We start from the raw sequence: 282,231 nt of genomic DNA on the forward strand, positions 1-282,231 counted from the left end.
CAACTGGACCTAACGGTCAGGGGTACCTTTATCTTTACGTCCATCAATGGCCATCTAGCATATATTCAACACAAAAGACAGCAACAATTTGTTGTTGACAAAGGACAGCTGGACATAGAAAGGGCCCCGTTACCTTCAGGAGCTGAGAGCCTCATCAAACTTAAATCTGGCCATGGGTGTTCTTAAAAGGCAACGGTAGAAACAGAGAGAAAAGGGGGGCGCTTTTGACTCCAAAAATCCACCCCCCCAGAAGGATTTGTATCCCTCGACAGAAAAAGAGGCCGCTCGCTGCTGCCTCAGGCGAAATTTGCTGCCAACTTGATAGACAGAGGTGGCTTTTGACAAACTAATGCCAACATGAAGTTCAGGCTGTGTATTAAAAAAAACACACAAGGTGTCCGGCGCAGACAATGCTACAATGCCATCTGAGGTTCCGTTGGCGTGCCTTGCTCTCGACGCTGAGCCCCACGGCTATTTTTAACCGCACATGGGGATTTGGGCTCTTAGCAGCTGGCCCAGCTCAAGCTGATTTGATCCCTAAGCTTAGTGGAATGGGAGAGGAAGCGTCCCGCAGCCCTTTCGCCCCCTGCCAACCTGGGATGGCATTGGCCGTGCCCAAGGTCAGCTGGCAAGGGAGTGGCTATGCCGTCTGTCCTAGACGGAGCTTACATTCTGCAAAGGGAGGATATTGGCCTTTCGTTGGTCCTTTGGGAGCTAAGGAAAGGTGTGTTTAAAAAAATTATATTTCTATTTTTTTAAAAAAACAACACCAGAAACAAATGAATACAAAATTTCCCAATTAGCAGTCAATTGACATTGGACTGACACGGGTGGCACTGTGGGTTAAACCGCAGAGCCTAGGACTTGCCGATCAGAAGGTCGGCGGTTCGAATCCCCGCAATGACGGGGTGAGCTCCCGTTGCTCGGTCCCTGCTCCTGCCAACCTAGCAGTTCGAAAGCACGTCAAACTGCAAGTAGATAAATAGGTACCGCTCCAGTAGGTAGATAAACGGCGTTTCCGTGCGCTGCTCTGGTTCGCCAGAAGCGGCTTAGTCCTGCTGGCCACATGACCCAGAAACTGTACGCCGGCTCCCTCGGCCACTAAAGCGAGATGAGCGCCGCAACCCCAGAGTCGGCCACGATTGAACCTAATGGTCAGGGGTCCCTTTACCCTTTACCTTTAACATCGGACTCCCACTTCGCCTCTCCATGGTTTCTCCAAATTTTCAAACTTTGCTGCTGATTTTAGTTATTCCGCACTACTTTATCTCCACCACAGTTTTCTCGGATTCAATTTCACAGGTTTTTGAACGTTTTGGAAGCCGGACGCTGAAAACCCGGAAGTGAATGCTCTGCTCTACACAAAAACACACACAAATTCCCGATGGGCAACTCTTGATAATAAAAAACAACAGCTGAATGACTAGCTCAGCCCGGGACCTTTAGCAAAATATTCTCAAGACTTTCTAGATAGGAAGCGTCCATACTTTCTGCCTATATGCATCTAAACGTAAGGTTGTCGTCACGCTCCAGTTTGCTTGGGTCGAGACTAAGGGGAAGGAGGCGGCTGAAAGGCAGTGACACGCCCTGGACTTTTTGTAAGGCAGGAGGTGGGCAGGTGGGGGCTGGCTGGGGGCAGGCAGTGCCTCATTCATCCTGTTACGGAAATTACAGGGGGTGGGGACATCTTTAAAGTTAAATATTACAAATATTATGCCTGAATGTATCCTTTCAACTTGACAGCTCAGGGAGATATAAAATCATCTCCTTTCCCAGTTCCCTCCATCCCAAAGCTATTTTCCCCTTGAAAAAGGACCCCAGGAAGTTCCCAGAGGTGACAATTGCTGGGCTCATTGTTAGCCAAAGGAAGCCAAATCTCATCACCTGACTCGCCTCAGGCTCCAGTCACGCAAAGGAACTTCTATTGTACTTTTGAGTGGTGGGTACTTAGGACATATTTGTCTATGCTAATCTTATACCTGAGTCTTGCCCCGCCATGTCTGCTTATGCTAATCTTGTACCAAGGACTTGTCTGGGCATGTTTGCCAAGGTTAACCCCTCCCCTTTTGTGACATGTAGCAATGATGCTGTACGAACTGTATTCTGGGATATGGTGGGAAAGTTTTAAAAGTCTTTGTCACCCCATCCTCGGGGTTCAAATTTGCTCTTTGAACCTACTGCGCAATAAACTTTGGTCTACAGCTATTTGCTCCGGTTGGCTGGACTCCTTTATTCCGCAAGGACCCGTGGGCTCTGAGTCCGACGAGCTGGGGGACTGAGCACCCTCACACCTTAATTTTTCCATAACAATCCCAATGGACCAAACCCTCCAGCGTCGTGAAGCTCAGGCAAAGAGCAGCTTCTGCATGAAGCTGTCTGGAGGGCTTGGGGAGAATTGTGCCCAACTGTGGACATCTTCCCCGTTTGAAGAACATAGCAATGAGATACATCTTCGGGTGAAACATAAATGCACACAAACTAAAAGGAAGTCGTTCTTACCAGCCCAGGCCTGGTTCCAATGAAGATTTCCCAGAGGCATTTTTGCTGACTCAGCAGAGCTCCCGGTGAGTCATCGGTCCACACCCCACCCCACCCTGAAGCACGGAAGGTCTATTTAACTATTTGCATCATTTTAGGAAGCAAAATGTCATGGTTTGGTTGGATGGAGAAGAATGAACCAACTGGGGAAGAAGACTCAGAGCTTGTTGTGTGAGGCAGTTGGAGGATGGATGGCGGCTAACAGATTGAGGTCGAATTCTGACCAGACAGAAGGACTGTTTTTGGGGGACAGGGGGCAGGTGGGTGTGGAGGACTCCCTGGTCCTGAATGGGGTGACTGTGCCCCTGAAGGACCAGGTGCGCAGCCTGGGGGTCATTTTGGACTCACAGCTGTCCATGGAGGTGCAGGTCAATTCTGTGTCCAGGGCAGCTCCATCTGGTACGCAGGATGAGACCCTCCCTGCCCGCGGACTGTCTCACCAGAGTGGTGCATGCTCTGGTTATCTCCCGCTTGGACTACTGCCATGCGCTCTACATGGGGCTGCCTTTGAAGGTGACCTGGGAGCTACAACTAATCCAGAATGCGGCAGCCAGACTGGGGACTGCGAGTGGCTGCTGAGACCATATAACACCGGTCCTAAAAGACCTACATTGGCTCCCAGGTTGTTTCCAAGCACAATTCAAAGTGTTGGTGCTGACCTTGAAAGCCCTAAATGGCCCAGTTTACCTGAAGGAGCTTCTCCACCCCCATCATCCAGCCTGGAAACGGAGGTCCAGCTCCGAGAGCCTTCTGGAAGTTCCCTCCCTGCGAGAAGCCAAGTTACAGGGAACCAAGCAGAGGGCCTTCTCGGTGGTGGTGCCCACCCTGTGGAACGCCCTCCCATCAGATGTCAAGGAAATAAACAACTATATGACTTTTAGAAGATTCATTTTATGTTCCCCGTTTCGTGTGCCCCCTCCAGCTGGTTTGGCGCCATCGTTCCTTACCATCGCCAGCAGCTGGAAATAGCTCCCCATCCCTATTCTCTCTCCCCCTCCATGACCTTAAATCATCGTGATCTCCGACTGCTCTCAAATAACCAGCCATTCACTCATTTGTGTCTGTGTATAATCTCGTTGGGTAACGAGATTAAGGAGATAATCTGGGGGGCATTTGCAGTGCCCGCAGACTGTTTCCTAGGAATCCAGCCGTACAGCCCCTGGTTTTTTTAATTTTCAGGTTGGAATCGTAGAATTGGAGAACGGGAAGAGATTCTGAGGATCAGCTGCAAGAATGTGAAGCTGGGGATTCGAACCCGCAACCTCGGTGTTGACACCACGCTCCAACCACCTGAGCTATACAGGCTTGCAGGATCACTCTGCTTTTGCGTGTGTTTGTGTGCCTTCCGACAGGGAACTGTGTAATATTCTTGTAGTCCCAACCACATGCCCTTAAAGTAATTGGCACGCTTATTCCATTTTCATCTTGGGAAAATTTATGGTGGGGATTTCCAAATTTACAGCGTGCTGTGCATTGAAGGACAACTATATGAAAATAATAATAATAATAATAATAATAATAATAATAATAATTTATTACTTATACCTCACCCATCTGGCTAGGTTTCCCCAGGCACTCTGGGCGGCTTCCAACAAAGATTAAAAACACAATAGAAACATCAGTCATTAAAAAGCTTCCCTAAACAGGGCTGCCTTCAGATGTTGTCTAAATGTCCGATAGTTGTTTATTTCTTTGACATCTGATGGGAGGGCGTTCCACAGGGCGGGCGCCACCGCCGAGAAGGCCCTCTGCCTGGTTCCCTGTAACCTCACATCTCGCAATGAGGGAACCGCCAGAAGGCCCTCGGAGCTGGACCTCAGTTTCTGGGCTGGACGATGGGGGTGGAGACGCTCCTTCAGGTATACAGTGGTACCTCGGGTTAAGAACTTAATTTGTGCCGGAGGTCCATTCTTAACCTGAAACTGTTCTTAACCTGAGGCACCACTGTAGCTATTGGGGCCTCCTGCAGCCGCCGCACAATTTCTGTTCTCATCCTGAAGCAAAGTTCTTAACCCGAGGTACTATTTCTGGGTTAGCGGAGTCTGTAACCTGAAGCGTATGTAACCTGAAGCGTACGTAACCCGAGGTACCATTGTACTGGGCTGAGGCTGTTTAAGGCTTTAAAGGTCAATACCATGGGCAATGATGAATGTCTTGGCAGTGACATCGGAACCCAACTACAGTGGTACCTCAGGTTACATACGCTTCAGGTTACATACACTTCAGGTTACAGACTACACTAACCCAGAAATAGTGCTTCAGGTTAAGAACTTTGCTTCAGGATGAGAACAGAAATCATGCAGCGGCGGCGAGGCGGCAGCAGGTAGCCCCATTAGCTAAAGTGGTGCTTCAGGTTAAGAACAGTTTCAGGTTAAGTACGGACCTCCGGAACGAATTAAGTACTTAACCCGAGGTACCACCGTAGATGTCTCTTGATTTCTCCCCCACCTTCCCAGACACCCGGCAAAGGAGGTGCAGAATTTGGCTCAGGAGACGACAGACTGAATAAAGGTTTCCCATTGGATCGGATATGTGCCTGTGAAAATGGGTGCATTTCTTTGAGACACCCTGGTCTGATTTAGCAACACATGCCAATGCCAAGCGAACTATAAATCACCATTCAGACTTCCTGGGAATCCGATCAAGACATGACAAGTGCCAACCAGCAAGTTTCAACAGCGGTGGACTTTCAACTTCCTGCTCCAATTTCTTGCTTTCTCATCTTGGTCGGTGGAAAGATTGGACTGTCGGCTGCCCCGGATATAGAGTCCCATCGATGATTAGCCATCGATTCAGTTTGCATTTAATGGCAAGCTTATCTCGCTAAACCACAGAGCCTAGGACTTGCTGATCAGAAGGTTGGCGGTTCGAATCCCTGCAATGACGGGGTGAGCTCCCGTTGCTCGGTCCCTGCTCCTGCCAACCTAGCAGTTCGAAAGCACATCAAAGTGCAATTAGATAAATAGGTACCACTCCGGCGGGAAGGTAAACGGCGTTTCCGTGCGCTGCTCTGGTTCACCAGAAGCGGCTTAGTCCTGCTGGCCACATGACCCGGAAGCTGTACACCGGCTCCCTCAGCCAGTAAAGCGAGATGAGCGCTGCAACCCCAGAGTCGGTCACGACTGGACCTAATGGTCAGGGGTCCCTTTACCTTTTAATTGATGGACCTAATAGGTATCTCAAGCCATTTGCACGATACGATACGATAATCTTTATTGTCATGATCCCATACAGAACAACAAAATTGAAAAAAAATCTACATCAGATGTTCAAAAACCCACAAACCTGCTATCCCAACCTGGTTAGCCCCCTAAAAACTCTGATAGCCCATAATTGAATACAATATACTCACGTAAGGACTACCTTACACTGTGTTTAAAACCAAAATCGCATTTGGATAGAAACTGTTTCCCAGGTGGCTAGTCCTAGTCTTTATAACCTTGTAGCTTCTTCCAGAAGGCAGAAGCTGAAAGAGATCATTTCCGGGGTGCGCACTATCCTGCGCTATCTCTGCAGCTTTCTCATAGCACCTGACAGCATAGATTTGATCCAAGGTGGGAAGAGTGCACCCAATTATTCTCTCCGCAGTCTTTACAACCCTGGACAGCATTTTTTCCCCCCTGACTGTGCAGCTCCCAAACCACACACAGAAACCATAAGTTAATACGCTCTCCACAGTACAATGGTGAAATGCCATCAACAGGTCCTTTGAGAGATCGTTTTTCCGGAGGATTCTCAGAAAATATAACAAATAGGAGCCTACACAACACATAACACTGTTGCTGTATGCAGTTTTTATTTTATTTGTTTTTTATCTTATATTTTGGAAATGCGCATCCAGTTTTTTCCCTTTAATTTTTTTTTGGGGGGGGGGCAAGAGATTGTGGCCCTAAGCTAGAGATTGTTGGAGGAGACTCTTGAGAGTCCCATGGACTGCAAGAAGATCAAACCTCTCCATTCGGAAGGAAATCAGCCCTGAGTGCTCACTGGAAGGACAGATCCTGACGCTGAGGCTCCAAGACTTTGGCCACTTCATGAGAAGAGAAGACTCCCTGGAAAAGACCCTGATGTTGGGAAAGATGGAGGGTGCAAGGAGAAGGGGACGACGGAGGACGAGATGGTGGGACAGTGTTCTCGAAGAGACCAGCATGAGTTTGACCAAACTGCGGGAGGCAGTGGAAGACAGGAGGGCCTGGCGTGCTCTGGTCCAGGGGGTCACCAAGAGCCGGACATGACTAAACGACTAAACAAAAATAGGTATCTAAATCCATTTGCACATAACAAATAGGAGCCTACACAACACAAAACACTGTTGTACGTAGTTTTTAATCTTATATTTTGGAAACGTGCATCCAGTTTTTCCCCCTTTAATTTTTTTGGGGGGGGCCCGAGGGGCCCTAAGCGAGAGCTTGTTTAGCTTATAGGGAAACCGGGCACTGCCATCCCAGGCTGCCCTGTCAGGCAGCGGAGCAGAGGCTGGCGAGGGAAGTTGGCAGGCTTTGGGCCTTTGGGGAATTGGACGCAGCTTGGGATCTGACGTCAGGTCTGCCCTCGGCTTGGGACGATGCCCTGGAGAGGACCTGAAATGGCTTGCGCCGTGTGTGTGTGTGTGTGTGTGTGTGTGTGTGTGTGTGTTAGCATCTGGACGTGTCCCCAGCAGGAAATGTTGCAATCTGGGGGAAGAAGCAAGCGGCAAACCCCCCCTTTGTCTGGGGCGGGCCGGTTTTTCCACCGAAGCGCCAAGGTTTTCCGCAGAAAAAGCCTTTGGTGCGTAGCGCTTGGAGGTCAGCAGCCAACTAGCGGAGGAGGAGAGAGAGAAAAAAAGAGGAGGCCGAGGGGAAAAGGGGGTGGTCAGCTGCCACTCCCCCCCCCCAACCGCCTGATCCGGCCCCTTTCAGACCCACTCCCCCCATCGCCATTGGCCGTGCGCTTGCAAAAAAAAAAAAAAACCCAGCCAAAAACACGCGCGCGCGCACACACACAAACCGAATTAAACAAACACGGCAGAGGCGGTTTATATAATCGCAGGGACAGCTTGTTCCCAAACTCTGCACGGATTAAAGGTTTGCAACAGCTGTTGGTCATTAAGGAGGCGGACTTGCCTGCTCTCTCTCTCTCTCTCCCCTTTGCAACTCCGCCTCGGCCGTCCCACACCCCACACCCCCCCAGTTCTCCCAATTGGTGCTGTCCCTTTTCCAAAGCCCTCTTTTCACTTGTGGGAGGGCGAGAAGTGCGTGGCGTGGGGGGTGGAGAGAGAGAGAGAAAAATGCAAAGGGGCCGCCAATCAATTTTGGACAACTAATCTCCCTGGGTCCTTTGAAACAAGGATGTGGAATGGGGGTGGGCGATAGGCATGCTTTCTTTCTTTCTTTCTTTCTTTATCCTCTCTCTCTCTTCTTTCTCTCTCTCTCTCTCTCTCTCTCTCTCTCTCTCTCTCTCTCTCTCCTCTCTCTTTTCTTTCTTTCTTCCTTCCTTCCCTTCCTTCCTTTCCTCTCTCCCTCTCTCTTCTTTCTTTCTTTCTTTCTCTCTCTCTTTCTCTCCCCCCTCTCTCCTTCCTTCCTTCCTTCCTTCCTTCCTTCCTTCCTTCCTTCCAAGCCACCTTCAAAGGCACATGGCAGTAGTCCAAGCAGGACATAACCAGAGCATGCCACGGTTGCAGGTTCGATCCCCATATGGGACAACTGGATAATCCAGCATTGCATGGGGTTGGTCTAGATGACCCCCCTGGGTCCCTTTCCAACTCTATGATTCGAAGTCCAGCAGTATTTGGTGGGCCACCAATGTCCCCACCTCTGTGCTAAGATACCTCCCTTGCCTTCCTTCGGCGCCTCTGCCCCCTTTGCAAAAGGGGCAGGCGAGTTCCCTTGATCATAGCTTGCGGCCTGTGCCAACTATTTAAAAGCAAGATCAAAACTTGATGTTTTTTTGATTCCTCCAAGACCCAGCCAACGCCTTTTGGTCTGTGTCTCGACTCCTTCCCTGGCTGCCCTCTGCTGGCTGCTATTCCTTCCTTCCCTTTCGGTTCCACACCCAAAGCTGTTGGGCTCACAGCTAACGTGCTCCACCAGGCAGGGGCATAGCAGGAAATATTGCTGAGCGCAGACCAAATCACCCGGGAGGTAAAAAGGTAAAGGTACCCCTGCCCGTATGGACCAGTCTTGCCAGACTCTAGGGTTGTGCGCCCATCTCACTCAAAGAGGCCGGGGGCCAGCGCTGTCCAGAGACACTTCCGGGTCACGTGGCCAGCGTGACAAGCTGCATCTGGCGAGCCAGCGCAGCACACGGAAACGCCGTTTACCTTCCCGCTAGTAAGCGGTCCCTGTTTATCTACTTGCACCCGAGAGTGCTTTCGAACTGCTAGGTTGGCAGGCGCTGGGACCAAGCAACGGGAGCGCACCCCGCCACGGGGATTCGAACCGCCGACCTTTCGATCGGCAAGCCCTAGGCACTGAGGCTTTAACCCACAGCGCCACCCGGGAACATGCTGGCAAATGCCCCTCATTCATTCCTCCTCCTCTGTGGTTGGAGAAGGTGTCTCTCAGGGCCAGGATGAGATCATATCCCATGTGGCCATCACTGGGAGCAAAAAGAAAGAACAAAACTCCCAACTTTTGTCTGATGCAAATATGGAAGTCCTGTTGTTCTTATTCTTGTTCTTGTTGTTATACCCAGGGACGGATTTAGGTTTGATGAGGCCCTAAGCTACTGAAGGTGTTGTTGTTTAGTTGTGTCCACCTCTTCGTGACCCCCTGGACCAGAGCACGCCAGCCACTCCTGTCTTCCACTGCCTCCTGCAGTTTGGTCAAACTCATGCTTCGAGAACACTGTCCCACCATCTCGTCCTCCGTCGTCCCCTTCTCCTTGCGCCCTCCATCTTTCCCAACATCAGGGTCTTTTCCAGGGAGTCTTCTCTTCTCATGAGGTGGCCAAAGTATTGGAGCCTCAGCTTCAGGGTCTGTCCTTCCAGTGAGCACTCAGGGCTGATTTCCTTCCGAATGGAGAGGTTGGATCTTCTTGCAGTCCATGGGACTCTCAAGAGTCTCCTCCAGCACCAGAATTCAGAAGCATCCATTCTTCGGCGATCAGCCTTCTTTTTGGTCCAGCTCTCACTTCCATACATCACTACTGGGAAAACCAGAGCTTGAACTATACGGACCTTTGTTGGTAATGGGGCCCTTTATATGTCCCAAGGGGAAAGCGGAACATCCCAGGGGGCAAATCAGAAACTGGAACGGCTTTTGCCAATTCAGGACATTCCCTGGAAAAAACAGGGGTGCTTGGAAGGCCTGTTCAGGTGGCATTATAGGAGAACAAGAGAGGTGTTCATGGTGAGTTCCGGCACATCTCTTATTTCCAGAAAAATAGCACTGATTGGGTCTATGAAACGACGAACCAAGCCCCTTTGATTGCTCAAATGAATGGAGTGGCTAAAATAAACCTGAACATATATATATCTATGTGTCCTTAAAGGTAAAGGTAAAGAGACCCCTGACCACTAGGTCCAGTCGGGGCCGACTCTGGGGTTGCAGCGCTCATCTCGCTTTACTGGCCGAAGGAGCCAGCGTACAGCTTCTGGGTCATGTGGCCAGCAGGACTAAGCCGCTTCTGGCGAACCAGAGCAGCGCACGGAAACGCCGTTTACCTTCCCGCTGGAGTGGTACCTATTTATCTACTTGCACTTTTTGTGCTTTCGAACTGCTAGGTTGGCAGGAGCAGGGACCGAGCAACGGGAGCTCACCCCGTCATTGCGGGGATTCGAACCGCCGACCTCCCGATCGGCAAGTCCTAGGCTCTGTGCTTCAGCCCACAGCGCCACCTGAGTCCCTCTGTGGGTCCTTGCACACCCCTAATTTGCAACGCTGCCTAATAGAGGGACAGGGAGTTCTGGACTACAATTCCCATCATCCCTTGCTGACTGCTAGGGATGCTGGGAGTTGGAGTTCCAACGAACACAGGAGAAACATCTCCTTTTCCAAGCTCAGACTTACATGCTGCTGTACCGCCACCTAGTGGCTAAAGTGATCCACTGCTCTCCCCTCCCCAATATCAAACTTTCAGGGAAAGAGCCCCCCCCCATTTTATAATTATTAGTAGTTTGCATCATATATTTACACCTATTATTTCATGTTATAGCAAGAGACTAGATGATGAGTCTTTGTAAATTGTGTTTCTAAAGGGACTTTTGTCATTGCCAAATCCCAATGAGTTTGCATTATTAAGTTTCTAATGAATTAAAAAAAACCATTTTAAGCTAGAGCTTGATAAGCATTTCACTATTAATGTTGTTGTTTAGTTGTTTAGTCGTGTCCGACTCTTTGTGACCCCCTGGACCAGAGCACGCCAGGCACTCCTGTCTTCCACTGCCTCCCGCAGTTTGGTCAAACTCATATTTGTAGCTTCGAGAACTCTGTCCCACCATCTCGTCCTCCGCCGTCCCCTTCTCCTTGCGCCCTCCATCTTCCCCAGCATCAGGGTCTTTTCCAGGGAGTCTTCTCTTCTCCTGAGGTGGCCAAAGTCTTGGAGCCTCAGCTTCAGGATCTGTCCTTCCAGGGAGCACTCAGGGCTGATTTCCTTAAGAATGGAGAGGTTTGATCTTCTTGCAGTCCATGGGACTCTCAAGAGCTTGGGGGATTAGTAGCTAATAAAAGTTGGGGTCTTCTTTTGTTCGGGGCTTCCATCTTGTTCCACCTGGTGGCAGGTGGGAGTCCTGTTGCGACCGTCTTCAGTAAAGACCAAGCCGTCTGGCTGCTGTTTTGCTCTGGCATTCCTGGCTGGTATCCTTGTTTTTTGTCCAAGGGAGCCCTCAGATTTCTCCGTTAACACAGCTAGCAGGTGACAGCTGCTTCAACAGCTGGGAAGACAGATGTTGTCAATTCGGGGAACCCCCCCCCCCCAAAGAAAGCAAAGACTCTATATGGGCTCTTGAATACCCCATAAGGGAAAAGGGCATTTTTTTGTTTACAACACAGGCAAGCCGTCCCGTTTAAAACAACCCCAGAAGCCCCTTTTCCACTTCCGCACCGAGATGGAGTCCTCGGAAAATTAAATGAGTGACTTGCTGACCTCAATTGCTCTGCTGGCCCCGGGGGCAAACCTGAATTGCTAACAGCTGGATTCTGCAAAAGGGAAGGGAGGTTTGAATGCAAACTGTGGGGTGAAAGAGCTCCTAGGAAGCAGATCGGAGGAGGCAGCCGTAAGGGGCTCAGAACAACGACCCACCAGTTCCAATAAATTATTATTATTATTTATACCCCGCCCATCTGGCTGAGTTTCCCCAGTCACTCTGGGCGGCTCCCAATCGAGTGTTAAAAACAATACAGTGGTACCTCGGGTTAAGTACTTAATTCACTCCAGAGGTCCGTTCTTAACCTGAAACTGTTCTTAACCTGAAGCACCACTTTAGCTAATGGGGCCTCCCATTGCCGCCGGAGCACGATTTCTGTTCTCATCCTGAAGCAAAGTTCTTAACCCGAGGTACTATTTCTGGGTTAGCGGAGTCTGTAACCTGAAGCGTATGTAACCCGAGGTACCACTGTACAGCATTAAATGCAGGCAATCAGTACTGCCTGGATGAGTGGGTGGGTGGAGGGCAGTAAATAATAATATAATGATAATTTACCGTATTTTTGGCTCTATAAGACTGACCTTTTCCCTCCTAAAAAGTAAGGGGAAATGTGTGTGCGTCTTATGGAGCGAATGCAGGCTGCGCAGCTATCCCAGAAGCCAGAACAGCAAGAGGGATTGCTGCTTTCACTGCGCAGCGATCCCTCTTGCTGTTCTGGCTTCTGAGATTCAGAATATATTTTTTCTTGTTTTGCTCCTCCAAAAACTAGGTGCGTCTTATGGTCTGGTGCGTCTTATGGAGCGAAAAATACGGTATTATTTATACCCCGCCCATCTGGCTGGGATTCCCCATTCCTGACCAAAGACAATTTCCTTGGTCACTTATTCTGCTAGTTAGGCCTGCTAACTCTGCATATTCTATCTGTTTAAGTTGCCAATTCCGCTCCTTAGGGACCTCTCCCACCTGCCATTTTTGGGCTATAACAAAAATCCTAACCGCTGTACTTGCTATCGATGGGTCTATTCTGAGTACCGTGAAGCAATCGGTTGTCTCTGAAATGCCAGCTTCTAGGAGCATGGTGAGAACAGCTTCTGGGATGTAATCCACTGAGAGCAGTCAAATACAACATTCCTTGTTTTCCTAGAGTGGACATGCAAGGGGAGGTTTGGTCCAGCCAGTCGAAACTTCCTGTTTCCTCCTGGCTGGAGCATCCTTCCTTTGCATGTGACTAGAGGTGGCCATGGCCTTACCTGTCCAGGTAACAAAAGGACAAGTCATGCAGCACACCTCCCTCTTTTTGACTTCCTTCTTCGTTTGACCAGCTTTTAGCTAGGACCGCTCTGCTAGCTCTCAGCTAGCAGAAGCACTGGGTTCAAATCTCCCATATGGGGCAGATCCACATGTACATATTTGTAACTAAATCTGCCTTCAGGAATCCAACTGTGAACTGATGTAAGTAAAGTTCTTTTAATAAATAATAATAATTTATTATTTATACCCCGCCCATCTGGCTGGGCTTCCCCAGCCACTCTGGGAGGCTTCCAAAAAAACATTAAAATACTGTATTGACTTTGAAGAAGATTGTGGCGTCTTTATTCTTTTAAGAGGGATCAAGGGAATTTACCAGAAAAGTACAATTCAATCTGAGACAGACTGAATTGTACAATAGTGAGAGGCTCACACGAGCCTGCGACCAGCCATCTGCCGTGCATGTAAAAGGGGAATGTATTCCCCCATATGGGGTAGATCCACATGTACATACAGTGGTACCCCGCAAGACGAATGCCTCGGTAGACGAAAAATTCGCTAGACGAAAGGGTTTTTCGTTTTCTGAGGTGCTTCGCAAGACGGATTTTCCTAAGGGCTTGCTTCGCTAGACGAAACGGCCCTGCCTCTCGTGTCATGGCGACGGTCACTGCACGCACGCACGCTCGCTTCCCCGCTCCTCCGGCTCCCTCCCACCTTCCGGCTGACGGCTCCTCCGGCTCCCTCCCACCTCCCGGCTGACGGTTAGTGCCTCACGCCGCTGCACGCTCCCCTCAGAGAGCCGTTGCCGCCAGCGCCTCTCTCTCCCTGGAGTCGCGCTCCTGAGCCCCGCCGCCCTCCAGCAGCCGCGTCGCACGGTGGCCACAACGCACGGGTGAGTCTGAGGTACCAGCTGCGGCAGCTGTCCTGCTTCTCCCCGCCCCTCCCCACCGTTGTTAGTGTTTAAATGCAGTGGTGTTTCGCAAGACGAAGAAACTTGCGGAACGAATTAATTTCGTCTTGCGAGGCACCACTGTATTTGTAACTAAGTCTGGCTTCAGGGATCCATCTGTGAACTGAATGTGTGAGTAAACTTCTTTTATATACTTTACACAAGATTGTGTCGTGTCTATTCTTTTTAAGGGGGAGATAAGGAGACTTACCAGGAATCCAATATTAAGCGGCTTAAGTGAGCCTGCATCAAGCTATCTGCTGTGCATATCAAAGCAAGTAAATATCTGCTAAGTAAAGGAACTTGCTAGCCCAAGTTAGGAAGGATATTAATAAACAATATATCCTCTCCTGCCTCCCTGAACATTCCCACACAGCTCAGAGCCCGGGAGTTTCCCAGAAGTCTTTAGCTGTTCACTCCCAGAGGCAGGCTGATAGACCTTTGGTCTCGCCATTGCGCTGTTTTATTTATCAAGAGTCTGAGTGGTGTTCTTTCGTTTCGGTCGGATCCATTTATCCTTTTCCGGAACTCAAATTCCCCAGCCTCCGGACTTCCCTCTTCAATCCTCTGCAGAGAAGGCCCATTTCAATGCTCTTAAAAAGTGGAGACATCAGCCTGCCAACAAAGATCCGTATAGTTCAAGCTATGGTTTTCCCAGTACTGATGTATGGAAGTGAGAGCTGGACCATAAAGAAGGCTGATTGCCGAAGAATGGATGCTTTTGGATTATGGTGCTGGAGGAGACTCTTGAGAGTCCCATGGACTGCAAGAAGATCCAATCTCCCCATTCTGAAGGAAATCAGCCCTGAATGCTTACTGGAAGGACAGATCGTGAAGCTGAGGCTCCAATACTTTGGCCACCTCATGAGAAGAGGACTCCCTGGAAAAGACCCTGATGTTGGGAAAGATGGAGGGCACAAGGAGAAGGGGATGACAGAGGACGAGATGGTGGGACAGTGTTCTCGAAGCTACTAGCATGAATTTGACCAAACTGTGGGAGGCAGTGGAAGACAGGAGTGCCTGGCGTGCTCTGGTCCAGGGGGTCACCAAGAGGCCGACACGACTAAACGATTAAACAACAATAAACAACAGAGATGCTTAGTGCCATTTGGCTGGGCCGTCTGAGGTCACCAAATCAAATGCTCTGGAGATCATAGAATGCTCATAGAGATCATAGAATCAGAAAGGACCCTGAGATTCATCTAGGAATACTCAGCTGTCCCATACGGGGATCAAACCTGCAACCTTGGCGTTCTCAGCACCATGCTCTAACCAACCAACCTCTCTAGGCTGACATGTTCAACTCAGAGACGCGGGTAGCGCTGTGGTCTAAACCACTGAGCCTCTTGGGCTTGCCGATCGGAAGGTCAGCAGTTCGAATCCCCGCAATGACGGGGTGAGCTCCCGTTGCTCTGTCCCAGCTCCTGCCAACCTAGCAGTTTGAAAGCACGCCGGTGCAAGTAGATAAATAGGTACCCCTGTGGCGGGAAGGTATACGGTGTTTCGGTGCACTGCTCTGGTTCGCCAGAAGCGGCTTCGTCATGCTGGCCGCATGACTCAGAAAGCTGTCTGCAGACAATGAGCGCCGCAACCCCAGAGTCGCTTTTGACTGGACTTAACCATCCAGATGGGGGGCTTTTATCCATTTCCGCAGTCACCGCAATCAATCAATCAATCAGTCGCTGAACTGGGTTCCACACTGTCACAGAAACAAATGAACCGAAAAAGCCTAAAAAACAACAACACGCGAAATAAATAGCAAAAACAAAAGCGCCAAACTTAATCCGTTCCGGAAGTCCATTTGACTTCCGAAACGTTTGGAAACCTAAGGCGCGGTTTCTGATTGGTGCAGGCGCCCTGGAAATAGTAGCCGACAGCCGTGTCGGATGTTCGGCTTCCAGAAAAGCGTTCAAAAACCAGAACACTCACTTCCAGGTTTTCTGCGTTTGAGTACTAAGGCGTTTGAGAAATAAGGTATGTGATCAACCCAGCTGGGGTAGCTCAGTTGTTAGAGCAACAGACTTGTTAATCTCAGGGTTGCGGGTTCAGATTCTTGCATTGCAGGAAGTTGGACTACAGATGAACCTTGTTCTCCTCCCGATTCTATGAATCGGTCCTTTTATCCCATGCAGCGCTTTGTTTTCGCCGCGGCCTCGGCCATGCCAGGCAGCCAAAGTGAACAGGGCCACCCATGGAGACTTCTCCTGCGTATCCGTGATCTAAACTGGCAATTAGAACGCACCAACCTCCCCGCTCCTAGCAAATTGTTTGCTTTTGTGGCAGAAGGAGGTTGCCTTTGTTTCTATCACCCCCCCCCCAACCCGAAGGAGCCCAAGGAAGATTCGCAGCAGTTAACTTGCTTCACCAACCGAGCCCAGCCTTCCCTCTTGAAAGTGGCAATGTCTAGCCTCCATCTCCGATCAAGTCTACCTCGTGCGGTTTCGGCTCTCGGGTCAGAAAACAGTGAGGTGGTTACTTCGCCTTTTGCGAGCGGGCAGGTTGCATTTGGTGCTTATATACAGTTCTCGGCTCGGGCAAAACAGGTTCGGTAAGTTTTCGTGGCCTTCCCCAAAACCAACTGAACCTGTTGAACCAGAGGTGTTGTTGTTGTTTAGTCGTTTAGTCGTGTCCGCCTCTTCGTGACCCCCTGGACCAGAGCACGTCAGGCACTCCTGTCTTCCACTGCCTCCCACAGTTTGGTCAAACTCATGCTGGTAGCTTCGAGAACACTGTCCCACCATCTCGTCCTCTGTCATCCCCTTCTCCTTGTGCCCTCCATCTTTCCCAACATCAGGGTCTTTTCCAGGGAGTCTTCTCTTCTCCTGAGGTGGCCAAAGTCTTGGAGCCTCAGCTTCAGGATCTGTCCTTCCAGTGAGCACTCAGGGCTGGTTTCCTTCAGAATGGAGAGGTTGGATCTTCTTGCAGTCCATGGGACTCTCAAGAGTCTCCTCCAGCACCAGAATTCAAAAGCATCAATTCTTTGGCAATCAGCCTTCTTTATGGTCCAGCTTTCACTTCCATACATCACTACTGGGAAAACCAGAGCTTTTACTATATGGACCTTTGTTGGCAAAGTAACCAGTGGTGTAAGCATTGTCAAATGAGAGAGGTGGAAAAAGCTGTAAAAATACCATCTACAACCACTTTCGACTCTCTAAAACAATTGCATCTCTCCATCCTCTGTTTATACCCCTGTCTGTTTAAACCTGAGTATTACAACAGATCCACTCCAGATTACAACCATCACACCACCCATTTATTTTATTTTTCCAAATAACAAAAATAAACACACCTCTTCTCCATCTTTCCAACGAAACCTGCATTATAAATTGTTTTTGCGTTTGTTCTTAAAGTTGCAAATCGGATTCAAACTTGGGGGTTGGGGAGAGGAATTCTCAATCTAAACGTGCTATGGGGGGCGCAAATCTGAAAACAGGTTTTCTTATCAAAACACACACACAAACATTGTATACAAAAGTCCCCTTCAAACGAACGGAATGCGATTTCCTTGCCCTGGTGTTGCCATGCGATTGAACTCATTTCGGATCAGGGCCAAAGGATCAGAGTAGAGCCACTGTGGGGGTGTCGTTGAACTAATTTGGGTCCATTTATTTCAGTGGGTTTACTCTGAGTGGGAATTACCTGGAAATTCAGGAAAGCTAACAGCTAAAATAAGAGAATCTGATGATGATGATTTTTTTCTTTCCTTTTGGAATAATGAAAGCCATTTTTGGATTATCTGAAGGAATACTACAGCATGAAAAATACGCGAGCGGGTTTCGAACTACAGAAATAATTAAAAGATTGTTGTGTTGCGACTATGTTAAAAGAAAGAAATATAGTTGGGGTGCAGAAAGGGGGGATATTAGGAAAAACATTATGGAAAATGGGAGGGGAAGTCGACAATATAAGATGTATTGGCTATTTTGGAAATTTAATTTACATTTTTTTAAAAAAAGGAAATTCGCTGGAGACAATCTGTTGAATGTTGCGAGCTAATTCACTGTGTTACGGCTTTCAAAACTTAGGACCTGTCGTAAGAATTAACATCCCCCTATTAATTGCCCCTCCATCTTCAAATCTTCCAAGACAGAACGTGGAAATATAGATATTGTTAATTGTAGGTTGGCTTGGAAAGAAATCCCGAAACTCCAACAAGTTTGGAGCCTGCCCAGGAATATTTCAGACCAAGGTAGAAACCAGATTCTTTTAAGCCTTGCAGGTAATTTGACCGCACCACGCTGCCTTTACTTACCATCCACCAGGTCTTAGCTGCCATGTCGTAACACAACTGCCATTTCACAGCGCTCTCCCCGCTCTGCCCGGCCGCCCCAGCAGATCTTGGGAACTCCATGCCACTGGACAGAACCACAGCAAAATCCCCGTCCTGGGCGACCTTATCCCGACCAGAAGCGCCAGGATCTTGCAGTCAGCCTCAATCGCCGGTCAGCTCGCATTGGCATCCTTGGAAAATCAACTCCCAGACAACCCTGCTGATGGCAGCTTCGGTTTCGTTGAACCCCGAGAAAAGCAGAGCTGGAAAGAAAAAAACACAAAACCTTGCAGGAACAGAACCTGGTGCAATTTTCTCGAAAGCGGCACCGATTTGACGATTCTAGCTAATTTGTGTCTTTCGTAGGACGACTTTCTTTCCTTCCTTTTTTTAAAAAAGGAGAAGCAGGGCAGATTATATATATATTGGAAAAATCAAAGCGAAAAGCACATAGCATTGCAATGGACCTAGACCAAACTTGTAGCCGTGCCTTGGCATGTGGGTGGCCAAAAGTCTTCAAGCAAGAGGTTGCATCTCTGCGGGGGTGTAATAGTGTACTGTAAATGGTCGGTTCCTGGGAGCCTTTTCCTTCGCTCCCCCCACCCTCTCCCTCCCTCCCTCCCTGTTTATATTTGAATGAATAAGAGGGTAAGGAGATCGTGTCTGGTTGTAGAGGGGGAAGGTAGGTGTGTTCTGGAAAAAGGGCTGCAGCGGGCAGACAGAAGGATCTGCAAGCTTTCGGTTGGCCTTTGCTGGCAGAGGGGTGGGGATCTAGATCTGTTAAAGTAGTGGTTTTCAACCGGTGTCTTGTGGCACCCTGGGGTGCGTTGAATGATGGTCAGGGGTCCCGCAGGCAGCCCTGGCCTCCACCCCTCTTTCCTTCCTGGTGGGACAGTGTTCTCGAAGCTACCAGTCTCATGGACTGCAAGAAGATCAAACCTCTCCATTCTGAAGGAAAGCAGCCCTGAGTGCTCACTGGAAGGACAGATCGTGAAGCTGAGGCTCCAAGACTTTGGCCACCTCATGAGAAGAGAAGACTCCCTGGAAAAGACCCTGATGTTGGGAAAGATGGAGGGCACAAGGAGAAGGGGACGACAGAGGACGAGATGGTTGGACAGTGTTCTTGAAGCAACCAGCATGAGTTTGACCAAACTGCGGGAGGCAGTGGAAGACAGGAGGGCCTGCTGTGCTCTGGTCCAGGGGGTCACGAAAAGGTAGACACCACTAAACGACTAAACAACAAATCCCATGGAAGATAGAGCAAGCTTGTTTTCTCCTGGAGGGTAGGACTCGAACCCATGAGAGGAGATTGTTGAACTTTTTGGAGTGGGGATTCTGTCCCCAAAAGGCAGAGAGGGATACTCAAAGCTATAGCTTGTTTAGCTTAGACATGAATCTGACACTGGCCGCGGCAGAGCTCTTTGGGTACCCTCTGGTTCCTGTGCCCTTTACACGAGGTGGGAGGCAGTGACTCCCCCCCCCCCTTCTCCCAGCCACACTGTGTTATTTTCCTGCCCGTTGTAATTGCAGATAACCACACGGACCCTTCAATCTTCAGCCAACCTGGCAACAATTGTCCCGGGTCTTCAGAGACGCCTTGGGAAATCTGGAATAGAATAAGCTCATCGGCACCTCTTTCAAGATGGGGGGTGGGTGGGAGAACATCATCTTCTTCCTCCTCTTCTTCTTCTTCCCCCTCCTCCTCTTCTTCCTCTTCTTCTTCCTCTTCTTCTTTGGCATTCCTTCGTAGCCAAGTAAGATTGTCTTCCATAAACACGGTTTTAACAATCAGTCCGTAAGTGGCTGTGGAGGCCAATTCTGGATCCACACGTCCTTCCACAGTGGGGACATAGGTTTCCGGGCAGGAGTTGATCATGTTGAGAGTTTGCCAAGCGTGCCTTCCTCTTAGCACGTTTCTCCCTCTTGTCCCGAGTTTGAGTGTCTTCAAAGCCCAGGACACCTTTGGTAAAGGCTGTTCTCCAACTGGAGCACTCGCAGGCCAGTGTTTCCCAGTTGTCGGTGTTTATACTACATTTTTTAAAGATTTGCCTTGAGAGAGTCTTCAAACCTCTTTTGTTGACTACCAGCATTACGCTTTCCATTTTTGAGTTCGGAACAGAGGAGTTGCTTTGGAAGACGATCATCAGGCATCCTTAGGTGGAAGACCATTGTAATTTAGAGGACTTAGATCAGGGTCAGCAAACCTTTTCAGCAGGGGGCCAGTCCACTGTCCCTCAGACCTTGTGGGGACCAGACTATATTTTGGGGGGGGGGGGGATGAATGAAGAGACTGTATAAATTGAACTTAAGTTTAGTTTGTGTAAACTCACAGATTATTTGCATACGGTTGTTTAATTTTTGTTGATTCAAGAGTGTGTATATTATTTATGCCAGGGGTCAGCAAACTTTTTCAGCAGGGGGCCGGTCCCCTGTCCCTCAGACCTTGTGGGAGGCCGGACTATATTTTGGAAATAATAAAAAAATGAACGAATTCCTATGCCCTACAAATAACCCAGAGATGCATTTTAAATAAAAGCACACATTCTACTCACATAAAAACACGCTGATTCCCGAACCGTCCGTGGGCCGGATTGAGAAGGCAATTGGGCCGTATCCAGCCCCCAGGCCTTTGTTTCCCTACCTATGACATATCTCTTTCCCTTTACATCCCTGGTTTAAAGTTTGCCAATTGATGCTGGTATAACTTTTTCCCACACACCTGTGTCAGGAGTTTCCTGTGCTCTAGCTGCTGATTGTCTACTGGGGAGGGTAGCCAGGTGCCATGAATTGGGTTGGAGACTCTCAGCTGCTCTGCATTCCTGTTGAGTCACACCCGGTGTCCTGGGCTGATGATGAGTGACGCCTGCTAATCAGGTGCAGTCACTCAAGTCAATCAAAGTTGGCTATAAAAGCTGTAGGTTGAAGAAGTTCAGAGAACCTCTCCCATAGCTGTCAAGCGTCCCTTATTTGGCGGGACAGTCCCTTATCCCAGTGCCGGGGTCCTTTGCTGTCCCTTATTGATGATGTCCCTTAAATTTCCTGGGTTTCAAAGGAAGCAGCTCCTCTCCCTCCCTCCCTGCCGGACAGGGAGGAGGGAGGCTCCAACTGTGTTGCTTGGCTGCGTTGCTCACCCAATAAGGAGTCTAAGAATGACTGGGGGGTGGAGCTTGCATGCCTTGTGCCGATCTAATCGGCCGCGTTGCCTGGGGACTTGCCTTTGCTCAGCGCTTCCCAGCGGAGAGGTGATGGTGGTTTTCCTTGCTGCATCCCCTTTGCCGGGTTGCTGCGCTGTGGGAACCACCGCTTGAGGCTTCATTTGGCTGCTGGCTGGGCTTTCTACCTGTGCCCAGGAAATCCCTTATTTTGGCTGCTGGTCCCTTATTTTCTCCACAGGTTAAGGTACCAGTTGCTGTGAGACTGTCGGCTGAGGTCTCTCGCTGCTCTACCTAGAGCTCCAAGCAGCTGAAGGGGAGATTGTGTGTGACTTCTGTCCGGTATGCTATAATTTCCATTTTGTATGCCTGCTGCTATCTGTTAACCTTACGCGAGAAGCCAAGTTACAGGGAAGCAGGTAGAGGGCCTTCTCGGTGGTGGCACCCACCCTGTGGAACACCCTCCCACCAGATGTCAAAGAGAACAACAACTACCAGACTTTTAGAAGACATCTGAAGGCAGCCCTGTTTAGAGAAGCTTTTAATGTTTGATGCTTTACTGTATTTCAATATTTTGTTGGAGTGGCTGGGGAAGCCCAGCCAGATGGGTGGTGTATAAATAATAAATTATTATTATTATTTGTCCACTAGTGTGCATATTGTCTCCAGATCTGGAAAGAACTCTGCCCTTGGCAGAACAATTCCAAGGGCAGCCCCACGTAGAGCGAGTTACAGTAATCAAGCCTGGAGGTGACTGCCGCATGGACCACAGTGGCGAGATCAGGACGAGAGAGGTAAGGGACCAACTGCTTAGCATAGCGGAGAAAGTCAGGTAATTTATTTCCTTGACATCTGGTGGAAGGGCGTTCCACAGGGCGGGCGCCACCACCGAGAAGGCCCTCTGCCTGCTTCCCTGTAACCTCACTTCTCGCAGGGAGGGAACCGCCAGAAGGCCCTTGGCACTGGACTTCGGTGTCCGGGCTGGATGATGGGGGTGGAGATGCTCCTTCAGGTATACTGGGCCATTTAGGGCTTTAAAGGTCAGCACCAACACTTTGAATTGTGCTTGGAAATTGTGTATGCCTTTACTGCCCTGCCATAGGTCGAAGAGAGTTTTTGATACCCAGCCTGCTGAGATGGTTGGATTCTGGGCAGGGGAGGGAGGTGGGTCACTTGAGGGCATGTGAGCTGATGCAAGTTCCCCAAATTAGGGTCACAGGGTGGTAAACAGGTAAAAGGTAAACAGGTAGAATCATAGAATCATAGAGTTGGAAGAGACCACAAGGGCCATCGAGTCCAACCCCCTGCCAAGCAGGAAACATCATCAGAGCACTCCTGACATATGGTTGCCAAGCCTCTGCTTAAAGACCTCCAAAGAAGGAGACTCCACCACACTCCTTGGCAGCAAATTCCACTGTCGAACAGCTCTTACTGTCAGGAAGTTCTTCCTCATGTTTAGGTGGAATCTTCTTTCTTGTAGTTTGGATCCATTGCTCCGTGTCCGCTTCTCTGGAGCAGCAGAAAACAACCTTTCTCCCTCCTCTAGGTGACATCCTTTTATATATTTGAACATGGCTATCATATCACCCCTTAACCTCCTCTTCTCCAGGCTAAACATGCCCAGCTCCCTTAGCCGTTCCTCATAAGGCATCGTTTCCAGGCCTTTGACCATTTTGGTTGCCCTCCTCTGGACACATTCCAGTTTGTCAGTGTCCTTCTTGAACTGTGGTGCCCAGGTAAAAGGACCCCTGGACTGTTAAGTCCAGCCAAAGGCGACTATGGGGTTGTGGCTCTCATTTCGCTTTCAGGCCGAGGGAGCCGGCGTTTGTCCACAGACAGCTTCCCGGGTCATGTGGCCAGCAGGACTGAACCGCTTCTGGCGCACGATGGAAACCAGTGCATGGAAACACCATTTCCTGCTGCAGTGGTACCTATTTATCTACTTGCGCTGGCGTGCTTTCAAACTGCTAGGTTCGAAGCCACCAGGCTTCCCCATATCTGTTGTCCGGGATAAGAGGGTGTTAGAGCTCATCTGATTAGAGTGCGGTGCCGATAACGCCAAGGTTGCAGGTCCCAGCATTGCAAAAAGTTGGACCACATGAACCTCACATGAACCTTCACACTCTGATTCTATGGCCAGATGGGTCTCCTGAAAGCCCTTTGTCCAGGACAGTGGCATAGCGTGGGGGGTGCAGGGAGGGCCGGCCGCACCGGGCGCAACATCTGGGGGGGGGGCGCTCGCACTCGCAGCTCTCTGCCCCCTGCTAAAATCCACGGGTTAGGGGGCACAAATTACTTGCCTTGCCCCGGGTGCTGACAACCCACGCTACGCCACTGGTCCAGTATCATGAATCAGAAACTGTTTCACTCATCTTACCATTGGGACACGTGCTTGACCGTTGTAGGGGGCAAAAGTGGGTCTCTTTCAGCCTCGCCCAAATGAAGGGCTTCCTCCTTACGTAACTCTGAGTGGCAAAATTTCGGAAGCGTGTGGAGATCTGCCTGGTTAACGTAGAGGCGTTTCGGCAGCGTAACTGCGGCCTCTTATAACGGGTGCCTTTAAGATGTGAAATCTCAGCTCGGATCAGGTGGTCCATTATAAATCCGCCTCCTTTTTTTTTTTTTTGGTCTTCCTCTCCCCCCCCCCTCCTCTTTCTCTCTTTCATCACCCTGACGTCAGGAGCTGTCCAAAGGCCTTGGTGCTGAAATAAAATGGCTGGCTGCTAGAGAAACCCAAGCAAGGTGGAACAATTCCAGAAGTATGCAATTTCCCAGAAGGCGACGACAACGCGCAGCCTCTCCCAACCCAGGTCCGAGCTGAGAGCCAAATCTGAAAAGCCAGCCTCGCCGAAGGGAAGGGATAAAAAAAAATTTCGAGAGAGGGAGAAATTAAGAAAGGACCATGTCTTTGCTTTGTGTTGGAGGTAAGGTGTCTTTTTTAAAAAAACCCAAATCAGAGTCTATTCCCATTTCATCTCTCCAAATAATTATTTCATATATGGGTTTCAATGTCGGTGTGATCCGGATTAGAAATTAGATTCTCGTGCCTCTGCGAAAACGAAGGCGGGGGGTGCGATTTGACAGCAAAAAGATGGGGCGGTTGGTGGGGGGTTTTTTTTGGGGGGGGGGAGATGTATTTTTCTGGTGTGGTGCGGTGCGTATTCTGCTGTCGTATCCAGGGATATTTGTCTCTTGTGTGGAGGGATATATAGCGATGCGTTTTGCGGTTACGGACGCTCCTCGGTGTGTCGGTGGAAGAGGGAAACCTCGTCTCTTGGGCATATTTAAAAGGCAGGCATTTTTCATGAATGGGAGGTGTGTGTGGCGGAGCCGAGGGTGTGGTACATCTCTGTGTGTGTGTGGCTGAGAGATGCGCTCCTCCGACTCGGACAATCTCCTCGCTTCGGTTTTACGAGGAAAGCTTAGCTGAAAAAGGATCAAGGCTAATTCTCTCATTTTCCTTCCATTTCATCCCTCCAGATCCCCCCCTCTGATAATTGAGGCGCCGAATTAATCCTCCCCCTACTGGCGTGGGGGAAGGTGTGAATTTCGCACCTATCCCACACGTTCCCGTTATTGCCATTTAAATGGAAATATCGGAGATCCGGGGTCGGTCGCTTGCACCCCCCCCCCCCCGCTAATTTTCAACGTTTTCCCTTTTCTCCCTTGCGCGCGTAAAAGGCAGTGCGGTTAAAAAGGATTTTAAAAAGCTCCCGTATTTCTGTGCATGCCTACACCTGGGAAGGTTTTTAAAAAATATTTATGTACGGCCAAAGGGGCTGCGTCCGATCCTGGCTGTTGTGGATCAGAGCCATTGGAGAGCTGCTAACTAGGTTGTGTTCAGAGTAGGCCCGCTGAAATGGATACGACTAAGGAAGATCCATGCCCATGGATGGGTCTACTCTGAAACTGGCTGGCGTTGGCGGGTCTTCGCTGAGTCGCATTTAGCTGGATCTCTACCCATCCGGAGCAAGGCTGTGGATCTGGGGCTAGGCAGTGCTAGTCAGCTGCTGGGAGTCAGTGTTGGAAATACGGAGCTAGATGGACTCAGCGTAAGGGAAGCGTCCCGCGATCCTGTATCTATATTGAGAAGTTCTTGTTCTTAATCTGGTTTTTTGGGTTTGTTTTTTTAAAGTTCTGTGAAACACGGATGGGGAACATCTGCCACCCCCACCCCGCCGTGGTTGTTAAACTATATCTCCCAGCAACCAGCATGGTCAACGGAGCAGCTCTGTTGGTTAGAGCGTGGTGCTGATAAAAGCCAAAGTTGCAGGTTCGATTCCTTGAATGAGACAGCTGCATTGCAGAGAATTGGAATAGATGACCCTTAGGGGTGTGTGTGGAGGTCTCCCCCGACCCCTTTCCATTCTCCCATTGGTTCCCACATAAATAATAATAATAATAATAATAATAATAATAATAATAATAATAATAATATAATAATAATAATAATAATAATATATATTATTTATACCGCCCCCGCCTTTCTGGCTGGGTTTCCCCAGCCACTCTGGGCGGCTCCCAACAGAATATTAAAAGCACAATAAAACACCAAACATTAAAAACTTCCCTTAATAGTAATAATAATTTATTATTTATACCCCACCCATCTGGCTGAGTTTCCCCAGCCACTCTGGGCGGCTTCCAATCAAGTGTTAAAAACAATAAATATTAAAAACTTCCCTAAACAGGGCTGCCTTCAGATGTTTTCTAAAAGTCAGGTAGATGTTTATTTCCTTGACATCTGATGGAGGGCGTTGCACAGGGCGGGCGCCACCACCGAGAAGGCCCTCTGCCTGGTTCCCTGTAACCTCGCTTCTCACATTATTATTCTATTCCACAATAATTTTACTGTTTACACCCCCAATTAATCTGCCTGGGTCGTCCCAGCCACTCCAATAGATTCGTATATGTAATAACAAAACATTAGAAGACATCTGAAGGCAGTCCTGTTTAGGGAAGCTTTTAATGTTTGATGCATTACTGTATTTTAATTCGTTGAAAGCCGCCCAGAGTGGCTGGGGAAGCCCAGACAGATGGGCGGGGTATAAAAAAATTACTATTATTAATATTAAACATTTTAAAAGTTGCCTATACAGGGCTGTCTTCGGAGGGCTCTGGGGGGTGGGGTTGGATAACTCCATACCCTCCAACATTTCCCTAATGAAAATAGGGACGTCCTTAAGGAAAAGCTGGTTCAAATCAGGAACCGGAACGGTTTCTGTAAATCCTGGGAAACGGGGGCACTTAAAGGGCCTGCAAAGCTGTGTATCTCCCATTCGGCTGAAAGCTTTGTAGCTCTATAGGAAATACTATCACAGGATGTGGTGTGTGAGTGTATTTTAAGTTGCAGCTCATTTAGAATCATAGAATCATAGAATCCTAGAGTTGGAAGAGACCACAAGGGCCATCGAGTCCAACCCCCTGCCAAGCAGGAAACACCATCAGAGCACTCCTGACATATGGTTGTCAAGCCTCTGCTTAAAGACCTCCAAAGAAGGAGACTCCACCACACTCCTGGGCAGCAAATTCCACTGTCAAACAGCTCTTACTGTCAGGAAGTTCTTCCTAGTGTTTAGGTGGAATCTTCTTTCTTGTAGTTTGGATCCATTGCTCCGTGTCCGCTTTTCTGGAGCAGCAGAAAACAACCTTTCTCCCTCCTCTAGGTGACATCCTTTTATATATTTGAACATGGCTATCATCTCACCCCTTAACCTCCTCTTCTCCAGGCTAAACATGCCCAGCTCCCTTAGCCGTTCCTCATAAGGCATCGTTTCCAGGCCTTTGACCATTTTGGTTGCCCTCCTCTGGACACGTTCCAGTTTGTCAGCGTCCTTCTTGAACTGTGGTGCCCAGAACTGGACACAGTGCTCCAGGTGAGGTCTGACCAGAGCAGAATACAGTGGCACTATAACTTCCCTTGATTTAAAAGAAGGAAGAATTCTGGAAGAGTAATGAAATTCCCTCTATACAGGATTGGATTCAAAAGCTGACGGAAAATGCAGAATTAGATGGTTTATCAGAAAAAAATAAAGGGGGGGGAATCAAAACAGCGATTTGTTTCAAAATCAGACGTTTTCAAAGAATATTTAGAATATAAATATAGTAGTTTAAACTCAGTTGCCGCATTCGAGGAACTTCAGTAATAGTTGCAAGGCAGATATAAGAAGATATATTAAGAAAAAGTTTAATTATGATAAAAGTGTGTTATATGAAATCGAAAAATGGAATAGACAGGAAGTTGGGTCTTGAGTGTTAAGACCAATTTATGTCTTATTAAGAAAATTCTGTGTCTATTATTGTTCCTGTGTGTAATTTGGTATTTGTGTTTTTTTGTTTTTTTCTTGTATTGCTGTATCAATTAAAAAAAAAAGAATTCGCCGCTCCTCTGTTGATTTGCTTAGATCACCCTTGCCCTGCCCAAACGGCTTCATTCACAAAAAAAGCAACGGGCCTTTCTTTGGGGTTTGGCTGCCGAAACTGCGAGCACAGCTACTAGTGCCAGTCTGCTTGGGGAAACTGGCAAGGAGAGGAACCAGAAGGAGGCAGAGACGTCTGATTGGGTTGCAGGCTGCAAACTGGGGCGTAGGAAGGAAGGAGGGGGGGTGCGGTCCTAAGGGACAGGAGTCCTAAGGGACGTTCTCCCAGAAATCTCATCGCTTGAGGGTTTGTAGAAGCTGGTGAGGACCGAGTCTGCAAAAAAAGAAAGGGGGAAAAAAGGTTAATGGTAGTCATCGGCACAAATCTATAAATCAGAGGTGTCCGATGGGGCCAGGCTTGTCAGCCATTCTGGAGACATGTGCTTTCTGGGAACCGTTTATGAATGAATGTCCTTACGGAAGGCTCCTTCTAGAGATTTGGCAGCGGTGGTGATGTAGTCAGTTGCGGCTGTTTCAACGGCCCTCAATTGGTGGAGCCAAGGGTTCGCAGCAGAAAACAAGCTTGCCCCGTCTTCCATGAGACAGCCGTTCAGAAGTTGGAGAATGACCATCGCGTCTCCGCTTTTGCAGGCTAAGCATACCCAGTTCCCTCAAAATGTCAGAGTTGTTTCCAATAGAACCAGGAACTGTGTGTTAGAGTATCCCTCTTTGCCTTTTTGGGACAGAATCCCCCCTCCAATCTCCTCTCATGGGTTCGAGTCCTACCCTCCAGGAGAAAATAAGCTTGCTCCATCTTCCATAGGATTCGTTGTTTAGTTGTGTCCAACTCTTCGTGACCCCCTGGACCAGAGCACGCCAGGCACTCCTGTCTTCCACTGCCTCCCGCAATTTGGTCAAACTCATGTTAGTAGCTTTGAGAACACTGTCCCACCATCTCATCCTCCGTCGTCCCCTTCTCCTTGTGCCCTCCATCTTTCCCAGCATCAGGGTCTTTTCCAGGGAGTCTTCTCTTCTCATGAGGTGGCCAAAGTCTTGGAGCCTCAGCTTCAGGATCTGTCCTTCCAGTGAGCACTCGGGGCTGATCTCCTTCCGAATGGAGAGGTTTGATCTTCTTGCAGTCCATGGGACTCTCCAGAGTCTCCTCCAGCACCAGAATTCAAAAGCATCAGTTCTTCGGCGATCAGCCTTCTTGATGGTCCAGCTCTCACTTCCGTACATCACTACTGGGAAAACCAGAGCTTTAACTATACGGACCTTTGTTGGCAAGGTGACGTCTCTGCTTTTTACTTCCATGGGATGGCCCTTGAGATACTGGAAGATGGCTCTCCTATCTCCTCTCAGTCGCTTTTCCAGCCTGAACATACCCAGCTCCTTCAACCATTCCTCATCAGGCTTGGCTGCCAGGCCCTTGATCATCGCCTAATATGAATTTGACCAAACTGCAGGAGGCAGTGGAAGACAGGAGTGCCTGGCATGCTCTGGTCCAGGGGGTCACGAAGAGTCAGATACGACTAAATGACTAAACATTCTGCATGGACTGGTTGCATGGCCACATGTGCAGATGGCTTGAGATACCTATGAGGTCCATCAATTACCATATAGCATATATTCAACACACACACAAAAACAGCGACAATTGTTGACAAAGGACAGCTTGACATAGAAAGGCCCCATTACCTTCAGTAGCTTAGGACCTCATCAAACCTAAATCCAGCCCTGTCCACGTGTGTTTGAACCTTGTTGCAACAACAAAGGTCTACTGACCGCTGATTTGCTTCTTTACTTGGCTGGAGATTCCTAATTTTGCTGGCAAGGAGAGTGGCAAACCCGACAAGCTGGACAGTGGAGTAAACCCGTGCCCAGGATTTTCCCGTAACATCTGGATTATCAGTGCCCCTACTCTGGGTGTTCGTCTCCTAAGAGGAGGGTGTTGGATTGGGGTCTATGCTCTCTTCCTTCCACTGCCTCCGAAACGAATCTGCTATTTCTGGCACCGAGCCTAACACTTGACACCGCATGGAAATCAGAGCTGTTAATTGTAAGGCCCGGCTGACGGTACACAAGCTTGCAAGGATTTGTGATGCGTGGTGAAAGTGGGGGGAAATAAATAGAACTCTCCTTTGCAGCTGCCTCCTGCATTTTTTAAAATTAGGGCATCGCCCCCACGCCTCAAGATGCAGAGGCACACAGCTGAAATCTCAGCATTGTCTCCCGCCTCGAACGACACACATGGAAAAGGTGTGGTTGGGTTTTTTTGGGGAAGGGAAGGTCTGAAGGAGGAGCGGATGTGGCTCCAGCCTCTAGAATTGGCAGGGGAAGAAGTCGTAGATTCATTGAACCCCCAAAGGGACCCATGAGGGTCATCTAGTCCAACCCCCCCCCTTTGCAATGTAGGAATCGCAGCTGGAGAATTTTTGGCAGATGGCCAGCAAATCTCCACTTCAAAACCGCCAAGGACGGAAAGCCAGCCGTCTCCCAAACAAGTCTGTTTTACTGTTCATAGAATCCTAGAGTTGGAAGAGACCACAAGGGCCATCGAGTCCAACCCCCTGCCAAGCAGGAAACACCATCAGAGCACTCCTGACATATGGTAGTTGAACGTTGACAAGCTGGAAGGTTGGTTCAGAAGGGTGACCAAGATGGTCGAGGGCAGGGTCAGCAAACTTTTTCAGCAGGGGGCCGGTCCACTGTCCCTCAGATCCAGTGGGGGGGCCGGACTATATTTTGAAAATAAATGAACTAATTCCAATGACCCACAAATAACCCAGAGATGCATTTTAAATAAAAGGACACATTCTAATCATGTAAAAACATGCTGGTTCCCGGACCGTTCGTGGGCCAGATTGAGAAGGCGATTGGGCTGGATCTGGCCCCCGGGCCTCAGTTTGCCGGATGGATCAATCCGTTTTGCATTCCATTCTATGGGAAAGCGCACCTTGGTTTTGGAACGCTTTGGTTTTGGAGAACCATGTCACCGCTGTAAATTCGTCCGGCATGACTTATTTTTGAGGAACACATGCTGGGGCTTAGCAAAGTCCTTTTCTAAGTGCTCACATTTTGTTGTTGTTTAGTTGTTTAGTCGTGTCCGATTCTTCGTGACGCCCTGGACCAGAGCACGCCAGGCCCTCCTGTCTTCCAGTGCCTCCCGCAGTTTGGTCAAACTCATGCTGGTAGCTTCAAGAACACTGTCCCACCATCTCGTCCTCCGTCGTCCCCTTCTCCTTGTGCCCTCCATCTTTCCCAACATCAGGGTCTTTTCCAGGGAGTCTTCTCTTCTCATGAGGTGGCCAAAGTCTTGGAGCCTCAACTTCAGGATCTGTCCGGGCCTTAGGTTGCTGACTCATGGTCAAGGGTCTGGAAACCAAGCCTGATGAGGAACGGTTGAAGGAGCTGTGTATGTTTAGCCCGGAAAAGAGGAGACTGAGAGGAGATAGGAGAGGCATTTTCAAGTGTATAAAGGTTAAAAATACATTAAAACACCAGTCATTAAAAACTTCCCTAAACAGGGCTGCCTTCAGATGTCTTCTAAATGTCAGATAGTTGTTTATTTCCTTGACATCTGATGGGAGGGCACCACCACCAAGAAGGCCCTCTGCCTGGTTACCTGTAACCTCACTTCTCCCAGGGAGGGAACTGCCAGAAAGCCCTCAGAGCTGGACCTTAATGTCTGGGTTGAACGATACTATGATCAATTCACACTTCTGGTCCATTTTTCAAAGCATTTCCTAGCCTTATCCGGGGGTGCCGATACTCGAACCCAGGGCGTTCTGCGTGCAAAGGTGGACACTCCAACACAGCCTTTTGCTGGATTAAATGTACCCCTGACGTGCAATTTTAGAAATCTGCCAAATGAAACGACGGAGACTTATTCCCCATGCGTCGTTCCCTCTGGCAGCGAGCAAGAGTTCAGAATTAGGGGGGAGAAACTGGGGTGCCCCATTGATCCCTGAAGGCACCGCTCCCTGTCAGATATATTGGTGCCGCAACCATTAAGCTTAGATCAGAAACCCCAAGCCGCCCTGTTCCTTCTGTTTCACATGACAATTTGTTCTGAGCTTAAAATGGATCTAACATTTCCCTGCCAGGCGATTTTGGCTTTGAAATCTACCCAGCTATTGTTAAGCAGAGTGGGCGAGTTGCTGAAAATAATAGCTGGCCCGGCATGAAAAGACCAGGAAAGGTTTCAGGGGGTTAAACACATACAGCCTGTTCAAGCTTTATATTATTTTCTATTTGATTGGGAACCGCCAGAAGGCCCTCGGTGCTGGACCTCAGTGTCCGGGCTGAACGATGGGGGTGGAGATGCTCCTTCAGATCTACTGGGCCGTCTAGGGCTTTCAAGGTCAGCACCAACACTTTGAATTGTGCCCAGAAACGTACTGGGAGCCAATGCAGGTCTTTCAGAACCGGTGTTATGTGGTCTCGGCGGCCCCTCCCAGTCCCCAGTCTGGCTGCCGCATTCTGGATTAGTTGTAGTTTCCGGGTCACCTTCACAGGTAGCCCCATGGAGAGTGCATTGCAGTAGTCCAAGCGGGAGATAATCAGAGCATGCACCACTTTGGCCAGACAGTCTGCGGGCAGGGAGGGTCTTATCCTGCGTACCAGATGGAGCTGCCCTGGACACAGAATTGACCTGCACCTCCATGGACAGCTGTGAGTCCAAAATGACCCCCAGACTGTGCGACCTCTGCCTGGCTCCCTGCACAACCTCTCATCTCGCAGGGAGTGGACCGTCAGAAGGCCCTTGGAGCTGGACCTCAGTGTCCGGGCTGAACAATGGGATTGGAGAGGCTCCTTTACGTATACTGGGCTGAGGCCGTTTAGGGCTTTCAAGGTCAGCACCAACACTTTGACTTGTGCTTGGAAACGTCCTGGGAGCCAGTGTAGGTCTTTCAGGACCGGTGTTATGTGGTCTTGGCGTCCGCTCCCAGTCCCCAGTCTGGCTGCCACATTCTGGATTAGTTGCAGTTTCCGGGTCACCTTCAAAGGGAGCCCCACGGAGAGTGCATTGCAGTAGTCCAAGCGGGAGATAACCAGAGCATGCACCACTCTGGCCAGACAGTCCGCTTAGCATCATAGAGTTGGAAAGGACCGCAAGAGTCATCTAGTCCAACCCTCTACAACGCAAGAATTTGCAGTCATCCCATACAGGGAACCGAACCTGCAACCTTGGCGTAATCAGCACCATGCTCTAACCAACTGAGCTATCCAGATTTGCCAACTCAGGTTGGTGGAACGGTCCTTAAACTGGCCTGAACGGACCAGCCTCTGTTGACGGCTGGGCTTCTCCAGTCGACTGTTTTTGGGAAACAGAAGGATCCTGAGACCCAGGCATGGCAGATTTTTTGCAATCTGAGCTTCCAGAGAGATAGATCCCTACCACATTTTTGTGGGGCTTCATGAAATGGCCTTGTGTCCTCTCGCTTCTAAGTACAGAGAGAGAGAGAGAGAGAGAGAGAGAGAGAGAGAGAGAGAGAGAGAGTGTCGGCATGTCGGCAGCCACATGCCATCTGCAAGTGAAAAGCGAGGAGATTAAAAATAGTTCTGTTAAATGTGAAGGCTTTAAGAGGCAGAATCTAGCAGAGAAGGGAATAAAGGAGCTTTCACAGTAGCAGCAAGAGAGGGAGGTAGAGGAATAAGAACATTTTGGTGTGTGTTTTTTATTATAAAACATTTCCATCCCACTGTTCTGCCAAGCAATGGTGCAGTGAGCAGACCTCTTCGAAATGGAATTAAACCCATTTTCTGTGGCGTCCTGGGGTGCCTTGAAGGATTGTCAGTTGAAAAGTGTTCCTGGATTCATTGGGAAAAAAATCTGGTAACCTCACACCAAATTCCATCTCTTCCTGTAGATCCTGCTAGATTTCTGGAACGGCCTCTTGCGTTGTATGAAAGGCAGAGAAAATCGGGGAAACGGAATAAACTGTTGTGTAGATGCAGCCCTGATCTAACCTAATTTGCACCTATCTCAACCAATCCCTGCTCCTGCCAACCTAGCAGTTCAAAAGCACATCAAAGCGCAAGTAGATAAATAGGTACCGCTCTGGCGGGAAGGTAAACGGCGTTTTCGTGCGCTGCTCTGGTTCGCCAGAAGCAGCTTGGTCATGCTGGCCACATGACCCGGAAGCTGTACGCTGGCTCCCTCGGCCAATAAAGCGAGATGAGCACCTCAACCCCAGAGTCGGCCACGACTGGACCTAATGGTCAAGGGTCCCTTTACCCTTTACCTTATAGCATATCTCTCTGCACCTGTTTTTGTTTTTGGTTTTTTTTGCAAATCCCTCTCCCTCTCCTGTCTCCAAAAAAAACACACACACCTATATCACACCCACTCTCTTCCCGCAATTGTTTGACTCTCCCCTTCACACAACCCACATTACACGACCTGTAGGAATGACCAGTTCCGCCCGTTCCATCTCTTTACCATTCCAGAGTTGGACTGTATGTCAGTTTCTGTCTCTCCCAAATTCTGGTGAACTCAGAATTCCCAAAGCAATTCTCTCCCCCCCCCCAACTGGCCCTGAATAAACCCATTTGAATTATTTAATTTAATATATATCATTATCTAAATGTAATATATATCATTATCATCCCAGTAGTGATGTATGGAAGTGAGAGCTGGACCATCAAGAAGGCTGATCGCCAAAGAATGGATGCTTTTGAATTCTGGTGCTGGAGGAGACTCTTGAGAGTCCCATGGACTGCAAGAAGATCAAACCTCTCCATTCGGAAGGAAATCAGCCCTGAGTGCTCACTGGAAGGACAGATCCTGAAGCTGAGGCTCCAAGACTTTGGCCACCTCAGGAGAAGAGAAGACTCCCTGGAAAAGACCCTGATGTTGGGAAAGATGGAGGGCGCAAGGAGAAGGGGACGACAGAGGACGAGATGGTGGGACAGCGTTCTCAAAGCTACCAGCATGAGTTTGACCAAACTGCAGGAGGCAGTGGAAGACAGGAGTGCCTGGCGTGCTGTGGTCCAGGGGGTCACAAAGAGGCGGACACGACTAAACGACAACATCTAAAAGGGAGTGTGCGTGCTGTAAAACCATTAAGTTCAGACATGGAGAAGGACCTCACGGCACCCCTATGGGGCAAACATTGGCACCTCCCTTAAATCACGGTGGTTGGGAGCTGTGCCCGAAGTTGGTGATATTTCTTGATGCGGGCAGAATATCTCGTCGAGTCAACAGAGACGGCGGCAGAGACAGGACACCTGTTCCGTGGGTGGCTCCATATTTCGCTCAGCGCCCGGTGTTTTTTTGTTTTTTTGCTCCAGCCTCCTTCCTCTTCTCTGGAAGGAGACGAGCCTGGAAAAGCAACAACAATGTTTTCTGGCCTTCTGGAATCGAAACCATTCTGTACGTACCAGCGTCCTAGTCCAATCTGGAGCCTCGTGGAGGAAGGCAGGTTGAGGCGAATCAGCACCACGGAGAGCTCCAGCTGAGCCACTTGCACAAAGGCACCAAGGCAAGGGCCATTTTAGTGGTCCCTGCTATCAAACTGGGTGCATCGTGGCAGTGGTGTAACACACCCAAGACCTCTTGGGGGCCTCCTATTTCACAAATACAAGATGGGTGACACCTGGCTTGAGAGCAGTACATGTGAAAAGGATCTAGGAGTCTTGGTTGACCACAAACTTGACATGAGCCAACAGTGTGACGCGGCAGCTAAAAAAGCCAATGCAATTCTGGGCTGCATCAATAGGAGTATAGCATCTAGATCAAGGGAAGTAATAGTGCCACTGTATTCTGCTCCGGTCAGACCTCACCTGGAATACTGTGTCCAGTTCTGGGCACCACAGTTCAAGAAGGACACTGACAAACTGGAACGTGTCCAGAGGAGGGCAACCAAAATGGTCAAAGGCCTGGAAACGATGCCTTATGAGGAACGGCTAAGGGAGCTGGGCATGTTTAGCCTGGAGAAGAGGAGGTTAAGGGGGGATATGATAGCCATGTTCATATATATAAAAGGATGTCACCTAGAGGAGGGAGAAAGGTTGTTTTCTGCTGCTCCAGAGAAGCGGACACGGAGCAATGGATCCAAACTCCAAGAAAGAAGATTCCACCTAAACATTAGGAAGAACTTCCTGACAGTAAGAGCTGTTCAACAGTGGAATTTGCTGCCAAGGAGTGTGGTGGAGTCTCCTTCTTTGGAGGTCCTTAAGCAGAGGCTTGACAACCATATGTCAGGAGTGCTCTGGTGGTGTTTCCTGCTTGGCAGGGGGTTGGACTTGATGGCCCTTGTGGTCTCTTCCAACTCTATGATTCTATGAAACGCAATCGTTGACAAGTCCTACACCTGTCCATCATCACAGTCGTGTCAGCTCAAGGCCGATGGAGTCTTAAGGTTGGGGGTGGGAAGCTTTGCAAGCTAGTCTGTTCGGGTGGCTAAGGAGCTGCCCCACTAAGCTCAGTCTGCCTACAGCCAGCCCCCCACCTGTTGTAGTCTCATTGCTAAGCCACAAGTGCAGAGCTCTGGGACAGGAGTCCCTGTGCTGGTCCCGTGGGATAACTGTGAGGCGAGGTCCGAGTCCAGTCCGAGGTTGAGGGTGCGGTATGGAGGCAGTCTGTCAAAGCTTGAAGGTGGGTCCAAGGCAGGGAGTTGGGCGAGGTCAGGAGATCCAGCAGGACAGGGTGCAGGCAGGAACTGGCTGCCAACAACGTTGCTCCCGCAACTTGGGACTGGGGCTGGCTGGCTTTTATCTGCCCCAAGGCATAGGGCGGCCCCGGTCCACAGGTGACTCGCCTCTCCTGGCCTGGAGGCGAGCCCTCCTCCCACGAGAACCTAGTTCCCTCCGCCTCTCTGCCCTGAGCCTCTGCAGCCCAGGAGAGGCTGGAGGGTTACCGGACCCAGAGGCAACCTCCGCTTCCCCTGACGGGGCTGAGAGTGGAGCACCTGCAGGCAATGGGTCCTCCATCACCTCAGGAGCCAGAGCAGACTTAGTTGGTGCCTGCACCTGAGGATCTAGCACAGGTGAGGACCCTTCAGGCTCAGGCCCCAGCCCCGGCTCAGCTGGTTCTGGAGGCGGGGACTCCTGTGCAGGCTGGGATTCCTCGTTCAGCCTCCGAGTCCGAATCCCAGGCCATCACAGTCCCTCTTGCAGGGAGGGAACCGCCAGAAGGCCCTTGGAGCTGGACCTCAGGCTGAACGATGGGGGTGGAGATGCTCCTTCAGGGATACCGGGCCGAGGCTGTTTAGAGCTTTAAATGTCAGCACCAACCCTTTGAATTGTGCTTGGAAACGTCCTGGGAGCCCATGTAGGTCTTTCAGGACCAGTGTTATATGGTCTTTGTGGCCACTCCCAGTCACCAGTCTAGCTTCCACATTCTGGATAAATTGCGAAGGCACCTATGAGGCTGCTGGCTGTGGTTCCATGGGCCTTGGTTTTGTGGACTCTAGTTTGTTCATTCATTCATGATTCCAATATCTCACCCTTCCTCCCATCCGGAGCTCAGGGTGGCTAATGGCTGACAGGTTGAACAATCATACGCAGCAGCACATTGTTGAAACCACAAGCTCCTAACAGCAACAATTCGGCAGCGAATAATGTCAGGAAAACCACAGCTAAAAATAGTTCTCTCCTCCCCCCCTTTATACAAATGCCTGACTAGTAAAAAAATAATAAATTAAAATCTCTGGCTTCCGAGTGAGACACTTAGTCTAAGGTAGTACAATGGACAGCATTTCAGCACTATGGAGAGCTCTGAGTGAGACACTTATCTCTCAAAAAAACCACCACCACCCAGCTGGAATTTGAACACTGGTCTTCCACGCTACAACTGCCTCATTTACCTTAGCTGGGTTGCAAAAAAATAATAATTCTTACTTCAGTGTAAAGATCACCACCAGCTACTTCTTTTTTTAAAAAAGGGAGTCTTTTTATATATGTGTCAAAAAAAAAAATCAACTAGTTGCATTATATTGTGCGTTTTATTTCGTCGGTCCGAGACTGTAGTGCTTAATTCATTCAAAAGCGAAGCGGAGTTGACAGCGTTCCAGAAGATGCGAGAGGAGAGAAAAGCTGGTTCAAACCAGTTCTGAGCCATTCAGGAGCGGAGGAGTTCAAGTGCGAGAGAGAATCCATCTTCCCACATGTTCCCCTCATTGCCCAGAGGCTGCGCGGCAATGCAAAATGCAATGTCACTCTGACGGCTCAGAAGTAGGTCACCAGATTTCTGGGAGCGAGGGAAATGGATTTAACCCAGTCCCTTAGCCAGCCGAGAATTAGGGCAAATAAACAGAGGAAGGAAGATCTGCCGGGTTCCTTTAAGACAGCGATGGGAAGAGTGCTGGGCCAATCAGTTGTTTCCCTTTTTTCTTCTTCTTTTAATCTTCAATGAATGGGAGAAGGCGTCGCCTTCAAAACACATCAGAGAAAATGTTGGTGAAATTCTCAGGGCTTCAGGTTGTGCTGGGTGCTGCGAGTGCCCTTGCTTATACAGTCGTACTTCAGAAGTCGAACGGAATCCATTCCAGAAGTCCGTTTGACTTCCAAAACGTTCGGAAACCAAAGCACTTGGTCTAAGGTAGCACAATGGACAGCTCCCAAGTCAGCAAGGCAGGGGGAGCGTTTCAGCACCATGGAGAGCTCTGAGTGAGACACCTCTTTCTATAAAAAAAAAAGAAGATTCTACTTTAGAATGTGCTACCTTAAACCAAAGCTCCTTCAGCCAATCAGAAGAGCCCGACGTTCTGCTTCCAAAAATCATTTGAAAACCAGAACACTCACTTCCGGGTTTTCGGCATTTGGGAACCAAGGCATTTGAGAACCAAGGCACCACTGTAATAATTAATAATATTAATAATAATAATAACAAAATTTTATTTATATCCCGCCTTCCCCAGCTGAAGCCGGGCTCAGAGCGGCTAACAACAGTAAAATGATAAAACATTCTAAAATCATTTCATTATAAAATTAATTCAAAACAGATTAATGGCAACCGTTGGGCTAGAGTTCTGTGAGGATTGCCAAAGGAGGGGGTCAGACTGTGCCTTGGCCAAAGGCCTGGCGGAACAGCTCCATCTTGCAGGCCCTGCGGAAAGATGTCAAGTCCCGCAGGGCTCTAGTCTCTTGTGACAGAGCGTTCCACCAGATCGGGGCCACAGCCAAAAAAGCCCTGGCTCTAGTTGAGGCCAGCCTAACCTCTCTGTGGCCCAGGACCTCCAAGATGTTTTTGTTTGAAGACCGTAAGTTCCTTTGTGGGACATACCAGGAGAGGTGGTCCCATAGGTATACGGAATATGCTTTGTGTATGGTTCTGTTTACACAGTCATGCGCTAGTTTGTACATATATTTATGATAAATCAATTTTAAAATCAAGTGAAAGAAAAAGAGAGCACATATTGAATGGTGCAACTAACCCTTCTGCTTTCTCCTTTTCCCTTCCAGTCAAGAAAGCCAAATTTGACGGCCCCCAAGGTGAGTCCTTCCTCTTCTCCTTGTTGTACCTGGACTGTTGAGAATGACTAGCCATTGCCCCCAGGGACGCGGGTGGCACTGTGGTCTAAACCTCTGAGCCTAGGACTTGCCGATCAGAAGGTTGGCGGTTCGATTCCAGCGACGGGGTGAGCTCCCGTTGCTCCTGCCCACCTAGCAGTTCGAAAGCACCTCAAAGTGCAAGTAGATCAATAGGTACCACTCTGGTGGGAAGGTAAACGGTGTTTCCGTGCGCTGCTCTGGTTCACCAGAAGCGGCTTAGTCCTGCTGGCCACACGACCCGGAACCTGTACGCCAGCTCCCTCGGCCAGTAAAGCGAGATGAGCGCCGCAACCCCATAGTCGGCCACGACTGGACCTAATGGTTAGGGGTCTCTTTACCTTGAACCATTGCCCCCACTTTGAGAGCCTTGTTGCTGCGGCTTAGCAGCAACCAACCGTTGGCTCGTCCAAGCCAGGACGCAATATCAGATGGGATTTCTGTCTTCCCATGTGCTTTCTTTGAGCAATAAGCTCTACCTTGTCAGAACAACCTACCCAGTTCAGGGCCATCTTAAGCATATCCGGCACTGTGGTGCAAAGATCCCTCAGACCCCTCCCCACATTCCCACTGTTGGGGCTGTTTATCATTCAGACAAAGGGCTTTTCTCTGACGGACACCGGTTCTCTTCTCTCTATCCACCTATCCTATTCTGTGTCCCTTCCCTCCCTCTCCTCCCTGTACAGAAAAATTCAACACGTACGTCACCCTCAAAGTCCAGAATGTGAAGAGCACGACGATAGCGGTGCGAGGAAACCTTCCATGCTGGGAGCAAGACTTCATGTTGTAAGTGGAGCTGCTCTCTAGCGCTCATTCGGAACAAACAGCAATCTGGGTTTCTGGCTGTTTCTTGCTGTTGGTTCTGGTTTGAAGCTCAATAGTGGGTCTCCTTGAGAAAGGAGAGAGGAAAGTGTGGATAGGGAGCCCTCAGTCTGCCTGTTGATTTTGCTTGGATAAATGCAATATTTGGAATGAGGTTATACAAAACGCCGTAGGCTATTCATATTTACATATGTATTAAGATAGCAATATCAATGTATGGGTTAAGGTATTTTGTGTGTGTGTTTTCTTTCTTTCTCTACACATTTTGGTGCCTTTTTATTTTTATTTATATCACTTTATTTCTTTATAATTTAAAACTTTCCCATAAAATATGACTTTTAGAAGACATCTGAAGGCAGTCTGTTTAGGGAAGTTTGATGTTATATTCTGTTGTGAGCCCTTTAGAGATTTTTCAACAAATTTGGTGAACTTTGCTAAAACCGAACCAGTTCATTTCAAGCGCTCAGAGAACAGAAGTGACAGATTTACGTATAAGCTAAACAAGCTATAGCTTAGGGCCCCACTCTCTTGGGGCCCCCCAAAAAATTTAAAGGGGAAAAAACCCTGGATGTACATTTCCAAAATATAAGATAAAAAACAAATGAAATAAAACCTACATGCAGCAATGGTGTTTTGTGTTGTGTAGGCTCCTAGTAAGTCATGGGCCCCGCCTGCTTGCCTGCTCCCTAAAATATCACTGCTTTGCTCCTTTCTATATATAGGGTGCCTACATTCTGCATGGACTGGTTACAGGGCAACATGGACAAATGGCTTGAGATACCTATTAGGTCCATAAATTGCCATATGGCATATATTCAACACCAAAAACAGTGGCCATTTGTTGTTGACAAAGGACAGCTGGACATATAAAGGGCCCCATGACCTTCAGGAGCTGAGGGCCTCATCAAACCTAAATCTGGCCCTGGAGAGGAGGGCGGGAAACCAGGGGCTTGTCCATATATTATTAAGGGATTGGCCGTTCCTGAGAACGGGCGCCGTGCAAATAAAACTACATTTCTCTTGCAGTGAAATCAACCGCCTGGACCTCGGGCTGACAGTGGAAGTGTGGAACAAGGGTCTAATTTGGGACACGATGGTGGGGACTGTGTGGATTCCGCTAAGCACGATCCGGCAATCCAACGAGGTGCGTGGAAACTCTGGGAATGTCCAGAGAGTCAGGAGAGGATATATTGTTTATTAATATCCATCCTAACTTGCACTAGCAAGTTCCTTTAATTAGCAGAGTTTTACATTCCCCTTTTAAATGCGGAGCGGATAACTGGTTGCAGGCTCGTGTGAGCCTCTCGCTATTAGGTTCCTGGTAAGTTCCCTTATGGGACGTGGGTGGCGCTGTGGGTTAAACCACAGAGCCTAGGACTTGCCGATCAGAAGGTCGGCGGTTCGAATCCCCACAATGACGGGGTGAGCTCCCGTGGCTCGGTCCCTGCTCCTGCCCACCTAGCAGTTCAAAAGCACGTCAAAGTGCAAGTAGATCAATAGGTACCGCTCTGGTGGGAAGGTAAACGGCGTTTCCGTGTACTGCTCTGGTTCACCGGAAGCGGCTTAGTCATGCTGGCCACATGACCCGGAAGCTGTACGCCGGCTCCCTCTGCCAGTAAAGCGAGATGAGCGCCGCAACCCCAGAATCGGCCATGACTAGACCTAATGGTCAGGGGTCCCTTTACCCTTTACCTTTAAGAAGAAGAGTAGAAGAAGAAGAGTTTGGATTTGATATCCCGCTTTATCACTACCCGAAGGAGTCTCAAAGCGGCTAACATTCTCCTTTCCCTTCCTCCCCCACAACAAACACTCTTTGAGGTGAGTGGGGCTGAGAGACTTCAAAGAAGTGTGACTGGCCCAAGGTCACTCAGCAGCTGCAGGTGGAGGAGCGGAGACTCTAACCCAATTCCCCAGATTACCAGACTACCGCTCTTAACCACTACACCACACTGGCTCTCCCTTATATCCCTCTTAAAAGAATAAACACGCCACAATCTTGTGTAAAGTATATAAAAGAGGTTTTACTCACATCATCAGTTCACAGTTGGATCCCTGAAGGCAGACTTGGTTACAAAGTATAAACATGTGGATCTATCCAGTGTCCTCTGTTAGCTAAAAGCCCAAAGCAGAACAATTCTAGCTAAAAAGCTGCTCCAACGACAGAGGAAGTCAAAGAGAGAGAGATGGCTGCGTGACTCATCCTTTTGTTACCTGGACAGGTAAGGCCACGCCCACCTCTAGTCACATGCAAAGGAAGGATGTCCCAGCCAGGAGGAATCGGGAAGTTTTCGACTGGCTGGACCAAACATTCCCCAGCATGGCCACTCTAGGAAAACAAGGAATGTTGTACTTGACTGCTACTTATAGATCACGTCCCACATTTTGCAATGGCTGGGCCAAACCTCTTTCTTCCATCCCAAACCTCTTTCTTCCATCCCAAACCTCTTTCTTCCATCTTCCATTCCAAAAAATGGCCAAACCTCTTTCTTCCATCCCAGGAGGGTCCGGGGGAATGGCTGACTCTCGACTCCCATGTCATCATGACGGACAATGAGATCTCTGGGACCAAGGACCCAACTTTCCACCGCATCCTTTTGGACACTCGCTTTGAACTCCCGCTTGGTAGGGAAGAAGGGATGGATTGGGTTGTAAAGTGGTGTGTGTGTGTGTGTGTGTGTGTGTGTGTGTGTGTACATGTACCCCAATTACAGTGGTACCTTGGTTCTCAAACTTGGTCCGTTCCAAAACCAAAGCGTTCCAAAACTGAGGCGCGCTTTTCCATAGAAAGCAATGCAAAACGGATTAATCCGTTCCAGACTTTTAAAAACAAACCTTAAAACAGCAATTTAACATGGATTTTACTATCTAGCGAGACCATTGATCCATAAAGCGAAAGTAATAAACCGTGTACAGTGGTACCTCGGGTTACGTACGCTTCAGGCTACAGACTCCGCTAACCCAGAAATAGTACCTCGGATTAAGAACTTTGCTTCAGGATGAGAACAGAAATCGTGCACCGGCAGCACAGCGGGAGGCCCCATTAGCTAAAGTGGTGTTTCAGGTTAAGAACAGTTTCAGGTTAAGAATGGACCTCCGGAACGAATTAAGTACTAAACCCAAGGTACCACTGTACTGCAGTCACACAATCAATCAACCAGTAGCTGAACTGGGTTCCACACAGTCACAAAAACAAAACAGAAAGAGCCACAAAAATGCAGAATAAATAGCAAAAGCAGACAGACCTCAGCCTAACACTCAAAACGGAAGTATAACACTCAAAACGGAGCATGTTCAGCTTCCGAAAAAGGTTTGCAAACTGGAACACTTACTTCCGGGTTTCCAGTGTTTGGGTTCCAAGTTGTTTGATTACCAAGGCGTTTCAGAACCAAGGGGCCGCTGTATTAGGGGTTTGCACGGCCTAGAGGTCGTGCAAAGTTTGGGTTGGCCACTGTGGGATAGCTCAGTCGGTTGAGCATGAGGCTCTAAACCTCCGGGCCGCGAGTTCAAGTCCCACCTCGGGCAAAAGTTTCCTGCAATAGCAGTGGGTTGGGCTGGATGAACCTAACGGTCCCATTCAACCAGTGGCGTAGCGTGGGGGGTGCAGGGGGGGCCAGCCGCACCGGGCGCAACATCTGGGGGTGGCGCGCGCTCGCACTCGCAGCTCTCTGCCCCTACCTGGCTCACTCACTCTCTCTCACTGCAGTGCTGGCTGTGCGAATCCGATCCGAGCCGCCGGGTCGCCGCCCACTGTGGAGGGGAGGGTGCCAGGCGTGCGGTGCGGTGCGGAGAGAGAGCGAGGGACTATCTGGGGGAGGGACAGTGCAGCGCAGGGGGGGGGCGCAAATTACTTGCCTTGCCCCGGGTTAGGGGGCGCAAATTACTTGCCTTGCCCCGGGTGCTGACAACCCACGCTACGCCACTGCTTTAAAATGTGGATCTACCACGTCTGCCCTTTCGGAAACTTCCGAAACAACAGGAGATGGTTGCGAGCGAAGGACGCCTGCCCTCACACAAGGAATAAACACGTCACTGCATTCAACTCTGATTCTAAGAGGTTACTGGGATCGATGGGGCTGTTTGGCTGATCCAGCAGCCCTCTTCTTAAGTTCTATATACGGTCCAGTCCAGGAAAGGCTTCTACCAATTGCATTTTTTCTTTTTTAATTCCGTCAACTGATTCTTCCCCTCTTTCCTGTGCAGATATACCTGAGGAGGAAGCACGCTATTGGGTCAAAGAACTTGAGAGGCTCAATGCGATGCGAGATCAGGATGATGTAAGTTTCTAAGTGTGTGTGTGTGTGTGTGTGTGTGTGTGTGTGTGTGTGTGTAACCTTGCGGCTGACCTTTAAAGCCCTAAACGGCCTCGGTCCAGTATACCTGAAGGAGCGTCTTCACCCCCATCGTTCTGCCCGGACACTGAGATCCAGCACCGAGGGCCTTCTGGCAGTTCCCTCCCTGCGAGAAGCCAAGTTACAGGGAACCGGGCAGAGGGCCTTCTCGGTGGTGGCGCCCGCCCTGTGGAACGCCCTCCCACCAGATGTCAGAGAGAACAACAACTACCAGACTTTTAGAAGACACCTGAAGGCAGCCCTGTTTAGGGAAGCTTTTAATGTTTGATCTATAACAGTACTTTAATATATTTTTTGGAAGCTGCCCAGAGTGGTTGGGGAAGCCCAGCGAGATGGGCGGGGTATAAATAAATTATTATTATTATTATTATTATTATTATTATTATTATTATTAGCCTTATCTGAAGCATGGATGCTTCTAGGCGGAGACCTGCTCATCCAGATTCCTTACTGGCTTTTAGCATTCATGGTCTTCTTACCAGCATGGTTGTGTTTCTGTGTGTGTTTTTTCCCTACTCAGACTAGACCTACTGAAATTAAGAGATCTAAGTTAGCCATATGGGACGCGGGTGGCGCTGTGGGTTAAACCACAGAGCCTAGGACTTGCTGATCAGAAGGTCGGCAGTTCGAATCCCCGCAATGACGGGGTGAGCTCCCATTGCTCGGTCCCTGCTCCTGCCCACCTAGCAGTTCGGAAGCACGTCAAAGTGCAAGCAGATAAATAGGTCCCGCTCCGGCGGGAAGGTAAATGGCATTTCCGTGCGCTGCTCTGGTTCGCCAGAAGCGGCTTAGTCCTGCTGGCCACATGACTGGAAGCTGTACGCCGGCTCCCTCGGCCAGTAAAGCAGCCAGGGGTCCCTTTACCTTTAAGATAGCCATGCCCATTGATTTCAATGGGCATGCCTTGTTTGTCTGAATAGGAGTAATGTTGGAGCCAAGCAATAGATTCAGAGGGTTAGTCTCCAACTATTTCCTGCTCAGACTAGACCCAGGCTAGGTCTAGTAAAGTTAAAGGGACCCCTGACCATTAGGTCCAGTTGTGGACGACTCTGGGGTTGCGGCGCTCATCTCGCTTTATTGGCCGAGGGAGCCGGCGTACAGCTTCCGGGTCGTGTGGCCAGCAGGACTAAGCCGCTTCTGGCACATGACGGAAACCAGAGTGCACGGAAACACTGTTTACCTTCCCGCCGGAGCGGTACCTATTTATCTACTTGCACTTTGAGGTGCTTTCGAACTGCTAGGTTGGCAGGAGCAGGGACCGAGCAACAGGAGCTCACCCCATCATTGCGGGGATTCAAACCGCCGACCTTCTGATCGGCAAGTCCTAGGTTCTGTGCTTTAACCCACAGCGCCACCCACGTCCCTAATGTAGTTGAGTCCCCAGTTAAAATTAAGAGACACAAAAACCTGGACGATTCCTAATGCAGGCCAATCGGAATTCTAAATATGAGCAATTGCATGAACTTTTGTTACATTTTAATGACATGTTATTTTTATGAGATGTTTTGTGATTGTGTTTTCTTTAATACAGTGGTACCTTGGTTCTCAAATTTAATCCGTTCTGGAAGTCTGTTCCAAAACCAAGGTGCACTTTCCCATAGAAAGGAATGCAAAAGGGATTAATCCGTTCCAGACTTTTAAAAACAACCCCTAAATCAGCAATTTTACATGAATTTTACTATCTAACGAGACCGTTGATCCATAAAGCGAAAGCAATAGACAATGTACTGCCGTCACGCAATCGAACCACCAGTGGCTGGACTGCGTTCCACACCGTCACAAAAGCAAAAGCCAAAAAGCCACAAAAACGAAAATGAAAAATAAATAGCAAAAACAGACAGACCTCAGCGTAACGCTCAAAATGGAAGTGTGGCGCTCAGAACGGAAGCATAACGCTCAAAACAGAGCATGTTTGGCTTCCGAAAAAAGTTCGCAAACCGGAACAGTTCCTTCCGGGTTTGCACCGTTTGGGTTCCATGTTGTTTGAGGACCAAGGCGGTTGAGAACCAAGGGACTGCTGTAACTGTAAAGTATTTTTTAAAAGGTATTTTAAGTTGTTCTCAGATAGACACTGACTCTTCCCCTTCCCTCTTCTCTCCGCCTGCTCCCTCCTCTCTAAATTTTGGGGTTCCCATTCTCGTTCTTGGGGGACACAGGAGAAGCCGCTCCCCGTACCCGGATCTCAGTGCTGTAAGTGTTTGCCCCGCTTGTGACTTTTAGGGAATTCGATCTCGCTTCCTCCATGCCCTAACCAGCTCCTGTCCCTCTGTGACCTGCTGGACTTCAGCTCACAGCATCCTCTCTGGTGGCTGCAATGGTTTCTGGGAGTTGGAGTCCAACAAGACACGTTCTGTACCCCCCCGACTCAGGGAATATCTGTGAAGGTCTTTCCATGACCCTCCATCTTTGGTTTGGAAGGTACCTCGCTTGGAGGGCTTGGCCACCAAAAAGGGGGTCACCTGGTTGGCAGAAGTCCCCCCTCCTTGATTCTCGACCCTCCCCTCTGTGTCTCCCTTATCCCCATTTGTCCCCCCTTCCTGCTTTGTCTCTTTCCCACCCCGCCCCGCTTTTAAGTCTCAGGAAAGTCTCGAGTTTGGGAGCAAAGTACCGTATTTTTCGCTCTATAGGATGCACTTTTTCCCCTCCAAAAATGAAGGGGAAATGTGTGCGCGTCCTATGAATGCAGGCTCCTTGGCTTCAGCAATAGCAATGCGAAGCCTCCGAAGCGCAGAGGGAGCGCTCCCCCTGCACTCCGGAGGCTTCGCGTTGCTTTCGCTGAAGCCGCCTGAAGCCCCCGGAGCGCAGGGAACTGCCGCTGCACTCTGGGGGCTTCAGGCGGCTATCCGCAAGCCTTCAGAGTGCAGCAAGAGTTCCCGCTGCACTCCGAAGGCTTGTGGATAGCTGCCTGAAGCCTGGAGAGCGAGAGGGGTCGGTGCACACCAATCCCTCTTGCTCTCCAGGCTTCACTTCGCTGGAGAGGCGCTGCACCGTTTTCCCTCTCTGCACAACGCCCCTTCAGCGAAGCGGGAGGAGAAATGGAAGGGGGTCATCTTTCACTCAGTAGATGTTGCTTGGAAGAAGATGAAGAGGAGGAAGAGAGAGATGGCTGCCCTGCCCTGTGCTTTTATCATTACCTGCACAGGTGAGGCCACACCCACCTCTGGTCACATGTAGAGGAAGTCTGTCCCAGCCTAAAAGGAAACAGGAAGTTTACCTGCTGGCTGGACAAACATCCCTCCCCATGTCAAAACATGTTCACTCTAGGAATGTTGTACTTGACCGCTCTTGTGTTTCACAACCCACACCACCCACCACATGGAAGAAGCAGGAAGAAGCCCAGAACAAAAGATGGCTCCCAATTTTTATCAGTTTTTCAGAGATACCTGTGACAAGAATTTTAAGGTACTTAGATATATAATAAATGTTCCTAAATGTACCGACCAAGTACGTACATAGATCGACACAGGAAGACTGACCTGAAACCGTTTTGACTCCCAAACTGACCAAATGTATTCTCTGCGAGGAGGGAGGGAAGTGTGGGAACCGTCCCATTGTCTCAGGAATTGGGAAATCACCATCTCAAAGGAATGGGCAGACTACCAGGAAAGGCAATCAGATAACCTGCCAGACAGGAGATAAAGAACGCGCTCAGATTTCTGTTGTAGACCACCTTTCTGTTTCCTAGATATGTGGCTTGTATAATGCCCTCAAGGAAGGATTTAAATTATTCAGGAATGGTCTAGTTACCTCTTCCCTTGAGGGCTAAAAAATTACTGGCTTTATTTAGACTTGGCCTGTCTCTTAAAGGGACACGTCTTCTTGGTCTTCTTTTTTTTTTTTTCATAGGCAACTGGAATTATTTTGGCTGGGGAGATCAACAAAGTAAGTATATGACCTGCCCCCCACCTCTAGACCTCCGTACCCCCAATTTCTACCCATTTTGCTATGCAGGCCTCTTCAAACACAGCCACTCTGGGCGGCCCCCTAACAGAATATTCAAAACATCGAACATTAAAAACTTCCCTAATCAGGGCTGCCTTCAGACGTCTTCTAAAAGTCAGGTGCTTGTTTATTTCCTTCATTGACTCCCAGGACGTTTCTGAGCACAATTCAAAGTGTTGGTGCTGACCTTGAGAGCCCTAAACGGCTCGGTAGACCTGAAGGAGTGTCTCCACCCCGGACACCTGGGTCCATCTCCAGAGGGCCTTCTGGGGGTTCCCTCCCTGTGAGAAGTGAGGCTACAGGGAACCAGGCAGAGGGCCTTCTTGGTGGTGGCGCCCTCCCATCAGATGTCAAGGAAACAAACAACTATCTGACTTTTAGAAGACGTCAGAAGGCAGCCCTGTTTAGGGAAGTTTTTAATGTTTGATGTTTTTAATATTCTGTTGGGAGCCACACAGAGCGGCTGGGGAAACCCGGCCAGATGGGCAGGGTATAAATATTATTATATTATTAAGCAGATTGCAGATCGAGTTTTACCTACGCAGAGCAGTGTGGGTTTGCCTTCCCCCATAATCAGGAAACTCCAGTTCCTTCTCATGTCTTATCTCCCTGTCACCCATCTTCCTCTCACTTCTCCATCCTCCTGGTAGCTAAAACGCAGGGCGCTCGTCCCCTGCCATGGGTGGCGCAAACAAATTTGTGGACCAGCATTGCAGTTGGGCTGGACTAGATGCCCTTCGGGTCCCTTCCGACTTTTGCTTTCGGGAGAAAAGGCCTCCAATTCTCTGGGTTTCCCCATCGCTCCGTCCACCTCTCTCAGTGTCCTCCCTCGTTCTCTTCTGCCATCGACCAGTACCGTTGTTCTCCCCGAATCCCATCCCGCCCCCCAGTCAAGACGTTTCCCCCCTTCCTGAATCATGACCTCCCCGCTCTAATGTCCCCGGGAAAACAAACAAACAAGGAAACACAAATATGCAAAGGTGTGCGTTTGCACGCACCTTAGATGTCCAGGCCTGAACATAAAGATGGCCACCCCTTGTTAAGAGAACGGGCCTTTACCTAACTTGCGAAATTGTGTGGTCCTCTTCTTCTCCAGAGGGACGCGGGGGGTGCTGTGGGTTAAACCACAGAGCCTAGAACTTGCCAATCAGAAGGTCGGCGGTTCAAATCCCCGCAATGACGGGGTGAGCTCCCGTTGCTCGGTCTCTGCTCCTACCAACCTAGCAGTTCGAAAGCACATCGAAGTGCAAGTAGATAAATAGGTACCACTCCGGCGGGAAGGCAAACGGCGTTTCCGTGCGCTGCTCTGGTTCGCCAGAAGCGGCTTAGTCCTGCTGGCCACATGACCCGGAAGCTGTACGCCGGCTCCCTCGGCCAATAAAGCAAGATGAGCGCTGCAACCCCAGAGTCAGCCACGACTGGACCTAATGGTCAGGGGTCCCTTTACCTTTACCTTCTTCTCCAGATGATGACCCGGACAGCACCATGGATGACCGCGACAGCGACTACCGCAGCGAGACCAGCAACAGCATCCCGCCTCCTTTTTACACCACCTCCCAGCCCAACGCTTCGGTCCACCAATACCCCATGAGGCACCAGCAGAGAACGGCCCGGGACTCTTACGGTGATTCCATGCAGAGCTATGACATGGACTACTCTGACCATCGGCCCATGAGGTAGACCGGACGGAAGCCGGGGACCTTCCTGGGGAAAGGCATGAGAAGCCTCCATGGGGCAGTGGTGGGGTGGGCCTGATCCCAGCTGGGGAGCTTTGGCCAGAAGCGGGCACCAGGTTGTTGGAAGGGAAAGGTTGAACTAGATTGGACCAAAGGTTGGTCAAGCCCAGGGCTCTGTTTTAGGATGCAGGCAGATGGGCCCCGCCACCGGAACAGAACCAAGCCTACGAAGAATGCTGCTATTTCTTCTTCTGCTATGGCGATCCTTCTTCCTCTTCCTCTTCCTCTTCCTCTTCCTCTTCTTCTTCCTGTTCTTCCTCCTCCTCCTCTTCTTCTTCTTTGGCTATCCCTCGTAGCCGAGTAAGATTGTCTTCCATAAACACGGTTTTCACAGTGAGTCTGTAAGGGACTGTGGAGGCCAATTCTGGATCCCCACGTCCTTCCACAGTGGGGACACAGGTTTCCGGACGGGAGTTGATCCTGGTGAGGGTTTGCCAAGCGTGCCTTCCTCTTAGCACGTTTCTCCCTTGCATCCTGAGTTTGAGTGTCTTCAAAGCCTACTAGAAGGAATTCTTTTAAATTTTGTTTTGACTATTGCAGACCAACACAGCTACCTACTTGTAACTTCAAAGCCCATGACACCTTAAAAAGGTAAAGGGACCCCTGACCATTAGGTCCAGTCGTGGCCGACTCTGGGGTTGCGGCGCTCATCTCGCTTTACTGGCCGAGGGAGCCAATGTACAGCTTCCGGGTCATGTGGCCAGCAGGACTAAGCCGCTTCTGGCGAACCAGAGCAGCACATGGAAACGCCGTTTACCTTCGCGCCGGAGCGGTACCTATTTATCTACTTGCACTTTGACGTGCTTTTGAACTGCTAGGTTGGCAGGAGCAGGGACCGAGCAACGGGAGCTCACCCCGTCATTTTAGGGATTTGAACCGCCGACCTTCTGATCGGCAAGTCCTAGGCTCTGTGGTTTAACCCACAGCGCCACCCGCGTCCCTCCCATGACACCTTAACCCCGTAATAAAAATGTAAAGGTACCCCAGACCGTTAGGAGAGATTCAGGAGGCACAAAAGGAAATCCTTATCTACCTAGAATTTGGATTTGATATCCCGCTTTATCACTACCCGAAGGAGTCTCAAAGCGGCTAACATTCTCCTTTCCCTTCCTCCCCCACAACAAACACTCTTTGAGGTGAGTGGGGCTGAGAGACTTCAGAGAAGTGTGACTGGCCCAAGGTCACCCAGCAGCTGCATGTGGAGGAGCGGAGACGCGAACGCGGTTCCCCAGATTGCAAGACTACCGCTCTTAACCACTACGCCACACTGGCCCTCGTGGAACAGAGTTCACCTACGGAACTCGCTGCCACGGGAATAGGCTATCGTTGGCTTTTTGCCACGGTGCTGAGCCCCCGCTATTGGAAGGGAGTAAATGCCCCCCCCCCGCCGAATATCAGCTGCTGGGAATTGCAACTGGGGATTGTGGGCTGTCGCTCTCAGCTCCTGCTTGCGGGCACCCGGTTGGCCATCGCGAGACTAGATGGGCCTTTGCAGGTTCTTTTCTGAGGTTCTTATAAGGCGGCCCATGGCTACGAGTTCTGATGGCTGCACAGGGTTCCCAGTAGTCGACCCACGGATATGGGTTTCTGGGAACCACAAGTGGAAAAGTTTGGATCAGATTGTAGAGGTTCAAAATCCCAGTGGCCACCAGAACCCTGGGCTGGATAAATCTTTGGTCCAATTGCAGCGGGGTCTCTTCCAACAGCCTTATGTCCAGGCAGATTTTGTCATGATTGTAGGGGGGGGGTTAATCTGAAGATCCTATGGGTCGCTTCAGACAATGCTAAGACTATTGGGGGTGTGTGGGATTTTTTTTTGGGGGGGAGACTGTGGTTCAGGTGTAAGCTCAGCGCCCTTCATCCCTCAAAACGTCACCGAACCGACCTCACAAGCTCGCTACTGCCAGCTCTACCATTCTGCGATTCTATTGGCCGCCTGAGATGCCTGCCGTGTGGCGGGTTGGACTAGATGACCCCAGGGTCCCTCTCCAAGTCTATGAATGTGTCCAGAGGAGGGCAACCAAAATGGTCAAAGGCCTGGAAACGATGCCTTAGGAGGAAGGGCTAAGGGAGCTGGGCATGTTTAGCCTGGAGAAGAGGAGGTTAAGGGGTGATATGATAGCCGTGTTCAAATATATAAAAGGATGTCACCTAGAGGAGGGAGAAAGGTTGTTTTCTGCTGCTCCAGAGAAGCGGACATGGAGCAATGGATCCAAACTACAAGAAAGAAGATTCCACCTAAACATGAGGAAGAACTTCCTGACAGTAAGAGCTGTTCGACAGTGGAATTTGCTGCCAAGGAGTGTAGTGGAGTCTCCTTCTTTGGAGGTCTTTAAGCAGAGGCTTGACAACCATATGTCAGGAGTGCTCTGATGGTGTTTCCTGCTTGGCAGGGGGTTGGACTCGATGGCCCTTGTGGTCTCTTCCAACTCTATGATTCTAATGTGTGTGCCTTTCCCTATGCCTCTTCCCTCTCCCCCCACCCCCTGGAAGCAGAAATGGTCTTTGAACGTGACAGGGGAAGCTGGTCTTGTCTCTCTCTGACTTGTCAAAATTCTGACCCTCTTCCTCTTCCCCCTTCCCCGATCCTCCGGCAGACGCTACGGTAGCGTAGACTCTGCCGCAAACGGACACAGCGACGCTGAGTCTGCTTCCGGCTCAAGCAGACACACGAGTCGCCAGCCCTCCCTCGAGAGCAGGCGCACCTTAGACCTATCTGATAGGTGGGTCTCTCTCTGTCTCTCTATCTCTGTGTCTCTCGAAGTGTGCCTTTCTTATTATTTTCGCAGAGTAATATGTGGTTCTTTGGCGTTCTGCACCCTGGGTTAGGCTGGTAGCATCCTTCCAGCTGTGGCCGACTCGACCCACCTCTGGGGAAGGGAGTTGTGAGTTGGGTGGTTGGGTGGAGATGGTCAAAAGCGCCTGATGAGGAACAGTTGAAGGAGCTGGGGATGTTCAGCTTGGGAAAGAGGAGATAGGACAGAGCCATCTTCAAAATTCTCTGCCCCATGAAAGACGGAGCAAGCTGGTTTCCTCCTGCTCCGGGACGGTAGGACTCGAACCCGTGGCTTCGAGCGACGAGGACGGAGATCCAGATGAGAACATCAGGAGGAACTTTGCAACAGCAAGAGACACATACAGCAGTGAGATGGAAGGGGAATCTCCTTCCTTGGAGTTTTTTTAAACAGAGGGTGGATGGTCAGGGATGCTTTAGCTGAAATCCCTGCATTTTGAGGGGGTTGTAGGAGTTTTTCCTGTGCTACGAAGCCTAGGGACTTGCTTCCGCTTTGGAAACAGAACACAGCTGTCAACTTTTCCCTTTTTAAAAGGGAAATTGCCTTATTCCAAATAGGATTCCTCGCAAGACGTAGTTGACAGCTATGGCTGTCCGGAACTCCAAAACCCCGGGGAGAAATTGGGCGGAGAGAATTTCAACATCTTCCCCAACTTTTTCTCTCTGCCTCGCAGTCCTCAAGGGAGCTTGTCTGTTTCCCAAAACCCCAAAGTCCCTGGAGGTATCTGTGGGGTGGGCGCCCTAAGCCCCCACTTATGCCAGAGCTGGAGGCGTGGTTTCGGTCTAATCCAGGAGTGTCCCCCACCGTATCCTGTCTGCATGTGCTTTCCCGTAGAACTCTGCGCTTGCTCAGAGATGTTCTGGTGGTGACTGGTAGCTGTCGTGGGGGTTGCCGTAGGACTTTCGTCTTCCACCCACCGTGAATCGTTGTGGCCCCCTCTTCCCTCCGCCTTCTGTGTGCTTCCCAGCCCTGGTCTCTATGTTTCTTCCGCAATAAGATGTGTCCGGAAGTGATTTCAAAGCGGTTTCGAAAAGGGTATCAGAAATGAAATACCATATTTTTCGCTCTATAAGACGCACCAGACCACAAGACTCACCTAGTTTTTGAAGGAGGAAAACAAGAAAAAATATATTCTGAATCCCAGAAGCCAGAACAGCAAGTGGGATCGCTGCGCAGCGAAAGCAGTGATCCCTCTTGCTGTTCTGGCTTCTGGGATAGCTGCGCAGCCTGCATTCGCTCCATAAGATGCACACACATTTCCCCTTACTTTTTAGGAGGGGAAAAGTGAGTCTTATAGAGCAAAAAATACCGTAGTTCGGCTCAGTCCCTCCCGCTTTGTCCTGAGGCAGTTGTTTGGATTACGCCGCTTCAGAATAGACATAGGAGCCAACTCCTAAGGCCTGAGGGGTCTCCCCCCCCCCCAAATTAAATATTTGAGGGGGCTGGCCCCTCTTAAAGTTGATGGGCATTGCCGTTCGAATGGTGTCGTGTGATCGATTGCAGAGCAAGACTTACTTGCCCCCCCAATATTTTTATTCAAGTTGGCCCCCCTGAGAACGAGGGTGCATGTTAAAAATGGAGCGAGCCCCTTTTTTCCTTGACACGCTAGCTTTCCATCTGCAGGGAGTTGTCATATGATTGTAGCTGTCAACGTTTTCCTTTTTTTAAGGGAAATTCCCTTATTCCGAATAGGATTCCTCGCAAGAAAAGGGGAAAGTTGACAGCTGTGATATAATAATAATAATAATAATAATAATAATAATAATAATAATAGGACAGGGCGGTGTTTGTGGTCCTGTGGCTCTGTGTTCCCTGGCTGCAGTCTCTTAGTGTGTGTGTGTTTGTGTGATTCATTGCTGCTATTGGCTTGGGGGGGGGGGAGAAATCTGTGGGGCCAGCAGGGTTTGGAGGAGGTGGGTACAGAGAATGGGGTTTGGGGGGCAATGGGGAGAGGCAGGAAGCAGGTCTGGCCATTCGAGACATCCAAGCAGCAAAACAGCCCAGGGAGGGCATTCCACAGGGCGGGAGCCACCACCGAGAAGGCCCTCTGCCCGGTTCCCTGTAACCTCACTTCTTGCAGGGAGGGAACCGCCAGAAGGCCCTCGGAGCTGGACCTCTGTTGATGAGAATCTGGCAGCTTCGTCCCCACATCCCGACCTTAAGATGGGATGCTCTCCTCTTAAAACAGCAGACCAATTCCTCACCAGTTCCATTTCCTAAGCGTGTTAACTTGGCCTCTGGAATCTGCACAGACACCCAGATTTGTTCTGGGAGCATGTGTTGGTTTTTGTAACCCCGGTCGTTTGAGGTGCCTGGTTGCCTGGGGTAACCTTGTTTAGACTAGCTGAGGCAATTTTAATATTAGTATTTTAACTTCCGTGTGTTTTAAAGTACAGTGGTGCTTTGGTTCTCAAACGCCTTTGGTACTCAAACAACTTGGAACCCAAACAGTGAAAACACGGAAGTTAAGTATTCCAGTTTGCGAACTCTTTTCGGAAGCCGAACGTGCTCCGTTTTGAGTGTTACGCTTCCGATTTGAGTGTTACGCTGAGGCCCGTCTGTTTTTGCTTTCTATTTTGCGTTTTTGTGGCTTTTTTTTGTTTTTGTGACTGTGTGGAACCCAGTTCAGCTACCGACGGATTGATTGTGTGACTGCGGTACATTGTTTATTGCTTTCGTTTCATGGATCGATGGCTAAAATGACTGGAAAAGTCAGAAATCAGGAAGACCAAAATTTTAACAAGGAATGGGGGGAAATTATAACTTAAAGACCTATGTAAACGGTTAAAATTGTTAGTAGGATTGGAATACCACTTGTAGTTTAAGGCTAATTCTGGACATAATGGAAGAAGTAATAGGTTTATTATCAAACGATTATTAAATGATAAGATTATTAAACGATTATTATTAAACGATAAGACTATTGTAAAAGATGCGGGAGGAAAAGATTAATAATAGGACCCACATAGTGGAGGACACAAGTCTAGGAGATTCCTTCGAATCTTGTTTTTACCATTTATGTCCGATATACAGCCGTACCTTCGATCCAAAACGCCTTGCAAGTCGAACGTTTTGGCTCCTGAACGCCGCAAACCCGGAAGCCATTGTTCTGGTTTGTGAATGTTCTTTGGAACCTGAATGTCCTCTGTGGCTTCCGATTGGCTGCGGGAGCTTCCTGCAGCCAATCAGGAGCCGCCCCGTGGTTTCCGAACATTTTGTAAGCCGGGCGGACTTCCGGAACAGTTCCCGTTTGACTTCCGAGGTTCCCGCTGTATCTCTGTCAAATTTAAGTTGAACAATCAAATACCGTATTTTTAGTTCTATAAGACGCACCTAGTTTTTGGAGGAGGAAAACAAGAAAAAAAATATTCTGAATCTCAGAAGCCAGAACAGCAAGACGGATCGCTGCGCAGCGAAAGCAGCAATCCCTCTTGCTGTTCTGGCTTCTGGGATAGCTGCGCAGCCTGCATTCGCTCCGTAAGACGCACACACATTTCCCCTTACTTTTTAGGAGGGAAAAAATGAGTCTTATAGAGCAAAAAATACGGTAAATTTGTAAATAAAAGAATAACCCTAATGTCCATATGCCCCTCCGGAACATAGGAAGGTGCCCTAGAGCAAATCAGACAACTGGGTCCATCTAGCTAATGCTGCCTGCACTGGCTGGAAGCAGCTCTCGCTCTCTCCCAATGCTATCCGGGGAGGGAAGGGGTTAGAATGTGGGGTTTTCTGCTTGCGAGGCCCTTCCCTTGCTAAGCCTCTCTGTCTGTCTCTCCCCGCTTGGTTTCTCTAACCCCGCCGCACCATTGCAGCCCCACGGGGAGCAGCCGCTACGCCTCGTCGGCGGAGCTGAGCCAGGGCAGCTCTCAGCTGAGCGACGACTTCGACCCCGACGACATCAGCCTGGACGAGCGGGACGGGGACTCGTACCACTCCTGCCACAGCTCGGTCAGCTACCACAAGGACTCGCCGCGCTGGGACGAGGACGAAGACGACCTCTATCTGGACGAGGACGAGTTCAACGAAGAGTACAGCGACAACGAGGAGTACTACCCTGAGGACAAGGTGGGGGGACTCGAACCCGATACCTACCCGGAGGACGCCTACCCGCAGCAAGAGCAGCAGCAGCAGAAGGGTCAGCCGCCGCTGCAGCAGCCGCCGCAAGGCGCGCCATCCCAGCAGAAGCCACTACAGGCACAACAGCAGCAGCAACAGCCACTACAAGCACAGCAGCAGCAGCAACAGCAGCAGAAGCCACTACAGGCGCAGCAGCAGCAACAACAGAAGCCACTACAGGCGCAGCAGCAGCAACAGCAGAAGCCACTACAGGCACAGCAGCAGCAGCAACAGCAGAAGCCACTACAGGCACAGCAGCAGCAGCAACAGCAGAAGCCACTGCAGGCGCAGCAGCAACAGCAGCAGCAGAAGCCACTGCAGGCGCAGCAGCAACAGCAACAGCAGAAGCCACTACAGGCACAGCAGCAGCAGCAGCAACAACAGAAGCCACTACAGGCACAGCAGCAGCAACAGCAGAAGCCACAACAAGCACAGCAGCAGCAAAAAGCAGAGCAGCAGCCGCCGGCGCAGCCGTTGCAGCCTCCGCAGCCGCCGCAACAGCAGCGGAAGGTTCCGGAAGAGACGGCGGAAGAGCTTCTGGCAGGCCAGCAGAAGGAGGCGCCGGCAGAAGAGGCCCCCGCCCCGGAGGAAGCCCCCCAGGAGGAAGAACCCCCCAAGGAAGAGGAGAGGTAAGAGACGAGGTTGGAAACGGGCGGGGAGGTTTGCGGTGGCTGGAAACGACTTGCTGGAACGATGGAGGCAGCAGCGCTTCTGGGGAGCAGTTCCCGAAAACCCCAAGAGGGTAGGAGGCTCCTGTTTTGGAGGTTTCCAATTATTTATTTATTTATTTACACCCCGCCTATCTGGCTGGGTTTCCCCAGCCACTCTGGGCGGCTTCCAACAAAGTACTAAAATACAATAACCTATTAAACATTAAAAGCTTCCCTAAATAGGGCTGCCTTCAGATGTCTTCTAAAAGTCTGGTAGTTGTTGTTCTCTTTGACATCTGGTGGGAGGGCGTTCCACAGGGCAGGCGCCACCACCGAGAAGGCCCTCTGCCTGGTTCCCTGTAACCTCACTTCTCGCAGGGAGGGAACCGCCAGAAGGCCCTTGGAGCTGGACCTCAGTGTCCGGGCATAACAATGGGGGTGGAGACGCTCCTTCAGGTCTACTGGGCCGTTTAGGGCTTTCAAGGTCAGCCCCAACACTTTGAATTGTGCTCGGAAACGTACTGGGAGCCAGTGTAGGGCTTTCCCATTGGAGTACGTCTGGAACCAGCCAAGACGGGCACGGGTCGAGAGGACAGGTGGTGGGCTTTCCAGCTCGGAGGAGTCTGTCCACATTGGCTGGGGATATCTGGTCAAAGTGGTCCAATACTGGACCCAAGGACAATCGGCGGAACTTCTGGGGAACTTTCGGGGAGGGGGCCCACATGTGAGTGGTGGGCGGGGCCAGAAGAAAAAGTGGGCGGGGCTTGGTTTCGACATGGTTATGCATCATTCAGCGAGTTGCCTCTGTTCGTTTCGGCTGCAGGGAGAAGGTCGAGGCAGAACCGGTGGACCCGAAAGCCCGAGCGAAGGCGAATTGGCTGCGAGCCTTCAACAAAGTATGCATGCAACTTCAGGAGGTAAGCGCGTCTGGTCACTCCTCCTCGTTGCCCATATTCAAATGCAGTCGATTTAGGCTCCTCCCCCTGACTGTGAAGCCCCGCCTCCTTTCCCAGCTGCACTGAACTCCCTCCCACCACAGGCGCTTCTGAAATTCTCTGCAGATTTGAGAGTTCTTTTAGGAAAAGATTTATTCGTTTGGCATTTTCGGATTGCAATTTTACAGTCGTTTATCGAACGCGGGACATAAAAATCTCTTTGGCTTTCCTCCTCCCCTTTGTGGGTCCTGTTATTAACCATTTCCTCCTGACAATCCAAATCTTTTACACCTCCAGATTTGAGAGTTCCTACTTGAGCTGTTTTCGCTCACAGAAATGGGAGGTGGTGCGCTGGGAATTTTATTTTGTGATATTCTGCAAATTTGCGCCCGCAGGCGGGTGGTTATCTCCCATTTACCTATTTATCTACTTGCACTTTGATGTGCTTTCGAACTGCGGGGTTGGCAGGAGCGGGGACCGAGCAACGGGAGCTCACCCCGTCATTGCGGGGATTCGAACCGCTGACCTTCTGATCAGCAAGCCCTAGGCTCCGTGGTTTAACCCACAGCGCCACCTGTGTCCCTGGCGAGTTTGTGCCCCCAATTTATCCTAATGGACCACCCTGTGCTGCACTCACATCATGATTCCATGTCTCACCAGAGTGTCCATATTTAAGTTTCTACCTTCCTCCCATCCCTCTTTAGTCCTCTTCCCCATTTGTTGAGTTCTGACCGTACCTATAATTTTTGTTTTGTTTTGCTTGTAGACTCCACCTGCCATCTTTTTCTTCTTCATTTTCTTTTGGCCCCAAAGCTGCCCCCACTTGGGGGCACCCTCACTTTTCAGTTTGCTCAGAGCCACCGCCATCTTTGTGTCTCCGTCGCTCTCCTTCTCCCTCTGGGATTGCAGGTAAGAGTTTCCTCAAGTGCCACCAGAGGGCCTCTGAATATCTCCCCAAAACAGCTTCCTACATGTATCCAGCGCCATGAGGACTAGAAACCTAGGTTGCATTGTTGTAAATAAAAAAACTGCCCTTTTCCCTTATGGGGTATCCAGGAACCCATATAGAGTCCTTACATCGGTTCCCTATTGGTAGGAGAAGATAACAGAGGCCAACCAGAGAATATTGAGAAGCAAAGCAGCTAGTAAGCTTGATCTTTATTGATCTGTTGCAATAGGGTGCTCCCCTCACCCGCAGGAGAGAGGAGGGACCCAGAAAAATGATGTGCAAGGCCTTATAAAGACTTTTGAAATTGCCACCCTGTAGATCAAGACCACCCCCAGAAACATCATCCATCCATCACAGAAGGGGTGTAACCTAAGACCACCCCTCAGATACATCACACCTACGTCTCAGAAAAGGCGGTCTAAAACAGAAATTTGAATGTTGTTTTTCTCCTGTCCTTGTTTATCTGGCAGGTTACTTGATTGGATTTCCTGGGGAGCCTGGCCAGTCTTTTGTAGTGATAAATACTTAGTTCCTGGGCCAGGTCACAGGCTCACACCCTATTAAAACACAGACGTACCCTTAAGACAGGATTTGTGAAGGAAAAAACAATGGGGGGGCTTTCCCACTTTGACCTTACAGAGAAAAGATTTGCTCAGTTTAGGAATCAAAATGGCTTCCGGTCGGTCTTCCGGTGCTGATCTATGTACATGCAATTATGAACATTACCATATATCCAAGACCTCAAAATTCCTATCACAGCGTGTAGGGTAGAGGCCATCACTCCTCGTTAGAGCATCCTTTCTCAGTGTGCTGAGTCTCACGTACAGCCCCTGGCTCCTTTGAAATGCTCCAGAATGAGCATTTCTGCCCAACTGTGTGGATAAAACCAAGCTAGATGTTCTTCATGGATGGAGCCAATGTTGTAGGCCAGGAGTGGGGAAGCAGAGATCCTCTAGATCAGAGGTTCCCAAATTTATTTGGCCAGAGGGGTGCATGCTCCCGCTTGGACTGCTGCAATGCGCTCTACGTGGGGCTACCTTTGAAGGTGACCCGGAAACTACAACTAATCCAGAATGCAGCAGCTAGACTGGGGACTAGGAGCAGCCACCCAGACCATATAGTCCTGAAAGACCTACATTGGCTCTCAGGACGTTTCCGAACACAATTCAGAGTGTTGGTGCTGACCTTGAAAGCCCTAAATGGCCCAGTAGACCTGAAGGAGCGTCTCCACCCCCATCGTCCAGCCTGGACACTTGAGGTCCAGCTCCGAGGACCTTCTGGCAGTTCCCTCCCTGCGAGAAGCGAGGTTACTGGGAACCAGGCAGAGGGCCTTCTCAGTGGTGGCGCCCGCCCTGTGGAACGCCCTCCCAGCAGATGTCAAGGAAATGAACAACTATCTAGCTTTTAGAAGACATCTGAAGGCAGCCCTGCTTAGGAATGAACTCTGGTGGGGGGAGCGCGCGCGTGGAGAAATGTCTCCTAGGATCAAGACCCTACCAGAGAGAATAACTGATCCTTTCTATTTCACAGGCTCGGGGCGAAGGATCCGGAGAGTCGAAATCCCTGTGGTTTAAAGGCGGGTGAGTTGCTGTCTCTGAATGCCCAAATTCAAAATGCCTTTCTATGGGTCTCAGGTCGCTGTGATTGATTGATTGATTGATTGATTGATCCCGAATTCTTTTATCTCCATCTCTGACCCCAGATTCCCTTCCTTTCTGAACCCTTAAATTGGCTCACCTTCTTAATTGGGTGGCTGGTGCCCACTACCTTAATTTCCCATAACCACCTCCAAATGCATGGACAGATTTGCAAATCTGTTTGTTGTTGCTGTTGTTGTTTAAAAATCTGATTTTAATATTGCATTTTAATGCTTTTGGGATCTGCCCTTTCCCGGAAAAAGGGCAGGCAAGAGAAAAACGATGAATGATGGTTGCAATGGATGGTTATAACAAATAAAGGTAATAATTGTTAATGGTTTGATATATAATTAAGATGCATAATCATTATCAATGCTGATAACTTTTCATATTTGTTAATGAGCGAAGTTAGCATGTGGACATTTGATGTGAATTGGTGTTCTGAGTCCGTTAAGCACGCAGCAATTCTCCCCTCCCCTCCCCTTCCCCTCCCCTCCTCTTTCCACCTGCACACTTCCCCCTCCCCTTTTCTCCTCTCCCCTCCCCTCCTCTCCTCTCCTCTCCCCTCCCTGCTCCCCCTCCCCTTTCCCCCTCCTCTCCCCTCCCCTTTCCCCCTCTCCTTTCCCCTCCGCTTTCCTCCTCCCCTCCCCTCTCCCCTCCCCTCCCCTCCCCTCCTCCCCCTTTCTTCCTCCCCTCCCCCCTCTCCTCTCCTCTCCTCTCCCCTTCCCCCCTCTCCCCTATTCCCCTCCCCTTCCCCCCTCTCCCCTATTCCCCTCTCCCCTCTCCTTCCCCACTCCCCTTTCTTCTCTCTTCTCCTCCCCTCCCTCCCCCTTTCCTCTCCTCTCCCCTCCCCTTCCCTCTTCTCCTCCCCCTTCCTCCCCTCCCTCCCCCTCTCCCCTCCTCTCCTCCCCTTTCCTCCTCTCCTCCCCTTTCCTCCTCCCCTCCCCTCCCCTCCCCTCCGCTCTCCCCTTCCCCTCTCCTCTCCTCTCCCCTTCCCCCTATCCCCTATCCCCCTCTCCCCTCCCCTCCCCCTTCCTTCTCTCTTCTCTCCCCTCCCCCTTCTCTCCCCTCCCCTCTCATCTCTTCTCCTCCTCTCCCCTCCCCTTTCCTCTCCTCTCCCCACTATCCTCTCTCTCTCCCCAACCCAATATTCCCTTTCTCCTCTCGTCCTGTGCTGACTGTTTCTGTCTTTTTTCCAGACCGGGCGGCGGGCTCATCATAATTGATAGCATGCCTGATATTCGCAAAAGGAAACCCATCCCCCTAGTTAGCGATTTGGTGAGGTTTCTCTTAACGTTTTCCTCCCGTTTCTATTCTCTTTTTCTCTCTCCTTCTCTCTCTTTCTGGCAGCTGCTAGCTTTACCTTCCCTGGAAACGCCGCTGGAAGTCTGCCGTGTCCCCCTCTGGAGCCGGGATAAAGGAGTGGCAAAGCTATACCTTGCAGACAGTTCTTTTAACTGAGCCGCATTCCAGGCCAGAACCGACAACTGAACCAGGGTTAACACTGGGGGGGGGGTGCTGACCTTTCTGTAGCCCGAGACCTGGGCTAACCTAGTGGCCAGGAAACACCTGGGTTCAAATCTTCTCTCAACCAGAGACTTGGCAAACAGTTGACCAAGAGGCTCCAACTCAGGAGGTTTGGAGAGGTCCAGAAACAGTTGTGTCGTCCACCGTCCCCCCTCAAAAAGAACCCCATCTCCACCATTATATTAACATCAAGTTCTCAGATTAGGAGTCGATTTGCCCTTCAGTTGTACCTAGCAGCATACTAAGAAAGTCTCAGCAGTAAGGCGCTAATTTTCTGATTAAATCCAAAATACATCCCCTCGCAGATAAGTGTTTATTCATTTCCCTTTTTCCTCCTCTTCTTCCCCTTCTTCCCTTTCTTCCTCTACTACTTCTTCCTCCTCTTCTTCTTCCTCTACTACTTCTTCTTCCTCCTCCTCTTCTTCTTCTTCTTCTTCTTCTTCTTCTTCTGCTTCTGCTTCTGCTTCTGCTTCTGCTTCTTCTTCCTCCTCCTCCTCCTCCTCCCCTTCTTCCCCTACTACTTCTTCCTCCTCTTCTTCTTCTTCTTCTTCCTCCTCCTCTTCCTCCTCCTCCTCCTCCTCCTCCTCCTCCTCCTTCTTCTTCTTCTTCTTCTTCTTCTTCTTCTTCTTCTTCTGCTTCTTCTTCCTCCTCCTCCTCCTCCCCTTCTTCCCCTACTACTTCTTCCTCCTCTTCTTCTTCTTCTTCCTCCCCCTCCTCCTCCTCCTCCTCCTCCTCCTCCTTCTCCTCCTCCTCCTTCTTCTTCTTCTTCTTCTTCTTCTTCTTCTTCTTCTTCAATCCCTTGTAGCCGAATAAGATTGTCTTCCAAAACAGGGTTTTAGCAGTGACTCTGTAAGTGGCTGAGGAGGCCAATTCTGGATCCACACGTTCTTCCACAGTGGGGACATAGGTTTCTGAGCGGGAGTTGATCCTGGTGAGGGTTTGCCAAGCGTGCCTTCCTCTTAGCACGTTTCTCCCTTGCGTCCTGAGTTCGAGTGTCTCCAAAGCCCACAACACCTTTGGTCAAGGCTGTTCTCCAACTGGAGCGCTCGCAGGCCAGTGTTTCCCAGTTGTCAGTGTTTATACTACATTTTTTTAGATTTGCCTTGGGTGTGTCTTTAAACCTCTTTTGTTGACCACCAGCATTACACTTCCCATTCTTAAGTTCGGAACAGAGGAGTTGCTTTGGAAGGCGATAATCAGGCATCCGCACAACATGACCAGTCCAACGAAGTTGATGTTGAGAATTATTATTATTATTATTATTATTATTATTATTATTATTATTCCCCCAATAATAGCTGTTATGTAATGCAAGGTCTACGGCGGTGGCTGATTGCAAATATAGTAACTTCTGCAGGCGAACGATTTGCAGGGTTTTCTTGCCCCTCCGCAGCTGCCAAACCACCCCCTCGCCACAACGAAAAGAAGAAGGAGGCACATATCTCCACTTGTGGTGGGAGTGCCCCAAAATCCAGCCATTCTGGATAACAACCGTACGAGAAATAAGTAAAATAACCAAGCAAGTATTAGAAATCACCCCAGAATTGGCTTTACCAAACATCTTCCAAGACAATAATGCCCACTTACACCACAAAGAACTCATAACCCACCTACTTTCAGCAGCCAGAAGCATCATAGCCAGACACTGGAGAGACCTGTCAGGAGTAAGCATGGACCAATGGTACCAAGTAGTATGGGTAACAGCCCTACTAGAAAAATTAACCAATAAACTGAAACTGACATGGGGACAAATAGAAGGAGACGCCTTCACCCCGGTATGGCTCCCCTTTATCACATACACAGCCCAACAAGACGACAAAAATCCAACAACAGCATACAAATCAATCTGGCTAACCTGATCCAAAACACCCACCTACCCCACTCACACATGAAAACAAAGACCACCACAGCCAATCCACAAATGAATAACCACACCCTAGGCCAACCCCAACCCCTCTCATCACCAAAGGGAACACAAGTGAACAGCAAAGAACCTGCACAAGCAACGCTGACACCAAACCCTACATATAATAAGTGAAATAGAAACATCGCCACCCAACCCCACTCTCCCCCGTCTCTCCCCCTCTCCACCTCTTTCCCCCTCTTCTTCCTAATGTCTCAACAAATGAAAATGATTTGTAAAAAGGTTACATGGGGGGGGGGGGGACACGAGAGAGAGACATTGCACACTTTTGTAAATCAACAAAATCTTTAATAAAAACAACAACAACAACAAGAAGAAATTGGAACTGTCTCACAGGGTTGAAGGCCTTGCCCTCCATTATCTCGACTCTTCTGCGGCACACACCTCGCTGAGTTCGCCTTCGCTCCGCTTCGCTAATACAGCTCATTCTTGTTTCTGTTTCCACCCCCTCTCTCCCCCCTTTCTTCTCTGGGACGTTTTTTGGGCTGCTTCCGTCCCCCAGGGGAGCGGCGGTCAAGTTTCTGCGCTGCATAGACAGCATGCCTGACATTAGGCCTGGATGCAAATCACTCCCACTAGTCATCAGCGACCTGGTGAGGAACGAGGTGGTTAAAGCGAGAGCATCGTATGGGTCCCCCGTCACCCGCATCCGGCAAGCTCTCTTGGAAGCGCCACCAATTTGGCGCAAGCCTGGTCTGGGGAGATTTGGGGTTCCCGTGTTGGCTGGGGACACACATGCCTGTTTGTGCATGTGTGTACACACATGTGCACACCGAGAGAAGCGTAAAGAGAAATATTATGTAGGGGAGATTGCTTGCAAAATGCGTATACATTGGCAAATTTGGTCATGGAATCCTACTCAGTATTGATCCAGAGTAATGTGCCTTGGTTCTCGAACTTAAGTCCGTTCGGCTCCCGAAACCCTTCGAAAACCAAGCGCGGCTTCCGATTGGCTGTGGGAGCTTCCTGCGCTCAGTCGGAAGCCGACGTTTGGCTTCCGAAAAAACGTTCACAAACCGGAACACTTACTTCTGGGTATGCAGCGTTCGGGAGCGGATTTGTTCGACAACTAAGCCGTTTGAGAATCAAGGTTCCACTGTTATCGTTAAGCAGACTAAAAACTTAAACACATTGCAGGATTTCTTCCAGAGTAGACCAGATGCAATTGTATCTCATCCAGCAGCGCTTTACCGCTACTGAAGGCAAATGAGCATAATGGTCACAAATCGAATAATTTCAGGGTTGGTGCTGTCCATAAGAAATCCAGTTGCAGCAGACTTTAACTTAAAATAACTTGTAATAAGTCTAAACATTAACACTAAGCATTTGTTGGAATGTTCAGGGAGGCAGGAGAAGATATACTGCTTATTAATATCCTTCCTAACTTGCGCTAGCAAGTTCCTTTGCTTAGCAGAGTTTACATTCCCCTTTTACATGCACAGTAGATAGCTTGATGCAGGCTCGCTTAAGCCGCTTAATATTGGATTCCTGGTAAGTCTCCTTATCTCCCCCTTAAAAAGAATAGACACGACACAATCTTGTGTCAAGCATATAAAAGAAGTTTACTCACACATTCAGTTCACAGATGGATCCCTGAAGGCAGACTTAGTTACAAATATGTACATGTGGATCTACCCCATATGGGGGAATACATTCCCCTTTTACATGCACGGCAGATGGCTGGTTGCAGGCTCGTGTGAGCCTCTCACTATTATACAATTCAGTCTGTCTCCGATTGAATTGTACGTTCTTGGCAAGTTCCCTTGAATGCCTCTTAAAATAATAAATACACCACAATCTTATTCAAAGTCAATAAAAGAAGTTTACTCACATCAGTTCGCTGTTGGATTCCTGAAGGCAGACTTAGTTACAAAGATGTACATGTGGAGGAATAATCCCAGTGCTTCTGCTAGCTGAGAGCTAGCGGAGCAGTCCTAGCTAAAAGCTGGTCAAACGAAGAAGGAAGTAAAAAAGAGAGAGAGTGCTGCGTGACTCATCCTTTTGTTACCTGGACAGGTGAGGTCAAGCCCACCTTCTGTCACATGCAAAAGGAAGGATGCTCCAGCCAGGAGGAACAGGAAGTTTCGACTGGCTGGACCAAACATTCCCTCGCATGTCCACTCTAGGAAAACAAGGAATGTTGTACTTGACTGCTCCCAGTGGATTACATCCCACACAGGTGGGAGCTGGACTTTTAGAAGACATCTGAAGGCAGCCCTGTTTAGGGAAGCTTTTAATGTTTAGCAAGTTACTGTGTTTGAATATTCTGTTGGAAGCCACCCAGAGTGGCTGGGGAAACCCAGCCGGATGGTCAGGGTATAAATAATAAATTATTTTTGACAGGTAAGGTCACGCCCGCCTTCTATCACATGCAAAGGAAGGATGCTCCAGCCAGGAGGAACAGGAAGTTTCGACTGGCTGAACCAAACATCCCCTTGCATGTCCACTCTAGGAAAACAAGGAATGTTGTAGTTGACTGCTCCCAGTGGATTACATCCCACACAGCATTGACCACACCTAACGGACAGCCTGGGGGCGGGGGAACAGAAGGAGATCTCCCCTCCAAGTTGCCAGGCTTGCTGAAACAGTGAGCTTACAAGAGGCTTCGGGATCGGTTGTCTTGTATTTTCATACGGCGCCGTCGCTTTAACAGAAGCCACACGGAACCCTTGTCCAATGAGGAACATCAGCCTGTCTCCCTGCGTCTGAATTTCCTCCTTTTTCTTCCCTTCCAACACATGCCCTGGCTCACCCAACCCTTCTTGCCCTCCCAGGGGATAGCCCTCCGTCGTTGTGTAAATAAAGGCGCCCCCTTTCCAAAGCTGCGGTTGGCATTGTCTACCTCAAACCTTACCTGTGCATGCTTGCCTTTGTTGACAACTCCATGTGGGCTCCCAGGAGCCAAAGCTCAGTGGGCAGAGCACCGGTTTTCTGTGTGTTAAGGTCCCATGTTCAATGCCCGGCTTCTTCCGTTAAAGACCTGGCGGCAGTCTGCATGGACCGGAGGTTGCCAAAATCATGTCCTCCATGTGTTTCTGGACTCCCAACTCCCATGGTGGGAGCTGACAGCCCAACAACATCTCTGTGCTGCATTCCAAAGGCTGTGGAGAGGGTTCCAGCCATCAGGAGACCACCTCCTTTCATTAGCTTCTCGTCAATTCCAGCTGTAGCCCAACAACATATTGAGGGAACAAGTTTGGGAAGGGCTGTGTTAAGCTATGAGATGTGTGGCTAGGCATGATTTTTTCATGGCAAAAGTTCACTCTTCTACAGTGGTACCTTGGTTCTTGAACTTAATCCATTCCGGAAGTCCGTTCCCAGACCAAAGTGTTCCAAAACCAAGGTGCGCTTTCCCATAGAAAGGAGTGCAAAATGGATTAATCCGTTCCAGACTTTTAAAAACAACCCCTAAAACAGCAATTTAGGGACACGGGTGGCGCTGTGGGTTAAACCACAGAGCCTAGGACTTGCTGATCAGAAGGTTGGCGGTTCGAATCCCCGCGACCGGGTGAGCTCCCATTGCTCGGTCCCTGCTCCTGCCAACCTAGCAGTTTGAAAGCATGTCAAAGTGCAAGTAGATAAATAGGTACCGCTCCGGCGGGAAGGTAAACGGCATTTCTGTGCGCTGCTCTGGTTCGCCAGAAGCGGCTTAGTCCTGCTGGCCACATGACCCAGAAGCTGTACGCCGGCTCCCTCAGCCAATAAAGGGAGATGAGCGCCGCAACCCCAGAATCGGCCACGACTGGACCTAATGGTCAGGGGTCCCTTTACCTTTAAAACAGGAATTTAACATGAATTTTACTATCTAACTAGACCATTGACCCATAAAACGAAAGCGATAAACAATGTGCTGCAGCCACATAATCAATCGATCAGCAGCTGAACTGGGTTCCACACCGTCACAACAACGAAATGAAAAAAGAGCCAGAAAAACAAAAAGACAAAATAAATAGCAAAAACAGACAGAACTCAGCGTAACAATCAGATCGGAAGTGTGGCACTCAAAACGGAGCACGTTCGGCTTCCGAAAAGAGTTCGCAAACTGGAACACTTACTTCCGGGTTTGCAGAGTTTGGGTTCCAAGTTGTTTGAGGACCAAGGTACCACTGTATACAGTTGCTGAACGTACAAGGGTCTTTCTCGCCTCTTATACTCCTTTGCAGCCAAGGAAACTTTGGAACCGTGTCTGCGTTGACCTCTCAGTGTTAGACAGAGATCAATAGATCTCCAATGAACCGCAGTTCCCACGGTTCCTTAACTGGAGGCTCTGAACAGAGTTTACAAACTACAGTCAAGGAACCCTGAAAACTATGATCTCCTGAGCGCCATAGAACAGGTCTCCAGGGTACCTTCATTGGTGTTGCATCGAAGCAACCTGGGAACTGTAGTTTTGTCCCAGTAATATGAACCCTGCATTATTGAGGCCTGGAACTACAGTTCCCAAGACTACTGCATCGGAAGCTATGCTCAGTTTAGCCAAGAAACCTTGAGGAATTGTAGCATTTTGTGAGTACCAAAATTTGGAGAGATTCCCAAACCTTTCAGAGAGCCAGAGTTTCCACGGCCACTTGACTATGACTTAAGGTGACCAAATAAGGGGTCAAGAGGAATGGGGTAACTGTGCCCCTGAAGGACCAGGTGCGCAGCCTGGGAGTCATTTTGGACTCACAGCTGTCCATGGAGGCACAGGTTAACTCTGTGTCCAGGGCAGCTGTCTACCAGCTCCACCTGGTACGCAGGCTAAGACCCTATCTGCCCGCGGACTGTCTCGCCAGAGTGGTGCATGCTCTGGTTATCTCCCGCTTGGACTACTGCAACACGCTCTACGTGGGCCTACCTTTGAAGGTGACCCGGAAACTGCAACTAATCCAGAATGCGGCAGCTAGACTGGGGACTGGGAGCGGCCGCTGGGACCACATAACACCGGTCCTGAGAGATCTGCATTGGCTCCCAGTACGTTTCTGAGCACAATTCAAAGTTTTGGTGCTGACTTTTAAAGCCCTAAACGGCCTCGGCCCAGTATCCCTGAAGGAACATCTCCACCCCCATCATTCTGCCCAGACACTGAGGTCCAGCACCGAGGGCCTTCTGGCGGTTCCCTTATTGCGAGAAGCCAAATTACAGGGAACCAGGCAGAGGGCCTTCTCGGTGGTGGCACCCGCCCTGTGGAACGCCCTCCCACCAGATGTCAAAGAGAACAACAACTACCAGACTTTTAGAAGACATCTGAAGGCAGCTCTGTTTAGGGAAGCTTTTAGTGTTTGATGTATTGCAGTACAGTGGTGCCCCGCAAGACGAATGCCTCGGAAGACGAAAAACTCGCAAGACGAAAGAGTTTTCCGTTTTCTGAGTTGCTTCGCAAGACGGATTTCCCTATGGGCTTGCTTCGCAAGACAAAACGTCTTGCGCCCTTTTTTTTAAAACCGCCAATGCATTCCTATGGGAAACCATCAATATACATTGGTGCTTTGCAAGACGAAAAAACTCGTAGAACGAATTAATTACGTCTTGCGGGGCACCACTGTATTTTAATATTTTTTTGGAAGCCTCCCAGAGTGGCTGGGGAAGCCCAGCCAGATGGGCGGGGTATAAATAATAAATTATTATTAATTATTATTATTATGTCGGTGCCTTCATTCATTTTATTTTAAATCAACCGCAGTCCCCTTGGTGGGCATCGCAAAATGAATCCTTGCTGGGCGCAGCTTTGCCATGCCCCAAAATTCCAACATTTCGTGCTCTCTTGCCCAGCTCCTGTGCTTAGCCTCTCTTCGCTTTCTTGCTCCCTTCTCGCAACGTCTAGCTTTGACTATCCTCCCTATATCTGTCCGCCTTTCCCCTCCGCGAGTTTCCCTACTGGTTGCCACTGTTTATTTTCTGTCTTTCCTCCTGTCTAAACCCCGACTGCTGAAGTTGGGAAAGCTGATGCCTCAGTTTTGCATGTGAGGGGGGTTTTCGAGGCGGGTGGGGGCTGCGGTTTGTGCCCATTTTCCTAAACCATCGCCTGGAAAATCTGGTACGTGTGAAGACATTGCCTGTGCGGTTGAGGGGAGAAGAGATTGAGCTTGAGGTGACTTGTGGGTGGTTAACAAAAGTGACCCAAAATATCACGTTTGTATTTAGTTTTTCTAGGGACGCGGGTGGCGCTGTGGGTTAAACCACAGAGCCTAGGGCTTGCCGATCAGAAGGTCGGCAGTTCGAATCCCCGTGACGGGGTGAGCTCCCGTTGCTCGGTCCCAGCTCCTGCCAACCTAGCAGGTCAAAAGCATGCCAGTGCAAGTAGATAAATAGATACCGCTCTGGCGGGAAGGTAAACGGCATTTCCGTGCGCTGCTCTGGTTCGCCAGAAGCGGCTTAGTCCTGCTGGCCACATGACCCGGAAGCTGTACACCGGTTCCCTCGGCCAGTAAAGCGAGATGAGTGCCGCAACCCCAGAGTCGGCCACGGCTGGACCTAATGGTCAGGGGTCCCTTTACCTTATTTAGTTTTTCTAGCCTCGTTGAAAAGGAATAGGTTCAAATTCCACCTGTGCAGTTGACTGCCACCCTGAATTACAAGAGGGGTGGAGAACCTTGCGGGTCATAGACTGAACCCAGACACCCAGACCTATAAATCTGGCTCCCAGGCACCACCCCCTTTTGCCAGACCAGCCCAAGTCACTGACTTTGGCACGGCTGCGATCTAACCTACTGGGCAAAGGTAAGAGTCACGCCTTTGGGACGGCCTACTTTGGCCACTGGCCATACCCCTTTCCCTGTGGCCCCGCCCACTGCTGGCATGCGGCCCCGGAAGTTAACCCATGAGGGAAATAGGCCCCTGCAGGCTGAAGAAGGTGATCAAGCCCTGATTTAGAATAACAAAGGCCGCAACGTGTTTAGGTAGTGGGTCTGCTGGTCCCATGGGTTACCCAAGAGGTGAGGTGCAAGCCCGGTCCGTGGTCGAAGGTGCAACGTGGAGGCAGTCCGTAGTAGCTGAAGCTGGGTGCAGGGGAGGGAGTTGGGTGAAGTCAGGAACAGGCTTGCAAGGAGGAAGCCAGGACAGGTCAGGAGCTCAGGCAGGAAAGCAGGACAGGGTTCAGGCTAGACCTAGCAACCAACAACGTTGCTCCCACAATTTGGGACTGGGGCTGGCTGGCTTTTATCTGCCCCAAGGCATAGGGCGGCCCCGATCCTCAGGTGACTCGCCTCTCCTGGCCTGGAGGTGAGCACTCCTCCTGTAGGAACTTAGTTCCCTCTGCCTCTCTGCCCTGAGCCTCTGTAGCTCAGGAGAGGCTGGAGGGTTACCGGACCCAGAGGCAACCTCAGCTTCCTCTGACGGGGCTGAGAGTGGAGCACTTGCAGGCAATGGGTCCTCCATCACCTCAGGAGCCAGAGCAGACTCACCTGCGGACCCAGCACAGGTGAGGACCCTTCAGGCTCAAGCCCCAGCCCCGGCTCAGCTGGTTCTGGAGGTGGGGACTCCTGTGCAGGCTGGGATTCCTCAGGTTCAGCCTCCGAGTCCGAATCCCAGGCCATCACAGTGGGTGACAGGGAATTCTGCTGCTTACGAATGAAGAATGAAATTCAAGCTTGGAAGCTTGGTCTTTTATGTATAAATATATATATATACCTGGTTGTCTGAGTCCTCCTAACAACATCTCATTTCTTCCTCTGTTGCTCAACCGTTGACCAACACGCCTTTGCAGGCTATGGTGAGTCTTTGTCTCCTTATTTATTTCTCTTTCTTGCTCAGGGCTCGCAAATCTTTCTCCCAAATAAGAACAGTGATGGGCAAACTCCCCAATGCCACTCGATTGTAAATTGTTTTGACGTTGATGAGTTTATGAATCACTTCTGGAGGCAGGAGAAAACTCCAATAGTTCCTTCCCAGCTTGTTACCATATTTTTCGCTCTATAAGACACACCAGACCACAAGACGCACCTAGTTTTTGGAGGAGGAAAACAAGGAAAAAAATATTCTGAATCTCAGAAGCCAGAACAGCAGGAGGGATCGCTGCACAGTTAAAGCAGCAATCCCTCTTGCTGTTCTGGCTTCTGGGATAGCTGCACAGCCTGCATTCGCTCCATAAGACGCACACACATTTTCCCTTACTTTTTAGGAGGGGAAAAGTGAGTCTTATAGAGCAAAAAATACGGTACATTGGTGCCAGCAGACATGATTTCACAGCCACATGGGGAATGTGGTTTCAGCAGTGACGTAGCGTGGGTTGTCAGCACCCGGGGCAAGGCAAGTAATTTGCGCCCCCTAACCCGGGGCAAGGCAAGTAATTTGCGCCCCCCCCGCTGCACTGTCCCTCCCCCAGATAGTCCCTCTCTCTCTCTCCGCACCGCACCGCACGCCCTGGCACCCTCCCCTCCACAGTGAGCGGCGACCCGGCGGCTCAGATCGGATTCGCACAGCCAGCACTGCAGTGAGAGAGAGTGAGTGAGCCAGGTAGGGGCAGAGAGCTGCGAGTGCGAGTGCGCCCCCCCCCCACAGATGTTGCGCCCGGTGCGGCCGGCCCCCCCTGCACCCCCCACGCTACGCCACTGGGTTTCAGCCATGCTGGAGGGGCACACACGCTTCCTAATCACGCCCCCCATCCCATGCCTAAGTGAAGACCCCATGAATGCAGTGTCTCAACTTTTGTTGTTGTCGTTTTTCTGCACTGCATTTTTGACATGCAGAATGCCGCGGCGAGACTCCTTATGGGGTCTTCGCTGCGAGATCACATTCATCCAGTACTATACCAGCTGCACTGGCTCCCGGTGGAGTACAGGATCAGGTTTAAGGTGCTGGTTTTAACCTTTAAAGCCCTCTACGGCCTAGGACCCTCGTACCTATGGGGCCGCCTCTCCTGGTACGCCCCACAGAGAAACCTACGGTCTGCAAATAAAAACATCCTGAAGGTCCCAGGCCTCAGAGAGGTTAGGCTGGCCTCAACTAGAGCCGGGGCTTTCTCGGCTGTGGCTCCAATCTGGTGGAACGCTCTGTCACAAGAGACTAGGGCCCTGCGGGACCTGACATCTTTCCGCAGGGCCTCAAGACAGAGTTGTTCCACCAGGCCTTTGGCCAGGGCGCAGCCTGACTCCCTCCTCTGGCAACCTGCACAGAATTTTGCTTAACGGTTGCCATTAATTTGATTTTAATTAATTTTTATAATGGGATGTTTTTAGAATGTTGGATTCTTTGATTGTTTGATTATTTAATTGTTGTTAGCCGCACTGAGCCCGGCTTCGGCTGGGGAGGGCGGGATATAAATAAAATTTATTATTATTTATTATTATTATTCTCCTTCTATGCTTCCTTCCAACAGTCCTTGGTCCAGTCCAGGAAAGCTGGAATCACATCAGCACTCGCATCGAGCACTTTAAACAATGAAGAGCTAGTAAGTGTCCCAGTTCCTCCTTTCTTATATACATATATGCTCTTGGGTGGTTCTTTTGTGTTAAGAGAACATGTCCTGGCGAAGGAATGGGTTTCTGTGCAGTCAGTCTCAAACGGGACCCAAAATCCACATTTTTCCTCCTCCAAGGGAACATTTCTAAAATGCATTAACTTGAGCTCTTGAGTCAATGTATAAACAGAAAGACGGCTGTATAAACAAGTGCTCAAAGCCCTCTCCTTTATCAGTCCGTGACGGCAATGGATGGCCTTGCCAGTTCCGAGTGGAGCAGGGATGGCACGTCTGGGTCTTATCTTACATCCTGACCACAAAAGACACACAGACCTTGTCAGGTCTGACAAGAGACCCGGGAATGGCGCCAGGAGTGCTCTTAGAGTTGGTGACCTTCCTGCCCCAAGATAAGAGTATAGGAACAGGAACAACCTTTTATGGTCAAGAGTACCGGAACAGGAATATCTGTTTATGGTCATGGATGTCAACTTACGTGTATAAGCTGACGTGGTTGGATTCCTGGGGAAGGGGGGAGAGGGTGCCTGGAGGATATATATACTACATGAAATTTCTCATTTCTTTGGACTTGCTGTGGACTGTGACCACGCAAGTGCCTTTCTGCTGCTCCGGAGAGCAGAATAAACTCTTTCTCTGAATCAACCTCGGTGTCATTTGACTTCCTTCCTCCCTCCCGGGAGCAACGCAGACCCCACCAGTCGGTATAGTCTAATAAGGCTACACTGGGAGCCCACAGGGGACGTGGAAGCAATAAGCAGTGCCTCTTCCAGTCCGAGCAAGGCATGAAAGTTCAGGACCATGGACAGCTCCATATCCCTAGTGCTGGGAGATGTTGCTTCAGCAGTGAAACAGTTCAGACAGGGAGCCTGTAGGGGAGAAGGAGACACTGACGGACAGCGTCTTGCAGTAAATGAAAAAAGACCACGCAGCGTCAGAAGTTCCAGAATGATATTATTATTTTTTACTAAAAAGCAAAGGCTTGTTACAAAAACGTCAGACGCACGAGGTACAAACGAAAGTAAGAGAGAGAGAAAGAGAGAGAGAGAGAGAGAGAGAGAAGCTTTCTGAGCACAGGGATTTCTCTCTCCTGGCTCAGCGTGACCTTGAGATAGTCAAAACCATATTTACATCAGAAGTGAACCTTCTAGAATCTTCCAGTGCTTTCCAGTTTCTGCCCTCAAAGACTTTAGTCATGACAGGCTCTACCCCTTTCCTGGCTGCCCTGATGTGGTCAAATGTGCTTCCGGCATGTAGCCTCGTGCATTGCTAGCTAGATGCTACAGCATCAGCACTGAAGGTCTTTCCTGGTGCACGCACCATCAGCTCTGATCTCAGTAGGGAAAGGGGTATCTGAGAGCCAACTGGGATCTCAGGCAGCCAGCGCAGAGACCTCCAGTCCGGGAGCAGAGATGCCCAGATCCAACAGCTCTTCAGGGTCACCGGCAGTTTGGAGATCTGCTTGGGAGGGGTGTCTTTCTCCCCCTCTGGGGAGACCTCGATCTCCTCAGTTTGCTTAGGACTGAACCCTAACAGGACACTGCTGGCTGATCTGTTTAGCAGAGTCTCCTGAAGGCTTGGCAAGCCAAGTCAGCACTCTGGACAGCTCCCAGTAAATCCTTCTGGCTGAGCTACAACAGATGTTGTCTAAGCAAAGGACTGGAGGCCCCTGAAGGCTTAAAAAGGGCTAGCAGAGATTTCTCTAGTACAGTGGTACCTCGCAAGACGAATGCCTCGGAAGACGAAAAACTCGCAAGACGAAATAGTTTTTCATTTTCTGAGTTGCTTCGCAAGACGGATTTCCCTATGGGCTTGCTTCGCAAGACGAAACGTCTTGCGCCTTTTTTTAAAAACCGCCAATGCATTCCTATGGGAAACCATCAATACACATTGGTGCTTCGCAAGACGAAAAAACTCGTAGAACGAAAAAACTCGCAGAACGAATTAATTTCATCTTGCGAGGCACCACTGTATTGCCTCTGTCATACCTTGCCTGATCAGGTAACTTGTGATGGGGTACACTATATATATATATAGAGAGAGAGAGAGAGAGAGGGAGAGACAGAGATTTTCAGGTTTATACATTTCAATAATTTTACAGTCATTTTAACATTTCAAAACTTGACTTCCTTCCCCCTCTTTCTGCAGATTTATTTTCAATATTTTCTGCATATTCCAAACTAACTTAATTTATTCATTTATTCATCTACTTTAAATATATACTCTTATGAAACTGAAGGTTATTACAACGAACCTGCCAGTGTTCTTATCTGTTTACAGTTTGTTTGTAAATACAGTCGTACCTTGGTTTCCGAACAGAATGCGTTCTGGGAGTCCATTCGATTCCCGGAACCATTCAAAAACCAAGGCGCGGCTTCCGATTGGCTGCAGGAGCAGCCAATCGGAAGCTACGATGGACGTTTGGCTTCCAAAAATTGTTGAAAAACAGAACACTCACTTCCGGGTATCGATCGTCCGGGAGCCGATTTGTTCGGGAGCCAAGGCGTTTGAGATCCAAGGTATGACTGTATTCACTAAACCATTTCCGTTCTTTTATAAAGAGTCGAGAGAGTGTGTCCCACAGCCAGAGCGTGTGTTTTTCGTTGTCTCCCTCCAGAAAAACCATGTTTACAAGAAGACCCTCCAAGCCTTAATCTACCCCATCTCTTGCACAACCCCCCACAACTTCGAGGTGTGGACTGCCACAACGCCCACCTACTGTTACGAGTGCGAGGGTCTGCTCTGGGGCATTGCGCGCCAAGGCATGCGGTGTACAGAATGCGGAGTCAAGTGCCACGAGAAGTGTCAAGACCTCCTCAACGCCGACTGCTTGCAAAGTGAGGAGGGGGTGCCTTCTTTGCTTGGGTTTGTCTTGGGGTCGGAGGGTGTAGGGTTCTGTCTGAACTGAGAGGAATAAAATACACACCCCGCGTTTCCAAAATCTGCAGCTTCTCACCATTGACAGTCACAAAGCATTTTGCCCCGCAGTTAGCAAAGGCGATCTGCCAATAAAAATAATACAATGTTGTAATGGTTCTAGGGGTTGCTCGTGCGTAAGTTGCCGCCACTCCTGGCTGGGTTACCTGGTTGAACCCTTTCTGTCTGGACAGCCTCAAGTTCCGTGCCTGCCTCAGTCACTGGCAGAATCCATCAGTGGGCGTTTCTTGAACCTCTTCCAGCATAGAAGCTGCTTGACACCCAGTCTCCTCCTCATCTCCCTGCGTGGAAGTCTTCTGCGCAAAGAGGGTGTGGGCAGCGGAGTACTCGTACTTTCTCTGCTGGTCTCCGGCGAGGAGTCCTGGAGCCACCTCTCCGATTCCCCCATCTGCCCCCCTTCTCCACTGGTGTTACGCTGATTTCCTTCCCCAGCGGATGGGCTGCCTCTCTCCCTACTGGGACCCTCTCCGCCATCCCTTTGGAGCCTCCTCTCCGCCTCCAGCTCTGAAGGCAGTTCCCTGACAAATGTCTTTTTTAAAATTACCATCATTGTATTATTATTATTATTATTAAAAGATCAGTATACCTGAAGGAGCGTCTCCACCCCCATCATTCTGCCCGGACGCTGAGGTCCAGCGCCGAGGGCCTTCTGGCGGTTCCCTCATTGCGAGAAGCAAAGCTACAGGGAACCAGGCAGAGGGCCTTCTCGGTAGTGGCGCCCGCCCTGTGGAAAGCCCTCCCGTCAGATGCCATAGCGATAAATAACTACCTGACATTTAGAAGACATCTTAAGGCAGCCCTGTTCAGGGAAGTTTTTAATCTGTGATATTTTACTGTATTTTTTGTTTCTTTGGAAGCCGCCCAGAGTGGCTGGGGAAACCCAGCCAGATGGGCGGGGTACAAATAATAAATTATTATTATTATTATTATTATTATTATTATTATTATTATTATTATCCTCATCATAATGAGAGTCTCCTAGATTAGGCCAATGCTGTATCTAGATGGGTGGCGCTGTGGTCTAAACCACAGAGCCTCTTGGGCTTGTCGGTCAGAAGGTTGGCAGTTCGAATCCCCATGAAGGAGTGAGCTCCCGTTGCTCGGTCCCTGCTCCTGCCAACCTAGCAGTTCGAAAGCACGTCAAAGTGCAAGTAGATAAATAGGTACCACTCTGGCGGGAAGGTAAACGGCGTTTCCGTGCGCTGCTCTGGTTCGCCAGAAGCGGCTTAGTCCTGCTGGCCACATGACCCGGAAGCTGTACGCCGGCTCCCTCGACCAGTAAAGCGAGATGAGCGCCGCAACCCCAGAGTCAGCCACGACTGGACCTAATGGTCAGGGGTCCCTTTACCTTTAGTCCTAACTTAGAGTAGACCCCCCCTTCCCATTGAAACCAACGGGCAGGACCAAAACATGCACACTTGTTTCAACGAATCTGCTCTTTGTTGTTGTTTGGTGGTTTAGTCATGCCCGCCTCTTCGTGACCCCCCGGACCAGAGCACGCCAGGCCCTCCTGTCTTCCACTGCCTCCCGCAGTTTGGTCAAACTCATGTTTGTAGCTTTGAGAACACTGTCCCACCATCTCGTCCTCCGTCGTCCCCTTCTCCTTGTGCCCTCCATCTTTCCCAGCATCAGGGTCTTTCCAGGGAGTCTTCTCTTCTCCTGAGGTGGCCAAAGTCTTGGAGCCTCAGCTTCACGATCTGTCCTTCTAGTGAGCACTCAGGGCTGGTTTCCTTCAGAATGGAGAGGTTGGATCTTCTTGCAGTCCATGGGACTCTCAAGAGATAGGGACTCTCATGGATAGGTTTGATCTTCTTAGGCACAACCTATTGTTCTGCTGTGTAACAGGTCTTCCCGCTTCTATGAAATGTAAAACAGGTTTCCTAATGCGTGGAATAATCAGAATGCATTGCAGTGACCCATCCACGGCAAATCTCTCTCTCTCTGTCCAGGGGCGGCTGAGAAAAGTTCGAAGCATGGGGCCGAGGACCGCACACAGAATATTATCATGGTGCTGAAAGATCGTATGAAGATCCGGGAGCGCAATAAGCCCGAGATCTTTGAGCTGATCCAGGAGATCTTTGCCGTCTCCAAGACCACTCACACTCAGCAGATGAAAGCTGTGAAGCAGAGCGTTCTGGATGGGACCTCAAAGTGGTCAGCCAAGATCAGTATCACAGGTACGTCAAGCCGGTGGCCGTTTATACAGACAGGCATGTAGATATGCGCAAACACATGGAGCCAGATGAGCATAGAGAAATCTTCTTTGGCGATCCCTTGTAGCCGAGTAATATACAAGTGGTACCTTGGGTTAAGTACTTAATTCATTCTGGAGGTCCGTTCTTAACCTGAAACTGTTCTTAACCTGAAGCACCACTTTAGCTAATGGGGCCTCCTGCTGCTGCCGCGCCGCCAGAGCACGATTTCTGTTCTCACCCTGAAGCAAAGTTCTTAACCTGAAGCACTATTTCTGGGTTAGCAGTGTCTGTAACCTGAAGCGTATGTAACCTGAAGGATATGTAACCCAAGGTACAACTGTAATAATAATAATAATTTTTCAAAAACCGGGCTCAGGGCGGCTAACAACAAATTTAAAACACTTAATTGCATTAAATTGTAAAAGCAGCATAAAATACAGTATAAAAACATAAATAACAATAAAATTGAAAAATCTATTAGATAATCCCCAGGGCTAGCTGGCTGAATTGGTCCTACTTGGGCCAGCGAGGAGGCCAGGGGAGAATTAGCTGTGGGGTCTCAGAGTGGGTGATCTTCATAAAAGGGGAGGGAAGAGAAGGGAAATAAAAGATCAGGCTGAATTCAGATTAAAGGCAAGGCGGAATAGCTCTGTTTTACAGGCCCTGTGGAAGGAGGTTAAATCCTGCAGGGCCCTGGTCTCCTGGGACAGAGCATTCCACCAGGTCGGAGCCATCACTGAGAAGGCCCTGGCCCTGGTGGAGGATAGTCTGACTTCCTTAGGGCCCGGGACCTCTAAACTATGGTTATTCATGGACCTTAAGGTCCTCTGCGGGGCAGACCAGGAGAGGCGGTCCTGTAGATATGAGTAAGATTGTCTTCCATGAACACGGTCTTAACAGTGAGTCCGTAAGCGACTGTGGAGGCCAATTCTGGATCCACACATCCTTCCACAGTGGGGACAAGAAAGTGGGGCCCTAAGCTATAGCTTGTTTAGCTTATACGTAAATCTAGCAATGTCCCTCACAGGCCCATCACCTACAAATAGGGATGCAACCTGTGGGGAGGCTCTTTTGTCCTTGGCCTGCCCCTCACCAGGTGCACAGCCTGGAGTCATTTTGGACTCACAGCTGTCCATGCAGGTTAATTCTGTGTCCAGGGCAGCTCCATCTGGTATGCAGGATGAGACCCTCCCTGCCCGCAGACTGTCTGGCCAGAGTGGTGCATGCTCTGGTTATCTCCCGCTTGGACTACTGCAATGCGCTCTACATGGGGCTACCTTTGAAGGTGACCCGGAAACTGCAACTAATCCAGAATGTGGCAGCCAGACTGGGGACTGGGAGTGAAGACCACATAACACCGGTCCTGAAAGATCTGCATTGGCTCCCAGTACGTTTCTGAGCACTATTCAAAGTGTTGGTGCTGACCTTGAAAGCCCTAAACGGCCCAGTATCCCTGAAGGACCATCTCCACCCCCAACATCCACCCCGGACACCTGGGTCCATCTCCCGAGGGCCTTCTGGTGGTTCCCTCCCTGCGAGAAGTGAGGTTACAGGGAACCAGGCAGAGGGCCTTCTCGGTAGTGGCGCCCACCCTGTGGAACGCCCTCCCTTCAGATGTGAAGGAAATAAGTAGCTATCCTATCTTTAAAAGACATCTGAAGGCAGCCCTGTTTAGGGAAGTTTTTAATATTTAACGCTGGACTGTTTTTAACACTTGATTGGGAGCCGCCCAGAGTGGCTGGGGAAACTCAGCCAGATGGGCGGGGAATGAATAAATAAATAAATAAATAAATAAATAAATAAAATAATTTTCCACCCTCATTTTTCTCTCTTTGTGTTTTGCGGCTGTTTTTTGGGGGGTCGCCCCCGGTGCACATGAAACCCACCAAAACGGCACTTGGCTGCGCATGGGATCGCTCGACCAGTGGTTTGTGCGCAAGGGCTGCAGGCGAAGGACAAGACCGGATCCAGCGACCCGTACGTCACCGTCCAGGTCGGGAAGACGAAAAAGAGGACCAAAACCATCTACGGCAACCTGAACCCGATCTGGGAGGAGAACTTCCACTTGTGAGTTGATATCCCGGGGTCCTCATCTCTGTTATTGTTGTTGTGTAGTCGTTTAGTCGTGTCCGCCTCTTCGTGACCCCCTGGACCAAAGCACGCCAGGCCCTCCTGTCTTCCATTGCCTCCCGCAGTTAGGTCAAACTCATGCTGGTAGCTTTGAGAACACTGTCCCACCATCTCGTCCTCTGTCGTCCCCTTCTCCTTGTGCCCTCCATCTTTCCCAGCATCAGGGTCTTTTCCAGGGAGTCTTCTCTTCTCCTGAGGTGGCCAAAGTCTTGGAGCCTCAGCTTCAGGATCTGTCCTTCCAGTGAGCACTCAGGGCTGATTTCCTTCAGAATAGAGAGGTTGGATCTTCTTGCAGTCCATGGGACTCTCAAGAGTCTCCTCCAGCACCAGAATTCAAAAACATCAATTCTTTGGCGATCAGCCTTCTTTACGGTCCAGCTCTCACTTCCATACATCACTACCGGGAAAACCATAGCTTTAACTTTACGGACCTTTGTTGGCAAAGGTCTCGTCTCTAGCATATATCAAATCATATATCAAATCTGGGGTTCCCAAACTGCAGTCCATAGACTGCCGGCGGGTCCACGGGCTTCATTCAAGGAGCCCATGCTTACAGTTCAAATTAATTGGGCTTCTATGGCGTACAGGATGTGATGCAATATAAGAAATAAAAGAAGCAATATAAGAAATAAAAGAAGCAAAATGAAGATCCAGACAGCATCTAGCTGGTCCACTGAGATTGTCAGCAATTTTCTGGTCTATCAGTCAGTGGAAGTTTGGGGACCGCTCAGTTAGATGCAGCAAGAGATGAACCTTTCACCCAGGGTGGCAAACTGGTTAGAGCGTCAGACTAGGACCTGGAGGTAAAAGGTAAAGGGACGCCTGACCATTAGGTCCAGTCGTGACTGACGATCAGAAGGTCGGCGGTTCGAATCCCCGCGACGGAGTGAGCTCCCTTTGCTTTGTCCCTGCTCCTGCCAACCTAGCAGTTCGAAAGCATACCAGTGCAAGTAGATAAATAGATACTGCTCCGGCGGGAAGGCAAACAGCGTTTCCGTGCGCTGCTCTGGTTCGCCAGAAGCGGCTTAGTCCTGCTGGCCACATGACCTGGAAGCTGTACGCCGGCTCCCTCGGCCAGTAAAGCGAGATGAGCGCCGCAACCCCCGAGTCAGCCAAGACTGGACCTAATGGTCAGGGGTCCCTTTACCTTTACCTCGCAGGGTTATTGTGGGGGGTAAAGCCATGGAGGTGTGGGGAAGAACCACACACCCCGCCGTGATCTCCTCAGAGTGTAAGTTTTGCGGGGGGACCTCTGGGAATCGTAGCTGAGGATCTCGAACGGCTCTTGTTCATGACATTGCCTGCTTCTCTTACCGATCTTCCGCAAGAACAGTGTGTGGGAATGTTCTGGGCTGCAGGAGAGGATATATTGTGAGATTATATCCTAATCCAATTTGTGCTAACAAGTTCCCAAAATATCAGCAGAGTTTATGACATTCCCCTTTAAATTCGCAACGGTAACGCTTGCACAGGTTCGCTAGAACCTCTATAATAATTACTCTGGTAATTACCCCTTTTGTTCCCTCTTAAAATACAAGACACGACACAGTCTTCATAAAAGTATAAAAGAGTTTACTCATGTTCTGTTCACAATATGATCCCAGAAGGCAGACAGCTTTAAAAGGTTACATAAATTCAGAATCTATCTTGTAGCAAGATAGTCCTTATCTCCTCTCTTGGCTGAGAGCCAAGAGGGCATGCTTAGATGTTTCCTCATCGAAGGAAGATGGCAGAGAGAGAGAGTGGCTGCCTGCCCTGTGCTTTTATCATTTACCTGCACAGGTGAGGCCACACCCACCTCTGGTCACATGCGGAGGAAGTCCGTCCCCAGGAAGTTTCCCTGCTTGCTGGACAGACATCCCTCCCCATGTTCTAACATGTACACTCTAGGAATGTTGTCATTGACTGCTCCTGTGTTTACATCCCACACAGTGAATGCCATAACTCCTCCGATCGAATTAAGGTGCGTGTCTGGGACGAAGACGACGACATCAAGTCTCGGGTGAAGCAGCGCTTTAAGAGGGAATCAGACGACTTTCTGGGCCAGACGATCATCGAGGTGCGGACGTTGAGCGGGGAGATGGACGTCTGGTACAATTTGGGTAAGCGACTGCGAAGGCGGCAGGGGAAGTCCCCTGTTGACTCCCAACACCATCTGAGTGGGCCTGAGGCAGTTGCAGAGTCCAAGCTGGGCACATGTCAAGCTCTAGAGCAGCAATGGGAAAACCAATGGGTCCTGCAGAGGTTTTTGAACTCTCTTCCTCTTCTCCTTCTTCTTCTTCTTCTTCTTCTTCTTCTTCTTCTTCTTCCTCTTCCTCTTCCTCTTCCTCCTCTTCTCCTTCTTCTTCACCTTCTCCTTCTTTTTCTTCTTCTTCCTCCTCTTCCTCCTCTTCTCCTTATTCTTCTTCTTCTTCTTCCTCGTCCTCTTCTTCTTCCTTCTTTCTTTTCTTTCTTCTTCTTCTTTCTTCTTTGGCGATCACTCATACCCGAGTAAGATTGTCTTCCATAATCCAAATTATCCTTCGATAATTTGGTACTGTCAGGTTTTTAATGTAAGGTGTTAATTTAAAGACATGCCCATATTGTACCCCTACTGCCAGCGGAGTACAGACTGCGTGTGATCGAGATCGCAAGTCACTGTGTGCATTATCCCATAATCTTTGCTTTAACATCTTTTGGGCGCCTTCATAACCCAGGTAATACAGTTGGGGGAGTGACAGACCAATAGAGGTGGCTTTTTTAGCCATGATGTTCTGCCATTTGCTGTCAAATTCCTCATTGGTCTGGTGTTGGTACAAACCCATCTCTAGATCAAACCCTGAAATCCTGAGCCAATGTTTTAGGGCAGCACCACCACGCTTTAGTTGAAATTGGGCGTTCACCAGCTTCTAACAGAAGTATGGGGTTGGGGACGCAGTTGGGTACCTGCAGCAGAGATCGTAGAAATTTTGCCTGAAAGCCATCATTATCAGGCAACTTGTTCTCTGCACACCTGCGCAGCATAACTGACCTTTCTCCAAATGTGATGCTTGCTACCAAATTCTCCCCTGGACTGTTTCAGATAAGCGGACGGACAAATCGGCCGTCTCTGGGGCGATCCGGCTGCACATCAGCGTGGAGATCAAAGGCGAGGAAAAAGTGGCGCCGTATCATGTGCAATACACCTGCCTACATGAGGTAAGTAGGGTACACAAGGCCTTGATGCCCGTTCTGTTCTGGGACAGATCTGTCAGCATCGCCCTTGAGCCAGTGTCACCAACTGGACTCATCCACTTCAGCCCCGACTGGGCCAGGCGAGCTGGGTAGCACTTCCAGGAGACCACCTTTCTCACAGGAACAGGTCTAAGTCCTGTGGACTCACATCTCAGAGCTGTGAGCACCGAAAGTCACTCCACCAAGAAGACAGTCGTTGTACAGCAGAGTACAGCAGAGCATAAATCACTTGGACGACAACGCTGAAGAGTATCTTCTTTTATTCACTAATAGCTACTGTACTATACAAGCTATATACAAATGGAGAAGCTGGAGTGCACTGAGTGTTTCAGCTGCTTTCTGCAGCGACCTTATCTACACAGAGATAACACTCAGTCTTTTCGACACACTGACTGACTCACTCACTGACTCTCTCACTGACCGACTCTCTCACTCTCTGACCGACTCTCACACTGACTGTGGTGCTGGAGCAGAATATGTAGATATCAGAACACGCCTCCTCCTCTCTGCAGAATCAGCAGACTCCTCAGGAGATTCTTGGATATGGGAGGGGTGAAATCTCCTCAAGATCCACACCCACGCAGCTAGGAACCAGTGCTTTGCACAGGCCCTCTCTGATCTGCCAGGGGCGTGTGGGTGTTGTCCTTCCCTGGGCCCAAAGTGCAGAAAAACCTTCCCCTCCCTGGAATTGGGTCCTGAATTAGTTCAGAAGACAGGGCTGGTGTTTTTGTTTGGCCGTCGGAAACAGTGTCCGGCCGGAAAATCGCTGAAACGTCTGGGGAAATCTGGACGTATGGCAACCCATTAAAGTGGGTACTATTGCAAGCTTCAGTTGCCATCGCTATACGGTGGTACCTCGGCTTACATACGCTTCAGGTTACAGATACTTCAGGTTACAGACTCCGCTAACCCAGAAATAGTACCTCGGGTTAAGAACTTCGCTTCAGGATGAGAACAGAAATCGTGCTCCAGTGGTGCGGCGGCGGCAGCAGGAGGCCCCATTAGCTAAAGTGGTGCTTCAGGTTAAGCACAGTTTCAGGTTAAGAACGGACCTCCGGAACGAATTAAGTACTTAACCCGAGGTACCACTGTATACTGTTTCTGGTCGTCGTCTTCTTTGGCGATCCCTTGTAGCCGAGTAAGATTGTCTTCCATGAAAACGGTTTTCACAGTGAGACCATAAGTGACTGTGGAGGCCAATTCTGGATCCACACGTCCTTCCATAGTGGGGACATAGGTTTCCGGGCAGGAGTTGATCCCAGTGAGCATGCCTTCCTCTTAGCACGTTTCTCCCTCTTGTCCTGAGTTCGAATGTCTTCAAAGCCCACAACACCTTTGGTGAGGGCTGTTCTCCAACTGGAGCGCTCGCAGGCCAGTGTTTCCCAGTTGTCGGTGTTTATACTGCATTTTTTTAGATTTGCCAAGAAAGTCTTTGAAACTCTGTTGTGGACCACCAGCATTACGCTTTCAGTTTTTAAGTTTGGAAGAGAGTAGTTGCTTTGGAAGACAATAAGCAGGCATCCGCACAACATGACCAGTCCAACGAAGTTGATGTTGCTTCGACACTGGTGATCTTTGCTTCTTCCGGTACACTGGCATTAGTTCGCCTGTCTTCCCAAGTGATGTGTATAAATTTTCAGAGGCACCGTTGATGGAATTTTCTGAGGAGTTGGAGATGGCGTTTATAAGTGGGACTGTTTGTAGTATAGCCTCCTTCATAGATACATGACTTTTCTGTTTTAATTTTTTTTTTTTAATAAAAAATTATTAGATATTTTATACTTATAAAAAAAAGACAATAAAAGAAAAACAATACACAAATTCAACAAACAATACATCAACAACAACAACAAAAAGGGGGGGGGAGAAAATACAAAACAACAATACAACCTAAGAAAAAAAAATTCAAAAACACCAATCCAAATTTTTGTATCCAGATCTTTCATTAGCTTATTTCCTCGACTTCCTCGCACCTCCCTTTTTTGTATTCTGGTTCAAATTATCTGGTTCAACAAATCCTTTCCCTCTTCTTCAATTTAGTCTGTAATTTTCTGTTTTAATTTTAACCCATCCACCCCGCCTTTCTCAATGTCTCATTAGAACCTCTTCCATTTCGTGACGGACATCCAAAACAACGGCGTGGTGAAGATACCCGAGGCGAAGGGCGACGACGCGTGGAAAGTGTACTTTGACGAAACTGCCCAGGAGATTGTGGACGAGTTTGCTATGAGATATGGAGTGGAGTCCATCTATCAGGCCATGACGTGAGTCTCTGTGGGAATAATAATAATAATAATTTATTTATTTTACCCCGCCCATCTGGCTGGGTTTCCCCGGCCACTCAGGGCAGCTCCCAACAGAGTATTAAAAACACGATAAAACATCAAGCATTAAATACTTCCCTAAACAGGGCTGCCTTCAGATGTCTCCTAAAAGTTTGGTAGTTGTTTATCTCCTTGACATCTGACGGGAGGGTGTTCCACAGGGCGGGCGCCACCACCGAGAAGGCCCTCTGCCTGGTTCCCTGTAACCTCGCTTCTCGCAGTGAGGAAACAGTCAGAAGGCCCTCGGAGCTGGGTCTCAGTGTCCGGGCAGAACGATGGGGGTGGAGACGCTCCTTCAGGGATACCTGTGTAGGCCTTCTAGGTCTCTGAGGGCCTTCTGGCGGTTCTCTCCCTGCAAGAAGTGAGTTTACAGGGAACCAGGCAGAGGGCCTTCTTGGTGGTGGCGCCCTCCCTGTGGAACGCCCTCCCATCAGAAGTCAAGGAAATAAACAACAAGTGAAGTTACAGTGAACCAAGCAGAGGGCTTCCTCCTCCTCCTCCTGTATTTTGTGTTTTAATATTCTGATTTTATGTTGTTGACTGCCCTGAGACCTGCAAGAATAGGGCAGTACACAAATGTAATAATAATAATAATAATAATAATAATAATAATAATAATAATAATAATATTTATTTATACCCCGCCCATCTGGCTGGGTCTCCCCAGCCACTCTGGGCGGCTTCCAACAAAGTATTAAAATACAGTGGTCTGTTAAACATTAAAAGCTTCCTTAAACAGGGATGCCTTCAGATGTCTTCCAAAAGTCAGGTAGTTGTTTATCTCCTTGACTTCTGATGGGAGGGCGTTCCACAGGGCGGGCGCCACCACCAAGAAGGCCCTGTGCCTGGTTCCCTGTAACCTCACTTCTCGCAGGGAGGGAACCGCCAGAAGACCCTCGGAGTTGGACCCAGGTGTCCGAGGTGGAGACGCTCCTTCAGGTATACTGGGCCGAGGCACAAACACCTCCCATAATAATAATAATAATAATTTATTATTTATACCCCGCCCATCTGGCTGGGTCTCCCCAGCCACTCTGGGCGGCTTCCAACAAAGTATTAAAATACAGTGGTCTGTTAAACTTTAAAAGCTTGCTTAAACAGGGCTGCCTTCAGATGTCTTCTAAAAGTCAGGTAGTTGTTTATCTCCTTGACATCTGGCGGGAGGGCATTCCACAGGGCGGGTGCCACCACCAAGAAGACCCTCTGCCTGGTTCCCTGCAACCCTGCTTCTCGCAGTGAGGGAACCGCCAGAAGGCCCTCGGAGCTGGACCTCAGTGTCCGGGCTGAACAATAGGGGTGGAGACGCTCCTTCACGGATACTGGGCCATTTAGGGCTTTCAAGGTCAGCACCAACCCTTTGAATTGTGCTCGGAAACATCCTGGGAGCCAATGCAGGTCTTTCAGGACCGATGTTATATGGTCTCAGCGGCCGCTCCCAGTCCCCAGTCTAGCTGCCCCATTCTGGATTAGTTGCGGTTTCTGGGTCACCTTCAAAGGTAGCCCCACATAGAGTGCATGGCAGTAGTCCAAGCGATGGGGGTGGAGACTCTCCTTCTATAATAATAATAGTCCCTGTCGAAATCTCAGGTTATGTCCCATTTTCTCTGTCGCAGCTGCAAGGTTTCAGGCTGCTTTCCTAAATCCCGAGTTGCGTTGACTGTGTTTTCCCCCTCCTCCTTTTCTTGTTTTCTTCCAGGCATTTTGCCTGCCTGTCTTCGAAATATATGTGCCCCGGGGTGCCAGCAGTCATGAGCACTCTGTTGGCTAACATCAACGCTTATTACGCTCATACAACTGCCTCTACCAACGTCTCTGCCTCCGACCGTTTTGCCGCGTCCAATTTCGGGGTAAGTCCGATGGTGCGTAGAACACTCATTTCTTACTTTTACTCTCTCCTTTCTCCCCCGGGGGGAGGGGGGTGCATGGCGGTAGAGAGGACCCTACCAAAAAAACCATCGCTGCAGAGTCCGAAATTCGGCAAAAGAAGAACCACCGGCTGTTCCTCTTCCCCATGAAACGCTGCGACAGTTTTTGCAGAGCAGGAATCAGCAACGGCGTTTTGCTTTGCGACCTTATACCGTATTTTTCGCTCTATAAGACGCACCAGGCCACGAGACGCACCTAGTTTTGGGAGGAGGAAAACAAGAAAAAAAATATTCTGAATCTCAGAAGCCAGAACAGCAAGAGGGATCGCTGCGCAGTGAAAGCAGCGATTCCTCTTGCTGTTCTGGCTTCTGGGATAGCTGCGCAGCCTGAATTCGCTCCATAAGACGCACACACATTTCCCCTTACTTTTTGGGAGGGAAAAAGTGAGTCTTATAGAGCAAAAAAATACGGTAATCACAGGGTTTCTCCAGCAGTCGCTGTCGGACTACAACTCCTATCACCCCTAGCTAGCGGGACCAGTGGTCAGGGATGATGGGGACTGTAGTCCAAAAGTAGCCGGAAACCCAATGGGGAAGAACTGGAGGAGAAAGGGCAGACAAGGCGAGGGGCTACCAAAACCATGATGCAGTGCGGCTGGGAGCCGGCCAGTATGATTGGGAAACATGGTCTAATTTCAACTCTGCTAAATTCATATAATGTGATAAGAGGCAAATTGTAGGGAATGTGACCTGGCCTGTTCTGCGGCGACGTTTTTTGTTGGGGTCCTCTGTAGAAGTGGTCATAGCCTGCAACCGGACTGAGGCCTCCTGGCTTAGTCGACCTAAGGCACTCGAGTTATTAGGAGTGCTGTTCATTTCTAAATATATCGCCGTGCCTTCCTCGAAGGAGCTCAGGATTGTGTACATGTTTCCTCTCCCCTCGTGAACTGCGCGATTCACCCAACGAGGTAGCCTCAACCGAGAGATTGAAGGAATGGGATTCCCAAACCTAAAACTGACTGTGCAGGCAGTTTGAAACAGGCACCAAAATCCCTATTTTTCCTTAGCTAAAATCCATTAACTTGAGCTCTGAGTCAATGTATAAACAAAAACCCGGATGTATAAACAAGTGCTCAGAGCCCTCTCCTTTATCGGTTCATGACGGCAAGGATGGCCTTGACTGTTCCAGTAGAACAGAGAAGACACGTCTAGGTCTTCTCTTATGTCCTGGACACACTTTGACGCACAGACCTAGTCTGGGAACAGCGCCAGAGTGTGTTCTTAGAGATGGTGACTTCTTGCTCCAAGATAAGAGTAGGAACAGGAATACCCTTTTATGGTCAGGAGTACAGAAAGGAAAATCCTTTTATGGTTAAGAGTGCCGGAGCAGGAACATCTGTGATGTCAACCTGCGTGTACAAGCTGACGTGGCTGGATTCCTGGGGAAGGGGGAGAGGGTGCCTGGAGGATATATATAAGGTACCCCTGCCCGTACGGGCCAGTCTTGACAGACTCTAGGGTTGTGCGCCCATCTCACTCAAGAGGCCGGGGGCCAGCACTGTCCGGAGACACTTCCGGGTCACGTGGACAGCGTGACATCGCTGCTCTGGCGAGCCTTCCCGCTAGTAAGCGGTCCCTATTTATCTACTTGCACCCGGGAGTGCTTTCAAACTGCTAGGTTGGCAGGCGCTGAGACCAAATGACAGGAACGCACCCCGCCGCAGGGATTCGAACCACCGACCTTTCGATCGGCAAGCCCTAGGCGCTGAGGCTTTTACCCACAGCGCCACCCGCGTCCCTTTGGAGGATATATATACTGCATGAAATTTCTCATTTCTTTGGACTTGCTGTGGACTGACCACGCAAGTGCCTTTCTGCTGCTCCGGAGAGCAGAAATAAAGAACTCTCTCTGAACCAGCCCTTGGTGTCATTTGACTTCCTTCCTCCCATCTGGGAGCAACACAGAGCCCACCAATCGGTAAAGTCTAATAAGGCTACAAGATGACACCGTTCAGAGGCCGCACACCAATGGTGGGCATGGACAAAGGTGCAGGTGGCCACAATCTAGCGTTGCCATATGTCCTCCTTTTCCAGGACATGCCCTCTTCAGGTCTTGCTGACATATGCAGCCTAGGACCCACGTACCTACGAGACCGCCTCTCCTGGTATGCCCCGCGGAGGACCTTAAGGTCCACAAATGACCATCAAACCGCTGACCTTCCGATCGGCAAGCCCAAGAGGCTCCGTGGTTTAGACCATGTGGTCATGTGGCCAGCAGGACTAAGCCGCTTCTGGCGAACCAGAGCAGCGCACAGAAATGCTGTTTACCTTCCCGCCGGAGTGGTACCTATTTATCTACTTGCACTTTGTGCTTTCAAACTGCTAGGTTGGCAGGAGCAGGGACCGAGCAACGGGAGCTCAACCCGTCATTGCGGGGATTCGAACCGCCGACCTTCTGATCGGCAAGCCCTAGGCTCTGTGGTTTAACCCACAGCACCACCCGTGTCCCCCTACATGTAGAAGGGGTATTTAAAAGGAGAGTTGTCACAACAGCGACCCTTAGTTTAAAGTAGAAGTCAGGAAATGTTCCCTCTTTTTCGCTCTTCAAAACATGGCAACCCTATCATAATCCCACACCACACATGTGAGACCCCAGATGAGAGATTGTCTGAGGACTTAATGTACACTGTCTTGCGTTCCACGATGGAAGAAAGCTCATAGGATAAATGTGAAATAATAATTTCCACCAATCAAGGAGCGACATTTGAAATATCTCCTTGCTTCCTCTGGGCTGAAGCAACTTCGATTTTCATGTTCATAGAATTCCTGGCTTTTGTTATGAGCGAGGCTGTTCATCCCCGGCCTCAAAATGTTGATATATAGATTTACGAAGACGGCGACTAAGTCAGGAATGCTACAGGAAGGCGATGGTTTGTGCCTTGCGGGAAAGGCGTGGCAAAGTCTGGAAAGGTGCCGATCTTGAAGTCATTTCCCCCAGTGCAACTCCTGTCGCCTGCTAAGACTCAGAAGGGATACTTAGAGAAGCGCTGTGCTAGGGAGACATTTTGAGCCTTATCTCGGAAAGCATGATGGAGAAATTGAGCTTTCACACCAGAGACCGTATTTTTCACTCTATAGGACGCACCTTGTTTTAGAGAGGGAGAACAAGAAGAAAAAATTCTCCCCCTCTCTGCTCAGCGCTCCTTCAGCGAAGCGGCAGGAGAAACGGAGCCCCTTCCATTTCTCCTCCCACTTCGCCGAAGGGGCGCTGCTCAGCTCTCCCTCTCTGCTGAAGCCAGGAGAGTCTTGCTCTCCCGGCTTCCGCAAAAGGAACCCGAAGCCTTTGGAGCGCAGCGCGAGTTCCCGCTGCGCTCCAAAGGCTTCAGGCTGCTATCCCTGAAGCCTGGAGAGCGAGAGGGGTCGGTGTGGACCGGCCCCTCTTGCTCTCCAGGCTTCAGTGAAAGCAATGCGTAGCCTCCGGAGCGCAGAGGGAGCGCTCCCTCTGCACTTCTGAGGCTTCGAGTTGCTATCGCTGAAGCCAAGGAGCCTGCATTTGCTCCATAGGACGCACACACATTTCCCCTTAATTTTTGTAGGGGGAAAAGTGTGTCCTATAGAGCGAAAAATACAGTAGGTGGGGAGCTAGGTGGGCAGGAGCAGGGACCGAGCAATGGGAGCTCACTCCGTCATTGTGGGGATTCGAACTGCCGACCTTCTGATCGGCAAGTCCTAGGCTCTGTGGTTTAAACCACAGCGCCACCTGCGCCCCTCTATTCTTAGATGGCATTAAAAGAGGATTGGCCAAATTCGTGGAGGAGAGGGCTATCGATGGCGGCTAGCCATGATCATAGCTCTGTGTCAAGAGTTGGGGTGCTTCTGAAAACCAGCTGCTGAAAATCACAGGAGGGGAGAGTTGGTCTTGGGTTCAAATCCTGGTTTCTGGTTTCCCGTGGGCATCTAGTTGGTCACTGTGAGACTAGGCAGGCCCCACGCTCTTCTGATATTCTTACATTCTTAAAACACAAAGAGGCAGGCAGCCGAGTGGATTGAATTGCAGATATGAGGCAGGTTGGTGTCCACTTTTCTCGCACTCTCACTGCATGCGGTCTTTGTAGTCTTTGCTCAGCATGCGCTGGTGCAGCTTGAAGACTACAAAACCCCATGGTATAGTGTCAGAGGCAGGGAAGCCCACATCGTAGCTGTCAACTTTTCCTGCGAGGAATCCTATTCGGAATAAGGGGATTTCCCTTTTAAAAAGGGGAAAGTTGACAGCTATGGTCCACATGGCAACAGGGACACAAAGACCAGCGGCAACGTGGATTTCAGTTCTGATGTGCAGGGAGAGTGTGGGAATCTCAGCTAGGCGCATATCAGCTGCGCTGAGGGACGTGACCTTGTACATTGAGCCCCTATCCCGACGACTCTGCCACGCCGTTTTAACTTAACAGGAGTTTTTGAAAACAGGTTTTTTCTCTTCTCTGTGCATTTTCCAAAAGTCGACGGCCGGAGGCTTGTTCACGCAGCAAAACTGGGGGTCTGTAGTTTGGGGCCTCAACACGTTAACAGAAATCAGGGCTGTGGAGAAGAGGGAGGTTTGCAGCCAACCCAATTCTGAAGGCCAAGAACAAGAGCCCTGCCTAGTTTGTCAAAGGTGACCGATTGCAAAAACGAAACAGCAAAACATCGCACAAATACGGGAGAAGTTTATGTCTGGGGAATGTATGATTTACCGACCGCTACCACAAAGTGTGTGTTAACAAGCCTCCGGCTCTGCTTCTGTATAAAACCAATTCTGTTTTGCGGTTAGGGATGTGTTTAGCCCTCGACAGGACTGTCTTTGTTTTCTCGGTCTCTCGTTTTCTCTCCATCGCGGCTTCGAAAAGAAAAGAAAAAAGATCATTTTGATAGAAATCAAATGTTAGGCTTTGTACAAACCGTGTTTCTTTCTTTCTTCTTTTTCCCTCTCAGAGAGAGCCTAAAATTTGGGCGTTTTCCCTCTCCCCCCAAAAAACCAGACTGTGTCGCTTTAACCCTCTGTGTGCCGGTGCTAAGGGGTGCTACGGAGGCTGTGTTGTGGCGGATGCGCAACCGTGTTCTTTTTGTTGCAAGGATTGCTTTTTCGTTGTCTCTCGCAACCTTAGCGGTCAAGGGAGATGTAGGAACCGGGGGGTGGGGGGTGGAGTGGGGTAGGGGGTGGGCGGGTTGAGGGGGAAAGAGGGCACAGCTAGAGGTGGAGGGGGAAAGCAGAGATAGGGGGTACCGGAGGGGTGTTGGTTGGTCTCTGTTTGGGGGTGGAAGCCAGACCCTGGAGGCCAGCCAAAGACATTTTGCTAACTGGGGCGATAGGCAAGCTTAGTGTGTTGCTTCCCTTTTCACACATACACAACTAGGTGTCCCTTTAGCCCTGGGGAGACTGCACAGTGCAGAGGCTGAAGTTTGCTTCAGCACCGGTCAATCGGACAGCGCACAGTACCAACATGGCAATTGCTTCTCACTTCAGCACCAGGGGACTGGACAGCTCCTTCCATATCATCCAAGGAAGGCTTTGTTGACCATGTGTGTCCGTCCCCCCAGATGTAATAAAAAAACAATGGGAGGACGACATAGACTATGAGATTAACCCATCTCAGTGGACCAGAATGTGGTCTAAAGGTAAAGGGACCCCTGACCGTCAGGTCCAGTCGTGGCCGACTCTGGGGTTGCGGCGCTCACCTCGCTTTACTGGCCGAGGGAGCCGACGTACAGCTTCCGGGTCGTGTGGCCAGCAGGACTAAGCCGCTTCTGGCGAACCAGAGCAGCACATGGAAACGCCATTTACCTTCCCGCTGGAGTGGGACCTATTTATCTACTTGCACTTTGACGTGCTTTCGAACTGCTAGGTTGGCAGGAGCAGGGACCGAGAAATGGGAGCTCACCCCGTCATTGTGGGGATTCGAACCGCCGACCTTCTGATCGGCAAGCCCTAGGCTCTGTGGTTTAACCCACAGCACCACCCGCGTCCAAAGTTAGGACTGCATTGTCCTCCATGAGCCTTATAGTAGGGTTCATCCCAATGAATAATCAAGGGTTACAACGACAGCTTGACTTGCAAAGGTCTGTCTCCCATTCTAGACTACAGATGTTAGTCCCATTCATCACATTGCAGAACTGTTTCCATTCCACAGCTCACTGTCCACTGCGGTGATATTAGAACTGCTAGGTTGGCAGGAGCAGGGACCGAGCAACGGGAGCTCACCCCGTCATCCCGGGGATTCGAACTGCCGACCTTCAGATCGGCAAGTCCTAGGCTCTGTGGTTTAGACCACAGCGCCACCCACGTCCCATTATGATTTTTTAAAAAGCAATGTCCAACATAAAATAAGGTCCCCAGCAGTAGCACTCCCTCCCAACTGATTCGGCTGTTCTTCATGCTGTCAAAGAATTTAACAAGGGTCAAGAACTAAGAGCTAAGATCACCAACTCCCTGAAAACCATTTACCGTATTTTTCGCTCTATAAGACGCACCAGACCACAAGACGCACCTAGTTTTTGGAGGAGGAAAACAAGAAAAAAAATATTCTGCATCTCAGAAGTAAGAACAGCAAGAGGGATTGCTGCGCAGTGAAAGCAGCAATCCCTCTTGCTGTTCTGGCTTCTGGGATAGCTGCGCAGCCTGCATTTGCTCCACAAGACGCACACACATTTCCCCTTACTTTTTAGGAGGGGAAAAGTGAGTCTTATAGAGCAAAAAATATGGTATCTTCCAGATAGATTTCCCATACACTTGTAGGCACCCAGTACAACTGTTCACAACCGGTTGTCATGACGACAGGCCTGACATCCGTTTCTTAATATCGCCGTGCAGCGTTTGGGGGGGGGGGGTTGGAAGAGATGCCCTCTCCACCGGGCCCCACAACGCTTCCTTTTTTGCCTGTGGTGCCCCTGCCTTTTGCGCTGCGCATAAGAGCGCATGCGCGGCGTTATTAAGAAACAGGGAAGCAACCGAGTGGGGAGTCATAGATATGGGGCTGGGGGCGGCATGGAGAGCAGGTGTCAGGCAGATAGTGGGGTACGGGGACTTAGCTTAATTGGGTGGGTGGGGGAGATCTGGGGGAGGTCGCTCGGTGGGGGTGGGGGAGTCTGACCTCCTCCTAAAGGACTGTTCTCGCTGTCTGCATGCCATGTCGCAAAAACGCTGAGTCCTTCGTCCCCTCCCGCTTTGCTCAAGAGTCTTTGGTGGTGGGGAGGGGGGGCTATCTTGGTGGAAATGTCATGGGCACGTAGCTCAGGTCAATCTCTGTTTCCTGCGTGGGTCAAAAACATGGGCTCCCCCACCCCGCAAAAATAGCTTCTTCTGGAGTAAAGGTGATGACACGAAGTGGCCCTAGAGCCCTGTCACGATTGCATCTCTGGGACCAGATAAGTCAGCGGTTCTCAACCTGTGGGTCCCCAGATGTTGTTGGACTACAACTCCCATCACCCCTGAGCTCTGGCCTTGCTAGCTAGAGGTGATGGGAGTTGTAGTCCAACAACATCTGGGGGACCCACAGGTTGAGAAAGGCTGCCTTCAGCTCAGCTTACACCAAGCTTCCTCAACCAGATGTTTTTGGCCTACAACTCCTGTGATCCCTTGCAGGACCAGTGGTCAGGGATGATTGGAATTGTAGTCTCGAAACATCTGGAGGTTGAGGAAGCCTGGCTTATGCAAACTCTATGGAAGAGCTTCCCCTCTGTCCCCAGATGTTGTTGGACTACAACTCCCATCATCCCTGAGCTCTGGCCTTGCTAGCTAGGGGGGATGGGAGTTGTAGTTCGACAACATCTGGGGACCCACAGGTTGAGAAAGGCTGGGATAAGTGGGAAGGGATGGCCCTCTCTCGCCCCCACACACAAAAGCAAACCAAGCAGGGACAGTGTCCGGGTTTCCCTGGGTGAAGGAATGCCAGTTTCTCCAAATCAGGCGCTTGCCCCGAAGGTGTTAAGCCCAGGAGTTCAGCAACTGCTGGCTCCAAGCCTGAACTCTCAGCAGCGGGAGAGAAAGACCCCCTGTTGCAGCTGCTTCAAAGGGGACCCCTTTGAAAACAGAAGAAGAGGGCTGGGGTTGCTGTTTTAATGGACAGAATTTCTGGAATTTCTCTTCCTCAGCCACGAAAATTATCCCAGGTCTAGGGTACTGCCTGCCCCCCTTTGAGGAAAGCAAGCAAACAGGGGTGATGGCTAGGGAGATATAGATCGGGGGGGGGGGTTAAACCGTTTGCAGACTGGCGCCCAAAGGGTGCTGTGAATTCTCCAGGAAGCAAGGTTTTGGCTCAGCATAGATCACTCCAATAAGGAAGGTGCTTAGCTCTCCATCCCAATGAAAGGTCCCTGCCCCAAGGCGCTTCCATATTTTTTCTCTCTCTCTCTCCAAAAAACAAGTAATAAAGGCCAGGATTCCCCTAATGGAGAGGGTGGGTGGGTAGGGAGGACGGATTGAAACAAGTACGGAAGGATAGGGTGGGAGGTTTATTTCTGGGGGGGCCAGGGGGGTGGTAGCGCTGCGCCTTCTGTGACTTCATTTACCTGCTTTTGGGGCCTGTCTCTTTTTGCAGAAAGAACGGTTTGTCAAACTTCTCGATCAGCTGCACAACTCCCTACGGATCGATCTCTCTATGTACCGGGTACGTCTGCGGGTGTGAACTGCTTGTGATTCAGAAAGGTACCGTGGAATTCTGCTCGGTGTTGATCCGGAGCAGAACTCTGACAGAGTAAAAACTTAAACACTTCCTTATGGGGTGCCCAAGAGCCCGTCTAGAGTCCTTGAGTGGGTTCCCTATCGGTAGGAGAAAACAACACAGGCCAAACAGACGACACAAAAGGAAAGAGGAATGAGGAGGGGAGAGGAAAGCAAGCGAGCTCAGTTTCCGACTCTTCCGCTTGTAGTTTCTACCATCTCCAGATGTAATATCTGGTTATGCAATGTGAGAAACGTGAGGCTGGACCAGGCAGATCTTTCCTACGAGTTATTTAGGAAAGAGAGGACACCAGAAGGAAGAGAGATCGAAAGAGAACATGAAACATCACTAGCAAGGTTATCTGAAGATTTGCAAGATGAAATTGCTACCTATTCAGGTTGAGTAATTTAATATTTTAGGAAAGGGATAGGATAGGAGGGGAAATGTAATGATGCAAAGTTTAATTTTGTAAACCATTAGACAGGAAGGAGAGAAGTCGTTAGGCTTAGTTGAGCCAAAGAGATAAAAGAAAAGGATGTGAGGTTACCTAATGTGATTATATGTAAAACCAATAAGAAATATTTATATATATAAAAAAATAAGTCTAAACTTTAACACTAAGCATACAATGAACAGAACACCACAACAAAAGGAAAAGAGATCGATAGAGAAAATGAAACCCACGCTCCTTCTGGGGTACAGTCACACCTCGGACTGTAATCCATTCCGGAAGCGCGTTCGGCTTCCGAAAGACGTTCGACAACCGGAGCATTTACTTCCGGTTTTTCGACGTTCGGGAGCCAAAACGTTCCAAAACGGAGGCGGTCGGGATCCGAGGTTTGACTTTCATTTTTATAGCCAGCGTCACCTTGACAGAAAGAGATTAACGGGACCAGTTTAAGCCAGCTGTACTCAGCTTCTCGGAAGGAATAACCCAAACACCACAAACCTTCTGCTTGTTTCACGTAGAGAAGCTCCCAGAACCCTCTTGAATTGAGTAGAATAGGAGAGAGCAATACTTTCTGAACTAAGAAATGCAAACTGGCCAAAGGGGCTCCAGGTGGGGGGTTGTTCACTTACGTTTAGAAGTGCAAAAAGGGGGGGAATGACCTATGCCCTCTCTCTGCTTTCCTCCCCGGCAGAATAACTTCCCTGCCAGCAGCCCAGAGCGGTTGCAGGACCTCAAATCGACGGTGGACCTCTTGACCAGCATCACTTTTTTCCGGATGAAGGTAACGACCGAAAGCAGCTGAGCACTTGTCTGCGTTTCCCAGCGCCACTGCTGAGGTTTTTTGGGGGGAGGGAGAGAGCTGTGCGGCTCCGTGACATGGCAGCGGGTTGGACTAGATGACCGCTGGGGTCCCTTCTGACTCTACAATCCCGTGGTCTGCCTCGGATGCAGGAGGACCCAGTTTCGGTCCCCAACGGCATTTCCGAGTACAGTGGTGACCCGCAAGACGAATACCTCGCAAGACGGAAAACCCGCTAGACGAAAGGGTTTTCCGTTTTTCGATGCGCTTCGCAGGACGAATTTCCCTATGGGCTTGCTTCGCAAGACGAAAATGTCTTGCGAGTCTTGAGATTTTTTTCCGCTCCCCACCCCCTTTTTCTAAGCCGCTAAGACTCTAATACCCTTTTAGCAGCTAATCCGCTAATCCCTTAAGCCTTTAATAGCCGCTAATAGCCGCTAAACCACTAATAGCGCTAAGCCGCTAATCCGCTAATAGGGTTGCTTCGCAAGACGAAGAAACCGCTAGACGAAGAGACTCGCGGAACGAATTAATTTCGTCTTGCGAGGCACCACTGTACAGTCACACCTCAGGTTACAGATGCTTCAGGTTGTGTTTCTTCGGGTTATGGGCACGCCGAAACCCGGAAGTACTGAAACGGGTTACTTCCAGGGTCGCGCATGCACAGAAGCGCTAAATTGCACTTTGCACATGCGCAGAAGCGCCGCTGCAGGTTGCAAATGTGCATCCCGCACGGATCGCGTTCACAACCCGAGCGTCCGTTGTAATAGGGAAAGGGAAGAGGCCTGAGCTTTGCACAGAGACCTGAGCTTCCCCTGTGTTTTGGGTTTTTGCAACCACCGCGGGGCTGGAGTAACGAGTGCGAGTCTCGCGCAGGTCCAAGAGCTGCAGAGTCCCCCGCGAGCCAGCCAGGTGGTGAAGGACTGTGTGAAGGCCTGCCTCAACTCAACGTACGAGTACATCTTCAACAACTGCCACGAGCTCTACAGTCGGGAGTACCAGACTGATCCGGTGAGCTTTCATTCCAAATGGAGAGGTTTGATCTTCTTGCAGTCCATGGGACTCTCAAGAGTCTCCTCTTGATTGAGGAAAGGGGCTATTGTGATGATAGCTTTGCTTAATCTGATACGTCTTTTGTTTCCGGTCCTTCCAGACTAAGAAAGGAGAACTCCCGCCGGAAGAGCAAGGCCCCAGCATTAAGAATCTGGATTTTTGGTCCAAGCTTATCACCTTGATCGTCTCCATCATCGAGGAAGATAAGAATTCATACACACCCTGCCTCAACCAGTAAGATCCTTAGCGGTGCAGTTCCGCCTGACGCACGTTAAAAATAACGTTCTATAGCAGGGGAAAGGTGTGGGGTGGAAAAGGCCCATAATTCCCTTACGATGAAAGTTTACAATGTTGGGGGGAAGAGATCAAAGAAATGCTTGCGGGGGGGGACGAGTCCATCGATAGCTACTAGTCTTAATGGCTGCGGACCCCAGATGGAAATTGGAACCCAATTTCTCAGGGTCTTAAGAGCATTATCAGGCACAGTTCCTGTTTGTGGACATCTGCTGGACAAGGTGGACCTTCCGTCTGGTCCAGCAGGGCTCATCCCCTGAAGCCAGGTACACAAATGTCTGGTGCAGACTAGTCTCAGAGGGTTCGGCCGCCCCCGCTGATGTTTGCGGCAGGTTTATCCCGAGGAAGTCTCATCCCAGGTTCTTCTGACCCTCTCGCCAGGTTCCCCCAAGAGCTGAACGTCGGGAAGATCAGCGCCGAAGTGATGTGGAACCTTTTTGCTCAGGATATGAAATATGCAATGGAAGGTGAGTCAGTGTGGTGTAGTGGTTAAGAGCGGTGGACTCGTAATCTGGGGAACTGGGTTCGATTCCCCGCTCCTCCACATGCAGCTGCTGGGTGACCTTGGGCCAGTCACACTTCTCTGAAGTCTCTCAGCCCCACTCACCTCACAGAGTGTTTGTTGGGGGGGAGGAAGGGAAAGGAGAATGTGAGCCGCTTTGAGACTCCTTCGGGTAGTGATAAAGCGGGATATCAAATCCAACCTCTTCTTCTTCTTCTTCCTTTGAGAGTTGGGGAGGGGTTGGGCTGTTTTCCTTTTGGAGACCCCTCACTCAGTAGAGGACCTTCTCCATCCACCTGTCAGGGGCTGGACTGAGGAGGAATGGTGGGAGCTGTCCTCTCCCCTTCTTCTCCTGAAGCTTCCTAAGGGCAGGAGGACAGTATTGATTTAGAACAGCGGTTTGCAGAGGGGCACAGTCCAAAGAGGAAAAGCTGGGAGACACTTGGTGAGGAACAGCTAGGAAACACCAGGAGAGAGAGAGAGACAGCTGGCAGATTCAGTGTCTTGGGACAGCATTCCTAACACCCCCCCCCCCCCACTTTGCCTAAGAGTAGACAGGTTTAAAGAGCTATAGAACAGAGAGTGCAGCGGCAACAAGCTCAGACTACCTGACGTAGGAGTGATATAATAATAATAATAATAATAATAATAATAATAATAATAATAATACGCCTTTACTCCGGTATGGCTCCCCTTTATCACATACACAGCCCAACAAGACAACGACAATAATCCACCAACAGCATACAAATAAATATGGCTAACCTGATCCAAAACACACACACACACACACACCCCACTCACACACGAAAACAAAGATCACCACAGCCAATCACAAACAAACAACCACACCATAATAATAATAATTTTTATTTATACCCCACTCTCCCCGGCCAGAGCTGGGCTCAGGGCGGCTAACACCAATAAAATTACAGTTGTTGTTGTTGTTTAGTCGTTTAGTCAACACAAAAAACAGCAACCATTTGTTGTTGACAAAGGAAAGTAAACGGCATTTCCGTGCGCTGCTCTGGTTTCGCCAGAAGCGGCTTAGTCCTGCTGGCCACATGACCCGGAAAAACTGTCTGCGGACAAACGCCGGCTCCCTCGGCCAGTGAAGCCAGATGAGCGCTGCAACCCCAGAGTCGTCCGCAACTGGACTTAACTGCCAGGGGTCCCTTTACCTTTAAGAAAAGCAGGGGAGCTGCTTCGAGGTGTAAACGGGCTCCTCTTTCCTTTTCTCCTCCTCTGCAGAGCATGACAAGCACCGGTTGTGCAAAAGTGCCGATTACATGAACTTGCACTTTAAGGTGAAATGGCTCTACAACGAATACGTCACAGACCTCCCTTCTTTCAAGAGTCGCGTTCCAGAGTATCCGGCGTAAGTCTCCATTTCTCTTTTTTTTTTCCCTCCCCCAAACTGAGATTATTTTCTTACCTACCTGTCTTCTCTTTTCTAGGTGGTTTGAACCTTTTGTTATCCAGTGGCTGGACGAGAACGAGGAAGTCTCGCGAGATTTCTTGCACGGAGCCCTAGAACGAGACAAGAAGGACGGGGTAGGGTATCAACCGCATTGCTGACAAGCATCAAGTTTGTTTGTGGTCTACTAAGACCCCTTAGATCTTCCTCGCAGGTGTGCTGCTTGGCAATCCACGAAGCCTGGATTATAGTGTCAGATAAGGGTTGGGTGGTGACAGTACGATTCAGAGCACCATTCAAAGTGTTGGTGCCGACCTTGAAAGCCCTAAATGGCCCAGTATTCCTGAAGGAGCGTCTCCACCCCAATCGTTCTGCCCGGACACTGAGGTCCAGTTCCGAGGGCCTTCTGGCAGTTCCCTCCCTGCAAGAAGTGAGGTTACAAGGAACCAGACAGAGGGCCTTCTTGGTAGTGCCGCCCACCCTGTGGAACACCCTCCCTTCAGATGTCAAGGAGATAAACAACTATCTGACTTTCAGAAGACATCTGAAGGCAGCCCTGTTTAGGGAAGTTTTTAATGTTTGATGCTGTATTGTGTTTTTAATATTCTGTTGGGAGCCGCCAAGAGTGGCTGGGGAAACCCAGCCAGATGGGCGGGGTATGAATAATAAATTATTGTTGTTGTTGTTGTTGTTAGGCCTCAGCGATGTATCGATACATTGCCTGAAACCTGTCTAAAGTTGGAGAGACATTTCAGAATTTTTCTGGCCTCACTGAACATTGCAGACTTTGTACATTGCACAACATTGCACACTTCAATCCGGAGAGCCCAGCCAAGTAGGGTTGAGACCTTTGTTCTGGCGGGTGGGTGGGTAGCAGGGAGCGAGTGACCCCCACCCACCAATACCTAGTGCTGAATTAGCTTCAAAGCAATTCATTATAATCTATTGCGAGGTCATTGTGAGGATTGGAGAGGTGGGCAGAACAGCTAGCCGACTCTGAGGGCCTTCTGGCGGTTCCCTCACTGCGAGAAGAGGAGGTTAAGGGGTGATATGATAGCCATGTTCAAATATATAAAAGGATGTCACATAGAGGAGGGAGAAAGGTTGTTTTCTGCTGCTCCAGAGAAGCGGACACGGAGCAATGGATCCAAACTACAAGAAAGAAGATTCCACCTAAACATTAGGAAGAACTTCCTGACAGTAAGAGCTGTTCGACAGTGGAATTTGCTGCCAAGGAGTGTGGTGGAGTCTCCTTCTTTGGAGGTCTTTAAGCAGAGGCTTGACAACCATATGTCAGGAGTGCTCTGATGGTGTTTCCTGCTTGGCAGGGGGTTGGACTCAATGGCCCTTGTGGTCTCTTCCAACTCTATGATTCTATGAGAAGCAAAGTAGCGGGGTACCAGGCAGAGGGAATAATAATAATAATAATAATAATAATAATAATAATAATTTATTACTCATACCCCACCACTCTGGCTGGGTTTCCCCAGCCACTCTGGGCGACTTCCAACAGAATATTAAAATACAAAAACCTATCAAACATTAAAAGCTTCCCTAAACAGGGCTGCCTTCAGATGTCTTCTAAAAGTCTGGTAGTTGTTCTTCTCTTTGACATCTGGCGGGAGGGCGTTCCACAGGGCGGGTGTCACCACCGAGAAGGCCCTCTGCCTGGTTCCCTATAACTTGGCTTCTTGCAGGGAGGGAACCTCCGGAAGGCCCTCGGAGCTGGACCTCAGTGTCCGGGCTGGATGATGAGGGTGGAGACGCTCCTTCAGGTATACTGGACCGAGGCCCTCCCTGTGGAACACCCTCCAGTCAGATGTCAATGGGGACAAAGAGCTGCACAACTTTTAGAAGACATCTGAAGGCAGCCCTATATTGGGAGGTTTAATGTTTTATTGTGTTTGTATATATTTGGGAGTGGGACGCGGGTGGCGCTGTGGGTAAAAGCCTCAGTGCCTAGGGCTTGCCGATCGAAAGGTAGGCAGTTTGAATCCCCGCGGCGGGGTGCGCTCCCGCTGTTCGGTCCCAGCGCCTGCCAACCTAGCAGTTCGAAAGCACCCCTGGGTGCAAGTAGATAAATAGGGACCGCTTACTAGCGGGAAGGTAAACGGCGTTTCCGTGTGCGGCTCTGGCTCGCCAGAGCAGCGATGTCACGCTGGCCACGTGACCCGGAAGTGTCTTCGGACAGCGCTGGCCCCCGGCCTCTTAAGTGAGATGGGCGCACAACCCTAGAGTCTGTCAAGACTGGCCCGTACGGGCAGGGGTACCTTTACCTTATATATTTGGGAAGCCGTCCAGAATGGCTGGGGCAACCCAGCCAGATGGGCGATGTATAATTGTTGTTGTTGTTGTTGTTGTTGTTGTTGTTGTTGTTGTTGTTATACCCCACCCATCTGGCTGTCCCAGCCAATCTGGGCAACTATTCCATCCCCTCCAACATTATCCTTACTGAAATGGAAAAACCGCACCGGAATCCCATTCCTGTGAAATGTTTTGTAAGGGAGCCAAGTTCCTCTCCTCCAAATGGGACCGATCGACTCACCTGACCCTCTCGCCTGCCTCCCCTTTAGTTCCAGCAAACGTCGGAGCATGCCCTTTTCTCCTGCTCGGTGGTCGACGTCTTTTCCCAGCTGAACCAGAGCTTCGAAATCATCAAGAAGCTGGAATGCCCCGATCCGCAGATTGTGGGACACTACATGCGAAGGTTTGCCAAGGTAAGAACGTGTTCCGTGCGATGGCAGCGACTTAGGAGCGTTGCTTAATTTTATATATATATATATATATATATATATATATATACACACACACACACACACACATATATATATACACACACATATATATATATACACACACACACACACATACACATATATATACACACACACACACACACACACACATATATATATATATAAACATATACACACACACACACACACACATATATATATATAAACATACACACACACACACACACACACACATATATATATACACACATATATACACACACACAAATATATATATGGGAGGCAATAGTGTTGTAAACAAAATTTGCCCTTTTCCCTTATGGGGTATCCAAGAGCCCATATAGAGTCCTTACATAGGTTCCCTATTGGTAAGAGAGAATAGCAGAGGCCAAGCACGTAAGGCCTTATAAAGACTTTTGAAATTGCCACCCTGTAGATCAAGACCACCCCCAGAAACATCATACATCCATCACAGAAGGGGTGTAACCTAAGACCACCCCTCAGATACATCACACCTACATCACAGAAAAGGCGGTCTACAACAGAAATTTGAATGTTGTTTTTCTCCTGTCCTTGTTTATCTCCTGTCTGGCAGGTTACTTGATTGGATTTCCTGGGGAGCCTGGCCAGTCTTTTGTAATGATAAATACTTAGTTCCTGGGCCAGGTCACAGGCTCACACCCTATTCATATCTTAAATGTGCCCTTAAGACAGGATTTGTGAGGAAAGAGACAATGGGAGGTTTCCCACTTTGACCTTGCAGAGAAAACATTTGCTCAGTTTAGGAATCAAAATGGTTCCAGGTCGGTCTTCCTGTGCTGATCTATGTACGTGCGGTTATGAACACTACCATATATCTAAGACCTCAAAATTCCTATCACAATAGCACCCCGCTTTCTTCGTTTAGAGCCAGTGTGGTGTAGTGTTTAAGAGTGGTACACTCATAATCTGGGGAACCAGGTTCGCGTCTCCGCTCCTCCACATGCAGCTGCTGGGTGACCTTGGGCCAGTCACACTTCTTTGAAGTCTCTCAGCCCCACTCACCTCACAGAGTGTTTGTTTTGGGGGAGGAAGGGAAAGGAGAATGTTAGCCGCTTTGAGACTCCTTCGGGTAGTGATAAAGCGGGATATCAAATCCAAACTCCTCTTCTTCTTCGTCTCATCAGCCTCCCCTCCTCTTTTCCCTTCCAGACCATTAGCAACGTCCTGCTACAATACGCCGAAATCATCTCCAAGGATTTTGCTTCCCACTGCTCCAAGGAGAAAGAAAAAGTGGTGATATATCTGTTTTGTGGCTCTTCCCCATTCCATCTCCAAGTGTGCAGATTTCAGGGGTCAGCAAACTTTTTCAGCAGGGGGGGCGGTCCACTGTCCCTCAGACCATGTGGTGGGCTAGACTATATTTTTTTGGGGGGGGAATGAATGAATTCCTATGCCCCACAAATAACCCAGAGGTGCATTTTAAATAAAAGGACACATTCTACTCATGTAAAAACACGCTGATTCCCGTACCGTCTGCGGGACGGATTGAGAAGGCGATTGGGCCAGATCCAGCCCCCGGGCCTTAGTTTGCCTACCCGTGGATTTGGGTTTCCCAAAGAACAGCGGCGATGCACCAAAGGGGCTGGGGCTGGGCTGTTGATCCTAAATGACTCGGGGCCGCAAAGTTTGAGAGACCGGCTTCTTCTCTACAGATCATCCCGGTAGTTAAGATGAGCAGAGGGGGGCTTCTCGCTAGTTCCACTGCCCTCTGATGTTTGGGGTGGTTGTGGTCTGGGACAGGGCCTTCTCTGTGGCAGCCCCAAAGATGTGAAGTTTAATTTCATTGCCATCTGGGTGAATTGGACGGGTCGGCGTTCATACCTGCCTTAGCTTGCGGGCCTCGAATGCATTTTCAGGGCCCTCCCTATTCCCGGGGCAGCAATTTGTTTAAACTATTTTTAATTTATGCATTTTAAATGATCGTGACCTGCTGGCGAGTGGAGAGTTTAGGGTAATATTGGTGGCGGCGATATATGAAACCTGGGCCAGCCAAATCAGCACTTTGGACAGCTCCCGGTGCTGAAGGCTGAGCAGTGGGAGATGTTGTCTCAGCAAAGAAACCATGGATGTCGCTGAACTCGAATCATGCTGTTTGCTGGCCTGGACGCACAAGAGAGAGTGGTGTGTGTGTGTGTGTGTGTGTGTGTGTGTGTGTGTACAAAGTAGACTCCTGTATAAAGGGGGAAATTCTATTCCGTGCTCCCTCCACGATGTAGAGAGCGACTTCCTGGAATAATTAGAGAAAGAGAAGAAGGAGGGTTCTGCCTTTCCTAGGAATCTCAGTGCCTTCGTAACGACGTGCCCGTTTTGTTTTCTTTCTCCCTTTGCAGCCCTGTATCTTGATGAACAACATCCAGCAGCTGCGGGTCCAACTGGAGAAAATGTTTGAAGCCATGGGAGGGAAAGAGGTTTGCATTTCTTAACAGGTCTTCGGGGGTCGGACCGGTCATAGAACAGAGCGGCTGGGGCCACAGAGCAGCTGAGAAAAGGTGGAAAGGCAGAGCTCTTTCTGTGTCCTGTGTAGCTTAGCCCCCTCAACTTGCCACCTGCTGTCAGGGGTGGTAGGTGTCACGGGCGATCGAAGTCCCCGCTGGGGACATCGGGACCGGGGGCAAGATGGCGGGGTGGGAGCAGGAACAGGAGTCCAGAAGCCAGGAGTCAGGAAGCCAAGGGTCCGAGGGTCGAGAAGCAAGGAGTCACAAAGTCAGGGGTCTGAGAGTTGAGAAGCAAGGAGTCGTGAAGTCAGGGGTCTGAGGATCAAGAAGCAAGGAGTCACGAAGTCAAGGGTCCGAGGGTCGAGAAGCAAGGAGTCATGAAATCAAGGGTCTGAGGATCAAGAAGCAAGGAGTCACGAAGTCAGGGGTCTGATGGTCAAGGAGTCAAACACAGCAAAGCAGGGAACGTGTTGCTGTGGCAAAGAGCCGAAGGGAAAATGCTGACCTTATATCCCTTCCCGGCTCTTGCCACCAGGTGCTGTGAGTTACCAATCGGCCTCACCTGTGTGGCCACGCCTTGCCTCTCCAGAACAAACTTAGGAAGGCCCCAGTCCTGCAGAATCCTACTGGTCACAGGGCCTGGCTCCTACACGCATTCCTGACAGTAGGAGAGGACAAGGTCTTTCCTTCAGTGAAGATCTAAGTCCCAATAGCTTGGCTGTTCTGCTTTTCTTTGTGGAATGGGAAGGGGGGCACCAGCCGAACATTAGAGTCTTTGGCTCCAGCCAAACTCACAACTTCCCTTTCCCTCACAGAAGGTTGACTACAAACTGCTTAGTCCCCCGAGTAACTCGGCACTCCTCTGTGCCAGAAGCTTGGCCTCAATAGGATAGAGAGGCAAATTTATAAGAATCCTCTTACTGGAGAATTTGCCCTGGGGGAGGGGGGGCTTCCTATTAATTTTTCAAGGATGAACATTGCTCTTTTGCCTTCTGCCGTTCCAGCTGGACACAGAAGCCAGCGACATCCTCAAGGAGCTACAGGTGAAACTCAACAACGTCTTGGACGAGCTGAGTCGAGTGTTTGCAACCAGGTAGGGCTGATTCGAAAGCACACCAGCACAAGTAGATAAATAGGTACCGCTCCGGCGGGAAGGTAAACGGTGTTTCCATGCACTGCTCTGGTTTGCCAGAAGGGGCTTAGTCCTGCTGGCCACATGACCCGGAAGCTGTACGCCGGCTCCCTCGGCCAGTAAAGCGAGATGAGCACTGCAACCCCAGAGTCGGCCACGACTGGACCTAATGGTCAGGGGTCCCTTTATTTTTACCTTGGGCTGATTTAAAAACATAACATGACATCAAGTATTAAAAAACTCCCCAGTACAAGGCTGCCTTCAGATGTCTTCTAAAAGTTGTGTAGTTCTTTATTTCCTTGACATCTGATGGGAGGGCGTTCCACAGGGCGGGCGCCACCACCGAGAAGGCCCTCCACCTGGTTCCCTGCAACCTCACTTCTCGCAGGGAGGGAACCGCCAGAAGGCCCTCGGAGCTGGACCTCAGTGTCCGGGCTGAACAATGGGGGTGGAGACACTCCTTCAGGGATACTGGGCCATTTAGGGCTTTCAAGGTCAGCACCAACACTTTGAATTGTGCTCGGAAACATCCTGGGAGCCAATGTAGGTCTTTCAGGACCGATGTTATATGGTCTCGGCGGCCGCCCCCAGTCTAGCTGCCCCATTCTGGATAAGTTGTGGTTTCTGGGTCACCTTCAAAGGTAGCCCCACATAGAGTGCATGGCAGTAGTCCAAGCGAGAGATAACCAGAACATGCACCACTCTGGAGAGACAGTCTGCGGGCAGGGAGGGTCTCATCCTGCATACCAGATGGATATTAAAAACACAATAAAACACCAGACATTAAAAACTTCCCTAAACAGGGCTGCCTTCAGATGTCTTCTCAAAGTCAGATAGTTGTTTATTTCCTTGACATCGGGCGGGAGGGCGCCACCACCGAGAAGGCCCTCTGCCTGGTTCCCTGCAACCTCGCTTCTCTAAATTCTTCTTATTATTATCTCCTCACCCCCAAGTTTCCAGCCGCACATCGAGGACTGCGTGAAGCAGATGGGGGACATTCTGAGTCAGGTGAAGGGCACAGGTAACGTGCCGGCCAGCGCTTGCAGCAGCGTAGCCCAAGACGCCGACAATGTCTTGCAGCCCATAATGGACCTTCTCGATAGCAAGTGAGTGGTGATGCCATAGATGCTGAGGTCTAGGACCACAGGCTCAGCCTATGGAGGCATGCGTGTGGCTTTTGTTTTGTTTTTTTAATAATAATAATTTTTATTGGTTTTTACAGATGTTGTCTTGCACGACAACATACCGTACTTTGCACAGATAAAACATTTGGCTTAAATAAGGCTGTGACCCCCGAGAAACGGTTTTCAATTTTAATCTCAATATGCTGCATTTTCCTATACTTCTTATCCCTCTTAAATTATATCCTCATAAAATTACTTGATGAACTGCATTTAGTAATGAATGATGATTTCATCCTTTCGAAACTTCTTACAACCCTACTAGCGGTGTTAACTGTTTACAGTTGTCTTCCGAATGTAACATAAATTTATTCCAGTCTTTCTGGATTGCCTGGTCCTGCTGGTTCTCTCTCTCATACACACACAAACACAAACACAAAAACACACACACTCAAATACACATACACACAAAGTACACACACTCAAACACACACACAAAAACACACAAACACACACACTCAACTACAAACACACACACACAAACAAACTCACACATTCAAACACACTCAAATACACACACTCAAACACACACACACATACAAACACACACACATACAAACACACACTCAAACACACACATTCAAACACACTCAAATACACACACTCAAACACACACACTCAACTACAAACACACACACACATACATACAAACACACATATTCAAACACACTCAAATACACACACTCAAACACACACACACACACAACACACACATACATACATACAAACACACACTCAAACACACACACTCAACTACACACACTCAAACACACACATTCAAACACACTGAAATACACACACTCAAACACACATACAAACACACACAAACACACACACTCAACTACAAACACACACACACATACAAACACACACACATACAAACACACACACACACTCAAACACACACTCAAATACACAAACACACGCACACAAAGAAACAAACACAAACAGGCTCGCTCCCTCAGGTTCTCCCCCTCCTTCCCCGCTCTGGCCCTGAGTGATGCTCACCGGCTTCCCCCGGCGGTTTTCTTCTCTTGCAGCCTGACCCTCTTTGCGAAGATCTGCGAGAAGACCGTCCTCAAGCGAGTGCTGAAGGAGCTTTGGAAGCTTGTCATGAACACTATGGAGAAGACCATCGTGCTCCCGCCCCTCACGGACCAGACGGTGAGTCCCAAAGCACGTGTGCGACAAGACGGGCCAACCCCCTCTTCCCCCCACGGCCCAAGGGCACCAACACCCTCCCAAAAACTCTGGGGGTGTGGGCAACCTGGGGTGTAGGAACCCAACGTGGAAGTGTCTCAGCTGGGCCTTCATAAAAACGTAGACCGGTTGCACGCTTGGCTTTTATCTTGAAATAAGCAGGTTCCCTCCTTGTTTTCTTATAATGAAATTGGGTTCCTAGCTCACGCAACTGCTAAGATGTGCTTAAAAAACCCCAGTCTGGGGAGGTGTGGGGTCCAGTTCACCATAGAGACTTCCCCCACCCTCAGAAGATAAATGGAACTAAGGCAGTGGTTCTCAAGCTGTGGGTCCCCAGATGTTGTTCGACTACAACTCCCATCCCCCCTAGCTAGCAAGGCCAGAGCTCAGGGACGATGGGAGTTGTAGAATCATAGAATAGAATCATAGAATCATAGAGTTGGAAGAGACCACAAGGGCCATCGAGTCCAACCCCCTGCCAAGCAGGAAACACCATCAGAGCACTCCTGACATATGGTTGTCAAGCCTCTGCTTAAAGACCTCCAAAGAAGGAGACTCCACCACACTCCTTGGCAGCAAATTCCACTGTCAAACAGCTCCTACTGTCAGGAAGTTCTTCCTAATGTTGAGGTGGAATCTTCTTTCTTGTAGTTTGGATCCATTGCTCCGTGTCCGCTTCTCTGGAGCAGCAGAAAACAACCTTTCTCCCTCCTCTAGGTGACATCCTTTTCTATATTTGAACATGGCTATCATATCACCCCTTAACCTCCTCTTCTCCAGGCTAAACATGCCCTGCTCCCTTAGCCGTTCCTCATAAGGCATTGTTTCCAGGCCTTTGACCATTTTGGTTGCCCTCCTCTGGACACGTTCCAGTTTGTCAGTGTCCTTCTTGAACTGTGGTGCCCAGAACTGGACACAGTACTCCAGGTGAGGTCTGACCAGAGCAGAATACAGTGGCACTATTACTTCCCTTGATCTAGATGCTCTACTCCTATTGAGTCCAACAACATCTGGGGACCCACAGGTGGAGAACTTCTGAGCTAAGAGGACAGAGGGGAAGCTCTTCCATAGAGTCTGCATGAGCCAGGCTTCCTCAACCTCGGCCCTCCAGATGTTTTGAGACTACAATTCCCATCATCCCTGACCTGCTAGCAAGGGATCGTGGGAGTTGTAGGCCAAAAACATCTGGTTGAGGAAGCCTGGTGTAAACTGGGCTTAAGGCAGCCTTTCTCAACCTGTGGGTCCCCAGATGTTGTTGGACTACAACTCCCATCACCTCTAGCTAGCAAGGCCAGAGCTCAGGGATGATGGGAGTTGTAGTCCAACAACATCTGGGGAGCCACGGGTTGAGAACCACTGGTCTAAAGAGAGGCATTCCTCTCTCAGTCTAAGGTGGACATGTCCAAAGTCTGTTTCAGGGGCCTAATCCGGCCCCCCGGTCCATTTAATCTGGCCCCTGTGGCAGTATACGTCCTGGGAGAGGCAGTCCTTTCTCCATCTAAGGAGAGGTGTTCACGTCTCAGTCTAAGAAGCAGTATGGAACTCTACCTCCTTAGAACATACCGTATTTTCTGCTCCATAGGATGCACTTTTTTCCTCCCCCACAAACTAGGTGCGTCTTATCATCTGGTGCATCCTATAGAGCGAAAAATACGGTAGTTGGGGGAACTGCAGTCCCCTGGATAGACTCCAACTCCCATCATCCCTCCTGGGGGGTTTCCCGGGAGCTGGAGTTCAACAATTCAGGATAACCACCCTGGGTGTCGATTAGACGTCAGGGGGGTAGCTTGCAAGCTCTCCAGAAATCCACCAGCTCTGTGGATCGACCAGGAATGGGTGAGCGAAACTCCGTTTTCCCATTGGTCAGAGAACTTTCCCATCAGATCCCACAATTACCGTATTTTCCCCTCTATAAGACGCACCTAGTTTTTGGAGGAGGAAAACAAGAACAAAAATATTCTGAATCTCAGAAGCCAGAACAGCAAGAGGGATCGCTGCGCAGCGAAAGCAACAATCCCTCTTGCTGTTCTGGCTTCTGGGATAGCTGCGCAGCCTGCATTCGCCCCATAAGACGCACACACATTTCCCCTTACTTTTTAGGAGGGAAAAAGTGAGTCTTACAGAGCAAAAAATACGGTAAATTGCAGGTGGGATGTGGACTAACCCCCGTATCTTTGGGGACAGTCTCTTTAGCCCCCGTATTTGTAGGGTGCACTTTGATTATAAGTGAAGGTCTTCAAATGAGGAGTTTTGCCTGTCCGACTCCCCAATAATTTGCTGGCTGGGGAGGAATCCTGTTTTTCAGTGTTATTTGGGGGGCGGATTTGAGTGTCACTGGGGGACTTGCAGCCGTGTCTAACTCCTACGAAACTCACTCTTACCCAGATGTTGTGATGCAGTAAAACAAAACAAAAAACTTTATGTAAAGGGGTGGCGCTGCGGGTTAAACCACAGAGCCTAGGACTTGCCGATCAGAAGGTCGGCGGTTCGAATCCCCGCAATGACGGGCTGAGCTCCCGTTGCTCGGTCCCTGCTCCTGCCAACCTAGCAGTTTGAAAGCACGTCAAGTGCAAGTAAATAAATAGGTACCGCTCCAGTGGGAAGGTAAACGGCGTTTCCGTGCGCTGCTTTGGTTCGCCAGAAGCGGATTAGTCCTGCTGGCCACATGACCCGGAAGCTGTACGCCGGCTCCCTCGGCCAGTAAAGCGAGATGAGCGCTGCAACCCTAGAGTCGTCCACGACTGGCCCTAATGGTCAGGGGTCATATTTGGGGAAATTAGCTAACAATTTGGGGGGGGGCTATGTTAGGGGAAATCGCTTGCAGAAAAAAATGTGTACACGAGACCGGATGTGCACAATATGAGATTTTGCTCTGGGTTTTTTTTTAAAAAATTAAATTGCAAGTTTGTGCAGGGATAGTATTTATGCTTGGGGATATCAGGAACTGAGAGGCAGACCTAAGATCGCCTTGAGTTTCGTGGTTTAAGAAACGTGGGTTAGTTAACATAATGCTACTATTTTTTTAGCCGATGCTTTTATAAGGAGGGTGGCCATCTCTCGAGGAGCAGAGGGGAAGGAGAAATTTGGTTTGGTTCACATTTTAAAAGCAAACTGACCACTTCTGCAATTTTCCAAAATGGTACTCTGGCGGAAACGGAACTCCAACTCAAAATCCATACATACATTAATTTTGCAAGGCTGTTCCCCAGTCAGGAAATCTGGACAAGAATGCAAATTGTGGGAAGAGGTGTGTGTGGGAAAATGTATATATTAGTGGGACGGAGTACTGTATTAGGGGGAACTGATTTGCAAAAACAAAAAGTGCTTTTTAATTGGGGGCAGGGAATTGCATATAGAAATGTATGCTAGGATAAATTTACAGCATGGACATTCATGTGTTGTTGTTTTTAAGTCGCAAACCGGTGCAGAAATGGGAGATAGCTCAGTCAATAGTGAATGAGGCTCCTGATTTCAGGGTTGTGGGTTCGAGTTCCACATCAGGCAAAAGATTCCTCCATTGCAGAGGGTTGGACTAGATGACCCTTGGGGCCTCTTCCAGCTCTGCCATTCTGAGTTTCTGCGAGCGCTGGAAGCCATGAATCCAACAAGGCTGGACACTGGGAGATTCAGGACAGATAAAGAAAGCCTGCGGAACTCTCTGCCACAGGAAGCAGTGGCAGCCACCAACCCAGATGGCTTTAAAAAAGGTTATGGGGTGGGGGAAATAATTGAGGAAACTGCTATTAATGGCTACTTAACCACAAAGGGTGGCGCTGTGGGTTAAACCACAGAGCCTAGGACTTGCCGATCAGAAGGTCGGCGGTTCGAATCCCCGCAATGATGGGGTGAGCTCCCGTTGCTCGGTCCCTGCTCCTGCCAACCTAGCAGTTCAAAAGCACGTCAAAGTGCAAGTAGATAAATAGGTACCACTCCGGCAGGAAGGTAAACGGCGTTTCCATGTGCTGCTCTGGTTCGCCAGAAGCGGCTTTGTCCTGCTGGCCACATGACCCGGAAGCTGTACGCCGGCTGCCTCGGCCAGTAAAGCGAGATGAGCGCCGCAACCCCAGAGTCGGCCACGACTGAACCTAATGGTCAGGGGTCCCTTTACCTTTACCTTTAACTGTGAAGAGACATAGAATGAAAGGGTTTAAGATCAGTGAGGAGGAGGAGGAGGATTGGTCTGAGAAGATATTGAATTAATTGGGCAGGTTTGAACAATTTGTGGCAATTAAAGTGTAAAAAGTTAAATAAACTTTGTGGAGGGAGGAGTGTTAAGGTGTACATAGGGTTGATTTGAACATGATATTATTGAATATGTATATTACTGAATAAGTATAGTCTTGAATCTGTATACCCAATGTATCAGCCGCCTGGGGGGTTCACTGTTTGTGTTTTGGTTGTTGGTAAAAAATAAAATTTTAAAAAAGAGTCTCACCCTTATTGGGGTACAGGATCAGACTAACCGCCCCCCCAAAAAACCCTCAATAGTATCCACCAGATCTCTTCATTTTCACAACAGCAAGAAAATAAATTAATTAAAAAGGCAGAGTGAAACGGGCATAGCTGACAGTTCTGAAAGCGTTTGACTTTTTTTCCTTTTCTTTTTGAGTTATGATGCATTTGGAAATAAAACCTGCAATGATTTTGGGGTGTGTGGTTTTGTTCAAACTGACTCGCCTTGCTTTTGTCTAACACTGAATTGCGGGTGGAAAAACTGCAGCCTTCACGGTCTGGCGGGGGGGGGGTTGTTTCTCAAAGGGGCAGGGGTTCGGGGCTTGGGGGTACGCCTAAATATTAGGGGGGGCAGTCTCAATTCTGCGCCCACACAAACCCCGCGTCCCGAGGGCGCCCCGTGGCCATGCGCCCTGGAGGCGTTGCGCTGCGCCATCTCTTTTGTGTGGGGTTTCCGCGGAGTTGTGTGTTGTTTGGGGGTTGCGGGATGGGTTTGCGGCGGACCTGAGGCTTATTCTCACGTGACGGCTGTTCTTTCTGATTGCTCCCCTCACCTGGGCAGATGATTGTAAGTACGGCAGGGGAATGCCCTGTCTGTCTTTCGTTTGTCTATCTCTTTGTCCTTGTGCCTTGCGTCTAGTTGCCCCACCCCAAACCCCAACCCCTCCCGAGTAATTTGAGCTGGTTTTTCTGTCGTCCTGTGATGGCTGGCTAATTTCTCCAATGTGCCTCTATCTCTTCCCTGCTCCCCACCCTTCCCCAAAACGCCTTTGTTCTGTGAACCCCCAAAATCCTTCCCTCTTGTCGCTGAGCTGCTTTGCGCCAGCTGTCGCGTCTCGGTGGAAACTTTCTCCCTGTCCCACCAGATCCGGTGGTACCTCGGGTTACAGACACTTCATGTTACAGATGCTTCAGGTTACAGACTCCGCTGACCCAGGAATAGTACCTCGGGTTAAGAACTTTGCTTCAGGATGAGAACAGAGATCGCGCGGCGGCAGCGGGAGGCCCCATTAGCCAAAGTGGTGCTTCAGGTTAAGAACAGTTTCAGGTTAAGAACGGACCTCCAGAATGAATTAAGTACTTAACCAGAGGTACCACTGTACCTGGTTTTCCTCCTGAGAAAGGGGGAAAGATAATAATAATAATAATAATAATAATAATAATAATAATAATAATAATATATTTATTTATTATTTATACCCTGCCCATCTGGCTGGGTTTCCCCAGCCACTCTGGGCGGCTTCCAACAAAACACTAAAATACAATAACCTATTAAACATTAAAAGCTTCCCTAAACAGGGCTGCCTTCAGATGTCTTCTAAAAGTTTGGTAGTTATTTTTCTCTTTGACACCTTACGGGAGGGCGTTCCACAGGGCGGGCGCCACCACCGAGAAGGCCCTCTGCCTGGTTCCCTGTAGCTTTGCTTCTCGCAATGAGGGAACCGCCAGAAGGCCCTCGGCGCTGAACCTCAGTGTCCGGGCAGAACGATTGGGGTGGAGACGCTCCTTCAGGTATCCATTTGCATAACCTGCGATCCATTTCAGAGGTGGGGTTGGTAAGTCGGCCCTCCCTTAACTGTGCGAATGTTGAGGATAGTAGGAGCGGATATATTGATTAAATATTATCCTTCCTCGCTCGCGTTAGGAAAGCATATTCCCTTGTATATAGCAGGAAGCTAGCTGATGGATTCATTTAGAACAGGGGTCAGCAAACTTTTTCAGCAGGGGGCCAGTCCACTGTCCCTCAGACCTTGTGGGGGGCCAGACTATATTTTGAGGGGGGGGAATGAACAAATTCCTATGCCCCACAAATAACCCAGAGATGCATTTTAAATAAAATCACACATTCTACTTATGTAAAAACACGCTGATTCCTGGACCGTCCGCGGGCCGGATTGAGAAGGCGATTGGGCCAGATCCGGCCCCCGGGCCTTAGTTTGCCTACCCATGTCTTAAGAGGTAGCGTTCTCCAAATGCAAGCAAGAGGTTGACTAAACAGCAGAATCTATTAGAGAGGATTAAATCAGATAAAACTGAACTTTATGTACCGTATTTTTCGCTCTATAAGACGCACCAGATCACAAGACGCACCTAGTTTTCGGAGGAGGAAAACAAGAAAAAAAATATTCTGAATCTCAGAAGCCAGAACAGCAAGAGGGATCTCTGCACAGCAAAAGCAGCAATCCCTCTTGCTGTTCTGGCTTCTGGGATAGCTGCGCAGCCTGCATTCGCTCCATAAGACGCACACACATTTCCCCTTACTTCTTAGGAGGGAAAAAGTGAGTCTTATAGAGCAAAAAATACGGTAATTTGGGTTAAAGACATCAGCGTTGGCTGAGGGGAACCAGCCCCTAGTTCTGTTGACCTGGAATAGAATTGTTGAGAAACAAATGTAACTGTCTATATGGAAGGAAGAAGATTAAACATTAAACATTAAAATTTTCCTGATACAGGGTTGCCTTCAGATGTCTTCTAAAAGTCAGATAGTTGTTTATCTCCTTGACGTCTGAAGGGAGGGCATTCCACAGAGCGGGTGCCACCGCTGAGAAGGCCCTCTGTCTAGTTCCCTGCAACCTCACTTCTCGCAGGGAGGGAACCTCCAGAAGGCCCTCGGAGATGAACCCTAGTGTCCGGGCTGGAGATGGGGGTGGAGACGCTCCTTCAGGGATACTGGGCTGTTTCGGGCTTTCAAGGTCAGCCCCAACCCTTTGAATGGTACTTTCCCTCCCTATAAAACTTCAAACATTAAAAGCTTCCCTAAACAGGGCTGCCTTTAGATGTCTTCTAAAAGTCAGATAGTTGTTTATCTCCTTGACATCTGGTGGGAGGGCGTTCCACAGTGTGGGTGCCACCACCGAGAAGGCCCTCTGCCCGGTTCCCTGTAACCTCGCTTCTCGCAGGGAGGGAACCGCCAGAAGGCCCTCGGAGCTGGACCTCAGTGTCCGGGCTGGACGATGGGGGTGGAGACGCTCCTTCAGGTCTACTGGGCCATTTAGGGCTTTCAAAGTCATCACCAACACTTTGAATTGTGCTCAGAAAGGTACTGGGAGTATTGGGGGAGGGAGAATAAAGTCATGTCTGGCCTTGCTGCTCCTTTGAGAGAGCCTTGAGATGACAGGTCGTCCATCTGTCTGTCCTTCCTTCCACCCTCCTGCCCTCCCTTCGCTAGACTTCCTCGCTCGCCCGTTCCCCTTCCGCATTGATCGATTTGTGATATTGATTGTCTCTGCAGGGCACTCTCTTGAGAAAGCATGGCAAGGGGACCGAGAAGGTAATTATCGACCTTTCCCGCTCATTGAGTGTCTTGTCCGTGGCAGGAGGTCCAAGCGAGAAATCTGTTACTGGGCCAAAGAGCTGGGGTCCGCAACTCGCTGCGTCCCTCCAGATCTTGCCAGACTCCTTGAGCTTTGAAGATGGAGTCCAGCAACATCTAAGCACGTTCCCTTATCCCTGTTCTTAAGAAGAGGCATCCCCTGCTCTCCTGGAGAGATGGAGACGATTCCTCTTTTTGGAAAAGGGTCCTCTTCCTTCGGGGCAAGGGGTGGAATTGTTCGAATTGGGTTGCCAGATTCCATCTCTCGCCAGCGTTAAACCCAGACTTCCAGGGTTGGTACAAGGGACGCGGGTGGCGCTGTGGGTTAAACCACAGAGCCTAGGACTTGCCGATCAGAAGGTCGGCAGTTCGAATCCCCGCAAGGACGGGGTGAGCTCCTGTTGCTCGGTCCCTGCTCCTGCCAACCTAGCAGTTCGAAAGCACACCAGCGCAAGTAGATAAATAGGTACCGCTCCAGCGGGGAGATAAACGGCGTTTCCGTGCGCTGCTCTGGTTCGCCAGAAGCGGCTTAGTCCTGCTGGCCACATGACCCGGAAGCTGAACGCCGGCTCCCTCGGCCTGTAAAGCGAGATGAGCGCCGCAACCCCAGAGTCAGCCATGACTGGACCTAATGGTCAGGGGTCCCTTTACCTTTACCTTTACCAGGGCTGGTGGGCATTCAGCACCACATATTTCCCTATCCCGGTCCTAGAGGGACAGAGGAAATGGCAGAAGATCGGGAGAGGGTGGGTTGTGGTGCTTGTGTCGTGGAGGTGTGTGTGTGTCGTCGTGTGTCGTCCCCGTCTGGTGGCCGGAGGTGTCCGAAGATTTGTGTGGCATGGATTTCGGTTGTGTGTGCGTGGCATGCAGGTCCGGCGAGCGAGAGGTGCGTCTCTCGGCGCAGGTATCTCCCCGCTCCATGACAGGGCTGCCCAAGACCAGCGTTGACTTGCAGGGCCCACCATTACAACTAGACCCCTGCCCCAAGACATCTACAATCCCTACTTTTGACAGAGGAGAGAGGGCAGAGACTGAGGGCACTGCTATTTCCAAGGAGTTGCTATGGTTGAACCATGAACCAGGGGCCAGATTCAAGCCTTCCAGGGGCCTTATGGTGAGCCAGTGTGGTGTAGTGGTTAAGAGCGGTAGTCACGTAATCTGGGTAACCGGGTTCGCGTCTCCGCTCCTCCACATGCAGCTGCTGGGTGACCTTGGGCTAGTCACACTTCCTTGAAGTCTCTCAGCCCCACTCACCTCACAGAGTGTTTGTTGTGGGGGAGGAAGGGAAAGGAGATTGTTAGCCGCTTTGAGACTCCTTAAAGGGAGTGAAAGGCGGGATATCAAATCCAAACTCTTCTTCTCTTCTTCTTCTTATTCCAACGGTCCACAGGGCATAAATGAAGCAATATGCTCTGAAAGAATTAACGGGAATTGCTTAGGCGCCATCTAGACATTAAATTAAATTACAATATATCAATGAGCATGACCAGGGTACTGAGAGAGATACATGCTGCTCTTTATATACCATACCCAACAACTTAATTACCACAACTTAAAAGCACCTGCAGAGACGCGGGTGGCGCTGTGGGTTAAACCACAGAGCCTAGGGCTTGCCAATCAGAAGGCCGGCGGTTCGAATCCCCGCAATGATGGGGTGAGCTCCCGTTGCTCGGTCCCAGCTCCTGCCAACCTAGCCGTTCGAAAGCATGTCAAAGTGCAAGTAGATAAATAGGTACCGCTCCGGCGGGAAGGTAAAGGGCGTTTCCGTGCACTGCTCTGGTTCGCCAGAAGCGGCTTAGTCCTGCTGGCCACATGACCCGGAAGCTGTACGCCGGCTCCCTCGGCCAATAAAGCGAGATGAGCGCCGCAACCCCAGAGTCGGCCACGACTGGACCTAATGGTCAGGGGTCCCTTTACCTTTACTAACAGCACCTGCTATGTGGCTTCACAGCTGTAAAACTAGATCATGTTATTTGCTCTGGCCCTTAGAGCCATCTTGTGAAACAATAATGAACCTAAAATTTGAAGAAGCCATTCAACAGGTTTATCTATTTATGTATGTGTTTGCCTGGTACATTTATTTCACATCTTAGACCTTATAATTTTCATAACACTAGGAAGGGGTGGCCAGCCTGGGTTCCAAAGACAGACTTCTGGGGTAGAGTCTGTGCGTTTGTGCCCTTGCCCCGCAAAACTCGCCTTGTGCCGGGGACAGAACCTGGCCGATCAATCAATCAATCACCGATCAATCAACACAATTGAAGGCCTGTCGAAATGGAATCTGAGTCACGGCCAGGAGGGAGGGAAGTCAATGTCTGTGTGAGACAGCGTTCCACTTTGCTGAAAGCATATCAATGTTATGGAAATGTGTTTGCTGAAAGTATATAAAAACCCTGCTGTTCTTTTCTGCAGAGCAGGGCGAAGGCCCCCAGTCACACCGAAGTAAGGATACTCCGTTTAATTCTTAACCCTGCTTCCGTCTTCCTCCTGCCCTCTGTCTGCAGAGCCCCATGTCTGCCCCCCCTGCCCCCCGCCTGTGGTCTTTTGACTCCGTGGTTGTCGTATCCATCTGTCCCCCTCTCTTTTCCCGGGTGTCGCTAACTGGATTTACCTGGCTGCTGTGTTTTTTTTTGAAAAATATATCCTGTGCTAAAGTTGTGTCTGCTGATCTGTTTTTTAAGTGACCCTCCCTGGTGGCGATGGGGTGGGGGTTAGGGGGAAATAACCCCTTATTTTCCTTCTCGGTCTGTTTCTCAGCTTGCTTTGCCTGCCTGCATGTATGTATGGGCAGAGTGTTGTGGGAAATCAAGGTTGGCAGTTGTTAACGGAGAAATCTGAGGGCTCCCTTGGGCAAAAAACAAGGACACCAGCCAGGAATACCAGAGCAAAACAGCAGCCAGTCGGCTTGGTCTTGATTGAAGACTGTCGCGACAGGGCTCCCACCTGCCACCAGGTGGAACAAGATGGAAGCCCCGAACAAAAGAGAACCCAAACTTTTATTAGCTGCTAATCCCCATGTTATAGCCCCCCAAATACATCACGGTTACATCATGAAAGGGGAGGTCTGGTGGCCATACTCTGAGCATCCTGGACCCTGCCCCATGGTTCCCCTTGCCCTCCACCAAACACCCATCAAGTGTTTTTAAGAAAAGAGATGTTTACATTTCCCTGTTTCCCAGCCAAGTTCATCCCACCCTTTTGTCTTCATCTGTTCTTTCTGGAATGGCTACCTGTCTGGCACTCAGGTATCAGGAGGCCAGGGATTATCCCTCAGGCAGAGGGACTGCTGAGGAGCTGAGCTCACAGGTCTATATGAATCTATATGACAGAGCCAGCTGGCCACCTCAGCACTTTGCTGACTCGCTTGCGCCCGAACTTGCAGCAGAGAGCTACCCGCAGCAGAAGACCCTGCCACAGTGCTTCAACAGGCGGGCCGTTCCCCGGACTCCAACTCTGGGGCCCTGGACTCTTGGCCTGGCGTCCCTGAGAGCCCGGCGACCGGGCGCCCCGCGCCCCTAACGCCTATGTTTAAGTCAACCCTGGGTATACGCTGCCCTTGGTTGCCTCCTACTTCCTATTGTGTGGCTTATGACCTTATGCTTAAGGGATTATGAATCATAGAATCATAGAATCATAGAGTTGGAAGAGACCACGAGGGCCATCGAGTCCAACCCCCTGCCAAGCAGGAAACACCACCAGAGCACTCCTGACATATGGTTGCCAAGCCTCTGCTTAAAGACCTCCAAAGAAGGAGACTCCACCACACTCCTTGGCAGCAAATTCCACTGTCAAACAGCTCTTACTGTCAGGAAGTTCTTCCTAAGGTTTAGGTGGAATCTTCTTTCCTTCTTTCCCCTGGAGGCAGGGGAAACCTAAACCCCCCCCCCCTTCCAGAGGAGCCGTTAGCCGTTGGAACCGAGGAAATCCGTCAAACCACTGAATTTCGGCAATTATTTGATTCTGTATTGGATAGAGTGCGATGCATGGGATCTGCTTATCGCTGCAATTTTATAGACTGCTTTTCTGAGCCTCTTTGCCTTTGGGTATATATGGTGCCCGTGTCAAGGGTCGTTGTCCTGGCCTTAGTCTGAGGCTGCGGTAGGGTGTCATTTACCGGTACCTTAAATGAAGTGAGGTGGTGACCAGTGGCGTAGCGTGGGGGGTGCAGGGGGGGCCGGCCGCACCGGGCGCAACATCTGGGGGGGGGCGCTCACACTCGCAGGTCTCTGCCCCTACCTGGCTCACTCACTCTCTCTCACTGCAGTGCTGGCTGTGCGAATCCGATCCGAGCCGCCGGGTCGCCGCCCACTGTGGAGGGGGGGGTGCCAGGCATGCGGTGCAGTGTGGAGAGAGAGCGAGGGACTATCTGGGGGAGGGACAGTGCAGCGGGGGGGGACACAAATTACTTGCCTTGCCCCGGGTGCTGACAACCCACGCTACGCCACTGGTGGTGACTACGTGAGCATTTGATATTTTCATTTACATACATTCATTCGAAAGCAGGTGGGTTTATGAAGCAATTCTATATCCACCTGTAATGGTTCTAGGGGTTGCTCGTGCGTAAGCCGGTGCAAACACCTGGCTGGATTGCCTGAGTGAACCTTTTCTGTCCGGACAGCCACTCACCCGTGGCTGTCTCAATTGCTGGCAGAATCTGTCAGTGGGCGTTTCTTAAACTTCTTCCAGCAAAGAAGCTCTTTGACTCCTAGTCTCCTCCTACTCTCTCCGCACGAAAGCCTTCTGCGCAAGGAGGGCGTAGGCAGCGGAGGACCCCTACTCTCCCCGCTGGTCCCCGGCAAGGAGCCATGGGACCGCCTCGCCGCGTCCCCCATCTGCCCCCCTTCTCCACTGGTGCTACGCTGATTCTCTTCCCCAGAAGATGGGTTGCCTCTCCCAATCCCGGGATGCTCTCCGGAATCCCTCTGGATTTTGCTCTCTCCCTCCGGCACTGATGGCAGTTCCCTGACACCACCCAAAGAATTCTAGGAAACAGTAGTCAGTATCCGGAATCGCTGTTCAGTGTTGGACATCATATTTGCTGAATACACAAAGCTTCACAGCTTGTCTTTCACTGTACAAAGTCTTGGACCTCGCTTCATTTAAAGATTTTCAGAGGCTTGGGGACGGAAGATTTCGTTTTGGACTTGTTACGGTTTGAAGGAATTCTATAAAAGATTGTCCGTTGCGTATGTACATGGTCATCGCGTTGCCTAGACATTGTTGACTTTGGGAATGGACAGACGAGTCCCAGGCCTCTGTGGGGCAGCGTGAGGAGGCAACTCTCTTTGGGGCAGCTCAGAGACGTGCGGGTGGCTGGAAGACCCCCAAGGAGAGGGGAGAGGAGGCCGTGGGAACGCTCCACGAGGGGGTTCGAAAAAGGGCAAGGGGCTGCCAGCTCTGCCAGGAAGGAGGGACCCAACTGGGCTCCTGAGCCCCACAGGGGTGCGGTAGACAAATGTCTTTCAGGGGAGTTGTGGACTCTGTTGTAAACAAAAATTGCCCTTTTCCCTTATGGGGTATCCAAGAGCCCATATAGAGTCCTTACGTAGGTTCCCTACTGGTAGGAGAAAATAACAGAGGCCAACCAGAGAATATTGAGAAGCAAAGCAGCTAGTAAGCCTGATCTTTATCGATCTGTTGCAACAGGGTGCTCCCCTCACACGCAGGAGAACGAGGAGGAACCCAGAACAATGACGGGCAAGGCGTTATAATGGACTTTTGAAATTGCCACCCTCTAGATCAAGACCAGGGACGCGGGTGACGCTGTGGGTTAAACCACAGAGCATAGGACTTGCCGATCAGAAGGTCGGCGGTTCGAATCCCCGCAAGGACGGGGTGAGCTCCCGTTGCTCGGTCCCAGCTCCTGCCAACCTAGCAGTTCGAAAGCACATCAAAGTGCAAGTAGATAAATAGGTACCGCTCCGGCAGGAAGGTCAACGGCGTTTCCGTGCGCTGCTCTGGTTTGCCAGAAGCGGCTTAGTCCTGCTGGCCACATGACCAGGAAGCTGTACGCCGGCTCCCTCGGCCAATAAAGCGAGATGAGCGCCGCAACCCCAAAGTTGGCCACGACTGGTCAGGAGTCCCTTTACCTTTAGATCAAGTCCACCCCCAGAAACATCATACATACATCACAGAAGGGGTGTAACCTAAGACCACCCCCCAGATACATCATACCTACACCACAGAAATGGCGGTCGAAAACAGAAATTTGAATGTTGTTTTTCTCCTGTCGTTGTTTATCTCCTGTCTGGCAGGTTGATTGGATTTCCTGGGGAGCCTGGCCAGTCTTTTGTAATGATAAATACTTAGTTCCTGGGCCAGGTCACAGGCTCACACCCTGTTCAAACACAGACATACCCTTAAGACAGGATTTGTGAGGAAAGAGACAATGAGGAGGCTTTTCCATTTTCCTTTGACCTTGCAGAGAAAACATTTGCTCAGTTTAGGAATCAAAAATGGTTTCGGGTCGGTCTTCCTGTGCTCATCTATGTACGTGCTTGGTTGGTACACTTATGAACATTACCATAGATCTAAGACCTCAAAATTCCTATCACAACCCAAAAAGGTTGAAAACCTCTATAAACAAACCTGTCCGTATCCTGCTTCTGTTCAGCGTGTCTGACGCCATTTGATACCCTGGTATTCTGCCTCCGGGTATTTTGCCACGCTTGGGAGTGACCGGCTCTCAAACGCCAGGGCCAAGGCTTTGCAAATGAAAGAGCGGATCTTGTTTAGGTGTGTAGGGCCAGAATTGCTTTGTTGCGCCTTCCCTTTGAGATGGGTAGGTGGAAAAATTTGGGGCACGACGCTCTTGGGGAGCAAAGCTTCGTGGGTGAAAACTCGCCTGAATTTCTTAGCACTGAATGGGAAAGGATAGCTGAGGTTCGGGATAAGTTTCAGCAGAAACATAGCTACCTTTTATCTTTCTGTTATTTTCCCCTTCCCTTTCTTCTTTCCATCCTTCCTTCTGCCCTCCCCCCTCCCAGGGCACACAGATGATCTTCAACGCAGCTAAGGAACTGGGGCAGCTTTCAAAACTCAAGGTGAGAAGCACGGGACTTTGGGTTCCACAGAGGACGGTGGCCGTTTGGGCTTCTTGGGCCTGATTGGGCGCAAAGTGGGGAGCCGGACATTAGGTGGCGCCAGAGCCAACAACAGGCAGAGAATTACCGTATTTTTCACACAATAGGACGCACTTTGTTTTAGAGGGGGGAGAACAAGAAAAAAAAATCTCCCCCTCTCTGCCCGGCGCCCCTTCAGCGAAGCAGCAGGAGGCGCTGCGCAGAGAGAGGGAGAATTTTCCCCCTCTTGTTTTCCCGCTCTAAAACAAGGTGCCGTTTAAGGTGCGTTCAGGCGGCTACCTTGGAAGCCTGCAGAGCGAGAGGGGTCAGTGCGCACCGACCCCTCTCGCTCTCCAGGCTTCAGGTTCCTTTCAACCTGCTCTATGGGGCTGGCGGGGGGAAGCCCACCACCAGCCCCAAAGAGCAGGTCAGGGAGCAGCGGAAAGGCGCAACGGACAGGCTCCTGCCACAGCCGTGCGTCACCTCTCCAGCCGGGAGAGGGTCGCGGGGCTATGGCGTCTTCGCTCCATAGGACGCACACACATTTCCCCTTCATTTTTGAAGGGGGAAAAGTGCGTCCTATAGAGCAAAAAATACAGATAGCTATTTCTAGACTGGCCTCCATCTTCTAACCCTAACCCTTCTGAGTCCGACAACGGAAAACGAGGAGGAGGGAGACCCCCCAAAACTCTCCCTGGGTGCCAACGCAAGGGCTGCCATATTTCAAGAAGTACAAAATCTGGGCGATTCGCCAATTCACCCCCAAAACTCTCCCTGGGCGCCAATTCCGTCGTCGGAATCCCGAACGGGGAAATCCGGGCGTAGGGCAAACGTAACACAGGTTATGGGATGGCAAAAGTTGCCTCAAAATGGGGGTTCCCTGGGGGGGGGTGTTGTCTCCCACCTGAAAAAGGAAGCCTGTTCATCGTTGGAAGAGGGCGGACATGACTTGTTCTTCCTCCCATCCAGGACCACATGGTGCGGGAGGAAGCCAAGAGTTTGACGCCCAAGCAGTGCGCCGTGGTGGAGCTGGCCCTGGACACTATCAAGGTGAGAGCATTGAATCCTAGAATTGTCGAACGGGAGGGGGGGCCCTCCAGCGGTCATCTAGCCTAACCCTCTGTAAAGTGGGGGGTGTTCCAGACTGCTTCGCCCCGCTATGTCTTGAGAGCAGGTTGTCCGGTTCAGTGTGGGCGAAATCCTGCTGTTATTGGGTTGCTGTTCTTGTTTTGTATCTTTATTTTATTTTATTTTATTTTATTTTATTTTATTTTATTTTATTTTATTTTATTTTATTTTTGTATAATGATTATTATTAGTTTTCAGTTACAGTGGCCCAAGAAAAGCCTCATTGTCAATACCAAATTTTAATACAATTAATTGCTCAGATTTTTTTATTTTGTTGTGCATGATTTGATAATTGTATCTTTATCTTTTAGATCCTACTGCGATTTATGTGGGAGGTGTCCGGTTTGGTTGCGTCGTTTTATTTATTCTCAATGGCTTTAAACTTTACGGGTGCTTTTGTTTTTTAAAAAAACCATGTTGTGCGTATGGTAAAGAGGACTAGGAACTTAGTTTGCCAGGCTAGACACACTCGCCTGCAGGGAAAACCTCGCTGAGTTGAATTGGGCTGAAATGAGGCTGCATTTTAATATTGTATTTTAATCTTGTTTTTTAAGCTGTATTTCAACCAATTGTTTTATATCTGGCGTTAGTCACCCTGAGCCCAGTCTTGGCTGGGGAGGGCGGGGTATAAATAAAAATTATTATTATTATTATTATTATTATTATTATTATTAGTTGAATGATTCTGTGTACATTGCAGCAGCCTTTGGCTATGTGCAATAAAACTGACCACCGTATTTTTCGCTCTATAAGACGCACCAGACCACAAGACGCACCTAGTTTTTGGAGGAGGAAAACAAGGGGGGAAAATATTCTGAATCCCAGAAGCCAGAACAGCAAGAGGGATCGCTGCGCAGCGAAAGCAGCAATCCCTCTTGCTGTTCTGGCTTCTGGGACAACTGCGCAGCCTGCATTCGCTCCATAAGACGCACACACATTTCCCCTTACTTCTTAGGAGGAAAAAAGTGAGTCTTATAGAGCAAAAAATACGGTATGTGATTAGTCCTCATGTCAGCGTGCGGTCATCGTTGCCGCTATTATCGTCTCAGCCGGTACGTTGCAAATGTGATGGTGTGTCCGCAGCTCTGTGGGTTTGCGGCGTTGACCGGACCACCACTGATAACCTCTCCTATCCCAACCCTCTCCCCTGTCTCCTCCCCGATTTAGCAATACTTCCACGCAGGAGGCGTTGGCCTGAAGAAAACCTTCTTGGAGAAGAGCCCGGACCTTCAGTCTCTACGTTACGCCCTCTCTCTCTACACGCAAGCCACGGACCTGCTCATCAAAACCTTTGTGCAGACACAGTCCTCTCAAGGTAAGCGTCGCTGGCGAAGCAGTGTCAACGGAAAAATCTGAGGGCTCCCTTGGACAAAAACAAAGACACCAACCAGGATTACTTGGAGCAAAACAGCAGCCTGTAGGCTTGGCCTTTATTGATCTGTTGCAACAGGGTGCTCCCCTCACCTGCAGGAGAGAGGAGGGACCCAGAAAAATGGCATGCAAGGCCTTATAAAGACTTTTGAAATTGCCACCCTGTAGATCAAGACCACCCCCAGAAACATCATACATACATCACAGAAGGGGTGTAACCTAAGACCACCCCTCAGATACATCACACCTACGTCACAGAAAAGGCGGTCTACAACAGAAATTTGAATGTTGTTTTTCTCCTGTCCTTGTTTATCTCCTGTCTGGCAGGTCACTTGATTGGATTGCCTGGGGAGCCTGGCCAGTCTTTTGTAGTGATAAATACTTAGTTCCTGGGCCAGGTCACAGGCTCACACCCTATTCATATCTTAAATGTGCCCTTAAGAAAGGATTTGTGAGGAAAGAGACAATGGGGAAGTTTCCCACTTTGACCTTGCAGAGAAAACATTTGCTCAGTTTAGGAATCAAAATGGTTCCAGGTTGGCCTTCCTGTCCTGATCTATGTATGTGCTTGGTTAGTAAAGCCAGTAAAGCGAGATGAGTGCCGCAACCCCAGAGTCGGCCATGACTCATCTCGCTTTATTGGCCGAGGGAGCCGGCGTACAGCTTCCGGGTCATGTGGCCAGCAGGACTAAGCCGCTTCTGGCGAACCAGAGCAGCGCACGGAAACACCGTTGACCTTCCCGCCGGAGTGGTACCTATTTATCTACTTGCGCTTTGATGTGCTTTCAAACTGCTAGGTGGGCAGGAGCAGGGACCGAGCGACGGGAGCTCACCCTGTCCTTGCGGGGATTCGAACCGCCGACCTTCTGATCGGCAAGTCCTAGGCTCTGTGGTTTAACCCACAGCGCCACCCATGTCCCAAACTTAGGCATAACTGCAGCCAACAGAATTAAACGGACCCCATTACTTAATTTAGCATTAACTCACTTTCTTTGCACAGATGATTTAAATTAGGCTATCCAAGCTGCTATTTTTTTCAGATACGTCCACTGCTGAGGCCATGAAATCATTTAAGACTGATAGGCTGCAAGACCGCTTAAGAATTGAGATTAAAAACGGTGGCTTAAAAAGGCGAATGGAATCTTCTAGCTGGTTTGACAAAGAGACCAAACAGGCTAAAAGACACCTGAAGGGAGTATTGTTCAGGTTTCTGCCGGCAGAGCTCTTTAAAACAAAAACAGGATAGATCAGAAAAATACGTTCAAAATATCCATACAGCGATCTAGCCCTCCTCACCATTCCCCTCTCCCCCCTAGAGTTATTGAACTTGGTGATTGCTATAACGTTATATTCTGAATTCTCCAGCTACGACTCGAGTCAGTGTGTGAATTTACGGGAGCTGATCTATCTCTTCTCTCTTTTTTCTCTCGCCTTTTTCCATCCCTCCCTTCGCACATTTCCCCTCTCTTGCTTCTACCTTAAACCATTTTGTGTGTGTTTTTCTTTCTCTCTCTCCAATTTCTCTCGTCACCCTTTCTGTTCACCTTCCTTTCTTCTCTTCCTGCGCTTGGTTTCTTTGCCTCTAAATTGTTTTTCTTCTTTTGCCCTTCCTTTCTTTTCTCTCTCTTCCTACCCTTGTTTTTATCCATTCTTTCTTCCCTTCTTTCTTCCCTTCTTCCTCTTTGTACCCTTTCCTTTCTTCACTTCTGTCTTCTTTTCTACGCTTCTCCTTCTTTATCTCCTCTTCCAACCGTTTGTCTTTTCTTCTCTCGGTCTTCTTTTCTATTCCTTCTCTTTCTTGTCCTTTCTTCCTCCTTTTTGTTCTCTTCTAACCTTTTCTTCTGTTTTCCCGTCACCTTCTTTTTTCTCAAACTTCATTTCTACCTTTTTTCTTTTCCTTCTCTTCCTACTTACCCATTCTTTCTACCACCGTCCCTTTTTACCCTTCTTTCTTTCATTCTTTCTCTCCACCTTCCTTTCTCTTCCTCTGAACTTTTCTTCCCTTCTTTCTGTCTGATTTTCTATCCTTCTTATATTTTCCTTCCTTCTTTCTGCTTTTCTATTCCTTTCTTTCCTTCTTATATTTTCCTTCCTTCTTTTCTTCCTTCCTTCTTACTGCTTTTCTATTCCTTCCTTATATTTTCCTTCCTTCCTTCCTTCTGCTTTTCTATTCCTTTCCTTCCTTCTTATATTTGCCTTCTTACTGCTTTTCTATTCCTTTCTTTCCTTCTTATATTTATTTTCCTTCCTTCTTTCTGCTTTTCTATTCCTTTCCTTCTTTCTTATATTTTCCTTCCTTCTTTCTGCTTTTCTATTCCTTTCCGTCTTTCTTATATTTTCCTTCCTTCCTTCTTTCCTTCCTTCTTTTCTATTCCTTCCTTATATTTTCCTTCCTTCCTTCTTACTGCTTTTCTATTCCTTTCTTTCCTTCTTATATTTATTTTCCTTCCTTCCTTCTGCTTTTCCATTTCTTTCCTTCCTTCTTATATTTTCCTTCCTTCCTTCCTTCCTTCCTTCCTTCCTTCCTTCTGCTTTTCTATTCCTTCCCTTCCTTCTTATGTTTTCCTTCCTTCTTTCTTTCTGCTTTTCTATTCCTTCCTTTCCTTCTTATATTTTCTTCCCACCTTCTGTTCCCCGATTACCTTTCCCCCTCCTCCTTCTCTCTATCTGCCTTACTTTTCTCCCTCCTCGTCCTTCTCCTTACCATTTCTGCATTTTCTTCTGCACTGACCTCCCCACCCCCTTTGTCATCTCTACCTCCTTCCCTTCCCTTCCCCCCTCTTCCTTTTTCTTACCCTTCCTTTTAACCTTCACTCCCCTCCTTGACATTTCTTTATCTCCCAACTTTGCCTCTCCTCTTCTCATCCTTAGTCCATGGTGGCAAAGGTGTTAGGTTTACTCTTAGTGAAGAAATATATCCTGAGAAGGGTACGTCTCGAACTCTCCTCCCAACGCCTGCTCTCCTTCCTGGATTGCACCATTCCCGGACCCCCCCTCCACTCACCCACCCTTTTCCCGCCACCCTGACCAGGGCTAGCAAAAACCCCCAAACTTTCACCCTCTGCAGACCCGGAAGGGAAAGGGACATGCAAGCCGGAAATTGCTCCCCGTTTTCCTCTCTGCCTCGCTTTTGACTAGCTCTGCTCAGGGGGGGCTCCTCCATCGCCTCTCCACAACGTTATGCACCGAATGCATCAGAATGAGACCCTGCCCTCCTTGCGCAAGCAAGCACTCAGGCGGAGGAAACCGGGCAGGGCAAGAGGGGCAGCTTTTTGGGTTTGCACCACCCTCCCGCGCTTGCCTTTTGGAAATGACCTGTTTGTTTCCAGCTTCGGTTCCCGGGTCGAGAGATCGAGTCTCCGCATGCGGCTCTGAAGTTGGCACGATGCCCGTGCGAGTGGGCGATTGTGCGTGTGTGTGTATGGCCCCAGCCTTCCCAAACCTTCCTTCTGCATGAAATGGGCAATGGCTGAAGATCCAGGACTATCTCCCAGGCAGGGGCAGGGAAAGGTTTTTCAGCCGCATCGCTGCGTTCCCTCCTAGGCTGTGCATTTTCGCTCGTACGACGGTTGCCGCCTGTCCTCTAGTCCCCGGACATGTCCTCTTTTCCAGCATTAAATTTTCTGCTCAGGCTGATTTTTAAAACTTGGCAAAATATCTGCTCACAGTTGGATTCCTGAAGGCCGGCTTACTGTATTTTTCGCTCTATAAGATGCACCAGACCACAAGACGCACCTAGTTTTTGGAGGAGGAACACAAGAAAAAAAATATTCTGAATCTCAGAAGCCAGAACAGCAAGAGGGATCGCTGCGCAGTGAAAGCAGCAATCCCTCTTGCTGTTCTGGCTTCTGGGATAGCTGCACAGCCTGCATTCGCTCCATAAGACGCACACACATTTCCCCTTACTTTTTAGGAGGGAAAAAGTGAGTCTTATGGAGCAAAAAATACGGTAACTGCCGTATTCCAGAGTCCATAAGCAGAGTCCATAAGCGGAGGCGCCCTACTGCGCATGGCGCGATTGAGCACTCCTGCGCACATGGCACGCAGGTTGCTTCTGCGCATTCAGCGAAACCTGGAAGCATATACTGTATTTTTCGCTCTATAAGATGCACCAGACCACAAGACGCACCTAGTTTTTGGAGGAGGAAAACAAGAAAAAAAATATTCTGGATCTCAGAAGCCAGAACAGCAAGAGGGATCGCTGCGCAGTGAAAGCGGTAATCCCTCTTGCTGTTCTGGCTTCTGGGATAGCTGCGCAGCCTGCATTCGCTCCATAAGACGCACACACATTTCCCCTTACTTTTCAGGAGGGAAAAAGTGAGTCTTATGGAGCAAAAAATACGGTAGTTACAAATATGTATGTGTGGATCTACTCCATATGGGGGAATAATCCCAGTGCTTCTGCCAGCTGGGAGATAGCAGAGCAGTCCTAGCTAAAAGCTGGTCAAACCAAAGGAGGAAGAGAGGGGAAAAGAGAGAGGTTGCTGAGTGACTTGTCCTTTTGTTACCTGGGCAGGTGAGGTCACGCCCACCTTCTGTCACATGCAAAAGGAAGGATGCTCCAGCCAGAAGGAACAGGAAGTTTCGACCGGCTGGACCAAACATTCCCTCGCATGTCTTTGTCAGCATCGCCCTTGAGCCAGTGCCACTAACTGGACTCATCCACTTCAGCCCCGACTGGGCTAGGCGAGCTGGGTAGCACTTCCAGAGACCACCTTCTGCACAGGAACAGGTCAAAGTGCTGTGGACTCACAGCTTAGAGTTGTGAGCACCGGATTCACTTCCACAAGTAGACAGTCGTCGCACAGCAGAGTACAGCAGAGTCTATAAACAACTCGGAGAGCAGCTCTGTAGAATATTCTTCTTTATTCTATAACTACAACTATTATACAACTATATACAGAGCTAAATGAGCCTAAGCATAAATGAATGCTAAACCGCACTGAGTGTCTGCAGCTGCTCTTAGCAGCAACCTTATTTATACACACAATCTCTAACTAACACTCTCTCTCTCCGACACACTGACTGACTCTCTGACCGACCAACTCACTGGCCGACCCTTTGATGTGGTGCTGGAGCAGAATAAGTAGAGAGCAGAACACGCCCCCTCCTCTCTGCAGAATCAGCAGACTCCTCAGGAGATTCTTGGATATGGGAGGGGTGAAATCCCCTCAGTCTTAAGGGGAACTTACCAGGAACGCACAATTCAATCAGACTGAATTGTCTAAAAACGAGAGGCTCACACGAGCCTGCAACCAGCTCTCTGCTGTGCGTATAAAAAGGGGAATGTAACTATGCTAAGTAAAGGAACTTGCTGGGGCAAGTTAGGGAGGATATTAATAAACTATATATCCTCCCTCTGCCCTGGACATTCCCATTTGGCTCAGGGCCCCCGTTCTTCTGAGATCCGCAGCCTTGGCCTCCTTCCCCCCCTCCCCATCCTCAAGACCTGAGCCACCGAATGTGGGTGGGTTGCGGACGCAATTTTGGTTTCCAAACTCTTCTTTTTCTCCCCCCCAAATTCCTCTCCCCATTTGCTCGGCCACCTTTGGCAGAGGTCTCCTTTCCCTGGTTGCCATCTGACCAATAGCTGCCTCACTTTCCTCCTCCTCACCCATTCCTTTTCCTTTTCTGCCTTTGCTGCATGAATAAGTTCCTCATCGGAGGAAGCCTGTTTGAATGATGGACTGGTTTTTAATCCTGCTTCTTGGACCATGAAAGGGCACAGGGGATTTTGGGTATTGTTACCGAACTGGGAGCTGGGAAGGAATGATTTTCACCTTGTTGTTTGGCTGAGGTCACCAAAGCTTGCTAAGGCTATCTGTCTATTCTGACGACTCTGTTATTCTGGTTATCGGTCACTAACAGGGTTTAGATATCCCGCAAAGCATTTAAGTGGCTTGCATCAAAATTATAAGATGGACGTATCAATAACCAGGGTCTGTCTATATCTGCGGCTGAGATCAAAATTGTTCAACACTACATTGTTACCAAGAATTTGCAGACTTTCAGCTGTTTGCAAATTATAAGATGGACGTATCAATAACCAGGGCCTGCCTATATCTGCGGCTGAGATCAAAATTGTTCAACACTACATTGTTACCAAGAATTTGCAGACTTTCAGCTGTTTGCAAATTATAAAATGGATGTATCAATAACCAAGGCCTGTCTATATCTGCTGCTCAGATCAAAATTGTTCAACACTACATTGTTACCAAGAATTTGCAGACTTTCAGCTGTTTGCAAATTATAAGATGGACGTATCAATAACCAGGGCCTGTCTATATCTGCGGCTGAGATCAAAATTGTTCAACACTACATTGTTACCAAGAATTTGCAGACTTTCAGCTGTTTGCAAATTATAAGATGGACGTATCAATAACCAGGGCCTGTCTATATCTGCGGCTGAGATCAAAATTGTTCAGCACTACATTGTTACCAAGAATTTGCCGACTTTCAGCTGTTTCCAAATTATAAGATGGACGTATCAATAACCAGGGTCTGTCTATATCTGCGGCTGAGATCAGAATTGTTCAACACTACATTGTTACCAAGAATTTGCAGACTTTCAGCTGTTTGCAAATCAAAGTTGCATTTTCAGCTGAAATTGGGGGAACCAAATATAATTTGGGAGATTATATATGACAAAACGAAAAGGATGTTTAAAATAAAGTTTGTAAAAAAACCCAGAAGATTTTCTTTAGGGAATTATAGGGACAGAACTACCTAAACTATATAGAAATTTGTTCATGTATGCTACTACAGCGGCGAGAATGTTACTTGCCCGAAAATGGAAAGACGTAGAAGTCCCAGCAAAGGAAGAACAGATACAAAAACTTATGGAATATGCAGAAATGGCAAAACATACCGGGAAAATTAAGAAATCAAGATAACAAACTTTTTATAAAAGAATGGAGATGGTTTATTGAATATTTACAGATAAATTGTAAACAGATAAAAACATTGGCAGGATTATAGTTCTTCCAGGGAAAGATTTCTCCAAAAAAGAATATGATAAGATAGGAAGGTCCTCTCAAAAGTGGGGAGCCTCTGAAGCAAGCGTCAGTCCTCAGCCCACCAACAAGTTTTTGGGGGGTTTTCTTGGAGAGGGGAGGAGCGGGAGAAATCACCAGACAGGGAATGGGCTGAAAGTTTGCGCACTAATTTTCCGTTCTGCATCTCCATGCTTGCCTCCCTCTGCCGGGCAGGATCCGGAGTGGACGACCCCGTGGGAGAGGTCTCCATCCACGTGGAGCTGATCACCCACCCTGGGACTGGGGAGCATAAGGTCACTGTAAAAGGTGAGCCGGAACGGGCGGGCGTAGACTTGGAAGGGATCATCTAGTGTGTTAGAATTCCTGCTCCGCGATTGCAGTCACGAGATTGTTGTCTATTGCATGACGGCGTATGTTTTGACTCCACAGAGTGGGAAGTGACGGAGACAGGATTTTTGTGTTCTGTAAAGTGGGACTATTGTCCTTTGTTCTTTCTCTCTTTGCTGTCTGATGCTAGAGAGAGAGGGAGCCATGTTGCAGTGCTCCGTGTCTGTTTATATGTAAATAAAGTAGATTAGCCAAAATGCTGAGGTCTGTCACGCGAACTGCACAGACTCTGCGGGTCCCTAAGCGTGTTGATGTCTGTTGGCATCGGTCACTGCAATGTTCGGGCAGAAGGAAGCTTTTAAAGCTCCCGAACGATCGACCAGGAGGGAGAGAACGTGCCAGTCGGGCATGTGTCTCTGCCAGGGTGCTACTCGAGTGTAGGGCAAGCTCCTGACCACCACCACTCCAGCAACGCAGAACTGCAGTGGTTCCGTATGGGGATCAAACCTGCAACCTTGCTGTTATATTGTGGGAATGTTGTGGATAGTAGGAGAGGATCTATTGATGGAATATTCTCCTTCCTCACTTTTTAATTTTATTTGGTTTTTATCTTATATCTTGGAAATGTACACCCAGTTTTTCTTTTCGTTTTAATTTTTTGGGGGCCCCTAAGAGAGCAGGGCCCTAAGCTAGAGCTTGTTTAGCTTATACGTACCGTATTTTTCACCCTATAGGACGCACTTTTTCCCCTCCAAAAATGAAGGGGAAATGTGTGTGCGTCCTATGGGGCGAATGCAGGCTTTCGCGGAAGCCTGGAGAGCGGGAGGGGTCGGTGCGCACCGACACCTCTTGCTCTCCAGGCTCCAGGAAGCTATCTGCAAGCCTTGCGCACCCGGGGGGGAGTTCCCCTGGGCGCGCAAGGCTTGCGGGCGGCAGCCTGCAGCGCGGAGCACGGGGTGCACTCCAGAGGACGTCCCGTGCTTCGCGCAGGTGTCCGCAAGCCTTGCGCGCCCGGGGGAACTCCCCCCAGGAGCGCAAGGCTTGCGGGCGGCAGCCTGCAGCGCGGAGCACGGGGCGCCCTCCGGAGGACGCCCCATGCTTCGCGCAGGTGTCCGCAGCCTGCCGCCCGGCGCGTGGGGCGCCCTGAAGCAGAGCGCCCCTTGCGCCGGGCAGACATCAGCCAGCCCCACAAGCTCGGGAGACAGCGGGGAGGCGCAGCGCCACCATCCCACTGTTCCCCGACCTGGTTTTGGGGGGAAATAAAGGGGGGAAATTTCCTTTATTTCCCCCCCAAAAAAGTAGGTGTGTCCTATGGGACGGAGCGTCCTATGGGACGAAAAATACGGTAAATCCAGCACTACTCAGGATCATGGAAATGTTCTGCCCTTTGATCTGAACTTTAGGGCCGGATTTCGGTTTGATGAGGCCCTCAGCTCCTGAAGGTAATGGGGCCCTTTCTATGCCCAGCTGTCCTTTGTCCACAACAAATTGTCACTGTTTTTTTCAGTTGAATATGGACCTCATAGGTATCTCAAGCCATTTGCACATGTGTCCATGCAGAATGTCGGCACCCTGTATATAGAAAGGAGCAAACCTGTGATATTTTAGGGAGCAGGCGGGGCCCATGACTTATGCCTCAGGAGCCTCCGCAACACAAAACACTGTTGCTGGATGTAGGTTTTATTTCATTTGTTTTTCATCTTATATTTTGGAAATGTACATCCAGGGTTTTTTCCTTTAAATTTTTTGGGGGGCCCCAAGAGAGCGGGGCCCTAAGCTAGAGCTTGTTGAGCTTATACGTAAATCCGACACTGCGCCTTTCTCTCGCCCAGTGGTAGCCGCCAATGACCTGAAGTGGCAAACGTCTGGGATTTTCCGCCCCTTCATTGAAGTCAACATCATCGGCCCGCACCTCAGCGACAAGAAGAGGAAATTCGCCACCAAGTCCAAGAACAACAGCTGGTCTCCGAAATACAACGAGAGCATCCAGTTGTAAGTGATTCTCCTTTCTCCCCCTTCCTTCATCTCAGGAGCAACTCAAAAAGGCAATTATTGCAATCCTCGGTCCTGCCTCCTCGCCAGGCCAGCCGTCTCGATTTGCAGTACACCTCCGCCAGTAAAGCGAGATGAGCGCCGCAACCCCAGAGTCGTCCGCGACTGGACCGTATGGTCAGGGGTCCCTTTACCTTTACATTTAAGAACCATTTTATAGGGACGCGGGTGGCGCTGTGGGTTAAACCACAAAGCCTAGGACTTGCCGATCAGAAGGTCAGCTGTTCGAATCCCCGCGACGGGGTGAGCTCCCATTGCTCAGTCCCTGCTCCTGCCCACCTAGCAGTTCGAAAGCACGTCAAAGTGCAAGTAGATAAATAGGTACCACTCCGGCGGGAATGTAAAGGGCGTTTCCATGCGCTGCTCTGGCTCGCCAGAAGCGGCTTAGTCCTGCTGGCCACATGACTTGGAAGCTGTACGCCGGCTCCCTTGGCCAGTAAAGTGAGATGAGCGCCACAACCCCAGAGTCATCCATGACTGGACCTAACGGTCAAGGGTACCTTTACCTTTTAAGAACCATTTTAAAATATTGACAAAATATTTTTTTACACACGTTGAAAAGTGTTGGTACTGACCTTGAAAGCCCTAAATGGCCCAGTATCCCTGAAGGAGCATCTCCACCCCCATCGTTCTGCCCGGACACTAAGGTCCAGCTCCGAGGGTCTTCTGGCGGTTCCCTCCCTGCGAGAAGTGAGCTTACAGGGAACCGGGCAGAGGGCCTTCTTGGTGGTGGTGCCCGCCCTGTGGAACGCCTTCCCACCAGATGTCAAGGAAACAATGTGTTTGCGCAATGCGCTCGAAACGCACTCAAAGCTTTCTATTTGTGGCTCTGTAGCTGATTGGCGCTGTGGGTTAAACCACAGAGCCTAGGGCTTGCCGATCGGAAGGTCGGCAGTTTGAATCCCCGCAATGACGGGGTGAGCTCCTGTTGCTCGGTCCCTGCTCCTGCCAACCTAGCAGTTCGAAAGAACGTGAAAAGTGCAAGTAGATAAATAGGTACCGCTCCAGCAGGAAGGTAAACGGCGTTTCCGTGTGCTGCTCTGGTTCGCCAGAAGCGGCTTAGTCCTGCTGGCCACATGACCCGGAAGCTGTACGCCGGCTCCCTCGCCCAGTAAAGGGAGATGAGCGCCGCAACCCCAGAGTCGGCCACGACTGGACGTAATGGTCAGGGGTCCCTTTACCTTTTTAGCTGAATCCACCTTTTCCCTCCCGCAGCGCCCTGGGCACCGAGACGGGCCCCGAATGCTACGAGCTCCAGGTCTGCGTGAAGGACTACTGCTTTGCCCGCGAGGACCGGACGGTGGGCATCGCCATCCTGCAGCTGAAGGACCTCTTGCAGAGGGGCAGCTGCGCCTGCTGGCTGCCCCTCGGCCGCCGCATCCACATGGACGACACGGGGCTGACGGTGCTGCGCATCCTCTCTCAGCGCAACAACGACGAGGTGGCAAAGGAGTTCGTCAAGCTGAAGTCAGATACGCGCTCGGCCGAGGAGGGCAGTGCCAGCTAAGCCCCACTCTGCCCTGCTCTCTCCCTGCCCTCCCAGTCCTGTGGTCCGTCAGCCCCATGGCCTCCTAGCATCACCTCCCGACCCTCGTTTATGCAGCCATGTCGAAGCCATAAGAGATCCCGCCTTCTCCTTCCTCCCTGAATTTGGGAGCTAGCTCCCGCTGCCAAGGATCCAAACACCCTCCGAACACACACACACACATTGCCAAATCCGTTCAGTATTAGCCGCTATGGGGCAGAGGGCAAAGAGGGTAGCCTCCCCCCCAAGTCAGGACCCTTGGCCCGACCAGTCCAGCATCAGAGAAAGGGGCATTCTCTGCCCTACCAACAGATGCCCGCGGTTGAATCTCCTGCGGGCAAACAGGACTCTGACGCTGAGACGCCACATTTCTGGAAACCGGGGCCAAAGGTCCTGTTGCATGTTTCCCAAGACAGACCCGCCTCCTTCGCACTCATGGCATAGCTGTCAACCGTCCCGTATTTGGTGGGAAAGTCCCTTATCCCAGCGCTGTGTCCCGCTGCTGTCCCTTATTGATGATGTCCCTTAAATTTCCCGGGTTTCAAAGGAAGCAGCTCCTCTCCCTCCCTCCCCACCGGCCAGGGAGGAGGGAGGCTCCAACTGGGTTGCTTGGCTGCGTTGCTCACCCAATAAGGAGTCTAAGAACGACTGGGGGGTGGAGCTTGCATGTCTTGTGCCGATCAAATCGGCCGCCTTGCCTGGGGACTCGCCTTTGCTCAGCGCTTCCCAGCGGAGAGGTGACGGTGGTTTTCCTTGCTGCATCCCCTTTGCCGGGTTGCTGCGCTGTGGGAACCACTGCTTGAGGCTTCGTTTGGCTGCTGGTTGACGAAAATTTTGGCTGCTGATCCCTTATTTTCGAGGCGGCTGGTCCCTTATTTTCAAATCTGTAAGTTGACAGCTATGACTCATCGCCACCTCTGTCCTGATCACAGCTCTTTCCCCAAGGAGCCGTCCTTGCACCGTTGGTCCACAGGGCTCCAGGCTGCCAGCTCTGGCCGGCAGCCACCCTCTCCCAATATTTTGGCAAGGGATAATTTTCAGGGGAGAAACGTTGGAGGGGATGGAATAGGACGTCCCTATTTTCAGGGGAGAAACATTGGAGGGGGTGGAATAGGACGTCCCTATTTTCACAGGAGAAACGTTGGAGGGGATGGAATAGGACGTCCCTATTTTCACAGGAGAAACGTTGGAGGGCCCCTTTCCAAGCACTGCAGCAGCCTGATTCTGAGCTCAGAGCCGGCCCTCCCAAGCAAGGCAGCCTGGGCTTACCTGCTTCCAGCTAGCATCCTCACTGCACCCATTTCAGAGAACGGACCTGTCTAACTGAGGTCCATTCATTGCAGTGGGTCAGCCGCCACGGTTATGTCCTCTGCCATCAGCACTGAAGCTGAGACTCATCTTCTGGTCCAGAGTTGTGGGGCGGGAAACAGGTGCCCTCTTGTCCTTTGTCCCCCCCGCTGCAGGCAGCAAAATGTCGTGGGCCGGCCACCTCCAAAACCCTCCCCTTCTCCCCCAGGACCCGTTAGGAGAGAACACCGTCCCAAAGCGGTTTCATTCCAGCTCCCCTGCTTTTCCGAAGATACCATTTTGCCAGGGACCAAAGCGTCGGAATTTGAGTTGAATGTTTACACACACACACACAAAACACCCCAAGTCGTATACCTGCCCAGGTGTTCATTCCGCCGAACTTTTTTAAAAATAGTAATTTAAATAAAGAGAAGACATCGACGGGGACATCTAAGCGGTTTAGATTACGGATTCCTCCCCACAGACCTCATCCGTGTTTCTTTCCCCCCCAACCTGTCCCCCTCTCCGAACCGAACCGATTCCCTTCTCGATAATTTCTGTCCGGCATGTACTTGAAACTAAACAAACAAACGAAGAGAAGATGATTTAATAATAATAATAAAAAAAATGACGGGGGGAAATAGAGTGAAATAAATAAATAACAATCCCGGATGCTCGGAACCGAGTTAATAATAATTATCCTGTTGTGGACCACATGCACACGTCTTGAAATATGTCATTATCTGTTCTGTTCCTACTTACCTGAAGTGGATTGAGTTGAAACGAAAAAAACAAAACCTACGATGCATGATAGTGAGATGTTTTGCACTATTTTGAACTTTTGGGGCTCTATACAAATATTTTATTAACTGACATTAAAAAGAAAAGAAAAACGAACGCTTCTTTTCCTGTGTTTCTAACCTGTCCTCTGTCTAAGCGTCCGAGGAGTGCCTAGCCCCGGGGTCTGCAACCTGTGGCTCCGGAGCCGCATGTGGCTCTTTTACACCTTTGCCGCGGCTCCGGGGCGGATACTAGCGAGGGGAGAAGGCGCATTGTGCGCCCCGACACTCCCCACTGTGGCGGGCGCTGTACTGGCTGTGACGTCGCATGGGGGCGGTGCGTGCATTAGTCACGCACTGTCCCAACGTCACCTTCCTGCCCGTTACATTGTAAGGGGCATGTACGCTGGTCACTGCATTGAAAGCAGGCATGTACGCTGGTCACTGTTTTGAAGGGGAGTGAAGAACACACACACACAAAAAGGTAACTTGTTAATTTAACGTTTATTTCTATGAGGAGTAATTCTGAGGGGTCAAACAAAGAAATAATTTTTTAAAAGTGACAAAAAAGTTATTTTTATAATGACGAGTTTTGCGGCTCCCAGTTTTTTTTCTTCTTCGGAAACGGGTCCAAGTGGCTCTTTTTGTCTTAAAGGTTGCAGACCCCTGGCCTAGCTTGTGTGATTTTTCTTTCCAAACGAGCTAAAGTTGTGGGTGTTATAAGAAGAAAAAGAAACAGCTCCCTTTCCCTTATGGGGTACCCAAGAGCCTGTACAGAGTCCTTAAGTAGGTTCCCTATTGGTAGGAGAAAATAACAGAGGCGAAGCAGAGAATTGTTGTTGTTCAGTCGTGTCCGACTCTTTGTGACCCCCTGGACCAGAGCACACCAGGCCCTCCTGTCTTCCACTGCCTCCCGCAGTTTGGTCAGATTCATGTTTGTAGCTTCGAGAACACTGTCTCACCATCTCGTCCTCTGTCGTCCCCTTCTCCTTGTGCCTTCCATCTTTCCCAACATCAGGGTCTTTTCCAGGGAGTCTTCTCTTCTCATGATGTGGCCAAAGTATTGGAGCCTCAGCTTCAGGATCTGTGCTTCCAGTGAGCACTCAGGGCTGATTTCCTTCAGAATGGAGAGGTTTGATCTTCTTGCAGTCCATGGGACTCTCAAGAGTCTCCTCCAGCACCAGAATTCAAAAGCATCCATTCTTCGGCCATCAGCCTTCTTGATGGTCCAGCTCTCACTTCCATACATCACTACTGGGAAAACCACAGCTTTAACTAGACGGACCTTTGTTGGCAAGGTGATGTCTCTGCTTTTTAAGATGCTGTCTAGGTTTGTCATTGCTTTCCTGAGAATATCTGAGCAGAGAATATTGAGATGCAAAGTAGCTAGTAAGCCTGATCTTTATTAAACTGTTGTATAGGTTCACCCCACGCTCACCCCACGCAGGAGGGAGGAGGAACCCAGAACAACGGTGCAAAAGTCCTTATATAGACTTTTGAAATTGCCCACCCTGTAGCCCAAGACCACCCCCCAAAAACGGTCCACAGAAGGAGGCGGTCCACAGCAGAAATCCTGCCTGCCAGGGTACCTGATAATGGTCACTGATTGCTTTACCTGGGCAGCCTGGCTGTTCTTTGGTGATGGTGAATACTTTAGTTTCCCCGAGACCCAGGTCACATGCCCTGGAGAACAAAACAGCCAATATCATAGAATCAAAGTGTTATAAGGGGGGGAAAACTGCTCCTTTTCCCTTATGGGGTACCCAAGAGCCTGTATAGATAAGTAGGTTCTCCATCGGTAGGAGAAAATAACAGAGGCCAAGCAGAGAATATTGAGAAGCAAAGTGGCTGGTAAGCCTGATCTTTATTGAACTGTTGCAACAGGGTCCCCACTCATCACACGCCGGAGGGAGGAGAGGAACCCCAAAAATAGGTGTGCAAGCTCTTATATAGACATTTGGTGTATGTGTATATATATATTGTTGTTGTTTAGTCATTTAGTCGTGTCCCTCTCTTCGTGACCCCCTGGACCAGAGCACGCCAGGCACTCCTGTCTTCCACTGCCTCCCGCAGTTTGGTCAGACTCATGCTGGTAGCTTCGGGAACACTGTCCCACCGTCTCGTCCTCCGTCGTCCCCTTCTCCTTGCGCCCTCCATCTTTCCCAACATCAGGGTCTTTTCCAGGGAGTCTTCTCTTCTCATGAGGTGGCCAAAGTCTTGGAGCCTCAGCTTCAGGATCTGTCCTTTCAGTGAACACTCAGGGCTGATTTCCTTCCGAATGGAGAGGTTGGATCTTCTTGCAGTCCATGGGACTCTCAAGAGTCTCCTCCAGCACCAGAATTCAAAAGCATCCATTCTTCGGCGATCAGCCTTCTTGATGGTCCAGCTCTCACTTCCAGACATCGCTACTGGGAAAACCAGAGCTTGAACTATACGGACCTTTGTTGGCAAGGTGATGTCTCTGCTTTTTAAGATGAATTAATGGGTTTGTTGTTGTTGTTGTTTAGTCGTTCAGTCGTGTCCGACTCTTCGTGACCCCATGGACCAGAGCACGCCAGGCCCTCCTGTCTTCCACTGCCACCCGCAGTTTGGTCAGGTTCATGTTTGTAGCTTCGAGAACACTGTCTAACCATCTCATCCTCTGTCGTCCCCTTCTCCTTGCGCCCTCCATCTTTCCCAACAAATGGGTTTACCCCCGAAAATTGGTGTGCAAGCCCTTATATAGACTTTTGAAATTGCCCACCCTGTAGCCCAAGACCACCCCAAAATTAATATAATTTGCAAATGTGTAGAGGCATAAGAAATTAAAGAAGCAAGCAAGCAGAGAGAGAGAGAGAGAAGGAAGGGAGGGAGGGAGGGAGGGAGGGAGGGAGGGAGGGAGGGAGGGAGGGAGGGAAGGAAGGAAAGAAAGAAAGAAAGAAAGAAAGAAAGAAAGAAAGAAAGAAAGAAAGAAAGAAAGAAAGAAAGAAAGAAAGAAAGAAAGAAAGAAAGAAAGAAAGAAAGAAAGAAAGAAAGAAAGAAAGAAAGAAAGAAAGAAAGAAAGAAAGAAAGAAAGAAAGAAAGAAAGAAAGAGTTTCAAAATCCACAATTGCAACAGCGAATGATGCAATGTTCCAAACTGAACCCGGAAACTCAGAGCTGCACTCGAGTCTATAACCAGAAGTCTATCGCCACGCCCCGCCTTACGGAATGAAGGCGGAGCAACGCTGGCGTCTCCCTACCAACGCGCATGCGCCAGAGGCCGCCATTTCCTCTCGCGGCCTTCGCCCGTCCGGACTCGCCCATTTGAAGCGGAGGAAGGGGGGGAAGAGAAAGGGGGAAAGCGCCATTTGAGGCAGCCTCTGGTGGAAAAAGTTCGTTTCGCCCCTCTGAATTGAAGAAGGAGAAGAGAAATACGGAGAAAAAGGGCCGCTTCCACCGTTCTCCCCCCCGCCACATTCTCGTGGTACTTGGTTCCGTCCGTCCGCCTCATCGCCGAGCGGGCCGTCCTTCCCGCGCAGGCGCAGAAGGCTGCCTTGGAACGCGTGCGACTTAGGTGAGTGGGATAGACATCAAAGCGGGTGGGCAGCCGCCTGCATCCCTGTTGCCATGGATACGGGATAGGAGGGGGCAGGTGAGCTATCCAGGGTTGGGGGGACAATGGGGGGGGGGATTTTGGGGTGGATTTGGGGTTGGTGGGCTGGGCCAGAGCTTATAATTTTATTTTGGCTGCTGCTGATTTGCATACATTTGCATATTATGTTTGAGCTCGTGGACCCCCTTGCTGATTTGCATAGATTTGCATGCGTTTGCTAATTTGCTTCGGTTTACAGGGGCACTGTGTATTTGCATATGATTTATTACGGCGCCTGCCAACGCTTTTTATTTTATTTTTAATAATAATGCCGTTTATTTGTTGGTTTCGTGAAATTTGTACATCGCTCGGTTGAAAAAAGTAGCCACTCTAAAGGGTTTACCAACGAAAGACAGATAAAGCGATAAAATTATCCATGAGAAAAATCAACAGCAATAATTAAAAACTTTCAAAAAGTTAAAGCGGCTACGAGCTGAGATCCCATTAAAACCTGCCGTCGACTTTTTAAACATCCCTGGAGGCTTGTTGAAAGAAGAATGTTTTTAAGCAGGCGGTGAAAAGCATACAGTGAAGTTGCCTGCCAATGATTTGCATAGATTTGTGCATTCTCTGGCATTGATTTGCATAGGTTTGCTCGTTAACAGTCTTGGCCGCTTCTGATTTGCACCTGTCTATTAAGCTTCCCAAACTTTTAATGAATCGAGGCCAAATTACATCAAATTTCACAGGTTTTTTGTAAAAAAGTTTATTTCCAACTATTCATGTCTCAGTTTCCCCCCATTACTGCTTGAAGCAGATCATATACAGTTTATTTCTGGCATAGAGAGTGGTTCTGAGCATGCATTTTCTACATTCTATTTTCTATTTCTCAAAAAGCTGCTATTTTGAAGGCAAATTACATCTTTCTCCCCACTCCTTTGGCCTTTAAAGGATTAACCCAGACCTCTGACCCACAAAATGTCCGAATAACAACAGATTTTGTTTTTTTGAATACATTTTTATTGGAAATTTTATTTACAACATAACACAAACCCCCCACCCCGCAACCCAGAAATCCACTCCATCAGACACAAACATAACAAACAACAAGCATAATATACAACAATACAAGCAACCAAATAAAAGACTTCCTTTATCCTGTTTCTGGCATCCTTATTTACTTCTTATAAGCTGTTTCCTTTATGAATAATTGTTAAGATTTTTCTAATTTATTTAAATATCCACAAAGTCTCCTGCAGACATTAATCAAAACAAGTCCAGGTATGTATTTTAGGGCACTGTTTTGTGAAGTATTCTCTGCATTTTCCCCATGCTTTTTGAAATTCTTGTCTAGTGTGCTCTCTAATTGCCTCTGTTAATCTAGCCAGTTCAATATACTCTAACAGTTTGTCTTGCCATTCCATTTTTGTTGGCACAATTTCTTTTTTCCAGTTTTTAGCAATTAGGAGGATCCTTGCCACTCCTGTAGCATAGAGGAATATTTTCTGATCTTCTCTTGCTATACCTGCAGAAAAGCTTCTGTATTTTTTATAAAGTTATACTTAAACGTTTTTTTAAGCTCGTCATATACTATGTTCCAGAAGTTTTTGAGAATCACAACAGATTTTGGATGAGTTGGGCTGTGCTGCACCTTACCGGTACAGTAATTTAAATTTTTTTTGCAGCAGTATATACCTGGGAGTGTTTTCGCCAAAATGCTTTGGCCAGGTGTCGATTTGCGTGCTTGAGCAATAACATAAAAAATCTCCCATTTATGGGCGTCTTCCAAGACTTAAAAGCCAAACCATCTCCTGACTCAACAATTATATGTGTATCATAATCAGAGTTGCCTGTAGGTGACTGTGAAATGGAATTTTACCAGCGACTCGGCTTGGCTTCCCCAGAAAATTTTGGATCTGGAACTTTCTCCCCCCTCTGCAACGGGAGAGATCCAATCGTTTTGTTTACCCCACAGAAGCCAAACAAGCAAAAATTAAACCAACTGCAATTCATATTAATTTGACACCTTCCAAAAATATATGACCCAAAGGAGTTGGACTTTTGCTTGAATTCAATGCAAATTCAGGGTGGATAAAAATCAATGGTTTAAAAAATAATAATCAGATTTTAAAATGTAAATTGGATTTTTTAAATAAAATCTTTCTGGAGGAAAAATCTTTCTAAATATTTTCTGTTTAAGTTACATTATAGTCCAAAGGTTATTCATCAGGAAATAAGGATTTGTTTTAAGTTTTTCATGTGTGCTTAAACTCAGCCTAAGTTGTTGTTTTTTTAAAAAAAAATGTTTAGCCATATCAGTTAAAACAAACATGGATACATATCCTATAATGTTATTGTTTTAGTTAAATAAATTGTTTAAATTGTTACTAGGGAAATGATTAGTTTTCTCCTTCCAAATAAAGTACAGCAGAAAAGTTGTCCAAATATAAACATTTAACTTATTAAACCTCACAATAGTTTCATAATTTCCTGTCTATGTATTTCTAATAGTGGAAGCAAATCGGTAATTTTTGATATAACTGTAAAAACTACTCTGAAAATTTATGAATCCAAAAATGAAACCTTCATCTGGTTTGTAACTATTAAGATGATACCAGCAAGAATGAGTCTTTCTGTAAAAAAAGGAAGAAGATTTAAATCAAGTCTTACTGACTAGTGATTTAAATCCATGATTTAGTATCGATTCGATTTAAATCAAATCTACCCTGATTGCAATTTATTTCTGAGTAGACATTGCTTGGTTTCTGTTTTCTGCAACCCATCTTTCCAAAACTTTGCAAAGCTTGGGCTTTGCTAAATAGTTTGAACTCGCTAAAACGACGGAATTAATAAGAAACCACTCAGGCGACAAGGTTGAAAAAAGAATGGGATTGATTTAATAACTACCTAATAAAATACGGTTCCAACAACAATATTTGCCTAGACTAACTTTACATATATAGGGGAATGTTGTTTTTCAATTATGGAAGACAGATAAGTTGAATGTAAAATAATTTGGAAGGGACTCAAACCAGTTTAGGAGAATAATCAGAACGTGACAAAAAAAAAGAAAAGTGAATATGAAGGTAATGTCGTTCTAGGAATTTCGGGTATAAAACATTCAAATGATGGTTTGTAATCCTTAAATAATTTTGTGCTTTTGATAATAAATTTTTGTTCCCCCCCCCAAAGCTTTATGTTGTTTAATCTTTACTTTTTTCATATTTCATTCATGTATAGTTTTATTTTCTGCTTATGGGAATGCAGTGATCAGTTTGTTTTCTTGTTATGTAAATTTTAAAATGCAATGAAGTGTTTTTAAAGGGGGGGGGGGAGTTTGGGCTTCTCCGAAATGTGGACTTTCACCAAAAAAATCCCCTCCTTTTCTCTTCCTTTAGGTATTTTTTTAGGGCAACCATGGTGACTGAGAAGGAAATCGAATTGATCGGCCGGACGCTGGTGGACTCCGGCCAGCCCCTAAAAGCCCGCTTCCGGGCGCTATTCACCCTCCGAAACCTAGGGGGGGCTGCAGCCATTGAGTGGATCAGCCGAGGTTTTGGGGACGACTCTGCGCTCCTCAAACACGAACTGGCTTACTGCTTAGGTCAGATGCAAGATGAGAGAGCGATTCCAGTCCTCATTGAAGTTCTGCAAGATGCTCACCAGGAACCCATGGTCCGCCATGAAGCTGGTAAGAGGGGCTGTGTTGACAGACCGCAAGGGGGCTGGTTTGGGGAACGCTTTTAACGTTTGGTGAATTATTATGGGACGCGGGTGGCGCTGTGGGTTAAACTACAGAGCCTAGGACTTGCCAATCGGAAGGTCGGCGGTTCGAATCCCCGCGATGACGGGGTGAGCTCCCGTTGCTCGGTCCCTGCTCCTGCCAACCTAGCAGTTCGAAAGCACGTCAAAGTGCAAGTAGATAAATAGGTACCGCTCCGGCGGGAAGGTAAACGGCGTTTCCGTGCGCTGCTCTGGTTCGCCAGAAGCGGCTTAGTCCTGCTGGCCACATGACCCGGAAGCTGTACGCCGGCTCCCTCGGCCAGTAAAGCAAGATGAGCGCCGCAACCCCAGAGTCGGCCACGACTGGACCTAATGGTCAGGGGTCCCTTTACCTTACCTTTTTATTATTATTACACTGCGTGTCTCCATGAGGTCAACAGTGGGAGAGAGGGATATAAACAAATAAAATTAATAACACACACACACACCCTGCTTCCACCTTCGTATCTCATTCTCTCCCTGCTTTTGACAGGCGAGGCGCTGGGTGCCATTGGGAACTCCAAAGTTCTAGACGTCCTGAAAAAATACTCCGAAGACCCTGTCATCGAGGTAAATCCAGGGACTCCTTTGCAATTCTTCCCCGAACCTGACCCGATCCAAAAATTTAACACCCCTCCATCTGTTTTTTTTAATATATACCATATTTTTTGCGCTATAGACTCACTTTTCCCCTCCTAAAAAGTAAGGGGAAATGTGTGTGCGTCTTATGGAGCGAATGCAGGCTGCGCAGCTATCCCAGAAGCCAGAACAGCAAGAGGGATTGCTGCTTTCACTGCGCAGAGATCCCTCTTGCTGTTCTGGCTTCTGAGATTCACAATATTTTCTTTCTTGTTTTCCTCCTCCAAAAACTAGGTGCGTCTCGTGGCTTGGTGCGTCTTATAGAGCGAAAAATACGGTATATGATTTTTATTAGTTTTTTTAACATACCATTTTCAACAGTAATTAAACATACTTTTACACCTTTTGACTTCCATCAGTCCTGCCTGAAAATTTTCCAATCTATTCTCTTCGTATGCATGTCTTACTTTCCCTATTACATTTAAAACTCATAACCAATATCTCTATATACTTTGTAAACACTTCGTATATTTCTCCTTACAAAGCTAGCGTAATTTTTTTATTATAGTTGCTCTTCAAATAACTCATATACTTCTTCCAATCTTCTGTAAATCTCTGGTCCCGCGGGTTTCGAATCCTTCCTGTCATTTTGTCCAATTCTGCGTAGTCCATTATTTTCGTCTGCCATTCTTCTTTCGTCGGAATTTCTTCTCACTTCCATTTCTGGGCTAACAATACTCTTGCCGCTGTTGTGTATAAAAACGATTTAACATCTTGCCTATTAATATCCTGGCCTATAATACCAAGTAAAAATGCTTCTGGTTTTTTTTAAGAATGTATTTAATTTTTTTCCCACGAGATATACGTTCTTGAAAAACACTCCTCCGTCCTATTCAGGTGGCAGAGACATGTCAGCTGGCCGTGAAGAGACTGGAATGGCTTCAGGAACATCCGGCAGAAGCGTCCTCCGGCCCCTACTCCTCCGTAGACCCAGCGCCTCCATCCGAGGAGGCGGACGTGGAAAGGTTGCGGCAGGCTTTGCTGGACGACTCGCGGCCGCTGTTCGAGCGATACCGGGCCATGTTTGCCCTGCGCAACGTCGGCGGGGAAGCGGCCGTCTTGGCCTTGGCGGACGGTGAGTCTCCTCGCTTCTCTTTGGCCAGAGATTCCGCCTGGTCAGCGGCTCTGGACGGAATTTGAATCCTTGGTCCTGAATGGGGTAACTGTACGCAGCCTGGGAGTCATTTTGGACTCACAGCTGTCCATGGAGGCGCAGGTAAAATCCGTGTCCAGGGCGACTGTCTACCAGCTCCATCTGGTATGCAGGATGAGACCCTCCCTGCCCGCAGACTGTCTGGCCAGAGTGGTGCATGCTCTGGTTATCTCCCGCTTGGACTACTGCAATGTGCTCTACGTGGGGCTGCCTTTGAAGGTGACCCAGAAACTACAACTAATCCAGAATGCAGCAGCCAAACTGGGGACTGGGAGTGGCCGCCGAGACCACATAACACCGGTCCCGAGAGATCTGCATTGGCTCCCAGTACGTTTCCGAGCACAATTCAAAGTATTGGTGCTGACCTTGAAAGCCCTAAACGGCCTCGGTCCTGTATACCTGAAGGAGCGTCTCCACCCCCATCGTTCAGCCCGGACACGGAGGTCCAGCTCCGAGGGCCTTCTGACGGTTCCCTCATTGTGAGAAGTGAGGTTACAGGGAACCGGGCAGAGGGCCTTCTCGGTGGTGGCGCCCGCCCTGTGGAACGCCCTCCCGTCAGATGTCAAGGAAATAAGCAGCTATCTTCTCTTTAAAAGACATCTGAAGGCAGACCTGTTTAGGGAAGTTTTTAATATGGAACGCTGTATTGTTTTAACACTTGATTGGGAGCCGCCCAGAGTGGCTGGGGAAACTCAGCCAGGTTGGCGGGGTATGAATAATAAATTATTATTGTTGTTGTTATTAAGCCTCAGCGATGTATCGATACATTGCCTGAAACCTGTCTAAAGCTGGAGAGACATTTCAGAAGTGGCTGGGGAAACTCAGCCAGGTGGGTGGGGTATAAATAATAAATTACTACAGTGGTGCCCCGCAAGACGAATGCCTCGCAAGATGGAAAACCCGCTAGACGAAAGGGTTTTCCGTTTTTGGAGGTGCTTCGCAGGACGAATTTCCTATGGGCTTGCTTCGCAAGACGAAAATGTCTTGCGATTCCTGGGTTTCTTTTTCCGCTTCCCACCCCTTTTTTCTAAGGCACTAAGCTGCTAATAGCCTTTTAGCAGCTAATCCGCTAATCCCTTAAGCCTTTAATAGCCGCTAATATCCGCTAAACCGCTAATAGCGCTAATCCGCTAATGGGCTTGCTTCGCAAGACGAAAAAACCGCTAGACGGAGAGACTCGCGGAACGGATTCTTTTCGTCTTGCGAGGCACCACTGTATTATTATTATTATTGGGAACACTACAAGCTGTGGCTCTTGAAAATAACGCAAGGCGCTAGTCCTCAAGCCCCTTTCCTGAACTGCGCTTCTCCTCTCCCCTCCACCCTCAAGGCCTCCGGTGCGGCAGCGCCCTCTTCCGGCACGAGGTTGCCTACGTTCTCGGACAGATTCAACACGAGGCGAGCGTCCCGCAGCTGACCGCCTCGCTGGAGGACGGCGCCGAGAGCCCGATGGTGCGCCACGAATGCGCCGAGGCGCTGGGCTCCATCGCCCGGGCCTCTTGCCTCTCCGCCTTGCAAGCCCACACCCAGGACAAGGAGAGGGTCGTGCGGGAGAGCTGCGAAGTGGCGCTGGACATCTACGACTATGAGAACGGCGGCGATTTCCAGTACCCTGATGGGCTGAGCAAGCTGAAGAACTCTGACTGAAAAGGGCGCAGGGAGCCGGCTGAGTCTCAGCCGCCGCAATTTCATCCCGGTTTGGAGACTTCTCACCTCCGTTTCTAATTTGCGGCTTAAAGTTACAGAAAATAAGCAAAAGGAAAATAGTGGAGGAAAAAAGAGTCAATACATAAAAAGAGAACAAAAAAACACAATACATCAAAACACAAACAAAAACAATTAAAAACACATCCAATATTTATCCTTATCTTTCATTAACTTATTTCCTCGGCCTCCTCACACCTCCCTTTTTTGTATTCCAGTTATTAGCTATATCAGCAAATCCTTTCCATCTTTCACTGATTTCTGTCATTTAATTATCTTAATTTATTTTAACCTTATCTTACCATCAAAACCTTAAAATTTATTTATACTCGTAATTTGCGGCCTGTTTCTCTGCTCGGTGGTTGGTGGGTAACGGGTACCTACAACTCAATAGTGGGTTCTGTTCCGGGTCTGGTGCCTTTTCTGTTTCCCCTCTCGTTTTTGCAAATATATGTTCACGCGTATTTATACGGCTTTGAAAAATGACTGCTGAGTCTTCCTTGTGGCAGCGCCGAATGAATGAATGAATCAGGGTTTTTTGTTTTTTTAAAAAAATAATTTTATTGAATTTTATTAAGTACAAATTAGAAAACATAAATACAGTGGTGCCCCGCAAGACGAAATTAATTCGTTCTGCGAGTTTTTTCGTTCTACGAGTTTTTTCGTCTTGCGAACCACCAATGTGTATTGACGGTTTCCCATAGGAATGCATTGGCGGTTTTTTTAAAAAAAGCGCAAGACGTGTCGTCTTGCGAAGCAAGCCCATAGGGAAATCCGTCTTGCGAAGCAACTCAGAAAACGGAAAACGCTTTCGTCTAGCGAGTTTTTCGTCTTGCGAGGCATTCGTCTTGCGGGGTACCACTGTATTTACAACAAAAGAAAAAAGAATTTTTTTCTTTGAATGAATCTTTACTTGCGTCGGCCGTAGCAATAAAACAACACTACAATATACAAAGAATAGAAATAAAAAGTCAATTATGCAAAATACATTTTAGGGTTTTGAATCAATGGTCAGGTAATGGATCTGATTCTGACTGCCCCGGCGAAAAACCTTGCCACCTTTGCCGTCACCTGCTCATCTTGATCTGCCCAGAGAAAGGACACTGGGGCAGTGGCTGGGCGACCCGGGATAGACGATAAAAGAGGGGTGATAATCTCATTCCTCAAGTCTTTATCAAGAGGGCAAGCCAGAAGGGCATGCGCCACCAATTCGGAACGGCCGTCTCCACGGGGACGTTTTTCGTGTGGGATCTGTTGGAATCGTCCCTCAAGTCCAGCCGAGGGCAAGACATTCAATCTAGTGAGAGTAAAAACATGTCTATATTTTAGAATTGCTCGGTTATGCAGAGAGGGTGCCGGAGAGTCGAAATAGGAAGGTGGAAAATAGCCACCCCATGGGCAAAATTTCCTTATTGTGGCCAAACTGTTTTGACGCTTGATGATACTTCGGTGCTGACAAATTAGGCTGGCTGCGGCAGCGTTGGTGTGTCACGGGCCCTGGGCACTTTCTGCAATCGGTAATAATCAATAATAAAAGCGCTGCCCATCTGACAGGGCTGCCCCAGTCATTCTCGGTAGCTTCCGAAAAATTGAAGCATTAAGCGCAGCAAAGCATCAAACACTAAAAACCTCCTGTGCAGAGAAGACCCACGACCACCACAGACATTTTAAAATGAGCCTGACGCACATTGAATGTTTGCAGGCCATCAACAGATTTTTTTTAGATTTTCCTTTTTAGGTCCATGGAGTTTTCTTGGCAAAATACTGGAGTGGTTTGCCGGTTCCTGCTCCAAGTGGATCACATTTAGTCTAAACTCCGCTATGACCTGTCTGTCTTGGGTGGCCCTGCGTGGCATAGCTCAGGGGTCAGCAAATTTTTTCAGCCGTGGGCTGGTCCACTGTCCCTCAGACCATGTGGGGGGCTGGACTATATTTTTTGCGGGAAATGAACAAATTCCTATGCCCCACAAATAACCCAGAGATGCATTTTTAAATAAAAGCACACATTCTACTCATGTAAAAACACGCTGGTTCCTGGACCGTCCGCGGGCCGGATTTAGAAGGCGATTGGGCCGGATCCGGCCCCCGTGCCTTAGTTTGCCTACCCATGTTCTAGTAGCAGGTGGTTCCGCAGACTCGCTTGCCTGAACGGAAGTTCAGTATGGATAAGACGGAGAGTTTCTAGTCCAGGGGTCAGCAAACCTTTTCAGCAGGGGGCTGGTCCACTATCAGACCTTGTGGGGGGACGGACTATATTTTGAAGGGGGGGGGATAAATGAATTCCTATGCCCCACAAATAACCCAGAGGTGCATTTTAAATAAAAGCACACATTGTAGTCCAGGGGTCAGCAAACTTTTTCAGCAGGGGGCTGGTCCACTATCAGACCTTGTGGGGGGACGGACTATATTTTGAAGGGGGGGGGAATAAACGAATTCCTATGCCCCACAAATAACCCAGAGATGCATTTTAAATAATAGTAAACATTCTAGTCCAGGGATCAGCAAACCTTTTCAGCAGGGGGCCGGTCCACCGACCTCAGACCTCATTCAAAATTTACAAATCACCAGCCTCAAAACTATATATATATATATATATATCCATAACCAAAGAGTAGGGGGGACACCCAATGCCCCTCCCCACACACCCCGCCAACAGATGCCAAGCTAGAAAGGGGATTATGAATAGGTTTCGTACACACAAAGTAATAAGAGGATTCCGGAAAGGGATTTCGGGGGAACGGGAATATTGCGCGCTTGCTTCTGCGTGAAAGCAACCTCCTTTAGCCAAAAACCACCGCGGATTAGGTTTAGCGGGGCTTAAACATTTAAAAGCAGATCAGGTTTGGCAGAACCCTTTTTCAATGTCAAACCTCTCCGGAGCCGCTCCCCAGAGGCCGATTGCAAACTGCGGTGTCAAAACGTCTCTTCGAATTCTGGCCATTTGAACACACACACACCTCTCAAGAAAAAACCCTTCATGGATCACTGCCTTGCTGTGGCGAAGGGGCTTGAATAACTCAGAGAAGCTATGAGCTATGCCAGGGGTAGACAACTTAAGGTCCGGGGGCAGGATCCGGCCCAATCGCCTTCTCAATCCGGCCCGCAGATGGGAATCAGTGTGTTTTTACATTAGTAGAATGTGTCCTTTTATTTAAAATGCATCTCTGGGTTATTTGTGGGGCATAGGAATTCATTCATTTCTCCCCCCCCCCCCCTTCAAAATATAGTCCAGCCCCCCACATGGTCTGAGGGACAGTGGACCAGCCCCCTGCTGAAAAAGCTCCCCTGTTAGACCAGCCTTTTACTCCACAAACAATGAGGACTGCAATCTTGTTTGCCGTGTTTATTTCATTCATCCCCTGTGGTCTAAGCAAGAAAGCAAATCCTTTGCTTCTGTAAGGTAAAGGGACCCCTGACCATTAGGTCCAGTCGTGGCCGACTCTGGGGTTGCGTGGCTCATCTCGCTTTATTGGCCGAGGGAGCCGGCGTACAGCTTCCAGGTCATGTGGCCAGCAGGACTAAGCCGCTTCTGGCGAACCAGAGCAGCGCACAGAAACGCCGTTCACCTTCCCGCCGGAGCAGTACCTATTGATCTACTTGCACTTGGATGTGCTTTCGAACTGCTAGGTTGGCAGGAGCAGGGACCGAGCAACGGGAGCTCACCCCGTCATTGCGGGGATTCGAACCGCTGACGTGATCGGCAAGCCCTAGTCTCTGTGGTTTAACCCACAGCGCCACCCGCGTCCCTTGCTTCTGTGTACCGCAGTGCGAATTAACGGGCAGCCGAGACTCAAAATAGTGGATTCTCTGCCTGCCTTCATCCCAACCCCCAGCCCCCTCGCAAAATCCCCAGCTACGATCTGCTTAGCTGATTTTAAGAGATCATCTCTAGGGGAGGGGAAGGAGCCCAGAACAGTAGATTGGTCTTCTGCGGATTTTGGGGGGTGGGTAAGGAAAGGGGGAGATGACTGGAGGAGGGGAGACTGAGCAAGGATATCTGTATTTAAAATAAAATTTAAAAAGCTGGGTGGGTGGCTGTGTGGAGTATTTGCTGTCCAGCTGTTGACAAACAGCATCTCTCACCCCTAAAAAGTCGACACATCAGCAGGAACGCCTTGCGGATGCTTTCAAGTCGTGCCAATCGATGATTTTGCCTCGTGCGCCAGCTGTTCCCTGTCTCCAGGTAAGTCGCTTCCTGCAAATCCCAGAACACAAAAGCCAGGTTTAGAAATTTCACCTTAGCAGCAAACCAGGGTAGCTTGATTTTCAGCCCCCGCAAAGAGTAAATTGGGTTTGGTGCAACGGGAGATACCGGCCTCATACACTCACCGTATTTTTCGCTCTATAAGACGCACCAGACCACAACACGCACCTAGTTTTTGGAGGAGGAAAACAAGAAACATAATATTCTGAATCTCAGAAGCCAGAACAGCAAGAGGGATCGCTGCGCAGTGAAAGCAGCAATCCCTCTTGCTGTTCTGGCTTCTGGGATAGCTGCACAGCCTGCATTTGCTCCATAAGACGCACACACATTTCCCCTTACTTTTTAGGAGGGGAAAAGTGAGTCTTATAGAGCAAAAAATACGGTAATTTTTTTGCCAAGCTGCACAGGTCAAAAGAGGTGCTACAGGCTTTCGAAACCTGCTGTGCCTGTTTAACCAGAGAGGGCAGGGAACCATCAAGAAATATTAATTCTTGGTCAGTGTGTCTGGAGGTCCAATTCTGATTTATTCTGATTTTAAGCTGTATTTCAGTCAGTTGCTGGATGTTCTGTTTTAATGTATTATATATTTTGAGGTTAGCTGAGCCTGGTTTGGCTGGGGAGGGTGGGATATAAATTGATTGTGTGGCTGTGGAAATGGATAAAAGCGCCCCATCTAATGACCGACATCAGTGCATGTAAATAAAATAATTTAATTTTACTGTTTATCATCCACAATGCCATCTTATTTATTTTATAGTACAATACATTGATTATTGCTTTCATTTTTTTGGATCCATGGTCTTGTTAGATAGTAGACTTCATGTTAAATTGCTGTTTTAGGGGTTGTCTGGAACAGATTAATCCATTTTGCATTCCTTTCTATGGGAAAACGTGCCTTGGTTTTGGAACACGCTTTGGTTTTGGGACAGATGAACTTTGAGATCCAAGGTACCAGTGTACAGTGGTACCTCGGTTTTTTAACGTTGTCCGTTCCGGAAGACCGTTTGAGTTCTGAAACATTCAAAAACCAAAAACTCAGTACAGAAGCCTTCAAATGGAAAACTTAGTACAGAAAACTTAATTCGCAATCTGCATTTCCGGTTCGACTTCTGAGGCACATTCGAAAAACCAAAGCATTTACTTCCGGGTTTACGGTGTTTGAAAACCTAAATGTTCAACAGCTACCACTGTATTCTTTATTCACACTGCAAAGCCACCACATGTGTTGAAATGTTCCTACTATTGTTTGTTTTTTATACTTCCAGCCTGTGATTTAAATCACTCTGTGATTTAAACATCTTTGCCAGCCTATTTGGTGTTAAGTACTTGCCTGCATATCTTTAGATGGTTTTGTTTTCAAGTATGAAGTAAAGGTAAAGGGACCCCTGACCGTTAGGTCCAGTCATGGCCGACTCTGGGGTTGCGGCGCTCATCTCGCTTTACTGGCCAAGGGAGCCGGCGTATAGCTTCCGGGTCATGTGGCCAGCAGGACCAAGCCGCTTCTGACGAACCAGAGCAGCGCATGGAAACGCCGTTTACCTTCCCGCCAGAGCGGGACCTATTTATCTACTTGCACTTTGATGTGCTTTCGAACTGCTAGGTTGGCAGGAGCAGGGACCGAGCAACGGGAGCTCACCCCCTCATCGCGGGGATTCGAACCGCTGACCTTCTGATCGGCAAGTCCTAGGCTCTGTGGTTTAACCCACAGCGCCACCCGCGTCCCTTTTTAAAGTATAGCATGCCGTAAATATTGAGTTATTTGTCCAAATCAATATTGTGTCCTCTTTTTCTCAACATATGGCTTTTCTCCGTAAGTGGGGCCTGAGCTGCCCCTGTCTATTTCTCCCCCAGAATATCCATCAAGCGAAACCTAAGTGACGGTTCGCTGACTGGGGAAGGAAGGGGAACGAGGTGCCGGGGACCCAGGTGCGAATCCTCACTCGATGCAGTCCGGAGAGGAGGAGGAGGAGGCGGGCGACCTCTTCAGAGATTATAAACCCCCCTCGCTGGATTCGATCCGCCTGCCCCGCTATGCCTTGTACCTTCTGATGGCTGTCATCATCGTGGTCGTGGTCGCGTACGCGATTGTGGGTCACCTCATCAACGACCTCGCGCACGACTTTGCGGGTGAGTGGGCAAACCTCCTAGAAGCTCCCCCCCCCCCAAGTTGCTAGTCCACAGGACCATTTTGAGTTTGAGTACCGTATTTTTCGCTCCATAAGATGCACTTTTTTCCTCCTCAAAAGTAAGGCTTTTTAGGGCTCCATGATCACTGCAGATGGTGACAGCAGGCACGAAATTAAAAGACGCCTGCTTCTTGGGAGGAAAGCAATGACAAACCTAGACAGCATCTTAAAAAACAGAGATCACCTTGCCAACAAAGGTCCATATAGTTCATGCTATGGTTTTCCCAGCAGTGATGTATGGAAGTGAGAGCTGGACCATCAAGAAGGCTGATCGCCGAAGAATTGATGTTTTGAATTCTGGTGCTTGAAGAGACTCTTGAGAGTCCCATGGACTGTAAGAAGATCATTCGGGAGGTAATCAGCCCTGAGTGCTCACTGGAAGGACAGTTCCTGAAGCTGAGGCTCCAAGACTTTGGCCGCCTCAGGAGAAGAGAAGACTCCCTGGAAAAGACCGTGATGTTGGGAAAGATGGAGGGCACAAGGAGAAGGGGACGACAGAGGACGAGATGGTGGGACAGTGTTCTCGAAGCTATCAGCATGAGTTTGACCAAACTGTGGGAGGCAGTGGAAGACAGGAGTGCCTGGCGTGCTCTGGTCCATGGGGTCACGAAGAGGCGGACACGACTAAATGACTAAACAACAACAACAAAAAGTAAGGGGAAATGTCTGTTCGTCTTACGGAGCGAAGCCAGCAAGAGCCGCGTAGAGCGTGTCCGTACTTGAGCCTCAGCTTCAGGATCTGTCCTTCCAGTGAGCACTCAGGGCTGATTTCCTTCCGAATGGAGAGGTTTGGTCTTCTTGCAGTCCATGGGACTCTCAAGAGTCTCCTCCAGCACCAGAATTCAAAAGCATTCATTCTTCGGCCATCAGCCTTCTTGATGATCCAGCTCTCACTTCCATACATCACTACTGGGAAAACCAGAGCTTTTAACTATACGGACCTCTGTTGGCAAGGTGATGTCTCTGCTTTTTAAAAGGAGCAAACCAGTGATATTTTAGGGAGCAGGCTAGCAGGCGGGGCCCACGACTTATATCCTAGGAGCCTACACAGCACAAAACACTCTTGCTGGATGTAGGTTTTATTTTATTTGCTTTTTATCTCGTATTTTGGAAATGTACATCCAGGTTTTTTCCCCTTTAATTTTTTGGGAGGCCCCCCAAGAGTGTGGAGCCCTAAGCTAGAGCTTCTTTAGCTTATACATAAATCCTGGCATGCTCTGGTCCAGGGGGTCACAAAGAGCCAGACACGACTAAACGACAACGACAAAATCCGTCACTGCGACATACCCAGCTTTCTGCTGCCCAAACCTGCTGGTTTTAATTTTCTCTTTTTTCCCCCATCTGCAGATTGGGCGTTCGGCCCCAAACTGGAAGAGAGGAAGAGGCTGGAAGAGGTCTCGGACGGATGTGAGATTGCAGCTTTTCCCGACCATCGCCTGGGCTGGCAAAAGGGTGACCCTTTCCTAGGGGTGGAGTGTGTTGAAGGCCGCATCCTGCACGCCTTACCTGGGATGCAGACGGGCTGTGCATCGCCTCCAGCAACTGGCTGAGTCGTTGCTTGGCTCAGCTGGAGATTCCTCCAGACGTACTGGATATATATATATCACCCCTGGATATGAATGTCCAGGCTCCTATGATGTCTATTTCTTTCCTTTCCTTTTCCCCCCTGTTTTGTTGTTGTTGTTGAGTCGTTTAGTCGTGTCTGACTCTTCGTGACCCCCTGGACCAGAGCACGCCAGGCACTCCTGTCTTCCACTGCCTCCCGCAGTTTGGTCAAACTCATGCTGGTAGCTTCGAGAACACTGTCCCTCCATCTCGTCCTCTGTCGTCCCCTTCTCCTTGTGCCCTCCATCTTTCCCAACATCAGGGTCTTTTCCAGGGAGTCTTCTCTTCTCATGAGGTGGCCAAAGTCTTGGAGCCTCAGCTTCAGGATCTGTCCTTCCAGGGAGCGCTCAGGGCTGATTTCCTTCCGAATGGAGAGGTTGGATCTTCTTGCAGTCCATGGGACTCTCAAGAGTCTCCTCCAGCACCAGAATTCAAAAGCATCCATTCTTCGGCGATCAGCCTTCTTTATGGTCCAGCTCTCACTTCCATACATCACGACTGGGAAAACCAGAGCTTTTACTATACGGACCTTTGTTGGCAAGGTGATGTCTCTGCTTTTTAAGATGCTGTCTAGGTTTGTCATTGCTCGAAACGTGATTAGTATACCTTATTTATCTAAGAACACAGGCGGTTTTTATTGAGTATGCTTTCCATGACCATGGGTTTGTTTGTTGTCGTTTTGCTACTGTCAAAATCTGGGGCAGCCGGCTTCCCTCGGAACGAGGTTTCCCACAACAACACACATGACAGGCCCTTTAATGTTTAATCCGGACCCACAAAGTACCAGCTGCCTTCGTGCCACCGCCGCCACAAATCTGGAGCAATCTTTCCCACTAAGTAAGGAGGTGGAATTGGATTCCTGAACAGCAAACCCGACCTAATTGGTGCTTTCCCAAATGGTAAAGGTAAAGGTAAAGGTACCCCTGCCCATACGGGCCAGTCTTGACAGACTCTAGGGTTGTGCGCCCATCTCACTCAAGAGGCCGGGGGCCAGCGCTGTCCGAAGACACTTCCGGGTCACGTGGCCAGCGTGACATCTGGCGAGCCAGAGTCGCACACAGAACGCCGTTTACCTTCCCACTAGTAAGCGGTCCCTATTTATCTACTTGTCCCCGGGAGTGCTTTCGAACTGCTAGGTTGGCAGGCGCTGGGACCGAGCGATGGGAGCGCACCCCGCCGCGAGGATTCAAACCGCAGACCTTTCGATCGGCAAGCCCTAGGCGCTGAGGCTTTTACCCACAGCACCACCCGCGTCCCAAATGGTACGTGGGCAGAAAAGCAACCGCCCTTCAAAATCTGCACCGCTCCAAGTTTTGAGATGCAATTGTCCAGTGGAGCGATGCATACAAAAATCCCATCTGCTGCAGTAAAGTTCGGAAAGGCCTGCGTTGGTGGAAACAGCATGCAAAATGTGCGAGGGGGTGTTTTTTCATATGTGGTGGACTTGCAAAGGGGTAAAAGAGTATTGGGAAATGATCCATAACAAATTGGGGGGGGGAATGTTTAAAAGCACGCCCCCCCCCCCAAAAAAAAACCCAGAGTCCTTTCTCAAAACAAAACAAAACACTGTATTTTTCGCTCTATAAGACGCACCAGACCACAAGACACACCTAGTTTTTGGAGGAGGAAAACAAGAAAAAAAATATTCTGAATCTCAGAAGCCAGAACAGCAAGAGGGATCGCTGCGCAGCGAAAGCAGCAATCCCTCTTGCTGTTCTGGCTTCTGGGATAGCTGCGCAGCCTGCATTCGCTCCATAAGACGCACACACATTTCCCCTTACTTTTTAGGAGGGAAAAAGTGAGTCTTATAGAGCAAAAAATACGGTAATTCCTTCCAGTAGCACCTTAGAGACCAACTAAGTTAGTTATTGGCATGAGCTTTTGTCTGCATGCATACTTCTTCAGTGTTATGTACTGAAGTTCTCACCCTGGGCCAGCAGGGGGATACTGTAGATAGTTTTCACTCAGGTCCACAAATGCAAATAAGGGATGGAAAGTGACGTCCAGTGATTGGATAGTTACAGAAAGTTGTTACAGTTGCGTTGTACTGGAGCTCTATATAAGCAGGCTGGCTGAGCCCTTCAGTTCAGTTCAGTTCTGGCCTGTGAATAAACAAGAGCTCTTTGGAGAATCGCTGTGTCGTCTGATATGTTCACCCACAACTTAACATTCAGATACAAACAGAAGTCATCAGACCCTTATATATTCAGTGTATCTGAAGAAGTGTGCATGCACACGAAAGCTCATACCAATAACTTAGTTGGTCTCCAAGGTGCTACTGGAAGGAATTTTTTATTTTATTTTATTTATTTTGTTTCGACTACGGCAGACCAACACGGCTAACTACCTGTAACTAGAGTCCTTTCTGTTTGGTATAATTGAGACGGAAATTCGCCCCCCCCAAAAAAAAAAGGTTATTTATGTATTCCACTACTGCGGCCCGTGTTTCGTTAGCCCAAAAAATGGAAAACGAGCGAGGTCCCAACCGAAGAAGAACGGCAACTTAAGCTGACGGAAGATGCTCACCTTGTGGACTTAACATATAGAATAAGAGAACAAGAAGAACGTACGTTTAGAGAAGATTGGGAAACGTTTGTTGGATATATAGGAAATAACTGTGTACAGCTGAAAACGCCGGCAGCATTCAGATAAATTCGAGAGGGTATAGAAGCTTTGACAGATGCAATAATGGAATCCTGAACGGTATAGTTTCTGTATTACTGTATTTTAATATTTGGTTGGAAGCCGCCCAGAGTGGCTGGGGAAGCCCAGCCAGATGGGCGAAGTGTAATTATTATTATTATTATTATTATTATTATTATTATTATTATTATTATGTGCAGGGATTTATGATATGCAAAATGAACCACGGAAAGGGAAGAAAGCTTAAGGACGTGTAAACGAGTGCTTCAAATGGTAAAATGAGAAATTTAATAAAAGCTGTGTTTTAAAAAGGAGAAAGGAAATAGCATACGAAATGCGTTGTGCTAGGGGAAATCTGTATATTTGGGAGATTTAAGAGCGCTCCATCTATCGTAGATGCTTTAGCTGAGAGTCCTGCCTGCTGATGAATTTGCTTGAGGATTAAAAAATAGTACAGTGGTACCTCGGGTTAAATATGCTTCAGGTTACAGACGCTTCAGCTTACAGACTCCGCTAACCCAGAAATAGTACCTCGGGTTAAGAACTTTGCTTCAGGATGAGAACAGAAATTGTGCAGCGGCGGCAGCAGGAGGCCCCATTAGCTAAAGTGGTGCTTCAGGTTAAGAACAGTTTCAGGCTAAGAACAGACCTCCGGAACGAAGTACTTAACCCGAGGTACCACTGTAATTACAAACCAGAGTTGAAATATAGAGAGCTGGACTTAACGACTGGAAAAAGGAGATCCTGAGAGGAGAGGAGATTTGAATCTCATTGCTCCTCACCCAGCCACTCCCTTCCTGCCAGACTGGCACCGATTTTCCTGCGGGTGGCATGGCGCCCACAGATCATGTGAGGGTCAGAGTCCAAATGCCAGGAACAGACTGCCGTTCGCAGGTAGGAACAGTTGGGCATGTGCCAGGCCATTTATGCTCCTCTAGGGACGCGGGTGGCACTGTGGGTTAAACCACAGAGCCTAGGGCTTGCCGATTGGAAGGTCGGCGGTTCGAATCCCCGCAATGACGGGGTGAGCTCCCGTTGCTCGGTCCCTGCTCCTGCCCACCTAGCAGTTCAAAAGCACACCAGTACAAGTAGATAAATAGGTACCGCTCCAGCGGGGAGATAAACGGCGTTTCCGTGCGCTGCTCCGGTTCGCCAGAAGCGGCTTAGTCATGCTTGCCACATGACCTGGAAGCTGTACGCCGGCTCCCTCGGCCAGTAAAGCGAGATGAGCGCTGCAACCCCAGAGTTGGCCGCAACTGGACCTAATGGTCAGGGGTCCCTTTACCTTTTAGGGTGCATACCGACCCACCCGCCCCGAATCTTCTACCTGCCATTCCTCCTTTGCCTTGGCATCTCTGAGCATGTGCAGAGTGAAAAATGAGAGAGCGTGAGCCGAGTGAAGCAAAGACGGAGGGGAGAAGAGGAGGGGGACTTGCCGACTGCGTTTTCTGCAAGAGCCAACCTCCAGAAAAATAAACTCGTATCCGTTTCCGGGGGTTTCCTGGACCCACTAAGGTCCCAGCACCCTCCCTGACCCCGACCCCAGAGCTATCATTTCCTTAGGATGTCTCTATTTTCAAGGGAGAAACGTTGGAGGGGACGGAATAGGACATCCCTATTTTCAAGGGAGAAACGTTGGAGGGGATGGAATAGGACGTCCCTCTTTTCACGAGAGAAATGTTGGAGAGGATGGAATAGGACGTCCCTATTTTCAGGGGAGAAACGTTGGAGGGGATGGAATAAAGGTAAAGGTACCCCTGCCCGTACGGGCCAGTCTTGCCAGACTCTAGGGTTGTGCTCTCATCTCACTCTATAGGCTGGGAGCCAGTGCTGTCCGCAGACACTTCCGGGTCACGTGGCCAGCGTGACAAGCTGCATCTGGCGAGCCAGCGCAGCACATGGAACGCCATTTACCTTCCCGCCAGAGCAGTCCCTATTTATCTACTTGCACCCGGGGGTGCTTTCGAACTGCTAGGTTGGCAGGCGCTGGGACCGAACGACGGGAGCGCACCCCACCGCGGTGTTTCGAACCGCTGACCATGCGATCGGCAAGTCCTAGGCGCTGAGGTTTTACCCACAGCGCCACCCGCGTTGGAGGGGATGGAATAGGACCGTCCCTATTTTCAGGGGAGAAACGTTGGAGAGGATGAGACAGCCACAGAAGCAGCCGGGGTCTGTTTCGGGTCCACCTGCATGCGAAAGCAGAGCAGCTTGTTCCTTGCCCTGGCCAAACCCTTCTTCCACGGGCATCTCACGTGAAGGCAGAGCTGCCCGACGGAACTGCCATTATCAAATGCACTTTGATTCAGAGTCCAGAGTTAAGCTTTCAAGGAAAGTAGATATCTGCTCTCTCACACACATGAATACAGAAACCAGGAAGGACAGACCTGCCTCGCCGAACAGCGCATATCGAAGCAACGCGATGGAGTCGTTCTCATGTCTGCCTCTGCTCCTGGGAATTTTCTTCGCCCCCTGCGCCCATGGCCAAGGTAGGAGTGTGCCACAGACTCCCCGGTTCTGATACAGGTGGCGGAACTTGTTCAGAATCTTGCCAAGCAGATCTGCACCTCCTAATTCGTAGAGGCAGCGTGGCCTAGCGGTTAGAGCATTGGGTTCCCCGGGTGTGACCGTGCGGGCCAGTCGGGAGGATGAAATGAGAGGAGCAGGTATATAGGCGAGTCCTCCAGTAGTAGAGCCTTGAGGCGTTGTCAGGGGGCTGGTGTCGGGGTGAAGGCCTTCTCTGTGGTGGCCCCTAAGCACCTTCATTTTACGGCTCCTGGCGAATGTTGGACGCACCATATGAACCTACACGGACCCTGAGATCATCTTGAGGCCCACGTTCGTGAGCCTCCTCCTCGAGAGGTGCGGAGGGTGGCAACACGAGAACGGGGCCTTCTGTGCAGTGGCTCCCTGTTTGTGGGAATGCTCTCCCCAGGGAAGTTTGCCTTCATTATACACCTTTAGGCGCCAGGCAAAAACGTTCCTTTTTAACCAGGCCTTTGTTTGATCCGATGGACATCCTATGCATTTTTTAAAAGTACTTTTTGTGTGTGTCCGGGGGAGCTACTGATTTCTTGATTTAATTTTTATTAGGTATTTTTCGCTCTATAAGACGCACCAGACCACAAGATGCACCTAGTTTTTGGAGGAGGAGAACAAGAAAAAAAATATTCTGAATCTCAGAACCCAGAACAGCAAGAGGGATTGCTGCGCAGCGAAAGCAGCAATCCCTCTTGCTGTTCTGGCTTCTGGGATAGCTGCGCAGCCTGCATTCGCTCCGTAAGACGCACACACATTTCCCCTTACTTTTTAGGAGGGAAAAGGTGAGCCTTATAGAGCGAAAAATACGGTATTTTGTGGTTTTATGTCTTGAGATGATTCTGTGAACCGCCCTGACACACACACACACACACACACACACACCCCAGGTATAGGGCGGTATATAAATCCACTAAATAATAAATAATAATAATAACCAGTGGCTTTTTTTTCTTAAAAAAGACGATTAGGAGGTATTCTCATTTTGACCCGAGAAAACCACCATTTCATAGTTCAGGTCGGGGAAAATAAAGATAGTAAATGGGCAAAAGTACAAAGATTCACAACATGTTAAGGGATACCCCTGCGTACCCCCAGAAAAAAAAGCACTGATAATAATAATTATGCGCCCTGGCACATGAGACTTGAGGCGTAAATAGATAGGCGCCTCCTTATTTTTGGACTCCTCTTTGAAACACAAACCGGTAGCGATGGGGGGGGTGTAGCAATGCCTACAGTTTTTCCGCTTGACCCAAAAGGACCTAACCTTAATCTGTTTAGGCGCCGTGACGGGGACCACAAACGGCTCCAGCGGTCTGCAGCCCTGGCTGGTGGGCCTTGCCGCCGTCCTCGGTTTCCTAGGCGTGATATTCGTGGCCTCGCTCATCAATCGCTTCTTCTTCTCCAAGGAAAAGTAGGTCTCTCTCTCTCGCTTTTTGAAAGTTTCCTTCTTGAACCGCAAGCTGTTTCTCTCCCCCAAGCCACAACTATGTCTTCCTCCTCCTCCTCCTCCTCTTCCTCCTCCTCCTCTTATTCCTTCTTCCTCTTCTTCCTTCTTCTTCTTCTTCCTCTTCTTCTTTTTCTTCCTCCTCCTCTTCTTCTTCTTCTTCCTCTTCTTCTCTTTCTTCCTCCTTCTTATTATTATTCCTCTTCTTCCTCCTCCTCCTCCTCCTCCTCTTCTTCTTCTTCTTCCTCTTCTTCTTTTTCTTCCTCCCCCTCTTCTTCCTCTTCTTCTTCTTCTCCTCTTTCTTCCTCCTCCTCTTCTTCCTCTTCCTCCTCCTCTTCTTCTTCTTCTGCGATCCCTCGTAGCCGAGTAAGATTGTCTTCGATAAATACAGTTTTAACAATGAGTCCGTAAGTGACTGTGGAGGCCAGTTCTGGATCCCCACGTCCTTCCACAGTGGGGACATTGGTTTCTGGGTGTGAGTTGATCCCGGTGAGGGTTTGCCAATCCTGCCTTCCTCTTAGCATGTTTCTCCCTTTTGTCCTGAGTTCGAGTGTCTCCAAAGCCCACGACACCTTTGGTCAAGGCTGTTCTCCAACTGGAGCGCTCGCAGGCCAGTGTTTCCCAGTTGTCGGTGTTCATACTACATTTTTTAAGATTTGCCTTGAGAGAGTCTTTAAACCTCTTTGTTGACCACCAGCATTACGCTTTCCATTTTTAAGTTTGGAATAGAGGAGTCGCTTTGGAAGACGATAGTCAGGCATCCGCACAACACAACCATTCCAACGAAGTTGATGTTGAAGAATCATCGCTTCGACACACAAGCGGCGGCCTCACAATTTCGCCTGGAGGTCTTGCGAGGGTGTTGAGGACATAGCAAGAGCCCTGCTGGATCCGGCCCATCAAGTCTGGCTGGTGGTTAGAATCACAGAATTGTAGAATTGGAATGGGACCCCAAGAAGCCATCTAGTCCAACCCCCTCTGCTCCCCTTTCTCCACTGACGACCTTGCTCTCTTTGCAGGGATGGCAAAGGGAAGTCGATGAGGACCGAACTTCGGTAAATATTGTGGCTTTTGTGATGGTGTGCGTTTGTGTGTCTGTGTGTCTATTTCGTTCCGTTTTAATTCTTTTGGCCGCAGATGCGATGGGCGTTCTGATTTGTCTGACACAGCAATTTTCTGATCTCCTGGTGCAAGTTCGCTTCTTTAAAACAAAAAAACCACTTTTATTTAAAGCATTCTTCTTCTTCTTTGGCGATCACTCGTAGCCGAATAAGATTGTCTTCCCTAAACATTTAAAGCATTAAAACAGCAAAATCATAGATTCTAAAAAATAAGGTACAATAAAGAAAGGTGTTTTTTCTATTTATACCTCGTCCATCCGACTCGGTTTCCCCAGCACTCTGGGAGACTTCCAACATATATAAAAACAGTGCTTTTTTCTTTAAAAAAATGTTTAGGGGTAGATACTCTCATTTTGGGACGCGGGTGGTGCTGTGGGTTAAACCACAGGGCCTAGGACTTGCCAATCAGAAGGTTGGCGGTTCGAATCCCTGCGATGGGGTGAGCTCCCGTTGCTCGGTCCCTGCTCCTGCCAGCCTAGCAGTTCGAAAGCACAAAGTGCAAGTAAATCAATAGGTACTGCTCCGGTGGGAAGGTAAACTGCCAACCTTCTGATCGGCAACACCTAGGCCCTGTGGTTTAACCCACAGCGCCACCCGCTGAGACTACTTCGGGTAGTGATAAAGCGGGATATCAAATCCAAACTCTTCTTCTTCTTCTTCTTCTTCTTCTTCTTCTTCTTCTTCTTCTTCTTCTTCCAGCCCTGGCAATATTTACGACAACATCGCCATGGATCCCGAAGAGGGGAGCTCTCACGAAAAGGAGCTAGATAGCGACAAGGTGACCAGCATGTAAAGTCCGGCTTGGGGGGGGTGAAGGACAAGGACGGCAGCCGGGAGCCGATGTGACTGGCCGCATGGTGCCAAATCTCCCCGTTCGGCCCAGCTCCAACAACCGAGAACCTCTCCGAGTCTTGACCACCTCTGCCTCTAGGGATAAGGAGATTTCAGTTCATTCATCCCCCCAAATGCAGCCACAGAAATCTGGACGTGATTATATCCAAGACTGTGCCAAGGGTCTGTTCTGGTGATGTAGGAGTGCAAATATCCAGAGTGTGGGGTCAGGTGGGATTACTATGAGGAATTATAAAATGTGCATCAAGCCATTGTGTCCACGATGAATGCATTGTGTTAACTGGGTTTGATACATTGACAATAATTTCTGATCAAATCCCACAACCCCTCTGCATCTCTGGCCATTTTTTTCTACTGCCCATTTCTCTCTCTTGACAAGTCCACCTACACAGCCCAGTTGTTTCGCCAGGCAGGCTCCTGGGTCATAAAGATAGTGGGCAAGCTTCTTTGAAGTAGCCTTCTGATATGCTAATCTTAGGATGTTAATCTTAGGTGATAATCTTAGGTGATAATGATTGCTGTCCCCCTGGCCACCCTCCTTAACATGTATATTGCTTGTTTATCACCTCCAGGGTTGCCAAATGCACTCCTTTGTAGTTCTGTTAATTAGTTTTGGTGGTTTAACTTGTCCCCACTTGGGTTTGTTGAAATGCTCAGAAGAAATCTGATTGGTTCTTACGAACACTTTGTAAAAAGTTCTTTTGTTAATAAAACGACCTGGGCCAGGGGCTGGATAGAGACACAGAGAGAGACTATTCTACGCACCCTTCCCAGAGTCTTGCTGGTTGAAGCCTCTGTGTATATTCTTATTAATCAGAGTTCAATCCTTCCTTTACTTTGTGAACGCCTCATGGCGAGGGTGGGTGGTGGTCCCAAGGAGATGGTCTGACAATACCAGCCAAGAGGGTGCGAACGGAAGCAGAAACTGCTGGGATGAGCGCCGATTCGAACGCAGAGCAGCCCTTTGAAATGACTCCAAGGAAAACCTTCAGAAGTGTCCCTAGAAGCATTTATCCTGCGCTGTCTCCCGAACCCTGATCTTTAAAAAGAAGCATTTCCCTGTTTTGTGTGAGAGATGTGGGAATGCCTCTACAGCGGTCCCTTGGTTCTCAAACTTCATCCGTCCCGGAGGTCCGTTCCAAAACCAAACTCAAGGCGCGCTGCTTTCCCGTAGAAGGGAATGCAAAACGGATTAATCCGTCCCAAGCTTTTAAAAACAGCAATTTGACATGGATTTTGCTATCTGACGAGACGGCCAATCCATAAAATGAAAGCGATAAACAATGTGCTGCGGCCGTGCCATCAATCCATCAGTAGCTGAACCGGGTTCCGCACAGTCGCGAAAACAAAACGAAAAAAGAGCCGCGAAAAAAAACGCAAAATACCGTATTTTTTGCTCTATAAGACTCACTTTTCCCCTCCTAAAAAGTAAGAGGAAATGTGTGTGCGTCTTATGGAGCGAATGCAGGCTGCGCAGCTATCCCAGAAGCCAGAACAGCAAGAGGGATTGCTGCTTTCACTGCGCAGCGATCCCTCTTGCTGTTCTGGCTTCTGAGATTCAGAATATTTATTTTCTTGTTTTCCTCCTCCAAAAACTAGGTGCGTCTTATAGAGCGAAAAATACGGTAAATAGCAAAAACAGACAGACCTCCGTGTAACGCTCAAAATGGAAGCGTAACTCTCAAAACGGAGCACGTTCAGCTTCCGAAAAATGTTCGCAAAGCGGAACACTTTCTTCCGGGTTTGCAGCGTTCGGGTTCCAAGTAGTTTGAGGACCAAGGCATTTGAGAACCAAGGTACCGCTGTACTCAGAAGAGGGATTCCTCTGGTTATCCTTGGGGAAGTTGCTATTTAGGAGAGACATTGCTTCACGCGAGCGGGGAATGATTCTTCTTATAACCAGAGACATCCCTCTAGATATTATTTGAGGCATGCCTCTTTTTAGAAGAGGAATTCCCTCCTGATAACGGAGGATTGCCTCTTCTTAGAGCAGGAATTGGGAGCAGAATCTGTATCCAGGCAGAACGTTGTTCCGCTTCCACTCCCCTGGCCTGCGGTCAGCGATTACGGCCGCCGCAGTCCGCAACGGGAAGACCACATCCCTACTTTGAGGGCATCTCTCATTGCAACCCTATTCCCTTCCCGCTAACATTTTCTGACAGAAAACACTGCTCTCGCAAGCAAAAGCTGTTTTTTGGGGTGATCCAATTCGCCTTTCCTGCCTCATCCAATTCAAGAGGAGTCGTGATTTGGGGTGGAGGGTGGCTTTTAGAAATCTGTTAATCTGTGAAACGGACCGGCCTCTTTTGCAAAGATGAACACTGTGCTTTTCAATTAAAAATAACCCGACTAATTAGATGCTGTCTGTTTCCTGCCTTGGGGCACAGAAGAGGGGAAGGAAGAAAAATATAAAGCAAGGATTTTAGGCAGAATCGGCACATGTGATTTCTACTTCAAGAGATGCGGACGTCATGAGGACTATAAACATAGAATCTATCCATGCTTTCATATTGTGGTGCTGTGGGGAGGGGCAGAGGAGTTCTCTATCCTAGCGTTGTTGGTGCATTTGAAATGGAGGGGATTGTCTAATAATAATAATAATAATAATTATTATTATTATTATTTATTTATACCCCGCCCATCTGGCTGGGTTTCCCCAGCCACTCTGGGCGGCTTCCAACAAAACACTAAAATACAATAACCTATTAAACCTTAAAAGGTTCCCTAAATAGGGCTGCCTTCAGATGTCTTCTAAAAGTTTGGTAGTTGTTGTTCTCTTTGACATCTGGTGGGAGGGCGTTCCACAGGGCGGGCGCCACCACCGAGAAGGCCCTCTGCCTGGTTCCCTGTAACCTCACTTCTCGCAGTGAGGGAACCGCCAGAAGGCCCTCGGCGCTGGACCTCAGTGTCTGGGCAGAATGATGGAGGTGGAGACGCTCCTTCAGGGATACTGGACCGAGGCCGTTTAGGGCTTTCAAGGTCAGCACCAACACTTTGAATTGTGCTCAGAAATGTACTGGGAGCCAGTGTAGGTCTTTCAAGACTGGTGTTATGTGGTCTCGGCGGCCGCTCCCAGTCCCCAGTCTAGCTGCCGCATTCTGGAGTAGTTGTAGTTTCCGGGTCACCTTCAAAGGCAGCCCCACGGATAGCGCATGGCAGTAGTCCAAGCAGGAGATAACCAGAGCATGCACCACTCTGGCCAGACAGTCTGCAGGCAGGGAGGGTCTCATCCTGAGTACCAGATGGAGCTGCCCTGGACACAGAATTGACCTGCACCTCCATGGACAGCAGTGAGTCCAAAATGACTCCCAGGCTGCGCACCTGGTGATTCGGGGGCACAGTTGCCCCATTCAGGACCAGGGAGTCCCCCACACCCGCCCGCCTCCTGTCCCCCAAAAACAGTCCTTCTGTTTTGTCAATCTGTTAGCCGCCATCCATCCTCCAACCACCTCCAGACACTCACACCAGACCTCCACCGCCTTCACTGGTTCTGATTTAAAACCAGTGCGCATTGCAGTAGTCCAAGCAGGACATAAGCAGAGCATGCACCACTCTGGCGAGGCAGTCTGCGGGCAGGGAGGGTCTCATCCTGCACACCAGGCTGATAAAGGGCATTCCTGTCCCCCAGTTGTATCCTTAAATAATACAGTCCGGCAGGATTGCATCAGGTGATTTGTTGCATGTGCTGATGGCCTGCGAGACCATCAATTAGGGCATCTTAAGATATATGATCAGCTGTCTAATGCAACCTGCTTCAAAATCCGGTGCCCTAAAAACGAACACAAAGGGTTCCCTGTTTCCCTCGTGTCTGAAGTGGTGTGTGGGAGGGGCAGATCACACTGAAACAGAACAAGAAGCGTCCCAGATTTGGAACAGCAGGTTCATAGAACTGTAGAGTTCAAAGGGACACCCAGGACTCATCTAGTCCAACCCGCATCAATGCAGGAATCTCAGCTAAAGCACACGAGACAATTTGCCGTCCAACCTCTGCTTAAAAGCCTCAATTGAATAATAATAATAATAATAATAATAATAATAATAATAAATTTTTATTTCTATCCCGCCCTCCCCAGCTGAAGCCGGGCTCAGGCCGGCTAACAACAATAAAATAATGCAACATTCTAAAATCATTTCATTAAAAAATTACTTCAAATCAAATTGATGGCAACCATTGGGCTAGAGTTCTGTGAGGATTGCCAAAGGAGGGGGTCAGGCTGTGCCCTGGCCAAAGGCTTGGTGGAACAGCTCTGTCTTGCAAGCCCTGCGGAAAGATGTCAAGTCCCGCAGGGCCCTAGTCTCTTGTGACAGAGCGTTCCACCAGATTGGTGCCACAGCCGAAAAAGCCCTGGCTCTGGTTGAGGCCAGCCTAACCTCCCTGTGGCCTGGGACCTTCAAGATGTTTTTGTTTGAAGACCATAAGGTCCTCCGTGGGACATACCAGGAGAGGCGGTCCATCACCTCCCAAAGGAGACCCGTTCCACAGTACAAGAGCTCAGGAAGATTTCCCTGCTGTTGAGTCGGAATCTCCTTTCTCGTGACTTGAAGCCACGGGTTCAAGTCCTACCCTTCCGGAACAGGAGAAAACAAGCTTGCTCCCTCTTCCATGTGATAGCCCTTCAGATATTGGAAAATGGCTCTCCTATCTCCTTTCAGTCTCCTCTTTCCCAGGCTAAACGTCCCCAGCTCCTTCGACCGTTCCTCATCAGGCTCGGTTTCCAGACGCTTGATCATCTCTGTCTCCCTCCTCTGCCCACCTTCCAGCGTGTCAACATCCTTCTTAAATTGTAAAGGTAAAAGTAAAGGGACCCCTGACCATTAGGTCCAGTCGTGGCCGACTCTGGGGTTGCGGCGCTCATCTCGCTTTACTGGCCGAGGGAGCCGGCGTACAGTTTCCGGGTCATGTGGCCAGCAGGACTAAGCCGCTTCTGGCGAACCAGAGCAGTGCACGGAAATGCTGTTTACCTTCCCACCACAGCGCTACCTATTTACTTGCAGTTTGACGTGTTTTCGAACTGCTAAGTGGGCAGGAGCAGGGACCGAGCAACGGGAGCTCACCCCATCGTGGGGATTCGAACTGCTGACCTTCTGATCGGCAAGCCCTAGGCTCTGTGGTTTAACCCACAGCGCCACCCGCATCCCATCTTAAATTGTGGCGCCCAGAATTGGACACAGAACTTCAGGTGTCCACAGCTAAAACACACACACACACAAATCCAATACAGTACTCAGTGGAGGCACCTGAATTCCCTCAAAGGCTCATGGGAGCTGTAGTTTTCCCCCTTCACAAAGCTGCCAATTTGCAGAAGCTGTACGCCGGCTCCCTCTGCCAATAAAGCGAGATGAGCGCCGCAACCCCAGAGTCGGTCACGACTGGACCTAATGGTCAGGGGTCCCTTTACCTTTAACAAATTTCAGTTCCCAGGGTTCTCTGGGGGAAGTCACGCGCTTCAAAGGTGTGTTCAATATCCTTCAAGGCTTCCCAAACTTTGGTCTCCCGTTGTTTTTGGACTACAACTCCCATCATTCTTAGCTAGCAGGACCAGGATGGGAATTGTAGTCCCAAAAAAACCACGCTGGAGACCCACGTTTGGAATACTCTGCTTCAGAAAGCGGAGCGTGGGCCAGACCCCTCGATATTACAAGGGCATTCATTCCAATGGGTCTACTCTGGAGTAGGATTCCGCTGAAGCCGAGGGAGCGGGGCCGACGCCTGCTGAAATAAGCGCCAGGAATCTGCCACCGTGGCCGTTTCGCTTCTCTTAACGCTACTAGGAAGCAGCATCGCCCGGGGCGGCAACGGGGCGGGGAGCGCGGCGCTCGGCCCCTCCTGCGCTCGGGCGGGGTTTCCTCCGCCCCCGGAGCCTGCCCATTGGCTCCGGCAGCGGCTTGGCCTCGGATCCGCGATGGAGAAGGGGGAGGAGGCGCGGAGATCTGCGCGCGGTGGTGGTGCCAGCCCGCTTGGGGGCGCCGCGGAAGCGGCCAGCTGGACGCGCCTCCGACGCGCACGGGGGGTTTCCCGGAGCCCATAAAAGCCGGCCGGAGGACGCATGGCTGGACAGAGCCTCCCGCGCGTCCCGGCTCTCCCCTGCCTCCGCTGGGCTCCGTCCGGGCCCGCCCTGGACGCCCGCCTGCTCGGGAGCTGATGCGCCCTGCCCGTGCGCTTTTACGCGCGGCTGGTGCGCCATGGGAGACTCCCAGCAGCCGCCGCCGCCGCCGGAGCCTTTGTCGGCGCGCTCCCGGCTCAGCTACTCGGTGGGCCACTTTCTCAACGACCTGTGCGCCTCGATGTGGTTCACCTACCTCCTGGTTTACTTCCACTCCATCCTGGGCTATAGCACCAGCCACGCGGGGGCGCTCTTGCTGGTGGGGCAAGTGGCGGACGGCATCTGCACGCCGCTGGTGGGCTACGAGGCGGATCAGGCCGGCGGCTGCGGGCGCTACGGGAGGAGAAAGTCGTGGCACTTGGCCGGTGAGCTTGCAGCGGCGCGGGAATGGTGGAGAGGGGTGGGAAGAGAGATCCGGGGGGGGGGGGTTGTTTGCAGGAAGAGCTGTGGCTTTGCATATATCTAGGAAAAGAGAGAGACAGGCCCGGGCTGGACAGAACCGGCCTTGCCTGGGGTTTGCCGGATCCTCCTCTGCCCCAGCATCCTGCCTCTGACAGAGGACAGCTGAGCAGATCTCTTCCCGGCGTTTGATTATTTCATTTGTTTATATTCCCAATTCGAGTTGGTTACATTGAAACCTCTCAAAGCCACTTTTGTCAGTGACAAAAACAGCTTCCCATTTTATTTAAAAATAAATTGTCCTTTTAAAATGTGTTTTTTTGGGGGGGTTGTGGTTTTAATTTTTATTAGGTATTTTGTGGTTTTATATCTTGATTTTGTTTTGTGAACCGCCCTCAGAGCCCCGGGTGTAGGTTGGTATATAAATTCAATAAATAAAAAAATTATTGTTTATTTTACACACAAATTCCTACAGGGCAACTTGTGGCAACCTCACAGTATGATAAAGCACATATTTAAAAATCCAATGTGGATTGGTAGTCTTAACAATTTTCAACTCAAGGCACTTAGTATCTGGGATAAGGGTGGTTTTTTTAAAAAAAACAACAACTCCTCTTAAAAGGCTTTTAGCTCCCTTCATGTGGTACACTGTCCCTGGACATGAAGGGTTGATTTTAGATTACAGCGGTACCTCGGGTTAAGGACTTAATTCGTTCCAGAGGTCCGTTCTTAACCTGAAACTGTTCTTAACCTGAAGCACCACTTTAGCTAATGGGGCCTCCTGCTGCTGCCGTGCCGCCGGAGCACGATTTCTGTTCTCATCCTGAAGCAAAGTTCTTAACCTGAAGCACTATTTCTGGGTTAGCGGAGTCTGTAACCTGAAGCGTATATAACCCGAGGTACCACTGTAGCCACTAAGTGCATCTGTGCCTTCCAAAAGAGTCAGATGAGGTCATGTCAGGAAGGTCATCAAGTTCAGCGGTCCATTTTCCACTCCATGCTTCTTTGATATTTGCAAGCAGGACTTGAGGAATACAGCTGTGTTGGCTGGTTTGTTTGTTGCCCAGTGGTAGACTGCCATGGCTGGTGGAGGTTTATCTCTCTCAGGTGGGGCAAATGGTGAGAAAGGTGTCTTTGGAGTTGGGAGTCTAGCAGCCACTGTTGCTCCCGTTAAAGGTAAAGGGACCCCTGACCATTCCGGGTCATGTGGCCAGCAGGACTAAGCCGCTTCTGGTGAACCAGAGCAGCGCACGGAAACGCCGTTTACCTTCCCGCCAGGGTGGTACCTATTTATCTACTTGCACTTTGACGTGCTTTCGAACTGCTAGGTTGGCAGGAGCAGGGACCAAGCAATGGGAGCTCACCCCGTCATTGCGGGGATTCGAACCGCCGACCTTCTGATCGGCAAGTCCTAGGCTCTGTGGTTTAACCCACAGCGCCACCCGTGTCCCTTTTGCCCCCATTCCCTACCGCAATTCAAATCAATGGGGGAGATTACCTGCCGCAACTAAATTACTATTATTCAGAAGCAGGGTTCCCTCCCCAGAGTGGGGAATGATTCTTTGATACGATACGATAATCTTTATTGTCACAGGCCTGCTTTCCCAGCCTGGTTAGCCCCCTAAAAACTCTGATACCCCATAATTAAATAAAATATACTCCCATAGAGACTACTTTACACTGCATTTAAAACCAAAATCGCATTTGGATAGAAACTGTTTCTCAGGCGGCTAGTCCTAGTCTTCTGGAATCAGGGATGGGGGAGCACGGTGCCCATCCATACAGCCCCCATTCTCTACACATTAAACATGAAAGCCTACATAGCTCAGTTGGTTAGAGAACGCCAAGGTCACAGGTTCGATGCCCGTACGGGACTGCTGCATATTCCTGCATTTCAGGGGGTTGGGCTCGGGTTTCTTCCAACTCTACAATTGTGTGAGTCTATGTATGGGGGAAACTATGATCAGTTAAGTGCAAAACGTGGTTCCACGTTCCGCAAACTCTTGTGTCTGAGAGAGGGCCAGGGGAACTTCTAGGGCGGCTATTCATAACTCTTATAAATCGACTCACATCTGTTTTTTTCGAAACCAGGACTTCCCCCTTCTTTGAGCTGTGCCAGTTCCCTGACTCTTTGTTACATCATCTTGTTCAGAGGTTTGATACCTTGGCCCAAATCTTTCACATCCATCGAGATCTGCTCCCTTTGCACCTTCGGGAAGAACTGGGCACCTCAGACATAATTATCTCTTCTTATCATTTGTTGTTGAGTCGTTTAGTCGTGTCCAGCTCTTGGTGACCCCCTGGACCAGAGCACGCCAGGCCCTCCTGTCTTCCACTGCCTCCCGCAGTTTGGTCAAACTCATGCTGGTCGCTTCGAGAACACTGTCCACCATCTCGTCCTCTGCCGTCCCCTTCTCCTTGTGCCCTCCATCTTTCCCAACATCAGGGTCTTTCCCCGGGAGTCTTATCTTCTCATGAGGAGGCCAAAGTCTTGGAGCCTCAGCTTCAGGATCTGTCCTTCCAGTGAGCACCCAGGGCTGGTTTCCTTACGAATGGGGAGGTTTGATCTTCTTGCAGTCCATGGGACTCTCAAGAGTACCTCCAGCACCAGAATTCAAAAGCATCCATTCTTCTTTATGGTCTTCTATACATCTTCCATGTGGTGGGCCTTGAGATATCGGAAGATGGCTCTCCTCTCAGTCTCCTCTTTCCCAGGCTGAACATCCCCAGCTCCTTCGACCGTTCCTCATCAGGCTTGGCTTCCAGAGCCTTGAACGTCTCCATTGCCCTCCTCTGCCCACTAGGCTACACTCCTCCCTGTGCTACCTGTGCAACCTTCCTTGGGTGATTTTTACCTGTCTGGTAAAGGTAAAGGGACCCCTGACTGTTAGGTCCAGTTGTGGCCGACTCTGAGGTTGCGGCGCTCATCTCGCTTTACTGGCCGAGGGAGCCAGCGTACAGCTTCCGGGTCATGTGGCCAGCAGGACTAAGCCGCTTCTGGCGAACCAGAGCAGCGCATGGAAACGCTGTTTATCTTCTCGCCGGAGCGGTACCTATTTATCTACTTGCACTTTGACGTGCTTTGGAACTGCTAGGTGGGCAGGAGCAGGGACCGAGCAACGGGAGCTCACCCTGTCGTGAGGATTCGAACCGCCGACCTACTGATCAGCAACCCCTAGGCTCTGTGGTTTAACCTACAGCGCCATCTCATGTAAAAACACGCTGATTCCCGGACCGTCCGCCGGCCGGATTGACAAGGCGATTGGGCCGCATCCGGCCCCCAGGCCTTAGGTTGCCTACCCCTGCCATGTTATCAGCAGGAGAGGCGCTTGTCTGTGATCTCGTCCGCCAGATCTCCTCTGCTTTTATACGCTGAGCCTCGGTTTAGTTTAAGCATTAAATGTGCCGACTTTGTATGTTCCCGGCTGGAAAGACCTTGTTCCTGTTTACTCTCCGTTCTGATTCTCCAACTTCCTCCGTTTCCCCTTGCGCTGAACTCTTAGGAAAACCTGGCCAGTGGGGTCATAAATTGCTACTTCAGGGCTTTTTCGACATCTTTGTTGGGACGCTGTGTTCCAGCAAAAACAAGAGCAAGAGCGCCGCATGGCTTATCGCCGCTGCTTCCATTTGCGATGAGTCAGGGCGTTCTGAGAACCCGCGACAAAAGATTGCTCAGCCCTGATCGTGTTCCCTCCGGAAGGAAGATCTGCTTCCCTCTCTCCTGACGCTACAACTCGTGGGCATAAAAACCACAGGGCCCCCAAAGGTCATCCAGTCCACCCACCCCCCTTTGCAATGCAGGAATCTCAGCTAAAGCTGGAAACAAACTAATCCAGAATGCGGCAGCCAGACTGGGGACTGGGAGTGGCCGCCGAGACCATATAACACCAGTCTTGAAAGACCTACATTGGCTCCCAGTACGTTTCCGAGCACAATTCAAAGTGCCGGTGTTGACCTTTAAAGCCCTAAACAGCCTCGGCCCAGTATACCTGAAGGAGCGTCTCCACCCCCATCGTTCAGCCTGGGCACTGAGGTCCAGCTCCGAGGGCCTTCTGCCGGTTCCCTCATTGCGAGAAGCCAAGTTACAGGGAACCAGGCAGAGGGCTTTCTCGGTGGTGGTGCCTGCCCTGTGGAACGCCCTCCCACCAGGTGTCAAAGAGAAAAATAACTACCAAACTTTTAGAAGACATCTGAAGGCAGCCCTGTTTAGGGAAGCTTGTAAGGTTTAATCGGTTATTGTATTTTAGTGTTTTGTTGGAAGCTGCCCAGAGTGGCTGGGGATAAATAATAAATTATTATTATATTATTATTATTACCGCATTTTTTGCTCTATAAGACTCACTTTTTCCCTCCTAAAAAGTAAGGGGAAATGTGTGTGCGTCTTATGGAGTGAATGCAGGCTGTGCAGCTATCCCAGAAGCCAGAACAGCAAGAGGGATTGCTGCATTCATTGCACAGCGATCCCTCTTGCTGTTCTGGCTTCTGAGATTCAGAATATTTTTTTTCTTGTTTTCCTCCTCCAAAAACTAGGCGCGTCTTGTGGTCTGGTGCGTCTTATAGAGCGAAAAATACGGTATATAAAGCAGCCATGACAGATACCCAACCGACCTCTGCTTCAAGGAAGGAGAGTCCACCTCGCAGGGCGGTTCGGACATTTGGTTATGACCCCGGTCAGACCTTCTTTAAACGCTTGTTCCTTTGTACGCACCACTGCTCTCCAAACAATACCCCTTTGTCGCTCTTAATTGCACGGTGCGCTGTCTTCAAAGCCAATCGCGCGGCTTTGGGTTGACTCCTGCGTTCGTTCTGCTCCGAGTAGACCCACCGAAAGGAACGGCCGCGAATCGCTGATTTTCAAAACGCCGGTGTGAGACACTATATGGCCTTCTGCGAAGGTTGGGCATACTGAACACAATTTCACACTTCCAGATCTGGCCCAATCCGGCCCGCAGACGGTACAGGAATCAGCATGTTTTTACATGAGTAGAATGTGTCCTTTTATTTAAAATGCACCTCTGGGTTATTTGTGGGGCTGCCTGGTGTTTTTACACAAGTAGAATGTGTCCTTTCATTTAAAATGCATCTCTGGGTTATTTGTGGGGCATAGGAATTTGTTCATATTTTTTTCCAAAATATAGTCTGGCCCCCCACAAGGTCTGAGGGACAGGGGACCGGCCCCCTGCTGAAAAAGTTTGCTGACCCCTGGCATAAATAATATACACACTCTTGAATCGACAAAAATAAAAAACAACCGTATGCAAATAATAATCTGTGAGTTTACACAAATTAAACTTAAGTTAAATTTATACAGTCTCTTTCCCCCCATCTTTTTACTAACATAAAGTAGACATCCTATCGTTTCCCCATTCAAAATTTTCTCCTGGTGTTGTCTGTACTGATTGTTATTAACTTACTCTTTCTGTGTTTTCTGATACCTTCTTACAACAATTTGTACCCTTCTTTCTTAACAGTGTCTATCAACAAGGGTCACTCAAATGTTGCCATAGGTATTGTAGCACTGTTATAGTTTTTGTAGCACTAAAGGTAGCACATAGGTATTGTAGCACTGTTGTATATAGGTATTGTAGCACTGTTATATATATCCCATTTTTTGAAAGGGGTTGTTTGGTGGCTGGCTGCGATTTTCAACCTCCTCACAACCTCGGCAGCTGAGATTGGACTTGGGTTGGTTTTTCTGGTTGGGCGGCTGGTGGCCAAAGCTGTGGCCAAAGTCCCATCTCCTCAAGGCGATGAGTCCAGCTGGTCAAAAGTCACATGACCTCTGTTCACATGACCACAAAAACAGTGAGTCTGTGGGGCGGACTCTAGGTGGGATACCTCCCCTTCCTATTCGAGGGTCAGTCGGCCAGCGGCAAGTTAATAATAATAATAATTTATTTATACCCCGCCCATCTGGCTGGGTTCCCCCCACCACTCTGGGCGGCTTCCAACAAAGTATTAAAATACAGTGGTCTGTTAAACATTAAAAGCTTCCCTAAACAGGGCTGCCTTCAGAAGTTCAGGCTAGATCCTTATGTTTTACTCGAGAGTAGACCCCTTTGAAATGAACGGACGCAAGGAACTTGTGCCCTTTCATTTCACCGGGTCTGCGCTGGCCTTGGGTAGATTTGTGTACCTGCAAAAACACCCCAATCTCTGCAAGACTATATGAGGTTTTACCCAGTGTTCGCACTGCTCAGAGTAAACCCATTGAAACGAATGGCCGCGACTGACTTGGGTCCATTGTTGCCAATTACCACATTTTTTGCTCTATAAGACGCACCAGACCATAAGACGCACCTAGTTTTTGGAGGAGGAAAACAAGAAAAAAAATATTCTGAATCTCAGAAGCCAGAACAGCAAGAGGGATCACTGCGCAGTGAAAGCAGCAATCCCTCTTGCTGTTCTGGCTTCTGGGATAGCTGCGCAGCCTGCATTCGCTCCATAAGACGCACACACATTTCCCCTTACTTTTTAGCAGGGAAAAAGTGAGTCTTATAGAGCAAAAATACGGTAATTGGCTGAGGACTAGGAACTTAGCTTAACTTCGGGAAAGGACCCTAGAGAGCAGATCCGCTGAAACGAACTAACGTCGGATCTGCAACCTAAAAGTTAACTGCTTTGTGCAGAATGCTGTCCTTTGCAGCTTGAATTTTGCGGTTTTTTGGTTTTAATTTGTGGCGGTGAAAACCCCAGAAAATAATATCCTGTAGCAGAACGGTTGGCAGAGACACACAAACCTTGGAGGGGAGTGTTAGCTCTTGATAACGCCGTGTGTGTTTGCGAGGGGCAGATAACTCAGCGAAACTTTTTTCTCTTTTAAAAAGAGGAATTGGAAAGCACAGCTGCTGTTTGCCTCAAACATCTGACTTTTCTTAGTCGCGCTGAAAAGTTCCCTTTTCTGACGAAACTGGCAAAAAGGGTATCGTTGGTGGACTGTCTCCTTCCTGGTTTTGTTGCTTTCCCAAATCACAGGAGGCTTAATCATCAAAAAGCAAACAGATCCGCGTCCGAATTTTTCTGGTTCAAAGTGAATCTGGGAGCAGTTCTAGGTTGGGACAGAGGGTCTTGTGACTGGGGGGGTGGGCAAACTTCTAAGGCTTTAGATAAGCAATGATCTCATAAAGCAGATGAGATTTTTTTCTTCTTCAAAAAGGTGAACTTTGCCCAGCACTGGGGGTGTTGGGCAATGAGGACACACGACCAAGCTACAAGCAATCAGCAAAGCGTTTTGAATCCACTGGGAGATGTGTGTCTGGATTTTAGCTTCATTTTGTGATGACATCTGTTGTTGTTGGTTAGTCGTTTAGTCGTGTCCAACTCTTGGTGACCCCCTGGACCAGAGCACGCCAGGCCCTCCTGTCTTCCACTGCCTCCCGCAGTTTGGTCAAACTCATGCTGGTAGCTTCGAGAACACTGTCCCACCATCTCGTCCTCTGTCGTCCCCTTCTCCTTGTGCCCTCCATCTTTCCCAACATCAGGGTCTTTTCCAGGGAGTCTTCTCTTCTCCTGAGGTGGCCAAAGTCTTGGAGCCTCAGCTTCAGGATCTGTCCTTCCAGTGAGCACTCAGGGCTGATTTCCTTCAGAATGGATAGGTTTGTTCTTCTTGCAGCCCATGGGACTCTCAGGAGTCTCCTCCAGCACCATAATTCAAAAGCATCAATTCTTCGGCGATCAGCCTTCTTGATGGTCCAGCTCTCACTTCCATACATCACGACTGGGAAAACCAGAGCTTGAACTATACGGACCTTTGTTGGCAAGGTGATGTCTCTGATGACATCTGTACAAAGGAAGAAAAACAGAAACCCATTTATTGTTTCAAATTTACTACCTGTCCATAGCAGCTATAATCATCGTCATACATACATACAGCGGTACCTTGGTTCTCAAACAACTTGGAACCCAACCACTGCAAACCTGGAAGCAAGCGTTCCGGTTTGCGAATGTTTTTCTGAAGCCGAACGTGCTCCATTTTGAGTGTCACACTTCTCATTTGAGTGTTACGCTGAGGTCTGTTTTCACTATTTATTTTGTGGTTTTGCGACTCTTTTTGATTTGTTTCTGTGACTGTGTAGAACTCAGTTCAGCTACTGATTGTGTATGTGACATTATTGTTTTCATTTAATGGATCAACGGTCTCGTCAGATTCATGTCAAATTGCTGTTTTCGGGGCTGTTTCTAAAAGTCTGGAATGGATTAATCTGTTTTGCATGATTTTCTATGGGAAAGCACGCCTTGGTTTTGGAACGGACTTCCGGAACGGATAAAGTTTGAGAACGAAGGTACCACTGTACATACATAAAAGCCATTGTAGGAAAATCCTTCAGCTCACTTGGATTACCAAACGAAGACCCAACCAGGAATAGAGGAGCGAAACAGCAGCCAGAGAGCCAGTGTGGTGTAGTGGTTAAGAGCGGTAGTCACCTAATCTGGGGAACCGGGTTCGCGTCTCTGCTCCTCCACATGCAGCTGCTGGGTGACCTTGGGCCAGTCACACTTCTCTGAAGTCTCTCAGCCCCACTCACCTCACAGAGTGTTTGTTGTGGGGGAGGAAGGGAAAGGAGAATGTTAGCCGCTTTGAGACTCCTGAAGGGGAGTGAAAGGCGGGATATCAAATCCAAACTCTTCTTCTTCTTCTTCTTCTTCTTCTTCTTCAGTCGGCTTGATCTTTATTTGACAACTGTTGCAACAGTACTTCCACCACCACATGGAAGAAGCAGGATGGAGCCCAGAACAAAGGATGGCTCCCACTTTTATCAGTTTTACAGAGATACCCACAACACACCTAAAAGTACATCATGAATACATCGCATGCTGGGAGGAAAACCTGATCACCAGGGCTTTCCCCTGCCACTCCCTCGACCTCCACCATACACCAATCGAGTGTTGCAAAAGAGATATTTACATGCCTCTGTTTCCCAGCCAAGTTAATCACACCCTTTGGTCTTGATCCTGGCTTGCTATTGTTTAAAACCAAAGTGCTGCACCAACAAGCACAAAACAACCCTTCTGCAGCGCCACAAATCCAACTCAATGGTGTGAACGTTGGAAAATGTCCATCGCTTCTCCTGTCTGGGCAGGAATCTTTCCACTGATGCTGAAATCCGGCATCGCCTGAGCTCTGCGAGTGCGGCTTTCTCACAATTGAAGCGCAGAGTGTTTGAGGACTGGGACATTCGCAGGGAAACCAAAATGCTTGGGATATAAACAGATTTCCTTTTCCTTTTCACTTGTTTACAAAGCTATTGCACCGCCAACCTTGCTGTATGCTTGTGAAACGTGGACCACTTATAAACGCCATCTCCAACCCCTCGAAAGATTCCATTAAAGGTGTCTCCGAAATATTTTACACATCCCCTGGGAAGACAGGCGAACGAAGGCCAGTGTAGTGGAAGAAGCAAAGATCGCCAGTGTCAAAGCAATGTGTGCTGGTCCCGGGGGTAAGGTACCTTGGGTGTAGCAGAGTCCACACGAAGAGGGGCAAGGTCCGAGGCAGAGTGCCGGGCGGTGAACAGGAACGCTGGAACAGGAGGCTGTGCAGGGAACAGGAACACCGGATGGTCGGGGACAGGAGGCCGAGCAGGGAACAGGAGTACCGGATAGTCAGGAACAGGAGGCCGAGCAGGGATCAGGAACGCAGGAAGGTCCGAAGCCAACAACGACGTTGCTCCCGCAACCTGGGGCCGGGCTGACTGGGCTTTTATCCTCTTCTAAGGCCAGGGGCGGTCCCGGCCCCCAGGAGCCCCGCCTCCTCTGGCCTTAAGGCGAGCACTCCTCCTGGGGGCAACCAGTTCCCTTCGCCTCTCTGCTCTAAACCTCTGCAGATCAGGAGAGGCCGAAGGGTTACTGGGCCCTGGAGGAGGCTCACCTGTGGCCACTGAGTCGTCAAGCCTCTCTGGGGCCAGAAGGGCTTCACCTGGGGCCAGCTCCTGATGCACTGCCACAGGTGCAGGCTCTCCAGCATCTAGGCCTTGCCCCAGTTCAGCCGGCCCTGGAGGCGGGGACTCCTGTGCAGGCCGGGATTCCTCTGTTTCATCCTCCGAATCGGAATCCCAGGCCATCACACCATCCCCCCTCCCAGGCCCCCCCCTCAACCGAGGGTCCGGACCCGGCTTGCCGGGGTACGTCGCATGGAACTCTCGGAGGCAGGCAGGTGCGTGGACGTTGGCCGCAGGTTCCCAGGAACGGTCCTCCGGTCCGTACCCCTTCCAGTCAATGAGATACTGCAGCTTTCCCCTGCGGTATCGGGAGTCCAGGATGCGTTCCACCTCGTACTCAGGCTCTCCCCGAACCAACACTGGCTGCGGTCGGGGACGGTTCGGGTGGAACTCGTCGGGTGGGGCCACCGGACTCAAAAGGGACCTGTGGAAGACCGGGTGAACCTTCAGGGTTGCGGGTAACCGGAGACGAAATGCCACAGGAGAGACTTGGTCTACGATAGGGAACGGGCCGGTGAAGCGGGCGTCCAACTTCCGCGAAGGTCGAGAGGGGTGGAGGTGGCGAGTGGAGAGCCAAACCAGGTCACCGACGCGAAGTTCCGGCCCCACCTGGCGGTGGCGGTCGGCCTGGGCCTTGTACGCTTCCTTGGCCTGGTGCAGTTGCTCCACCAAAAGCTGTTGCTGGGACTGGAGCTCTTGAAGCCACTCCGTCACCGCCGGGACTGCGGATGTCGGCAGCACCTCTGGAAACAGCCGTGGATGATAACCATAACTGGCCTGGAACGGGGTCTGCTGGGTGGACGCATTCACCGCGTTATTGTAGGCGAACTCCGCCAATGCCAGGTGGTCGACCCAGTCATCCTGCTGGTAGCTGCAGTAACACCGGAGGTACTGCTCCAGCACCGCGTTCGCCCGTTCCGTCTGGCCATCGGTCTGTGGGTGATAGGCTGACGAGAGGCAGACCTCCGTCCCGAGGGTCTGGTGTAGTGCTTGCCAGAACCGGGATGTGAACTGAACGCCCCGGTCGGACACCACGCGCTCAGGTAGGCCATGCAGGCGGAAGACATGCTGAAGGTACAGCTGAGCAGTTTCCTTGGCTGTGGGTACAGATGGACAGGGAGCGCAGTGCACCATCTTGGTGAAATGGTCGGAGAAAACCAGAAGGCAGGTACAGCCACGAGACGAGGGTAAGTCCACTACAAAGTCCAACGAAACCGTGTGCCAAGGGTGCGGTGGAACTGGCAATGGCTGAAGTAGGCCGGGGGGTCGCCCGGTAGGTCCCTTAGCGCGCCGGCAGACATCACAACCAGCAACGTAGCGAGCCACGTCAGCCTTCAGGCGGGGCCACCAAAACTCTCGACTGACCAGATGGGTGGTCCGATACCGTCCAAAGTGCCCCGCTGCTGGGGCATCATGGGCCATCCGGAGAACCTCCAGCCGTAGTGGCCCTGGCGGGATGTACAGACGACCGTGGTGCAGCAGAAGGCCCTGATGCAGGACCAGCCCCGGATACTGTGGGCTGGACCCTTCAGCCAGCTCCCGGAGTCGTTCCTGGGCCCAAGCGTCGACCCGCTGCTGTTCCCGCACCCGAACCTGCAGTGGCTGCGCCTCCTGGGTGGCCAGGAATGCAGCCGGAGGTAGGATCGTGGTGGGTTCTGCTTGCTGTACCGTGTCTGCGTTGTCTTCAGGTTTCCGGGACAGGGCATCCGCCTTCTGATTCTGAGAGCTAGGGATGTAGCGGATCCGGAACTGGAACCGGGAAAAGAACAACGCCCACCGGATCTGTCTTTGGTTCAGCTTGCGGGTGGTCTGGAGGTACTCCAGGTTCCGGTGGTCGGTTCTCACCTCCACCGGATGTCGTGCCCCCTCAAGATGGTGGCGCCAGACCTCAAAGGCTACCTTGATGGCCAGTAGTTCCCGCTCCCACACAGTATAGTTACGCTCCGCTGGTAGGAGCTGGCGGGAATAGAAGGCACAGGGTAAGAGTGGCGCTTCAGGACCAATCTGTTGAGACAAGACGGCACCGAGAGCCGTACTGGAAGCGTCGGTCTCCACCACAAAGGGTCGAGAGGGGTCAGGATGTTGTAAGATTGGTGCCCTCTGGAAACAGGCCTTCAACCCCTGAAACGCCTCCTCTGCCTCCTTGTCCCAGGAAAACGGCGTCTTTGGGCGCAGTAGCCGGGTCAACGGGGTGGTGCGATGAGCATAATCAGCGATGAAGGTCCGGTAGTAATTGGCGAACCCCAGGAAACGCTGTAGGTCCTTGCGGTTCCGGGGTGCCGCCCATTCTTGAACCGCTGTCACCTTCCCCGGGTCCATTTGCACCCCATCTGGAGAGAGCCGGTGACCAAGGAAGTCCACAGTCCGCTGATGGAACTCGCACTTGCTGAGCTTTGCGTACAAACGGTGCTCACGCAAGCGCTGCAGCACGGTCCGGACATGTCCCTCATGGCGGGCCGGGTCACGGGAGTAAATCAGTATGTCATCCAAATACACCACCACGTACTTGTCTAACAAGTCCTGAAACACGTGGTTGATGTAGCGTTGAAACACAGCAGGCGCGTTGCACAAACCGAAAGGCATAACCAAATATTCGAACTGCCCGTACCGGGTCCCAAACGCTGTCTTCCACTCATCCCCGGCTCGGATCCGAATCAAGTTGTAGGCCCCCCGGAGGTCCAGCTTGGTGAACACCTGTGCCCCTTGCACCCGCTCCAGCAGCTCCGAGATAAGGGGCAAGGGGTACCGGTCTGGGACGGTAATTTTGTTCAGGGCTCGGTAATCATGGCAAGGGCGGAGTTCCCCACATTTCTTCTTAACAAAAAGCACCGGTGCCGCGGTGGGCGAGGTGGAAGGCCTAATGAACCCACGCTCCAGGTTCTTGCGCAAGAAGTCCTGCAAAGCCTCGCGCTCTGGCTCTGTTAGGGAATATAAGCGACTCACTGGTAAAGGCGCTCCGGGTTGGAGGTCTATGCCGCAGTCAAAAGGCCGATGCGGCGGCAGCTGGTCTGCCCCCCGTTCCTCGAACACGTCCTGGTAGTCCTGGTACACGGCTGGGAGCGTGGGTGCTGCCTCCTCTGAGGGCGCGGACGCCAGCGTTCCGGATTGAGCATGGGAACATGGGACTGGGAAGTGCACGGTCCGTTTGACCCAGTCAATCTGAACGTTGTGGGCTTCCAGCCAGTCCATCCCGAGCACCAGGGGGAAGCGGGGCATAGAGGCAATGTCCAAAGTTCGCAACTCCCGGTGCTGCTGGAGACACAGGACCAGAGGCTGGGTCTCCTGAGTAACGGCACCTGACCGCAGAAGTCGTCCGTCAATCGCTTCCACCTGGACCGGTACTGGCTTGTTCCGAAGTGGCACCTGATGATGGGCGGCAAAAGCAGCGTCCATATAGGAGCGGGTTGCCCCTGAATCTACCAAAGCATGGGTGAGGATCCAGGGCCCACCTGGAGGGTATAAACGTACCGAAACCATAAGATGTTGCAAGTCCATTGGTGCGGGCCCATTCTGTACGGTTTGGGACCCCCGGTAGCTAGGGCCATCAGCTACTGGGGTTGGCGGTTTCCCTGCGGCTGGCGTTTCTCAGGGCAGGACCGAGCGAAGTGTCCACTTCCGCCACAGTAAAGACAGAGATTTCCATCCCGACGCCGCGCCTTCTCTGCGGGGGAAAGGCGTGGCCGCACTGCCCCGAGCTGCATAGGCTCCTCCGTTAAATCAGTTGTGACCGTGGGGCTGCCGGAAAAAGCTGGTGCCGTGAACTGGAAGTGTCGGCGACCCCGGGCCTGACGACGATCCTCCAACCGGTCGTCTATTTGTAGACTCCGTTGAATGAGAGTGTCCAGCGTGGTGGGGCGTTCCATTGTGGCCAACTGGTCCAGTACCTCGTCCGAAAGCCCTTCGAGATACTGGTCCCGCAGTGCCGAGTCATTCCAGGTCAAGTCCTGTGCCAACAGCCGAAACTCCGTGGTATATGTGGCCACCGTGGACTTGCCCTGTTTCAAATGCCGAATCGCCCGGTTGGCTTGACTCTCTTTCTGGGGGTTGCCGAACGCGGCCTCCAAACGATTGCAAAACCCCGTATAGTCTGCCAGCAAGGGGGAGTCTTGCCTGAGTAGCGGCAACGCCCACTTGGCCGCCTGGTCCTTTAACAAGCTAATCAAAAAGTGCACCTTGGTACGGTCGTCAGGAAAGTTCCGGGCTCGCCCCTGAATATACAGTTTGGCCTGGGCCAGGAACATGGGAAAGCTGGCCGGGGCTCCATCAAATTTCTCAGGCAAAGCCACTGGGTACTTGCCCGGAGCCGGGGCGTCGGCCCCAGGAGCCGGTAGGGCTTCCAAGCGTTGCTGAAGTGCCTCAACCGCGTCACTGAGCTGCTGCACGGTGTGAGACAAGGCCTGGTTCTCCTGGGCCAAAGCCACCAGTGCAGCCGCCTGTTCAGCCATGGCCTCTGGCTCTTCCCGAACGCACCCCTACGAAGGGGGAGTGCGGGAGGTGGCGGGAGCAAACTGTGCTGGTCCCGGGGGTAAGGTACCTTGGGTGTAGCAGAGTCCACACGAAGAGGGGCAAGGTCCGAGGCAGAGTGCCGGGCGGTGAACAGGAACGCTGGAACAGGAGGCTGTGCAGGGAACAGGAACACCGGATGGTCGGGGACAGGAGGCCGAGCAGGGAACAGGAACGCAGGAAGGTCCGAAGCCAACAACGACGTTGCTCCCGCAACCTGGGGCCGGGCTGACTGGGCTTTTATCCTCTTCTAAGGCCAGGGGCGGTCCCGGCCCCCAGGAGCCCCGCCTCCTCTGGCCTTAAGGCGAGCACTCCTCCTGGGGGCAACCAGTTCCCTTCGCCTCTCTGCTCTAAACCTCTGCAGATCAGGAGAGGCCGAAGGGTTACTGGGCCCTGGAGGAGGCTCACCTGTGGCCACTGAGTCGTCAAGCCTCTCTGGGGCCAGAAGGGCTTCACCTGGGGCCAGCTCCTGATGCACTGCCACAGGTGCAGGCTCTCCAGCATCTAGGCCTTGCCCCAGTTCAGCCGGCCCTGGAGGCGGGGACTCCTGTGCAGGCCGGGATTCCTCTGTTTCATCCTCCGAATCGGAATCCCAGGCCATCACACCATGATTCTTCAACATCAACTTCGTTGGGCTGGTCATGTTGTGTTGATGCCAAATTGCCTTCTAAATCCGGGCCACGGATGGTCCGGGAATCAGCGTGTTTTGACATGAGTAGAATGTGTCCTTTTCTTTAAAATGCATCTCTGGGTTATTTGTGGGGCATAGGAAGTTGTTCCTATTTTCCCCCAAAATATAGTCTGGCCCCCCACATGGTCTGAGGGACAGTGGACCGGTCCAAGACTGAAAAGGTTGCTGACCCCTTGCTTAGGGCCTCATCAAACCTAAATCCAGCCCTGGATACCACTGTACAGGACATACGCTTCAGGTTACGCACTCCGCTAACCCAGAAATAGTGCTTCAGGTTAAGAACGTTGCTTCAGGATAAGAACAGAAATCGTGCTCCGGTGGCGCAGCAGCAGGAGGCCCCCTTAGCTAAAGTGGTGCTTCAGGTTAAGAACAGTTTCAGGTTAAGTACGGACCTCCAGAACGAATTAAGTACTTAACCCGAGGTAAAGGTAAAGGTAAAGGTACCCCTGCCCGTACGGGCCAGTCTTGGCAGACTCTAGGGTTGTGCGCCCATCTCACTCAAGAGGCCGGGGGCCAGCGCTGTCCGGAGACACTTCCGGGTCACGTGGCCAGCGTGACATCGCTGCTCTGGCGAGCCAGAGCCGCACACGGAAACGCCGTTTACCTTCCCGCTAGTAAGCGGTCCCTATTTATCTACTTGCACCCGAGAGTGCTTTCGAACTGCTAGGTTGGCAGGCGCTGGGACCGAACAGCGGGAGCGCACTCAGCCGCGGGGCTTCGAACCGCCGACCTTTCGATCAGCAAGCCCTAGGCGCTGAGGCTTTTACCCACAGCGCCACCCGCGTCCCCCAAAGGTACCACTGTATATATATTGAGCAGTCCGTAAGTGCTTCTGAAATAAACGGAGAGCATCTTTGCGGAGCCTGCTCCCAGTGTTTTAAAATGCCCCTTCCGTCCTTCTATCTCTCTCTTATTTCCTTCTCCTTTAGGTACCATCTGCGTTCTTCTGTCCTTCCCCTTCATTTTCAACCCTTGCCTGGGATGCTCCGAGAACACCCCCCAGTTTGCAGCCCTCATCTATTTCATCCCCTTCGTCGTCATCTTCCAGTTCGGCTGGGCCGCCACCCAAATCTCCCACCTCTCTCTCATCCCGGAGCTTGTGGACAGCGATCATGAAAAGGTGGAGCTCACAGCCTTCCGGTGAGACCTGGCGCTCAACCAAAGGACTTTCTTGCCCTGATCTGACCACAGTGATCCATGCGACGGTCACCTCCAGGCTTGACTACCGTAATTCGCTCTACGCGGGGCTGCCCTTGAAGCTGACCCAGAAACTCCAGCGGGTGCAGAATGCCGCGGCGAGGCTCCTTATGGGGTCTTCGCCGTGGGACCACATTCATCCAGTGCTTTACCAACCGCACTGGCTCCCGGTGGAGTACAGGGTCAGGTTTAAGGTGCTGGTTTTGACCTTTAAAGCCCTATGCAGCCTAGGACCCTCGTACTTACGGGACCGCCTCTCCTGGTACGCCCCGCAGAGGGGGGTCCACAAATAACAACACTTTGGAGGTCCCGAGCCTCAAGGAGGTTAGATTGGTCTCAACTAGGGCCAGGGCCTTTTCAGTACTGGCCCCGACTTGGTGGAATGCTCTGTCTTATGAGACCGGGGCCCTGCGGGACTTGACACCTTTCTGCAGGGCCTGCAAGACAGAGTTGTTCCGCCTGGCATTTGGTTTGGACTCAGTCTGAGCCTTATGTTTCCCTCCCCTTATGGTTTTGTTCTATGGGCTACTATTAAAATGAGGCTGCATTTTAAACTGCAATTTAATTGGTTCCCCCCCATTATGTTTAACTGATCAGATACTTTATTCGGCTATAAGCCCACAAGGTAAAACCAGTCAATAAATAAAATAGCATTTTACATTCTAAAAAATCAACTAAAATATTTCAATGCATAATCTCCTTCACGTTACGTACCATCTCTAGATATACCATATTGTGGCCTTGAATATAAGGATTGTGGATAAAGTTTATTAGATTTTTAATAGTCATGCAGCATTCCATGAAGTCTTTTATATGCAAGAACTGAATTCAGGAATCTGGCAACCTGTAATGTTCTATAAGAGTCAATATCCTGGAGTAGATAGGCAAGATGTAATTCGGGTGGTTTAGCAACAGTTTCCAAAATGATTGAACTCAGAATCCTTGATTGGGGAACCAAATATAGAGGACAATTAAACAAGATATGATAAAGGGATTCTATTGATTTCTTGTGTTTAACTGTAATTTTACTGGTGTTAGCCGCCCTGAGCCTGGCTCTGGCCGAGTAGAAATAAAATTTATTATTATTATTAAACTCCATCCTTGAACTGCGCGATTCCTGACCGCATGCTCTCTGGTGGCTTTTACAGGTATGCCTTCACCGTCATGGCTAACATCACCGTTTATGCAACAGCCTGGCTCCTCCTTCACTTCCAGGTGGGGCACCGCGGGCAGCCAGAACAGAGTCACCACCTCGGCCGCCACGACATCCCCGTCTTTCGGGTGAGTGCAAGGAGGAAGCGGAACTGTCTGTTTGTTCCACTAGGGTCCTTAATTGCTTCTGGGCCTCTGACGATGCTGACAACAGCAGCAGCAGCAACAACAACAACAACTAATAATAATAATAATAATAATAACTACAGTGGACCCTCGGGTTGCGAATGTGATCTGTGTGGGATATAATAATAATAATATATATTTTTTATAAATATTTTATTAAGTTTTACATAAAAGATGAAACAACATACAATAAACAACAACCAAAACAGAAAAAATACACAATTACACAAACACAAAACAACAAAAAATATGAAAGAAAAAAAACAAAAATAAAAACAGTTTTATTTTCATAATGTTCCTTGCATTAACTTATTTCTCTGACTTCCCCAGACCTCCCTTCCCTGTATTCCAAATCATACAATCAAACAACAAATCCCTTCCCTCTGTCTTAATTAAATTTTTTATCTTAGTTTGAATATCCTAATTTAGCTTGATCTTCTTGTATCTTAAAATATTGGATCTTTTAATTTTTTAAATTTTTTACCAATAACCTTTTACATTCAATCTAGTTTTTGGAGGAGGAAAACAAGAAAAAAAATATTCTGAATCCCAGAAGCCAGAACAGCAAGAGGGATCGCTGCGCAGCGAAACCAGCAATTCCTCTTGCTGTTCTGGCTTCTGGGATAGCTGCGCAGCCTGCATTCGCTCCATAAGACGCACACACATTTCCCCTTACTTTTTGGGAGGGAAAAAGTGAGTCTTATAGAGCAAAAAATACGGTATATCCCGCCCTCCCCAGCCGAAGCCGGGCTCAGGGCGGCTAACAACAATAAAACAGTACAAAAGTACAGCACAAACAACACTCTAAAATCATTCATTATAAAATGACTCATTATATATGTTTGCAACCCGCAGCGTTCGCAACCTGTGTCTGTGCTGGTTGCCGTTTGATGCTTCTGCGCATGTGCAAAGAGCAATTTAGTGCTTCTGCACATTCTCGACCGTCAAAACCCAGAAGTAACCCGTTCCGGTACTTCCGGGTTTTGGTGGTCTGTAACCTGAAAACGCGGGTGGCGCTGTGGGTAAAACCTCAGCGCCTAGGGCTTGCCGATCGCATGGTCAGCGGTTCGAATCCCCGCGGCGGGGTGAGCTCCCGTCTTTCGGTCCCAGCTCCTGCCCACCTAGCAGTTCGAAAGCACCCCTAAGTGCAAGTAGATAAATAGGTACTGCTTTATAGTGGGAAGGTAAAAATGGAGAAACAATTTTTCTTTGTGTTTCGTTTATTGTGGTGTGTTTGTTGTGTGCTTTGTTACGTCCTTTTTGTGATAAATGTTGAAAATCAATAAAAAAAATTGGGAAAAAAGAAAAGCCTTTCTCTCCCTCCCCGAATTCAGAACCTGTCTCTGATCGTGGTGGGCGTCGGTGCCATCACTTCGCTTCTCTTCCATCTGGGCACGAAAGAAAAGAGCTCCCCAGTTTCTAGGCTGCCGGATCCTGAGGAACGGACCCCGCTGTTGCCGCCAGACCGAAAAAGCCCAGCTCGGCCCCTCCTCCTCTGGAAACACTGGCTGTTGGAACCTTCTTTCTACCAGGTGAGTTCAAGCGATGAGGGGGCAAGGAGATGGTTGGCCCCAGGCAGGTGACCGGGTCTCTATTGCCTTAGCCCCATGGCATATAGGGGGCCTAGCCCGAAATCCAGGATACTGGGGGGCTTATGGTGATTCCCTCCCTGCGAGAAGCGAGCTTACAGGGAACCAGGCACAGGGCCTTCTCGGTGGTGGCGCCCTCCCATCAAATGTCAAGGAAATAAAGAACAATCTGGCTTTTCGAAGACATCTGAAGGCAGCCCTGTTTAGGAAAGCTTCTAACATTTGATGAATTATTGTATTTTAGCTTTTGAACTGCTAGGTTGGCAGGAGCAGGGACCGAGCAACGGGAGCTCACCCCGTCATTGCGGGGATTCGAACCGCCGACCTTCTGATCAGCAAGTCCTAGGCTCTGTGGTTTAGACCACAGCGCCACCCGCATCCCAGAGAGCATCTTATACACAGAAAAATACAGTATATAATAATCCTCCCTTGACTGTCTCTCCTCTTCTTTCTTTCCAGGTGGCAATGTTGTATATGGCCACACGGCTCATCGTCAACCTCTCCCAAACCTACATTGCGATGTACCTCACCAATTCACTCATGCTCCCTAAGGTGAGTCTGACTGGAGGCAGGTTTGAGGATTGAAGCATCCTTCACCTGGTTGCTAAGGCAACCGTCTCCTAAGGATTTGAGGGACCAGTTTTATTTCCACCCCCCAAATTTTTTTATTGGTTTTCCAAATTTATAACAAACATAAAAGAAAAACATTACAAGATAAAAAACAGACAGACAGAAAGACATTTATCCTAGCTTTTACAATCCCACTTTTGTTAGGTGACTTCCTTGAGTTTCCATCTAACTCATTGTAGCAGTTTTCAATACTCTTTTCAAATAAAATTAACTTCAATTAACATCTTTCTTCCTTTTCATATTAACTTCTATCCACAGGGTTGTGCAATTTAACATATTCCACTCCTAAGCCAATCATTGCTGAATGTGGATTACGAAATTGTTCCTAATATTTTGGCCGATAGGTAGAAGAAGGTTCTGTCAGATTATATTCACAGGTTCTGCCTGGACATATGAAAGGCAATGTTAGGAATATAATCGACATTTTGCAAAGATTAGAATCATAGAGTTGGAAGAGACCACAAGGGCCAAGCAGGAAACACCATCAGAGCACTCCTGACATATGGTTGCCAAGCCTCTGCTTAAAGACCTCCAAAGAAGGAGACTCCACCACACTCCTTGGCAGCAAATTCCACTGTCAAACAGCTCTTACTGTCAGGAAGTTCTTCCTCATGTTTAGGTGGAATCTTCTTTCTTGTAGTTTGGATCCATTGCTCCGTGTCCGCTTCTCCGGAGCAGCAGAAAACAACCTTTCTCCCTCCTCCATGTGACATCCTTTTATATATTTGAACATGGCTATCATCTCACCCCTCAACCTCCTCTTCTCCAGGCTAAACATGCCCAGCTCCCTTAGCCGTTCCTCATAAGACATCGTTTCCAGGCCTTTGACCATTTTGGTTGCCCTCCTCTGGACACGTTCCAGTTTGTCAGTGTCCTTCTTGATTAGAAGTTCAAGGGACCAATTTCAAAACACACACCCACACACCCACCCTGGGCTCTCTTGTGGAGTTACAGAAATCTAGCTTTTTTGGAGCAGGATTTGCCAATCAGGGGAGATTTGCAGAGCGTTGCCACACATGCAGGGCGCCAGCGGTTTGCCATTTCCAGCAACATCTCGTGAGAGACACCCAAAATCTCCCAGGGGCTTCCGAGACCCCGGTAAATGAGGCTCTAGTGAGTTCTCGCCGGAAGCCTCTGTCTTTTCTCATGAGGTGGCGGTTGAGTTCTGCCTCAGTCCGGAAGGTCCGGTCCGATATATATAATTATAATCTAATTTATCATTTATACCCCGCCCATCTGGCTGGGTTTCCCCAGCCACTCTGGGCGGCTCCCAACAAAATAATAAAAACACGACAAAACATCAAACATTAAATACTTCCCTAAACAGGGCTGCCTTCAGATGCCTTCTAAAAGTCAGGTAGTTGTTTATCTCCTTGACATCTGACGGGAGGGCGTCCCACGGGGCGGGCGCCACCACCGAGAAGGCCCTCTGCCTGGTTCCCTGTAACTTCGCTTCTTGCAGGGAGGGAACTGTCAGAAGGCCCTCAGAGACGGACCCAGGTGTCCAGGCTGGACAATGGGGGTGGAGACGCTCCTTTAGGGATACTGGGCCGTTCAGGGCATTCAAGGTCAGCACCAACACTTTGAATTGTGCTTAGAAACGTCCTGGGAGCCAATGTAGGTCTTTCAGGACCAGTGTTATATGGTCCCGGCAGCCACTCCCAGACCCCAGTCCGGCTGCCATCTTCTGGATTAATTGCAGTTTCCGGGTCACCTTCCAAGGCAGCCCCACGGAGAGCGCATGGCAGTAGTCCAAGCAGGAGATAACCAGAACATGCACCACTCTGGAGAGACAGTCTGCGATCAGGGAGGGTCTCATCCTGCGTCCCAGATGGAGCTGCCCTGGACACAGAACTGACCTGCGCCTCCATGGACAGCTGTGAGTCCAAAATGACTCCCAGGCTGCGCACCTGGTCCTTCAGGGGCACAGTCACCCCATTCAGGACCAGGGAGTCCTCCACACCCGCCCGCCCCCTGTCCCCCAAAAACAGTCCTGCTGTCTTGTCAGGATTCAACCTCAATCTGTTAGCCGCCAACCATCCTCCAACCGCCTCAGATGGAGCTGGGAGACGGCTGGTCCTGGTTTTCAGCTCTTCCTCCTCCAAAGATAACAGAGTCCATCCCGTTTTTCCCCCTGCCTCTTGCCTTCCTGCAGAGGTTCATCGCCACGATCCCCCTAGTGATGTACATTAGTGGATTCCTCTCCTCATTTCTGATGAAGACTGTGAACAAGAAGATTGGCAGAAACGTGAGTAGCTCTGATGCATCTCTGGGTTATTTGTGGGGCATAGGAATCCATTCATTATCTTTACCGTATTTTTCGCTCTATAAGACACACCAGACCACAAGACGCACCTAGTTTTTAGAGGAGGAAAACAAGAAGAAAAATATTCTGAATCTCAGAAGCCAGAACAGCAAGAGGGATTGCTGCGCAGCGAAAGCAGTGATCCCTCTTGCTGTTCTGGCTTCTGGGATAGCTGCGCAGCCTGCATTCGCTCCATAAGACGCACACACATTTCCCCTTACTTTTTAGGAGGGGAAAAGTGAGTCTTATAGAGCAAAAAATACGGTATTTCAAAATAGAGTCCGGCCCCCTAAAAGGTCTGAGGGACAGTGGACTCTGCTGAAAAAGTTTGCTGATCTGTGGTCTAGTGTTTCTCTTCCCCTGTATAATTTTTCAAAATCTCTTCTTTTTTCTCCTTTATGTTTAGCTCACCTACTTTGTGGGCTTGCTTATCATCCTGGCGTTTGCTTCCTGGGTGGCTTTGGCTGAAAGAATCGGCGTGGAGATCTATGGGGCAGCTGTCCTCCTGGGTACCGGCTCGGCCACAATCCTGGTAACTTCTCTCTCCATGACGGCCGACCTCATCGGCAGCAACACAGTACGTAATGGGGGCATGCGCAGAGCGCACGGGCGATCTTGCCAGGGAAACACACACACATAGAATCATAGAGTTGGAAGAGACCACAAGGGCCATCGAGTCCAACCCCCTGCCAAGCAGCAAACACCATCAGAGCACTCCTGACGTATGGTTGTCAAGCCTCTGCTTACATCATCAGTATGCAGATGATACCCAGCTCTACCTCTCTTTTAAATCAGAACCAGTGAAGGTCCTGTGTGAGTGTCTGGAGGCGGCTGGAGGATGGATGGCGGCTAACAGATTGAGGTTGAATCCTGACAAGACAGAAGGACTGTTTTGGGGGGACAGGAGGCGGGCAGGTGTGGGGAATTCCCTGGTCCTGAATGGGGTGACTGTGCCCCTGAAGGACCAGGTGCGCAGCCTGGGAGTCATTTTGGACTCACAGCTGCCCATGGAGGCACAGGTCAGTTCTGTGTCCAGGGCAGCTCCATCTGGTACACAGGATGAGACCCTTCCTGCCCGCAGACTGCCTCGCCATAGTGGTGCATGCTCTGGTTATCTCCCGCTTTGACTACTGCCATGCGCTCTCTGTGGGGCTCCCTTTGAAGGTGACCCGGAAACTCACTAGAGCAGGCACCCCCAAACTTGCACTTTGACGTGCTTTCAAACTGCTAGATGGGCAGGAGCAGGGACCGAGCAACGGGAGCTCACCCCGTCATTGCGGGGATTCGAACCGCCGACCTTCTGATCGGCAAGTCCTAGGCTCTGTGGTTTAACCCACAGCGCCACCCGCGTCCCTTATTATGATACAATTTATATCATAAATTATTTCATTCCATTACATCTTCATAACACACTTTACGGTACATTTCAAATTGTAGCCATTTTCAATTCTGTGTGTATGTATGCTGAGCTTTTCTGGAGCCCAAATGGCAATCTCGTTTTCTCCGACAGCACAGCGGTGCCTTCGTCTACGGAGCCATGAGCTTCACGGATAAAGTCGCCAATGGCGTAGGCGTGATGATCATCCAGAATTTGCACCCGTGCCCGTAAGTAGGAATGTTGCCAGCCGAAGCCGCAGACCGTAGCATAAGAGCATGCGGCAATTGCCGGGTGCGAGATGCTTTGCTTCCAGTGAGAGCAATTCTGAGAAGGAACAGCTCTTGGATAATAAACCTGATTTGAAATAGAGGTATAATAATTTTGATCTCAACTTGGTTACCGTATTTTTCGCTCTATAAGACGCACCAGACCACAAGACGCACCTAGTTTTTGGAGGGGGAAAACAAGAAGAAAAATATTCTGAATCTCAGAAGCCAGAACAGCAAGAGGGATCGCTGCGCAGTGAAAGCAGCAATTCCTCTTGCTGTTCTGGCTTCTGGCTTTGCCGATTCGGCCTAGGATTTTATATATGTGAAGTGATGAACTAATATGTTTAATTTCATCATGTGAAGATCTAAGGATGTTAATGCTTAAGTTAAATTGTGATTTGGAAAACCGTTCAGGGCAGCTGTTTACCAGGTCCATCTGGTACGCAGGATGAGACCTTATCTGCCTGCGGACTGCCTTGCCAGAGTGGTGCATGCGCTGGTTATCTCCCGCTTGGACTACTGCAATGTGCTCTATGTGGGGCTACCTTTGAAGGTGACCCAGAAACTACAACTAATCCAGAATGCAGCAGCTAGACTGGGGACTGGGAGCGGCCGCCAAGACCACATAACACCGGTCTTGAAATACCAACACTGGCTCCCAGTACGTTTCCAAGCACAATTCAAAGTGTTGGTGCTGACCTTTAAAGCCCTAAACGGCCTCGGTCCAGTATCCCTGAAGGAGCGTCTCCACCCCCATCGTTCAGCCCGGACACCGAGGTCCAGCACCGAGGGCCTTCTGGTGGTTCCCTCCCTGCGAGAAGCCAAGTTACAGGGAACCAGGCAGAGGGCCTTCTTGGTGGTGGCGCCCTCCCTTTGGAACGCCCTCCCATCAGATGTCAAAGAGAACAACAACTACCAGACTTTTAGAAGACATCTGAAGGCAGCCCTGTTTAGGGAAGCTTTTAATGTTTGATGTATTACAGTATTTTAATATTTTTTGGGAAGCCGCCCAGAGTGGCTGGGGAAGCCCAGCCAGATGGGCGGGGTATAAATAATAAATTATTAATATTAAGAAGCCCCTGTTGCCTTCCCCTTTTCTCTCTCCCCAGGACGGAACACTGTTGCAGCAACTGTGTGCCATTTTACCGTTGGGTGATGGTGGCCGTCACCGGAGGAATGGTTGTCGTCGCCACCCTGGGCCTCGCCTGCATAATGATTTGGCCCATCCGCGTCCGGTTCCGTAAGTTGGATTTCGTTTTGCCTGGGGGGGGGGGAGACGGGGACCCGGCCAGTGGAAGAGGTGGCCCCCCAGAATGAAGGAATGTATTTTTATTTGTTACAGGTAGGTAGCCGTGTTGGTGTGCCGTAGTCGAAACAAAATAAAAATAAAAAATTCCTTCCAGTAGCACCTTAAAGGTAAAGGGACCCCTGACTATTAGGTCCTGTCGTGGCCGACTCTGGGGTTGCGGCGCTCATCTCGCTTTATTGGCCGAGGGAGCCGGCGTACAGCTTCCGGGTCATGTGGCCAGCAGGACTAAGCCGCTTCTGGCGAACCAGAGCAGCGCACGGAAACGCCGTTTACCTTCCCGCCAGAGTGGTGCCTACTTATCTACTTGCACTTTGTGCTTTCGAACTGCTAGGTTGGCAGGAGCAGGGACCGAGCAACGGGAGCTCACCCCGTCATTGCGCGGATTCGAACCACCAACCTTCTGATCGGCACGTCCTAGGCTCTGTGGTTTAACCCACAGCGCCACCCGCGTCCCTATACACGACCTTAGAGTTCCTATAACGAAACCTAAAGGAACAGCTTCAGCGAAATTTGTTTCTCGCTTCCTCCTGCAGATGATGTCTCCGTTTCGGGACTGGCCGGCACGCGATCCGGGGAACTCGGAGACTCTGAAGGCGGCGAAAATCCCGGTGTCGTCAACTGAGGCTCTGTTTCCTTTGGAAGGGGAGGGAGCCGGAAGACGCCACGGCACGGAAGACCCAAAGACTCTGCTGCCCTCCCCTCGATCCAACTGGTTTCCTCTTGAGAATCGGGACCATTCGCAACTCTTTCCTTTTCCCCCCCTCCTTGCACATTTTGCACAGTTCCTTCTCGTCACCCGCCCTGAACTTCCTTTTGCACGTCGAACACTAAAGTTACTAGACCTCATGAAGGAAGGCATTTTCCACCCACCCAGCCCCTATCTTCCCTGCCCTCGCCACGTCAGACCACTTTTCTATACATATATATAAATATATAAATCTACTTGTATATAAGAATTATAAATAAAGGTGTGTGTTTTTATTAAAAAAAAGAAAAAGGAGGCTTAAGTAAAGCTGTTTCTTTTATGTCTGTCTGTTCGCTAACTCGTCAAATCTGGACGTTGAAGCCAGTGTTGTTGTTTTGGTTTTTATATATATATATATTTCGCTTTATTGATTCCCAAAAGACAACAGTCAACGAAAAGACTTGTAACACATTACAAAAAGATATAATGGTTTCGTAATACATGTCTTCTATGGCATGGGTAGGCAAACTAAGGCCCGGGGGCCGGATCCGGCCCATTCGCCTTCTCAGTCCGACCCACCGATGGTTTGGGAATCAGCATGTTTTTACACGAGTAGAACGTGTGCTTTTATTTAAAATGCATCTCTGGGTTATTTGTGGGGCCTGCCTGGTGTTTTTACATGAGTAGAATGTGTCCTTTTCTTTAAAATGCATCTCTGGGTTATTTGTGGGGCATAGGAATTCGTTCATTATATTTTTCGGTTCATTTGTTTTTTGACTGCGGAACCCGCTTCAGCTACTGATGGATTGATTGTTTGTGCAGCTGCAGAAATGGATAAAAGCCCCCCATCCAAACAATGACTGTCGTTAGTGCAGGTAAGAAAAAAAAATAATTTTAATTTTTATCATCTACAATACTGTCTTGTTTGTTTTATAGTACAGTACATTGATTATAATTGCTTTCATTTTATGGCTCTCGTTAGATAGTAAAATTCATGTTAAATTGCTGTTTTAGGGGTTGTTTAATTTAAAAGTCTGGAACGTATTAATCCGTTTTGCATGACTTTCTATGGGAAAGCGCGCCTTGGTTTTAGAACGCTTTGGTTTTGGGACGGACTTCCGAAACGGATTAAGTTTGAGAACCAAGGCACCACTGTATAGGTGTTTCCTAATGACACTCAGCACCCTTAACAAGATACAACTCCCATGATTCTTTGGGGCAGCCAAGCCTGTTTTAAGTCCTATCACTCCAGTTTGAATGCATAGCTCAGTTGTGGCCAAAAGCAGAAGAACATGTGATTGTATCAATCCATCATTTAAGGCACCAATTCATTGTGCCAGTGGGTGGAATCTAGACACATATTAAAAAAAAGTTGCGAAAATGCTTTTCTTAAAAAAACGTTTTGAAAAATGGCTTCAATTTCCCATAGCTCACTATCGCCATCTAGTGTTGTATTTGTATAATGCACTTTGCAGCAGACTTGAAACCTTTCCTTTGCGGCTGCATAACCGAGTCCACAGTTTCATTGCAGAACATACACAAACACACCAGCCAGGAAATACAGAAGTCTCTGTTCCTCTTTTTTCGAAAGGAATTGCAAAATGAACTTTTCCCTTTTCCCAACTGCTATTCTGTTTCTCTAGGGACGTGGGTGGCGCTGTGGGTTAAACCACAGAGCCTCGGACTTGCCAATCAGAAGGTCGGCGGTTCGAATCCCCGCAATGACGGGGTGAGCTCCCGTTGCTCCGTCCCTGCTCCTGCCAACCTAGCAGTTGGAAAGCACGTCAAAGTGCAAGTAGATAAATAGGTACCACTCCGGCGGGAAGGTAAACGGCATTTCCGTGCGCTGCTCTGGTTCGCCAGAAGCGGCTTAGTCCTGCTGGCCACATGACCCAGAAGCTGTACGTCGGCTCCCTCGGCTAATAAAGCGAGATGAGTGCCGCAACCCCAGAGTCGGCCATGACTGGACCTAATGGTCAGGGGTCCCTTTACCTTTACAGTGGTACCTCGCAAGACGAATGCCTCGCAAGACGAAAAACTCGCAGAACGAAAGAGTTTTTCGTTTTCTGAGTTGCTTCGCAAGACGGATTTCCCTATGGGCTTGCTTCGCAAGACGAAAACGTCTTGCGCCTTTTTTTAAAAACCGCCAATGCATTCCTATGGGAAACCGTCAATACACAGTGGTGCTTCGCAAGACGAAAATACTCGCAGAACAAATTAATTTCGTTTTGCGAGGCACCACTGTATTCTGTTTCTCGGTGTTGGAATTTACTTATTCGTGATCCCCCTTGCCAGCGCCTTACAGGGCAGCCTCGACCACAAAGCTTGCATGATGTGTATGTGTTTCGTTTCACGAGATCGGGTGCTCTGCTCAGAAACGGGAGCAAGTCCCAACCTGTCTGAACAGGAAACTAGCAAAAGAAATTAGTAGCTGGCAAGCCAGCGGAATGCGGAAGGGGTGTTGCTGTTTTTTAAAATATCAGCTTGGCAATAAACGTCGATCTGCTAAGATCCTTGATTGATCTCACACCAGGGATTGTTTATTAGCGAGTTTAACTGTGTGGTTCACTTACATTTTCAGCAGGGGCCCGGTCCACTGTCCCTTAGACCTCGTGGGGGGCCGGACTATATTTTGGGGGGGCAAATGAACGAATTCCTATGCCCCACAAATAACCCAGAGATGCATTTTAAATAAAAGGACACATTCTACTCATGTAAAAACACGCTGATTCCTGGACGATCCGTGGGCCGGATTGAGAAGGCGATTGGGCCAGATCTGGCCCCCCCCCGACCCTTAGTTTGCCTACCCATGGATCAATCCGTTTTGCATTCCATTCTATGGGAAAGCGCACCTTGGTTTTGGAACGCTTTGGTTTTGGAGAACCATGTCACCGCTGTAAATTCGTCCGGCATGACTTATTTTTGAGGAACACATGCTGGGGCTTAGCAAAGTCCTTTTCTAAGTGCTCACATTTTGTTGTTGTTTAGTTGTTTAGTCGTGTGTGATTCTTCGAGACGCCCTGGACCAGACCACGCCAGGCCCTCCTGTCTTCCACTGCCTCCCGCAGATTGGTCAAACTCATGCTGGTAGCTTCGAGAACACTGTCCCACCATCTCGTCCTCCGTCGTCCCCTTCTCCTTGCGCCCTCCATCTTTCCCAACATCAGGGTCTTTTCCAGGGAGTCTTCTCTTCTCATGAGGTGGCCAAAGTCTTGGAGCCTCAGCTTCAGGATCTGTCCTTCCAGTGAGCACTCAGGGCTGATTTCCTTCAGAATGGAGAGGTTTGGTCTCCTTGCAGTCCATGGGACTCTCAAGAGTCTCCTCCACACCAGAATTCAAAAGTATCCATTCTTCATGGATCCCTGCCTTGCCATGGTGAAGGGGCTTGAATAACTCAGAGAAGCTATATGCTATGCCCTGCAGGGCCACCCAAGACGGACAGGTCATAGTGGAGAGTTTTGACCAAATGTGATCCACATGGAGCAGGAACTGGCAAGCCACTCCAGTATCCCTGCCAAGAAAACCCCATGGACAAAGACAACAGTGCTCACATACCAAGCGTTTAATTTGGCGTCATCTGAGGTTGGTGGGTCTGTGCCCCAGTTGCCCCAAAGGAACCAGCCCCCTGTTGCTATGAATTAGGTAAAGGTAAAGGGACCCCTGACCGTAGAGCTGTAGAGCTTCCTCATCCAGGAACAGTCTAGCACTAAGTACTGCTTGCTGGTGGGGCGGCGGTTTACACAACAACGCAGAAAGATGGAAGAAGTTGCTTTTGGTATTTCGCAGATGTATCCGCCTGGACGCCGGTTTACTTTTAGTCCAATAAGCCTCCGCGGCTGACAATTAAAGGTAAAGGCAAAGGGACCCCTGACCATTAGGTCCAGTCATGGCCGACTCTGGGGTTGTGGCGCTCATCTCGCTTTACTGGCCGAGGGAGCCGGCGTACAGCTTCCGGGTCATGTGGCCAGCAGGACTAAGCCGCTTCTGGCGAACCAGAGCAGCGCATGGAAATGGCGTTTACCTTCCCGCCGGAGCGGGACCTATTTATCTACTTGCACTTTGAGGTGCTTTCGAACTGCTAGGTGGGCAGGAGCAGGGACCGAGCAACGGGAGCTCACCCTGTTGTGGGGATTCGAACCGCCGACCTTCTGATCGGCAAGTCCTAGGCTCTGTGATTTAACCCACAGCGCCACCAGCGTCCCTTGTTGCTATGAATTAGGTTAGATTCAAAAGCACTGTGTGTGCCATCTGCCAGTTATACAACGTTTATTTCAGGGGCGTTCTCCTATTTCTTCTTTTATGGCTGAGCTCACCTGTCTGATGAGGCAACGGAGGTGCTTTCGAGGTGAAGGACTCTTGCGATGCTAGAGAATAATTAAACCCCTGCAGGAATCAAAACCAGGGAAAAGAGAGTCTTGGTGGAAACAGGAGCTGAACACTCTGATAATGTCTTGAGAGGGACATCGGTAGCTTGTCCTCTGGGCTGAAGATAATCAGGATGCATTGCAGGCCAGCCAACATTTCTGTAATGAAACTAAGGTAAAGGTAAAGGGGCCCCTGGCCATTAGGTCCAGTCGTGGCCGACTCAGGGGTTGTGGCGCTCATCTCGCTTTACTGGCTGACGGAGCCGGCCTACAGCTTCCGGGTCATGTGGCCAGCAGGACTAAGCCGCTTCTGGCGAACCAGAGCAGTGCATAGAAACGCCGTTTACCGTCCCGCTGGAGCGGTACCTATTTATCTACTTGCACTTTGAGGTGCTTTTGAACTGTTGGTTGGCAGGAGCAGGGACCGGGCAACGGGAGCTCACCTTGTTGCGGGGATTCGAACCGTCAACCTTCTGATCGGCAAGCCCTAGGTTCTGTGGTTTAACCACAGCGCCACCCGCGTCCCTGAAAATAGGGACGTCCTATTCCATCGTCATCATAAATTTACTATTTATGCCCCATGCCCCAGCCACTCTGGGCGGCTTCCAACATATATAAAAACATAGCATTAAACAAAAAAACCTCCATCAAGGGCTGCCTTCAGATGTCTTCTAAAGGTTGTATATTTAATTATTTCCTTGGCTCAGGGGCCGCATAAATCCATCCCCTCCAACGTTTCTCCCCTGAAAAGAGGGACGTCCTATTCCATCCCCTCCAACGTTTCTCCCCTGAAAATAGGGACGTCCTATTCCATCCCCTCCAATGTTTCTCCCCTGAAAACAGGGACGTCCTATTCCATCCCCTCCAACGTTTCTCCCGTGAAATAGGGACGTCCTATTCCATCCCCTCCAACGTTTCTCCCCTGAAAATAGGGACGTCCTATTCCATCCCCTCCAACGTTTCTCCCCTGAAAAGAGGGACGTCCTATTCCATCCCCTCCAATGTTTCTCCCCTGAAAACAGGGACGTCCTATTCCATCCCCTCCAACGTTTCTCCCGTGAAATAGGGACGTCCTATTCCATCCCCTCCAACATTTCCCCCCTGAAAATAGGGACGTCCTATTCCATCCCCTCCAACGTTTCTCCCCTGAAAATAGGGACGTCCTATTCCATCCCCTCCAACGTTTCTCCCCTGAAAATAGGGACGTCCGATTCCATCCCCTCCAACGTTTCTCCCCTGAAAATAGGGACGTCCTATTCCATCCCCTCCAACGTTTCTCCCCTGAAAATAGGAAGAAAGATGCGCTAAAGACAGTTAATCAAAAGACATATGGAGAGGTTCTTCCATTTCCTTCCTCCTTGCAGAGAAACATTTGAGGTCAATTTGGGAGAGTCAAAATTTGTTTCAGGATTGTTCTCCTGTCCTTTTTCAGACCCATGGTTCACCTACTTAAGTATATGTTGGCCTTGTAAATTTATGAACATTTAATTTATATATTTGAGACCTTAAATTCACTGCATTGCAGGGGGTTGGACTAGATGGCCACCGTGGGCCCTTTCCGACTCTAATAATCTAATCTAATAATCCTGTTTGTTCAAGAGCTCTCCTGGGCTTTGTGGGACAAAAGCTGCTCGGTGTAATCAAAGCTAGAAGTGTTAGAATTTATGGTTCGGTTATGCTGACGTGCTTCTTAACAACGGATTATATGACCTGGAAAACAGGAGGTGAAAAAGATCTCCTCTTCAGCCTGGGCAAACAGTTTGGTCGAAGATGTTTATTGGAAAGAGCTCAAGAGGTAGTTAAGGAAATAGAAAAAGCAGATGAGCCTGTGACTTGGATCCAGGAATTGAAGTATTTACCTTCACAAAAGAACAGCCCAGGTAATGCAATCAGGTGACCATAATCAGGTATCCTGGCAGGCAGGATTTCTGTTGTAGACCGCCTCCTTCTGTGATGTTTTTGGGGGTGGTCTTGGGCTAAAGGTAAAGGTACCCCTGCCCCTACGGGCCAGTCTTGACAGACTCTAGGGTTGTGCGCCCATCTCACTCAAGAGGCCAAGGGCCAGCACTGTCCGAAGACACTTCCGGGTCACGTGGCCAGCGTGACATCGCTGCTCTGGCGAGCCAGAGCCGCACACGGAAACGCCGTTTACCTTCCCGCTAGTAAGCGGTCCCTATTTATCTACTTGCGCTGGTGTGCTTTCGAACTGCTAGGTTGGCAGACGCTGGGACCAAACAGCGGGAGCACACCCCGCCACGGGGATTCGAACCGCCAACCTTTCGATCGGCAAGCCCTAGGCGCTGAGGCTTTTACCCACAGCGCCACCCGCGTCCCGGTCTTGGGCTACAGGGTGTGCAATTTCAAAAGTCTATATAAGGGCTTGCGCACCGTTGTTCTGGGTTCCTCCTTCATGTGGGGAGTGGGGACCCTGTTGCAACAGTCGAATAAAGATCAGGCTTACTAGCTGCTTTGCTTTTCAGTATACGCTGGTTGGCCTTTCTCCTACTGATAGTTCCCTGTAACCTCACTTCTCGCAGGGAGGGAACCGCCAGAAGGCCCTCGGAGCTGGACCTCAGTGTCCAGGCTGGACGATGGGGGTGGAGATGCTCCTTCAGGTATACAGGGCCATTTAGGGCTTTGAAGGTCAGTACCAACACTTTGAATTGTGCTCGGAAACGTACTGGGAGCCAATGCAGGTCTTTCAGGACCGGGGTTATGTGGTCCTGGCGGCCGTTCCCAGTCCCCAGTCCCGCTGCTGCATTCTGGATTAGTTGCAGTTTCCGCGTCACCTTCAAAGGGAGCCCCAGGGAGAGCGCATTGCAGTAGTCCAAGCGGGAGATAACCAGAGCATGCACCACTCTGACCAGACAGTCCGCGGGCAGGGAGGGTCTCATCCTGCGTACCAGATGGAGCTGCCCTGGACACAGAATTGACCTGCGCCTCCATGGACAGCTGTGAGTCCAAAATGACTCCCAGGCTGCGCACCTGGTCCTTCGGGGGCACAGTCACTCCATTCAGGACCAGGGAGTCCCCCACACCTGCCCGCCTCCTGTCCCCCCAAAACAGTCCTTCTGTCTTGTCAGGATTCAACCTCAATCCGTTAGCCGCCATCCATCCTCCAACCGCCTCCAGGCACTCACACAGGACCTTCACCGCCTTCACTGGTTCTGATTTAAAAGAGAGGTAGAGCTGGGTATCACTCGCATGCTAATGAACACCCAGCCCAAATTTGAGGTTCCCCATCTCTGCTGCAAAAGGACACGGGTGGTGCTGTGGGTTAAACCACAGAGCCTAGGCCTTGCCAATCAGAAGGTCGGCGGTTCGAATCCCCGCGATGGGGTGAGCTCCCGTTGCTCGGTCCCTGCTCCTGCCAACCTAGCAGTTCGAAAGCACCTCAAAGTAGATCAATAGGTAACGCTCCGGCGGGAAAGTAAACGGCATTTCCGTGCACTGCTCTGGTTTGCCAGAAGCGGCTTAGTCCTGCTGGCCACATGACCCGGAAGCTGTACACCGGCTCCCTCGGCGAATAAAGCGAGATGAGCCCCGCAACCCCAGAGTCGGCCACGATTGGACCTAATGGTCAGGAGTCCCTTTGTTGTTGTTTAGTCATGTCTGCTTCTCCGTGACCTCCTGGACCAGAGCACGCCAGGCCCTCCTGTCTTCCACTGCCTCCCGCAGTTTAGTCAAACTCATGCTGGTAGCTTCGAGAACACTATCCAACCATCTCATCCTCTGTCGTCCGCTTCTCCTTGTGCCCTCCATCTTCCCCAACATCAGGGTCTTTTCCAGGGAGTCTTCTCTTCTCAGGAGGTGGCCAAAGTCTTGGAGCCTCAGCTTCAGGATCTGTCCTTCCCGTGAGCACTCAGGGCTGATTTCCTTCAGAATGGAGAGGTTTGATCTTCTTGCAGTCCATGGGACTCTCCAGAGTCTCCTCCAGCACCAGAATTCAAAAGCATCAATTCTTCGGCGATCAGCCTTCTTTATGGTCCAGCTTTCACTTCCATACATTACTACTGGGAAAACCAGAGCTTTTACTATACGGACCTTTGTTGGCAAGGTGATGTCTCTGCTTTTTAAGATGCTGTCTAGGTTTACCTTTATCTCTGCTGCAAGCAGAAGATGGACCGGGAAGAAGGACATGTTTCAGGGAGATGGAGAGCATCTTTGGGTACCACAGAGCAGAGGCAACGTGAGTCTCTGTGGGCGATTCGATGGAGGCGCAGGCAACCTCCTTTCACGCCAAACGGAGTCCCCATGCCGTTGCCGCGGCAACCGTTTGAAGGATGTCTGTCTCCAGGCAACTTGGGCTGCCAGAGGAGAAGTCATGTTTGCTCTCCGAATCGCCTTGGAGTCGACAGCTTCCTGGTCTTGCTGGCTGCAGGTTGGACTTCAGACTTTTCTCACCCTCCCTGCAGATAAAAGCAGCTGAGAGGAGGTTCAGAGGGCAGACGGCTAGAGAGGAAGGCGAGGAAGAGGAAGACGGCCTGAGAAATGGACCACCTCAAAGCTGCGGAAGATGTCAGCTTGGGACGGCCGAGTAAGCTGTAAGTGGCTGGGCTCTTTTGGGGAAGGGGCGCACTTGCGATCGATATAATTCCACCCCCGTTGGAAATCAGGGAAGAAACGTTGGAGGGGATGGAATAGGACGTCCCTCTTTTCAGGGGAGAAACGTTGGAGGGGATGGAATAGGACGTCCCTCTTTTCAGGGGAGAAATGTTGGAGGGGATGGAATAGGATGTCCCTATTTTCAGGGGAGAAACGTTGGAGGGGATGAAATAGGATGTCCCTATTTTCAGGGGAGAAACGTTGGAGGGGATGGAATAGGACGTCCCTATTTTCAGGGGAGAAACGTTGGAGGGGATGGAATAGGACGTCCCTATTTTCAGGGGAGAAACGTTGGAGGGGATGGAATAGGACATCCCTATTTTCATGGGAGAAACGTTGGAGGGGATGGAATAGGACGTCCCTATTTTCAGGGGAGAAACGTTGGAGGGGATGGAATAGGACGTCCCTATTTTCAGGGGAGAAACGTCGGAGGGGATGGAATGGGACGTCCCTATTTTCAGGGGAGAAATGTTGGAGGGGATGGAATAGGACGTCCCTATTTTCAGGGGAGAAATGTTGGAGGGGATGGAATAGGACGTCCCTATTTTCAGGGGAGAAATGTTGGAGGGGATGGAATAGGACGTCCCTATTTTCAGGGGAGAAACGTTGGAGGGGATGGAATAGGACGTCCCTATTTTCAGGGGAGAAACGTTGGAGGGGATGGAATAGGACGTCCCTATTTTCAGAGGAGAAACGTTGGAGGGGATGGAATAGGACGTCCCTATTTTCAGGGGAGAAACGTTGGAGGGGATGAAAGATGGGAGTTCAGAAAGGACAGCCCTTCCCGGGACTGCCTCTATTTCAGGGGTGACCAACTCCCAAGAGACTGCGATCTACTCTCAGAGTTTAAAACTGGCAGTTATCTACCCCCTTTTGGGGGGGGGGGTTCAGGTCAAAGCTGTTGAGTTTTTTTACGGGAGCCACAGTTGTTCAGCTTCACTGCAGACGTCCAGTGATCTTCTGGTAGATCTACCAGATCACGATCTACTTGTTGGACATGCCTGCGGTCTATTTGTTAGACCAGGGATGGGGGAAGAACCCGTTTCAGTCGCTTCGGCGCTTAATCCGGAGTCGCTCCGCTTCTCACGGGTGACTCAGAACCGCCGCCGGCTCATCAGGAAGGTGAGAGGAGGAGGAGGAGTCCAAGGTGGCCCGCCGTCACCCTTCGCTTCGGGAGTCATCACGGGGAAGAGGAGGAGGCGGAGGGAAAGGTTCAAGGTCTTCCCTCGCGTCCGCGCGCCTCCCTTCTCTCCGCCCATGAGCCGGGCATCGGATCTGAAGAGGCTCCGCGATGGTCAAGCTCGGAGTCGCCCCGGGACCTGATAGCCTCTCCTTGACCGACATCAGGTAGTAACCTCCTTTAGGGAGAGGAGAACCCAGGCGTCGGGGTTTAGGGACAAGCCCCTTCCTTCCTTCCTTCCTTCCTTCCTTCCTTCCTTCCTTCCTTCCTTCCTTCCTCTTTCTTTCTTTCTTTCTTTCTTTCTTTCTTTCTTTCTTTCTCTCTTTTTCTCTTCCTTCCTTCCTTCCTTCCTTCCTTCCTTCCTCTCCCCCTCTTTTCTCTTTCTTTCTTTCTTTCTTTCTCTTTCTTTCTCTCGCTCTTTTTCTCTTCTTTCCTTCCTTCCTTCCTTCCTTCCTTCCTTCCTTCCTTTCTTTCTCTCTCTCCCCCCTCCCTCCTTCTTTCTTTCTTTCTTTCTTTCTTTCTTTCTTTCTTTCTTTCTTTCTTTCTCTTTCACTCTTTTTCTCTCCCTTCCTTTCTTCCTTCCTTTCTCTCTCCCCCCTCTCTTTCTTTCTTTCTTTCTTTCTTTCTTTCTTTCTTTCCCTCTTTCCCCCTCCCTCCCTCCCTCCCTTCCTTCCTCTCTCTCTCCCTCTCTCTCCCACCTCCGCATTTCCTATTTCAAAACCCTCTAAAAATAAACCTGGCATCTTCTCTCAAGAAGAACCCAGGTGTCCTGGCGCTCTGCCAGAGATCTGCGAAGCCCCTCCCAGAATCCCGGAAGGGACCCAGGCGTCCTGGCCAGGCTCTCAGCACGAGGGATTCCCAGCCCACCAGTTATTCTACTCCCAATTCTTTCGGGACGCTTGCGAGTTTGGAGCCCGGGCGGGACACCCCCTCGGCTGCTCCTTTTACAGACAAAAGCCTTTTCCTACTGCTAAAAGCAGAGCTTCCTAGTTTGGGGCAGTCTACCACTGAACAGGCAGGCACTTGGGGAAAGAAGAGACCCCCCCCTCTGGGGTTAGAACCATAGGATTGTCGAATCGGAGTCATCTAGTCCAACCCCCCATCAGTGCGGGGACCTAGAATCCTGTGGCCCAGTAGTGATGTATGGAAGTGAGAGCTGGACCATAAAGAAGGCTGATTGCCGAAGAATTGACGCTTTTGAATTATGGTGCTGGAGGAGACTCTTGAGAGTCCCATGGACTGCAAGAAGATCCAACCTCTCCATTCGGAAGGAAATCAGCCCTGAGTGCTCACTGGAAGGACAGATCCTGAAGCTGAGGCTCCAAGACTTTGGCCACCTCATGAGAAGAGAAGACTCCCTGAAAAAGACCCTGATGTTGGGAAAGATGGAGGGCACAAGGAGAAGGGGACGACAGAGGACGAGATGGTGGGACAGTGTTCTCGAAGCTACCAGCATGAGTTTGACCAAACTGCGGGAGGCAGTGGAAGACAGGAGGGCCTGGCGTGCTCTGGTCCAGGGGGTCACAAAGAGGCGGACACGACTAAACGACTAAACAACAACAACAACAAAGAAGTCTGTGGATGTCCTCTGTTGTATGGTGGGGCATACATGGATGCTTGTCCCATGTGATATCGGGGCAGATTGGAGCAAGCACTGCAGAGATTGAGGTTGAATCCTGACAAGATAGAAGTGCTGTTTTGCGGGGACAAGGGGCGGGCAGGTGTGGCCTTGACTGGGCTCACTGTGCCCCCGAAGGACCAGGTGTGCAGCCTGGGGGTCATTTTGGACTTACAGATGTCCATGGAGGTACAGATCAGTTCTGTGTCCAGGGCAGCTCCATCTGGTATGCAGGATGAGACCCTCCCTGCCCGCAGACTGTCTGGCCAGAGTGGTGCATGCTCTGGTTATCTCCCGCTTGGACTACTGCCATGCGCTCTCCGTGGTTCTGACTTGGAAGGTGACCCAGAAACTGCAATTAATCCAGAATGCGGCAGCCAGACTGGGGTCTGGGAGTGGCTGCCGAGACCACATAACACCAGTCTTGAAAGACCTACATTGGCTCCCAGGACGTTTCCGAGCACAATTCAAAGTGTTGGTGCTGACCTTGAAAGCCCTAAACAGCCCAGTAGACCTGAAGGAGCATCTCCACCCCCATCTTCCAGCCTGAACACCTGGGTCCATCTCCCGGGGGCCTTCTGGCACTTCCCTTCCTGCGAGAAGTGAGGTTGCAGGGAACCAGGCAGAGGGCCTTCTTGGTGGTGGCGCCTGCCCAGTGGAACGCCCTCCCGTCAGATGTCAAGGAAATAAATGACTATCTGGCTTTTAGAAGACATCTGAAGGCAGCCCTGTTTAGGGAAGCTTTTCATATTTGATGAATTACAGTGGTACCTCGGGTTAAGAACTTAATTCGTTCCAGAGGTCCGCTCTTAACCTGAAGCTGTTCTTAACCTGCGGTACCAATTTAGCTAATGGGGCCTCCTGCTTCCACCGCACAATTTCTGTTCTCATCCTGAAGCAAAGCTCTTAACCCGAGGTAATATTTCTGGGTTAGCGGAGTCTGTAACCTGAAGCGTCTGTAACCCGAGGTATCACTGTATTGTATTTTAATATTTTGCTGGAAGCCACCCAGAGGGGCTGGGGAAACCCAGCCAGATGGGCAGGTTATTAAGAATAAATTATTATTATTATTATTATTATTGTTGTTGTTGTTGTTGTTGTTGTTAATAATAATAATAATAGAGAGACCCATCTTTTGTGGCTCGTGGGAAGGCGTGCATATATCTTGGCTACCGTATTTTTTGCTCTATAAGACTCACTTTTCCCCTCCTAAAAAGTAAGGGGAAATGTGTGTGCGTCTTATGGAGCGAATGCAGGCTGCGCAGCTATCCCAGAAGCCAGAACAGCAAGAGGGATTGCTGCTTTCACTGCGCAGCGATCCCTCTTGCTGTTCTGGCTTCTGAGATTCAGAATATTTTTTTTCTTGTTTTCCTCCTCCAAAAACTAGGTGCGTCTTGTGGTCTGGTGCGTCTTATAGAGCGAAAAATACAGTATTTATGGGCGCACGTGGGGTTTTGGATCTTGCGAAAGATTGGCGTCTCAGGTTAGGACTAGCGTCACGGAAGCATCAGTCTGGGAAGAGCCCTGGAACCCCACCAAGTATACGATACACAGTCCAACACGTGTTTGCCCAGAGGCCATCTGGTCCAATGGGTGTGTATCAAACCGCAGCCTAAGTTTCTAGACCTCTTTACTTTCGGAGATCGTCCCTGCCGATCCCTGATCCCTGCAGCCCCCTGGCTAGGAATGCCAAAGGACAAGGAGTGCGGCGAATGCAGCCCAAGTTTCTTTAAAAAAAAAATTATTAAATTTTCCAACATACATTTATAATATCCAATCTAAATTTGTCACATATTTTCCCTTTTTGACTTCCTTCAACCTCTCTGACAATCATCCATTATTCAAATTTTTAAAAACGCATTTCCTAATTTTATATTGCATTTTATAAACCTCCACCTCTTAGTTTTCATCAGTGCAATAGTCCTCTAACATTCACAGAGCTTCTTGAAATCCCACTAGCGTTATTTGCTCATCACATACACATTTCAGATAATCTGTAAATTTCCCCCAGTCTTCGATGAACTTTTGATCTCGTATATATCTGATCTTTCCTGGTTTTTTATCCATTTCTGCATAATCCATCAATTTCATCCTCCATTCTTCGAGCGTCGGCAATTGTTCCTGTTTCCATTTTTGGGCCAGTAGTATTCTCGCTGCTGTTACTGCATATTGAAAAAGTTTACAATCCTTTCCCAAGTTTCTAGTCCTATTTAAGGACGGAGGCGATAAGAAGCGGGGGGGGGGGGCGAGGGGGCTAGCATTGGCTCTGCTGCAAGCTTGATTGTTGAGTGCCAATCAGCCAGTGATTTGTTTTTCCAAAGCTTGTTGCTGTGGTTTCTGCCTTGGAGGTTTGCGGGTTGGAGTAGATGACCCTTCCGGGTTAGCGGGTCCCTTTCTGAAATTCTGATTCTATAAAATGAGGTTGCGGGGAGGAAGAACCCGTCAGCCCAGCCTGGAGCTCTTTGGAGGGAAGCAATAAAAAGCAAACGATTGGCTTTTGAAAAGGAAAACTGGGATTTGGCCGAGGGGTAAATTCTGGTGTTTTGTGGCAGCTCTGATTTTCCGCGCCGGTGACTTTTCCCCCTGGCGGCGGGCTGGGAAAATCCCAGGAATGCCAACAGCCAGCCGGACTGGTTATTTTCCTTTTCTGTGTATCCTGTTTTGCATAGCAACTCTGAAGCATGAACCACAGATTTCAGCTCCCGGCCCGGAAGTCTCCCTGGCGTAAATCGTTATATTACGGATAGAATTTCAATTATAAACAAATAACCTCACGGGTTGGGACGTGGGTGGCACTGTGGGTAAAACCTCAGTGCCTAGGACTTGCTGATCGTAAGGTCGGCAGTTTGAATCCCCGCAATGACGGGGTGAGTTCCTGTCGTTCGGTCCCTGCTCCTGCCCAACTAGCAGTTCGAAAGCACGTCAAAGTGCAAGTAGATAAATAGGTACCGCTCCGGCGGGAAGGTAAACGGCGTTTCCATGCGCTGCTCTGGTTCGCCAGAAGCGGCTTAGTCCTGCTGGCCACATGACCTGGAAGCTGTACGCCGGCTCCCTCAGCCAATAAAGCGAGATGAGCGCCGCAACCCCAGAGTCGGCCGCGACTGGACCTAACGGTCAGGGGTCCCTTTACCTTTAATCGTCAGCCATGGAGGCTTATCGGACTAAAAGCGAACCGGCGTCCACCGGCTCCCTCGGCCAATAAAGCGAGATGAGCGCCGCAACCCCAGAGTCGGCCACGACTGGACCGAATGGTCAGGGGTCCCTTTACCTTTACCTTTAATCGTCAGCCGCGGAGGCTTATCGGACTAAAAGCGAACCGGCGTCCAGCCAGATATTTCTGCGAAATACCAAAAGCAACTTCTTCCGTCTTCCTGCATTGTTGTGTAAACCGTTGCCCCACCAGCAAGCAGTATTTAGTGCTAGACTGTTCCTGGATGAGGAAGCTCTATGGATCATCCTCAGGAGTAGGCAGAACCCTTTATGGAGGGCCAAAAGTTAAATCGAGATGCCACCCACTCCCTCGTCACCTGAGACATTACATAAAGCGATCGCAATCTCGGGCTTTGTATCGGGGCGAGGTTGTTTTCATCAGCACGCGGCTAATTATAGGGAAGGGGAGGGAAATAATCTCATTAAATTCTGACTGATGACAGGCTAGAGAGGGATCACTTTGCACGGCAAGGCACAGGAGCGAGGTGAGCCGAAAAGGGGACATTTATGCTCCTGCAATCGCAATAAAAATAAAATTCTTCGTCTCCCTTTTGGAGACGCGTTGAAGGCATGCCGTTTTAAACTCATCCAAAATGGTTCAAGTCCAGCCGAGGGCTTCTTTCGCCACCTCCTGCCTTGCTTAAATCTCTGCCTCTCTTGTGCCCGTCTGTGAAATGGGCGCAGGAGCAATGCTGGGAAATTTATCCTCCTGCAATCTCAATAAAAATAAAATTCCCCGTCTCCGTTTCGGAGACACGTTGAAGGCATGCCGTTTGGAAGATATCCAGAATGATTCAAGTCCAGCTTGAGGGCCTTTTTTGCCGCCTTCCCCCTTGCTTAAATCTCTGCCTCTCTTGTGCCCATCTGTGAAATGGGCGCAAGAGCAAGGATGGGTGGATCAGCAGCGAGGGTGACGGTGTCTGAGGAGGAAGTGTCGGCCCAAGGCTGGGGTTGGGGACTTGTGAAGCAACATAATTAATCAGGGAATTTCTCGCTCCTTCCCAGCTGCCTGTCAGAAGTCTCCGGAAAGCCAAGGAAAAACAAGCGAAGGATGTCGGAGCAAAAGAAGTCCCAGAGTTTGGAGGAGACGGTTGGTGAGGCAGCCAGGAATGGACACAACCCGCCCCTTTCGCGGTGAGTTTTGGCAAAAAGAGAGGCTCCGAACCGCTTGTGTGTTTGACCTACTTAGGGGCAGATGACACCCAGCTCTACCTCTCCTTTAAATCAGAACCAGTGAAGGTCCTGTGTGAGTGTCTGGAGGCGGTTGGAGGATGGATGGCGGCTAACGGATTGAGGTTGAATCCTGACAAGACAGAAGGACTGTTTTGGGGGGACAGGAGGTGGGCGGGTGTGGAGGACTCCGTGGTCCTGAATGGGGTAACTGTGCCCCTGAAGGACCAGGTGCGCAGCCTTGGAGTCATTTTGGACTCACAGCTGTCCATGGAGGCGCAGGTCAGTTCTGTGTCCAGGGCAGCTCCATCTGGTACGCAGGATGAGACCCTCCCTGCCCGCAGACTGTCTGACCAGAGTGGTGCATGCTCTGGTTATCTCCCGCTTGGACTACTGCAATGTGCTCTACGTGGGGCTGCCTTTGAAGGTGACCCAGAAACTGCAATTAATCCAGAATGTGGCAGCCAGACTGGGCACTGGGAGTGGCCGCTGAGACAACATAACACTGGTCCTGAGAGATCTGCATTGGCTCCCAGTACTTTCTTGGCTTTTTTCTGGCCCATATAGGACCAGTCTGGATAGTTAGCCTTGGTGAAGACTTGACGTTTTTATTCCCAAAAAAGTTTTTGATTGAGTTTGCACTGAAATGAGGCTGCATTTTAATGTTTTAATGTTGTATTTTAATTTTGTTTTTTAAGCTGTATTTCAATCAATAGTTTTTACATTTGGTGTTAGCCACCCTGAGCCCAGTCTTGTCTGGGGAGGGTGAGGTATAAATAAATTATTTATTTATTTTATTATTATTATTATTATTATTATTATTATTATTATTGGACGCGGGTGGCGCTGTGGGTTAAAGCCTCAGTGCCTAGGGCTTGCCGATCGAAAGGTCGGCAGTTCGAATGCCCGCGGCGGGGTGCGCTCCCGCTGTTCGGTCCCAGCGCCTGCCAACCTAGCAGTTCGAAAGCACTCCCGGGTGCAAGTAGATAAATAGGGACCGCTTACTGGCGGGAAGGTAAACGGCGTTTCCGTGTGCGGCTCTGGCTCGCCAGAGCAGCGATGTCACGCTGGCCACGTGACCCAGAAGTGTCTGCGGACAGCGCTGGCCCCCGGCCTCTTAAGTGAGATGGGCGCACAACCCTAGAGTCTGTCAAGACTGGCCCGTACGGGCAGGGGTACCTTTACCTTTTTATTATTATTATACCTCCTTGGCTCTTAGAGCCTGTCAACATTCTTCCCTCCCGCCTCATGGCTTTCAAAATTGACCTTTATATCATTGCAATTTATACGTTTATACGTTTCCCGATTCTAATTGCACTCATTGCAGAATATCTCAAAAAATGCCAATAAAGAAAGAAAATTCCTCACCGCAAGTCTCCAGGCAACCCTGCTAGGGATATCGTATAAATTGACTCCAGTCTTTTTGGAATACTTGATCAAGCTGGTTTCGCATTTTTCCGGTACTTCTTTCTTGTTTCCATTTTTGGGCTAAAATAATTCTTCTATTTCTCTTGTTCCCTTTAGATCCAAAACCTACGATCCGTCTTACTCCAAAGAGGCCGAGAAAGAAAATTTGGCGTCTGCACAGCACAGAAATTCGGACTCCAATGTAAGCTTGGCTGGCAGAGAGAACCTTTTCCCACTGCTCAGATTTGTAATTATTAACTAATTTGTATAATCGTAGAGTTGGAAGGGCCCCCCAGTGGTCATGCAGTCGTACCCCCTTGCAGTGCAGGGATGAATAATAGACTTTCTATCCTGCACTGCTTCCGCAGAGCGGCCGACGCACATACCATTTCAAGCCTGAAAGTTTATAGTGATTGAGACAGGTGGGGAGCGTTTCACAACCAGGGAGCCACCACCAAAATGGCCATAAGTCCCTGCCATAGTTAGGGAAGAAGGGAGGGAAGAAAAGAGAGAAAATAAACGACAAAAAGACTTCCGGTTCTCTGTCTGTTAAGTATAGTATTCACACATCAACATCCATCTGTTCTGTTTTCAATAATAATAATAATAATATTTATACCCCGCCCATCTGGCTGGGCTTCCCCAGCCACTCTGGGTGGCTTCCCCAAAAATATTAAAATACTGTAATACATCAAACATTAAAAGCTTCCCTAAACAGAGCTGCCTTCAGATGTCTTCTAAAAGTCCTGTAGTTGTTGTTCTCTTTGATATCCGATGGGAGGGCATTCCACAGGGCGGGTGCCACTACCGAGAAGGCCCTCTGCCTGGTTCCCTGTAGCTTTGCTTCTCGCAATGAGGGAACCACCAGAAGGCCCTCGGTGCTGGACCTCAGTGTCCGGGCTGGACGATGGGGGTGGAGATGCTCCTTCAGGTATACTGGACTGAGGCCGTTTAGGGCTTTGAAGGTCAGCCCCAACACTTTGAATTGTGCTCGGAAACATACTGGGAGCCAATGTAGGTCTTTCAAGACCGGTGTTATATGGTCTCGGCGGCCGCTCCCAGTCCCCAGTCCAGCTGCCGCATTCTGGATTAGTTGTAGTTTCAAAGGTCACCTTCAAAGGAAGCCCCACGTAGAGCGCATTGCAGTAGTCCAAGCGGGAGATAACCAGAGCATGCACCACTCTGGCCAGACAGTCTGCGGGCAGGGAGGGTCTCATCCTGCATACCAGAGGGAGCTGGTACACAGCTGCCCTGGACACAGATTTGACCTGTGCCTTCATGGACAGCTGTGAGTCCAAAATGACTCCCAGGCTGCGCAACAGATTCTATAAGCCAGTATTTCCCCACCCCCACCCCAATCTTCAAATCCGTCTGTTACAAGTTTGTTTTCTCTTTCACGCAAAAAGTCCGTCCGAAGTTTCCTGTCCTTAATAAGTATCATAGAATCGTAGAATCCTGAACTGCAGAAATCTCAGCTGACACCGGATCAGGGCTAAACAGATAACCTGTCTCTCTCTCTCTCTCCCCTTTCCACAGCTGGTGAAACACGCTCTTAACTTCCGAAGGGTGTTCAAAGATTTCTCTGAGGAGGAAGAACTCTTGCAGAGTAAGTGCTTGAATTAATGAATTAATGAATTAATTAATTAATCAAGGCATGCAAGCTCCACCCCCCAGTCGTTCTTAGACTCCTTATTGGGTGAGCAACGCAGCCAAGCAACACAGTTGGAGCCTCCCTCCTCCCTGGCCGGCAGGGAGGGAGCGAGAGGAGCTGCTTCCTTTGAAACCCGGGAAATTGAAGGGACATCTATCAATAAGGGACAGCAGCGGGACACGGCGCTGGGATAAGGGACTTTCCCGCCAAATAAGGGACGGTTGACAGCTATGCTGAGGACTAGAATCATGGCAGCTTCTTTGCCAAAACTTACTTCCTGGTCTTTTCCCCCCGCAGCGTTTTCGTGCGCCTGGCAACGGGAGGTTCCTTATCATGGTCGCCTGTATATATCCGAAAATCACGTCTGCTTCTACTGCAGTATGGTACACCGGGAAGTTAAGGTAGGGCCTCTCTGGCCGAGGTTAAAGCAGGGGTAAGCAAACTTTTTCAGCAGGGGGCCGGTCCACTGTCCCTCAGACCTTGTGGGGGGCCGGACTATATTTTGGAAAAAAGAAATGAACGAATTCCTATTGTTACGGTAAAATCTGGGTGCGAGGCTGCTCTGCCACCCAGCTCGTCGGACTAAGTCCGCAGGCCCCTGCGGAGGAAAATGAGCTCAGCCGGAGACAGGAGCAAACTGCAGAAGATCCAAGTTTATTGCGCAACAGGTTCAAGGCGAGATTGAACAGCGAGAAAGGGGTGACATGAACTTTTGAAACTTCCCTCCATGTCCCAGAATACAGTGCAAAATACATCCCAGTTACATCACGAATACATTAAGAAGAGGTTGGGTTACACAGGATTAACCTATGGAGGAGGGAGGGGGGAATATGCAGAGCTGGAGATATGCGCAGATAAGCACATCCTGAGTACCGGTGATGAGAAGACAATGGTCCATGTATGCATAGTCTGCCACCTGGCATTGCCCGGAGGAAAGGCTTGGCAGAGCGATTTGACAGGATTAGGGTCTTGACACCTTGCTTGAGGGATTATGGAGGACAGGGGAGGTGTCATGGAGTCCTAGAGAAATTGAGCAAATTGGCACGTTGATTTTCTATGAATTTTATAGATTTTAGTCCCTTTTGACATTGACAATTGGAAATAAATGGATATATTGTAGGTGAAGAAGACCTCATGCACATGCAGCCCACTACCAAAACCAGCACCATCGCTTTTGTGACTTTTGTGATTTGTCCCCACAAAACACTTCGTCACAGTTTCTTCCTATCTATTCAAAGGGCCTTTGCTGCACGATACCAAATGTCAGAATCACTGATAAATGTACCTATGTACTGGCTCACTGGGAAAACTTCAGAAATTCCTATAGACAGGTGAGCTCAGCTCCTCAGCAGCCCCTCTGCCTGAGGGATAATCCCTGGCCTCCTGATACCTGAGTGCCAGACAGGTAGCCATGCCAGAAATAACAAACCTAGATGAAGACAAAAGGGTATGATGAACTTGGCTGGGAAACAGGGAAATGTAAATATCTCTTTTGCTCCACTTGACGGGTGTTTGGTGGAGGGCAAGGGGAACCATGGGGCAGGGTCCAGGATGCTCAGAGCACGGCCACCAGACCTCCCCTTTCATGATGCAACCGTGATGTAGTTTGGGGGCTGTAACATGGGGATTAGCAGCTAATAAAAGTTTGGGTTCTCTTTTGTTCGGGGTTTCCATCTTGTTCCACCTGGTGGCAGGTGGGAGTCCTGTCGCGACCGTATAGACCAAGCCGACTGGCTGCTGTTTTGCTCCGGTATTCCTAGCTGGTGTCCTTGTTTTTTGTCCAAGGGAGCCCTCAGATTTCTCCGTTAACATAGTCTTGTGGTCTCTCTCTGTAGTATAAAGATACCGTTTCCCCATGAAGCATGTTGGGTCATATCCTGTGCTTCCCTGTCCCTCATCTCTCTCTCTCTCTCTCTCTTTCTCTCTCTCTCTCTCTCTCTCTCCCCTTCCTCTCCTTTTCCCGGACCGACAGGTCGTTATCCCGGTTCCATCCATCAGTATCCTCAAAAAGGCCAACACAGCCTTGCTGGTACCCAACGCTGTCTGCATCCGGACGTCGGATGGAGAAAAGGTGAGAGCTGAGCACCACCGGATTTACGTATAAGCTCAACAATCTCTAGCTTAGGACCCTACTCTCTTAAAGGTAAAGGGACCCCCGACGGTTAGGTCCAGTCGCGGCCGACTCTGGGGTTGCGGCGCTCATCTCGCTTTATTGGCCGAGGGAGCCGGCGTACAGCTTCTGGGTCATGTGGCCAGCAGGACTAAGCTTCTTCTGGCGAACCAGAGCAGCGCACAGAAACGCCGTTTACCTTCCCGCCAGAGCGGTACCTATTTATCTACTTGCGCAGGTGTGCTTTCGAACTGCTAGGTTGGCAGGAGCAGGGACCGAGCAACGGGAGCTCATCCCGTCATTGCGGGGATTCGAACCGCCGACCTTCTCACAAAGTAGTTTGCAGAATTTGTATGTTGGCCCTGATGGAAACGCCAAACATTTCAGCCTCCTAAGAATCCCATTTTTTAAAAAAAACCCCAGCAAGGTTCTAGTCCTGTTTGCCCGGGATTTTCCTCTAGCATTCTTTTCGATCTATTATGGGGTGTTATTTCTGTGACGAAGGCTAGGCTGCCTCCCCGTCGGAAAGGAATAGGAAGCAAAATATGGGATTGAGGGGTCTGTTTTGTTCCACGGGATGAAGACTGCGATCTTATTTTATTTTATCCTACCCCTTTTTCCCACACCGCAGTTCTTGTTTGGGTCTCTTCGATCCCGGGAAACTGTTTACCAGGCCCTGCGCTCCATCTGCAAACACCTCCAGGTAATTAATAATAATAATAACAATAATAATAATAATAAAGTGGTACCTTGGTTCCCTGCCGGAAAACACACACACACACACACACACACCTCGTTGGGGTGCCAAGATTCAAAATCTCAGGAAGACACCATCTTCCTTTCATTTTTTAAAAGAACCTAAGTTTCTAGTCCTTGTGACCAACATTACCTCTACCCAGGAAAAAAAAAACGGAGGGAGCAAGAACTTTTGTTGGAGAAAAGATGGGGCGGAATTGTAATACCGTGGTAGCTTGGTTCTCAAACTTAATCCGTTCCAAAACCAAAGCGTTCCAAAACCAAGGCAGTGCTTTCCCAAAGAAAGTAATGCAAAACAGATTAATCTGTTCCAATCAGCATGTTTTTACATGAGTAGAATGTGCCCTTTTATTTAAAATGCATCTCTGGGTTATTTGTGGGGCATAGGAATTGGTTCATTTCCCCCCTCAAAATATAGTCCGGCCCCCCACAAGGTCTGAGGGACAGTGGACCGGCCCCCTGCTGAAAACGTTTGCTGACCCCTGCTATAGATGGATTGGAATTGAATAATAATAATAATTTTTATTATTATGAAAGATATTCCACAGTCCTGAAATTAGGAAATCCGGTCCGTCTTAGGTACAGCTATGTATCTCACGGGGGGGGGATAGATGACTTTTGGAGGGCCCTTCCACTTCTATGGTCCTAGTTCTTTGATTTCTCATCTGCTTCCTCTAGGACGGCAGTCGCAACAACAGCCCAACCGCAGCGCACAACCTTTCGGACCAGTTGCTTAAGATTTCCCTGGTAAGGAGCTTGGTTTTCTGTCTTTTGTGTGCTCAGCCATCATTTTGGGATTAGGAATTATTAGGATCGAAAGGCTACAGGTGTAGAGCACCTGGTTATATAATAATATATATATGCTATATGGTGATTTATGGACCTCATAGGTATCTCAAGCCATTTGCCCATGTTGCCATGCAACCAGTCCATGCAGAATGTACATCCAGTTTTTTCCCTTTAATTTTTTGGGGGGCCCTAAGCTATAGCTGGGGACCAGGTGGCGCTGTGGGTTAAACCACAGAGCCTAGGATTTGCTGATCAGAAGGTCAGTGGTTCGAATCCCCGCAATGACGGGGTGAGCTCCCGTTGCTCGGTCCCAGCTCCTGCCAACCTAGCAGTTTGAAAGCACGTCAAAGTGCAAGTAGATAAATAGGTCCCGCTCCGGCTGGAAGGTAAACGGCCTTTCCGTGCGCTGCTCTGGTTCGCCAGAAGCGGCTCAGTCCTGCTGGCCACATGACCCGGAAGCTGTACGCCGGCTCCCTCGGCCAATAAAGCGAGATGTGCGCCGCAACCCCAGAGTTGGCCACGACTGGAACTAACGGTCAGGGGTCCCTTTACCCTTTACCTTTAAGCTATAGCTTGTTTAGTTTAGATGTAAATCTGGCACTGCCAAGATTGGGATAAACTCCGGCCTGTCAAAACCCTGGTCAGTGGGGGCAATGCTAAGCTAGGTGTCTGGATGCAACCAAATTCCCCCCCCCCCCATCATTCGCAACCTCTCGCTATTTTCGTTCCCCTCGCAGACCCCAAAGGAGTTGGACGGAAGCCGGACGCCCCCCCTGGACGAAACCCTCCCGGAAGAGCCTGGTGAGATTTGGGTCGTTTCTGTTTATTTGATACAAAGTTCAGCGTCTAACCTTCGGAACTCCCCGCCTAGTGATATTAAGCAGGTGCCTTCTCAGTAGTTTTTTTTGCCGCCTGCGAAAAGCATTACTGTTTAAACAAACCTGCCCTGTTGCTTAGAAAGTAATTTTAATCCGTTTTAGTATTTTTCCCCCCTCCAAATAATTTTTATTAGTTTTCCGAATTTTTAACAAATCCTCCCAAATTGCGCCAGATTTAATCCCATTAAGTTGACACTCTTTGTCATCAATAAGGTCCCTTCTTCCCCCTATTTCTGTCCTTCGTATTCCATTATGCATTTCCAATTCACGTTCCATTTTAATCTTAAATCCAGGGTGGTGATTTACGGACCTAGTAGGTATCTAAAGCCATTTGCACATCACAAAATATGTATTTTATCAAAGTCATTGTTGGATTGAAATACAATTAAGAAGTGTACAGTGAAATACAATTAAGAAGAAGCATATTCATAGGGAAATAATTATTAAGCTCTAACTTAAAATGATTTTTTTATCCATAACAAACTTAATAATGCAAACACATTGGCATTTGGCAATGACAAAAGTTCTTTAGAATCATAGAATCATAGAGTTGGAAGAGACCACAAGGGCCATCAAGTCCAACCCCCTGCCAAGCAGGAAACACCATCAGAGCACTCCTGACATATGGTTGTCAAGCCTCTGCTTAAAGACCTCCAAAGAAGGAGACTCCACCACACTCCTTGGCAGCAAATTCCACTGTCGAACAGCTCTTACTGTCAGGAAGTTCTTCCTAATGTTTAGGTGGAATCTTCTTTCTTGTAGTTTGGATCCATTGCTCCGTGTCCGCTTCTCTGGAGCAGCAGAAAACAACCTTTCTCCCTCCTCTATGTGACATCCTTTGATATATTTGAACATGGCTATCCTATCACCCCTTAACCTCCTCTTCTCCAGGCTAAACATGCCCAGCTCCCTTAGCCGTTCCTCATAAGGCATCGTTTCCAGGCCTTTGACCATTTTAGTTGCCCTCCTCATCTAGTTGCACTCATCATCTAGTCTCTGGAAACCCGCTGTAACATGAAATAATAAGAGGTGCAAATATATGATGCAAACTACTAATAATTAGAAATAGCTTTATTAATGTGAAACTGAGTGTTATAAACAAATTCAATTGTAATAATAATAATAAATTTTATTTATACTCCACCATCCCCGGCCAGAGCCGGGCTCAGGGTGGCTAACACCAGTAAAATTACAATAAAAACATAATGGGGGGGGAACACAATTTAAAATACAATTTAAAATGCAGCCTCATTTTAAAAGTGGATCAAAACCGTAGTTAATACAAGCCCATAACTTACATCCTAGGAGCCTACACAACACAAAACACTGTTGCTTGATGTAGGTTTTATTTTATTTATCATATATTTTGGAAATGTACATCCCTTTAAATTTTTTTGGGGGGGCCCTAAGCTATAGCCTGTTTAGCTGATACGTAAATCCGGCACTGAGCCAATACCTCACTGTCAGGCTGACTGCCCTCGCAGGGTTGTTGAGAGGGTGAAATGCAACTTTAATTTTATTTTATTTTTAATAAAAAGCCTTAACCATCTTCTTTTGCAGATGGGGCAGATAGGACCCGGAGCCCCCCGACGGCAGCTATCGAACCGCACCGGGCAGCAGCAAACAGAGGTGAGTGACTTTCTTTGCCGTTTTGCAAACCGCCCTCTCCAAATTCTCCTGAAACCTCTTTTTCGCCAGCCAAATTGGGCATTGCAATCCAAAGGCCAGAGAGAGAGACTCTCAGCCATCAAGAGACCAATTGAATTGTATTCAATTGTGGGATATCAGAGTTTTTTGGGCTGGGTGTTCATCAGTATGCAGATGACACCCAGCTCTACCTCTCCTTTAAATCAGAACCAGTGAAGGCGGTGAAGGTCCTGTGTGAGTGTCTGGAGGCGGATGGAGGATGGAGGGTGGCTAAGAGATTGAGGTTGAATCCTGACAAGACAGAAGGACTGTTTTGGGGGGACAGGAGGGGGGCAGGTGTGGGGGACTCCCTGGTCCTGAATAGGGTGACTGTGCCCCCCGAAGGACCAGGTGCGCAGCCTGGGAGTCATTTTGGACTCACAGCTGTCCATGGAGGCGCAGGTCAATTCTGTGTCCAGGGCAGCTCCATCTGGTACACAGGATGAGACCCTCCCTGCCCACAGACTGACTGGCCAGAATGGTGCATGCTCTGGTTATCTCCCGCTTGGACTACTGCCATGCGCTCTCCGTGGGGCTGCCTTTGAAGGTGACCCGGAAACTGCAACTAATCCAGAATGCAGCAGCTGGACTGGGGACTGGGAGCGGCCGCCGGGACCACATAACACCGGTCCTAAATGGGGTCACTGTGGCCCTGAAGGACCAGGTGCGCAGCCTGGGGGTCATTCTGGACCCACAGCTGTCCATGGAGGCGCAGGTCAGTTCTGTGTCTAAAAAATAAATAAATTCATATGTCTTTTCCCTGGCCTTTTTAATAATAATAATAATAATAATAATAATAATAATAATAATAATACCGCCTGTTTTTCTTTCCAGGAGGGGTACGGTCCACAAAGTCCTGGCGGACCTGGAAGGCTCACCTCAGCCCCCTCAACACTGTCATCCTCATCTATCTCTGCTTGTGAGTGGACCAGTTTTCTGGGGGGCGATCATTATGATTCCTGCACTGAAAGTGGGTTGGGATGGATGACCTTTGGGTTCCCTTCCGCCTGTGCAATTCTACAATTCCATGAAGCCACGCAGCGTGTTGAATCCACCTCTTGGCCCCTTCCCTACTAAACGTTTGGCTGCTACTAGAAGACTTATTGGTGGGATGCGGGTGGCGCTGTGGGTTAAACCACAGAGCCTAGGACTTGCCGATCAGAAGGTTGGCGGTTCGAATCCCCGCAATGACGGGGTGAGCTCCCGTTGTTCGGTCCCAGCGCCTGCCAACCTAGCAGTTCGAAAGCACCTCAAAGTGCAAGTAGATAAATAGGTACCACTCCGGCAGGAAGGTAAATGGCGTTTCCGTGCGCTGCTCTGGTTCGCCAGAAGCGGCTTAGTCCTGCCGGCCACATGACCCGGAAGCTGTACTCCGGCTCCCTCGGCCAGTAAAGCGAAATGAGCGCCGCAACCCCAGAGTCGGCCACGACTGGACCTAACAGTCAGGGGTCCCTTTACCTTTACCTAGAAGAAAAATTAAGACGATTGTCCCATTGGCTGGAGGATAAAATTGCCAATTTTATCCACAATGGCTAAATGGCTTCATTTAGCCACAATGGCTTCATTTTTTCCCCTTCCACTGAGGAACCAATGTAATCGAGAGTCTCAGTCTCAGTCAGTTTTATTGCACATAGCCAAAGGCTGCCGCAATGTACACAGAATTATTTGACAATTAAAAGAAAATATACTGAATTGATTAAAAAAAAGACTTAAAACATTTATATTATTAAAACATTACGTACTCTAAACAAAGCTATAAAAATACCCCAATGCACAAATAAAAACATTAAACAATAAAATTGATAAGCTAAAATCATCACATGGTCACTAAAGTTAAAAACAATATCAATTAATACAGTGTGCAATTTATACTCAGAGTGTGGTGACAAAGACAGAGCATTGTTGTTGTTTAGTCGTTTAGTCGTGTCCGACTCTTCGTGACCCCCTGGACCAGAGCACGCCAGGCCCTCCTGTCTTCCACTGCCTCCCGCAGTTGGGTCAAACTCATGCTGGTAGCTTCGAGAACACTGTCCCACCATCTCGTCCTCTGTTTTCCCCTTCTCCTTGCGCCCTCCATCTTTCCCAACATCAGGGTCTTTTCCAGGGAGTCTTCTCTTCTCATGAGGTGGCCAAAGTCTTGGAGCCTCAGCTTCAGGATCTGTCCTTCCAGGGAGCACTCAGGGCTGATTTCCTTCAGAATGGAGAGGTTGGATCTTCTTGCAGTCCATGGGACTCTCAAGAGTCTCCTCCAGCACCATAATTCAAAAGCATCAATTCTTCGGCCGATCAGCCTTCTTGATGGTCCAGCTCTCACTTCCATAAGATAGAGCATAGCCTGAGGTAATTGAGAGTCTGGAAACCTTAGCCTGATGAGGAACGGTCGAAGGACCTGGGTATGTTTAGCCTGCGAGAGAGAGAGAGACTGGAGACGCTCTTATAAAATCTTAATATTCTGATATCTTGGTTTCAGGGTGGTCGTCCTACTCCTTTCCTCCGGGTACATCGGCCTGCGCATCGTCCAACTGGAAGAACAGTTGATCTCCATGGGAGCGTGGCCCGAAATAGACTTGCAGCAGCACCAGTGAGTTTTTGGGGCTTTTCGTTCCTCTGTTTTACCTTCATTTTACGGCTGGCGGCGTAAAACATGGGTAGGCAACCTGAGGCCCAGGGGCCGGATCTGGCCCAATCGCCTTCTTAATCCGGTCCGGGAACCTGTGTGTTTTTACATGAGTAGAATGAGTGCTTTTATTTCAGATGCATCTCTGGGTTATTTGCGGGGCATAGGAAGTCGTTCATTTCCCCCCAAAATATAGTCCGGCCCCCCACAAGGTGGGAGGGACGGTGGACCGGCCCCCTGCTGAAAAAGTTGACCCCTGGTGTAAAACGACACTCCTGGTTAACTCTCTAAACTAAAGCAGAAACACACACACACAAAGACACACCCCACCAGTGGCGTAGCGTGGGTTGTCAGCACCCGGGGCAAGGCAAGTAATTTGCGCCCCTCCCCCGCTGCACTGTCCCTCCCCCAGATAGTCCCTCGCTCTCTCTCCGCATCGCACCGCACCGCACGCCTGCTACACCCCCCCCTCCACAGTGGGCGGCGACCCGGCGGCTCGGCTCGGATTCGCACAGCCAGCACTGCAGTGAGAGAGAGTGAGTGAGCCAGGTAGGGGCAGAGAGCTGCGAGTGCGAGTGCGCCCCCCCCCCCAGATGTTGCGTCCGGTGCGGCCGGCCCCCCCTGCACCCCCCACGCTATGCCACTGCACCCCACAGAAGGAGGGGGCAAAGCCTATGTCACTTATATTAGTAGTTTCCCAGAGACCCCTACCCTATTAGAGGCAGAATTCAGAATAGCCCCCTACCCTATTAGAGGCAGAATTCAGAATAGCCCCCTACCCTATTAGAGGCAGAATTCAGAATAGCCCCCTACCCTATTAGAGGCAGACTTCATAATAGCCCCTACCCTATAAAAAGCATGATTCAGAATAGCCCCTTGCTCAGTTGCTCCTGGCTGAGACTATTAATCTCAGGGTCTGGGTTCGAGTCCTGCACAGGACACAAATATTCCTGCATCGCAGGGGGTTTGACTCTCCAATTCCATACAAAAACATAATTCAGAATAACCCCCCTACCCTCTAGAAAAAGCAGGATTCAAAACAGTGGCTTGCGCGGTCTACTAAGGAAGATGATAACCGTAACAGTTAATGGCACATTTATTCAAAGCCCGGTTAAAAATATTATTCTGCAGTGGTCCGTCGGCTGCTTCCAGTAGGCTGAATAAACAGGGGGAAAGTTTCTCGTTTTCCTCAGCTACGTAACTTTTAAATATTTTCTTCCTGGACAGGTATAAGACAACTTGAGGATTTCGCAAGATGTCCAGGCCATCTGCTGCTGGTCAGGAAATAGAGAAATAGGATTGCCAAAAGTCCAGGTTTTTTCCGGACATGTCCAGGATTCCAGCGACGAAATTCGCACCCAGGGGGAATAACGTTTTATTTTATTTTTTTGAAAAACCAGCAAAATGTCTGGGGGAGTTGCAAACAGAACCGGGAAGCTCAAGAACCCAAAAAAACAACACAACTTTTTGTGTCCGGATTTTTACTTCTGGAAATACGGCAACCCTAAAGAGACTTTTGCTTCGGCACTGTGGGTACCCGAAAAAACGTCTTGAGTCGCAAAAACAGAGGACAGTTCTTGTTTCTGCCGCCTGGCACAGAAAGAACAATTATTTTAGCACGCGCCTTGAATCCTAAATTTTATAAGTTATACTGTCTTTAAGGTATTTAATTTTATTTTTTAGCACCCCTAATTATATCTTGGGGATCTCTGTGCAGAAAATCTGCAAGGTGCCTTTCGAAACCAAACTCTTGACTAGATCTAAACACACAGGCGGGAAAACGCGCTATAAACAAGTCAGTAATTAAATCGTTATAACACAAGATGCAGAAAAACCGCTATGGAAAATCGCATCTAAAAAATTCTTTGCTCTCCATCGCCCTCTGGTGTTGCATGTGTATAATGCGTTCAAAACGCTGTTTCTTTGACTCATGTAGCAGAGTTCTTTTTACCATATTTTTCTAAAATCCTCTCTAAAAAAGGTGGGGAAAGAAAACCTTTTTTTAAAAAAGAAAGAGATTTTAAGAGGAAGCTGTCCTCTTTTTGGTTTTTTGCTCTGGCTCCCTTTTTTATATGAAAAAAATTCAAATAGTAATCATGCAATCAAAAGTTCCTACATCCCACCCCCCACAAACAAACGCCCTCACTAGGGCGGTTCATAAAAAACTTTTTGTAAAAAAAAATGCCTGTTTCAAAGGTCTTATCTTACTACGCTAGGGATTAAATTAGCTCCATCTGAAATTTCATGCATATCAGTTAATATCTTGACCCTGCTCCAGTGAGCTGAAATTTCAGCCTTCGCGACAAAGGAAATTGGTCAAGTAAACAGCTATTTTCGTGGAGGAGGGTCAAGAAATTACTGTATTTTTTGCTCTATAAGACGCACCAGACCACAAGACGCACCTAGTTTTTGGAGGAGGAAAACAAGGAAAAAAATATTCTGAATCTCAGAATCCAGAACAGCAAGAGGGATCGCTGCGCAGCGAAAGCAGCAATCCCTCTTGCTGTTCTGGCTTCTGGGATAGCTGCGCAGCCTGCATTCGCTCCGTAAGACGCACACACATTTCCCCTTACTTTTCAGGAGGGAGAAAGTGAGTCTCATAGAGCAAAAAATACGGTAAATAGCGAAAACCCAAACATAATCCGTTCCGGAAGTCCGTTTGACTTGCGAAATGTTCGGAAACCGAGGCGCGGATTCCGATTGGCGCAGGCGCCCCAGAAACGATAGCTGACAGCCGCGTCGGACGTCCGGCTTCCGAAAAACGTTCGAAAACCGCAACACTCACTTCCGGGTTTTCGGAGTTTGGGAACCAAGGTGGGCGTTGGCGCAGCTTTGCCCGGAAAGGAGCTCAGGCCCCCACCACCAACTTACGCCACGAAGGAAGATACCTGGGTAACGTAAAGCAGCGGGGGGAAGGTTTTTTACTAGTGCTTGTGTTTGGTCGAAGGCTGTCGGTCGAACATCCTCCAGGTGCGATAGTCCTTGGCGGTGAACATCGGGGTGTGGATGGTCAGGTGCGGCACATAGCCAGGCTTCCCCTTCAGTTCCTCGGGTCCGCGGTTGCGGTTGACCACTGGGAGAGAAGAAAGAGAGAAAACTGTAGATCTCAGGCAGATCCCGGGGTGCAGAAGGTCCCAGGTAGGCCCAGAAATGTCCCCGTTCCGAAACCTCAGAGATCCTCTGCAAAGAGGACCCCAGTGGCGGGACTATAGGAGGCAATGTCCGATGTTCCCATTGAAATCGGGTTCATGAGGAGTAGGATGCTTTTGAATTCTGGTGCTGGAGGAGACTCTTGAGAGTCCCATGGACTCCCAGAAGATCCAACATCTCCATTCGGAAGGAAATCAGCCCTGAGTGCTCCCTGGAAGGACAGATCCTGAAGCTGAGGCTCCAAGACTTTGGCCACCTCCTGAGAAGAGAAGACTCCCTGGAAAAGACCCTGATGTTGGGAAAGATGGAGGGCACAAGGAGAAGGGGACGACAGAGGAAGAGATGGTGGGACAGTGTTCTTGACGCTACCAGCATTAGTTTGACCAAACTGCGGGAGGCAGTGGAAGACAGGAGGGCCTGGCGTGCTCTGGTCCAGGGGGTCACGAAGAGGCGGACATGACTAAACGACTAAACAACAACAACAACAGGCCCTGCGGAAGGAGTTTAAATCCTGAAGGGCCCTGGTCTCATGGGACAGAGCATTCCCACTGGCTTTCTTCAATCCCAGCCCCTCTCCCAGGTTCCCTCTCTTTGCCGCCCAGTCGCAACCTTCCCCCTTACCAAATTCCTTTCCGAGAATGGGTCTGTCCCTCCACATAAACGCCCCCCATCGCGTCTTAGGGCTCAAGTACTGGGCAGGGACAATAGGGTCGAAGCAACAGCTGTCTTGCAGATGTTGAGCGTAGGCTGGAAGAAAACGGGAGACACAGAATTGAGCCAACATCGTGCTGCTGCAGCAGAAATGGCCGTCACTTTAATTTCTTTCTCTCTCCCTCTTTAGCAGAGGTGGGGAGCCTTCGGATCCGGCCGGGCAATAGTCCCTGTTTGGCCCGCCGGCCATTTCCTGAAACCATGGCCACCCGCCACACACAGACCAGAATACACAAAAAGTTTGCCGAACCTTGCAAGAAAGAGCTGGCTGATGGACTAGGGCAGGCGTAGGCAAATTCAGCCCTCCAGATGTTATTGGACTACAGGACTGCCTCTCCTGGTCTGCCCCGCGGAGGACCTTAAGGTCCACAGATGACCACACTTTGGAGGTCCCAAGTCGCAAGGTGGTTGGATTGGTCTCAAATTTGTTGTTGACAAAGGACAGCTGGACGTATAGATAAAGGGACCCCTGACCATTAGGTCCAGTCGTAGCTGACTCTGGGGTTGCGGTGCTCATCTCGCTTTATTGGCCGAGGGAGCCGGCGTACAGCTTCCGGGTCATGTGGCCAGCAGGACGAAGCCGCTTCTGGCGAACCAGAGCAGCGCACGGAAACGCCGTTCCTGCCAGAGCGGTACCTATTTATCTACTTGCACTTTGAGGTGCTTTCAAACTGCTAGGTGGGCAGGAGCAGGGATCGAGCAATGGGAGCTCACCCCGTCATTGCGGGGATTCGAACCGCCGACCTTCTGATCGGCAAGCTCTAGGCTCTGTGGTTTAACCCACAGTGCCACCCGCGTCCCCCCGTGAAAATAGGGACGTCCTATTCCATCCCCTCCAACGTTTCTCCCCTGAAAATAGGGACGTCCTATTCCATCCCCTCCAACGTTTCTCCCCTGAAAATAGGGACGTCCTATTCCATCCCCTCCAACGTTTCTCCCCTGAAAATAGGGACGTCCTATTCCATCCCCTCCAACGTTTCTCCCCTGAAAAGAGGGACGTCCTATTCCATACCCTCCAACGTTTCTCCCCTGAAAATAGGGACGTCCTATTCCATCCCCTCCAACGTTTCTCCCCTGAAAATAGGGACGTCCTATTCCATCCCCTCCAACGTTTCTCCCCTGAAAATAGGGACGTCCTATTCCATCCCCTCCAACGTTTCTCCCGTGAAAATAGGGACGTCCTATTCCATCCCCTCCAACGTTTCTCCCCTGAAAATAGGGACGTCCTATTCCATCCCCTCCAACGTTTCTCCCCTGAAAAGAGGGACGTCCTATTCCATCCCCTCCAACGTTTCTCCCCTGAAAATAGGGACGTCCTATTCCATCCCCTCCAACGTTTCTCCCCTGAAAATAGGGACGTCCTATTCCATCCCCTCCAACGTTTCTCCCCTGAAAATAGGGACGTCCTATTCCATCCCCTCCAACGTTTCTCCCCTGAAAATAGGGACGTCCTATTCCATCCCCTCCAACGTTTCTCCCCTGAAAATAGGGACGTCCTATTCCATCCCCTCCAACGTTTCTCCCCTGAAAAGAGGGACGTCCTATTCCATCCCCTCCAACGTTTCTCCCCTGAAAATAGGGACGTCCTATTCCATCCCCTCCAACGTTTCTCCCCTGAAAATAGGGACGTCCTATTCCATCCCCTCCAACGTTTCTCCCCTGAAAATAGGGACGTCCTATTCCATCCCCTCCAACGTTTCTCCCCTGAAAATAGGGACGTCCTTTTCCATCCCCTCCAACGTTTCTCCCCTGAAAATAGGGACGTCCTATTCCATCCCCTCCAACATTTCTCCCCTGAAAATAGGGACGTCCTATTCCATCCCCTCCAACATTTCTCCAGTGAAACCCTAACCTTCTGATCAGCGAGTCCTAGGCTCTGTGGTTTAACCCACAGCACCACCCGCATCCCAGCTGGACATAGAAAGGGCCCCATTACCTTCAGGAGCTGAGGGCCTGTTCAAACCTAAATCCGGCCCCTGTCTGAATCCCTGGTGAGCTGCTGGCACTACTGAGCTCAGTGGTCTGACTCGGAACAAGGCAAATTGTCCCTGTTCACAAGTTCCTTGTTCTCCCTCCCACAAAAAACCACCAGAGTTGAGGAGGATTTTGCAGCGGGAGTTGGCGGCAATGGGAAAGATGGAGGGCGCAAGGAGAAGGGGACGGCAGAGGACGAGATGGTGGGACAGTGTTCTCGAAGGGAGCAGCATGAGTTTGACCAAACTGCGGGAGGCAGTGGAAGACAGGAGGGCCTGGCGTGCTCTGGTCCAGGGGGTCACGAAGAGGCGGACACGACTAAACGACTAAACAACAACAACGAGGACCCAGGACCTTACCAGCTGGTAGATTCCTCTCTCTGTGGTCGTGCCACTTCTGCCAGCGGTAATAAGCTTCGCGGCCGATGGGGTCGGTGAGGGTGTACCAGGCATCCCGGTTGTGGCTGTTAGTCAGTCCCGTATACCAGGTCTGAGGGATGGCATCCCAGCCCATCGGAGTGTACTTCCAGCGAACGGCCTGGCGGAGGATGGGGGGGTTCCGTGGGCCCCTCAACGTCAGGTACTCATCGCTGTGTCCGGGAAGAGTAAAGAAACATTAGCTGAGCACCCACAAATAAATAATAATAATAATAATAATAATAATAATAATAATAATTTATTATTTGTACCCCTTCCATCTGGCTGGGTTTCCCCAGCCACTCTGGGCGGCTTCCAACAAAGATGAAAAATACACTAAAATGTCACATTTTAAAAACTTCCCTGAACAGGGCTGCCTTCAGATGTCTTCTGAATGTCAGGTAGTTGTTTATCGCTTTGACATCTGGTGGGAGGGCGTTCCACAGGGAGGGCGCCACCACTGAGAAGGCCCTCTGCCTGGTTCCCTGTAACTTGGCATCTCGCAGTGAGGGAACCGCCAGAAGGCCCTCGGGAGATGGACCCCGGTGTCCGGGCAGAACGATGGGGGTGGAGAGGCTCCTTTACGTATACTGGGCTGAGGCCGTTTAGGGCTTTAAAAGTCAGCACCAACACTTTGAATTGTGCTCGGAAATGTCCTGGGAGCCAATGTAGGTCTTTCAGAACTGGGGTTATGTGGTCTCGGCGGCCGCTCCCAGTCCCCAGTCTAGCTGCCGCATTCTGGATTAGCTGCAGTTTCTGGGTCACCTTCAAAGGCAGCCCCACGTAGAGCGCGTTGCAGTAGTCCAAATGATCCATCAGCTCCACACTGTTAACGGAGAAATATGAGGGCTCCCTTGGACAAAAAACAAGGATGCCAGCCAGGAGTACCAGAGCAAAATACGAGGCAGTCGGCTTGGTCTTGATTGAAGACGGTTGCGACAGGACTCCCACCTGCCAACTTTTATTAGCTGATAATCCCCATGTTAAAGGTAAAGGGACCCCTGACCATTAGGTCCAGTCATGGCCGACTCTGGGCTTGCGGCGCTCATCTCGCTTTACTGGCCGAGGGAGCCGGCATACAGCTTCCGGGTCATGTGGCCAGCAGGACTAAGCTGCTTCTGGCGAACCAGAGCAGCGCATGGAAATGTCGTTTACCTTCCCACCAGAGCGGTGCCTATTTATCTACTTGCACTTTGAGGTGCTTTTGAACTGCTAGGTGGGCAGGAGCAGGGACCGAGCAACGGGAGCTCACCCCGTCATTGCAGGGATTCGAACCGCTGACCTTCTGATGGGCAAATCCTAGGCTCTGTGGTTTAACCAACAGCGCCACCCGCTTCCCAATCCCCATTTTACATCCCCCCCCCCAAACTACCGTACATCATGAAAGGGGAGGTCTGGTGGCCGTAATCTGAGCATCCTGGACCCTGCCCCAGGTTCCCCTTGCCCTCCACCAAACACCCATCAAGTGGAGCAAAAGAGATATTTACATTTCCCTGTTTCCCAGCCAAGTTCATCACACCCTTTTGTCTTCATCTGGGTTTGTTATTTCTGGAATGGCTACCTGTCTGGCACTCAGGTATCAGGAGGCCAGGGATTATCCCTCAGGCAGAGGGGCTGCTGAGGAGCTGAGCTCACAGGTCTATATGAATTTCTGAAGTTTTCCCAGTGAGCCAGTACATAGGTACATTTATCAGTGATTCTTACATTTGGTATTGTGCAGCAGAGGCCCTTTGAAAAGATAGGAAGAAACTGTGACAAGGTGTTTTGTGGGGACAAATCACAAAAAGTCACAAAAGCGATTGTGCTGGTTTTGGCAGTGGGCTGCACGTGCGTGATATCTGCTGGAGGGGCAACCCCACCAACCTATACATAAATTCCAGAAACAGCATCCCACTCACGAAGCTGAGGGGGCTGGCTGCTCTGTAAACCGTGGAACTCCCTGCCACAGTAGGCATGGAGGACCAGACACCTGGGTGTTTTGCTTCCTTCTTTGACGTGTAATTGCGACCAGTTCATTTGGCACGGCCCCCCACAACCCGACTTCTTTTTAACTTATACTGCCGAATCTACCCTCATCCCACTAATCTGTTTACCGGCTCGCACCGACTTTTGAAATAATCTTACAAATGTTTCCCAGTCTTCCTTGTGAGTTCCATCGTCGATGAATTTGGATGGGCAGAAGAGATTAAAAATAAATTCAACGAACCACAGAAAGAGGGGGCGAAGGAAGTCAAGTTTTGGAATGTGAAAATGATTGTATAAACCTGAAAAGCAGATAGATAGATAGATAGATAGATGATAGATAGATAGATAGATAGATAGGTGATAGATAGATGATAGATATAGATGATAGATGATAGATAGATGATAGATAGATAGATAGATAGATAGATAGATAGATAGATAGATAGATAGATAGATGATAGATAGATAGATAGATGATAGATAGATCATATAGATGATAGAGATAGATAGATCATATAGATAGATAGATAGATGATAGATACATAGATAGACAGACAGATAGACAGATAGATAGATAGATAGATGATAGATACATAGATAGACAGACAGATAGACAGATAGATAGATAGATAGATAGACAGACAGACAGACAGATAGATATAGATGATAGATAGATGATAGATATAGATGATAGATAGAGATAGATAGATAGATAGATAGATAGATAGAGAGAGAGATGATAGATAGATATAGTTTTAAAACGACGTTCAGAAATTTCCCAGGTCTGGGAAATTTCGTGACGGCAGCCCTGTAACCACAAGAGAAACGCGCTCTTCGCGCGCTCAGAGGCACTCGCGTCTCAGATGCCTGGCAGCTTTTCAAAGGAAGTCCCTGTACCCAGGAATCAAACCTGCTGGTCCTTAAAGAGTTCGAACGAAATCCTGCAAAACGGGCCCCACGTTCCCGAGGTTTATTAAAACTTGTCCAGAAAAAATGTTATTATTTTTTGCACCTTAATTGGGAAGAACAGAAGGGCAAGAGGCAAAACACTCACCTGTACAGTGGCGTCGGGTAATCGGTCTCTAAGGAGACCTGGGGCACGTAGGGTCGGTTGAGCACCAGATCCCGATAGTTGAGACACTGGAGATCCATTTTGGGGCTGCAAGGAGCCCTCTCCGACTCCAGTCCAGGCCGGTTTGCAAGACCTATAGTCCTTGAAGGCTGAGAGGATATCCTCCATCATTGTTTGCTACACAAACCTTTCATGGCAACCATTTGCTTAGCAACGAAAGGCAGGCAGCCCAGGTCAAAGGGGGTGATGGCAAAAGATAACAGCCCTTAGGTGTGCCTGGAGGCGGTTCGAGGATGGATGGCGGCTAACAGATTGAGGTTGAATCCTGACAAGACAGAAGGACTGTCTTGGGGGGACAGGGAGCGGGCAGGTGTGGAGGACTCCCTGGTCCTGAATGGGGTGACTGTGCCCCCGAAGGACCGGGTGCGCAGCCTGGGGGTCATTTTGGACTCACAGCTGTCCATGGAGGCGTAGGTCAGTTCTGTGTCCAGGGCAGCTCCACCTGGTACGCAGGATGAGACCCTACCTGCCCGCGGACTGTCTGGCCAGAGTGGTGCATGCTCTGGTTATCTCCCGCTTGGACTACTGCCATGCACTCTCTGTGGGGCTTCCTTTGAAGGTGACCCGGAAACTGCAACTAATCCAGAATGCGGCAGCTAGACTGGGGACTGGGAGCAGCCGCTGAGACCACATAACACGTCTTGAAAGACCTACATTGGCTCCCAGTACGTTTCCGAGCACAATTCAAAGTGTTGGTGCTGACCTTTAAAACCCTAAATTGTCTCGGCCCAGTATACCTGAAGGAGCGTCTCCACCCCCATCGCTCAGCCCGGACACTGGGGTCCATCTCCCGAGGGCCTCCTGGTGGTTACCTCCCTGCGAGAAGCGAGGTTGCAGGGAACCAGGCAGAGGGCCTTCTCGGTGGTGGCGCCCGCCCTGTGGAACGCCCTCCCACCAGATGTCAAGGAAATAAACAACTACCTGACTTTTAGAAGACTTCTGAAGGCAGCCCTGTTTAGGGAAGCTTTTAATGTTTGACGTTTTATCGTGTTTTTAATATTCTGTTGGGAGCCGCCCAGAGTGGCTGGGGAAACCCAGTCAGATGGGTGGGGTAAAAATAATAAATCATTACTATATTATTATTATTACTCGGATAATCGCCAGATTCTGTGTACAGATCTGCAGGCGCAGACCATCCCCTGACCCAAACTAGTTTGTTAAGAAAACCCCCAAACTCTGGGTCATCTCTCTGTGCTAGTGTATCTTAAAGTGTCTATGCGCTTATCGCATTTATACATTTTAAATTTATTGTTGCACATTGTTTTTAAATGTTTGCTTTCCTTCTGGGATTGTACCCCCAGGTGTGTTTTATAAGCTGGTCTCTGACCGTAATAAACTATCTATAGGTAAAGATAAAGGGACCCCTTACCATTAGGTCCAGTCGTGGCCGACTCTGGGGTTGCGGCGCTCATCTCGCTTTACTGGCCGAGGGAGCCGGCATACAGCTTCCGGGTCGTGTGGCCAGCAGGACTAAGCCGCTTCTGGCGAACCAGAGCAGAGCACGGAAACGCCGTTTACCTTCCCGCCGGAGCGGTACCTATTTATCTATTTGCACTTTGACGTGCTTTTGAACTGCTAGGTTGGCAGGAGCAGGGACCGAGCAACGGGAGCTCACCCCGTCATTGTGGGGATTCGAACCGCCAACCTTCTGATCGGCAAGTCCTAGGCTCTGTGGTTTAACCCACAGAGCCACCCGCAGCAGCTAAGCTGGTACCAAATGTCTTGCTTTCCTTTCCTTTGGATCCCATATTTGACGCCAAGAGGGGGGGTCAAGTCGTCTGGGCAGCCCAGGACCCCCCAAACACACGGCCCAGGCTTGCTCCTCGGAGAGATCACTTTGGGGCCGCTCATGCAGCGGTTTGGCTTCAGCTCCGGAGGCGCACTCCATTGTCTCTCGAGACGGACAGATGCGGACACAGCAACAAAGCGAAACGAAGCGGAAAGGCAGAACTTGAAATGTCTCCATCTTCTCCTTTGATGGAAATCGAAAGAGCCATTGTAGGCACAGTAGGGCAAGCCCCTAGCTCCCACTTGCACTCCGGGGACGGAAAGTCACAGCGCATGAAGAAACATCATCAGTGGACCTGAGAAAAGTTGGAGGATCATGGCCTTCCTGGTCCAGTATCCAACCCCCATGTTCTGGACTGCTGGTACTTATGCTCACGTCTCTCCATAAGGGGCATCGCTAACAGGTAGTGGTGCCTTGGTTCTCAAACGCCTTGGTTCCCAAACACCGAAAACCTGGGAGCAAGTGTTCCCGTTTCTGAACGCTTTTCTGGAAGCTGAACGTCCGACGCGGTTGTCGGCTATTGTTTCCAGGGCGCCTGCACCAATCGGAAGCTGCGCCTTGGTTTCCAAACATTTCCGAAGTCAAACGGACTTCCGGAACGGATTAAGTTTGGCGCTTTTGTTTCTGCTATTTATTTTGCGCTTTTTAAAAAGGCTTTTTCAGTTCATTTGCTTTTGTGACTGTTTGGAGCCCAGTTCAGCTACTGATTGATTGTGTGACAGCGGAAATGGTTAAAAGCCCAATCAATGATTAATTTCTATCATCTACAATACTGTCTTATTTTATAGTACAGTACATTGATTATTGCTTTCATTTTATGGATCCACGGTCTCGTTAGATAGTAAAATTCCTGTTAAATTGCTGTTTTAGGGGTTGTTTTTAAACGTCTGGAACGGATTAATCCGTTTTGCATTGCTTTCCATAGGAAAGCAGCGCGCCTTGGTTTTGGAACGCTTTGGTTTCGGAACGGACTAAGTTTGAGAACCAAGGTACCGCTGCTACACCCTTTTTCCCCAGGCCACAAACCTCTTTTTTGCCTTGCTCCCCACCCTCCTCAGGCAGAAAGCGTCTTTGAACTCTTGTTTTGGGGGCGGAAGATAAAGGAGAGGGTTTAAATTCTATTCATGGCTCCTCCCTCTTTTGCCTCTGGCCCCGCCCACCACAGCACACCTCCCTTGTCCTAGGCCACAACTAGGCGCATAGCTGTCAAGCGCCCCTTATTTGGCGGGACAGTCCCTTATCCCAGCGCTGTGTCCCGCTGCTGTCCCTTATTGATGATGTCCCTTCAATTTCCCGGGTTTCAAAGGAAGCAGCTCCTCTCCCTCCCTCCCTGCCAGCCAGGGAGGAGGGAGGCTCCAACTGTGTAGCTTGGCTGCGTTGCTCACCCAATAAGAAGTCTAAGAACGACTGGGGGGTGGAGCTTGCATGCCTTGTGCCGATCAAATCAGCCGCGTTGCCTGGGGACTCGCCTTTGCTCAGCGCTTCCCAGCGGAGAGGTGACGGTGGTTTCCCTTGCTGCATCCCCTTTGCTGGGTTGCTGCGCTGTGGGAACCACCGCTTGAGGCTTCGTTTGGCTGCTGGTTGACTAAAATCCCTTATTTTGGCTGCTGGCCCCGTATTTTCAAATCTGTAAGTTGACAGCTATGGGTAGGCGCAATCCACAGGCGAATATGCAACATTCCCCACCCCGCCTTACAAGGGGAGACCAGATCCCAGGAATTTGAGGAGGGGACAGGCGGGAGGGGGAAGCAGCTAGAATAAGCGCCTTAAAACTCCCCGATTCCCCCAGAAAAGCTTTCGAAAAACACCACACGCTGGGGGCGAAGGCCGCTTTTGAAATCCACATGTCCTTTTAATGCCAGATACACCGAATTTCCCCCCTAAGGTATTGTTTACAAAGGTAGCCGTGTTTTACCTCTTGCAGGCAGGAAGGGGAGTTTGGGGGGGTAGAGACATAGTGCTTTCCAAAATATTATTTCTCCGAATTTTCGGCAACTTGTGGCCCGAAGACGCCGCGTGGGAAAAATCCGAACTTGCAAAGTCTCCCCCCTGCCTTCGCTCGTTGTAAATCGCCTCTTTGCCAAATCGAATCGACAGACGTGCACACACACACACACACACACACACACACACGGGGTTTTGTTTGAAGGCAGGCGCCCCAGCCTTTCACGAAAGCCTGACTGCGACTGCCCCGCTGTGCAAAGCTGAAGATCACTTTCTAACAGTGGGGCGCACGAACTCAACACGGCGCACTCCCTTAAGAGGCAGACGAGAGAGATGGAGGGAAGAGGAAAAGACGAGAGAAAGGAGGTTTTTCACTGGGACACTGGCTCAGAGGTCAGCCCATCGACGGCTCTGCGCTACTCGCACTCGGCACTCCCGGAGGGATTCCGGGGTTTAAAAACCCTTAGAAGCTTGCAGAGCCAAAGGCTCAGCCTGGCGTGGCTGCACTCCCGGCGCCCGTAACAACTGGGAGTCAGGAACCGAACAGGTCTCCCACATCCCTGACCTGAGAAGAGGCCTTCCCCGTTCTCAGGAGGGGGACGCCTCTTCTATGAACGACGGCACCCTCCCAACCTCACTGGGAATGGCGATTCGCCGAGCCTCCCTCTTACGTTTCCGCGTTTTCCGGCTCCCACCGTTCCTGACCGCTTTTGCAACAGCTGCAGGCGGCTGCCAGTTCTATCCTGGTTTGGGATTTAAGCGGCTTTCCCCCGCCGCTCTCAGGACAGAATGCCTCTTCCAGACAAATGATCTTGCAAGCGATGAATTATTATTATTATTTTTGCAAGGAGGCATTGCTAGACCGCATCTGCCACCCTTGCGTGGCGATTTCGGTAGGGAGGCATCGTTATTTCTGGGCAAAAGCATCCCAGACACACTGGAGGGGGATAAATTTAAGAGCACCGGGTAATCGTGCCTCTGCGTTTGTCGCTTTTTAAAATCACGGGCACCAGTCTCTTCCCGCATGCTCACAAGTGCTGGTTTCGCCCCAGAGCAAAACAGACGGGGGGGGGGGGGAGTGGTGGGGGGAGGAAAAACAAGAGCAGGCACCTGGCAAGTGCCCCCCACAAAGGACTGAAACAACCTCATTCCTGTCTTTTGGAAAAACAGGCCCCAAAATATACATGTTATATTTACTCTCCGGGCTCCAAGGAAGGAACAGAATTGGTCCAGAGGTTCACCTGCACCCAAATAACATCCGATAACATTCACACTCAGATATTTAATAAAGGATCTTTTGAGAGTCCCCCCCGCAACCTCTGAATATCTTTTTTTTTTTTTTGACACATCGCCCCACTCCCTCCCTGTCCCCCCCACCCCGAGATGACGGCCCGAGGTCCCATGCAGGCCAGTTTAGTGGTTCTCCACCCCAAAGCACAGTCTCTTGTTCCGTGGTCCTGTTTTCTACCGTATCCTGGTGAAGAGGTTAAGGACCGACACGGACTCCTGAAAGAAAGGAGAAGGGATGGTGAGCGGGTGCGTCGCGGTCCCTCTGTGACTCGTTGCCAAGGGCTTGGGACAAGAGGCTGCTCGTTGAGGGACAGAGGGAAATAAAAAAAAGTTGACCCCACTTTGGAGAGACGCTATCAACCAGTGGCCAGCCAAAAGCTCCGACACGTTCCGCATTTGCAAGAGCTCAGCCAGGGCCACAGATGTCATAACCAGAGGAGCCTCTGCGAGACGAAATAATGTGCCGATTGTGAATACACTGGTACCTCGGGTTAAATACAAGATGGGTGACACCTGGCTTGAGAGCAGTACATGTGAAAAGGATCTAGGAGTCTTGGTTGACCACAAACTTGACATGAGCCAACAGTGTGACGCGGCAGCTAAAAAAGCCAATGCAATTCTGGGCTGCATCAATAGGAGTATAGCATCTAGATCAAGGGAAGTAATAGTGCCACTGTATTCTGCTCTGGTCAGACCTCACCTGGAGTACTGTGTCCAGTTCTGGGCACCGCAGTTCAAGAAGGACACTGACAAACTAGAACGTGTCCAGAGGAGGGCAACCAAAATGGTCAAAGGCCTGATGCCTTATGAGGAACAGCTAAGGGAGCTGGGCATGTTTAGCCTGGAGAAGAGGAGGTTAAGGGGGGATATGATAGCCATGTTCAAATATATGAAGGGATGTCACATGGAGGAGGGAGAAAGGTTGTTTTCTGCTGCTCCAGAGAAGCGGACACGGAGCAATGGATCCAAACTACAAGAAAGAAGATTCCACCTAAACATTAGGAAGAACTTCCTGACAGTAAGAGCTGTTTGACAGTGGAATTTGCTGCCAAGGAGTGTGGTGGAGTCTCCTTCTTTGGAGGTCTTTAAGCAGAGGCTTGACAACCATATGTCAGGAGTGCTCTGGTGGTGTTTCCTGCTTGGCAGGGGGTTGGACTCGATGGCCCTTGTGGTCTATTCCAACTCTATGATTCTAAGTACTTAATTTGTTCCAGAGGTCCGCTCTTAACCTGAAACTGTTCTTAACCTGAAGCACCACTTTAGCTAATGGGGCCTCCCGCTGCCGCCGCCACGCGATTTCTGTTCTCATCCTGAAGCAAAGTTCTTAACCCAAGGTGCTATTTCAGGATTAGCGGAGTCTGTAACCTGAAGCGTCTGTAACCCGAGGTACCACTGTACTGGCAAGAAATGTAAGTTCCGATGAGACAATAAGAGGAATAATGGTAGGGTATACGACTAAAAAGCTTTTGCAGACGGCCTTGTGATTACTGCGGAAGAGTTGAAGATCTGCCATGCCAAAGGTTTTGGAAGGGATCCGGTAAATTGGGCCAGGTAGCCTCGTCTCTCGAGACAAGACAGGTGACAACATTTCAGAATCACGAGGGATGGAATCTTACAGGGGGACCCTGGCTGCAGTCTGGCTGCGGTTACTCGTAACCCACAACCCGCTCACCCGCCTCCTCGCCCTTTTCTCCCTTACCTTGGTGGAGCGGGTTTTGCTGAAGACGTTCCAAAACCTCAGCGTCTCGTCCCCGGCGCCTGTCACAATGGCCTCTCCGTCGGGTGACATTGCCTGCAGAAGGGAAGGAGGAGAAGAAGAAGAGTTTGGGTTTGATATCCCGCTTTATCACTACCCGAAGGAGTCTCAAAGCGGCTCACATTCTCCTTTCCCTTCCTCCCCCACAACAAACACTCTGGGAGGTGAGTGGGGCTGAGAGACTTCAGAGAAGTGTGACTGGCCCAACGTCACCCAGCAGCTGCAGGTGGAGGAGCAGAGACTCGAACCCGGTTCCCCAGATTACGAGTCTATCGCTCTTAACCACTGGAGGGGGGTGGACGGCCGTGGCTCAGTGGCAGAACATGTTGTGGAAATCAGGCTCTCCCCATTCAAGCCCATGAGGACTATCACCTTAATTTTAGATTTAGGGGGACGCACCCCCCCTCGCCTGAAACCCCGGAGAGCCATTGCCAGCCAGGGCAGACAATTCGGGGACAGGTGGGCACAATGGTCTGATTCTGTATAAAGCTTTTCTGCAGAGATGCATACCCCTAAATATTTTGTGAATCTAAGCTTGGCCTCATTGAGGGGCAGTATTTCAATATGAACAGGAAAATGAGAGTACCCCTCAACATTTTTCAAAGAAAAAAAGCACTATATACCTATTAAATTCTCTGTATTGCAATTTAAACTCCCTTAATATATCAATGATTTCCCTTCTTCTCTTTCCATGGTTCATTTTGCATTAGGTCCAGTCGCGGCCGACTCTGGGGTTGCGGCGCTCATCTCTCTTTATTGGCCGAGGGAGCCGGGGCCAGCAGGACTAAGCCGCTTCTGGCGAACCAGAGCAGCGCACGGAAACGCCGTTTACCTTCCCGCTGGAAGGTATTTCTCTGCTTGCACTGGTGTGCTTTCAAACTGCTAGGTTGGCAAGAGCAGGGACCGAGCAACGGGAGCTCACTCCGTCATTGCGGGGATTCGAACCGCCGACCTTCTGATCAGCAAGCCCTAGGCTCTGTGGTTTAACCCACAGTTTACCCTGTGCTTAATTAGTTTTGGTAGTTTAACTTTGTCCCCACTTGGGGTTTCTTGAAATGCTCAGAAGAAATCTGATTGGTTCTTACGAACACTCTGTACAAAATTATTCTGTGAATAAAACGGCCTGGGCCTAGGGGTGGAGGCACACAGAGATTATTCTACGCACCCTTCCCAGAGTCTTGCTGGTTCAAGCCTCTGTGTGTATTCTTATCAATCCGAGCTCAATCCTTCCTTTGCTTTGGAAAGCCTCAAATCCCTGGCAGGGAATGTTTCTGGGAAGGAGGGCGGTTGCTGCAAAGGATGGACCCCCCCCCCAAAAAAAGCTACCCAGTCTGCCTCAGATTTTGGAGCTGCTTTTGCATTCAGAATACCCCAGAACGAAGGAAAAGGAAAACAGCGAACAACGACACACGCATAGGCAAAAAGGCTTCCACAGAGAGGGGTTTATTTTTGGAGGGCCAGTTACTCACCAGGTAGAGGACTCTGTAAGAATGCCCGGTTAGCTTTGCGACTTGAGTCAAGGACGGGTATTTCCAGACGAGAATTTGGTTCTGAGAGTATCCGTGAGTGCTCACCTAGAGAAAAAAAAAAAGAGAGAGAGAGAGAGAGAGAGAGAGAGAGAGAGAGAGAGAGATGAGTATGTGGACTTAAAAATGGAAAGCGTAATGCCTTTGGGTCAACAACTCCTCAAAAGATTCCATCAACGGCGTCTCTGGAAATTTTTACACATCACCTGGGAAGACAGGCAAACTAATGCCAGTGTACTGGAAGAAGCAAAGATCGCCAGTGTCGAAGCGATGATTCTTCAACATCAACTTCGTTCATCAGCATTGAGAAGCATTGTTATCACTGTGACCATCTGACTTAGGCTATGCACTGTCATACATTTTAAGCATACAGTGGTGCCCCGCAAGACGAATGCCTCGCAAGACGGAAAACCCGCTAGACAAAAGGGTTTTCCGTTTTGGAGGTGCTTCGCAGGACGAATTTCTCTATGGGCTTGCTTCGCAAGACGAAAATGTCTTGCGATTCCTGGGGGTTTTTTCCCGCTCCCCACCCCCTTTTTCTAAGGCACTAAGCTGCTAATAGCCTTTTAGCAGCTAATCCGCTAATCCCTTAAGCCTTTAATAGCCGCTAAACCGCTAATAGCGCTAATCCGCTAATGGGCTTGCTTCGCAAGACGAAAAAACCGCTAGACGAAGAGACTCACAGAACGGATTCTTTTCGTCTTGCGAGGCACCACTGTATATACTGTGCTGAAGGTTTGTAATGTCTGGCTACTGAAACACATTTTGAATTAATGTTGAAGCTCCTGGCAACTCTCCAGTTAACCTGTCTATCACTTGAATATTGACTATTTTCTGTGTTAATTTACAGCCAAATATGCATTCCCTATTTATAAACTAGCAACTGGTTGAAGTGATCATTTTGTAAACCTCATGGCAATGTTGTTTTTCTGCATAGAGTATAGCATAGGAAGCTTGTACGCTGCAATTGGAAATAATTCCCTTGCTTTTCACACCTTGGTGACTTATTTATATGGGGCTGAATGTTATATTCATGATGGGCCTAGTTCTCTTCGAAGCATTGCTGACAATAAAGGCTTTTTATTTTATAGTTTTCAAAAAAATAAAAATCAACTTCGTTGGACTGGTCATGTTGCGTACTTAATTCGTTCCGGAGGTCCGTTCTTAACCTGAAACTGTTCTTAACTTGAAGCACCACTTTAGCTAATGGGGCCTCCTGCTGCCGCCACGCCGCTGGAGCACGATTTCTGTTCTTATCCTGAAGCAAAGTTCTTAACCTGAAGCACTATTTCTGGGTTAGCGGAGCCTGTAACCTGAAGCGTATGTAACCTGAAGTGTATGTAACCTGAGGTACCACCGTACTCTATTCCGAACTTGAAAAGGGAAAGCGTAATGCTGGTGGTCAGCAAAAGAGGTTTAAAGACTCTCTCAAGGCAAAACTTTAAAAATGTAGCATGAACACTGACAACTGGGAAACACTGGCCTGCGAATGCTCCAGTTGGAGAACAGCCTTGACCAAAGGTGTTGTGGGCTTCGAAGACACTCGAACTCAGGACGCAAGGGAGAAACGTGCTACGAGGAAGGCACGCTTGGCAAACCCTCACTGGGCTCAACTCCCGCCCGGAAACCAATGTCCGCATTGCGGAAGGACGTGGAGATCCAGAATTGGCCTCCACAGTCCCTTACGGACTCCCTGTGAAAACCCTGTTTTGGAAGACAATCTTACTTGGCTACGAGGGATCGCAGAAGAAGAAAAGAAGACAGAGAAAGAGAGAGAGAGAGAGAGAGAGAGAGAGAGAGAGAGAGAGAGAGAGAGAAGGAAGGAGTATCACCAGGCAAACATCGTGATGTTGGAAAGCAAAGAGGAGGAACAAGCTATATCGGGCCGTGGCGAGGAAGCAGAGGCAGTTTTACCCCTGCAACGGAAGGGGCCGGGGCATCCCTATAGCAGCCTGCAACCTGTGCAAGTTTCTAGGGGGACGCAGGTGGCGCTGTGGGTTAAACCACAGAGCCTAGGACTCGCCGATCAGAAGGTTGGCGGTTCGAATCCCCGCAATGACAGGGTGAGCTCCCTTTGCTCGGTCCCTGCTCCTGCCTACCTAGCAGTTCGACAGCACGTCAAAGTGCAACTAGATAAATAGGTACCGCTCCGGCGGGAAGGTAAACGGCATTTCCGTGCGCTGCTCTGGTTCGCCAGAAGCGGCTTAGTCCTGCTGGCCACATAACCCGGAAGCTGTACGCCGGCTCCCTCAGCCAGTAAAGCGAGATGAGCGCCGCAATCCCAGAGTCGGCCACAACTGGACCTAATGGTCAGGGGTCCCTTTACCTTTAAGTTACTAGGAAAATAAAGTGCCAGCCCTCCAGGAGACAGGCAGCCGAAGGATAGGGGGAGGCACACAGGAGACGAGGACTCCCTTACCAGCTCGTTGGCGTGCTTGGACCAGGCGAGGTTGCAGACTTGCGACCCGGTGTCAATGCACTGCAGAGGCTGTCCGGTCAGCGTGTTCCAGAAACGTATACAGCGGTCTGCTGTCCCGCCGCCGGAAGCCAGGAGCCCGTGCTGGTGTGGGGACCAGGCAATCGCCTTGACGGCCGCCAGGTGCTCTGTGTACTGCTGGACGGGGCTGAGGCTGGAGTGGTTCCACACAAGGAGCTGCGAGGGAGGGAGAGGGATCTGTCACCGGCAGCCCCGTTTTTCGGGCAGGGGACGCCAGAGCTACAGAGTTTTGTCTGAGACCTTATCTGCCTGCGGACTTCCTCGCCAGAGTGGTGCATGCTCTGGTTATCCCCCCCTTGGACTACTGCCATGCGCTCTACGTGGGGCTACCTTTGAAGGTGACCCGGAAACTATAACTAATCCAGAATGCGGCAGCCAGACTGGGGACTGGGAGCGGTGGCCGAGACTATATAACACCGGTCTTGAAAGACCTACATTGGCTCCCAGGACGTTTTCGAGCACAATTCAAAGTGTTGGTGCTGACCTTGAAAGCCCTAAATGGCCCTGTATCCCTGAAGGAGTGTCTCCACCTCCATCGTTCAGCCTGGACACTGAGGTCCATCTCCGAGGGCCTTCTGGCGGTTCCCTCACTGCGAGAAGTGAGGTTACAGGGAACCAGGCAGAGGGCCTTCTCGGTGGTGGCGCCCGCCCTGTGGAACACCCTCCCAGCAAATGTCAAGGGAATAAACTACTATCTGACTTTTAGGAGACATCTGAAGGCAGCCCTGTTTAGGGAAGCTTTTAATGTTTAACAGACTATTGTATTTTAATATTCTGTTGGAAGCCGCCCAGAGTGGCTGGGGAAACCCAGCCAGATGGGCAGGGTATAAATATCATCACCATCATCATCATCAACTATTACCCTTGCTGGTACCTTTCCCGGGAAAATCAGAGGCTCACTATGTCAGGTTTCTATTGGAAGACCGGACAAACGCTAGAACATTAGCAGTGGTGAAGTTTTTATTGGTGGTTGCAAGAACCAATGATCCTTATCTTTAAGTCTGAACAAAATGCTTGTTTAACCTGGAGGTAGGCTGTCTGAATAGTGCATTGCTTTGTAATGATTTGTTAGGTCTCTGGACCGTACTAAAGATTGATTGATTATTATTGTTGCTCTGCTAAATATACATTGGGATCCGCTCTGGATCAATACTGAATAGAATTCCACGGCAACTGTACCTTGTACCTACGGGACCGACCCACGGAGGACCTTAAGGTCCATATAGAGCAACACCCTGGTGGTCCCGGGCCCTAAGGAAGTCAGATTATCCTCAACCAGAGCCAGGGCCTTTTCAACACTGGTCCTGGCCTGGTGGAACGCTCTGCCTCATGAGACCAGGGCCCTGCGGGATCTGATTTCTTCCTGCAGGGCCTGTAAGACAGAGTTGTTCCACCTGGCCTTTGTCTTAGAATCAGTTTGATTCCCTCCCCCTCTTTCTTTTCCCTTTCTCCTCCTATGAAGAGATTGCACCCTAATTGTTTTAATGTATCTTAATCTTTTAAATTGTATTTTAATCAGCTTGTTTTTATTATTGGTTGTTAGCCGCCCTGAGCCTGGTCTTGGCTGGGGAGGGCGGGGTATAAGTAAAAATTATTATTATTATTATTATTATTATTATTATTATTATTATTATTATTAGATAAATAATAGTAATAATATTTATCCAATATTTATCCAAAAATAATTATTATTATTATCCCAAAAACATTAGTTTTCACAATATTATAAACAAACAAACAAACAAGACAAACAAACATAAATCATAGCCTTTTGAAAATTACAGTTATTAACTTTGTTAAGTGACTTCCTCACTTCCCCTGGGTTGAATTTCATTGCATGTCCTTCGAACGGTTTTCCAAATCCCAATTTTTATGAAATTTAACTTAAAACATTAACATCCTTAGATCTTCACCTTATGGAATTAAAACATATTAATTCAGCACTTAACATAAATAAAATCCTAAGCCCATTAGGTACCTGCAAGCTGTTTTCAGTTAGTTTAACTTAACAAATTTAACTAAACCATCATTAAATTTATTCCACTCTTCCTGATACGCCTCCCTCCTTCTGGTCGCGGACTCTTCTGGTCAGGTCGGCTAGCTTCGAAAATTCCATCATCTTATTATTATTACTATTATTACCTTGTTGTCGTTCCCGCCGGATGCGAGGAGCTGGTGGTCTGTTGACCACTTGAGCCCGCAGACCTCCTGCCTGTGGCCTTGGAGGCGGCGCTCAGACTGAAGGGGGGGTGTCCGGATATCTCTCTGCAGGATCATCCGGTCCCGGCTGCCGGAAGAGAGTTGGTCCGCGTTCCACGCCAGGGCACCTGGAGCATTGATGATAATAATAATAATAATAAATAATATTGGCAGCTAAAAAAGCCAATGCAATTCTGGGCTGCATCAATAGGAGTATAGCATCTAGATCAAGGGAAGTAATAGTGCCACTGTATTCTGCTCTGGTCAGACCTCACCTGGAGTACTGTGTCCAGTTCTGGGCACCACAGTTCAAGAAGGACACTGACAAACTGGAACGTGTCCAGAGGAGGGCAACCAAAATGGTCAAAGGCCTGGAAACGATGCCTTATGAGGAACGGCTAAGGGAGCTGGGCATGTTTAGCCTGGAGAAGAGGAGGTTAAGGGGTGATATGATAGCCATGTTCAAGTATATAAAAGGATGTCACCTAGAGGAGGGAGAAAGGTTGTTTTCTGCTGCTCCAGAGAAGCGGACACGGAGCAATGGATCCAAACTACAAAAAAGAAGATTCCACCTAAACATTAGGAAGAACTTCCTGACAGTAAGAGCTGTTTGACAGTGGAATTTGCTGCCAAGGAGTGTGGCGGAGTCTCCTTCTTTGGAGGTCTTTAAGCAGAGGCTTGACAACCAGATGTCAGGAGTGCTCTGATGGTGTTTCCTGCTTGGCAGGGGGTTGGACTCGATGGCCCTTGTGGTCTCTTCCAACTCTAGGATTCTATGAGATGGTTTTTCCGGAGGATTTCCTTACCTACTCTGGCTGTGTGCCCTTCCAGCATGGAGAGCTTCTTGCCGGCCCCGGCATCCCAGATCTGTACAAAGCCCTTGTGGGTCCCGACCGCCACCAAGTTGCCCTAATCGGGGAGAAGGGATGCATCATCATCATCATCATCATCATCATCATCAATCTTTATTACGGTCCAGAGACCCAACAAATCCTTACAAAGCAATGCACAATTCATACAGCCTACCTCCAGGTGAAACAAGCATTTTGTTCAGAATATAGGGATCATTTGCTCTTGCAACCACCGATAAAAACTTTGCCACTGCTAATGTTCTAGCATTTCTCCGGTCTTCCAATAGGAACCTGACATAGTGAGTCTCTGATTTTCCCGGGAAAGGTACCAGCAAGGGTAGTATCAGTTCAGCCCTGGCTTGCTCATATTTTGCACAGTGCAACAAAATATGTTTTATGGAGTCGATGTCTTGAGCACACGAGCCAAGTCTGTCCTGGTAGGGAACTCCTCTCAACACTGCAGAAGGAACGACGTTTAGTCTGGCTTTGGTGAAAAGCCTTCGATAGTTTGGTACTGTCAGGTTTTTAATGTAAGATGTTAACATGCCCATATTGTACTCCTTCTGCCAGCGGACTACAGACTGCGTGTGATCGAGATCGCAAGTCACTGTGTGCATTATCCCATAATCTTTGCTTTAACGTTTTTAGGGCACCTTCATAACCCAGGTAGTACAGTTGGGGGGGTGACAGACCAATAGAGGTGGCTTTTTTAGCCATGGTTTTCTGCCATTTGCTGACAAACTCCTCATTGGTCTGCTGTTGGTACAAACCCATCTCTAGATCAAACCCTGAAATCCTGAGCCAATGATTTAGGGCAGCCCACCACGCTTTAGTTGAGATTGGGCATTCGCCAGCTTCTAACAGAAGTACGGAGTTGGGGACGCAGTTGGGTACCTGCAGCACAGATCGTAGAAATTTTGCCTGAAAGCCATCTAGCTTTGGCAGGTCCCCATTATGCCAGACATTTGCAGCGTACAGGAGTTGGGAAACGGGCTTGGGAAACCTCCGAGAACCAGATGGAAAGGCTTAGAAGGCCACATTCAGCCCCGGGACAAAGGGTCCCCCCCCCCCAGCCTCACCATCACAGCCCTGCCCACCATTCGCAACCGCTGCGCTTCAGTGGAAACCCGATGGTGTACTGACCCGCTCTGACCACCCAACGGAGGTGACGGAATCGCCTTCCACGGAGAGGTCGCACAGCCGGGTCACCTTGGGAGAAGGAGAGGAGACGGGGAAAAAAGATTGAGAAAAGGAGAAGGCCCTGGGAGGGAAAGGAAGAGAGGCCGTCGACGTTGTAGACCTCCCATAAGCAGCCTTGTCCCCAGCAAGGAAGCATAAGACGGTAATAATAACAACAAGAGTTTCATTATACATAAGAGCCTGCCTGCTGGGTCAGGGCAATGGCCCACCAACTGCTAAAGGTAAAGGTAAAGGGACCCCTGACCATTAGGTCCAGTCGTGGCCGACTCTGGGGTTGCGGCGCTCATCTCGCTTTACTGGCCGAGGGAGCCGGCGTACAGCTTCCGGATCATGAGGCCAGCATGACAAAGCCGCTTCTGGCGAACCAGAGCAGCGCACGGAAACGCCGTTTGCCTTCCCGCCGGAGTGGTACCTATTTATCTACTTGCACTTTGAGGTGCTTTCGAGCTGCTAGGGTGGCAGGAGCAGGGACCGAGCAACGGGAGCTCACCCCGTCATTGCAGGGATTTGAACCGCCGACCTTCCGATCGGCAAGTCCTAGGCTCTGTGGTTTAACCCACAGCGCCACCCGCGTCTCCACCAACTGTTAGAAATGCCTTTTTTATTTATTTTGGAAAATTAAAGAGGGGAAGAACACTTTTGTGCCTAAGCAGGTTTGATTAAAATATATATACAGTGGAAACTCAGTTTTTGAGCGTCTCAGAAGCTGAATGTTTCCATTTTCGAATGCTGAAAACCCAGAATTGCTTCTGTTTTCGAACGTGCCCCAGAAGTCGAACGACTCCCAAGGCGCCTTTCTCGATTTCTCCACTGGAAGCTTCTGGCCGCCCATTGCGCCTCGGCTGTCGGACGTTTTGGAAGTCGAACGGTCTTCCGGAACGGATTACGTTCGACGACCGAGATTCCACCGTGTATATACGGTACATATTTTGTGACGTACAAGTGGCTTGAGATACCTATGAGGACTTTACCTGGCTGGTACAGGCACTCCACAGGTAAACACAGGTTCCGAGGCCGACGCTGAGAACGTTAAGGGACGACCAGTCGACCAGGTTTAGGTAGAAGTCGTCCTGAAGTTCCGGAGCATCCAATACTTTGAATGGGATCTTGGAGATTTTCCTCGTGGGCTTCCGAGGAGACCGTAGCAGCTTTTGACTGTTTCGGCCGCGTGGGAAATTGGGGAAGAGGAAGAAGAAGAAGGAGGTGTGAAGAGGGAGGAAGAATCATTATTCCCTCCAGACAGGGTGGATTTGATTTTTTCCCCCATAAATTTTTATTGGTTTTTCATTAAACATACATATGTACATATACTATACATATAAATTACATATTTATCTTAGGCTCCACCGAGCCTCGGACTCCCCTCCATTCCTTTGATAAGTATCAAATAAATTCTAGTATCTCGTATTTTATTTATTTTACTTGTCTGCCACACACTGTTAGAGTTATTCTAACCCTACCAGTGTCTTTAAAGATTTACAATTATTTCTTATATACATCAAGCATTTACTCCAGTTTTCTTCTGTTCGTCCTGGTCTCTTAGTTTCCCTGTTATTCTGGCCAGTTCTGCATAATTCATCATTTTAACCCGCCAATCCATTATATTAGGTATTACATCCGTTTTCCAATTCTGGGCTAGCATAGTTGTTGCTGCCGTCGTGGCGTATAGAAAAAAGTTTTTATCTTTCTTTTTTTTAAATTTTCCTTACCCATCAATCCCAGTAGAAAAGCTGTGGGCTTTTTTGGGAAAGTGTATTTAATTTTTTTTTAAGTTCGTTGTACAGTGGTGCCCCGCAAGACGAATGCCTCGCAAGACGGAAAACCCGCAAGACGAAAGGGTTTTCTGTCTGCAGAGGCGCTTCGCAAGACGAATTTCCCTATGGGCTTGCTTCGCAAGACGAAAAATGACGAAAAAAATCGATTTTTTTTTTTTTGCTCCAAAACCCCTTATTCTGAATCGCTAAGCTGCTAAAAGCATTTTAGCAGCAAAACCGCTAATCCCCCCCACCCAAAAAGCCGTTTTTAGCCCTTTTTTAGCCAATAGCGCTAATAGCGCTACTCTGTCAATGGGCTTGCTTCGCAAGACGAAAAAACCGCAAGACGAAAAGACTCCCGGAACGGATTCTTTTCGTCTTGCAAGGCACCACTGTATATTAATTCCCAAAAGCCCTTCACTTTACTACAGGTCCAGGGTGGATTTGATTTAAATCAAATCAGCTTAAATCATTTTCTCTTTCAAACCGGGCGGCTGCAGTGTCGGTGGTTTGGCTATATATACCGCTAAGCCACAGCAGGGTGTCTTCCCAAATTCCCGGCCAAGAAGGGGCTTATATGGCCCAGAATAGCTCCTAGGAAACCTCAATAGGAAAGGGAACCTACTTAAGGACTCTATACGGGCTCTTGGGTACCCCATTAAGGGAAAAGGAGCAGTATTTTTCTTATAGCACCACCTCCGCAGGAAAACCGTCACCCTGTATCGCTGTGTTTCCTAAAACACTTTGCTAAAAAGGGAGCACAAACCTTTTGTTGCTGACGGGCGAGAGCGAATAGGGGGAGACCTCGTTGCCGTCGTCCGGGCTGGAGCGTTTCGTGGTGAGGGAGTACTGGACGGGCGAGAAGGCAGCACACACATTAAACCCAACATAAAGCTCAAACTGTTCTAAAGAAATGAAAAATCCATATTATTAAACAGGCAGCGCTAAGGCACCGCACCCACAGAAGGGAACCACAGATTATTAAATTGCAAAACCCTGACGGAAAAGGAATTTGTTTTCTTCTTTTTGGCCTGGCGCCTATGAAGATATGATGGCAGCCATGGCGTGCCTCCCCAAGGATGGCTTTCTGCAAAGTAGGGAGCCACCACTGAGAAGGCCCTGTTGATACACTACGCACCTCCATCAAACAGCCCATGAAGGGCCTTGAGTGATGAACAAAGGGTTCAACAACAACAACAACAACAACAACAACAACAACAACACCAGTCTTGAAAGATCTGCATTGGCTACCGGTACGTTTCCGAGCACAATTCAAAGTGTTGGCGCTGACCTTGAAAGCCCTAAACTGTATCCCTGAAGGAGCGTCTCCACCCCCATCGTCCAGCCCGGACACCGGGGTCCATCTCCCTCCTTGCAAGAAGCGAGGTTACAGGGAACCAGGCAGAGGGCCTTCTCGGTGGTGGCGCCTGCCCCGTGGAACGCCCCCCCCATCAGATGTCAAGGAAATAAGCAACTAGCTGACTTTTAGAAGACATCTGAAGGCAGCTCTGTTTAGGGAAGCTTTTAATGACTGATGTTTTGATGTATTTTTAATCTTTTGTTGGAAGCCGCCCAGAGTGGCTGGGGAAACCCACCCAGATGGGCAGGGCATAAATTATTATTATTATTATTATTATTATTAATGCCCCACCCATCTGACTGGGTTTCCCCCGCCACTCTGGGCGGCTCCCAACAGAATATTAAAAGCGCAATAAAACATCTGACATTAAAAGCTTCCCTAAACAGGGCTGCCTTCAGATGTCTTCTAAAAGCCAGGCAGTTGTTTATTTCCTTGTCATCTGAAGGGAGGGCGCCACCACCGAGAAGGCCCAGTTAAGTAGGCACAGGCAGTCCTCGGATTCTGGGACTTCACAGATCAAAACCGGTGCCTTGAACTGAGCCCAGAAACCAACCAGAACCTAATAATACTTTTACCGTAGAACTGTAGAGTTGAAAAGGAACTAAAGGTTAATCTGGTACAAACCCTCCCAGATGTTATGGGGCATCAACTCCCATCATACAGCAGAGACACAGGCTCCCCGCTCCTGCCTAAAGCACTGGTCTCCAAACTGTTGGCTTTTCGCAGTGTAGTAACGCTGCAGAGAGCTTGCTGGGGAGACCATGCATTAGAAAAAGAAGGGACTCAAAAATAACTTAAACAAGGTTTTAATAAGAAAAACAAAAACTCCCTATACACTAAATATATCTACAAACAAACACGACCCAACCAGCAACCCATCCCCAGGGTAAATGGCAGAGCTAGGTGCTGCTCCTTATATACTGCAGCCAATTCCCAACACAGCTTAATCAATGCAACTCAGCAGAACCTGCTATGCTTCACAGCTGCAAGGCTGGATCTCTGGCCCTTGCTCTGGCCCCTTAAAGGTATACACATTGGGTGAAACAATGATGAACCTTTAGATTTAAAGAAACAGTTGAACACAAACGGGCATTTTTCCTCTACCCTCCTCATCCCTCTTTCCTTTTGGGTCTGAAGGAATGGGTTCCCCAAAACTGACTGTGAAGGCAGTTTGAAACTGCACCAAAATGCCTATTTTTCCTTAGCTAAAATCCATTAACTTGAGCTCTGAGACAATGTACAAACAAAAACCCGGCTGCGCTCAGAGCCCTCTCCTTTATCAGTTTGTGACGGCAGGGATGGCCTTGACTGTACCAGTAGAACAGAGAAGACACGTCCGTGCCTTATCTTATGTGCTGACCACAAAAGACGCACAGACCTAAGTCCGGGAACAAGGCCTAAAGCTCGTTCTCGGAAATGACACCTCTTCCTCCAAGATAAAGAGTAGGAAGAGGAATTCCCTTTTATGGTTAAGAATACCAGAGCAGTAATAATGATAATAATTTATTATTTGTACCCCGCCCATCTGGCTGGGTTTCCCCAGCCACTCTGGGCGGCTTCCACAGAAACCAAAAATACACTAAAATATCACACATTAAAAACTTCCCTGAACAGGGCTGCCTTAAGATGTCTTCTGAATGTCAGGTAGTTGTTTATCGCTTTGACATCTGATGGGGGCGCTGAGAGGCAGGGGGGAACTGCAGAGGAGTGGGGTCCCAAAGTTGTAAATTTTATTACGTATTTTGTGGGTTTTATATTGCTTTTTTATGTTGTGAACCGCCCTGAAATCTATGGGTAGCTTCTGAAAGTTATGTAGTTCTTTATCTCTTTGACATCTGACGGGAGGGCGTTCCACAGGGTGGGCGCCACCACCGAGAAGGCGCTCTGCCTGGTTCCCTGTAGCTTTGCTTCTCGCAATGAGGGAACCGCCAGAAGGCCCTTCGGAGATGGACCTCAGTGTCCGGGCAGAACGATGGGGGTGGAGACGCTCCTTCAGGTATACTGGGCCGAGGCCATTTAGGGCTTTGAAGGTCAACAGCAGCACTTTGAATTGTGCTCGGAAACGTACTGGGAGCCAATGTAGGTCTTTCAAGACCGGTGTTTTGTGGTCTCGGTGGCTGCTCCCAGTCACCAGTCTGGCTGCCGCATTCTGGAATACTTGTAGTTTCCGGGTCACCTTCAAAGGTAGCCCCACGTAGAGCGCATTGCAGTAGTCCAAGCAGGAGATAACCAGAGCATGCACCACTCTGGCCAGACAGTCTGTGGGCAGGGAGGGTCTCATCCTGTGTACCAGATGGAGCTGCCCTGGACACAGAACTGACCTACGCCTCCATTGACAGCTGTGAGTCCAAAATGACCCCCAGGCTGCGCACCTGGTCCTTCGGGGGCACAGTCACCCCATTCAGGACCAGGGAGTCCTCCACACCTGCCCGCTCCCTGTCCCCCCAGTCACCATATGTGATGTCAACCTGCGTACATAGGCTGACGTGGATGGATTTATATCGGAAGGAGGGAGAGGGTGCCTGGAGGATATATACACTGCATGAAACTTGTCATTTCTTTGGACTTGCTGTGGACTTGATCACGGAAGTGCCTTCTGCTATCCGGGGAGCAGAAGAAACTCTTGGAATCAACCTCGGTGTCATTTGACTTCCTTCCTCCTGTCCCGGAGCAACGCAGACCCAATCCGTGAACTCCAATAAGGCTACAGGTCATGTCCGGAGGCGTACACTGGTCTGCCTGGGAGTATTTTCGACCGAAGGGTGAGCCCCTTGAGAGTCAGCGGGCGAAATGAAGAAAACAAATACCGTGAAAAGGCTCTTTTTTTCCGGCGTGGAGGGCTGGAGCCTCCTGTCTTCCGTCTGGGGGTCTTGCACCTTCTCGATCCCGGCCCCCAAGAGCTCGTTCTTTAGCAAGGCTGAGTACGCAAGGCCATCTGCGGGGTTGAGAGAAGCGGAGTCCTTGAAGCCAAGCCTCGTTTAAAATAAAAATAAAAACACCAACGCAAGGCCTTTTCCTTGCTTAAAAGAGCCTTTTTAAAGCACTATAATCTGGACACAAGGGTATACGTTTACATGACAAAAGCATTTACCTAATGCAAAGAATCAGGGTGAATAAAAATCAATGATTTTTTAAAAAAATAATAAGAAGAATAATTGGATTTTCTTTCTTTAAATCGGATTTTTTAAAAAAAATTAAATCAGATTTTTTTTTATTTGAATCGGATTTTTAAAATAAAATGCTTCTGGAGGAAAAATCTTTCTGAAAAATTTCTATTTAAGTTCCATTGTAGTCCAACAATCAAAGAGGGGTGATAATCTCATTCCTCATGTCTTTATAAAGAGGGCAAGCCAGAAGGGCATGCGCCACCGATTCGGGACTGCCGTCTCCGCAGGGAAAGAAGAGTTTTTCGTGTGGGATCTGTTGGAATCGAGTCCAGCCGAGGGCAAGACATTCAGTCTTGCGAGGGTAAAAGCGCATCTATATTTTGGAATTGCTAGGTTATGCAGAGAGGGTGCCGGAGAGTCGAAACGGGAAGGTGGAAAACAGTTACAACCATAGCAAACCGGAGTACCGAGTCAATGAGGAGAGGCAGAATAAAGATAGTCTTTTGCAGGGTGGGTGAACCAAGAAGGACTCTTTATAGAGACTAAGAAATCTATTATGGGATAACCTCCTGCAATGACAAGGGACTGCAGCGTGTGAAAACTAAACCAAAACAACATGGCAGTTACCGTATTTTTTGCTCTATAAGACTCACTTTCTCCCTCCTAAAAAGTAAGGGGAAATGTGTGTGCGTCTTATGGAGCGAATGCAGGCTGCGCAGCTATCCCAGAAGCCAGAACAGCAAGAGGGAATGCTGCTTTCGCTGCGCAGCAATCCCTCTTGCTGTTCTGGCTTCTGAGATTCAGAATATTTTTTTCTTGTTTTCCTCCTCCAAAAACTGGGTGCGTCTTACGGTCTGGTGCGTCTTATAGAGCGAAAAATACGGTATTTTGCTTTGAGGGACCCTCCTCTTTTCGCTGAACGGAAATAAACCTTGCAGTCTATCCAAACACAGAACACAGGCGCATAATAATAATAATAAATAATAATAATAATAATTTTTAAGAGGCAGGTGTTCAGCTCTACCTTTGCCGTTGTCTGAAGTTGCGTCCTTTGCTTTCCTGTTTTGACTCGGGGACTTTTCGTTTTCCTGCGAAGCGTAGAAAAAGAGCGCTTGTCTGATGGTGCAAATCATTTTTCTGGGGTTGTGGTGCTCATCTCGCTTTACCGGCCAAGGGAGCCGGTGGACGGCTTCCGGGTCATGTGGCCAGCAGGACTGAGCCGCTTCTGGTGAACCAGAGCAGCGCACGGAAACGCCGTTTACCTTCCCGCTGGAGCGGTACCTATTGATCTACTTGCACTTTGAGGTGCTTTCGAACTGCTAGGTTGGCAGGAGCAGGGACCAAGCAACGGGAGCTCACCCCATGGCAGGGATTCGAACCACCGACCTTCTGATCAGCAAGCCCTAGGCTCTGTGGTTTAACCCACAGCGCCACTCAGATCCCTCACTATTAATATCAAAAGGTAAAGGGACCCCTGACCGTTAGGTCCAGTCATGGCTGACTCTGGGGTTGCAGCACTCATCTCACTTTACTGGCCGAGGGAGCCGGTGTACATCTTCCGCGTCATGTGGCCAGCAGGACTAAGCCGCTTCTGGCGAACCAGAGCAGCGCACGGAAACGCCGTTTACCTTCCCGCTGGAGTGGTACCTATTTATCTACTTGCACTTGATGTGCTTTCGAATTGCTAGGTGGGCAGGAGCAGGGACCGAGCAACGGGAGCTCACCCCGTCATTGCGGGGATTTGAACCATCGACCTTCTGATTGGCAAGCCCTAGGCTCTGTGGTTTAACCCACAGCGCCACCCACATCCCTAATCAATCAATATACCGTACTATAAAATAAATACGATAGTATCTGGAACGGATTAAGTTTGAGAACCAAGGTATCACTGTAAAAAAAAGAAACACCAAAAAACCAGCCAAGGGTGCTCTCTTGTGATGCTCACGTTTATCCTGTGAAAACTGATGCTCCAATTTGCCCCGGCTCGGGATGGGATGAATCTGTCGCCATGCTTGCTAGGAGACGACACGGGGGAATTTGAAGGCGTCAGGGTCCTCCTCATGTCGGCAACCTGCAATTTGTGGGCGGAGGGGCGAGAAATCAGGCAACAGAGAAACACGCCCCCGTCATCAGAAGAGAGGCCGACGTCGTTTTATAGAATCATAGAGTTGGAAGAGACCACAAGGGCCATCGAGTCCAACCCCCTGCCAAGCAGGAAACACCATCAGAGCACTCCTGACATATGGTTGTCAAGCCTCTGCTTAAACACCTCCAAAGAAGGAGACTCCACCACACTCCCTGGCAGCAAATTCCACTGTCGAACAGCTCTTCCTGTCAGGAAGTTCTTCCTAATGTTTAGGGGGAATCTTCTTTCTTGTAGTTTGGATCCATTGCTCCGTGTCCGCTTCTCTGGAGCAGCAGAAAACAACCTTTCTCCCTCCTCTAGTTTCAACTTGGAACGGAGTTTCTTAAACTTTTAGATTTACTCCTTTTTCTAACCCAACCCTGCCTTCTGAGAAATGAGAAACTTGAAGGCACAGTTCTTCTCCTTTTTCTCCATTCTGTCCTCATTACAGCCCAGGGTGGATAAAAATCAAAGGTTATTTTCACACACAAAAATTAAAAATTGGATTTTTTTGTTTTAAATCGATTTCCCCCCCCAAATCAGATTTTTTTCTAAAGATTTTCTATTTAAGTTACATTACAGTCCAAAGGCTATTCATCAGGAAATAAGGTTTTGTTTGTTTTATACACCCTGCTTATCCACCGTTAAGCAGGGTAGATAAAATTCAATGATTTTAAAAACAGAAGACAGGTTTTTAAAAAATTGAATCGGAATTTTAAAATTTAAATCGGATTTTAAAATAAAATGCTTTTGGAGGAATAATCTTTCTAAAGATTCTCTATTTAAGTTACATTACAGTCCAAAGGCTATTCATCAGGAAATAAGGTTTTGTTTGTTTTAAGTTTTTCATGTTTGCTAAAAGTCAGATTATGTTGTTGTTTTTTTAATTGTTTAACCACATCAGTTAACAAACATGGATACATATGCCATAACGTTATTGTTTTAGTTAAATAAATAGTTTGATTTGTTATTAAGGAAATGATTACTTTTCTGCTTTCAATAAAGCACAGCGGGAAAAGTTCAGAGCTCAGAGACACCGCATTTCCAGTCAGGCAAAAACTGGTCCAGAGTTTTTGTAGGAAGACTTCTAGGGCAGGTATAGGCAAACTCGGCCCTCCAGATGTTTTGGGACTACAACTCCCATCATCCCTAGCTAACAGGACCAGTGGTCAGGGATGATGGGATTTGTAGTCCCAAAACATCTGGAGGGCCGCGTTTGCTTATGCCTGTTCTAGGGCAACACCATAAGGTAAGATAAGATATGATAAGCATACCATGTTGTGGTTATTGCCATTATGCCAATTTAGGAACTGAATGGACTTTATCTCCTGACCATCCATTGGACTTTGATTTCTCAGGACGTGTTCTGTTTGCATAAGATGTGTTGGTCTATGGAAGTACCGTATTTTTTGCTCTATAAGACTCACTTTTTCCCTCCTAAAAAGTAAGGGGAAATGTGTGTGCGTCTTATGGAGCGAATGCAGGCTGCACAGCTATCCCAGAAGCCAGAATAGCAAGAGGGATTGCTGCTTTCACTGCACAGCGATCCCTCTTGCTGTTCTGGCTTCTGGGATTCAGAATATTTTTTTTCTTGTTTTCTTGCGTCTTGTGGTCTGGTGCGTCTTATAGAGCGAAAAATACGGTACACACTGCGAGATATTATATGTTGAATTGTGTTTGAAACAGAAATTACATAGCCCCAAAACAGCCTGTTAGGTTGTGTGTGTTGCTACCAGGATTGCATTTTACATAACCTACGGTTTAGTATTTTGAATTCTGGTGCTGGAGGAGACTCTTGAGAGTCCCATGGACTGCAAGAAGGTCCAACCTCTCCATTCGGAAGGAAATCAGCCCTGAGTGCTCACTGGAAGGACAGATCCTGAAGCTGAGGCTCCAAGACTTTGGCCACCTCAGGAGAAGAGAAGACTCCCTGGAAAAGACCCTGATGTTGGGAAAGATAGAGGGCGCAAGGAGAAGGGGACGACAGAGGACAAGATGGTTAGACAGTGTTCACGAAGCTACAAACATGAGTCTGACCAAACTGCGGGAGGCAGTGGAAGACAGGAGGGCCTGGCGTGCTCTGGTCCAGGGGGACACCAAGAGGCGGACACGACTAAACGACTAAAGAACAACAACACGGTTTAGTAGTGTTTTGCAAGACTTACACAAGGCATCATGTTTTCATTCTGGATGTTGATTTGGCGGAGAAGGCGTCTTTCGTAGTCTTGATCCATGGTGGAAGCGGTCAAGGGGCGCGGGGGGGAGGAGAGAAGGGGAGCCAAGTGCCTTATAACAGCCTCACGCCCTGATGTTCATGGAGAGCAGGGGGTCCAGGGTGTGCTGGGGGGGAGACGAAAAAGGAAGGAGCACATTAAGGCAGCAGTTTGGGACCTCCAGGGGTCATCCAGTCCAACCCCCCTTGAAATGCAGAAATCTCAGCTAAAGCATCCATGACAGATGGCCATCCAACCTCTGCTTAAAAACCTCCAAGGAAGGAGAGTCCATAACCTCCCAAGGGAGACCTAGGATTGTGGAGTCAGAAGGGAACCCTTAGATCATCCAGTCCAACCCTCTGCAAATGCAGGAATATACACTTTCCCATTTGGGTATTGAACCTGCAACCTTGACACCATAAGCACCATTTTCTTAACTATGCTCTAGTACACTAAATGGCAAAGGCTCTCCTGTCTCATCACCATAATTTATTATTTTTACCCCACCCATCTGACTGGGTTTCCCCAGCCACTCTGGGCGGCCCCCGACAGAATATTAAAAACACGATAAAACATCAAACACTTAAAACGTCCCTAAAGAGGGCTGCCTTCAGATGCCTTCCAAAAGTCAGATAGTTGTTTATTTCCTTGACATCTGACGGGAGGGCGGGCGCCACCACGGAGAAGGCCCAGTTAAGTAAGCAGAGGCAGTCATCAGATTCTGGCACTTCACAGATCAAAACCAGCACCTTGAACTGAGCCCAGAATCTAACCAGAACCTAATAATACTTTTATCATAGAACTGTAGAGTTGAAAGGGAAGTGAGATTACAGGGAACCAGGCGGAGGGCCTTTTTGGTGGTGGCGCCCGCCCCGTGGAATGCCCTCCATTCAGATGTCAAGGAAATGTCATGGGGGGGGGGCGTTGCATAGGGCAGGCGCCACCACCGAGAAGGCCCTCTGCCTGCTTCCCTGTAACCTCGCTTCTCGCAGGGAGGGAACCGCCAGAAGGCCCTCGGAGATGGACCCCGGTCTCCGGGCTGTACGATGGGGGTGGAGACGCTCCTTCGTGGATACTGGGCCGTTTAGGGCTTTAAAGGTCAGCACCAACACTTTGATTTGTGCTCAGAAACGTCCTAGGAGCCAATGTAGGTCTTTCAGGACCGGTGTTATATGGTCTCGGCGGCCACTCCCAGTCCCCAGTCTGGCTGCCGCATTCTGGATTAGTTGCAGTTTCCGGGTCACCTTCAAAGGCAGCCCCACGGAGAGAGCATTGCAGTAGTCCAAGCAGGCAGGAGTCTCTACTGGAGGGGCCAGTGATGGAAAATGGGACCTTTTTGCAGGCAAACCTCTGCTTCCCCAGCAACCACGGCTGTGAACACACATTTTCGAAAGCGAGGAGGGCTCCCCGTAGCAGAAAAAAACTCCAGCAATAAAAAAATTGAAGCACTCCTTAAGGGACACTACAAACCCACAAGTCGGAATGGAACGGGAATATATGGGAGCGCCACCTAAGAAACTACGGTCATTCCCATAGAAATGAAGCAAGTTTCTAGTCCACAAGGTCCTGAACAAAGGGGCCGATTTAAACAGAAAGCAGCTTTAGACAGTGGAGCCCCACTGGTCCACCAAGCTAACTAGTTTCTACACAGAAGCTCTCTATAATTTTTGGGCTTAGGGGTATCTTCCCAGCCCTAATTGGAGAGGGTTGGAGTAGGACTAGGAACTGGGGAGGCCCGGGTTCAAATTCCCCACTTAGCCATGAAGCTCAGGAGGTGAACCTGGGCTGTCTGGCTACAGAGAGGGTAGCTGTGTGGGTTAAATGGGGGGGGGGGAACCTTGAAGAACTCAAAAGATGGGATATCAAAGCAATAAAAACAAAGAAAGAAACAGCCTCACATTTCGGCACCTTGTTACTGGAAATAAAGATTCTTTTAAAGGTGGCCAACTCCCAAGAGACTGCGATCTACTCACAGAGTTAAAAACTGGCAGGGATCTACCCCATTTTGGGGGGTTCGGGTCTAAGGTGTTGAGCTTTTTTTAGGGAGGAGGAAAGCCCCGTTTTTGGGGTACAGGGCTAAAATGTTGAGCTTTCTTGGGGATCCAGTGATCTACCTGTTGGACGTGCCTGGTCTAAAGAAAGAATAAATCATAAAAGTCAGAAAATAGAGGAGGTGGTGGCTTGTCTCAGCCTCCACTAAAGCCATACCCTGAGAGAATTTGCCTGGACTGGGGCTGGGGAATTACGGGATCCTATCCTCTGTAGCGGGACACGGGTGACACTGTGGGTTAAACCACAGAGCCTAGGGCTTGCCGATCAGAAGGTCGGCGGTTCGAATCCCTGCAATGACGGGGTGAGCTCCCGTTGCTCGGTCCCTGCTCCTGCCAACCTAGCAGTTCGAAAGCACGTCAAAGCGCAAGTAGATAAATAGGTACCGCTCTGGCGGGAAGGAAAACGGCGTTTCCATGCGCTGCTCTGGTTCGCCAGAAGCGGCTTAGTCATGCTGGCTGCATGACCCGGAAGCTGTACGCCGGCTCCCTCGGCCAGTAAAGCGAGATGAGTGCCGCAACCCCAGAGTCGGCCACGACTGGACCTAATGGTCAGGGGTCCCTTTACCTTTATCCTTTGTAGCAGGGATACTTTGAACCCAATGAATGGCACGGGGGGGGGGCGCTTTAAATGGGCTATGGGCAGGGAAATAAATGGCCAGGGGGCAGCAGCACCCCACTCTCAACTTCCAAACTGGGCCCTCCAACAGCTGCTATCCGCTGTACATAACCTCCCATTGAATCAAAGTACAGAACCCCAACAATTCCCCCTTTCGCGTGGAGGGGGGACGACACACACAGATCAGACCCTCGCCACGAAAGAAATGGGGGTTCGCTGGTCTATAGATGGGGGGGGAATTAATAGGAAGGTGGGGGACCTCCAACCTCCCTATTAAGTCACCCCCAAAATGAAACACCTGCCTGCTGCAATAAAGTCTCCCCCCCCAGCTCTTCCACTTTTATGTTAAAGTAAAGTAAGCCCCCCCCCACTTTGCTAATGCAACTGGGTGACCCACCTGCCTACCTCAATGAACAGCCCCCCCAAATATTCCAATTACCTTAAAGCACAAACTTCGCGCCCCCCCCCCATAGTTACAGGGGAGGAAAATGGATAACAGGTCAAAGGAGATACGAGTCCCTCTTTTAACGGAGAGAAATAAAATTGGGGAGTGGGCACCCCCCCTGAAAAATAAACCCACCCACTAAATTCCCAATTAGGTCCAGTCTCCCACCAAAGAGCGACTGCGATAACAGAACCCCCACTCCCCTTAAACGAAGCCCCATATGAAAGGGGTGCAATGTTTTCCTGGCCCCCCCATGTCATCCGTTCACCCAAGTGTGCCCCCCCCCAACTCTAGCCTGCCTCCCCCCCCCCCCCCGGTACAAAAGATACCTCAATGGTACTCCTCTCAATTGCTTTAAAGCAAGGCTCACCCCCCCATTAATAGCCAGATGAAAGGGAGGGGAGGGGAGGGGGAGGACACTATTGCCCCCCCCTGCTGCCCCATCTCTCCAGGAAGCCCCCCCCCCCCCCCGCAATAACAGACCTCTTCTCCCATTGCATTCAATCACAGGCTCTCAATCCCTGGTTTGGGAAATTTGAGTGGTCTTCAAATCTGCCCCCCTCCCAAAAAAAATACCCAGACCTTCACCTCACCCACTCAACTCCACCCCACCCTTCCCATGACAGAAAAGGCAGGGAGGGGCCCTTCAATCGACACCCCCCCCCATTTCCTTCTCATCCACTCATCTAATTAGTTCCTCCCCCATCGCTCTCCGGAAGACACCTCCACATTATTATTATTAATAATAAAATTCATTACAGCCCCCCCCCAAATTAAAGCACAGGTTCAGCCTCCCCAATTTGTTACAGCTCCCCCCAACCCGGCACCCCAAATAAAGCACAGGCTCACACTCTGCAACCCTGCTATGAGAAACCGGGGGGGGGGGGGGGGGAGACACACTGACATCTTCCAACCCCCCCACTCCAATCAACCTTCTCCTCACCCCATTAGAAACCCCCCCAGAAAAACACACAAGAGGGGACACCCCCAATAACACAGCAACCCCCCCCGTATTAAATCATACCCCCAAACCAAACGGGGGGGGAGAGAATAAATGGAAATTCCCACCCCCCACTCCACCTCTGCAACCCCCCCAAAAAATAACACCCTCCCCACTGATTTAAAGCTCCCCCCCCCCCAATTACAGGAAAGTGGGTTTTGTGGGACTGCCTTGTAATTTTGTAATTCACTCCCCCCCTCCGTATTAAAGCACACCCCAAACCCTGCAGCTGGAAATGGGGTGGGGGGGAATAAATGGAAATTCCCACCCGCTTCTCCACCTCTGCAACCCCCCCCCCAAAATAACACCCCTCTCCACTGATTTAAAGCACCCCCCCCCCCATTACAGGAAAGCATTGAAGGAGAGGGGGGCTGCTTTGTAATTCACCCCCCCCACTCTCTTCCCTCTGAAGCTTCTCACCCCATAGACCACCCCCCCATTGAAAAACAAGGTTCCCTCCATGGGGGGGGCGCACCCCCATAACCAATTGCATTAAAAATAAGCTCTTTTCTCTCCCCCCCCTTCCCTTTCTGTTGCTGAAAATTATGGGGGGGTTTTCCTCTTCCCAACCCCCCCTGAAAGTGGGGGGGAGGGGGAAAGGGGGGGCTGGGAGGCCATTCATTGAACCCGCCCCCCCCCCAAGTTCTCACCTGCCTTCATCCAGAGCCTTCCAATATGGCGTCGGTCTTGCTCTCTTCTGCCCTCGGCCCCGCCCACTCCTGACGCGGGGCCACGCCCACCGCCCCGCCCACCGCGTCTCTCTCTCTATCGCTCTCTGCGAGCCCGACGCGCGGGGCATCACGGGAAACCGGAGCGCCGCGTCACTTTCCTCCCCGCCCCCCCGCCCCCGCGCTCTCCGATTGGCCCCGTTCGAATCAATACAAAAAAGAAAGAGCCAAGCGCTGCGGAGGGAAGGAGGGGCGGGGCGCGGAGGTGACGGGAGAAGAGCGCGTCGCCGTTGCCCCTGGCAACCCGCGGCCTAGCTGCGCCCAGCCGAGCCTGCCTCGCGTGGAAAACAAAACAAAACAAAACGAATAAACTTAATAAACAATTTAAAATGTGCACCACACAAAATGGATGCAGGGAATGTAGGGTGAAGCTTCCCAAGGAGTTCATTTAATTTGTTTTAGAGCATTTTGGACACATAGGGCTGTTTTTATAGATGTTTTTTCAGCCAAAAAAAGGGTTTTTTTTACATAACTGAATGCAAAAGGACTAGCTGCTCTGAGTAGGCTTGGTTAGGAATGCACAGGCAAAGTCCTCTTTGCTTTGCAAGCTGGGTCTTGTTTCCAGAGCGAAAAATGGCGACGCTTTAAAAACAACGCCCTTCTTGCAAAAAAAATTGGGCGATTTGCTTAACCTGCGTATTTATTCCGCCTTTCGTAATCGGCAAGCTAAATAAGGAAGGCCGGGACATCAGGAATCGTCGAAAGATGGCCAAATAGTGCAGATTACAGCCATTATATCCGTCAGGGCACTCTGCACATGCTCAAAGGAACCTCTATAATGTTGTTTTAAAGATTCCGTTTAGGAATCGCTTCCTATAATAAAGCATCTCAAAGCAATTTCAGAAGAACATGCAACAACCACAGCCATTTCATAAAACAACTATACTGTTATTTATTATTATTATTATTATTTTGAAAGTTTGCTTGCTGAAGAGCGGGAGATAAATCGCACAATCTGTCCTTGCACAAACAGCTCCTTCCAGATCAAAAGCAAGGCATAGGTACCTATTTTAAAAAAAATAATAAGTATACTCCCATTTAGAAGACCACAGCAAGAATATGGAAGAAAAACTCCTTTAACCTGTTTGTAGATTCACCTTTTTTTCCAGAGGTGGGATGTGAGTCATCATTTATCCTTCAAAACACTTTATATCATTATTCAGTTATGATAAGAACTCATTTATTTGCAAGGACGAAGCATTGATAGGCACGCTTTTGTTGGTAAAGGATCGCACTGCGAATTGCCAATGCGATCTTTTATTTTTCTTAATTATAACTTGATTTTCAGTCATACGTTTAAAACGGCCTCTCTTTTTTGGGACAGAGTGGGGTCTATAAACTACGTTAGGGAATATTATCCGTGCAAAACCAGCTCTTTCGATAAGTAGTTTAAATGCGTCAACGTGACTCGTTTTAAGGTTGGGTTTCCGCGTCGATGCAAACTGCAAACAATAGAAATTAAGGGCAATTCTTACGGTAAAAAGCAAGCACGACTGAAATGAAATTTGTATGGTGTGTTGTTGTCTCAGATGCAAACTACCTCCTGCAAGTTTCATCTGAGACTCGAAATCAGGCAATTACTTAGGGAGGTCTGTGTTTTCAAGTTTTTTATTTCATTAAAAAAAAACAATCCCTGCACCCACAAAAGCAAAATACCCACTTCCCTCGCTGCTAAAATAGCTTTTTTTTCTGTTGCCGTCGTTCAACGCGCAACTCTAAGAAAATACAAGATTCAGAAAGTCTATATAGGAGCGTCAGAGCTAATTCGTCACAAGGCAAGAGACACAGACAAGACAGGCTTTCTTCTCTCTTTCTCATGAGAAAGAGGATCTAGAGCGTTCTATAACTAAAGCGGATTAATCCAAATTTTGTGCCAAGGAAACTCGAGATCCTCCGTAGACAAAAATTCTGCAACGTAAACCGTGGTTAGGGCACAGAGGAAAGACACCACGATTCCTGGGCTTAGTGTTACGGCCGAAGCAGGGGTCATAATTTTGTTTCGATCCAAATAAATCATAATTGGTAATTCCTTTCAAACAGGTCCTTGAGAAATCTAGCCGATTCGAAAGTGGTGCTCTTCTCTAGTTTTAGAAACAGCAGGCAGGCGCAGAAAAATGAGGGGCAAATGCGATCCATCAATTGTAGTCAATTAAGCGGTTCGGAAGAAGGAACACCCTACAGATTTTGTGCCGCAAGGTGCGCGCCACCGACGTTCTCGCCGCAATAAAACGCCAAAACAACAGCGGCAAAAATTGGGATTCCCGTCGTCGTCATCCTTCCCCAAAAAGAATCTCTGAGCTCAATGAACCTTTGCGGCAACATGATTTTTTCCCTAATGTTCTAAAACATCGAACCACTCTGACGGACAGCTTTGAGGAGGAAGGGGGATAAGGAGATTGGGAGAAGATTGATCCTGAAATATCTCAGGAGCACAGAAGAGGCACAGTTAAGAGAGGAGGTCTGGAAGCAGGGAGACTTTGAGGAGACGCACAGTTGTGCGACGTTTTCGAGTTGCGCTGGGAGGTCTGTGGCGGCTCACAAGTGTTCACTGGAAGTCAGAGGGGAAAAAACAATATCATTATCATAATTTCTTATTTTTACCCTGCCCATCTGGCTGGGTTTCCCCAGCCACTCTGGGCGGCTCCTAACGAAATATTAAAAACACGACAAAACATCAAACATTGAAAACTTCCCTACAAAGGGCTGCCTTCAGATGTCTTCTAAAAGTCAGATAGTTGTTTATTTCCTTGACATCTGAAGGGAGGGTGTTCCACAGGGCAGGCGCCACCACTGAGAAGGCCCTCTGCCTGGTTCCCTGTAACCTCGCTTCTCGCAGGGAGGGAACCGCCAGAAGGCCCTCAGGAGATGGACCCCGGTGTCCGGGCTGAACGATGGAGGTGGAGACGCTCCTTCAAGGATACTGGGCCATTTAGGGCTTTCAAGGTCAGCACCAACACTTTGAATTGTGCTCGGAAACGTCCTGGGAGCCGATGCAGGTCTTTCAGGACCAGTGTTATATGGTTTCCAGATAAATCTGGACTCCAGTTCCCATCAGCCTCAGTCAACACCAGGAATTATGGGAGTTGGAGTTCAGGACACAGGTTCCTGCCACTCCAGCGCCACCTACTGTTAGGCTCCCCACTTTCCGCCCATTGAACCGCTACCTGCCACTGCTCCACACCTCTCACAACGATTGGCTTAATTTGCAAAGGTCCCACCTCCTCTTGGGACCCACCAGCCCCCTTCCCAACCCTCCGCTCGTGACAGCTGCGTCCCGCGCATGGCTCACCTGGCGATGCGAGACAGAATCTCCTTCACCCGCACCACGAGCCTCTCGTTCTGCACTGGGTTGCTCTCGATGGCGCTGTGGAGCTTCGCCATGTAGAAATCGAGGGTGCTCAATGTCGGGGTCTCCCCGGTGCCTGGGGGAGAAAGAACGCTCAGATATCTGCTGACCTCCATCGCACTCTGCAAACTGACCATCTGCCCATATCGCTATTATTATTTACCGTATTTTTCGCTCTATAAGACGCACCAGACCACAAGACGCACCTAGTTTTTGGAGGAGGAAAACAAGAAAAAAAATATTCTGAATCTCAGAAGCCAGAACAGCAAGAGGGATCGCTGCGCAGTGAAAGCAGCAATCCCTCTTGCTGTTCTGGCTTCTGGGATAGCTGCGCAGCCTGCATTCGTTCCATAAGACGCACACACATTTCCCCTTACTTTTTAGGAGGGGAAAAGTGAGTCTTATAGAGCAAAAAATACAGTAGGTTCCAGAGTGGACGTGTGTGTGTGTGTGTGTATGTATGTATAGCTGATCAGAAGGTTGGCGGTTTGAATCCCCGCAACAGGGTGAGCTCCCGTTGCTCGTTCCCTGCTCCTGCCAATAAGGTCCACTATTCAAAAACCTAAAATGTATTGTATATAGGTAAAGGTAAAGGGACCCTTGACCATTAGGTCCAGACTCTGGGGTTGCTCGCTCATCTCGCTTTACTGGCCGAGGGAGCTGGCGTACAGCTTCTGGGTCATGTGTCCAGCATGACTAAGCCACTTCCAGCGAACCAGAGCAGCGCACGGAAATGGCATTTACCTTCCTGCCGGAGCGGTACCTATTTATCTACTTGCACTTAGTGCTTTCGAACTGCTAGGTGGGCAGGAGCAGGGACCGAGCAACGGGAGCTCACCCCGTCATTGCGGGGATTCGAACCGCCAACCTTCTGATCGGCAAGCCCTAGGCTCTGTGGTTTAACCCACAGTGCCACCCGCGTCCCAATTATATATAATATAATTTTTATTTCTATTCTTTGTATAGCGTATTGTTGTTTTATTGCTATGGCCGGCGGCTGACGCAAATAAAGATTCGTTCATTCATTCATGTAGCCACGTCCCGCCCGGTGGGGGCCGCCCAGCCGTACCTGGGATTGGCAGGCTGGCAAAGCTGGCGGTCAAGGCTTGGCGCACTGTCTGCAGCTGCTTCTGCAAGGCAATGGTCTGGCGCTCTTCCAGAGCCAATTCCTGCTCCAGGCGCTCTTTGGCGCAACTCATGTTCTCTGTGTGTTTCTGCAAGATGGAGTTCTGCTCCTCAAACTCTGTGTTCACCTTGCGCAGGCGCCGGAGCTCTGCTTCCCGGGCTGGAGAAACAAACACAGGGAGTGTTAAGTTGTGGGTAAACATATCAGACGACACAGCGATTCTTCAAACAGCTCTTGTTTATTCACAGGACAGGACAGAACTGAACTGAAGGGTTCAGCTGGCCTGCTTATATAGAGCTCCAGTACAACGCAACTGTAACAACTTTCTGTAACTATCCAATCACTGAATGTCACTTTCGATCCCTTATTTGCATAACTATCTACAGAATCCCCCTGCTGGCCCAGGGTGAGAACTTCAGTACATAACAGGGAGAGTATTGGAACAAGAAATTTGTGGGTGCCCTGCATGGGGAATTTTGTGAGTGCTCGGGCACCCAAGGGAGGTGGCACCTGTGAATGTCAGGATCAGGGCCAGATTGAGGTTTGGCGAGGCCCTCAGCTACTGAAGGTAGTGGGGCCCTTTATATGTCCAGCTGTCCTTTGCCAGCAACAAATTGTCGCTGCTTTTTGTGTGTTGAATATATGCTATATGGTCGTTTATGCACAACACAAAATAGGTATTTTATCAAAGCAATTGTTGAACTGAAATATAAGAAGTATATCAATAGGTAAAGGGACCCCTGACCGCTAGGTCCAGTCGTGGCCGACTCTGGGGTTGTGGCGCTCATCTCGCTTTACTGGCCGAGGGAGCCGGCGTACAGCTTCCGGGTTATGTAGCCAGAAGGACTAAGCCGCTTCCGGCGAACCAGAGCAGCGCACGGAAACGCCGTTTACCTTCCCGCTGGAGTGGTACCTATTTATCTACTTGCACTGGTGTGCTTTCGAACTGCTAGGTTGGCAGGAGCAGGGACCGAGCAACGGGAGCTCACCCCGTCATTGCGGGGATTCGAACCGCCGACCTTCTGGTTGGCAAGTCCTAGGCTCTGTGGTTTAACCCACAGCGCCACCCGCATCCCTACCCTATATATAGAAAGGAGCAAAACAGTGATATTTTAGGGAGCAGGCTAGCAGGCGGGGCCCATGACTTACATCACAGGAGCCTACACAACACAAAACACTGTTGCTGTACGCAGGTTTTATTTCATTTCTTTTTTATCTTATATTTTGGAAATGTACATCCAGTTGTTTTTTTCCTTTAAATTTTTTTGGGGCCCCCAAGAGAGTGGGGCCCTAAGCTATAACTTGTTTAGCTTATACGTAAATCCGGCACTGGTACCCAAGACCTTTGTAAGCCCACGACGGCCCCTCGGCTCCTTAAATTACCTTTATTCTGGTCCAAGAACTCCTCAGTAAATATGGGGACGTCAAAGGTCGAGAATCCGTCGCTGCTTCCCTCTCCCAGCTGATTGAGAAGGAAACAGGTGAACAGAAACAAGAGAAAATATAGAAAACTTCGTATTATTTTCCCAGGGAAAATTTGGGGATGAATTGGGAGTTGTGTATGTTTTTTTTGGGGGGGGGGCAAGTGGAAAAAGTCTTAGGAAATCGTTTCGCAGTGCAGAAATGTTTGTTTCGGCGTCTTCTCCCGCGAAAATTACCTTCAGAAACGAAAACACCCACATTTCTGGACTCAAACCCTCAAGACGGATAAAAAGGGAGTAAAACATTCAACTCTTAAATAAACGAAAAAGCTGCCTGTTTTTCTACTTGGTACCCCCAAATCACTATCAACCAATCAAGGCTCCATAACCTTGAAGATATCATGTGTTACTTGCTTTATATAAAATGCAACGAAATATGTTTTATGGAATCGATGTCTTGAGCACACGAGCCAAGTCTGTCCTGGTAGGGAACTCCTCTCAACACTGCAGAAGGAAAGACGTTTAGTCTGGCTTTGGTGAAAAGCCTTCGATAGTTTGGTACTGTCAGGTTTTTAATGTAAGGTGTTAACTTAAAGACATGCCCATATTGTACCCCTACTGCCAGCGGACTACAGACTGCGTGTGATTGAGATCGCAAGTCACTGTGTGCATTATCCCATAATATTTGCTTTAACATCTTTTGGGCGCCTTCATAACCCAGGTAATAAAGTTGGGGGGGTGACAGACCAATAGAGGTGGCTTTTCTAGCCATGGTTTTCTGCCATTTGCTGACAAACTCCTCATTGGTCTGCTGTTGGTACAAACCCATCTCTAGATCAAACCCTGAAATCCTGAGCCAATGTTTTAGGGCAGCCCACCACACTTTAGTTGAAATTGGGCATTCGCCAGCTTCTAACAGAAGTATGGAGTTGGGTACCTGCAGCAGAGACCGTAGAAATTTTGCCTGAAAGCCATCCAGGTTTGGCAGGTCCCCATTATGCCAGACATTTGCAGCGTACAGGAGTTGGGAAACGGGCTTTGCGTTGAAAACCCTTAAGGCGGCTGGAACAGATTTGCCGCCCTTTGTGAAGAAGAATCTGAGTATGGCTAGCTTTGTAATCTCTGCCTTTTGAAGGGAGGTTTGCCAATGGTGCTTCCAAGATCCTGTATGATGGAATGTGAGCCCTAGATAACTGAAGTACAGTGGTGCCTCGCAAGACGAAAAGAATTCGTTCCGCGAGTCTCTTCGTCTAGCGGTTTTTTCGTCTTGCGAAGCAACCCTATTAGCGGATTAGCGCTATTAGCGGTTTAGCGGCTATTAAAGGCTTAAGGGATTAGCGGATTAGCTGCTAAAAGGCTATTAGCAGCTTAGTGCCTTAGAAAAAGGGGTTGGGGAGCGGAAAAAAATCGCAAGAATCGCAATACATTTTCGTCTTGCGAAGCAAGCCCATAGAGAAATCTGTCCTGCGAAGCGCATTGAAAAACGGAAAACCCTTTCGTCTAGCGGGTTTTCCGTCTTGCGAGGCATTCGTCTTGCGGGGCACCACTGTATTTTATCTGTTCAAGTTTATGGCCATCCAGCACCCATTTAGACCGGGAGAAGCTTCTTTTGAAAACTAAAATTTTAACCTGGAGGTAGGCTGTATGAATCGTGTATTACTTTGTAATGATTTGTTGGGTTTCTGGACCGTAATAAAGATTGATGATGATATAAAATGTCCAGAGAATTATTCTTTTTTAAATCATCTATTTTTAGCAGTTTCTCAGGCCGTTCCCCGCAGGAAGTAACAGCCGGAACTTCTGTCTGATAAAAGATTTTCACATCCGGCAGCCAAATTTGCTCTACCAGTTAAGAAGCTCCGTTCCAGCTCCCTAATTTTAATTTCAAAACCTTATTGCATGCTGTAAACTTTTATAGGTCATGTTTTTTTCCAGAATAAAGCGTTGTTCTTATACCCTGGCTATGCACTGTAAAGGCCTTATGATGAACTGATGGGATTGATTTTAAAAAACGTAAAAGCAATCTTGTAGCAGCGGTGATGGACCATAAAGAACAATCCCAAAATCTGAATTAGAGAAATGCTCATTTTGGGCAAACAAAATGTTGTGGGCAGTGGGCAAGCTTTGGAGTGCTTCAGAGTGCTTCGCCGGACTGATGAAGAACTCTGCAAATCTCCAAAGCTTGCATACAAGAAAATGCGCTTTTAATAACAACAACAAAATTAAATTCTTAAAAGGTAGGTCTGGGAGGGATGGGGTGATGAAGAACTCTGCAAATCTCCAAAGCTTGCATACAAGAAAATTGCTTTTTAACAGAAGCAACAACAACAAAATTAAATTCTTAAATAGAAGGTCTGGTGGGAGGGATGGGATGAAGAACTCTGCTAATCTCCAAAGCTTGCATACAAGAAAATTACTTTTTAACAGAAGCAACAACAAAATAAATTCCTAAAAAGAAGGTCTGGGGGCATGGGCTGATGAAGAACTCTGCGAATCTCCAAAGCTTGCATACAAGAAAATTTGCTTTTAATAACAACAACAACAAAATTAAATTCTTAAAAGGTCTGGGGGAATAGTCTGATGAAGAACTCTGCAAATCTCCAAAGCTTGCGTACTAAAAAATTTGATTTTGATAGCAACAACAAAATTTAATTCTTTAAAGGAAGGTCGGGGGGGGAGGGGGCTGATGAAGAACTCTGCTAATCTCCAAAGCTTGCATGCAAGAAATTTTGCTTTTGATAACAACAACAACAAAATTAAATTCTTAAAAGGAAGGTCTGGGGGAATGAGCTGACGAAGAACTCTGCTAATCTCCAAAGCTTGCGTACAAGAAAATTGGTTTCTAACAGAAACAACAACATTTAATTCTTAAAAAGAAGGTCTGAGGCATTTCCTCAAAGTCTGCCTTACCTTGTACCCGTTCAGCAGCGTGTTCACGACTCCAGAACCAGCATCCTCTGGAAGGTATTTTTAAAAAAGCAATAAGAATGTCAACAGAAAGTAGGGAGATGGTGACTCAACTGAGCACACAGAATGATTTGGAGAGCATAGGCCCAGATCCCCGGCTCACCCTCTTTCCCAGCACTAGGCTGCTAAATTTGCGATTTCTGCTGTTCTTACTAGCTAAAAGACATGACACAAAAGGAAAGGAAGGAGGAGGAGGGAAAAGAAAAACGAGCAAACACGTCAGGTAGGAAATACCGTATTTTTGGCTCCATAAGACTCACTTTTCCCCCTCATAAAAAGTAAGGGGAAATGTGTGTGCGCCTTATGGAGCGAATGCAGGCTGCGCAGCTATCCCAGAAGCCAGAACAGAAAGAGGGATTGCTGCTTTCGCTGCACAGCGATCCCTCTTGCTGTTCTGGCTTCTGAGATTCAGAATATTTTTTTTCTTGTTTTCCTCCTCCAAAAACTAGGTGCGTCTTGTGGTCTGGTGCGTCTTATAGAGCGAAATATACGGGTAGTTTCTCTGTAGTTTTAACTTTAACTTTGTCCCACGTGGGGTTTTTGAAATGCTCAGTGGAAATCCGATTGGTTCTTACGAACACCGTGTAAAAAGTTCTTTTGTGAATAAAACGACCTGGGCCAAGGGGTTGAGAGGAATTATTATTATACGCACTCCTCCCAGAGTCTTGCTGGTCAAGCCTTGTGTGTATTTTATTAATCAGAGTCCAATCCTTCCTTGCTTTGGGAAAGCTACAACACAACAACCAGCCTCCTCCTCCTCACCCTGCGTCTGCGTGTGAGAAGTGTCCATCTCATTCCTCCAAACCCCAAACATAGAAGAAGGACCAAACCACAGAGAAGACCAGCGGACGGGCAGTGAGGGCAAGCCAGAACAGAGACTCACGCAGACCGGCAGCAGGCAGCCTCATGCGCAGAGACGCTGCTCCGTCACGGGCAGAACCAAAACCGAAAGGTCGGGGGACGCCCTTGAAGCACACTCTCACCTTTCTTTTTTTTTACATACCAGTACATTTTTAATGGGGACACAGGTGGCGCTGTGGGTTAAACCACAGAGCCTAGGACTTGCCGGTCAGAAGGTCGGCGGTTCAAATCCCCGCAACGGGGTGAACGCCCGTTGCTCGGTCCCTGCTCCTGCCAACCTAGCAGTTCGAAAGCACGTCAAAGTGCAAGTAGATAAATAGGTACCGCTCCGGCGGGAAGGTAAACGGCGTTTCCGTGCGCTGCTCTGGTTCGCCAGAAGCGGCTCAGTCCTGCTGGCCACATGACCCTTAAGCTGTACGCCGGCTCCCTCGGCCAGTAAAGCGAGATGAGTGCCGCAACCCTAGAGTTGTCCAAAACTGGACCTAATGGTCAGGGGTCCCTTTACCTTTATGTTACATTTTTATTAAATTTTTTAACATATGAATTCCAACATTCATACAGCTTAACTTCTCATCTTATACAATATTATTTGGACTTCTGTAAACGCCTCTGATGAGTTCCCGTTCTTTGTCGCTTATTATGCATTTCTTAGTTTCATATTAACTTTCATGATCCTTAACTGATAATTCATCTCGTTGTCTTTTTTGCAATATTTCAAATACCGTATTTTTTGCTCTATAAGACTCACCTTTTCCCCTCCTAAAAAGTAAGGGGAAACGTGTGTGCGTCTTACGGAGCGAATGCAGGCTGCGCAGCTATCCCTGAAGCCAGAAAACCAAGAGGGATTGCTGCTTTCGCTGCGCAGCGATCCCTCTTGCTGTTCTGGCTTCTGAGATTCGGAATATTTTTCTTCTTGTTTTCCTCCTCCAAAAACTAGGTGCGTCTTGTGATCTGGTGCATCTTATAGAGCGAAAAATATGGTAATTCGGCTTACAAAACTTCTGGCAAACCTGCTAGCGGCTCTCTCACCTTTCTTGATCTTTTTCTCCTGCATCTTTTCGGCACACATCTTGTACGCTTCGGACTGCTGGTACTCCCTCAGCTCCTTCATGTACTGCTGCTTCTCGCGCTCGGCCTCATCCAGGTAACGCTGTGACGGAGAAGGAATAAGGGTCAGTCTCCCTCTGCAACCCGCAAGCCCCCTCTGGCCTTATTTCCAGATGGCAAAACACTCTGCCCTTTACAGTATATTAAAATACAATACAGTGGTACCTCGGGTTACAGACACTTCAGGTTAGAGACTCCGCTAACCCAGAAATAGTACCTCGGGTTAAGAACTTTGCTTCAGGATGAGAACAGAAATCGCGCGGCGGCAGCGGGAGGCCCCATTAGCTAAAGTGGTACCTCAGGTTAAGGACAGTTCCGGGTTAAGAACGGACCTCCGGAACGAATTAAGTATTTCATTAAGCGAAGTATTTCATGAAGCGAAGTTACAGGGAACCGGGCAGAGGGCCTTCTCGGTGGTGGCGCCCTCCCTTCAGATGTCAAGGAAATAAACAACTAGCTGACTTTTAGAAGACATCTGAAGGCAGCCCTGTTTAGGGAAGCTTTTAATAGACTATTGTATTTTAATATTCTGTTGGAAGCCGCCCAGAGTGGCTGGGGAAACCCAGCCAGATGGACGGGGTATAAAGAATAAATTATTATTATTATTATTATTATTATTACTACTACTACTACAGGCATTGCCATCTCCGTCCAAGAAGGCAGATCAGAGCCATCGTGGCTAAAAGCCCATCGCTGACTCTCCTCCATGAAAATTCAGCCACTCTCACCTGTTTATCCACCGGCTGGAGTTTGCTCCATTCTGCGCCCAACATCTTCGTGATCTCCGGGAAGGGCAGATCCGGGTGTTGCATACGAATCAACTCCCGCCGTTCGTTCAGGAAGCGGACGTATCCTGTCACCGGGGCCTTTGGCCCGTTTGGGAGAATCTTCTTCCTCTTCTTGCCTTTTGGCCATCCCCTCTTCTTCACGGGCTACTCAGGAGAAAAACAGGAGATAGCTGAACACCCATGGCTGGAACTTAGATCAAGCTGGGGGTTCCGGCTTGCATTAGAAAGCAAACACAGGTTTCTAGTCCGCATGGGCTCAGAGCGTTGCTTGGAAGCGGAAACCTTCTGACCTTAAAAGCTGCCCTGAAAAGCTGCAAAATAATTCTTGACAGGTGGGGACTTGCTGCCAGAAAGTTTAGTTGGAATCTATTTATGTGGCCCCAAAGTGTTTTGTTAGCTCCCAAAATGGATAGTAAGCAAGGTGCCAACTAAAGAGGACTGGAACCTTTGAAGTTGAAAGAATACAGCGATACCTTGGTTCTCAAACACCTTGGTTCCCAAACGCCAAAAACACGGAAGTAAGTGTTCTGGTTTGCAAATGTTTTTTGGAAGCCGGACGTCCGACGCGGCTGTCGGCTATTGTTTCCGCGGCGCCTGCGCCAATCAGAAGCCGCACCTCAGTTTCCAAACATTTCGCAAGTCGAACGGACTTCCGGAACGGATTAAGTTTGGTGCTTTGGTTTTTGCTATTTATTTTAAATTCTTGTTTTTGAGGATTTTTTGGATCATTTGTTTTTGTGACTGTTTGGAACCCAGTTCAGTTACTGATGGATTGTGTGACTGCAGAAATGGATGATAGCCCCCCATCCAAACAATGACTATCATCAGTGGAGGTAAGGAAAAAATAATAATTTTTATCATCTACAATACTGTCTTATTTATAGTACAGTACATAGATTCTTAGGGGATGCGGGTGGCGCTGTGGGTTAAACCACAGAGCCTAGGACTTGCCGATCAGAAGGTCAGCGGTTCGAATCCCCGCAATGGGGTGAGCTCCCGTTGCTCGGTCCCTGCTCCTGCCAACCTAGCAGTTTGAAAGCATGTCAAAGGGCAAGTAGATAAATAGGTACCGCTCCAGTGGGAAGGTAAACGGTGTTTCCGTGCGCTGCTCTGGTTCGCCAGAAGCGGCTTAGTCCTGCTGGCCACATGACCCGGAAGCTGTACGCCGGCTCCCTCGGCCAGTAAAGCGAGATGAGCACCGCAACCCCAGAGTTGGCCACGACTGGACTTAACAGTCAGGGGTCACTTTACCTTTAAGTGCTTGAAAAATCATAATGAATTTTTTTGTTTGTTTAAGGCGAGACTCCACCACAACCACCCCCTGTTCCTTCACATCAATAGCGCGACCCTGTCGCGCAGAGGTGCAGCAAAAGTTGGCAACAAAAAATCTGTAGCCCCCAGATGCCAAGATCCAAAGCAGGTCTGGGGTGGGGAAGCAGCTAAGGGAGCTGGGCATGTTTAGCCTGGAGAAGAGGAGGTTAAGGGGTGATATGATAGCCATGTTCAAATATATAAAAGGATGTCACATAGAGGAGGGAGAAAGGTTGTTTTCTGCTGCTCCAGAGAAGCAGACACGGAGCAATGGATCCAAACTACAAGGAAGAAGATTCCACCTAAACATTAGGAAGAACTTCCTGACAGTAAGAGCTGTTTGACAGTGGAATTTACTGCCAAGGAGTGTGGTGGAGTCTCCTTCTTTGGAGGTCTTTAAGCAGAGGCTTGACAACCATATGTCAGGAGTGCTCTGATGGTGTTTCCTGCTTGGCAGGGGGTTGGACTCGATGGCCCTTGTGGTCTCTTCCAACTCTATGATTCTATGATTCTATTCTATGATTCTATGGGGGGAAATCTCGTAGCCCCGACATATAGACGCACCAAGAGTCTCACCTCTTCTTCGCCATGGGGCTTCTCTGCGATCAGACGAGGGACTTCGCTTTTCTCTTGCTTGATTGACACCAGGAAACTCCCCGGCTGGGTTTTCCCCGCGGCGTTCCTGAAACCCAAAAAAAACCCCACGCACGCGAAAAAGGTTACACAGAACTGCAAATTTACCATCCGTAACGGGAAGCTTCTGTTTATTTATTTTCCTAAAAGACTGTTGATTTGTCAACCCAAAAGAATCACCGTATTTTTTGCTCTATAAGACTCACTTTTCCCCTCCTAGAAAATAAGGGGAAATGTGTGTTCGTCTTATGGGGCGAATGCAGGCTGCGCAGCTATCCCAGAAGACAGAACAGCAAGAGGGATCGCTGCTTTCACTGCTTTCACGGCT

At 49.4% G+C, this 282,231-nt stretch overlaps 9 protein-coding genes across 13 annotated transcripts in view; 6 read left to right on the top strand and 3 right to left on the bottom strand.

The window, feature by feature from the left end:
* The first annotated feature begins 23,887 nt into the window (after positions 1–23,887).
* LOC310668307 (protein unc-13 homolog A) lies at positions 23,888–139,710 on the top strand. 2 transcript variants are annotated; one of them, XM_083421392.1, is made up of 43 exons: positions 23,888–24,148; positions 38,993–39,022; positions 39,766–39,865; positions 40,928–41,045; positions 42,400–42,523; positions 44,102–44,175; positions 46,407–46,440; positions 48,097–48,132; positions 49,658–49,868; positions 52,526–52,651; positions 56,536–57,468; positions 58,313–58,406; positions 60,904–60,953; positions 62,210–62,288; positions 73,757–73,828; positions 76,470–76,689; positions 78,739–78,966; positions 80,910–81,051; positions 83,047–83,216; positions 84,176–84,291; positions 86,428–86,591; positions 88,348–88,498; positions 97,087–97,155; positions 98,352–98,441; positions 99,336–99,470; positions 99,613–99,746; positions 100,188–100,273; positions 101,560–101,686; positions 101,766–101,862; positions 104,299–104,442; positions 105,673–105,756; positions 106,854–106,931; positions 107,963–108,051; positions 109,044–109,196; positions 110,312–110,435; positions 118,156–118,194; positions 120,649–120,678; positions 125,223–125,279; positions 126,267–126,347; positions 127,593–127,740; positions 135,005–135,097; positions 136,951–137,110; positions 138,386–139,710. In XM_083421392.1, the coding sequence occupies exons 1-43, from the start codon at positions 24,127–24,129 to the stop codon at positions 138,675–138,677; spliced, it is 5,604 nt and encodes a 1,867-aa protein (XP_083277518.1). In that variant the 5' UTR covers positions 23,888–24,126; the 3' UTR covers positions 138,678–139,710. The 2 variants fall into 2 exon arrangements, with proteins under 2 accessions (XP_083277518.1, XP_083277517.1); XM_083421391.1 differs by lacking the exons at positions 23,888–24,148; positions 38,993–39,022; positions 39,766–39,865; ... (11 more) ...; positions 118,156–118,194; positions 120,649–120,678 and adding an exon at positions 72,133–72,151 and having other exon boundaries at positions 138,386–139,505.
* Positions 139,711–147,729: 8,019 nt separating this feature from the next.
* DOHH (deoxyhypusine hydroxylase) lies at positions 147,730–151,583 on the top strand. Its single transcript, XM_083421878.1, has 4 exons — positions 147,730–148,005; positions 148,570–148,646; positions 149,553–149,790; positions 151,199–151,583. Exons 1-4 carry the CDS (start codon positions 147,732–147,734, stop codon positions 151,513–151,515), a joined length of 906 nt encoding a protein of 301 aa, XP_083278004.1. The 5' UTR covers positions 147,730–147,731; the 3' UTR covers positions 151,516–151,583.
* Positions 151,584–155,563: 3,980 nt separating this feature from the next.
* On the top strand, positions 155,564–159,644 carry SMIM44 (small integral membrane protein 44). Its single transcript, XM_083422005.1, has 3 exons — positions 155,564–155,755; positions 157,628–157,903; positions 159,310–159,644. Exons 2-3 carry the CDS (start codon positions 157,720–157,722, stop codon positions 159,510–159,512), a joined length of 387 nt encoding a protein of 128 aa, XP_083278131.1. The 5' UTR covers positions 155,564–155,755; positions 157,628–157,719; the 3' UTR covers positions 159,513–159,644.
* A 4,721-nt stretch (positions 159,645–164,365) lies between these two features.
* Positions 164,366–168,417, top strand: SMIM24 (small integral membrane protein 24). The gene is made up of 4 exons (XM_083421973.1): positions 164,366–164,699; positions 166,030–166,162; positions 167,215–167,250; positions 168,016–168,417. The coding sequence occupies exons 1-4, from the start codon at positions 164,504–164,506 to the stop codon at positions 168,107–168,109; spliced, it is 459 nt and encodes a 152-aa protein (XP_083278099.1). The 5' UTR covers positions 164,366–164,503; the 3' UTR covers positions 168,110–168,417.
* A 5,627-nt stretch (positions 168,418–174,044) lies between these two features.
* Positions 174,045–200,820, top strand: MFSD12 (major facilitator superfamily domain containing 12). The gene is made up of 10 exons (XM_083421696.1): positions 174,045–174,637; positions 190,733–190,943; positions 192,149–192,281; positions 193,673–193,870; positions 194,387–194,479; positions 196,713–196,805; positions 197,269–197,439; positions 198,373–198,467; positions 199,619–199,749; positions 200,352–200,820. Exons 1-10 carry the CDS (start codon positions 174,352–174,354, stop codon positions 200,438–200,440), a joined length of 1,500 nt encoding a protein of 499 aa, XP_083277822.1. The 5' UTR covers positions 174,045–174,351; the 3' UTR covers positions 200,441–200,820.
* An 8,434-nt stretch (positions 200,821–209,254) lies between these two features.
* LOC310668483 (GRAM domain-containing protein 2A-like) lies at positions 209,255–230,214 on the top strand. Of its 2 annotated transcripts, none has more exons than XM_083421832.1 (13): positions 209,255–209,411; positions 216,486–216,614; positions 218,175–218,259; positions 219,594–219,663; positions 220,006–220,109; positions 221,681–221,779; positions 222,450–222,521; positions 223,253–223,321; positions 224,101–224,164; positions 225,802–225,870; positions 226,762–226,846; positions 228,398–228,508; positions 229,772–230,214. In XM_083421832.1, the coding sequence occupies exons 1-13, from the start codon at positions 209,359–209,361 to the stop codon at positions 229,785–229,787; spliced, it is 1,026 nt and encodes a 341-aa protein (XP_083277958.1). In that variant the 5' UTR covers positions 209,255–209,358; the 3' UTR covers positions 229,788–230,214. The 2 variants fall into 2 exon arrangements, with proteins under 2 accessions (XP_083277958.1, XP_083277957.1); XM_083421831.1 differs by lacking the exon at positions 209,255–209,411 and adding an exon at positions 210,625–210,819.
* A 1,233-nt stretch (positions 230,215–231,447) lies between these two features.
* Positions 231,448–237,958, bottom strand: TEKTIP1 (tektin bundle interacting protein 1). Its single transcript, XM_083421974.1, has 4 exons — positions 237,815–237,958; positions 234,739–234,968; positions 232,316–232,441; positions 231,448–231,617 (listed from the first exon to the last, which is right to left on the bottom strand). Exons 1-4 carry the CDS (start codon positions 237,910–237,912, stop codon positions 231,469–231,471), a joined length of 603 nt encoding a protein of 200 aa, XP_083278100.1. The 5' UTR covers positions 237,913–237,958; the 3' UTR covers positions 231,448–231,468.
* A 3,551-nt stretch (positions 237,959–241,509) lies between these two features.
* Positions 241,510–268,537, bottom strand: FZR1 (fizzy and cell division cycle 20 related 1). 2 transcript variants are annotated; one of them, XM_083421700.1, is made up of 14 exons: positions 268,266–268,537; positions 263,456–263,630; positions 261,111–261,236; positions 260,190–260,253; positions 258,866–258,993; positions 255,465–255,547; positions 253,916–254,099; positions 252,888–252,953; positions 251,700–251,802; positions 250,837–251,021; positions 248,617–248,850; positions 246,141–246,245; positions 244,615–244,707; positions 241,510–243,131 (listed from the first exon to the last, which is right to left on the bottom strand). In XM_083421700.1, the coding sequence occupies exons 2-14, from the start codon at positions 263,522–263,524 to the stop codon at positions 243,090–243,092; spliced, it is 1,482 nt and encodes a 493-aa protein (XP_083277826.1). In that variant the 5' UTR covers positions 263,525–263,630; positions 268,266–268,537; the 3' UTR covers positions 241,510–243,089. The 2 variants fall into 2 exon arrangements, with proteins under 2 accessions (XP_083277826.1, XP_083277827.1); XM_083421701.1 differs by having other exon boundaries at positions 268,270–268,348.
* A 1,836-nt stretch (positions 268,538–270,373) lies between these two features.
* The window catches only part of HMG20B (high mobility group 20B), a 14,385-nt gene continuing 2,527 nt past the window's right edge, over positions 270,374–282,231 (bottom strand). Inside the window, exons 3-10 of one of the 2 annotated variants that reach the window (XM_083421834.1) lie at positions 281,847–281,952; positions 279,900–280,103; positions 279,094–279,214; positions 277,147–277,193; positions 274,199–274,277; positions 272,759–272,974; positions 271,633–271,765; positions 270,374–270,891 (exon numbers count right to left, since the gene is read on the bottom strand). In XM_083421834.1, the coding sequence (XP_083277960.1) occupies positions 270,879–270,891; positions 271,633–271,765; positions 272,759–272,974; positions 274,199–274,277; positions 277,147–277,193; positions 279,094–279,214; positions 279,900–280,103; positions 281,847–281,952 (919 nt within the window). In that variant the 3' untranslated portion in view covers positions 270,374–270,878. Of the gene's footprint in view, positions 270,892–271,632; positions 271,766–272,758; positions 272,975–274,198; positions 274,278–277,146; positions 277,194–279,093; positions 279,215–279,899; positions 280,104–281,834; positions 281,953–282,231 lie in introns of both variants that reach the window. The other variant, XM_083421835.1, reaches the window with a different exon arrangement.

This window comes from Podarcis tiliguerta, assembly GCF_965153285.1.
Source record: "Podarcis tiliguerta genome assembly, chromosome: 18".
Classification (NCBI taxonomy): Eukaryota; Metazoa; Chordata; class Lepidosauria; order Squamata; family Lacertidae; genus Podarcis; species Podarcis tiliguerta.

Coding starts and splice junctions, on each gene's coding strand:
- SMIM44 (XM_083422005.1), top strand. CDS start 157,720: ATGCAGTCCGGAGAGGAGGAGGAGGAGGCGGGCGACCTCTTCAGAGAT. Junction 157,904..159,309: donor CCTCGCGCACGACTTTGCGG/GTGAGTGGGCAA, acceptor CCCCATCTGCAG/ATTGGGCGTTCGGCCCCAAA.
- MFSD12 (XM_083421696.1), top strand. CDS start 174,352: ATGGGAGACTCCCAGCAGCCGCCGCCGCCGCCGGAGCCTTTGTCGGCG. Junction 190,944..192,148: donor GTGGAGCTCACAGCCTTCCG/GTGAGACCTGGC, acceptor TGGCTTTTACAG/GTATGCCTTCACCGTCATGG. Junction 198,468..199,618: donor CAGAATTTGCACCCGTGCCC/GTAAGTAGGAAT, acceptor CTCTCTCCCCAG/GACGGAACACTGTTGCAGCA.
- FZR1 (XM_083421700.1), bottom strand. CDS start 263,524: ATGGATCAAGACTACGAAAGACGCCTTCTCCGCCAAATCAACATCCAG. Junction 261,237..263,455: donor ATGAAAACATGATGCCTTGT/GTAAGTCTTGCA, acceptor CACAAATTGCAG/GTTGCCGACATGAGGAGGAC. Junction 251,022..251,699: donor AGGGCACACAGCCAGAGTAG/GTAAGGAAATCC, acceptor TCAATGCTCCAG/GTGCCCTGGCGTGGAACGCG.
- TEKTIP1 (XM_083421974.1), bottom strand. CDS start 237,912: ATGGATCTCCAGTGTCTCAACTATCGGGATCTGGTGCTCAACCGACCC. Junction 232,442..234,738: donor AGAGAGGAATCTACCAGCTG/GTAAGGTCCTGG, acceptor GTTTTCTTCCAG/CCTACGCTCAACATCTGCAA. Junction 231,618..232,315: donor CATTCTCGGAAAGGAATTTG/GTAAGGGGGAAG, acceptor CTTCTCTCCCAG/TGGTCAACCGCAACCGCGGA.
- LOC310668483 (XM_083421831.1), top strand. CDS start 210,764: ATGGTCAAGCTCGGAGTCGCCCCGGGACCTGATAGCCTCTCCTTGACC. Junction 216,615..218,174: donor CACAACCCGCCCCTTTCGCG/GTGAGTTTTGGC, acceptor TGTTCCCTTTAG/ATCCAAAACCTACGATCCGT. Junction 223,322..224,100: donor AGTTGCTTAAGATTTCCCTG/GTAAGGAGCTTG, acceptor TTCCCCTCGCAG/ACCCCAAAGGAGTTGGACGG.
- DOHH (XM_083421878.1), top strand. CDS start 147,732: ATGGTGACTGAGAAGGAAATCGAATTGATCGGCCGGACGCTGGTGGAC. Junction 148,647..149,552: donor CCGAAGACCCTGTCATCGAG/GTAAATCCAGGG, acceptor CGTCCTATTCAG/GTGGCAGAGACATGTCAGCT. Junction 149,791..151,198: donor CGTCTTGGCCTTGGCGGACG/GTGAGTCTCCTC, acceptor TCCACCCTCAAG/GCCTCCGGTGCGGCAGCGCC.
- SMIM24 (XM_083421973.1), top strand. CDS start 164,504: ATGCACTTTGATTCAGAGTCCAGAGTTAAGCTTTCAAGGAAAGTAGAT. Junction 164,700..166,029: donor CCCCTGCGCCCATGGCCAAG/GTAGGAGTGTGC, acceptor TAATCTGTTTAG/GCGCCGTGACGGGGACCACA. Junction 167,251..168,015: donor TCGATGAGGACCGAACTTCG/GTAAATATTGTG, acceptor TTCTTCTTCCAG/CCCTGGCAATATTTACGACA.
- LOC310668307 (XM_083421392.1), top strand. CDS start 24,127: ATGTCTTTGCTTTGTGTTGGAG. Junction 24,149..38,992: donor GTCTTTGCTTTGTGTTGGAG/GTAAGGTGTCTT, acceptor TTTCCCTTCCAG/TCAAGAAAGCCAAATTTGAC. Junction 83,217..84,175: donor GGACGTCTGGTACAATTTGG/GTAAGCGACTGC, acceptor GGACTGTTTCAG/ATAAGCGGACGGACAAATCG.